The following is a 288,358-nucleotide window of genomic DNA, read 5'->3' as shown; positions in this document are numbered from 1 at the left end:
TCTTTTTGAAGGTAGAACTCACAGATTTTACTGACGGATTAAATTGGAGATGTGTGAGAAAAGGAGCAAATGTCAAGATTATTTGAATTTTGGCCAACACCTAGAAGCATAGATCTAGATTTGTTTGTTTAGAGAGAGGTAGGGATTCACTAAGAACTGATTTTGGTGTGAATAGAAATCAGAATTTTGTTTTAGAGATGTTTCATTTGTAGAACTATTGGACAAGCAACTGTCGTGGGTAAGCAATATGAAGATCAAGGAATGCTGGAAATATAAACACGGGAGGTTTTAACAGGAAGATGGTATTTACAACCGTGGAAACGAAGTAGTCCCTGAGGATATAGGGTTGTTAAAAACCGAAGGGCTCCAAGTTTGAGGTCTGATGCTCTGTAGCATATGCAATCAAAAGATGATGGGGATCCAGTCCACGGGGTAAAAAGCATTCAGAGAGGAAGAAGGAAAATGTAGAGTGGAGTTTGTTCCGAAGCAAATGGGAAGACTATGCAGAGGGGGCAAGTAAGGACTGACCAATGAACTCGGAAATGCGGAGGATTTTGCTGGTTTTGACAAAGAAAATGTCAGGGTACCACGAAGCTGTACCTTACCGTGATAACCAGGCGCACAGAAATGGGACAGGTGAGGGCAACTGGGCGGAGGTTGGGAGGGCAACAAGCCCTGAGAAGATGGCTTGAAGGTGGGCACTACAGGCACCAGTATCCCAAACCACAACAGAGTCCCTCTGTATCAAGCCCTTTCACATATATTGAAAGAAGAACATTCACATGATCAAGACTTGACCTGGAAAAATGCCCTGGAGTCAAGGACCATATACCGAGAATGTCATAGGGAATTTTTTTAAAACAATAAAAGTGGTTAGATTTTGGACTCTTAAAAATTAGAAAAGTCTACAAAATAAAAGTAAACAAAAGTCGATAAAAATTAAGTCTCCAGTCAGTGCTCAGAGCTTCAAGTCCCTTCCATACATTTTTGTTCCATCAGGAGATAGGCCAGAGTCTGATCCTTCTGAAAAGATTTCGCTGGGCTGATCAAGGCTTTGGGGTACCTGCAGTTGGGAACTCATTAGCTTCTTCAGTTTAGAAAAGTGTTTTATAGTATTGATGTACCTGGCTGACCTGAAGAAAACTTAGGGAAATCAACAAAGAGGCTCTCTCCAATCTTCCTCCCCAGCCCCAACCTGCAACACACCCCTACACTAGCCAGCCACCGTATTTGCCTCCTGTAAAACTGATGTTTGAAAGTATTGATGTGGAGGTCAAAGATTTAAAATCTGTGCTTCCACCTGGAAGACTTCTTCTGGACTGTCAAAATTGTATTTCCAAAGCTAAGTTTTCTACAAGCTAAAAAAATATCCCAGCACATTCACGTAATTCAGAAACCTTCAGAAAATAGTAAATAACTGAAAAACCTTTCTCTCTTTGTTCTGGCAGCTTACCAGAATAAACCAACAGCAGACTCAATGTTTTTTAAAAGCACCAATCAGGTGGATTAAGAAAATATTTCTTTCATTCAGGTGTTAAATTGACTTTTAAAAAGAAAAATTTTCTTTAAAATATAATATCCCTGTTGACCAATGATGGTCAGAATGCTCAGCTAGTTTGTATACTAGTTCCCAAACCTTTACAATTATTATTTTTTTTAAATCCTTCAGCAAGAAATTCAGTTTTAAGATATGTATCAGTCATGGAAGTAAAACTAAATGGGTTTCCCATCTCCTCTCTGGGCCAGTTGCCAGAATTAGTCATTTTATTAAAGAGCTCTTTTCCTAGTGTTTCCGGTTGACTTTTTCCTCTTCAAGAATAGGAATGTGATGTTATGAAGGGATTAAGACAAGGGTCCTGGATCCAGACTACCAAAATTCAAAATATTAGCTTTGTCTCTGACTAGCTGTGTGGCTTTAAGCAAGTTGCTTAAATTTTACATTCCTTAGTATTTCTTCTCCTCAAAGGGGTTCATTATGGCGAGGACCTCACAGAAGTGCTGGAAGAATTACAGAAGATAATACCATATACAAAATGTTTTTTTCTCTCTCCTCCTGATTTTCAGTATGTATATAACTGATTTCTGCCATTTCATGCATAAGTTACTTGGAAATAACCCTAGAACCCAAGAAGACATGAAAAACTAGGAACCAGAAAATACAGGTTCTGGTAATAATTTTTCCCTTCAGCAATGATGACCTTGTGCCAGTTCTTTCAGTGCCGCCGTTTGCATATTTGGAAAATGAAGAATGATTGATCAGGAAAGATCTTCCTTATCACACCTTCTCCTTCAGAAATATCATAAAAAGTACTGTTCATGCCTGTAATCCCAACTAATCTGGGAGGCTGAGGCAAGAGGATTTCAGGAGGGTTACAAGTTCAAGTACAATCTTAGCAACTTAGTCTATTCAAAATAAAAAGGGCAGGGGGAAGGTAGCTCAGTGGTAGAGCTCCCCTGGGTTTAATTCCCAGTACTGCAAAAGAAAAGAAAAGAAAAGAGAGAAAAGAAAAGAAATATCATAACAAGTTTGTATCTGCAAATAGGCTTAAAAATGTAATTTTAATAGGGTGGCTAAGCCTGAATATTAAACACAACTACAGAAATAATCCTATCACCCGGAAAAGAAAAAACTAATTCCATGTTTGACTTTTTTGAAACCCAAATTTGTATTAATTTAGTAATAGATCCATTTTCCCAATGTATATATTTACCAAAAGCCATTCTAATTACAATTCATCATAACATATCAATTGAGAATTGCAAATTCCATTAAAAAGTAAAAAAAGGAATTGAAATAAGGCCTTGTCAGGCTATAGAGCATCATAAGGGTAAATGCATAATTTCCTGACACTTTATAATAACCTAGGTCAGAGAGCTTATCACCATTTTGTACCTCTTGAGGTTAGGGAACCCCAAGTTGAGAGCCATTTGCCTATAAAACCCTGAATCAGTGCTGAGAAAGCAATAATAGACCGGCCCACTATTGTATAAGTAATAATGATATTACTAATCATTTACAAGAGCCCACTAGGGATTTCGGAAATAACCTCAAAGCAATTAACTAATGACCTACCTTTGATTATATCTCCAGCTTTGAAAGCAAAAGGTTAGAGTTCATACACCAAACTGATGTTGAGAAAGTGACATAGCATGGTGGCCAGCTCTCTTCCTGAACCGGGCACATAACTCCTACCTGCTTAATCTCCCTTCCGAGTGCACTTCCAGAAGATGGTAATCTTTATAGCCTTTTAACATTTTTATAACGTCTTTTTTCATCCTAATTAAATCTATTACTCAATGCAGAAAACTGGAAAACTATAGAAAGGGACCAAGATAAAAAGAAAGAAAAAGGTTACCCATAATCCCATCATGATCTTTAAACATTTTTGGTTTAGTCTCTCCCATGTATCCTCTTATAAATATGCCCTATTTTACTCAAAAAGCAACAAAATCTTAATAGTATTGTTTCATCTGCATTTTTTTCAATCACAATACATCATGAGCATGTTTCCACGAGAGTACATATTTTATATGATGGTACAATCTTTTCTTTAGTTCTCTTCTGTTGGACATTTAGGCAGTTTCAAATGTTTCACTAATATCAATAATAATGGGATTTTTTAATTGCATTCATTTATTGACACCAATTCGTAGGCATCTTTCATATGCAAAAAAATCCCTTCCCAATTATGCATTTCCATTTATTATTAAAATTTCAAAAGGAAAATCAACATCAACAACATGAAAGTATTTTCAGCATATTGCAGATATTTCCCCCCTCCCAGAAATATTGTTTCAATTTTTTTTCTTTGGAAGTATATTTGAGAGTTTTTTCCACAAACCGAGAGTTACTCATTCTAATATTTCAAGAATGGATATGTAACAAATCACCTCATAATATATCCGCCTGCATTTCTTTGATTATCAATCAAGTCAAACATTTTTCACATGGCAATTGGTGACTTGTACTTATCTTTTATTGAATTCCAATATATGTCCTTTGAACATTTTTCTACCAAGATGTTAACCTTTTCCTTATCGATTTCCTGATTGACTTATTTTAGTATCATTTTATCATGACCATCTCTACAAGTTGTTAGGTGGGAAGGTAATATCTTTCATAAAGATTGTGTTAAAAGTACACACAGACACAAATGGGCCCTTGCACATAAATTGAATGCTATCATGCCTGATGGGACTTATAATGCAGTCTTTCTTTTTTTTTTTTTTTTTGCCTGCCTCCACTACTATCCAAACCCATTCACATCTTCAACAGCACACCCACAATAAACTATGTTAATAACCTCTTATATATCTTTTTCATTTTTCTCCATTTTTTCATAATTATATTTCAAATTATATAAAGCTATAAAATACATACAAATACAGGGTTTTGTCATTTATTGTTTCATAAAAGTGAGATTGTATTAAACATTTTCTGCATTTTATTTGACTCTCTCAATGATACCTCATAAAAATCCTGCCAAGGTAATTGGTATAATTCTAATTCGTTTTTTTAATAGCTACATAAGATTCCCTGGGGTGAACGGACTGCTATTTTGTCAGCCATTCTCTATTACTGACATTCACTTTGTACCTACCCTTTTACAACTATGAATGGGGTGGCAATAAACATCTCCAAGGAGATATGCTTACTTAGAGATGTTCCTATTTTGATGGGATAGATTCTCAGGAAGAAATTGCTGAGTCAAAGAGTATGATCAATTTATTTTTATTCTAATGGGTGCTGCCAGATTGCTTCCTAAAATGGCTGTAACAATTCACAGTCCCACTAGCCATGTGTAAGAATTCTCCTGTATCTGCATTAGCAATAGATATTAGAGCTCCTTTCAATCTTGAAAAAGCTGAAGAGTAGAAACCTATCCCTGACCATTCATGAGCTACAGTGACATATTAATATATTGAACATTTGGATTCCGTGTCTCTGAATTATAGCTTGTCCTGGGGCCATTTTTCAAATTTTTTCAGGTCAATTTGTGTAATTTTTATTACTATAGATTTTATTACTTTGTCAGCTGCTTTCAAGTATTTTTTTTTCCAGAGTTCAAATTGCATATGTACTTTGTGTATGGCAGTGTTTCTCAAATTCTCTCTTGCAATGACCCAATGTTTCAAAATTTCCAACCCAAACCTACCTGATCAATGTTTTGTAATAGACAACATCACACACTTGAGGATATAGAAATGTTAAATTTCTGTAAAAGTTTATAAATGCTTATTCTCCATTTTTGTACTCACTTAGACAAGGGTTAGTAGCAAAATGGAGTCTATTAACAGTCTGCCAGCCACACTGTGTGTAACATTGATTCATATCATCATTTCCAATTAAAACTTTTCACTTTTGTGTCACCAAATATATTTCTTTCTATAGTTTCTGGACGTCTTGCTATAAAAGATTGTTTAAGGGACTGGGGTTGTGGCTCAGTGGTACAGTGCTTGCTAGCATGTGTGAGGCACTGGGTTCGATTCTTAGCACCACATATAAATAAGTAAAATAAAGGTCCATTGACAACTAAAAAATATTTTTTAAAAGAAGGTTTTTTCATATTTATTTCTAAAAATTATATGGCTAATATTATTCCATGTAAGTCTCTAGCCCATGAGATTTTTTTTTCTAATTTTATCACATCTTCCTCCCTTTTTTGTCTGGATTTCTTAAAATAGGATGGGATGAATTCCAACCCTTTTCTTTCAGATGTGCTGCTACATAACCTTTGTCATTGTGGAAAATTTTGTGGTTTGGCTCACTCAACAGCCACTCCCTCTCCTGTCTAGAATGCGTACTTATAAAGTCTGAAAGCTAAAACCCTGTATTCAAGATCCACTTGTCCTGTGGTTCCATAGATGATGTGCATGCCACAAAACAAACATACCCAAGCAGATCTTAGGCCAGAGAGAGAACAGTAGGTGACTACATACAGGAATATTCACTCCCTTGGTAAGCACAGCAAGGCAGACATTTTATTCTCTTGCAGGTAGTTGTGAGGAGATTCCTCAAACTCCTGTTTCATAAATGCCAGATAATACTAGTAGCTGCACTGCACTTTCACCTGAAAAGTCTTACAGATGATAGGACCTTCTTCCTGCCTGCATAAATATCTACCCATTGTTCTTTCATCTTCCCAGATAGTATCTAGGAGCAACTAATCCATCTGAATACATCCTGATCATTTGAACTAGTTAGTGAACTCTGTTGTCTGCAACAACAACAACAAAAAAAAAATCTTGGCAAAAAATCATATATTTAATGATCTCATAGACCGAGATACTACACTGTATTACCTCTTTTGTTTCTTTGATCTATTTTGAATGGATCCGTATCAACATGTTCATGCCAGTAACACTTTGATCTGATCACAGTGGATTTATAATATGTTCTGAGATGTTTACCTTAATTTTCTTTTGCTTTTCTTGGAAAAGTTGTAGTTCCATTTGAACTTGAAATAACCGTATTGCTGTAAGTCAACAAATAAAATAAGAAACAGAAACACAAACACCAGCTAAGAAAAACTAAGATGCTTTCCGAAATCACCCCAGCCACAATATATAAAGAAAAAGAATGTAGGAAAAAATGGATAATGACTCAGAAAAGCTGAGGGTCGTCAATTCAAGGTACTCACAGAGTACCATACTAATCACCTGCCTGAAAACCTTTGATAAACTCATGAATTGATGAAATCGGATCTGGCTAAAGATCACGCGTGACTGCTAAAACCAAGAGGCTTGTATAGAAGCTTGTACAAAAAGTAAGTAAACTCCTAAATACCCACCCTGTCTTCACAAAGTCATGCAAATATCCTTCTTCCTCCACTTTGAGAAATGGATGACAGACTCGGAGAAAATGTACTGTAGAAGTTTTGGATTTCGTCCCAACAGACACACAAGAACATAGAGATGAGGGTCTAGCATAGAAGTCTGCAAACTTCTTCTGTAAAGATGCATTTAATAAATTTAGCTTTTATCAGCCAGATGGACTCTCTTGCAACTGCTCAGTTCTGAAATTGTAGCTCTGAAGCCACCACAGACTACTCACAAATGTGTATGGTTTTATACCAGAAAACTTTATTTATAAAAGCAGATGATGGACTAGATTTGGCCATAGTTTGTAGGCCCCTAGTCTAGAATGCTATCAGGGAGATTGAGTAAAAAGTCTACATTCTGAGCAGGAAGATTCTCTACCATCTTCCTCTGATCAGTAATTAGATCTATTTACCACATCACACTTTCTCCTAGCCCTCACCCGCCCTTCTCCTGCCAAGAAAAGAAATTAGCAAATTAGAATATTACTTTCTCAACGCCTTTTCCAAAGGTAACTGTATGCAGTTTTCCAGATAATCATTTAATTTATTTATTATTAGAAATTAACCTATTCAAATTTCTTGACTCAAATTTGGTGAATTATATTTTCTTAGGAGGTCTGGGAAATGATCCCTTTTTGCTATTATTTTAAATGCAATGCCACAGGAGTTGCATGTAGAATTTTTAGGAATCTTTTCATTTCTTCTATGGACTATGATTCCACAGATGATGTACATGCCCCAAAACAAACATATCCACGCAGGTCTTGGACCAGAGAGAGCAACAGAATAAGTGGTTATACCCAGAAGTATTCACTCTTTTGGAAAGCACAGTGGAATAGATATTTTGTTCTCTAGGGATAGTAGTGAGTAGGTTTCTCAAGTTCCTGTATCATAAATGCAAGCAAGAACAGTAGCAGCAACATACTTCTACTTGAAAAATGTCATGCATGATAAGACCTTCTTGGCTGCTTTCTTTCTTTTTTTTTTTTAATCATATCTGTCTTTGTTCTCCTGTGTTTTGTTGTTGTTGTTGTTTGTTTATTTGTTTTGTTTTGTTTGTTGTGTTTTTTTTAAAGTCAGGCTCATAAGGAGTTGACTTATTTTGCTGGTTTTCCCAATGATTCAGAATTAGAATTTATTTATCCTTTCCACTATTTGTTCCCATTTCAATAAATATTTGTTGAATAAGTGAATGGTAGTCATCAGCAAATACAGTAGTTCCTCCTTATCCACAGGTAATATGTCCTAAGAATTCCAATGGATTCCTGAAACCACAAATAGTACCAAACCCCATATTTAGTATGTTTTATGCTACATATACATCACTATGATAAAGTTCAATTTCTAAATAAGGCAGATAAGGGATTGAAAATAATTAATAATAAAATGAAACAAGTACAATAATATGAAGTAATAAAAGTTATATGAATGTAGTTTTTGTCTCTCTATATAGATCTTATTGTACCTTTCTTATGGTCCATGGGTAATTGAAATCACAAAAAGACAAAAAGTGAATCTCTAGATAAGGGGGATTCTTATAGCTAACTGTTGGAGATTTTTCTCCAAAAACATTCTCCTCACTTTCTGAGAGAAAAAGTGTTGATTGAAAAAGTTGGAGTTCTCTTAAGAACACTAATACCTAAGAGTTAGACATAAAAAAAAAAGCAGAAACAAAAGAGATCTAATGGGGGAGAAAATCTGATAAGTAAGAGAAAAACCAGGAATACACAGTGTCAAGATAAGTATTTCAAGATGAGAACCTTGTCAACAGTGCCAAATGTTGCCCAGAGGGGTTCCTAGCCTAAGGACTTAGGAGTGTCCATTAGCATTAGCTACAAGTAGATTGAGAATCACCCTGGGAAGAGCCATTTCATGGAGCGATAGGCAAAAAGCCAGATTTCAGTGAGTAGAACAAGGGGAAAGTGACAAAGTAAAGATAATTACAGAGAATTCTCAAAAGACCTTTGAAGACAGTAACTTGAAGCTGGCATACAACCAAAAGGAATTTTTATAAAGATACCAAAACCTCAAGCATATTTAAACATAGACAGGAAGTGGCCAGTAAAGAGTTGGGTGGGAGATGCAGAGGAAGAAACACAAGCCAGAGTGTAGACGCAGGTATTAGGCTCCTAGGTGGGAGTGCCACCTCTTCCCCTTGTTACTGCAAGGCGGGTGGACAGGACGGCTGTGGGTCCATGTAGGCAGACACACATTTAAAGACTTAATGAAAAGGGGTTGTGGGAATCTAATGGCTTCTATATCCTCTATGAAGTATGTGGCAGAATCTTTTGCTGAGAATTAGGTTCAGAAGTGCCCAGATGGAGGTAGAGAAGCTTTGAAACAGCCACAGTAAATTTGGGGAGAAAGCACTAACTTGGGAACTCTAGGATTTCCTGCAGCCTTGAGAGCCTGCTTCAGGTTGGAGACCACACAGTGGGAGGCACCAAGTGGCAGCCCCAATTCCAAAACCTCCTCTTCTACCTATGCTATGGAAGGAAAGAAATAAGTCTTTGTTATAATGACCCAGACAAAATCTATTTTCATCTCTCAGAGCTGATTTCCACACTGGAAGGTGGAAGACTGAAGAAACCTAGGCTCTGTCCCTTCCTAATTAGAAGTGAGTCCTCCCAACAGCACTGAGATAGCAGCCTCTGTCAGAACTGCCCGAGACCCCAGGAAAACTAGAGACCAGAAGGACAGGGACTGAGATGGGTCTTTTTCCACGTGACCAGGTTTTCTTTTTCTCTAATGATTTAAAAATCATCCATCTTAGGTTTATTTTATTCTAGCTAAAATTCAATTTTATAAAGGACAGAAACACAAATACCTATGTATATGTATGTATTTGTAGATACCTACACATGGGCATGTATATATGTCTGCAGATTATCATATATATAATGTCTTATGCTACTCTAATACCATATATATAATAGTCGACAGTCAGTCCAACGAGTTACAACATAGAAAAAAAAAAAGATTAAACAAAACCGTTAGTTAGAAGTGAATTTTTTTCTTTTTTGTATTTTAGCAGTGATCATGTACTCGTTTGCAATAGGAAAAATCAATAAAATGTATTCTTAGTCATCACATTTAAACAAATATTTTTCAAACAACCAATTTTGAAACTAAAACCATATTCTCATCTTGTTTCTTTGCATTCAGGGAGAGCTTTTCATATGTGTCTTCCACATTCCTAATTTAATTTGCACAGGATAAATTGTGCTTTGAATGAATTTTTAAATTCCATTAGAGTATGTTTACTTACCCGAAATTCTTTTCTTATCTAATTTCTATTTAATTTTTGCTTCATCTCAATCTGTTCACTCTTAGCTCAAATTTCTTATTATTCATCTTTCATCTCGTTGCCTCATTTCTTGAGTCTTGGGAGAAAGCATGTGCTGGTGAATAGCATCTTCTGTTTATTGCTGTAACATTTTAAAATCAATATTTTCTTCTCTCTGTTTTCCCTGTATGTGATAAAATCTCTTCAGGCCCCACATTGATTTACAAGTATTTTCCTTATCCTTAAATGATGGGAGATACATCAAGAACTATGTATTCCAAAAGTGGGCATTTTCTACACTGGACTTAGGTGCTCTTAAGATCTAAGATCTGAGCTTCTGATGGAGGTAGAGAAGCTTTGAAACAGCCATAGTAAATTTGGGGAGAAAGCACTAACTTGGAAATGAAGGATTTCCTGCAGCCCTGAGTGCCTGCTTAAGGTTGGAGACTATTTAATTTTTAATTAAGTGTTTAATGTTGGGAGGACTCACTTCTAATTAGGAATGGACAGAGCCCAGGTTTCTTCAGTCTTCCACCTTCCAGTGTGGAAATAGCTCTGAGAGATGAAAAGAGATTTTTGTCTGGGTCATTATAACATTGGGCCGCTTCAATGATCCAGTGCAGGATTGGACCTGGGACCAAGTGAAGTTCCCCCTTAGCAGAGTGGTTTCTTGGCTTTGAGTAAAATCTCTGGGAAAGAGACCTGTCTTAATAGGTAACTTAGTTTCCTAAAAACATCTTGCCCCAATGATAAGAAGACCATCATGTCACCATGTTCAAGAACTTGCCATAGCAACTCTTAAATGCCATATAAATTTGCCTCTGATCTCCTTTGAATACTGACTTTTCACAAAGGCTGATCCCTTGCTAGGCCTGAGCACTTCATGGAGTGCCGATGCCTATGCCCCTGACCTCCCAAAGAGCTGCCCTCACCTCTGCCCTACTTCTTGCTCTAGGTGTCATCCGTTCTGCTCAGTGGCTGCAACAGTTCTCAGCACAGTCCCGTAGAAATTCAAAAGAGATTACAAGACAGGTGATTCCCTGCTTTGCATCCTGTCTCTGCCACCATACTTTACCCCTCCAGAAGAGGGGTGTTCAAGCCCCCTGGACCTCTTTCCTTCTAAATCCATCACAACTGTACCTAGAAGAAACCACTTGGTATTTCTGATACGTGAATCATGCTCTTCTACCTTTTAGTAAGGATGCAGATGTCTTGCCTAATTTTACTATCTTCAAAATGGCCGTTGCTTCTCAGATATTGTCATTAATTGGATTGTCATACATCATTGGATACAGTTAAATTTTTCCTTGGGTAAATAAGGAATTTACTCCCCTTACAACTTCTGATGGTTGTAGTCTTATTTATCATCCCTTGAACTCTGGACAAGGATGAGTCCAGAGTCTCAAACTCTCAAACTAATGTTTTCACACCTTTCATCAGGGAGTTGCCAATAATTTTTAGCACCAGGTAAATCCAGTGGTTGAAATAGGGCATATTTGAGCATATGGTAGATACATTCTCTCATCTACTGTTTTGGGGGAAGATGAGGTTTCGTAAGTCCCTCCGGAAGCATGAATCTATACCTAGCACTCTATCAACTTATCTTTCACTTATGGGAAATTAGAAAAAAAAAGTGAAATATTTATATATATATATATATATATATATATATATATATATATATATATATATGTCTTTGAAATCTGCAAAGACTGAGTTAGGGTGCAGCTGGGTCCCCTTTGAAGATCTGCAGGTTTCACCCTGTAACTGTACCTCTGCTACCTGCCCTCAAGAAACTGTGTCTGGTCTTTGCTGAAGCCACATCTGAGCTGAAAAGAAGAGAATAAAGGGACATATAAGCCAATGTCTCCCTTGCTTTTCTTAACTTCGTCTGTAAAAGCAAAAGGAGTTGGGCCTTGTGTCTCCCCATGTCCCTGATAGGGGCAGCATTCTGAATTGTGGAAAAGTTCTAGCCACTGCTAGAACCAAACATCCATCAAACCAATCAATGTGGGTTTAGGTGCGAAGATACTTCTGATTTCATGTAAATCAGAATAATAAATGTAACTGGCCAGCCTCCCTTGTAGAAATGGAATATCAAAGATGAAGCAGTATTCATAGTTCTGCCCCATATCTGCTTCTCCTAAGAAACAAATGACTGACAGACTTCAAGGAAATGAGGGGATTCCTTGCATCTCACGAAAAGACTTCCTGTGTAGGTGTGGAGAAAATGGCAGGAATCCTTGCCAATTCCAAGTCATCCTTGGGAGGAAGGGACCCCACTGTGCAGGATTTGGCTCCCTTACAGACAAAAACCAGATCAAGGACAAGCCAAAGCTCTGTTTAGTAGCCCCAGCTCACTTGGAGAAACCATTTTCACTGAAATTTTTCAGAGGCCAGATCTGGATTCCAGGGAGACTTTATGAGGTGTTACTATAAGGTAATGAATGGATTTTTTTTTTTTTACCAAATGTTCCAGAACTTACAGAAGCAAGTAGGGAAAAGAGACTTTTGTCAATTTCCCCCCAGAGCCTGTGGCAGCAGACCTTAATCCCCAAGTAGGATCTGAGGTTTACAAATAGCCTACAAGCAGTAGGGACCAAGGAAAGTGAATCAGGTCAATGCCCAAGCCCAGCATGCGGGTTTATAAAAACGTGCAGGGTCTCTATAATGAGGTTAAATCACGTTTATGAAAAATCAAACCGATTTCCCTGCATAACCCAAACTAGCTTAGAAAGTGAACTACCAAAGAAAAGAAAGATGGCGGTAGCAATGGCTGTCCCAATAACATTCATCTACAGCTGCCCTTGGATATGATACTTGTGGGGGGAAAAAAAGGAAATGCAACCATTTTATCTTAAAAATGTCCTAGGAGAGGGCTGGGGTAGTGGCTCAGTGGTAGTGTACTTGCCTACCATCTGAGCACCTCAAAATAATAATAATAATAATAACAACAACCCTCAATCAAGTCCTGAAATAAACATCCTTTTCAGAGATATTCCAAAACTAGTCTCACCACCATGAAGCATTACCCTCCCATGGAGGTCACTGTCATGATACTGAAGAGGGCTATAGGGGCTGAAGGGAAACTGAGGATCCCATTGGCTTCCTACAGTCTAAGGACAATTCTCAGTACATGCTTGAAGCAGGAAAATGGACAAATCAATCTCATCCAGAAGTACGCACACAGGCCCAGTGCTATGGTTTGAATGTGGCTGGTTCCCTTCGAAGCTTGTGTTGAAATTTGATCCCTAGCAGCATGATGTTGAAGGGGTCTTTAAGAAGTGATTAGGTTGTTAAGGGAGATTAATGCCTTTCCCCTGGACCTAGATTCATTACTGAGAGTGGGTTGCTATAAACTAAGGTTAACTTCTGTGTTTTGTCTCTTCCTAGGCAATCACTTCCCCTTCCACTGTCCACCATGAGTCAAAGCAAAGTGAGGGTCTCATCATTTGTAGCTGACAAATTCTCAACAATTATGAGCCGAAAGAAACTTCTTTCCCTTATAAATTACCCAGTCCCAGGTATTTTACTATAGCAATAGAAAATGCACTATGACACCCAGAAATAAGGTTTAACCAAACATCTGGGATTCCTGTAGTCCAGTCAAGTTGACATAAAATGAACCATCACATTTATCTACCTACAACTGCATCTTGGAGATTAAAGTTCCTGTTTCAGACCACCACAATTATGCAAATATTACAGTAAAGTAAGTCACACATTTTTTTTTTGGTTTTCCAGTGCATATTAGTTAATGTTTACACTCTACTGTAGTCTATTAAGTATGCAATGTCTAAAAAATGCATCCTTAATTTAAATATACCTGATTGCTAAAAATTGATACTGATTACCTGAGCTGTTGAAAAAAAAAATGATGCTGATAGACTTGCTTATTGTATGTAGGATTACCACAAACCTTCAATTAAAAAAAATGCAATACCACTAAAGCACAGTAAGGCAAAGCACAATAAAGCAAGGTATACCTGCTGTATACAACACTTTTATACTCACAGTGCATCTCAATACAGTTTTATCACATTTCATGTGTTAAACAGCCACACAGTAAGTGGTTACCATATTGGGTAGTGCAGTCTTAGAATATTAAAAGCTCTCAGATGACTTAGAGAAAAGAAACTTTCTTAATATATTTAATCCAGTGGGGACAAAATTTATTTGACCACAGTACCCCTTTTTTTTTCTTTGCCTGCTTCATCTATCAGCTTCTGTTCTCTAGAAACACATTTTTGGAATACCAACCTAGTCAAAATTCATAAAGTGAGGGTTCAAACATTCTATGCCACTTATAAACAGATTTTGGTGGTTGTTTTGAGTATTTTTTGCTGTTATTGCTTCTGAGTCAATTCAGCCAGCTTTTTAAAATTAGGAAATATGTAAAATTTGGGTTTCTAATTGCTCTTTAAGAATGGAAATGTGAGTCATCACCAAGTCTCAGAGCAACAATAATCTAAAGCAAAGTGTTCAATGCTCTCTTTATAATGGAGGCAGGCATGGCATGGGCTCACAGGCCATACACAGCAGCATTCTTCTTAAGAACCACCTGTACCCCCACAGCCCAGTGCATTCACATGCACCCTCACCTGGGCAGTGCATCTTTGTGAGCCACCTACTTGCCCTGTCGACAGTTGAGTCCAATCATCTATCAGTATCTACGGAGGATTGATTCCAGGACACCATAACCTTAGATGCTCAAGTCTTTTATAGAAAATGGTATAGTATTTGCATATATCCATACACACGTGATCCTGTATATCACCTCTAGATTACTTATCATTCCTCATACAATGCAAAGTCTATGTAAGTGGTTTTCCTCCTGGATTGTTTAAGGAATAAGAAGAAAAAGTCTATGTTTAGTACAGATGCAATTTTTTTAAAAAAAATTGTTCCATTATTGATTGAATTCATGGGTTCAGAACCTAAGGACATGGAGGACCAACTTGTATGCACCCCCTGATCAAGCTCAGTGATCACAATTTTCAGATAAATCAACTTAGGCCCAGAAAGTGTAAAATCATGCACCTAAAGTTGTTTCAATACCTAATGGCAAAGCAAGAACTTTCTCCCATTCCTCTTGACCACTCCTATACACTGACCTGGTGTTCCACCAACATTCTGCCTACATTTCCCTTTCTTCTCTGTACCTTCCAAGAATCTGTGAGCCCCAGACTTGCTAGCTCTTCACTATTACCTGGTGCACTTTGAGCGAAAGTGATTCTCTGCCTGTGACTGCTTGGTTCTGCACTCATCGCCTGACGGGATGTTGACTTGAAACAAATCAAGGGATGAGAGAACCTTTGTGGAGGTCAAAATTCCCCCACTGTGGTACCGGAGACGGTCCCAAATTCCTTAGATAATCACTCAGCTTTCTTGTTTGGACTTAATCAAAACATCATGTCCACGGTTGAGAGTGAGCATCCAGACTCTCTGAACAGCATCTTTACACAAGGCATCCGAAGATAGTGCCTCTGGGCAGGAGGCCAGAGCTGCCAGGGTTTAACTACTCCCAGAGGAAAACGCGTTCCTCCCAGCACCATTCAAATCTCCTATGGCTGATTCTTATCGTGAGGCCAAGGCCAATAGCTTTTTTTTTTTTTCCCCCTCTTTATAACAACAGTTAATTTCCCCAAGGAGTTTTAGCTCCTTTTAATAAGAGAAAATTTATTCAAGAATGGGCGTCTGTGTGTTTGTGTGTGTGTGTGGTTTGAGAATGTGTGGGTCCTCCAATAGCTGGGTTAACGTGAAATTGAGAAACCTTGAACGTGGAAGACTTCTTATATCTTTGTGACTTTTGCTTAGTGGAAATTTAAGAAGCCATCTGAAGAAGGCAGTAAAGAGGCAGATGTTTAAGTCTTTATGTGTACTCGTAAAGACAAAGAACAGAGAAGAGAGCGGCTGATCCCAATGGCCCCTTCTCGAGTCACCACCTGGATCCATCAGCCCATTGATGCTAAGTAGAGAGATAAAGGGGAAAGATAAAAGGAGACACCATCTCTGGGATCACAATATTTTCAAAAAAAGACACTGGGCTCTTTCCAAGAAGGAGAGTCCTCTTTCCTTAAACTTCTTGTTATAACCCAAATTCTCAGTAAATAGTGTCTTAATCACCCAGCTGAGAAAATCCCATAGAGAGAAGTACAATAGATGTCATAAGACCAGCCTAGACTTCCCCCCACCCCGCCTTCCCTCTGCTGTAGTTAGCCTTATAAGTACGTCCAGAGGCAGAACGAGTTTGAGAAGAAACATGTTTCCTCTTCCCACAGCATCTAGCAATGTGGTGCACTCACTAGTTATAATTCCCTGGCTTCTCCAGGAACCAGAGCCCAGCAAAGGCTTATGTCCAGTAAATTAGGATGCAGCACACCAGGGAGCAGGAATGAGGGAGGAAAGAGGAGGGGAAATGGGAGAAGTGGAACTCATATGAAGATGTCTAATCAAGCTGTCCGCCACTTCGAATCAAAAGTTCTTCCTTGTGGGACAGGCTTATAAGAGACTATATAAACAACGGCTTCTTAGATAGAACAGACTAACAGGCAGGAAAGATGTTTCCTGTTATCTCAGTCTGGGGCGTATAACCCCCAGGGCAAGAGGAAAAGGCACCAAGTAGCACCCACATTTAATATTGGGATGCCAGACTGTCCACATAATCAATGGCCCCCAGTGATTATGCCTGCCTTACCTTATTTCCCACCTCAGTGTTAAGATGAGGCACAGAGACTGATCGAAGAGGAATATGAGAGGACCAAAATTTCTTTTGATGGGACACTATAGATTAAAGTCTTCCTTCCTCCCTTTAGTCCTTATTCTTATTTATTTATTTATTTATTTATTATATACATGACAATAGTGGAATGCATTACACTCATTGTTACCCATTTACAGCACAATTTTTTGAAACACATGACTCTTTCCCTTGGTATTCGGGGACACAGGGACTGGAACCTGTCTCACACTTGAAAATGAATGAACGGGAGGTGTCCTGGTGAGGGCAGGAGAGCCAGGAGAAGAGCTTTGGGAATGGTGTGTAATGTCAGAGTTCGAGCAGCATATATCCGTGGTCCCTCAGGTCACGTGAGTGACTTTCTGGGAGGGACCAGCCATGAGTTGTTTTGAAAGAGACTCCACCTGGGAAACCTGGAGGAGCAAGGCGATCCCCGTGGAGAGATGGCTCAACAAACACCAAGAGGTAAGGGGGCCATCAGGGGCCAAGGAGGTGCCAACTAGTCAACAGAAGTGTGGGTGGCAGAGCCCAGCATGAGTGCATGGATGGGGGAGCGAGTGGAAGGACATCTCTAAGGAACGCAAAATATACATGCCAAAGGAAAGATGTCAAAATGCTCGTGGTGACAGCCAGAGTATACCAATGCCAGACCCAAAGCCACCATGGCCACCATGCACGGGAGACTGCTCTGCTATAGGTGCCCCACTACCTCCCCAGCTGTGTCTGCCTCTTCCACTGAAGAGTTCCAAGCCCAAGGCAGGCTCAGGCAAAGCCAGGGAAGATCAGAACCCAGAGTTTTAATGCTAGGCTGATCTCAGCTGTCTTATCCTTATTACTCAAAAGTAACTAATAAAACTGGTAATTTTCTGGGATTTCATCCGGAGGCAGAGAAAAAACATATGAACGAAACAGGTTGGAAGGGATTGTGGTGAGTTACACAGAAATTGATGGCCACGTGCAGCCCACAGAGCGATTGAACAGTGACAATGGTTGTTATGGTGTGGATATGAAGTGGCCTCCATAGGCTCATGTGTTGCAGGCCTGGTCCCCAGTGTAGCAGTGCCCAAAGGTAGGGCTTTGGAGAAGTGATTGGATCATGAGGATTAATCCATCAGTGGATTAATCCACTAAGAACTGAATGGACTACTGGGTGTTGGGACCTGGTTGAAGGAAGTAGCTCACCGAGGGACTGCCCCCAAAAGGTATTCCTTGATTTGATTCTTTGTCTTTGCTTTCTCTCTCTCTCTCTCTCTCTCTCTCTCTCTCTCTCTCTCTCTCTCTCTCTCTCTCTCTCTCTCCTTTCCGGCTGCCATGAGCTGAGCACCTTTCCTTCACCACACCCTTCTACCATGATGTTCTGCCTCAGGTCAGGTCCAAAGCAATGGTCCCAGACGACCATGGACTGACATCTTTGAAACCATCAGCCAAAACAAACTTTCCTTCCTCTGGTTTGTTTTTCGCAGGTACTTGTCACAACCATGAAAAGTTGACTTATAACAGTAGTCAACAGAAAGAAGGACCGCACTCATGGAGCCCCTGAGCCATATTGTGCACATCATCTTGTTAAGTAGATATAGAGATGGAAACTAGATATCCTGTAATCCCATCCATTATTTTTTAAATACAAAAATCCATTTATTAAAACATCACAGGAAAGTCCCCAGACATGCGAAAAACTAATTGAATGATCCTCACGCCATTCCCCTCAACCTCTCCCATGACCTTCTCCCCAAGCCACTTGACTGATAGACTGTCCCAAGAGCAAAGATGTCTAAAGTAAATTTTGGGTTAAAAAAAAAAAATGCCAGCTGCGCGCCTGTAATGCCAGCCGCTCTGGAGGCTGAGACAGGAGGATCGTGAGTTCAAAGCCGGCCTCAGCAATGGCGAGGCACTAAGCAACTCAGTGAGACTCTGTCTCTAAATAAAATTACAAAATAGGGCTGGGGATGTGGCTCAGGGGTCGAGTGCCCCTGAGTTCAATTCCCAGTACCCAAAACAGAGAAGGCAGGTAAGGCTAGCACGTTGGCTCCCAGTTTTTTTTTTTTTTTTTTTTTTTTTGTTGTTTGTTTTTTGTTTAAAAAAAAAAAAAACAGCCCTAAAGAAAGGAAGAAAGAGAGAGGAAGGAGGGAAGGAGGGAAGGGAGAAAGGGAGGAAGGAAGGGAGGGAGGAAGGAAGGGAGGGAGGGAGGGAGGGAGGGAGGGAGAGAGAAAAAAAGAAAGAAATGAAGGCTGGCCCAGGAAGGGAGGAAGAAAATTTAAATATGAGATATGCTAAAGGGACCCAACAGTTTTCTAGGGCCAGGTATGGGAATTCTATGGGACCATGCACATCTCTATGGTATGAGAGAGAGCTCTAAACTTCCTCTGATCCCCAAGTAAGGGGCAGAAGGTAGCTGAAAGGTGGCCTGACCAGCCCCAAGAAGCTTCCTGATAAAATGAAAGGAAACACATCAAAGCAAAATACTGGGCTATTTGCCAGGTGTGAGGCTGGGGCGGCTGCATCTGCATATAAGAGCGTTCATGCCAAATCTCTACACTGCCATCAGGTATGCTACCCTCAAGCCACGGATTAGATCCTCCTGTGCCAAGTGGGGAAAAAAAAGAACCCACAAAGACAACAATTGTTGATGACAGAGAAAGACTTTCAAAAGCCCTTTACATAGGCACCTCTTCTCCCAGACTCCAGCACCTGACCAAGGTGGTTGCTTTTAATAATCAGCAACAACAGGAAGGTGGGAAGGTAACTCAGAGGAAGAGATTTGGAGTGACTGAGTCAGGAATCAGCAGATTGGAAGCTCAAAAGTGCTGAATTATTTGTCCATAGTGTGTGTTGAATGAGAACAGAACTCAGGCATCTTACAACCTCACTGTGAAAAGACACATCCCCTGGAGAATACTGTTTTAAATCTCTTTCTCTAGTGGCAGAGGGAGGAAGCAGGGTGTGATGAAATGAGCAGGTCCTTTTCCCTGTGATTTGCTTCTTTCTTTGCCTTCCTTTATTACAGTAGCAAAGAGGCAAAGACAGACTGAGTCCTCCAATTATATTTTTGTAATTTCTTGGGTTTTTTTTTTCCTCTTGAAATAAAAAAAAAAAAATGTCTCCACCCCTCTCCCTCCTACATAACTTTCTAAATAGTGAAAGCACTCTCATCAGTTTGTTCAAAGGTTAAACACGGATCACCCTTAGATTCCTAGCAGTTGAAGAAGTCTCCTGGCAGAATCCAGATTCTACAAGGAGATGTGCTTTCCTTTTTCTGAATACTTAAGTAGAATAAATCCATTGACAAACAAAAAAAAAAAAATATGCAGTAGCAGTCTTCCTTTTTTTTTTAAAGAGAGAGTGAGAGAGAGAGAGATAATTTTTTTAATATTTATTTATTTTTTTAGTTATCGGCGGACACAACATCTTTGTTTTGTATGTGGTGCTGAGGATCGAACCCGGGCCGCACGCATGCCAGGCAAGCGCGCTACCGCTTGAGCCACATCCCCAGCCCCAGTCTTCCTTTTTTTATGAAATTGAGAGGCTGTCAGTTCCAGCACCCTCTGATTTAAAGGAATATTCAGACCTACCCCAGTATGAAAATGAAGCATCTTCACAGTTCCTTGGGGTTAATGGTGCAGAACCACCTGTATTTAGCATTCCAGCTCCTATTCCCATTAACACGCCTAACTCGGTTTTCTTTACCTGCCAGGGAAAAATGGAACAAGAATCAATATCCTACCCCAAAAGCATTGAGGAGAATTCATCCTTCCTCAAAAAAAAAAAAAAAAAAAAAAAAGAATGTCAGGTCACTTTATAAGACATTCCCTTAACAAATTGCAGGTTGCCGCCATATAAAGTGATGTTGTATGAAATCAGGAGCTGAAATGGTCACCACCTCATTATTTTTTTTTCCCACCCTGCAACGTATATTTCATCTGAATGCGTAAGTGCATTCAGATGCCAAGGAGGTAAGTACTTTACCAATCCTAAGACAGAAGTCTGTGGAGGTACTTGTTAATTACTTCAATATATTTCCTTGTGTTGTAGATTTCAGCTTTCATATCTTTCCAAGAAGTTCCTCCCGTTATCTTGGCGGTGGATGAACTTAACAGGAGACTGTTAAGACTCCCCAGGCTCCCCACTCTGACACAGCCTTACTGATTCACAGACTACACATAGGAATTCCCTCCCTAGCTGCAAGCTCACTCTGAGCTTTACCCACTCGCTCCCCCAAAAAATGGGCCAAACTATGAGTGCTTCCACTATAGGAATGGGTGCTTCCTCCTTGGCTGGGTTGGGTTAGGCTGATCCTCTGCCTCTCAAAGTGGGAAACTTATTTGCCTAGACCTTTATAGGCATCCATGGCTATTCTTACCTTGGTCACTTTCTTGATCCTTGCCTTTCACTTAACTGCTGTTGCATTAGCTACCTAAATGTCCTACTCCAGCCCCATCACTTATGTGACTCTTTTGATATTTGCAAAACATCTCTCCTTGTGCCTGGAGATGCTCCTGGTCCTAACCAGTCCTTCCCTGCCATGCCAGAACAACGGTGAGAGTCTGTGCCCCACGTTTTATACATGCACTTCATGTGTGAGAGCAATGGAAAGAAATTGTTTACTATAAAGACCCAGAGAGTACATAGCCTGAGCTTCAGAAGCCTTGCCATCTCTGTCCAAACAACTCACCTCTGCCATCATCAGCCCTAGATAATATGCAAACCATTGAACCTGGCTGTGTTCCAGTAAAACTTTCTGAACAACTGAAATTTGAATACTTGACATTTAGCAACCTAAATATCGCATGTGATAAAATGTGATTCTTCTTTCAATTTTTTTTTTTTTTTTGGAAACCACTTAAAAATGAAGAAGCAATTCTGAGCTCATGGGTTGTATTTAAAATAGACAGTGGGCTGAATTGAGCCCACGGAACATTTTTTGCAGACCCTTATTAGAAATTTTAAATAGCTTCTCCCATAGTTGGTATAGAGGAGGTATTCAGAAAGTAGACGCTTTGTGAATGAACTTTTAAAAAAAAGGAGAAGGAAATAAATGATGGGATGAAGAATTGATTAAATGAAGGAATAAATGAAGAAATGAAGGAATGAAACATTGTACTAGTCAGCTTTATGCTACTACAGCAAAATACATGAGGTAAGTAACTTTTTAAAGAGAAAGGTTTATTTAGGTCACAATTTGGAGCTAAATTCAAGCTCAAAATCCAAGATCAGGCAGTTCCCATTTGTTTGGCCTCTAGTGAGGTCTACTTATGCCAGTGGTGGGAGCATGTTTTGAAGCCAATGGTCACATCTCAACCAGGACCAGAGAGAAGACAGGAAAGGTCCCTCAGTTCCCCTCCAGGGCATGACCCCACTGACTGCAGAACCTCCTACTAGGCCCCTCCTCTTAAAGAACCACTCAATACCACCACTCTGGTGACCAAGCCTTTAACACATTGGCCTGTGCAGAACTCTCACCCAATCCACAGCAAATGTCTGTGAATAAAATTTAATCCCAAGGAACTCAAAAAATGTCTCCAAACATTTTTCTTTGTAATTCCAGTCTCAGATTCCATCTCTAGATTCTCCTGCATCCAATCTTCATCCCCACACCCCATTCACTAATTCAACAATTAGTTGAACGTTCACTGCTCATTGAACACCTACTATAATACCTCCAGATCTGGTGCCAGGTACTGGGGATAGAACAGGACAGTCCCCACCCTCAGGAACTTGAGCTTCAGAAGGAGATTTGTGAGTAACCAAGGAATTCTAATACCAGGAAAAAATGCCTGTAAAATAATTTGAGGTACTCTAAGATCACACAGGACATTACCAGTATATTGATAGTATCTGGCTTCCAAGAGTTTTGGGAGGCCAGAGGAGGTATATCAGGTGGCCACCGTGACTTGCTTACTGATCAGGCAAAGCCTATATAAGTCAGAAGGTCTTGGATCCCTGGCAGGATGGAACCCAAATGATACATTATGTAATGAATATTTATGTCCCTCAAATTCGTATCTTAAAATCTAAACCCTCCATGTGAGGATATTAGAAGGTAGGGCCTCGGGGAGGTGATCAGATCATGTAGGTGAATCCCTCATGAATGAGATTACTCTTCTTCTACAAAGACACCAGCTTAGTGATTTTCCTGTCTTCCATGTGAGGATACAAGGGGGGAAAAGGTGGCTGTGTGAACACCAGGATGAAGACATTGGGTCTGCCTTGATCTTGAAATTCCCATCCCTTGGATCTGTGAGAAATAAATTCTAGTTGTTTATTCCACCCCCATTCTATGGTGTTCTGTTACATCAACCCAAACTGACTAGCATGGAGTCCAACCCTCCCTCTGAAGTTCTCTTAGAAACCCTTTACTCATTAATTTGCATGTTCACCAGTTATAAATCCCAAGAAAGAATATGAGATAAATTTTGATCTTAAAACACATGCGAAATATTTTCTTCAAACAAAGAAAACCCAAGCCTCCTCGGCTGCCATGTGTTTTAATGAAAGATACAGAAAGTTTCTCAAAAATGGATGTTTCATGCACGGCCCTTAGATAAAAGCTAGGGAAATAGCATTAAATCATAACGGAGCGGGGAAGCATTTCTGGAGGGGACTAAGATAATACGGACCAGACACATGGCTTTCTGAGGAGCTAACTCAATACTGGGCCTCGGCTCAAAGAATGCAGATGAATGGGTGTTGAACATGAACCCTCCACGGGCTCTTACACCCATCAAATGTCTCCAGCCGGCTCCTGGCAAGTGCTGAATTGTAGCAAACTCATGATGGGTTTCCCTGATGAGTTCCTGAAGTGTCAGTGGATTGTGTTTTAATCATTGAAAGGCAAAGGAAGCCTTCCGGGAGGGGGGAGAAATGCTGGACGCGGTGCAACAGGAGAGGCAGGAAAGATCCTCAAGCACCCAGGTGCCACAGGGCAGCAAGCCCTCCATAGGGTGAACCTCATGATGTCACCGCCCTGCTTGATTTTCTTCAGGGACTCCCTATCAACTTCCAAATAAAATCCACACCCCTTGGAGTGATATAAAGGGATCTTCATAGGAAAAAAAATATTAAGTTAGATCTCTACCTCATGCTTTAAACCAAAATAATTTCCAGATGGGTTGAAGAGTTAAATGTAAGAAATAAAACCTAAAAGAATCTGAGAAAAGAAATATATATATATATATATATATATATATATATATATATATATATACACACACACACACACACACACATATCACAAAAATAAAACCAACAAAATAATCAAAAGGCAAGTGGCAAATAGGAAAAAAAATATTTTACTACATGATGAAGGGTTAATGTCTAAAATGAAAGCAGCTCTTTATGAAGGAATGAGAGAGGAAAAATATGGCAACAGAACAAAAAATGAGTCTAAACCACGAACAGAAGAAGTAGGAACTCGTGGATTCATTCAACAAATATGTAAACTGACTCTGTCTCATGAAAAGGTGTAGAAGAGGAAGATGCTCTGGCCTGTCGGCATAGTGCCCAGCTGCTGGGAGTGTCCACTGGCTGGTTCTGATTGAGTGCCTCTCTAGAAATTCCCTCCGGCAAGCATAGTTTTCTCTCCCAGGATGCGTCCTGCGCTCCATGAGTGGTCCAAGGAGGGGTTACAAAGCCTTGGGTCAAGACAACTCTAAAGATGCCCCAGGTCCCATCAGCCTGTCTCTTGCCCTGTCCTGTTTGCTCATCTTTCCAGTTGGTATCCACAAGATTGCTGTCCAGCAGACACTTGCAGCCAATCTGTTTCAGGTCTGATGTGAGACAGGTGCTCCACTTAACCATAACCAAAGAAATGGAAGCAATGAAATGCCCCTTTACATAGAAAGTTTAAAAAGATATTTTTAATTTCTTTTGGTGGGGGAGGAATGGGGGGAGAAGGTGCTGGAAATCAAACCCAGGGCTTCACATGTGCTAGGCAAATGCTCTTCCACTGAGCTATATCCCCAGCACAGAAAGATATTTTGAAAAGATAATTGCGAATTATTTTTTTTTTACTTTTTAAAAAATTATTATTGTAATGATACAAATTGATGGGGTAAAATATGATGATTTGATACATGTGTAAGTGTATGGTGATTAAATTGAGGTACTTAATATTTCCATCTCAAACATTTTAAAAAAATTCAATGAATACATAATAATCATATGCATTTGTAGGGTATAATGTGCTATCTCAATATGTGTATGCAATTTGTACTGATCAAACCAGGATAGTCAATGTTTCTATCTCCTTGTCATTACTATGTGCTCAAAGACTTTGAACTCCTATTTTCTAGTTATTCATAAAATATATATTAGGACTATAGTTCACAATATTCAATGTTTCTTAAGGAAATGGGCTGTCTCTTATCAGCCTAATGGATGCAAATTAATGTAGTTTTTCTAAAGGACGATTTAACAACCTGCATCAAACTCATATAAATACACATAACTTCTGGTCCTTCAAGTTATAAAGACTTCCTCTCATGCAAATATTTACAAGTAATGAGACTTTGACTCTAAACACCCTGCGTTTGAGGGTAACATATCTGGTAAGAATCTAAGTGCCCATATAGACAGAAATTATTTAATTAAGATGTAGGCGTAAAGAGCAGCCCTTCTAAATCATTTTATAGGATATTGAAGACAAGGAAAAAATACAAGGCTTTAAGCTTAAGAGATTATTAACAAAATAGAAGGTACAGTCTGAGATCTATTTTTATAATTCACATGGAAGGAGACTGCTACTGTTTGAATCTGGAATGTCTCCCAAAGGCCCACGTGTTAAAAATCTTTGTCCCAAGGGTGCCACTACTGACAAATGATGGAACCTTTAAGATGGGAGCCTACAAGAGGTTTTAGGTCACTGAAGGCATGCTACCAAAGGGGATTTTAGAAACCAGGGTGGTCTTCTTTTCACTTCCTGGATACCGTATGGTGAATAGTTTCCTACGTCATGTGTTCCCTTCCCATCATGGGCTATTTGCCACAGGCTCAAAAGCAAAGGGGTCAAGTTCAATGGACAATGGAGGGAAACCTTTTTTCTTATTAAGTTTATTTATCTCAGGTATTTATTACAGTACCAGAAAGCTGACCAACATGGGGAACTAAAAGTTCAGTTTTAAATACTGTCACAACCCAGTACCTAAGAGATAAATTTGGCTTGCAGGTGCTACAATGAAGCACAATTAAAAACTTAAATAGTATGTGTATGTTTTTATGGATGAGGAGGAAGATAATTGCAGGCTCTGTATTTACCACACTCCCCATAATTCATTATTACCTGTTTCCTTTCCTGATTATTGAATACATTGATTTTTGGATTCTAATTTTAATGTTGCAAGGAAACAAAGGAAAGCAACTCAGAGGAAAGTTATTTTGTTCAGTAAAATAGGACATTTGTGGGGTACGATGTGATAGCTCAATTTATATACAATTTGTGGAAGGAGTAGAGAGGCAGGTTAATTTTTTAACTTAGGCAAGTAAATACATAGATGTGTCACTCCCTGCAATAGGCACAGTGAAAAGAGAAAATGATAACTGGAAGGGAGATGGGTAGCTTCAAAGGGCACGTGTTGAGTCAGAGACACTTATGGAATAGTCAACTAAAGTTGCCTAGGGCAAAGTAGGATCTCTGGGCCTGAATTTCTGAAGGGAGATGGTCACTGAAACCTTCAGCATGAGTGAAATCATCACCCAGTTCATAATGTTAGTGGAAGACAGAGGATCAAACACTGAGAAAATTGTACCTTTCAATTCTCAAGTTACTTGGCCAAGAACAATTAGAAAACCATTGACCACTCCCTCCTCAAGAGAGTCTCTTAAAATTTCATGGACCTAAAACTCTTATGATTCCTTTCCCTGCAGAGTGAAGTTTAGTAAAGTTCAGAGGGACTATTAAAAGAGCATGATTGAAAATAGAGGCAATGATCAGCTGTAATGAATGATGCAGCAAAAGAAAGTCAATGATTTTCTCCTTTTTAATAATTTATTTTTTAGTTATAGGTGGACACAATATCTTTATTTTATTTTTATGTGGTGCTGAGGATCAAACCCAGTGCCTCATGCATGCTAGGCGAGTACTCTACCTCTGAGCCACAACCCCAGCCCCAAGTCAATAATTTTCAATAGCATCCCTTGACCCAGGGACAGTGGTGCACACCTATAACTCTAGCAACTCAGGAGGCTGAAGCAGGAGTATCACAAATTCAAGGCCAGCCTCAGCAACTTAGCAAAATCCTGTCTTGAAATAAAAAATAAAAGGGCTAGTGATGTAGCTCAGTGGTAGAGTGTCCCTGGGTTCCATCCCCAGTACTGGGGGATAGGGGAGAATCCCCTGAATGTAATAATCATCATATTTTATAATATTGGAGAGAGCTTTGGAGGAGTGAAAAATGTGTGAGAGACTTGAGAAGAAAATGGGAGGTGAGGAAGAAATGCTAGCTGATAAATATATCTCCTTTAAAATGTAATAAAATAGTATGATACAAAACTTGCAAAACATGTGTATCCATGTGTATTCATTAATGTTTGTATGTGTATGCTCCCTGTGATAGCCATGAGCAGAGATCAGCAAACTTCTTTCATAAAGGGATGCTTGTTATTAATTTAGCCTAATTTGTGGACCACGTGATATATGTCATGACTATTTAGCCCTGTTATTGTAGAGTTTTTGTAACACATCATTTCAGGCTCTCTTGTTCATCTCTTTTGAACAATGGTTCCTGAAACCTTAGCTTGCATCAGAATTGTTCAGATGTTTTTTCAAAATAAGTTGCTGAGCCCAACTTCAAGAATTTCTGCTTCAGTAGATCTAGGAAAAGGTCCTGAGAATGTACATTTCTAACAAGAACCCCCCCAGATGCTAATGCTGCCTTCCATGAACCACACATGGACAACCACTGTTCTAGCTTCTATGTCTTTTAAAGTGAATCCCACCCATTTCAGGCTTAATATAGATCAACATATACAACACGAAACACTGTTGCCTTCCCAGTATAACCTACCAACAGAGGTAAAGCTGCTATTTAAATATTTACATTGGGCTCTTTCCTCCCCAGTAATATATGAGAAATTCCCAGATGCCAAAACAAGGGAGAATTATTTAAATATTTCAAATCAGTGGTGAGTTGATAAGTAGCTGGCCTTGGAGGTAGGGGACAATGACAACTTACAGCTTTTGCCAATTACTGTTGTGTAAATACTCACCACCCATGAAACATGGCTTAAAGCAGTGTTGGGAAGGGATAAGCACCACTGAGTCTTGCAAACCAAGGTAAGCAAACTTCAGCCCCCAACCATATCACTACCCTCCACATTCTCAGGAAGATGGCTAGCAGGAGAATCACCATTGCTAAGTGCCCTGTGGCTCCACCCAGCTCAGCACCATGCTGTCTGGTTTTCACTGTGGGTCGAGACCCTCTCAGAGGTGGAATGTTGAGATGGTTCTAGCGAAAACCATTTTAAGTTGTACAGCCACACAAAACTGATCCTAGGAGCCTTTCTTTCCCACCCACTCATTCCATTTTCTTATTTTGTGAAGTATTCCAAGTGCAAAGAAGTCTGAGAACAGGTAGCTAGGGTTAAGACCCCCCTGAGCTGGGGCAGTGCCATTAACCTTTTATCCAAGAGGACTTAGACCCCACACAGTTGAAATCTCATTTGGAAGATGAGAAAACTGGAACCTAGCAAAACAATGATGGATCCATAATCACGGGGCCAGTTAATAGCACAATGGGCTTAAAGTCTGTGCCCTGTAACGTGGAGTCCAGTGCTCCTGCTGATTCACCATCCCAGTTCCTGCAATCTGAAAGGAAATGACCAGACAGTGATTTTTTGCCTTCTTGAACTTTCCTATGACAAGGGCTTGGAGAAGTAGGGACTCCATCCAGAGTCCTTTATTTCCATATGGGAACTCCTGCTGTTTGCATGAGAGGAACAGCTCTCCCCATACCCATCCATACTAAGGTGTCTTTGAAACATCTTTCTCCACCAATCTAAGAGAAAATGTCTCCTTGACTTGGCGGGCTCACAAATACAAAAAAAAAAAAGATTTAAAAAAGATTAAATTTGCTTTTAAGTTACCAAATGTGCCATGCAGGTCTGTAATTGACCATGAGAGTGTCGGGAAAATATGATCTATCCTCTATAAATCAGGAAAACTTAAACAGGCTCTCTCATCGTAAATGCCGACCCTGGCAGTGTCCGAAAAAGGCTCATGTTTATAAATTGTTCCCTGATGTTTTAAGTAAGTGCACAAACACAAATCATACTAAGGACTTCAGAAAAGACTTAGTTGTGTGGCAATTTATTATAAGCAGTGTAATTTTCATCAGTCAGGCAGCCATAGACTGTAATTACCTCTCTACCGAGAGAGCTACAATTGCTTTCATTACATTTTCCTAGTCATGTGCTCCTCTGGATTGCCACGGAGACACTGGATGGAAAAATGTGTTTATTTATTGTTGGTCCTCCTAATGGCTCGTTACTTGGTTTCTAAAGATGCTATCAAGTCACTTGCTTTCCTTGCCTCTCCCCCTCCCCCACTACTGGCATTTATAGAAGACCAAAGAGATTCAACTTCAAAACCTCAGCTCACGTGGAGCATCCCCAAACTTCCCAGCATCCTCAGATAACCAGCTCTAGTCCAGGAGTCCCTGATAGGCTGGCTCAAGTTCAAATGCTGAAGACTAATTAAAGGCACACACCATTGGAGCTCAACTCCCAGCCTCCTGGTCACAACTGAAAAGAAACCACATTCTGTTCCCCATAGTTAGAGCTTTACAAGAACATTTAAAGAACTCCCAAAGTGGTCCCCAAGCCTGTCTCCCGTATGGGTGGTGCATTAATTGGAGGGTATTGCTGCACCTTGGACCTTGAAACACACAAGACGCAGGAGACATTTCAACACTCTCCCAGCCCTGTTACCTCCTGATATGTGAAAGATAGAACTAGAAATAAAAATAGCAAATTTGGAGGGTGGGAACTACAGATTGAGGGGTAGACAAAGTCTAGACAGTGACAGATGATTATCAAGCCAAAGCATTCTTCCAATCATGATGAAGGGTATGATTCTTGCTTAGAGTAAGGGACAACTCTGGGTCAAGTGCCAAGGACATCTTCCCAGGGATCCACCCATACCTGCAGTCCACTCTTTGGCTTCAACTTGGAACAAGACCCTTATCCTGAGTGAACCCCTGCTCCCTGAAGATGTGCTAAAGATCTGACAATGGAAGTTCAAGTTTCTCTGTCTTTCAGTTGTTGGCTCAAACTTGGTGCATACGAGAAAGGGAAGGGTCCATTGCTAACACCAAAATTTGTTTTTTAGGTCCTTTTACAATTCTTGTCTTTACTTTCCTTATTTAAATCCACATCACTACATATAGAAGTTGTGATCCCACCAAGGAACTTCTCATTGGTAGTGTTGAGAAGGGAGAGGGCCAACTAAATAACACAGAACCACAGAATGCTAAAATTTCCAATCTCAGAAGGGGGCAAAACCAGCCCCCTTCATGTTCTTCCTTCATAAATAGGAAAACAAAGTCCCAGAGAAGCTCAATCATGTCATCAGTCACAGAGACGCTTAATGACCCATCCTTCAGTGACCAATGCAGACCCTACCCTACCAAGTCACCCTTCCCTGATAACACTGACATGAGTGATGGGGCTGTTGGCATTGCCCCTACGCATCCCAAGGTACACGTCTTCTCAAGCATGTATTGGAAGTCGTTTAGAATAGAAGGCCTAGTAAATGTTGGCTAAATATGAATGCTCTGTCTTGCTTCCAGAGTGTAACCTTAGAATTACTCTTAGGTCTGGCCTTAGCAATAAACTCACATTCTTCCCAGTTGGGTTAAACACTAAGGATGCCAGCCATGGAGCGTGAACAATGACTGATCATGCATGTCCACCTCGTGGCCAGCTGCTGAGAAGCCTTACTCAACCTGACCTGTTTTGCAGAAGAGTGGGAGACAGACACAATTTCATCCCACCCCAAGACAGCCCACACTGGCTGTGTCACCACTGGTTATAAGGAATCCAAAATGCTCCCAAGTGACAGCTGGACACAGACTCATACTTTTGAAGGCTGGTTCATTCAGAGTAAAAAATTCTGCTTTGTGTGATTTGTCGAATGGAAGAGCTCTTGCTGTTGGATGAGTCTGTCACTTCTGCAGAAATCCTACACCCTTCATTTCCTCCCATTTGCTTGCATTTCACAAATGGCCACATCATTTTGTCAAATTGTGGAGCCACTTGGAAATTGGGCGTAGAGTTTTGCATAATCATTCATGTCATGCCTGTGACACTCTGTGATTATACATAATGGTCTCTGAGGAATCCTGATGCAGGGGAATGCTACCTGGGTCACCTCGGAGCCAAGTCTCATTACAACCATTTCATACAGAGTGATACACTGAGGAAAAAAATAGCTCCCATCTACACAATGCTCCTGTGTGGACAAGCAGGAAGCACAACTTAGTAGTCTTGTCTAAAATTAACCTTAAAAATCATTTCAATTAAATTGATTACTGTGCCTAGACACAAAGGTCGAATTTCACTAGAAGAAAAAAAGAATTTGCTTTTGCTTCAAGGCAGTTTAGCTCTGAAGGTAAAGACTCAACCATTTTTTTAGAATTGAAAGTTGTCATTAACGGTAGACACTGGGGGATAGGTACAAGGGGAATCGTTAATATTCTCTCTCCTTCTCTGTACAACTGACCTTTTTTTATGTATTGAAACTTTTTAAAAGACAACAAAAATGTTTCAGTTTTATTTCTAAAATGTTTGACCATATGTTGAATTCCAGGCTGTGTTGGAAAATAAATGCACCCCCAGAAATCCCAGAGAAGCAAAATCTCCAGAAAAGAAATAAGATAAAAGGGTAGAAGCATTGGGTACCTTGTTTTCCAGGAAGAGCTCACAGTGATAGCTAAGGTCCAGGGGAGAGGTGGCATGGTATGTCAGGGTATTCAAGAAAATGGGTCACATAACTCTCCAAGTGGCACAAAAGTTGTTTAAAAAAAATGTTGGACAGAAGGGACCTTTGCAAAGGAAATAAAGAACAATTTCAACAAGTGTTGTTTAGCCAGATGACCTCAAAGGGCATGACATGCCTTAAACATTATCATAACCCCAAGAAATGTAAAGAAGTTCTCTTGAATTTGCAGGCATTTGTATTTCCAATAGCCAGGGAGTGAAAACTGAAATCTGAAATAAATCAAGTTATAGACAAATAAAATTGTGTTTACTGCACATTTGAGTGTGTAAAAAGATTTGTCACTACCACCACCCCCTACCTGTCCAAACAGCCCTCACCTCTCCACATCTTAGAGCTATTTGATTTTCAAGCCTCTGTCTAAAAATCACCTCTATTAGGGATCCTACCCTGAAGATTCTAATACCCATTTAATCCCTCATTCTTTCCTCTCCTAATTTCTATAACATTCCATCTATGCGCTCTGTGCCTAGGACTTTTATAAGAGTTGCCTTGCTCACTTCTGTCTCCTGTGTTAGAATTACCACTCCATAGACTGTAAATCCTTTGAGAGCTGAGATTACATTGTATACTTTTAAAGCTGCCTGTGCTCAGCTTAAAACCCATCTCTACTGGGCAATCTTCTCTAATGAATGCAGTCTGTACCATTCTCCTGTCTGGTTTGTAAAGGTCTGCATTACAATTAACGTACTGCAATATTCTTGGCACTGTATCTATTTGATATTTTATTATGGCATTATATAATCTCTCTCTGTTAATTCAATGACCGCAATAAAAACCCTGAGAGGTGCCATGAAGGGAAAGTGGCAAACACTATCATTTTGTGGCAGGTAGAAATCTATTGCTATTCCTGCTCTTGGTCCTACTCTTCAATGTTCACCTTCATTCTAGGGGGTGAAAGAAGCTCTGTACAGATGTTCAGCTTAGGATGGTTGCACTTGTAATGGTTGGATTGAGGATTTTTTGACTTTTAGATGGTACGGAAGTGAAACACACTTTGAATTTCGATCTGTTCCTGAGCTAGTGACAGGCATGACCCTTTTCTTTCGTGTGATCCTGGGCAGGGGTAGAGAGCCACAACCCCCAGTCTGACCCATGATCATAAGGGAAAGTAACACAAGCTCTATGGTATATTCTGTTGCTGTGCTACGGTGGTTGGTAGATTCAGTGTTTTAAATACATTTTTGATTTACGATATGTTTGATTTATGGCAAGTTTATCATTCCCGTTGTAAGTTATAGAGAATTGGTACCTTTTGTCCATCTAAGAGTGGACAGGAGATACTATCTTAGTCTATGAGATGGAAGAAGAGTTTCCTGAGGAAATCGGAGACGGCTTTTACTTTTCCCAATAATGGAATGTGATAGGCAAACACCCCTTCTTACTTCCTGCCCAGTTTGTAAATTCTGGATGTGATACCTAAAGTTGGAATATCTATCATGTGATCACGCAGGGGAGGCAAAAGGAATGGCAGAATTTCTGGCCTGATTTCACTGAGGGACTGAACCAAAGCCAACAGACACATATCTTCAGACTCCTTGCTGTGTGAGAAAACACAATTCTGTTTGCCGAAATCACTGTTTAGGGGAATCTCTCTTACTTGCAGTCAAAAGCATCTGGCATGGAAGATTTCAACAGGCTCTGAAGCATCTTTAAGGCAAATAGGAGACTTTTAGGAAAGGTGTCATGATAAAGAGAATACAACCTAACCTCTAGGAAAATTGATTGAAATGACAGAAGAATTATCAAAATGGGAGGAAAGCGCTATCCATGCTGGACTTCAGGAAACTTATGGTTATGTCTTCACACTCCATATAGTAGAGGGTAGAATGAATGCAGTTACTGTAGGCAGTGCACATGGGTTCTTTCTGAGAAAAAGTATAATGGTCTAACGACTAAGCAAAGATCCTGACAAAACCCACTCTATAGAAATTCCCTAGTGTAGAGGGGCAATAGTGAGCCATAAGGGAAATAGTTGAGACAGAAGTAAACCAAAAGAACTAGGGAGAAAGTAAATCAATCAAAAAGCATGTAAGGCCGGGTACGGTGGCCCATGCCTGTAATCCCAGCGGCTCTGGAGGCTGAGGCAGGAGGATTACAAAGTTCAAAGCCAGCCTCAGCAGCAGGTGAGGCACTAAGCAACTCAGTGAAACCCTGTCTCTAAATAAAATACAAAAAAATAAAACTAGATCTGGGTATGTGGATCAATGGTCCAGTGCCCCTGAGTTCAATCCCTAGTACCAAAAAAAAAAAAAGCATACAAGATGACAGAGAGACCACACAATAAAGTTGTGAACCTAAATCAAAATGAAAATTCCCTTGTTTGAAGAAAAACACACTTTATTGTGCAGTAGTCTATGTCTATAATTAGAAAATATTACTGTTTTATAAAAAGTATATTCTATAGAGGCTGGGGTCATGGAGTTGTGGCTCAAGGGGCAGAGTGCTTGCCTAGCATGTGTGAGGCACCACATAAAAGTAAAATAAAGATATTTTAGGTGGATAAATTGTATCCACCTAAAGCTAAAAAAAAATTTTTTTTAAATTTTTTAAATTCCACATTGTGATTATGATAGAGTGATACAAACTAAATTTGTCCAAATTTATAGGATTAAGTACCTAAAAAGATGGTTATACTTCAGTAAGGGGGAAAAATTCTCTTAAAATTTAAGCCTTGAAGAGAAAAAAAAACCAGAAAGATTAATATTTAAAAGATAAAAGAGAAAGACTTATGAAGAATATGCAAACAAAAAGAAAACAGGGATTGTATAATCTCAGGAAAAGTACAATCCAATGAAAATATTAAATTCAGCAAATAGAGTCATATTTTGTGGATACAGAAAGCAACCCACAATGAAGACATAAATTTAAATCTTTATGTGACAAATAGCATGCATCAAAACCTTAGGTATCTATACAGAAAGTAAGAATGACAATCATTTTGACATGAATTTAACATATCTGTATAAATTAATGAAATACTGAGTAGGCTGAAAAGAAGATCATTTACAGGTTTAGTAATAAACTGTAAATTCACAGTTTATCAAACTCGAAAAATGAGTGACTGAACTTTCACTAAGGATGCACAAATATTGATCATGTATTGGAGTCATCATTCAAAACATAGTCTCAAATTTTTCAAACATAAAAATGAGGTAGCCTCTGTTTTCTGTTTATTGTACCACAAAACCCAACATTTTTAAGAAAAATATTTTCTAAGCTCACCATGAAATATGAGGGAGGAGAAACACTTCCCTAAAGTTCTTTAGTTGTTACACAGCAAGATCAAAGCCATAATTAAAAAAAATACTTGGAAATCCCTCGAAGATGAAGATTGCATGTCACATTTTTCTGTGTTTGCTGATACTGCTCAGAGAAAAATTCCTAACTTCTATGTGGTTTCCTTATCCAACTATACTAAAGAAAATACACGGATGACTGTGCTGTCATCTAAGGAAACTAGGACAAAGACATGGCCTCAGAAATGGGGGTTGGGGGAGAAAGAAAGAAAACAATAACCCAATAAATAATAATAATAGAACGTGTCAAATTACAAAACAGAAGGAAAACCAACATGATTGTTAAATCTAGATTCTGGCTCTTAGAAATAGCAATACAATACAGGGTGGGTGATCTTCTCCTGGAAATGGCCAGATAACAAGTATTATAAGCTTTGCTAACCACATAGGGTCTCTGTTATATATTCTTGTATGTTTGTTGGCTTGCTTGTTTATAAATGTTAAAAATATAAAACCCTTCTTAACTCCCAGGCTAGAGGGACACACATCTATCCAACACCATTTCCTAGTGTCTCTCCACCCTAGCTGAACATGAAATGCTGGAGCAGATTTTTTTTTAATATCTAATTGATCAAAATATATTACATTATTGTGTGCATAATCAACTATTCTTATGGTTTGGATGTGAGGTGTCCCCCAAAAGCTCACATGTGAGACAATGCAAGAAGATTTGGAGGAGAAATGATTGAGTGATAGCCTTAACTTAATCAGTGAATTAATCCCCTTATAGGGATTAACTGAGTGGTAGCTGAAGTGGTAGGGTGTGGCTGGAGAAAGTGGGAATTGGGGGTGTGGCCTTGGGGTATATATTTGTATCTGGCAAGTGCAGACCCCTCTCTCTCTGCCTTCTAATCACCATGTGAGCTGCCTTCCAGTGCCACACTCTTCCATCATGATGTCCTGCCTCACCTGGAGCCCTGAGGAATACAGTCAGTCTTGGATGGACTAAGACCTCTGAAACTGTGAGCTCTGAATAAACCTTTCCTCCTCTATAATTGTTCTGGTTGGGTATTTTTGTCACAGCAGCGAATAGGTGACTAAAACAAATATATAACAAAAAATTCCATTAATATGCATAATAATATACCCTATAAGAAAAGAGGAAATTATTCTAGGAGAAGTCCTCAAAAAATTCTACTATTGGGCCTCCAATGTAGATCAATTAAATTTATTTTTATAAGTACTTTTATTGGAGCTGTATAGTTATACAGTTCATGATCCTCTCTTTTCTCTCCCCTTTTCTGTCCCGTTCTCTCTCCCCTCTCCCATTCTCCTTCCTCTACTAGACTTCCCTTTCTCATCTATTAATTTATATTTGATTGGTGTTTTATGTTATCCTATCCTTCCCTCCCCTTTTCTTAATTTTACTCTAGCTTCTGCACATGAAAGAAAACATTTGACCTTTGAGTTTCTGAGTTTGGCTAATTTCACTTAACATGCTGTTTTCCATTTCCAACCAGTGACCAGCAAATGCCATAATTTCATTCTTTTTAATGGCTGAGTAGAACTCCATTGTGTGTGTGTGTGTGTGTGTGTGTGTATCACCACTTTTTAATCCATTCATCTACTGATGGGCATCTAGGTTGACTCCATAATTTAGCTATCATGAATTGTGCTGCTATGAACATTGATGTGGCTGTGTCACTGTACTGTGTCACTTTACTGATTTTAGATCTTTGGGGAAAATATCCAGGAATGGGAGATCTGGGTCATATGGTGGTTGTTCCATCCCTCGTTTTTTGAGGAATCTCCATACTGCTTTCCAGAGTGGTTGTACTAGTCTGTAACCCTGCCAACAATGTACAAGTATATCTTTTTCCCCATAAACTCATCAGCATTTTTTTAATATTTATTTTTTAGTTGTAGTTGGAAATATCTTTATTTTATTTATTTATTTGTATGTGGTGCTGAGGATCGAACCCAGGACCTCGCACATCCTAGGCAAGAGCTCTACCACCGAGCCACAATCCCAACCTCACTTCATCAGCATTTATTGTTGTACATATTCTTGATCATTGCTATTCTGACTGGAGCAAGATGAAATCTTAGTGTAATTTTGATTTGCCTTTCCCTGATTGCTAGAGATGTTAAACATTTTTTTTCATGTATTTGTTGGCCATTTGTGTTTCTTCTCTTAAGAAGTTTCTGTTTCGTCCTTTTTCCCATTTATTGATTGGTGTTTTTGTTTTTTGGTTTTTGGTGTTAAGTTTTTTGTGTTATTTGTGTATTCTGGATATTAATCCCCTATTGGAGGAGTACCTGGTCAAGATTTTCTCCCATTTTGCAGGCTCTCTTTTCATGCTCAGTTGTTTCCTTTGTTGTGCAGAAGCTTTTTATTTTTAAGTGACATCCAACTTATAAATTCTTGGTTTTATTTCTTCTGCTTTGGGGGGTCTTGTTAAGGAAGTTGGTGCCAGTATCTGTATGGTGGATTATTGATCTTATGTTTTCGTCTAGCAGTTGTAACGTTTCTGGTCTAATTCCTAAGTCTTTGATCCATTTAAATTTGAGTTTTGAGCAGGGTGAGAGAAAGGGATCTAGTTTCATTTTTCTACATATAGCTATCCGGTTCTCCCAGCACCCTTTTTTCAAAGATATATTTTTGGCAACTTTGTCAAATACCAGATGACTCTAGGTAGGTGAATTTGTCTCTGTATCTTCTGTTCTATTGGTCTTCATGTCTATTTTGATGCCAGTACCGTGCTGTTTTTGTTACTACAACTCTATGGTATAATTTCAGATCAGGTATTATGATGCCTCCTACTTTCCTTTTCTTGCTTAGTATTGCTTTGGTTATTCTGGGTCTCTTGTTCTTCCAAACGAATTTAAGAATTGTTTATTTTTTTCTACCTCTGTGAAGAATGTTATTGGTATTTTGTTGGGGAACGTATTGCATCTGTATATTGCTTTCGGTACTATGTCCATTTTGACAATATTAATTCTGCCTATCCAAAATATTATACCAATTATATTTAACTCTCTGTTGGAACTGGGAAATAGTGAGGTTTTGGTTTGTTTGTGTTTGTACTGGAGCTTGAACCCAGGGGCAATCTCCCACTAAGCGATGTCCCCAGCCCCTTTTATTTATTTATTTTTTACTTTGCGACAAGATCTCTCTAAATTGTGGAGGCTGGTTTTAAACTTGAAACCCTCCTGCCTCAGCCTCCTGAATTGCTGGGATGAGAGGCATACTTCACAATGAGAAGCAAGCAGCAGTGGTTTTCAGTAGCACCCCATCATTCCCGATGTTCAGTTGTAGTTGAGAGCCATCACAATAGACCAGAGGTTCTCAACATGTGGTCCTGAGACTAGCACTTCAGTATCACTTGGAAACAATAGAAAGGCAGATTCTTAGGTGCCACCCTAGACCTAATGAATTAAAGACTCTAGGGGTGAGGCTCAGCCATCTGTTTATTTGTTTTTCAAGTTGTTAGACATTTCATTAAATAACCATCCTGAAATATTCCAAAATGACAATAACATGATATTCCAGGAAAAGCTGGGGAACTGTTCTCATGACAACTGAAGAAATATAAGGAGAAATGATAATAAAATGTGATTTTTTAAAATTTGTCCCAGTTAGTAATACATGACTATAGAATGCATTTTGACACATCTTATATAAGTGGAGTATAAAACTTCTCATTCTTCTGCTTGTACATGATGTAGAATCACACAGGTCATATAATCATATATAGTACATAGGGTAATAATGTATGATTCATTCTACTATTCTTCCTACCCTGATAACCCCTCCCCTCCCTTCACCCCCCTATGTCTAATCCAAAGTACCTCTATTTTTCCTTACCGACCCCACTTATTGTGAACTGCATCCTCATATCAGAGAAAATATTCAGCCTTTGGTTTTTTGGGATTGGCTTATTTCACTTAGCATGATATTCTCCAGCTCCATCCATTTACCTGTGAATGTCATAATTTCATTCTTCTTAAAGGCTTAGTAATACTCCATCATATGAAAAGGTAGGTCCAAATCTTCACCATCTCAGCTTAGAAACTGATTTCTTTAACAAATCTCCTAAAGTGCAAGCAATAAAACCAAGAATCAATAAATGGGATGGATTCAAACTAAAAAGCTTCTTCGCAGCAAAGGAAACAATCAATAACATGAAGAGACAGCCTACAGAATGGGAGAAAATCTTTACCACATGCATCTCAGGGCATTAATCTCCAATATATATATATATATATATATATATATATACACATACACACACACACACACACACATATATCTCAACACCAAAAAAAATAATAATAATCAATCAATAAATGGGCTAAGGAAGACACTTCACAGAAGAAGAAATACAATTGATCAAAAAATATATGAAAAAGTGTTCAACATCTCTAGCAATTAGAGAAATGCAAATCAAAACTACTCTAAGATTTCATCTCACTCCAGTCAGAATGGCAATAATCAAAAATACAAGCAACAATAAGTGTTGGCGTGTGGGGAAACAGGTACACTCATACACTGCTGGAGGGACTGCAAATTGGTGCAACCACTATGGAAAGCAGTATGGAGATTCCTTAGAAAACTTCCTTAGATAAAGAAAATGTGGTGAATATACAATGGATTATTACTCAGCAATTTGTTTAATAAGTCCTTTGGGTGATTTGTAGCAGCACAATAAAGACAGAAACATCATAATGACCAAATTAATCAAGAGAATATTTACCAAGAGCACTTGATCATTACCTGTGGGAGGCCATCCTCACACGTGATTTGATTACCTCCCTGGCTGGGCGAGAGGCACTTAGACACATCCTTGAGTCCAGAGCTTTCTCCACCCTTCTCAGGTCTGAGGACTTGTCATTGTGGAGGCGTGCCTGGCCACTACCCCGAAGACCCAATCATCACACCTGACCTTGGGACACTGCCCCCTTTAATCTTCATTGGATGGGATTTTCCCCAGAATTTTTTGTTCCTCAACAAAAGTCCACTCCCTGGCATGTTCTCTCTCTCTCGCTAGCCTCTTCAGTAAACCTCGCTACCATAATAGGTAGCTGGAGTCTGGAGCTAGGAGAAGCTGTCCTGGACCTGGTTTAAAGGTAATTAGAGCCTGTCTCTTTAATTCAAAACTCCCTAGAGATTTCTCACATGCTGAACCTTCATTTATGAAGCCTGTGCTGGCCGTGGGCTAAAATCACCTTTGATGGTTTGTAAAATTACTACAGAAATATAGAATCAGAATCTCCAAAGTTAGGGGCTTTAAAAACACATTTTTAATAAATGTTTCTGACTAATTGTTGCAATCAAAAATTTTATGAAATTCTAATAAATGAAAATGGACACATGCACAAATAAAATAGATAAGAAAACCAGAGTTGATTTCTAAATTATCAGAGAAACCTATGTGTAAGTTATTCTAGTAAATTTGCAATTCCAAAGACCTACCTGTTACCAGTCTCCAAGCAGCCCATAATGTGTTATAAACAATTTTTTATACTTTCAAGGAATAAATAATTTCCATGCAGAGCATTGGAGTCTAAATCTGAGGTTGAATACCTGGCTGTTGGCACCCCTTTGTCAAAATTACAATCTACTAATGTCAAGGTTAAGCAGGACAGAAATAATACAAAAGAGGTTGTAGAACCAACTAGGTCTCAGAGAAAGATGGAATTTTAGGAGAACACTAGTCATTAACGTTGAAATGAACTAAGCATTTACAAGACTGCTTCAAGGAGTTGGTCCAAAGCCAAAAGATCTGTTTTGTCTACCAAGCAGGGATTTCTGTTCATCTCAGATTTTAGAAAGAAAAAAAACAAATAATCAGGTATGTGATGAAGCTTAGTAAGAACTCCTTATTTTGAGCCCTATGAAGTATGAAACTTTGTCATTAGGTTAAGGCGGGGGGGCTTTCAGGAAAGAACTACTATAGGGAAATTAGTTTAAAAATGAGCAAAATTGCTGCCCAGGAGGTACCACACCCAAATTAGAGAATAAGATGAAGCTGTGCTGGACGCACCTGCATTCTTCATCTACACGCGACCCTCTTCATTCCTATCGTGCTACTTGGAAAAGTGGGACAAGAAAATCAGAGGGGAGATGGCGCAGGGCTGGTGGTAGACCTGGAGAGGAGACCCATAGAGGAGAAAATGGGAGATTTTGTCCCAGAAAACAGGGGACCTGAAGTAGCTGACTGTGAAGTTCTGCATGAAAACACTCAATAGGTTCTCCAGACACCTGATGGTTCAGAGGGAAGTGAGAGATTCATCAACTAAAAGCCTTACCAAGATAAAGAGTTCATTAAAGATGAATGAAGTATCGCATGAGATAAGCAGGTTAAATCGTAAAATGAACTAAAATCAACAGTGTCTGGAGAGAGACCGAAGGTCAAATAAAAGAGAAGTAAATAAAGGTAAGTGAATGGAAGACAAGGGCACCCTGTTTCCTGAGTGTGGTGCACCTGCATTTTGGCAGATACGGATGAAGCTTGCTTCATGGCCTTGGCCTTGGCCTTGGCCTTGGGAGGTATATCATCTCCTCTGGGCATGTCTAGAGGACAAAGATGCAAATGAGTAACTTCTCTGCCACAAAAAATAAAATAAAAGCTAAGAAGAGGGATTAGAACAAGATACCTGCTGTTGTGTTGTATAGTAGGAGAGGAAATGGGAAATAAATGTCAGAGAGAGTTTGGAAGAAAAAACCTTTTGATCTAAGGACAGCCTGAGCAACATGTCTAAGCATGCAGAACTTGTTCCTGGAACATCAAGGTGTCTGGGGGCGGTTCACTGGTTGCTGGTGCCTTGGGAGAAGGAGGCAGACAAGAATACTTGAAAGACTTGTTTGTTTCACCCAATGCTGTCTTGTTTTAAGTTGAATTTGAATGCCGTTAAGGTAGGAACTCATTTCCTGAATTTTCCATTGGACCCTCTGATTGCTACTTGTTAAAGTAGCAATCACCCTCAGTCACTTGTTGGGCCACAGACGTCATCTGAAGGTATGATTTCCAAAGTCATCCATTGGATCTAAATTTAGGTCCATTGGGGGCTTGAAGGAGCAGTGACCTGAATCCCATGCAGAAAAAAAAAAAAAAGCCATGACTTTTGTTTAGCATGGAGAACAGCCACCAGGGAAATTAGGTCACTTGAGTTGCATTTTATGAAAATCAGAGGTCATCCACATGGCATAAGGTAGTGCAATAGATAGGGAGACAAGAAGCTTTTGATTTCATTGGGGCAAGCTGAAACAAGGTCAGAAATGGGGTAATAGAAGAGGGTGAAGATATAGGAAGGATCATGTGACAACTTGGAATGACAAATGTGGGTAATGGATTGGACAGGAAAGGAGAGGAAGAAGAAGTGCAGTAGAGATCATTTGGAAATTCCATCCATTGCCTGGGTGAAGAGTGTTATCATGGGCTGCAAAGGAGCACAGCACCTTTAGGTAGCATTGTCTAAAGAAGGAATCCTGCACGTGTGTCCCAGAGGCTACAGGCATTTCCATCAACTACTCTATAGAGAACTGGTTTCATCTTCACATTCCCTATTTTTCTTGCTTTTATGGCTAAGGATGGTGTTCTTCCCCTTCTCCGGACATTAAGACTTCAGAATCCTCTTAACACTTTTCCTTTTCTTCTCTTTTTATATGGCATGTCACTTTGCAAAAGTTCTCCAAGTATTTTCCTCTGTACATTGTATTACACCTTCCTCTTTCACACTCATTCTTTCTACTACGCCCTTAAAATGCCATTCTCAACTTACCCCAACCCCCTCCCCATTAGTTTTGCTGCATCTGGCCTCTTACTCCTTTCCATTAATTCCTACCCGACTGGACTCCCTGAAGTCTATTTATATTCCACTATCACTGCCCTCCATCATATTTTCCATTACTACACATCAACACCACATCTTCCAAGGAAATTTTCTAAACTAACTCTAGATTATCTCCAGTCCAGCTCTAAATAACCGTTCCAATTTTATCTCTCACTACTACCCACTCCACTTAAATCAAATTAATTTCCTAAATTTGTTTTTCACAGTTTATAACTTTGCTTACGCGATGGAAATCCCTTCTCACTATTTTAATCCAAACTTTCAGTCCCAGCAAAATCTCTGCCTCACTGAAAGGCTGCCTTTAAATAAAATCATCTCTCCATCCTGAATGTTAGCTTTTTGACCCTAATACTTAAATATGCACTATAGATTCCCTATAACATTCCTTGTATAGTTTTCATATATTGCTTTAACATTAATTCATATTAGTCTTATATCTCCAACTCCACTATTGGTGCATTCAGATTATACAGTCTATTCCTTTTTACTTTATACACCCAATGCAATAATAAAATTGAGGTTGGGCACTTGATACATATTTATGGCATGAATGAATGATGTTGCATTTAGAATATTCTTTTTTTTCAATGTTGAAAATACTTATTTAATGCATGAAAAAGTGCTTTAATTACACTGATGGACCTACAAAAAAATCATGCTTGTTTTCCAAATTAAACTTTAAATAGCTTAATTACATATATACTTCCCAAAATGACATCGTACGTTAATTTTATAAACAAAGGAAAAATGTGGGGTTTTTTTTTGGTTTTGGGTTTTTGTTTGTTTGTTTGTTTTAAATAGTTATACATGAGAGTAAAATACATTTGTGCACTTTGATATATCATACATAGATGGGAATTAATTTCTCATTTTTCTGAGTGTACATGTTGCAGAATCATATTGGTCATGCAGTCACATATATACATACAGTAATAATGGATGTTTCATTCTACTATCTTTCCTATTCCCACATACCCTCCTCTCCCCTCCTATCACTTTGCTCTGCCTAATCTAAGGTAATGCTATTCTTCCCTAGTGCCTACCCCTTATTATGAATTTGCATTTGCATATTAGAGGAAAACATTCAGCCTTTGGTTTTATGGGACTGGCTTATTTCACTTATTATGATATTCTCCAACTCCATTCATTTACTGATAAATGCCATAATTTCACTCTTCTTTAAAGCTGAGTAATATTCCATATACCACATTTTCTTTATCCATTCATCTATTAACAGAAAAATAGGTTGGTTTCATAGTCTAGCTATTGTGAATTGAGATGCTATAAACATTGATGTGGCTGCTTAATAGAGGTGGTTGCCTTGCCTTATAATAAGAAGTTCAAATGAATATGCCTTTCTCTCCTTGACTAATGGAGAGTGGAAATGAGGCAAAACAGGGAATACAAAAGTAGGTTGCATAAAGAGGCATTAATAGGGATGTTGCCTTGTTCAATGAATAAAGATATGATATATTATACTGTTATTATCATCTTTATTTAATTAATTAAATAATTAATTAATTATAATCATAATTCCAAGATCCCAGAGGATCATCATAACAAAAGTTACTTTTCTCACCCATTCCATATGCCCCATATGGGTAAAAAGAAAAAGACTGCAGGGTTTCATTCATCAGAATTCCTTAGAGTCTAAGCCTAATGGAGGCTCCGCTTTGTCACATAGATTCATAATCACCAGGGCAGGAGGAAGAGAAGGTGGCATATCTTGCACTGTCTCTTAAAACTTACACTTGAAAAATGATACTTCCCCTCAATTTTTATAACTAGAGAAAATCATATGACTCTACCAATCTTGAAAGAAGGTAGGAAAATGCCATTTAAACATATGTCCAGGCAGAGAGCAAAACCAACTTACTTATGACTATCACAGGTGCTAGAGTTGGTTAAGAAAAGTGTATCAATAAGTGTACTTTGACTGCATCCAACAAAAACTGACTCTAGGTAACAAGCAAAAAAAAAAAATGTTTCACAGAATCAAAGGAAATCTATCTTGAACAGCACAGGTACAAGATCATCTCTGAGCAAACAAATGAAGAACCAGATGAACAAGCTCTTCAGAGTGCTTTTGACAGTATGATTCAGCTGCAACTATATTTTGTCTTTGCCTTATTTATTGAACTTTCAAATTCTTAGATGAGAGTGTCTAATTGGATGAACTTGGACCATGTGTTAACCTTGACCAAGGAGGGGTTGTCACTGAATGAATAGCCTCACTAAGACTTTCTCCAATGGAAGCAAGGATGATGTGTTAGTCAACTTTTATCATAGCAACCAAAACACCTAACAAGAATAACTTAGAGGAAAAAGCCTTATTTTGAGGTCAGTTTTAGAGGGTCAGTCCATGGTCAGCTGATTCTATTTCTCTGGGCTTAAGGCAAGGCAGGAAGAACATCATGGTGGAAGGGTGGGGTGGAGGAAAGCTTTTCAACACATAGAAGCCATAAAGCAGAGAGAGAGAGAGAGGGAGAGAGGTGGGGAGTGGAGGGGGATAGGGCCATGGACACATAAATTCCAGACCATGCCTTGAATGTTCTTCTTCCTCCAGCTACGTCTCAACTGCCTTACCAACCAGTATCCATTCAATGTATTAATCAATCAAATGGATTAATCCACTGATGAGATTAAAGCTCTCATAATCTAATGATTTCACTTCTGAATGTCCTTGCATTGCCCAATACATGAGTTCTGCGGGAGACGTTAAAGGACCCTAAACAAAAAATATAATATCCCTAAGGAAAAAGCAGACAGCTATTAGAAGAAGTATGAATAATGGAGGATAGAAAAAGGTACTCTCGTCCAGTGTGCATAATAATTTAAAAGGTGGTGGAAGGACGGCATGTCTATGCAGCAAGAAATTGTACAAAGACTGAATTTTTGTACACCTTGTCTAGAGATCCCAAAGTCTGTACCTTTCCTTTGTTTCACTTCTTCCAAAAAGAAGTCGAACTCCCACTGTTTTCCAGAAGTGCAAATCCTGTCTTATGTCATTAACAGCTGTATAATACAATTATGGTGATAATTAATGGCTTTAATATAAAGGCAAAAGTTTCCCTTTCAGTGAACAAAGCCAGATGTCTGCTCTTTCAAATAGCCTACAGCAAATCCATAGCTGATTTGCTCCTGTTTTCCCTGATAGGAAATGAACCTAAAATGAGATGGCTAAATGTGTAATGCTTTGAATAACAAAGGGGTGAAATAACTGAGGGGCTGATCCATCATCCCTAGAAACTCTTTCCATGCTTCCAAACTACAGAACCAGAAGCAGCTTTAGGACTGATGACTCAACACTCGTTCACCACAACAGGAATATTCTGGGATGCTGAGGATTAAGCCAAAAAGAAAAAAAAAAGTCTCTCCCCTCTTACCACCAATTCCCAAATATTCTATTCAAAAAGGAGCTCAAAGGAAAAACTAAACAAGTCAGAAATGCTCTGGGTGAAATCCTATTTGGAGGCCCATGTATTGCCCCTTCTGTCTCTTTTTCTGTCTGAAAGTGTATCAGTTTTTCCTGTGCAATACAACACCCCAAACTAATGAGTTAAGATGATAGTTATTCATTTAGTTTATAATTCTGAGAGTCAACAATTTGGAGTGGGCTTAGGTCGTCAGTTCCGCAGATCTTAGTTGGGATCATTCTGCATCCGCAACCATTCTATCATCCACTTACAAGGTTTAGCTGGCTAGACCAACAGGCTCAACTTTGCTTGTGTCTCACATCATGCATTAGGCGAGCCAGGGCCCCTTCTCATGGTGATGGAGGTCCAGGTTTCCGAGAGGACAAGCCCCAATGTGCAAATGATTTTTTAAGTCTTTCCTTGTCTCATCACAGCTGATTTCCCATTGTCCAAGGCAAGTTCACACTCAAAAATTGAATATTAGAGCAAATCTCCAAAGCCTGATGGGAGGAGCTGAAATTGGACATTTCAGAGGCATGAATGCAGGAATGGGTAGAATTTGTAGCCACTTTTCAATATTTTTCACAGAATGTAAACTCTGTGTATCAGAATTTAGAAGCCAGTGGGCTCAGCTATCCTGATTTATAGGCCATCCTCTGCCTGGATTGATGACTTCTAGCCCTCCTAAGCAATATGTAGGAAACCAGCTATGTCTAAATCTCTGATTTCCTGCAGGCTTCTAGGTGAATAGGTTAGCAAAAGTGACTCTGTCGCCCAACTAGATAGACATTTATCTGGCCTCCCCAGCCTTGACCATCTGACCTAATACTGCCAATTCCTTTAAAATGCAGCATTAGCAGATAGAAAACACTGTGCTATCCACAGAACCTGAAAAGACAGGCTGCTTTTCAGCGTGGTGCATTCTGCTGAGGGTTGGAGCAGTTCAAAGTCGGATCATTTAAAGCTCTTATTTGACTCAAAGAATTCATTTGTCTTTTGATCCACCTTCCACTCTGACAAATGCTCCCTTTCCTATCACATTCAAACACACACCCCCTTCAGAAGCTAGTAAACTCATCCCCTGCCAAGGAATGGATTTTCCCCCACATTGCTCTATCTGAGTGATAAAAGGGTTTAATGTCCCAAGTTCGATTTTCAGCAGCTAACTCAGATATAACCGACACAGAAAAGCGCCTAAGCTCTTTCTACAGTTATTAAACTGTGATCCCTAATTCCTTTGGAGCCTCGACCTAGCAACCATGATTCCGAGGGCACTTCCTATTAAATCTGCATTTTTGCACAGAGAGATAAAGCAGACCAGCCTGACCCCATTTGCAAGGATGACAGAGGAGCTCCTGCAGGCTACTGTTGCTGTCAGCAGTTTTATGCTCTCCAGAAGGCCGTGCGAAATGGTTCCTCACCATTCAGGGCCCAGGCACCATTTGCCAATTTTGCAAACTTGTCCACAGCACAACCACTCTCAGGACAGGAGTTTCAGAGCTTCTGGGCAGTTTGGCGAGGAAGTTTCGCTGCAAGCACAACCAACCTGCAGGAGACAGGTGTTTGCAGACATGTCTCTGTGAAGCCACAATCAATCCAGAAGAAAGCAAACTCCGTGGGGTGGGATATATTAAGGGGGGCCTCCAAATTGTGCACACACACATATAAGATGAAGCACTGATATACAAGAACAATATATGTAGTCATTGTTGTTGGATGATGGGGATATGTTCTGAGCAATGCATCGTTGGTTGATTTTGTTGCTGTGCCAGCATCACAGAGTGAATTCACACAAACCTCAGTGCCAATTACACACCCAGGCTCCATGGTATAGCCTACTGTCCTAGGCTACAAAACTGTATGACATGTTGCTACACTGAATATTTTAGGCAATCGGAACACAATAGTAAGGTCTTCGTGCACCTAAACATTACTAAACATGGAAAAAGGTTTTAAAATGCTAAGCAACAGAAAATTTTCATCTGCATTATAAAAAAAAATTTTACGAGACCCCTGTTTTATATGCAGTCTGTCATTGACCAAAGCATCATTATACAGCTCATAACACTAAAATGTCGCTTATTTATTATTTATCCCAACATTTTGTCATCTTTATTTTGTGCGTATGTATAATGTAAGTAAATATTAGGATGAAACCTTGATCATTAGGATCAAAACTTTTGTGCATGTTTTATAATATGAATAAAGACATGTATTGGAGGCAAATGAGGCTACGTTTTTAGCCAATGAGGTACATGTTGAAGATTTGGTCCTGAATGCAGCATTATTCAGAGGTAGGGTTTTTAGGAATCGATTGGGGTTCCGATCCCACCAATGGATGGATCTATTGATGGGATTATAATTGAGTGGATTATTAGGGGTGGTAGGAACTGTAGAAGGTATAAGAAAAAGGAGGAAATAGGTCAGTGGGGGTATCCCAAACTCCTTTCTTCCCTACCCTCCTCTTTGGCCACCGTGAGGGGATGTGGCTCAGTGGTCAAGTGCCCTGAGTTCAATCCCCCGATACCCACCCCTAAAAAAAAAAAGTAGTTTAGAAATTTTTTTCTATGCTATCAAATAAGAAGATAAAGATGAGAGCCAATATATGAATACCTCAAAGTAACTTGCCTGTAAACTCAGCCCTTCAGCCTCAAAAGCCTCACTTTCAACTAAGACAGTAAAATTGAATAAGAAAGGTTACCGGAATTATTCCATTTATTGGCTATTGTGACTATTAGTTTAAATTGAATCTTATCATCCCAGGTCCCCTGAAGACTACTAGAAACTTTTCAAGAGCAAGTACAAGTTAGTGTCATGTCCTGCTACTGTTGATAATCACACAACCTCAACTGCAACTAGCAGTCACTATGCTTCCTTGGATGAGGATCCTCTTTTAAAAGCTCATCGATTCCTCACATTAATCCCACGAAGCATGTAGTGAACAAATGGTAAAGGTGTCCTCCGTGACCCTCTATTCATGGAGTCTGCACTTTTGGGTAATTGCTCGCAATCCCTTAATGTGGGGAAGGATCTGTGATTTTTCTTCTAACAAGTAGAACACAGCCCGGGTGATGTGAATATGTGAGAGTAGCTATGTGATCACGTTATGTAAGATCACGATGCTCAACCTGCTGGAGTGTCTTTCTCACCCTGGCTGCAAGTAGCCCTGTCGTAGGCCTGTGTGGCAGAAATCAAGGATGGCCTTCAGCCAACAACTAACAAGAAATAGAGGCCTCTAATCCTACAACCCCAAGGGCATACATTCTGCTAACAGCATGCATACACTGGGAAATGGATCTTTCCACCTTCAAGGCTGAGATGAGACCTCAACTCTGACAGATACCTGAACTTCAGACTTGCAAAGGACCCAGTTGAGCCAGCCAGACTTTTGGCCCATGGAAAGTGAGCTGATAAATGTGTGTTGTTTATAGCCTCTAAATTTGTGGTACTATATAAATAATAGATAGCTTGACATAGGCATGTATACTTTTATACCTATGTTACAGATGGAAGGTTAAATCTATAGTTCAGTTCTCACAGTTAGTAAAAGGCAGAGCTGAGATTGTAATCCAGGTATCTGGTTCTGGAATAATGCTTTAACCATTCCACTCCCCTGTCTGGGCAAACACTGTGTCTACTAGCTGACTAGTCATTGCTATTGTGTCAATCATTTCCTCTATCCTGAGATTCATGCCCTGGAAGTTATCTTCATTATGACATTTGGGAGGTAGTAGAACCTCTAAGAAGTGGGACCTGGTGAAAACTAATTAGGTCAGTAAGGCATCTCCTTAGGAAGGGATTAATATTGGTCTCTCAGAGTGTAGTTCGTTCCCATGAGAATGAGTTGCTACAAAAAGAGTGAGCCTGATCTCTAAATCTCCCTGGCTTCCTATTTCCCCATGTGATCTTGATTTCTCACACATGTTCCCACCATGATGCCAACTGGCATGAAGCCCTCATCAGAGCGGAGCAGGCGCTAGTGTCATGCTCTTGAATCTTCGAATGTGTGGGCCAAATAAAACTCTTTTCTTTCTAAAGTATCTAGCCTTGGGTATTTTGTTATAGCAACAGAAATTGAACAAATACAGGCACAAAACCCAATCCTTTGCAATCCTACAGCCGAGACTGTGGCATGGCAGTTTTTGCTAACACAAAGGAGAATGCAGGGAACTAATGAGTCACAGGCGTCCCTTCCACAGCCCTGGCATCTGGGGTAGGAGCAAAGCCTAGTAGCAGACCAAAGGCTCCAGCTATCTGTGGCTCTGAATCAACTCTGCCAATAACTCAAGTTTCCCCACAAATAAAGGAGGAAAATAAGTCTGTGGGTGTCGCTGAGACAGTCTTGGCATGAAAGTCAGGAGACTTAGGCACTATCCTTGGCTCTGCCAACCAGGAGGCCGTGGGAACGTGAGAACGCCACCTCGATCTTCAAGGACCCCTTCTTTCTCATCTGCAAAGGGAGGGCTTCGGTTTGGATCATTTTAAAGTCTCCAAAAAAAATTTACATAATTCTAAGGTCCTGTTGTGGCTTGAATTTATTTCATGCCTTCCTCTCCCCACCCCACCGTCCCGTCCCCCCCCCCCGCCCCCGGCTCATTTCAGCTGCCTCATTTTGAAATGTAGGTGACATATTTCTAATGGAGAATCAGCTAGGGAAGAAAAAAGAAAGAAAGAAACCTCATGGGGTCAGAGACACAAGGAAGGATGGATTTAATAGCTGAAAAGAAGAAATTCTCACCCAAAGCTATTGAGACTCTGAGCCCAGGGGAATTTTCTGCCGGTCGCCAGTGCTTCCCGGGCTCCTGTGTGCCTACTTTCCCTTGTAGATTGAGTCCCAGCCTGCATGACAGTCTCATTTTTCACTGAATGCTTATGGTGAATGCTAAACTGTAATCTCTTTTTGCATGCTTCGGTTCCAAATTCATAACTGGAGGAGCAGACCCCGGTGTCTGCAAGCCATGGCTGTTAACTGCTCTGCCCGAGCCGAGCCAAGCCAAGCCGTCCTGAATCCCCACGCCTGTCTCCCCCACTGCTTCACACTTTGTCAAAATGCATCACGAGTGACACAAAGAAAAGGGCCACTGGAAACTCCCCCGTTTCCCAATCCTTTTTACTATCTGATTGTTCTTCTTCTTCAAGGCTTGGCCATCCTCAAAATAGGCCAGGGTCCCTGCCTGGATTGTTTCCACTTTAAAGCAGAAGGCAATACAAAAGGGAAGCCCTTCCCACAGCTCTGAGCTCCTGGGTGCAGGCCCGTCATTGTGCTAGTCTCTGCTTTCTATGCTCTGGAATGCTCCATCCTCACCCCCCATCCCAACTCCAAGTGGCCAGTCCTTTCCTGCGACTCTTAAAACTTGATCCAATGGAGAGATCCTGTGAAAAGTGAAGCAGGTGTAGGTTTGAGAATCCTCTCTTGGCATCCCATTGCACTTAGGATGACTTCGTCTCTTTGCCGTGGACTACAAGCCTGCCTGCCCTAGCACTTCACCTCCAGCAATTCTTGAAGGGTCATTGCCTTCTATCTACGACACCCTTCGTGCGCTTTCTCAAGACCCCTAAGGGCCCTTTGCACAAACTCCTCCCTTTGCTGTGAATTTTCTTTCCCTAGATCTCTTCGTGACTGCCTCCTGCTCCTGCTATCATTAGTCTCAGGTCTAGGGAACCCATGCACTGTGATGTGGACCCTGATAGAGAGAGCACTGGTCCCTGATGGAGAGAGTACCACTGGTCCCTCACTCACATGCACTCTTTGGTCATGTGCAAGTCCTGACTCTCTGGATGTCAGCAGCTGTGTCTAAACCTGAGACTTTTTCTCCCCATTGGAGTCTCCTCTGTCCAAATGCAGGTGGGGCTGGAGTGCCCATGAGTGGATAGCTCCAGGGGCAGCCCACCATCCATACCCAGCACCCTCGCCCATCAGCCAGGGTAACTTGGAGCACCTCTTTCTACACTGATCCCTAGAGGATTAAGTCCTGTTGCCCTCAGAGCGACTTGTTTGGAAACCCATCATTCATGGCTCCCTTTCCTGTCCCACCTAACTCTCTTCTAGTATCTTCCGGCTTGATCTCCCCACTGAACTACTTGGATGCCAATGCCTGTTTTGGAGTTTGGCACTGACATCCAACTAAGTGGGTTTCCACCCCCAATCATTCTCTTCCTGTTTCCTTTTTCTATTTTCTTCATGGTTTATAACAATCTCTGAATATTTTTTCCTGTTTTTTTTTTTTTTAATTTTCTTAATTTTTTTTTAATAGCCTGTTTTCTCTCCTTGGAAAGTTTAGCTCCATGAGAAGAGAACTGTTTTCTCTACTTGGAAAGTTTAGCTCCATGAGAAGAGAGAGTCCTTTCTCTATATCTAAACTGTGCCTGGCACATGGTAGATGTCAAGAAATGTTTTCTGAGAAATGAAAGCCCTCCTCGTTTACAACTTACTGTGATGTTAAGCTGCTCTTTTGTCTTTCAATGGAATTTCCAATTTAAGGCTCAAGATATTCCACAGAGTTTTCCCACACCTCCTGCATTCCCCCCCCCCCCGCCCCCCACACACACTAAAGGAATCTCAATCTCTGGAGAGGAAGAAAAGGAACGTTCTCTCCAATGCCTCAGATATGGAACATAATTACAGAGTTACTCAGAGGGCACCAGCCCTAGCCGCCCTGTCTTGAAAGTGAGACCTGAACAAAAGAGACTGTTAAGCAACAGAAGAATGGGGGAATAGATCTTTGAATCTTGGGTTGATGTAATTATGGGAGCTCTGGACTCTTGCCCCAAACTTATCTTCTTTATTTTTGCCAGATGAAAAACATATTGTCCCAAGTGGCTCTTCTCATTCCTGCAGGATTTCCTATGTGGTTGACTGCACGTAGGATCTTATTCTTCAATCAAACAATGAGGTTGTTGATTAGATGACCCCTTAGAAGGCATTTGAAGGAAATATGTTCTTTCCAGGCAAATTTCTACTCTGAATGTGAACATCACACCGTATATGCCCCTGAATCCATGCATACCCATGGGGGTAGAACACATCTGTGATATTGTATACCACACATGCCCACTCCTTAACCATACCCCTTCATGCCTGGTCTATCAATCTAATTTCCCTGGATCCAGAGCACCAGATGTTGTGTCCATTTGTTCATCATGGTGTCCCTAGTGTTTGCCATAGTTACCCCCACACCATGGACAATCAGTAAATACATAGTGGAAAGATACATGTATGAGTTTCACTTCTCCCAGAAGAAGAGCCATTAAAGTTCTTTAGAAGAGTGTATTAAGACTGAGCAGAATTTTCAGGAGCCTTCTATGAAGAAAGACATAATGACAATGACTAACTCAGAAAAAGCCCTCGTTCCAAAGGGAGAGAGATAAATGGCACTTCAAGAGAAACATGGGATTGCTACTGGGTGATTTTTACATAGGCAGCCATGGCTTAGCTATAAACAGATAGGCTAATTTCAGGAAGATTCCAGAAACAGTTATTGTCCAGAGCTGTGTCCTCTGCCAAAGATGTCTAAGTCACTTTGTGATCATGAGGGGCACACCCAGGCTCCTCTCTTAACATGCCAAGTGACTAACTGGTAGTGAGACTTGAAGATGGTTTGGACAAGGCACTGGGCCAAGTAGACGGGAGGCTGCAAAAACCAACCCAAGAATTGAGTGCGATGATGTATTGGAGACATTTTGTAAACCGTAAATCTCTTTACCCACACTGTGTATTTTTATGATGATGATAAATATTGCTGCTAAGTGTGTTCAGTGGATAATTAGTCCCAGATGATGCCCCACTGGGGGAAAAAAAGTTTATATGGTCAGAAAGCCTGAGTGAATTTTTTAAAAAATGTAAGTCAGCTCTTGCTAAGCTCTGTTCAAAACCCTGCAAGAGATGCCATCACACTCAGAACCAAACTCAAACCTCTTATCAAGGCCAGTCCTTCTAATGTGACCAGTCGGGTCACCTCTGTGGGTCCTTGCTCTGCCCCTCTCACTGCTTTCTATTGCTGCCATGGTGGCCTTTCTGCTGAGCCTGCTTGACATTGATCTTGCAATTCCCTTTTAGAGCATCCTTCCTGAAAAAATCTACATGAGTCCCATGCTAAAGAAGAAAAGAAGCCACAGTTCGACATTACTCTCCATTAGAGAAGCAGATCAAAGTCACAATGAGATACCACTTTACACCCATTAAGATGGCTATTATCAAAGAAAACAGAAAATAAGCATCGGCCGGACATAAAAGGCCTCTGCACTGTTACCGCTGTAAAATTGGGCTCAAAGCTGTCTCCATTCATTTTAAGTTTGGCTTAAAGTTCTCTCCAAATATAGTGAACTGTAACCTAATTTGATGTGTTAACAGAGTATCACTTATTCTTACAACATTTCTTCCAAGTTCCAGCCAATCACAAGCAACCAGCTGTTCAAACTATGCTCAAAGAAGATAGAGGTGAGCTATAACCAATCAGCCTATCTCTTCTCTTTCTGTTTCTGTAGGTCACTTCCTTTTCTCTGGCTACAGATATCATCTTCCTATGTGCAGGGGTGGGGCATTCTGAATCAGAGTGCTGCTGATTCTAGAATCACAAAAAGAGTATAGAGTGCTTGCCTGGCATGTACAAGGCCCTGGGTTCAATTAAGATCTGCAAAACTAGATTTGTTGTAGTTTTGCCTTCTGGCAATGGGAAGATAATATGGTGTGGTTTGTATGGAAAACAGTGTGGTAGTACCTCAAAAAATTAAAATCAGAATTAACATATGATCCATAAATGCCACTTTGGCCCCAAGAGAATTGAAAGCAAACACTTGAACAGAAATATATATACATCCCTGTTCCTAGAAGTATTATATGCACAATACAGTACAACAACCAAAGGCAGAAGCAACCTGAGTGTCCATTGGTGTAAAAGTGGATAAGCAAAATGTAGTCTATTCATACAATGAAATATTACTCAGGATTAAAAAAGGAAAGAAATTCAGTTAGAGAAGATAATGCTAAGTGAAGTTAACCAATCCCCCAAAAAAACAAATGGCGAATGTTTTCTCTGATATAAGGTGACTGACTCAGAGTGGGGTAGGGAGGGGGAGCATGGGAGGAATAGACGAACTCTAGATAGGGCAGAGGGGTGGGAGGGAAAGTGAGGGAGCAGGGGGTTAGCAAGGATGGTGGAATGTGATAGACATCATTATCCAAAGTACATGTATGAAGACTTGAATTGGTGTCAACATACTTTATATACAAACAGATATGAAAAATTGTGTTCTATATGTGTAATAAGAATGGTGATGCATTCCGCTGTCATGTATTTAAAAAATAAAAGCGATTTTTTTTTAAAAGGAAAGAAATTCTGACACATGCTACAATGTGGTTGAAACCTGAGGACTTTATGCTAAGTGAAATACATCAGTCACTAAAAGACTAATACTTACATGAGGTCTCTAGATTAGTAAATTCAGACAGGAAGTAGAATGATGTTTTCCAGAGATTGCAGGGGAAGAAAGGATTGGGAGTTTAGTTTTTAATAGATAGAGCTTTGTTTTATTCAAGAGTTCTGAAAAGAGTTCCGGAGATAGAGGGTGGTGATGGTTGAACAACATTATGAATATATTTAATACCAATGAACTGTAAACTTGAAAATAAAGTGGCCAATTTTATGTTTCACGAATTTTACTACAACTTAAAAAAGAGAGAGATTCTTTTAAAATATTTTTAAGGGCTCTGTTTATTCTGCTGAGCCTATCTTTATAAAACCTACCTTTATGAGATTTTATACCTTATAACGATTTTAAAAATGAAAATGCCATGATCTTTATTTTCAAAAAAGGCTGGGGGAGAACAGAGCAGGAGCTCAGCATGGTGGCACCCCCCTGTGATCCTAGAGACTTAGGAGACTGAGGCAGGAGAATCACAAGTTCGAGACCAGCCTTGGCAACTTGGTGAAACCCTGCCTCACCGGAGGAAACCTTACGTGAAACACATGAGGACCTTCTCTCCGCATGGAAGCCAGAGAGGGACAGGCCTGTCGTTGAGAATCTTCCATGGCTCTCCTGCAACCATAGATCACCCAATGCACGTGACCTTTTCCTCTGCTCTGCTAGGAAGGTTCCTCACAGTAGTACCCGAGGTGGGTGTATCCCATTAGCAACTGGACAGCCCACCTTTATCCTATTTTGATGAAGAACATTCTATGGAAGGCCTTGGATGTTCTCTGATATAAGTAAAGCAAGCACCAGCTCCATCTTTTGTCCAAAAGCTGGATGGGTCTGATCAGCTTGCCCATCCTGCCTGTGCTTATGAAACTACTTTCTGTGGGTTTTTTCCCCCTGTTTCAGAGCAGCCTGTCCTATCCAGTGGGACACCGATTACAATGATTCTCTCACCAAACTGTCAGGTTGTGTGAACACATGAACTCCACTCTCAGATTCTTTGCTGGTGTTTAGACAGAGCCAATAACTGCTAGAAATAACGAGAGTGGTCTGGCAGGAAGTGTCAGATCGTGAATCACCAAAGAAGTCAAAGTTCACTCAGGTCCTTGGCCAAAAACACCACCCAGTGAATTAAAAGGTAGTAACTACTGATAAAAAGCATTGACCTGGAGGAGTCTTAGAAGAATCACACTGTGTGAAATGAGTCAGACATCAGAGTGCTTACTCAAGATCCCCTTTCTAGGAAGTTCTGGAACAGGTGAAATGAATCTGTGTTGCTGGGATAGGGCTGGAGCATCTGAGTGGGTGGAAAGGGCCCTGAGGGGAATCTCAGAGGTAATGGAGAGATTTCCCATCTTGATAAGGACAGGAGCAACATGATTATATTTTTAAAATAAACTGTACACTATGTCTATTTACTTCACTGTATGTAAATTTGACCTTTAAAAATGGAACTATAAACAAATACTGAATTCCACTTCATGCTTGACATGTATACGGAACTATTAGGGGTGAAATGTACTGAGATCCGTAACTTACTTTGAAGTGAATCTAAAAATAAGCTGAATGGATGCATATGGAGGGATGGGCGGTGAGACAAGGGAGAGCAGAACATTAGCAATCTTAGAAATCTAAGTGGCAGGAATACAGGTTTTCATGATATAATTCTTTAAACTTTTCTGTAGGTTTAAAAACTTTCCTACTGAGCCAGTCATGGTGACGCACACCTCGCAGCAGCTCTGGAAGCTGTGGCAGGAGGATCGAGAGTTCAAACCCAGCCTCAGCAACTTAGCAAGGCCCTAAGCAACTCAGCGAGACCCTGTCTCTAATAAAATACAAGAAAAAAAAAAAAAAGTCTCCGGGATGTGGCTTGGTGGTTAAGCAAACCTGGGTTCAATCCCTGGTTCAAAAAAAAAAAATGTTTCTACTAAGTATTGAAAAGAATAAAGTTACAGTTTCAATAACATTTTTAAACTACTCTGTCCTTATAACTTTATAAGATCCAACAGAATACTAAACATGTAGGGCCATTTGGTAGCACCTAGAATAGTGGTTCTCAACTGTGCTCCCCAGAAGTGTTGTAAGGACCACCTCTCCATAAGGCAAAATCTCTCTTCTTTGATGCATTTTATACATTGGGGTCCTATTTAAGATTTTTGTTTAAAATCTACTATTTAAAAGTCAGTGCTTCTCCGTGCTGTGTTTTGAGCAATGGAGATCGGCAGATCTTTTCTTTGCAAGACCACCCTGGGCATTGCTGTAGTTTAGCATCATTGGTCTCCAGCACCACAAGTCAGTAGGGCCTCCTCCATCACTGTAACAGCTGGAAATGCCCCATATGGTTCCAGCTTGTTCCCCAACCCCATTGATTGCCTACCATCATTTGAAAGTCATCACCAAATCTAACAAATACATGTCAACAGGTCTGCCTTTACGCAGGGAAAGTTTTCCCACCACAGAACATTGCCCGAATTTTTTCTTTTCTTCTTTTTCTTTCTTCCTTTCTTTTCTTTGCTTTTTTTTTTTTCCTTTGCAGTACACAATGCTAGCGATGGAACACCCAGGGCCTTGTATTGAGTGTAGCTGGGGGTAGCCCTACCACTGAGCTCCACTCTCCACCCTGTTGCTGAAATCCTTATCAAGTGTTAAAAATGTTTTAAAACAAAAAACAAAAAAACTCAAGAGGACAATTTTCTCCATCCAGGTATAATTCTTCTTCCAAAGAAACAATCCTGATAGGGACCTTCCACCTTTTCAGGTCCGAGACATTCTCTCTCTCTCTCTCTCTCTCTCTCTCTCTCTCTCTCTCTCTCTCTCTCTCTCTCCTGACAAGTGAATGGCTTCTGGATATTTCTCAAATGTCAGCACGTATGTCTTAACTTGAGGAAGACAATGGCTGCCAGGATCACACCTATGGTCTGCATGGCTGTTGTAGTCACCACATTGCAAATTGAATAAGTTGACAATCTGGTATCTAAAAAGTTAAAGATGTAAAAAAGATCCCGGTGCTTCCCATCCATAACGAAACTCAAGCAGAGTTTACCAAATGTCAAGAGAGAGAGAGTTGGTTCACAGTTTTGTCTCACACTCTCCCCGTTGGGGCCATCGCCTGAGAAGTGGACAGGGGTCAGGTGGCACCCCCACACACACACTACTTTCTGCAGACAAACTGCTGTCACATTGTTTTCATATAAGAATGTGCAAATGGAAAATGAGCGGAAAGCAAGCCGGAACAGATGTCTAATATCATTAAATCTGGCTCCAAAAGAATCCAGATCTCAGTTTGGTATATTAATGCTCTATTTATCTTTAAGCACAGATGGATATTTTTATTGGTATTACTTTGTTTATCTGGTTTCAAGAAAGGTTAGTCCAGGGGGCAGATGCCTCTGTTATGAGAACGCATTCCTGCGAGGGAGTCAGAAGAGAGGGGGCAGTCTTTTTCAGCAGAACCTTAATTAGGAAAGCCAAAGTTATAGATGTTGGCAGCTCCCTCCTCATCTAATGAGGCCAGTTGCAACAACAAACAGAAAGACAAATAGGACATTGGCAAGCTTCAGCTTCCCCACCTCTCCTCCTCACCAAATGAAGAGAAAAAAAGAAAAAGAAAAAAGAAACCAGTACCACACCATTCCCCAAAGTAAAAACAGACCATGACAGAATCCAAATTCTCACAAAAGAGATGCTTCATAAACAGTTGGTATCACCTGAGTTAACCAAGAGCTATCAGTCTATTACTCATGTCCTAGTTAAAGACTTGTGAACCTTCCAGAAGCTTCTGGGTAAAAGCAATTTCCATGTGGCTTATGGCTTTTATGGCTTTTATTATGTGATAGCCTGATATCCTGGGGGGAATGCCCAGTCTCTGTCCACAGTTGTTACCTCTAAGTTTGCTTTTTATTGGAAGTGATCTCTAATTAAGTCTCTCTTTTTGGAGGAGTTAAATGGGATTATGGGTCCACATGCCCAGGAAATTCCTTCCTGGATTGGATTAGGAGAGTTCTTTTGCCTGATGGTTCTCTCAAGAATAATTTGCTCACATGGATTCAATGTGTGTGTGTTTTCTTCATCAATAGCTTCAATCTCTGTTAGTCATCTTTTTTCTTGATTCTTTTTGCTACCCTCCTCTCTAGACTGTATAAGTGTAACAGATACAAGGAAAAGAGCAAAGACTTTGAAATCCAAAAATCTGGGCTCGAGAGTCAGTTATGTCATGGGTCCTATGACCACAGACACACACTGACCTGCTCTCTGTCACAGTTTTCCTACCTGCAAAGTGAGAACCCTTGTTTCAATCCCACCTACTTTACAAAGTTGTTCCGAGTGTGTGAATTCATCTTGCTGCCTCCAAAACACTCTGTCTCCTGACATCTTGCTCCAGCTCCCTGCCTGCTAGGAGAGGCTCTTCTAATCTTCTTCTTTCCCTTTGCACCTGATATCTGGGCACTCCCTCTCCCAAGCTCATAATCTCTCTATTCTGAATTTCTTAGCTTCAGCCTTACTACCCACACCTTTTGCTATTGCCCACCGATCTGCTTGCTGGGGTCTCTTCTCCTCCTCATTTGCTACACCTGGATCCACCTGATTCAAAAACACACCCCTCTGCTTTTGCTCCACTGAGTATATAACCTCAGTTTGGCACATTTTGATACATGCAAAATAAGATGCACATATGTCATCCACGTGGCCAAGGATCCCCTGAAGGTAGATTCATTCCCTTTACCCACTAAAATTGTCCCAGATATTTCCCCTCAAACAATGCATGCTTCAGCCACTCCAGTCCCTCCATTCCCCTTTGCTCCTTCTTCCTAGAACACCTTCTTGGTTCACCTTCTCTGCATGTTTATTTCCAAGGCTCAACTCAAGTGCATCTTCCCCAAAGCCAGGCTTATTTCAACTTGCAGGATATGGCTGTCCTCTCTACCCCATTATCTGAACCCCATCAGCTCTATCTCTCTCTTCACACTTAGGTTTAATTCCTTTACCGTATGCTTATGTCCTCATACTTGTTAATATAATAAAGTTCCTGAGGGAAAATCTTGTGTCTGGTTTGATTTTCAGCCCTGGAGCACCTAGCACAGAGTAGACCCTCAATAAATACACCTTTGTCTTCAAGATGTGCCATTTCAAGCCTGAGCAAGTACTCACAGCTGTGAAGCCAGCGTGTCTGGACAGGTCTGGCCTTTCCAATGCCAAAGAAGTGCAGAGCCCTCTGGAAAATCACCCATCCTAAGTGAGAGAAGGTGAGGCAGGAAAGCTTGGCCCCATAACAAAGCCTCAGTCATGGTGTCAGGGTCTTGGATTTGGGGGTAGAGTATAATGTTTGCCTTTCAGCTTTGTCTGCCCGCCCAAGAGCTATTTACTAAAAAAAAAAAAAAAAAAAAAATCTAGAAGTCATTGGAACACAAACAGCACAATTTTAAAATCCCTATGCAAACACTGGGGGTGGAAAGGAAGTTTTCTCCTGACTGTACATAATGTGAGGTGCTTTTGACCCTCAAAGGGCTCCAGAGGACACAGGACTGTCTACACAAGACTGTCACTTTGGTGCCCTGAGGATGCAGCCCTCAAAACCCTGATGGGAGCAGCAAAAATTAAGAAAATTAATGCAGATGTGATAGGAGAACTAACGATTTATTAGCAAACATACATAAGATCCCTCTGGAGAACCACCCCCCGCCCCCGACAGAAGTACTATGTGGAGAGTCAAGAATCCCCAAGCCTAGGGATCCCACAACTGCAGGAGACAAGTGAAAACAAAACACAGATAACAGATTGCAGGAGTGAGGAGATAAGAGAATGAAGTGATGTATACATGGAGTTTTTCAAAGCACATCCAGCTCCCAGGTTTGGGTTGTTATGATTAATTGGTTCTGTGGGTTTCTTTTGATTATATAAACACAGCCTCACAATCTTGGAGCCTTGTCACACTGGGATTAAACCATCTGCCAGGACTTTTATTCCCCTCTTACAATAAATTTTCTTTCTTCTTTTTTTCTCATCATTTTTCTCTTTATGTGATACATCTATTTGCATCATCCCCTCTAAAATCTATCTATTGAACCATAGGAGCCTACGTCACTAGTCACAAGGACCTTTTGTTTGTCATTGCAAATATTGACTATCAGATATGAGCAAAGTGGTGGGGGAGCATGATAGATGTCACTGGAATTTGGCAACTGGTTGAAATGGTGCTAGGGGAGAGGGAGGGCACTTGGGAAGATGGACTATCCTGCCTAACGGCTCCTCATTGCTCATGCCTGATGATTATTAATTACCTTCATGCATTGATACAATTTGCTAGTTTTCTGAGTAGGTGAATTGCGCTTAGTCATCTTGGCATTTTTTAAATGTAAATGAAAAATCACCCAATGCTCCAAGCCAGAAGCGAGAAAGATAAATAACACCAGGAAGCCGGTTGTTGCCCGTCTGTCATAAAATTTCATTAAGTTTGACAGGCTGTACAACATAAGCAATGAATGAATGCTAACTCGACTTCCTCGTCTGTCCATTCCCATAAGTCACCGGGACTGCACAGGCCAAAGGAAGTGCCACCAGACGGGCTGTCAGGCTGAAGAGACGCTCCAGCATTAGCACACCACAATGTGCTATGCACCGGAGAGTCCCATCTCGGCTGGGGATCTGAGCAGGTGGGGATGAGTTGAGTGTGGATTCTCCCTGTCACCCACACTCACAAGTGAGCCCAGATCCTTTCCACATATATGGGACAGCTCTACTCACTTGCACCATCTTCTAGGAGTCGCTCATTAAGCAAATCATTTTTGGTATTTCCATGTGCCAGGCACAGCACTGAGTGTTGGAGATGTAAAAATCCATGCAATAAGCACAATTGCTAGGAAAAGAGGAGGGGGGTCCCCGGCTGAGGCTGGGGAAAGAGCAGTGGCAAACAGTCTCATGGACCACACAGCTGTGGGGGCTTTTGAGTCCCAGAAATAGGAGACAGACCCGGAGTCCAGGTGTCTTGTGGTGACTGACACAAATGAAGATAAAGCGTGCTTCTGCTTCCCTCTCTTTGTTTAAATCTAGGGAGTGAGTCAGGACAAACTTACATCTATGCAGGAAGGGGAGGGAAAACATGGTGGCCCAAGGGTGTCATTGTCCACGCAGGGTGACAAGTATTGCTCAGCAAAGTAGTGGCCTAGCCTGGGGATCTTAGTCCAAGATCATGTGTTGCGGACCCAGCAGGATGAGAAGAAGGCATCAATGCCCAAGCAAGGTAGGAAGGGTAGTTGCACTTGGGCCTATCTGGTGCACAGTGTTGAGGCCTGAGCAGGAGTGTGGTGGGTGCCCATATAGAAGAGCAGCCTGGGAGCTGTTGGACCCCAAGCAGAGTGAATAGGACACTCACATGGGGAAGAGCCTGCTTTGGAGACAAGAAGGGCAAGCACATTTGATACGCACAGAAGAATGGGTCAAATAAGCAAATAGGGAAATGGAAACCTGGTGTCTTACTATCAGACAAGGGAGACCCATAGAGGCAAAAAAGAAAGAAAGAAAGAAAGGAAGGAAGGAAGGAAGGAAGGAAGGAAGGAAGGAAGGAAGGAAGGAAGGAAGGAAGGAAGAAAGAAAGAAAGAAAGAAAGAAAAGAAATCTCAAATAAAACTTGTGCTCTTGGATTACAATTAGAGGAATCAGAATGAACACAAAGTTTCCATTATAGAGGTAAAGGTAGAAATACAGATGTGCATACACATTCCCTTACGGTGTTCACTGAGAGTCAGGGAGCAAGGACACCCAATAGAGATAAAGGCAACTTTCTTTTGCATGGAGTGGCTGATAAAATAAAAGCCTAGAAATTCTTAGGGCATGATAGGCTGCCTGGGACTGAGATTGACAGGAAGAAAGCAAACAGACAATATTTCAGTGACATCATTTGAAACCCTGGATCCAACCATGCTTGAAACTGATATATACATGAAAAAATTCTTCCCCCCCTCTTCTTTCCATTCCTCTTCTCCTCCCTCCATCTTTTCCTTGTATCCTCCCTTCTTTCTTTTTCCTTTCTTTTTTTTTAATTCTTGTTTTGTTTTGTTTAAGCCAAAGTTAATGGAGATCTTGTCACTTGCAGTGGAAAGATTTTTGTTTATTAATACCTTCAACAAATTCCCCATGACTGATTTTAATTGGTAACTAAACATTGAATAGTCATGATGATCCCAAGACATCCTTGTGTTTCTTAAGGCATTTTACTAAAGTATTCATTTAACGAATATTGATTGTGTGTCTACAATGTTGCCAGGCATTGTTCTACATTCTTGGGATACATCAGGGGAAAAAAGTTGACAAGGAACTCCAAGCCCTGGGATTCACATTCTAGTGGGGCAGGACAGACAATAAATACAAATTATAACTAAATGAAATAGTATGAAGGCTTGGGGGAAGGTTTTTGAACAAAAACTAGAGCATGGTTAATGGGTGACAGCACCATGCAGGTGAGACCACAATTAAGGAAATCAGGGCAGAACACAGTGGGAAGGTTATATTTGAACAAAGCCTTGGAAATGAGGGAGTTAGATTACACCAGAAGGAAGAGTATTCCAGATTCAGGAAAGAGATTGGGCAAAGACCCTAAGGCAGAATTTGGAGTGGCAAAGAATAGCAAGAAGTCTCTGTGGCTATAGTAGCACATGAGGAGCAAGGAATGATGATGGGCTTCCAGAAGGATAGGTCAAGAGAGACAGTTTTTAAAATGTCAGTTTTGAGTATGAGTGACAAGAAGAGTCATCACATCCTTTTGAGGAGAAAAATGGATGGTCTTGGGTGTTCTGGTATAAATGGACTAGGGGGTTGGGCTGGGAAGGTAAGAGTACAGAGAGAACAGGTAAGAGTAACCCAGGTGAGAAGTGCTGGTGGCTCAGAGCAGAATGATTCCAGAGAGGAGTCAAATATGAATCTAGGACTTTCTGCTTGAGCAACTGTAAAGTTGAAATCACTATCAGTTAAATGGGAAGAGCCACATAGGGAGAAATCTGGAATATAAGGCTCTATCAATTCTGGAAAAGTTAGTTTGAGATGTCTTTTAGACTTTCAAGTGGAATTGTTTGAGTGTATATTATAAATAAGAATTTGGAGTTCTGAAAATAAGTTGAAAAGATTATTTTATTTAATTTTTACATGATTTCTACAAAATTATCTGATATGCAAAAATTCATTGGAGGAACAGTTTCTAAGTTCAATATCATTGAGGTCAAGCGATTGTTAGTAATTCTGAGAACCTTGGTTTGTCTTCCATTCGAACTTTGTCTATGCCAGGTGCTTCTCAGACCATGTTCTGATCACCTTTGGGGGACCCTGAGAACTTTTCAGGGGATCTGCAAGATCAAAATTATTTTCCTAACAATATGAAGGTATTATTTACCTGTTTTCATATACATCCTCTCTTGAATAGGTGGTAGAATTTTCCAGAGGCCACATGACTTGTGATTTCAGGATAGATTGGATATTGGAGCAAATAGGAGAACACTACTGCCTTCTTCTACTACACTGATATTAAAGAAATTCATGAAACGGCAAAACAAAGACATTCTTCTCACTAAAAATGTTTCTTTGGGTAAATATGCTTATTTTGAAGGTCATTCATATTATCATGTAGTGGGTTTATTACTGTTATTTTGAAATAAAATAATAAATCTTTCTGTTTTGGTATCAAATACCACCAGAGTCAACAGATTTAACCTAAATAAAGAAATATTCTTAAGGTGCAGGGAAGAGATTGGGCAAAGACCTTGAGGCAGAATTTGGAGGGTGTCTACAATGTTGCCAGGCATTGTTCTACATTCAAGGGAGACAGTTTTTAAAATGTCAGTTTTGAGTATGAGTGACAGGAAGAGTCATCACATCCTTTTGAGGATGGTCTTGGGTGTTCTGGTATAAATGGACTAGGGGGTTGGGTTGGGAAGGGTTGGACCACAGAGAACAGGTAAGAGTAACCCAGGTGATTGGCTCAAAGCAGAATGATTCTGGAGAGGAGTCAAATATGAATCTAGGACTTTGTGCTTGAGCAACTGTAAAGTTGATACTTTTTTTTAAATGTTAAGTGGGTCCTGAGACCCACAGGTGTGAGAACCACACCCCCCCTGTGTCCTGGCTTCAGAATCCTCTTTGGGACTATGGGCTCGAGCACTGGGGGTGCACTCACCCCTCCAAGCCCTCAGAAGCTTACACGTAGAACCAATCCCTTCCTTTATGATAAGTCCTTGGATTTTTTTTTAACATTTATTTTTTAGTTGTAGGGGAACACAATACCTTTATTTTATTTTTATGTGGTGCTGAGGATCGAACCCAGTGCCTCACGCATGCTGGGCAAGCACTTTTCCTCTGAGCCACAGCCCCAAGCCCTTGGATTTGGATGAAATGAAAAGTTGGTCTTCACAAGAAACTTTCCCTCAACAAAGAGTAGTGAAGAAAATGAATCCAGTATCTTTCATGACTGGCTTCTGATGTGTTGGAGCAAATGACCTCACTTCTCAAGCTTCTTTCTATAAAAATAAATTAGGGGGTGAAAATTATCTATTTGTATACATATACCAGTACCCAAAATATAATGATTCATTATAAATTCTGTACGAAAAGATTCCAAAATTAATAAAACTTGTTAACTTTTTAAGCTTTGTGTACTTTATTGACTTGAAACAAAATACAAATTCATATCATGAGCATTTTTTCTGTCCCATGCAGAATCATTAGTATTTGCCTACTGATTTGGAAAATTGTAATGTGGCTTTTTAAAAAATGTATCTCGTACCGTTATCCATAAATGTCTAACACATTATGACTTTAGTAATCCTAGAATGATGTATGGAATTGAACTTGCAGCCTAAGTAAATCATTCTTTACAAAATGTGGCTATCAACTTTCTTTCTAACAAAGTGATAATGTGATGAAGTGGTTAAAAGAAAACTCACTTCCAAAAAAATAATAAGTCAATACCACACACACACACACACACACACACACACACACACACACACATTTCAACTCATTTCTCAAGCAGTATGTCTTAAATATAAAGTTTACTTTAAATACAGGGGAGCAAGGAATTTCTCATTCAAAACTGACATTAACAGCACACCTCGTAGATTCTTGCTATTTTTAGCTAAAATACAAAGAAAAAAACAGATTTTTATAGGAAAATCCACATATTCCTGAATAAGAAACAGAAATACATCTTCATATCAAAATCTGGCGGAAGTTGTCATATGCTACAAAACAAAGATAAGAATCCATAAGAATAAGGATTGTGCCTCAGACTTTGCCTCATGAAGCAGATATCAACTAAAAAATCAGATAAACATTATGACTATTAATGTGAATTGGCTGAAAAACATAAAATCTAATCATGTGCTGCTTAGCAGAGACAAAAATACCTCAAAGTGGCACACAAAAGAAGCTAAAATGTAAAGGATGGGTATTGAGAAAGTGATGACCCCTATACAAATATCAAAGAATTCTAGACACCACATATAGCAGTGTAATTGATACAATTCTTCAGGTGCACATTTTAGAAATAGGCATCAGTGTTTAGCCATAGAATTTTGATGTGTATGTTGACCCAACAGTTTTATCTCAAGAAATTTTTCAATTTTCCACAATCAGTTGTTCATATTTAAGCTGGCTACAGTAGCACACACCCATAATCCCAGCGGCTTGGGAAGCCGAGGCAAGAGGATCACAAGTTCAAAGCCAGCCTCAGCAATTTAGCAAGACCCTGTCTCAGAACAAAAAATGAAAAAAATGTCTGGGGATGTGGCTCAGTGGCTAAGCACCCCTGGGTTCAATCCCTGGTACAAAAAAAAAAATACATTTATATGAAAAAAGTAGGAAAATATTTTCTTACAGGGAGGTTTATCACAGTATTCTTTAAAAAGATGTCTATCTTCAGAGGTCAGAAACATGGCCCACTGAGTTAGTTAATGGGGTTCTCCTAAGGAGCTTCATGGGAAGAAGGCCTTTTCAGCCCAGCCCAGCCCAGCTACTACCAGCCTTCTCTACTCTGCTTATTCATGTTGAGATGGTCTGAACCTTCTACATGCATCCCAAACAGTCTCCCACACCAGTGTGGGCTTCTCACCAGGAAAGGAGTGTCTTGCTTTCTATCCAGAACTTTGTACTTGTACAGTGATTATTTTATATTGTATCCACCTAAAAAATAAATATTAAAAAAAAGAAAAGGAAACACACACACACACACACACACACAGCCTGGATATAAGAGGAAAGAGATACAATTAAAAAGTCAAGGAATTTAGAAAATAGCAATGATAATTTGAATTCAAATTGTTAATATGAGCACATACAACATAAGTATAAAGATTTCCTAGTTCTGTCCTCAGAGGAAAACTAGAAACACTGACACCTCAAAAGCAAAGTTTCCAACCTTGATTTCTAAAAATCATTGCTCCTTGACAGAAACCAAGAGAGCCTATAATAGGAGCCTAAAAAATCTTGCTTATACACAGCAAAAGCTTGTTTGAGTTAATGGGGTTGTGTTAAAAGGTCACAGGAATTTCTTGACAAAGTCCCACTGGCCATATTTTGGACAATTTGAGCATGAAGAACAATAATACCTGCACTTGAATTAATAAAAATTCATGATTACAGAGTAAAAAATAACAGAGAGGAAAAGGAAAATGATTTGTCATTTAGATGATCAAACTATGAAGATAAACAAGAAGAGTCTTGCAAAAATCAAGGTAATGGTATCTCTAAGGAAAGAGGGGAGACCAAACTCATGGTTCAGGTACTTCATCTTATCTACATGTTTTATGAAAGTTTCTGTATCTATCCTATTTTTAATGAAGATACAAAAATATGAATGATTTAAATCTCCCACAAAATTGACTATTTAACCAAAGAGGCTAGAAAGAGCAAAGGTCTTTCATAGTTGATGGAATTGCAGTTGATTTTAAATCCTCTTCCATTTGCTCTTCTTTTTGCTGATTTTATACAATAAATGTGTACTACTTTAGTAGCACGCAGAAAATGAACCTATAGTTTTACCCACTACACATACAATGTACTCAAAGCTGGCAAAGCCTACACATAGTAGCACAAACTTTGCGTCTATCCTTCTTTAAAAATCCAGTTATATGCACCTCCATTGTTTTCTCACACTCTCCTTTCTGCTTAAATCTTTCCAAATAGATATCACAGAGGCAGAGATTTAGCTACAGATGAAGCACAACTCTTTGAACAATACACTTGAAATACTTGGTACAGTTCTGAGTTTCAGCTCCTAAAAATATAAGAAAAGAAGATATAAAATGGATGAGAAGGGACTGCAAAATAATGAGGCTTAAAATTTTTCCAGTACCATCATATATCGAGGACTCATCTTAAATTCTTCAGGGTTGATGGCACATTTCTTAAGGAGCTTTAATAATATAAATATCTTATCGCTGAGAGTGAAGTTCATTTTTGGAAACAACCAAAAACCATCCAGAGCCAAGTCTGATGAATAAAGTGGTTGATTAAGCAGGGAAGCTACTTGTTGGTTAAAAATGAGGTGCCATTGTAGAGTGATGAGACAAAACAATTGAAACTAACTCAGAAATCATTCCAAAGTAGAAATCTTCATGCATTTTTTAAGCACTCTTTGTGAGGAAAATAAATGAAGACTCTTCCCAAGTGAGTACTTGGAAAGAAGACTATTTCATGAAAGACTATTTTATGATTATCATTCCCTATCAATTACTCTCACTGAATGAGGATATAATGACCTCAGAACCCTCACATCCTCAGAACCCTCACATACTGAGGTCATCACTTATCTCCTCCCAAGAGAAACCCTCTCATGTGGCACCACTGTACTGTGAGCTTGTGAGACCCCTCCCATCCTATGAAATGTTGTTTGTTTATTTATTTACTTATTTATTTTGGTGGGAGGTGCTGGGGATTGAACCCATGGCCTTGTGCATCTGAGGCAAACACTCTACCAACAGAGCTATATCCTCAGCCCCTATGAAATGTTTTGAAAGTCTGTCTTCTCCCCCAAGAACTTGAGTCTAATCACCCTTGATGATCAACTCCCCCACAATGTATTTTAATTGGGGGATGGTGTCCCAATGTTTAATCCAACGTCTTCCATTCTCTTATTAATGCAAACCAGTTAAAAGACTTGTAGAAAATCTCTGGATTGGGTGATTCTCTTTATAATATCATTTTCACTCCTGAAGTCATTGCCTACCTAGAATCTTCTCCCAGTGGACTGGGACCTGGTGACCAGAGGAGGCAACATCATTCATACCAGAAAATATCTCTCTCTAGCTTTTGACTCTGAGCCTATTTGTCTATTACCAGTGATCCAGGTCACCCGTAACTCAAGGTCACCCATAACTCAAGGTAGCCTTTCCAACAGGATGCTCAGAGGCAGAGATGGGAGAACACCAGCAAAAGACGGATCCATCAGAGTCTCAGAGTCTTTGGGATTCTAACAAGAAAACAGAGCTCTGAACTGTGGCTGAGTTGAACAGAGTAAGATCAGACTAGGTTTCTGTGGCTCCATTTCCTCTAGTCTATAAACCCATCAAAGCAGACTCTCCTGACAACACAAATGAACAAAATAGGTAAATCCCAGCCTAACGATTTAGTTTCGAGCTTTTAAAAAGTGAAGTAAATCCCAAAAAAACAAAATAGAAAGGAAGGGGGTGAGGAGGGTAAAGGTTGTAAAAACCATACTAACTGCACATTTCTTTAACCAGGCTCAGTGAGCACTATTGATGAAACCTGGTTCTAGTTTCAGCGGGCAGTGTGAATTTCAAAGACTCCCTTTTTTGTCAAACTAAGTTTATAAACACAGCTATTTGCTAATAAATGTGACCTTTAAATCATATTACTCTAAACACAGACTTACTCTGTATACAGGCTGGGAGGAGATGGGGGAAGGGGAGGTTTGAAAGGGAGAGAGAACGCCCAGAGAAATACCTTGAAGGAAACAAACACCCCTCTTCTCAGCCACTCAGATCTCAAACAAACCTTAAATGGCCATTTCTGATCAGGAATTTCACCCATTCTTTTATTCAACAAATTTCTTTTTAATCTCTTGAGTACTAATGATGGAGGAGGTTCTAGGTGAATACAGTAAAGGTACAAAAAAAATAAGAAAACACAGACATGGTCTTCAGCAACTTTGAACATGCAGCCATAAGCTTTCCATACTGATAGTGTTGATTATGGTGGCATTTAGGAAGTATAGTGTCCAAGGAGTCTGTATTGAAGGGGATGAGATCTCTCTTACCCGTGATGGGAAGGACGGGGAAGGCTTTGAAAAGGTTGATTTTTTAGTTAGTCCTGTCAGGATATTTATTCTTTTTTTTTTCCAGCCAAACAGTAGCTTTATTAGGGCGCTGGATTCTTCACATACCTTAATATGCTCGGAAGCAATCCCTAGGGTGCCTGTGGATGCCTCCAGCATTTGGGACAATACTGTGTAGCGTTTATACTGGAAGGATATAAATAAAGCTTCGGTGCACAGGCTCTCAGGACAGGGCGCAGGTTAACACTGCCACGTGAATACGTCACACAGCACCAGCTCTCAACGGGAGTGGGGGGGTTTGGCTAAGGGGATAACTTCTAAGTGACTGAAACCCGGGCTGTCACCGCAGATGCTCAGACCCCGATGGCGGAGAAGGGTCTAGGGCTGTGGCTCTGTATGGCCCTGTCGCTTTGCCTTCATCTGCAGGTACCCGTCCTTTGCCTTCTTCAAAGCGCTTTTTCTCATCCTCGGTCTCGGGAACGAGCTGCGGTACAGGCAGCGACTTGCCCTCCTGGCTCAGGGACACGTAGGTGAAGAAGGCACTGGCTGCCCGGTAGCGTTTCTGGGAGTTGTCCACCACGGGGTCGGCATCCACCAGCACCTCAATTTCCATGGACTTATTGCTCGTAAAGGTCATGCGCCCAGAGATGGTGATGACGCAGCCTTTCCGGATCTTGTCGTGAAAATTGATGGCGTCCACGGAGGCAGTGACTATGTTGGTCTTGCAGTGGCGTGCAGCAACAATCCCAGCCACCTCGTCCATGAGCTTCATGGTGACTCCTCCATGCACGAAGCCGTGCAGAGTGCAATCCGAAGGCCCCACCAAGTGGATCAGGCTGGACTGGCTGTAGCTCACGGTGTTGGGCTCTGGGTTCTGGACGGGCTGGACAATGTCCCCATTCCTCCACTTGGTCTCCATGCGCTCCAGCTTCTGGGCTTCATACCGCTTCCGGCCTTCCTCCTCCTGCTCCTGCCGGGAATACACGACAGGAGGCACCTCCAGGACCTTGTCCACATTCTTCAGCGACAGGGGCACGTACCACAGCGTAGCCTTATTGGTCAGCTTTTTGGTACCTGTGAGGATGTTCTCAGACATCACGTTGACCTGGACCTCCACTGAGTGCTTGGAGGTGTAGGTGATCTCCGCGCTGACGTGCGCCACCTCCCCAATGCACATGGGAGACAGAAAGTCAGTGCGCTCCACACGGGCCAGGGCAGCCACACAGCGCTCCCCGTTCTGGCTATTGCAGTGCCGGGTGCTGATGATGGCGCCCGCCTCCTCGATCATCTTCAGGATGGTTCCGCCGTGGACATTGCCAGCCACATTGGCATCATCTGGCCGCATGATCCGGCAGATCTGGATGGCAGACGGCGTCTCGGCGGCGGGGCCCGACATGCTGGCCGCGGCGGCGGCGGCGAAAGCGACGGAGGCGGCGGCCGGGGGCGGAGGGAGCAGAGCGCAGGTGTCCGGCGGGCCCGGCGCGGAATCAGGATATTTATTCTTTTGGCAGACTGAAAAAAAACTTAGAGATCATTCCAAAAACAAGCAACGTGAATACAGTTAAGGAGCAAGAGGAAGTGGGTTAGTACAGTTATGCACCACACACCAACATTTTGGTCAACAAGGGGTCATATATGATCATAGTCCTCCTATACAATTATATCCTGTTATTGTAGCCATCTTAGTTTGTGTAAATATATTCTGTGGAGTTCATAGCTGACAAAAATATCTAACAATTTATTTACCCAATGGTATCCCTGTAATTAAGTGACAGATGACTAGATTTATTAATCACCTAATGGCCCCATGTGTTCAAGTGACTCTGCTACCTCTCAGGTCAGGGGAAAGTCAAATTATATCAAAGCAGGTTGTTATATTGTTTGGAAAGGGAAGGTTCATAAACTCAAATCGCTGAGGACCCAAAGCTGCGTACAGAAGGAAGTAGTAAGTTAGAAGGTAATAAATTATTCTACAACCAAATACCATTTAAAACACCATTGGCTCCTTCAAAAATATTCTGTGGTCTCTAACCCAAAATATATACACGTAGAGGGGGGAAAAGGTAGTTGGAAATAATTTTGTAAGTATTTTGAATGTCAAAATTAGAAATATATAGTTTGGGTTGAAGACCTCGAAAGTCATTAAGCATCTTAGAGTAGTCATAACTTTGAGTGATGTTTGGGAAATTAATACATCAGCAAGGGAGACAAGTAGATCAAATAGTGGAAGATCCAAGGAAAGGGGGAAAAGTACTTCTTGGACACAGGCTTTAGCATTAATGTACGAGGTAATGTTATCTTTACTGTTTTTCAATTCCCTAGCAAAGTCTCTTACAGGTTGAGCACTGGTCTCTAATCCAAAAATCTGAAATGCTCAAAAACCTGAAAATGTTTAGTGGTGACATGACACCACAGGTAGAGAATTGTACACCAAGAAACTTTGTTTCATGCACAAAGTTATTTAAAACATCGTATATAATTACCTTCAGGTTGTTTGTGTAAGGTGTATAAGAAACATAAATACATTTTTTGAGTGCAGTGGCTCAGACTTCTAATCCCAGCAGCTTGGGAGTCTGAGGCAGGAAGATCGTGAATTCAAACCCAGCATCAGCAACTAAGAGAGAATTTTAACAACTTAGACCCTGTCTAAAAATTTTTAAAAACTTTAAAAGGGCTGGGGATGTAGCTCGGTGGTTTAGTGCTCTCTGGGTTCAATCCCCAGTACAAAATAAAGAAAGAAAAGAGAGGAAGGAGGGAAGGAAGGGAGGAAGGAAAAGAAACAAAGATATTTAAAGTTTAGATTTGGGAAGTTTAGATATCGTATTATATACATATGCAAGTATTCCTAAATGCTATCATTTGTATCTTTAACATCCCTCAAAGGCACATGTGTTAAAGGATTTGGTCCCAGCCTGTGTTGTTATTAGGAGGTGATAGTAACTTGAGGAAGTGAGACCTAGAAGAAGGAAGCTATTCATTGGGCTGTGCTCTTGAAGATTTTGTGACCCTAGTCTTCTTCTTTCACTCTCTTTTCGTTCTAGATGCCATGAGATAAGCTACTTCATCTACCATGTGTCCCCATCATGATGTAATACCTCACCCCAGGCCCCAAAGCAATAGGGCCTACTGACCATGGACTGAAACTTCCAAAAGTGTGAACCAAAATAAACCTTTCCTCCTTTTAGATGATTAACTCAGGTATTTTGTTACAGTAACAGAAAGCTGATTAGCACCAAATCGGACCAAAAAGAATCAGAAATCTAAAACACTTCTGCTCCTCAATATTTCAAATAAAGGATACTCAAGCTGGATTGCGTTTCTTGTTTCCTTTCATCATTTCTTTAACTCTGTCAGTAGTCTGTTTAACTCATTCTGTCTTATTTTTTCATCTCCTTTCTATCTAAAATTTGTGTCTGCCTCTCAGAATAATGGTCTTTTATACAATAATCTCAATCTTTTACATATATGAACTAACTTAATAACAGCTCTCTGAGAAAGAAAACTGCCATCTAGTGCCTAGAGCAATGACCCAGCACCTAAATAGCAGGTGACCAGTAAATGTCTGTTAGGTGAATGCCCATCTTATAGAACAGAAAACAAGAGAATGTAGAACTTAAGTGAATTGCTCAAGATCCCAGTGCCATTAATTTCTGAAGCTCAATTTGGTTCCCAGACAGAAGAATCTTGATCACAATTCTGTTTCAGTTGTTCATTTATTTCAAATATGTTCTTATTTTCCCTTATCTATGCTATTTCTTTCTCTCTTTCATTTATTAAACCCTTTCAGGACTTAACATAACTCAGGACTTAACAATCCTTCTTAATTTTTAGTCAAAAAATTAAAATATGCCTTAAATGTGCCCAAAATTCAGTGATGTTAACTACCTACATTTTTTGGCTGGGAGCCTTTGGTGTGTTTCTGTACCTTGTAAACTGAAAACATCTTGGATTTGATTTCACCTTTTTTCTGGATCTTCATCTCATAAATGATGGGGGGAAAGGTGTCTGCATTTCTGGGTTATAACACCTGGAATCATAAAAACAGTTCAATGAGACACAAACAACAGATGGATTGCTTCTCCGAAAGGTGAATGAGAGAAAATTGGCTAGAATTCCAGCTCCAGTGTGTCTAACATACATCAGAACGTGAGCGTGCACACACACACACACACACACACAACCAATCTCTGTCTGCAATTAGTCATCTACCATTATCTGTATGGTAAAAATATCTGTTTTCCTACCCTTGGCACTCTTGGGCCCTTAAATATAAAATTGATTACATTCTTGGTTAAGTTTTAAGTTTCTAGAGGTTCCTAGCAATTCTATGAGTTGTAGGTATTTGGTATTTCTTCTTCCCCAATAGATTATATAATACCTGATGAGAAGCATTTTCCATGTAGCTATTTCCCTCCCACTGCACCTGCCAGCATATGCTAAAGCATTTAGGGGATGCTGAATAAGTAAATGCTCTATGCACAACACACACACACACACAGGATTGTATGCACACAGGTGTGGCCTACTTCCTGTCACACTCCAGTTATTAAAATTTTATTTTGACCCTAGATGTTTCTCCTCTGTTGACTGATTCTCTTATAAAGGTTTCGTTAAGTAGAAAGTGAACATGTTAGCTTTTCACTTAATAAGCTCGTTACATTCTCTAATAAGCAGTTTCCCTTCTTTTTAACTCGGTTGAACCAAAGTTCACATAGGCCATGGCTCTTTCACAGGCTTCTGAAGACAGAACCGATGGCAAGCAAGTAAGATAATAACGGTATATACAACTCATAACTATAGAGCATCAAGGATTTGTCAGACAATGTAGTCACTTCAGGTAAACACAGATGTAGTTTCTTATTCCTAAGAAACTCTTAGACTTATCTAAGAAAAAAAAAAGAAAATAAACTTAAGATAAATCAATTGTCTGAGACTGTAAGTGACAAGTAGCTCAGACAATGAGGACTACACAAAATCCACAGAAAGTTTTCTATGGGTCAAAATGATCTACAAAGAGCTTCACAGAACTGGAAATTTACCTTTAAATACTTATATTTAAGATCATCAGGAGGTAAAGCTTTTGCCCCATTTCCTCTTTGTAGGATGTTGTTTTATAGATGGCTGCTTCCTCATGTCACTTAGATGACGAGTGTCACCTATTCAGGGTCACCTTCCTTAACTGCTAAATCTAAGGAGTCATCCAGTTATCTCCTATAGACCACCTAGATTTGAACCCCTCTTTAACACTTATTCTCTAATATTTCTTTCTAAAACGGAAGTTCCAGAAGTGACATTATTTTATTCTGTGGTGTTCACAGTTCCTTGGAGATTGCAAAAGGTGCTCAATAAGTTCTAGATAAATACATAACAGGCAGATGGCTAAATGGATTGTGAAAATGGCAAGAAAAGACCTGTAACAGTTAGAATGCAAAGAATAAATCTGACAAGGTGTCAACTCCAAACTCAAGTGGAGAGGTTAGATAAAGGAGCAGTGGGGAAATCAAATTAACAAGGGATATAAATACGCAATGCACAGATTTAGAACTAAAATATCAAATAAGCATATGAAACAGATACCGCCTCATGAGTTATTAAAAATGCTAACTAAAATAATTAGCATAAAAATCGACAACATGTGAAACTGACATTTAAAGCCCCAAATGGACAGTAATTCTCAAATTCAGAATTATTTCTGGAGGAAAATATGCTTCTAAAATCCTGAATAATCTATATATCCCTTGACCTAGCAATTCTACACTTAGAATTTATCTTAGCAAATAATTGAGCAAAATTGAGCTTCAGGCATGTGAATCTCAGGACTGTTTATAAAAATGAAAAATTGAAAACTGCATAAATGTGTCACAATGGGTAATTAGTTTAATGGATTATGGTATGCTTCTGCAATAGAATACTATACGTCCATTAAATAGGTTGTTTTAGGCATGAAAGATATTCAGAATGCATTGCTTACTGGAAAAATCATTTACAAAACTATACACACACACACATTCTCAAATATATAGAACTGGACTGCCATTTCATATATATATATATATATATATATATGACAAATTTATGCTTTGAAAATAAGCTGAATATCCAGAACTAAAATAGTGAAGTAAGAGGTGCCTGCTGTATCTGCCAAACTTCATCTGTTTTTCTGTTCAATTATAAAATGTGGGACTAAATAGTAAGTGTAAAGAAAATTAAGCAAATAATATGTAATAATTACTAACCTTAAGAAAAACAAAAGTCATATGATAAAGAAACAAAGGCTTCCATGCACAACAGGCTAAGCTTTGAATAACATTTGCACACCCTTAATAATGCAAACCATAACCAACAAAAACAACAACAACAAAAGTGTGACACAACTATTCTGTGAAAAAATCGGAGGGAAGGAGTACATATTGGGATGTACTCCTTCTCCCAGAGAGAAAAAAACTAATAAATAACATCTAATGAAAAAGTCAATAAATAACAGCAAAAGAATACTATTTTGTGGATTTAGAGATTGAATAGGGCTGTTTTCATTGTAAGTATCTTTAAAATTCTCAATAATCATGCCCATAGTGATGTGATTTTTAAAAATTGAAATAAAAGTTGAAATTTTTACAGAGATTATTCTGATTTTTGTATTTAACCCGGACTCAGTAACAAACCAAGTGGGTATTTTCTGTGATTAGGAAAAAAATAAAATAAAAAGTTTCCACATAAATAGCACTAAGTTAAACAAAGACCAGGGAAGTTCTTTCTTATTTTTATTTCTAAGACAGTGTTTAAAAAGATTTTTAAAAGATACGTTATAAAGTAAAGTTCTTCCCCACTCGATAATCCAAATGGGTCCTACTGAATAAGACCAAAATCAATATGGCCCATACGTCAACAGAGGTTAAAGATCTGAACTGTCTCCATCTGCTACAGTTCCTCATCAAAGTATGGTGCTTCACAGGTTTCCAGATGTGAGACTCAGGAAAGGTAACCATGGTGCAGACAGAGTGAATAAACAGCAATAGAAGAAATACTATATCAGTTCAACAAACATGTTTACTCTATAGGAGGCCTTGTGCTGGGTCTTGGAGGTACTGAGATACAATTAAAAGATACTTAAAGAATTTTAGTACATTGTAGTAAGTGCATTGTAGTAAAATAAAAATATGTACCCATAGTGGAAGCTACCCCCAAAGACTTGGGAATGTCTTCTTAGAGAAGATAAGATGAAGAATTAAGAGATGAAGAATAAAATTAAGCAATTAAGGTAGGTTTAGAATATGGGCTCTGGAGCCAAACAGAACAAGACTCTGATTTCATTTCCATCACTTATGGAACCAATAGTAAGTTACTTCATCTCTCCAATCTTTATGTTTCCTAATTGACAAAATGGTAACTACAGTTTCAAAGGTTAAGAGAAAATACATACAAAATGCCTTGTGAATAGCGGACGTTCAAAAATTCTTTTTACTTCACATTTTTTTTTAATATTTGAAGATTGAAATCATGTAGAAAGGATGGAGGCTTCCTGGGGTTTCAGAGGACATGGACAGAGAAAACTTCCATTAAAATAAAGCACCCATTAATAGAGCTAAATTTTTTCTCTTTGATAATTAAGAAATGAATAAAAGAGTATTGTTCTAGAAGTTTCTTCTTTAGCCTAAAATGACTTTCTCCACCACTTGCACACCCTTTTATGAAAAATAGGAAAAAAAAAAACTTTAAAAGCAAGGTGGCATTAAGTTTAGGGGGAAAAAATCTGAGAGAAAGAGTATTATAAAATAATTTAATATGCTCAGAGAAATACTGAAATTAAAAAGCTTCCGGAAAAAGAACTGGACTGCCATTTCATCTAAGTCATCACCTATCACCCTACATTAAACCTCGCTTATTTTTTAGTTAAAAAAAAAAAAAGCTTAATAAACTCATGGTTATGAAATACACTTGGAAGGGACACCTAATTAAAGTGCAAAAGACAACCCAGAGTTTTGTGATCAAATATTTTCTTACATGGTAAGAACCCAATGGCCTTTAAGTAAAAGCAAACCCATTCACAGAAGTGCCTCTCTCCAACAGATAACAGTACTTTCTGACCTCATGAAAGAGGAGTATTCCCCTGGCTCTCCAGCCCCACCCACAGCACCCATTCTTTGGAACTCACAAAAGAGAAAGGTAGAAGAGCAAAGGTATATACATGCTGGAGCAGATATGTGGGAGCTTAGCTATTCTACAGTGGTCACTCAAGGCCTGGAATAGTGACAGAATGACCTTGAGCAGAAAAAGGAAAGGACAATTTAAATATATATATATACATCAGCTATAATATCTTACCCTGCATTTCTACATGCTATTACTGGGAGGCTGTGATTGGGTAAGATATTACAGCTTTGTAAAAATCCAGGGTAATAATCATGAAAAGAAAATCTATGGTTATGCTTATATCAGAAGCTAGGGGAGAGCTGAAGGCCACAGAGGTAGATCCATGAGCACATGCCTGGCCACTGGGATCAGTTATCCAGTTACCTAGGAATTTGACTCTTGATGAGTTGCTAACTCAGAGAAAACTAGCACTAGTAAACTTCCCACTAGACCAGACACACAATACAGAAGTTGTCTCAGACATGACTCTAGCTGAAAAAAGTAGGAGACCACATCAATAAATAATTCTCTCATGAGAACCCAACACCTAGGCCTGCGTGTTTGCGAGTTCGTTTTACACCACGTTCATGGTGTGAGAAATCGTTGAGCTGAAAAGGAATGTGAAATTGGTCTTGGACTGATGGCAGCTCTGGGCTGTTCAGACAAGATAAACAAAAACACCCTGGAGGGATTCTTTAACAGCTCCGTCTGCCCAGATTTCCAAAGAAAAATAAAGTCCCTCTTACAATCCCAAATTATAAAATGCACAAGGAAATTATTCATTGTGAATGCAAACAGAAATAGCAAACATAAAAACTAGAGCACCAAAATATAACTGAAAAATAATCTGAAAGGGAATACAACATGGCATGGTTAAGATGGTTGAAGGTATTTAAAGGTCCAGAAATAGTAAGGTGGAAAGAGAATTCATAAACTTGAAGCCAAATCTGAGTACATTACCCAGCACACAAAATGAAAACTAGTAGTGATGGGATATTTTAAAAAGAAGTTAAAAGACATGGAATATAGACTGAGAAAATCCAACATGTATCTAATAGGAATTACAGAAAGAGATTAAAAATAATGGTAAGAAAAGTATTCAAAATTATAGTTGAGAATTGCTCAGATTTTTTTAAAAAGTGAATCTTGACCAAGTCTTTTGATTTTAATATTATTAAGTTTTGCTCTAATTCTATTTCTTTTCTTCTAATTCCTTCGGGCTTATCCTGCTACACTTTCCCTACCTTTGGATTTAGATTCTAAGTTTAGTCATTTTCAACCTTTTTTTCTTTAACATAGAAATTTAAAGATGTATTTCAACTGTTTCCAATAATGTGCCGGAACCAACCAGCTCACACTGGCTGGTGCGAATTGATTGTGTATTTCTTCCCAACTCCACACTTGTGTTCCCAGCTTGAAGTAAACCATGGTGGATTATTAGCTTCAGTGAGCTGATCCTGCTCTCTTTCCATTTAAACATACATACCAACTTGGGGAGTTTGTCGGAAAATATTTACCAAAATATCCCTGGCTATTTCCTAGATTTGGTATTTACATGGCATTGTGATTTGATTCTAAAATTTATTATTTCTTCTTGGTGGTTGCTTAGAAGTAGATACTTTTAAATTTTTCAAAAAAATCTATAATTTCGTTTGAGGGTATTGAACCCAGGGCCTCAGGCATCCTAGGTAAGTGCACTGCCACTGAACTACACCCTCATCACAATTTTTAATGTTTTTTTTTTGTGTGTGTGATATCTGTAGAATTTCCATTATTTGGCACTTGTTGGGACTTAGTCGGTAATTATGCTTCATAGCAATTTTTTTTTTAATTTCACTTATATTTTTTCAAGCTTGTTAAGCGTGCGATTTAAATTGTCTATTATTATTGTTGAAGGATTGTTGGTTGCCTGGCCCATTATTTTTTTATCCATCTTATCTGCTAATTACTGATTTATCAATTCTGAGAAAGGAATATCAAATTTTATCCAAGGAAGTAGAAATGTCTTGGAATATCTATATCTATCTATCTGTACAAATGTATCACATATATGTATCATTACCTAACAGATTAAAGGACAAAATTTTGGTTTTTGCCTATGGAGGCTGAAAAACTATTTAATGCAATTCAGCAACCATTCTTGATTAAACAAATATAACTATCTCCTCCAAATAAACAAGTTGTTTTAAACAAACTAAGAATAGACAGGAATCTCCTTAATTTAATAAAGTGTATCTTTCAAAAACTTCTTGCAACCAGAATCAGTAATGTCAAAAATATAAGAATATTCTGCATTCTACTTTTAGTGTTACACTATGGCATGTGGTCAACATATTAGGCAAATAAAAGAAAAAGTTTAAGTATTAAAATGTACATAGCATCTTATGCATAATGTTAAAATCCTCAGAAGACTCAAATGTCTCTCAACAGGAGAATGAGCAAACACGCTGAGCTGTAAGCATATCACGGACCAGCATTCAGTCTCAGCAGAAAGGACAGATTGCTAACACAAGTGGCAACATGAATGAATCCTAAAGGGACGTTATGCCATGCAAAAGCAGCCAGTTCCAAAATAATATATACTTTATGGTTTCATTTTTATAAAATTCATGAACAGGAAAAACTGATGGTAACTGAAGGATTGTTGGTTGCCTGGCCCCAAGAGACAGGAACTGACTACAGGGACACAGAAGGTGAAAGAAGCTCTGTATCCTGACTGGGTGTTTAATTATACACAAGGATATAGTTATCAAGGCTAAAAAAGCTGAATAATTAAGATCTGTGCATTTTATTAAATGGTAGTTATATTTTGAGTTTTAAAAAGCACAATAGATAGGAAAAGCTAAAGATTGAGAAAAAAGAAGGAAACATAATTAAGAGATGATATAATTGTTTACATAAAAGATCCAAGACAATCTACAAATAAATATTAGTACTAATAAGAAAGTTCAGCCAGGCTGCTAGAAATCAATATACAAAAATCAATAGCTATTTTTAAAATGTAATTTTTAAAGGACATTATTAACCATAGCAATAAAAACTTTTAGATGCCCATAAATAAATCTAACAAATGATGTGCAAGATTTTCATGGGGAAAGCAACAGAACTTTATTGAAAGGGGAAAAAAAAAGGAAGGATTTTTACTATTTGCTGATGGGAGGGTTCAATATTTTAAAGATTACAATTTTCATAAAATTTACCAACAAATTCAATGTCATTTAAATAAAAATACCAGTAGGGGTTTTCAAAGAACTTGATAAGATGACGCTAAAATGCACATAAAAAGAACAAAAATTCAAGAATAAGCTAGATAATTGCAAAGAATAAGGAGGGAGAAGAGAAGAAAAAGTGAATGTTTTTGAATATTAATATTGTATTACATAAAACTATACTGATTTAAATGGTATGGTATTGCCACAGGGAATAGAGTGCTTAGGAAGAGAACCACTTATATGTAAATTTGAATATGAGAGAGATGACATCACAAATCAGTGATATTTAATAAATGTTGTAAAGAACTCACCATACAGAAAAACACAGACCCAGTGATTTATATGGAAGAGGATAAAATTGAGTAGCTATCTCATACACACATGAAAAATAAAACATATAAACACAAAAAATAGATATACAAAAATTTCTAGAGGTTGGGGCTGTAGCTCAGTGGCAGAGCCCTTGCCTAGCATGTGTGAGGCACTGGGTTCAATTCTTAGTACTGCGTAAAGATAAATAAAGGCATGCTGTCCATCCACAACTATAAAATTTTTAAAATAAAAATAAATTTCTAAATGTAGGAAGTAAAATTTTAAGGTGTATTATATATAGCTTGATGGTATTTGGATTCTGCCATATACTTACAATATTAAAAGTAAACAATATTCAGAAAAGAAAATATCAAGACTGTATCTAAATTAAACTAAGGACTATCTATCAAGATGACAAAAAAAAAAAAAAAAAAAACCCCACAGGTTAAATTGGGTACAGTGGCACACACCTATAATCCCAGGGACTCAAACTCAAGGCTAGCCTCAGCAACTTAGCAAGACCCTGTCTGAAAAACAGAAATAAAAAGGACTTTGGATGTAGCTTTGTAGTTAAGCATCCCTGGGATCAATCCCTAGCACCAGTGGGTGGGGTAAGGAGGGGGGGCGCAGCAGGTTAATAACTAAGGGAAATTTTTACAACCCATATAACTGTTTTTATGTAATTGGAACATAATAGAATTCCTTTAAAATCAGCCAAGACAAAATCCAAGAATAAAAGGAAGCCTAAATAGGTTGGAACATGTGGAGAAAAAAAAAAACAAACAAAAAAAAAAACGCTGTTTCCTTTCTAGCAATCAAAGTAAAAAAATCCATTAGAACAACAAAATACCACCCCATACCTATCAGATGGGCCAAAATCAGTCCATTAATACCAAGAATGGATCGGGCTACTAGAAAATGGAAAAATCTCATACACTCATACAGTGCTGGCAAGACTGCAAATTAGTACAATCACTTTGAAGGACAATTTTGGAATTTTTTTTTTTTTATAAAAACAGTTGATGATACACATAACCTACCAGAGATTTGGCCTCTAGATGTTTGATATAGAGCACAAGGAGATATGTTCAAGACTATATGTCACTGTGTTGTTCATAATAGCAAAAAACTGGGGACACAAATGCTATGAAATCATATACTTTTTAAAAATGTCCAAATAAATTCTATATATTTACTATGTGTATGTCCATATTGAAAGAAAGCATATAAAGGTACACAGCAATATCCATATGGTGTTATATGGGAAAAAGCCCCAGCACCTGATCACCTGGGCTTGACTCCTGACACCTCTGGTTACCAAACATAAAGCCTTGGACATGGAATTAGTTACTAAACTAATTCTTTTTCAGTCCCTTGCCTGTAAAAACAAGTGGCAATGAATTGGGTGCAATGATACATGTCTGTAATCCCAGCTACTCAGGTTGCTGAGACAGGAGGAACATGTGTTCAAGGCCAGCCTGGGTAACAGAGCAAGGCCTAACCTAAAAAAAAAAAAAAAGGCGGGGGCAAAGGGACAATAATAGCATCTGTGTCATATATCTGCTGTGTGTATTAAAAGAGTTAATGTATGTAAAGTACTTAGAATAATCCTGCAAATTATATAGTAAATTTTTACTGCCATCACTCTCATGACTATTTTCAAGACCGTGGTTACCTCTGGGAAATAGGAGGGAAGAGACAGAGGTCTATAGCTTTATCTATAAGTAACTACAGCTCCATGTTATTATATGTTAAATCTGAGTTCCATAGGAGCACATGGCTAAGCTTATTGAGTATATGACTGTCATGTAATTTTCTGGACTTTGTGATGTTTGCAAATAGTTCTTACGTTGAGTGTTTTTCTCTTGAAGTAAAAAGATGGTCTGTGTAATATTATGGGAAGATATTCGAATTGTCTTGAATGGCTATGAGAGGAAGATATTTTTTGGAACACGTTTTGAACAAATGCTTGATAGACAGTGAGCTACTAGCAACAGCAAGCTACAGGTTAACAGCTGAAGAAGGAAAGCAGGAACATTAAACTGATTCTTTGGAGGAAGATCTGAGATCCCAAAGCAGTAGAAAAACGTACCCCCCAAAAATGCAATTTCTAGGGAGGACTTACACACAAAGTTCCTGGAAAAGCCAAAGAAACACTGTTGGTTGTACAAGTATCCAAAAAAAAAAAAAAAAAGAAAGAAAAAAAAAATATATGCACACACACACACACACACACACACTAAGAAAACTACATAGTAACCTAGTAACCTGTAGGGAAGCCGCATTTATTTTAAAATAAATATTTATTGAAATTCAATTATTTATACATATGTTTTCCATTTGTCTTTTTCAAGTGAGGCAGACCAGCTATTATTTAAAAGAGAAAATTTTTTTTAAAAAATGACTTTCACATTTTTTTGTAGGCATATATCAGAATAAAGGGCTTTTTGTAGTTGAATTGGTTGAATTCTTAAAAAAAAAAAAAAAAAGATTATGATGCTTTCAGTAGCAACCAACAGCCATCTAAACTTGGCTTACGCAATAGAGATTTATTGCTATCAAACCTAAGAAGTCAGGAGGTAAGCAATCCTAGGATTGATTCAATTGTCCGGCAACAACCACAAGACTCAGGCCCTTTCTACCTTTCTGATCTGTCACCATGTGTGTTGGGATGTTTGCTCCATGTCTACAGGGCAGCTGCAGCAACTCTAGGCAACACGTTTTCACACAACCAAACTCCAAAGCAGAAAACGAACACAGTGGGAAGACCCCTTCCTTATCTCATGTCCTATTAGGAAAATCTTTTCCAGAAGCCCCTCAGGAGAATTGATGTCTGATTTCTGTGAATAGAACTGGTTCACATGGACCTCCCCAAACCATTTCCTGGCAAATGGAATTGGGATATCCTGACTATGTGAGACTCCTCATCAACTTAGTCCTTTTTTTTTTTTTTTTTTTTTTTTTTAATGCTCCTTTCACAGAACACTACAGACAGGGAAAATGATAAAAAGAAATTTGACTCATGGTTTGGGCTGCATTTGGTGAGGGTTTTCTTGCCATGTCATAACAATGGCAGAAGCCAGGCGCAGTGGCACACACCAGCAATCACAGGGACTTAGGAAGATGAGGCAGGAGGATCGCAAGTTTGAGGTCAGCCTCAGCCACTTAGCAAGGGCCTAAGCAACTTAGAGAGATCCTCTCTCAAAGTTAATAAATAAATAAATAAGGGCTAGGATGTGGCTCAATGGTTAAGCACCCCTCAATCAAACAAAAGGCCAAAGGCATTGTGGGAAAAAGCAAGAGGTTAAAGTTACAGTCTCAAGTGCTTTTATAATTGATGTTAATTCATTCCTGAGGACGGAGTCTTCATGAACTAAACACCTCCCATCAAGCCCTGCCTCCCACTTGGATTAAGTTTCCAACATATGCTTTTCGGGGGAGAACACCTTCAAATCATAGCACTAATTCATCCCTTTGATCCTATCAACACCTGTATCTGAATAAAATCTGGCTGTGTAATCAAGGAGGAAGTTTTGTGTCACAAGGAAGAACATGGTCTAGTCTTCACCCAAAGGAATACACCAAGACCAGAAAACAGAGTAAACACAAAACCACATAGTATCTACTCAGTTTTCTCGGGCTACAACATTTTACTTGTGACAGACACTGTTGGCTACACCTAGAGTCATTACACACCCTCCTGTGGTTTCAGTGTGTCCTCCTAAATTCATGTGCCAAAAAATGAATCTGCATTGCCAAAGTGTTGAGAGATGGGATTTATAAGTGATGATGAGGTCATAAGGAGCAGGCCCTCCTAAATATATTAATGTTCTGTTGCAGGTGTGGGTTCTTTGTTGCAAGAGTGGGTTTGCTATATAATGATTGCAGACCTCTCTCATTGACTCTTACCACGTGATACCTCTCACCACGTTACCTCACCAAACGTGGCTACTTGATCTTGAACATGGAAAATATTTTTTTTTAAATAAATTACCCAGTCTCTGGTATTCTATGATGGCAGAACACAACAGATTAGAACACTACCTCTCTCTTGCCAGGAATACCAGATTTGTGTACGTTTGGGGCAGCCAAGTGGTCTATGAAAGCTGGGCCATTCTGTGGTTATAGAGGTGAACCTTAATGGGTTTATTCCCACCAGTAAATGCATTCCCTTTTCCACTGACTGGTTCAGGAATGGGAAAATGACACAAAGAGAAATTTGCTGTGGATCCTTGGAGAAAGGGCAGAAAGAAGGAGGCCCCCTCTCTGGTCTTGGAGCACTATGGTGTAAGGACATCTTTGCTGCATAAGGCTGCAGCCAGTCTTGCAAGCCTGAGGGAGAGAGGACTGAAGCTACCCCATTGAAAAGGGGTGCTTGACTATAGTTACTATTAATCAACCTTTTACCACCTTAACCCCAACTTCTCGGAACATGAAATAATAAATTTTCTTCTTTGCTTAGGCTATTTCTGTTTCACTTTTGTTTGATTTTTGTTATTTTTTTTTCTTTTTTATTGATTTTATTTTTTAAAATACATGACAGGGGAATGCATTACAATTCTTATTATACATAAAGAGCACAAATTTTCATATCTCTTTGTATATAAAGTATGTTCACATCAATTCATGTCTTCATACATATACTTTGGATAATGATGTCTATCACATTCCACCATCATTATTAATCCCCTGCCCCCTCCCTTCCCCTCCCACCCCTTTGCCCTATCTAGAGTTTCTCTATTCCTCCCATGCTCCCCCTCCCTACTCCATTATGGGTCAGTCACCTTGTATCAGAGAAAATATTTGGCATTTGGTTTCGGGGGATTGGCTAACTTCACTTAGCATTATCTTCTCTAACTCCATCCATTTTTGCAAATGCCATGATTTTATTCTCTTTTAATGCTCACTAATATTCCATTGTGTATATTTGCAACATTTTCTTTATCCAGTCATCTACTGAAGGGCATCTAGGTTGGTTCCACAGTTCAGTTATTGTGAATTGTGTTGCTATAAACATTGATGTGACTGTGTCTCTATAGTATGCTGTTTTTAAGTCCTTTGGGTATAGACCGAGGAGAGGGATAGCTGGGTCAAATGGTCATATTCCATTCCCAGTTTTCCAGGGAATCTCCATACTGCTTTCCATATTGGCTGCACCAATTTGCAGTCCCACCAGCAATGTATGAGTGTGCCTTTTCCACCACATCCTAGCCAACACTTATTGTTGTTTTCATAATAGCTGCCATTCTGACTGGAGTGAGATGATATCTTAAGAGTAGTTTTGATTTGCATTTCCCTAATTTTGAGAGATGATGTATTGTGTGGTTGTTGTTTGCAGTCAGATCGTCTTGATGCCAAACCCACACTGAAAGATACAAAGCAAATAGATTTAAAAAAAAAAAAAAAAAAAGCTAGATAGATAAGGAGCTTAAAGGGCTTATCTAGCTGCCTCGAACAGGTTCTAATGTTGTAGGGACAAACGAGGCAAGGCACTGAAGACAGCAGGAAACAGTTTTATTTGGCTGCAGCCAGGTTCAGAGGGCACACCTTTTGCTGTAATCAATTAATCCCCTGAACCCCGAGTTCAGGGAGTTTCAGAATTTTATACCCAGCATGTAAGGGGAGGGGCTCAGAAGTTCACAGTCTGCAGAAGTTCACATAAAAGCAGCTTTTTCTTTCACTGTTCTGGGCAAGTTAACCCTTCAAGGACAACACCTGAGAAGGGGAGAGGGTCATCTCCCCTTTCTTTCCTCCCCCTGCCAGCTGTTACCATGGGCCCATTTGTAACTTATCTTAAAAATGTAGACATCTCTGTGAAGCCCAGCTCAAGGCCAGAGGCCTTGTTTGCACATTTCTTCAAAGTACTATACTGGATTCGTTTGTGAAAAACTAGTAAGGGGGTGTTCAGCACCTGGAGTGCTGGTATCTTCCCCACCAGTGGCCAAGTAAACAGGGTGACATGAAAATAGGAAGTTTATCTGCAATGGACTCTTTTGCTGACAGTCCTAAAATCAGCCATGGTGAAGAGGGCTTTTCTGTGGAGAAAGGGTGTGCCACTTCACTAACACACATGTTATAATAACCCAGTCCTACAATGCTTGAGAAAAAAAAAACATTTTATTAAGCATTTCTTACATGTAAGGCACTTTTCTGAGCCCTATGATGAAACAGGTATTGAAAGAGTATAGGAACCCAAAAGTATTAAAGTGCACCATCCTTAAATTCAAAGAGTTTAAAATTCATTTAGCAGTAAAAATTTTAATTTGTAACATCAGTTTTAAAGAAGTGATTTCATTATTTTCAAGGACAGCACCTATTATCAACGAAGTTATAAATTGTCCTATTATACCATAATATATCAAATATCAGAATCCCTTACCACACAAAAATCACTAACTAGATCCTAAAGTATATTAGACAAATCTTTAATTTCATAAGGTCAGTCCTTCTCTTGAAGTAGCTACTGACATGTGAATAGATTTACTTTTCCCCTGAGCAAACTGAAAATTTATAGAGAAAGATATAATGTCCAAATTCTTACTTAAAACATTTCACCACTGATGAGTAATCGTCATGGACTCAGCATTAGTAGGATCTCTAGTAATGCATCTTCACTGTATTTGCATTTGAGCATGGTAATCTCCAATTCAATGATTTATCTTTGAATTTACTGATGAAAATAAAGCTAACACAGAGAGAGTCGAGCAACTCACACTCCATTTCGGTACTTGCAGAAAAAGTGCCCAGGGCAAAGAGGATTCTAAGCAGTGATTGAATGCATTTGCCTTCATGGAGACCCTGAGGGAGATGAAGAGTGCCGAGTTGTGGTAGGAAGACAGCAATCCAGATAGGAATTACTTTGGTTCTGAATGTGTCTACTAGAGCATAAATTTATTACAAACCCATTTTAGAACATACAGTAAATGCATCAATAAAAGCGGTAGCTCCCACTAAGTCAGGTTTGCTTTGTCTTTTTGTAGCGTTCTTTTGTATAAATGTGTGAATGGGACCTAGCACAGAGCACAGGCAGGCCTAGGTCAGCCCCATCAACACCCAAGGAGCCCGCACTGGGTCCCAGCTACATCTTTGAACACACTGCCTAAGGCCATCGCCCAATACCCCTCCCAACCTGATCCTCCATCACTGAAAGCAACTGACTCCATCTTGGGACACCTGTGTGGCCATCTTTAGTTGTTCCCAGGTTGGAACACTGACTGGGCAGGTATCCGTAGTCCCCAACTTCTCCCTTTCCCTGGCAGCCACTAACCCTGAACAGTGACTGCCCAATACAAAACAGCTCTCTAAGACAGGTTTGCAACCCCTAGCGTGCAACCTAAAAGACCTCCTCCCCAATCAGGAAGTAGAAAAGGAGAGGGTGAGTGAGATACAGTTAAGAGACTAAATTAAAGATCAGGAACTGTGAGGTCTACAGGTGATATAAGGAGATAATACCAGGTGCCCCCATCACACAAGTGACCCCAAAGTAGATCCTTGGGGTGCATTCTTTTATCAGGGATCGTCTGGTGCCATACCCCACTTCCAGGTGCCCTGCACCCAAGACCAACCCTCCCCACCTTGGTAACCTTCAACTTCCTGAGGGTGGAGATACCAGCAAATAACAGAAAACACCACCTATTGGATGCGAAGGGAAGCAGGAAAAATAGTGAACTCCAACCAAAACAATCCTTGCTTCTTCCTTCAAGACTTTTTTCCCCCTCCCTCTCTATTCTCCCACCCTCATATCCCCAACATTTGTGAAACCAAGTATTTTGCATGAATTTGGGTACTTAAGGACTGGACTGTCTGAATAGTATTTTACAGTTGTGTTGTATATTCTTTTATCTCCTGTTTTTATATTTTTTTATTTTTCTTAATATTTACCTGTGTTTGTTTTATGTACTCTATTGTCTTCCCACTTACTTGTCTCCCTAAAATCACTTCCTCTCTCTTTCCCTGCTACTAACCATCTTCTTTAGATTCCTTTTTCACCCTTCCTAAGATCTAGTAACTCTATATCCTCACCTCCTACCCGCTCAGAATCTCTTCTTACACCTCTACCCTGGTTCTTTGTCCACCATCAGAAACTGTAAACCCTTTTGCAAACCTACTGTTTATATTGTAGAAATTAATTGAACTCACCATTTCTGTATATTGTGACAAAACTGTAAATGCCTTAATAGCAACCATTTGGTTTAAGGTTGCACATTGGTTGTATTGGGATCTGTTAACATTGTTCTTCTTCTCAAAGGAGAGGGATTGGAACCCTGAGGGGGCACTATTAACCTGAAGCATAAAAAAAAACAGTAAGGGCTGTGGATCTACAGTGCTAGAAGGAAAGACACACAAACAACATGAAAAAAAGAAAAAAACAACAAGGGGAAAAAGTGCCCCAAACTAATCAAGATACTACATTATTAGAATCCATGGTAGCACAACAGAAGAAATTACAGAGAAGCAGTTTACGATGTACATGATTAAAATGTTCTGTGAATTAAAGGATGGTATAAGAGAACAAATATAGGCAGCAAAAGATCATTTCAATAAAGAGCTACATAAGCAAATACAAGAAGCAAAAGATTACTGCAATAAGGAGATGGAGGTTCTGAAAACAAACAGAAATCCTTAAAATGAAAGAAACAACAAATAAAATTAAAAGCTCAATAGAAAGTATCATCAAAAGATCAGACCACTTGGAAGACAGAACCTCAGACAATGAAGACAAAATATATAATCTCAAAAAGAATGTAGATCACACAGTGAAGATGGTAAGAAATCATGAGCAGAACATTCAAGAAATATGGGATAACATAAAAAAGACCAAATTGAAGGGTTGTTAGGATAGAGGAAGGCTTAGAGTTCCAAACCAAAGGAATGAGCAATCTATTCAATGAAATAATATCAGAAACTTTTCCAAACATGAAGAATGAAGTAAAAAAACAAATACAAGAGGCTTACAGGACACCACATGTACAAAATCACAATAGAATATATATATATAATGAAATGTCTATCATATAATGAAAATGTCTAGCATACAGAATAAGTAGAGAATCCTAAAAGTCATGAAATAAAGGAATCAGATTTCATATATGGGTAAACCGAGTAGGATATCTGCAGATTTTGTAACCCAGACCCTAAAAGCTAGAAGATCCTGGAACAATATATACCAAACTCTGAAAGAAAATGGGTGACATCCAAGAATCCTATACCCAGCAAAATTAAGCTTTAGATTTGACAATGAAATAAAAACCTTCCATGAAAATCAAAAATTAAAAGAATTTATAGATAGAAAGCCAGCACTACAGAACGTCCTCAGCGAAACATTCCATAAGGAGGAAATGAAAAAACAACAATGAAAATCAACAGAGGAAGCTATTACACTAAAGGAGAATCTAATCAAAGAAGAAACAAAGTCAGTTAAATACCAAAAATAAACAATAATCGCTGGAAATACAAATTAGGTCTCAATAATAACCCTGAATGTTAATGGACTAAACTCAACAATCAAAAGACATAGGCAGATTGGATTTTTAAAAATGACCCAGCAATATGATGCCTCCATAAGACTCATAGGAAAAGACATCCATAGACTGAAGGTGAAAAGTTGGAGAAAACATACCACTCAAAGGACTATGGAAACAAGCAGGGGTTTCCTGCTCATATCGAATAAAGTAGACTTCAAGCCAAAGTTAATCAAAAGGGATAAAGAAGGACATTTCATACTGCTCAACAGACATAACAATAAATATATATGCCCCAAACAATGGACTTCATCAAACAAACTCTTCCAAGTTCAAGAGTCAAATAGACCACAACACACTAATTCTAGGTGACTTCAACACATCTCTTTCACCACTGGATAGATCTTCCAAACAAAAGCTGAACAAAAAGCTATAGAACTCAATAAGATAACCAATAATTTAGACTTAAATTACATATATAGAATATTCCATCCATCAATGAGTGAATACACTTTCTACTCAGCAGCACATGGATCCTTCTCTAAAATAAACCACATATTATGTCACAAAGCAACTCTTAGCAAATACAAAAAAGTAGAGATACTACCATGCATTTGATCAGATCATAATGGAATAAAGTTAGAAATCAATGACAAAGTAAAAAATAGAAGCTATTCCAACACTTGGAGACTAACTAATATGCTATTGAATGGACAATGGATTACAGAAGACATTAAGTAGGAGTTTGAAAAATTCCTAGAAGTAAATGAGAAGACTGATACAACATATCAAAATCTCTGGGACATTATGAAGGTGGTAGTAAGAGGAAAGTTCACTGCATGGAATTCATTCCTTAAAAGAAGAAAAAGTCAACAAATAAATGACCAAACATCACATCTCAAGGCCCTAGGAAAAGAAGAAAAAATTAACACCTAAAGCAGTAGAAATTATGAAATAATTAAAAGTAGAGATGAAATCAATGAAATTGAAACAAAAGAAACAATTGAAAAAATTGACAAGACAAAAGTTGGTTCTTTGAAAATATGAATAAAATTGATTAACCCTTAGCCATGCTAACGAAGAGAAGGAGAGAGAAAACTCAAATTACTAACATCCATGATAAAAAAAGTAAATATCAAGATGGATATTACAGAAATACAGGAGATAATTAGAAATTATTTTGAAAATTTATATTCCAATTAAATAGAAAATATCAAAGTAATCAATAAATTTCTAGAGTCATATGATTTGCCCAGATAGAATCAGGATGATATACACAAGTTAATCAGATCAATTTCAAGCAATGGAATAGACGACACCATCAGAAGCCTACCAACCAAGAAAAGCCCAGGACCAGACAGATACACAGCTGAGTTCTACAAGACCTTCAAAGAAGAACTAATACCAATACTCCTCAAATTATTCCATGAAATAGAAAAAGAAGTAACACTTCCAAACTCATTCTGAAGCCAAAATCACCTTGATTCCAAAACCAAACAAGGCCACATCAAAGAAAAAAAAAACTTCAGACCAATATCTCTAAAGAACATAGATGCAAAAATTCTCAATAAAATTCAGGCAAATCGAATATAAAAACATATCAAAACTATAGTGCACCATGATTAAATGGGGTTCATCCCAGGGATGCAAGCATATGGAAATCAATACATGTAATTCATCACATCAATAGACTTACAAATAATAATCATATGATCATCTCAATAGATGCAGAAAAAGCATTTGACAAAATACAGCACCTCATCCTGTTGAAAACTCTAGAAAAACGTGGGATAATAGGAACATATCTCAATGTTGTAAAAGCTATCTATGCTAAGCCCCAGGCCAAAAGCATTCTAAATGGAAAAAATTGAAAGCATTCCCTCTAAAAACTGGAACAAGACAGGGATGCCCCCTTTTACCACTTCTATTTAACATAGTTCTTGAAACTCTAGCCAGAGCAATTAGACAGACAAAAGAAATTAAAGGGATACAGATAGGAAAAGAAGAACTCAAACCATCACTAGTTACCAACAACATGATTCTATACGTAGAAGATCCAAAAAATTCCTCCAGAAAACTTCTAGAACTAATAAATTAATTCTGCAAAGTAACAGGTATAAAATCAACACCCATAAACCAAAGGCATTTCTGTATATCACTGACAAAACTGAAAGAGAAACTAGAAAAACTACCCTACTTACAATAGCCTCAAAAAATAAAATACTTGGGAATCAACTTAACAAAAGAGGTGAAAGACCTCTACAATAAAAACTACAGAACCAAAGAAAGAAATTAAAGAAGACCTTAGAAAATGGAAAGATCTACCTTGTTCTTGGATAGGCAGAATTAATATTGTCAAAATGACCATACTACCAAAAGCACCATACAGATTTGAAGCAACTCCAATCAAAATATCAATGACATTCCTCATAGAAATAGAAAAAGCAATCATAAATTTCATCTGGAAAAATAAGAGACCTAGAATAGCCAAAGTAATCTTTAGCAAGAAGACTGAAGCAGGTGGCATCACAATACCAGACCTTAAACTATACTACAGAGCAACAGTAACAAAAACGGCATGGTATTGGCACCAAAAGAGATTGGTAGACCAATGGTACAAAATAGAGGACACAGAGACTAACCCACATAATTACAGTTATCTCATACTAGACAAAGGTGCCAAAAACATATATTGGAGAAAAGATAGCCTCTTCAACAAATGGTGCTGGAAAAACTGGAAATCCACGTGCAACAAAACGAAATTAAACCCCTATCTCTCACAATGCACAAAACTCAACTCAAAGTGGAGCAAGGATCTAGGAATTAGACCAGAGACCCTGCGCCTAATAAAAGAAAAAGTAGGCCCAAATCTTTATCACATCAGATTAGTCCCCACCCAACTTAACAAGACTCCTATAGCATAAGAAATAAAATCAAGAAACAATAAATGATTGATTAAAATTGAAAAGCTTCTTCTCAGCAAAAGAAACAATCAGGTGAACAGAGCACCTACAGAATGGGAGCAAATTTTTACCACACGCACATCAGATACAGCACTAATCTCTAAAATATATAAAGAACTCAAAAATCTTAACACCAGGAAAACAAATAACCCAATCAACAAATGGGCCAAGGACCTGAACAGACACTTCTCAGAAGATAATATACAATCAATCAACAAATACATGAAAAAATGTTCATCATCACTAGCAATAAAATGCAAATCAAAACTACTCTGATTTCATCTCACTCCAGTTAGAATGGCAGCTATTAAGAATATAAACAACAATAAGTGTTAGCAAAGATGTGGGGGAAAAGGTACACTCATACATTCATTGCTGGTGGGACTGCAAATTCATGTAACCAATATGGAAAGCAGTATGGAGATTCCCTGGAAAACTGGAAATGGAACCACCATTTGACCCAGCTATCCCTCTCCCCGGACTATACCCAAAGGACTTAAAAACAGCATACTACAGTGACGCAGCCACATCAATGTTTATAGCAGCACAATTCACAACAGTTAAATTGTGGAACCAACCTAGATGCCCTTCAGTAGATGAATGGATAAGGAAAATGTGGTATATACACACAATGGAATATTATTCAGCATTAAGAGAGAATAAAATCATGGCATTTGAAGATAAATGGAGTTGGAAAATATTATGCTAAATGAAGTAAGTTAATCCCAAAAATCCAAAGGCTGAGCATTTTCCCTGATATGTGGATGCTGATCCATAATGGGGGTTGGGGGGGGGTAGCATAGGAGGAATGGAGGAACTTTAGATAGGGCAAAGGGAAGGGAGGGGAAGGGAGGGGGCAAGGGGTGTAGAAAAGATGGTGGAATGACATGGACATCATTACCCTAAATACAGGTATGAAGACACAAATAACATGATTCTATTTTGTATTCAACCAGAGACATGAAAAATTGTGCTTTATATGTGTACTATGAATTGAAATGCATTCTACTGTCATTTATAACAAATGGAATAAATAAATCTTTTTTTAAAAAGGTAATTGATACCAATACCTATTATTACTTAATTGGAATATTTTATCAATAATACCATGTATAGGTCTGAGGCTCTAGGTTGAGGGCTTGCCTGGCATGTGTGAGGCACTGGGTTTGATCCTGAGCACCACATAAAAATAAAAAATAAATAAAAATTAAAAAAAATATTATAGCCAGGACAGGGGCACATGCCTATAATCCCAGCAGCTCCAGAAACTTTGGAAGGAGGATCACAAGTTCAAAGCCAGCCACAACAAAAGCGAGTTACTAAGCAATTCAGTGAGACCTAGTCTCTAAATGAAAAATAGGGCTGGGGAACTGGTTTAGTGGTCGAGTGCCCCTGAGTTCAATCCTTAGTACTCCCTATGCACAAAAAAAGAGTATATTACAGATAAAACTTGGGCCCTTGATCTCCTCCTTTGCTGTTCTATTTGTTTCCCACTTTCTCCATGAGCACCATTCTTATTTTGATGTTTCCATTATACGTGTTTTAATGCTATTTCATATTAATATATTGCTTTACTCTGAGGATAAAACATATGGAGGTAGGAATATACTCAAGACTTACAAATTGTATGCATAACAGTGCTTAAACTGGTAAACTTTATATGTATTTTAATAAAAAAACGGAAAAACATGAATTTTAATGGACTTCATGTGATACTTTTTATGAAAATGTTCCCATTCAACCCCCTCAGGCATAATTATTCTTTCTTTAGCGCCCTTTGTATACCTGTACAGACTACTCTCACCCACAGCCCTATATGTGCATTTGTCTTTAACTCTTGAATGAGGAAATGCGGGACCCCAAAAATCCAAACATCTGTTTTTGGTATATTAAACTATGTGCTCACTGTCTATGGAAGAGAGGAGGGAGATAAGGAGGTTGAAATTGAGGAAAGGAAGATTCTAAAACTTAACACTCATAGACTTCTCAAAATGTAAACAATGAAGACCACACAGGGTGGTATTAAAAGCTAGAGGAGAAGGACCTTTGAGGGAATCTGTGGATGAGTGAGGAGGAGGAGGGGGACCCTGGAGGTGATTTGGCAACATAGGAACACACACTAGCAGGAGGATGAGTCCAGTCAGCCTCAAAGAAGTTGACCTGTAGGGACAATTTTAATGGCACTTGCAAAGGAAATTTAGAGAGCACGGTGCATGGGTTGAGAAGACTTGGTTAAATCAACATCTACTGAAAACTGTAAGTCTGGGTAAAATGTCTTAAGTGCAGGAATAGCTCCATGAGAGTTGACTCCAAGTGGCTCCCCCCTTAGATATCACTTAAATGACTTGTGATGGGAAGATCCTCAGGAACATGGCCACCCCACCAGCCACAGTACTTATCAAGGGCTTGCTTTATGTCATTCATTCTAGAACAACCCTGTGAGTTCTGTAATGGAGCATTTCCCTCAAATTATGAATAAAGACAGCCAGGCTTAGTGTGGTTAAGTGACATGCCCAGCCTTCACCTCCCCACCCTCCATGTTGCCCCTTACGCCAGCCGACTTCCTAGAACCAGCCACCATGCCAGACATTTTATACTAATATGCAAGAACCACCTGGTCCCCAGGGTCATCAGAACAGCTTTCTGACTGTCTAACACTACTGACTGACATGGCCTTCCCAGTGACTCAGTACCCTCTGCCACTCACTCCAGACCCACAAGTTCCCCCCAAAACCATCCTGCTAAGTGGGAGTCACAGGGGTCCTGCAGCCTCTGACACTGCAGATAGGAGTTAATGATAACAGAGGTTAAAATGTGTGAAATAATAGAGAAAATAGGGGGAAATACCGTAAGAAGGGGCCTAGGGAGAGAGAAATGAAGGCCTTCTGTTTAGGAGGCAGGATACTCCCTGTGATGTCCTCAGAGTCAACCTCAGTCTTCTGGTCAACAAACCTACTTTCAAAATGGGCACAGATGTTATGATGGAAGAGGAGGAAGACATGGAAAATGAGGACTTTATAAGGAAAACACAAAACCATGCTAACTCTACAGCACGGGCTGGGGAATCAATTAAAATTCTGGGTGCATAGGGTTCTTCACTAGAGGGATTCTTGAGGTTGGAGCCTGTGGTCTCCAACCAAATGCTTTCTCTTTAGTGGCAGCAGAATGGCACCTTGCTGGCCCTCTCACCACGCTTTCTCCCTGGCAGGGAGGACACCACTCTCTTCCTGAGCCAGTGAAAGAAGCCATGGAAATTCATACAGGAAGTGCCTTCCTTGTCTGAAGGCAGGTCCCCCTCCTCTGACTGCAATGCTGAGACTGGAGAGCTCTTTGCAGTGCCAGGCTCCTGGCTTTCCAACTGCCAAGACAAAGAGGAGGAGTTAGAGACATTCAGGGTCAGCAGCAATGGGGCCAATATTACTCATTTATGGATTTCCAATTTACTTTTTTACCAAAATGAGCCAACTGTCAATGCAAAGTTTCAGGACTCACTCACATTAAAGCCACACACAGGCACACACACTGGTCTGTACAGTGCTTCTCTGCTTCTCTCTCTCTCTCTCTCTCTCTCTCTCTCTCTCTCTCTCTCTCTCTCTCTCTCAGTGCTCCCTGGCATTTCCCCAACACCTCTTCCCTGACCCCTTTCCTGGCTGTGGACCTTCTCCCATTGCTCATCTGCTCAGACACTGGGGTCCTCCTCTGCTTCACAGCAGGTACAAGGACTCCATGCTGTCCCACCTGGCACCCCCACTGGGCCTGTCCCTTCCTCTGCAGGGGGGCAGCTCTGTGCTCACCTCAACAATTCCATCCTCCTCAAGCCCAGGACACTGCTTGGTGTCTCCATTTTCTGCTCGTTGACACTTGGGCAAGTCCTTACAAGTCTCATGTTCTTCAAGACTGACCTGATCCATATGGGAAGAGACACTGCTCGATGGCTGGACATCCTCCTCCTCCCGAGGAGGATCAGTGAACAGAGAGTCGTCACCTTCGACCTTCTTCGACTTGTCTAGACCTAAGGCAACAATTTTCAACAAAAAAATCAGTTCCCAGACGCCCAAGCATCCTGTCTCCTCTTCCCAATTGTACATACTCTCGTCATCATCTTCGTCCCATTCAGCCCATTTCATTTGTGAGTAGTCGAAGAGGCTGCACACATCGCCATTCATGGGGTCATCCATGTCTTCTTCGCCAAGCTCCTCTGGCTTCTCCTGAATTTCATTTCTTCTCCCCATGGGTCCCGTTACACTGTTGGTTCCCCATGCCCCTTGGACAGGAGGGAGGGAGGAAGGACCCTCAGAGGTCAAGTCTTCACAGGCTACGACAGCCTCACAGTCAGGCCTGTCCTCTGAGGGGAAAGGGACTACAGAGAGGCTCTGGTTAGATTTGGATTGCAAAATACAGTGCTCCATGGTGGAGCAGCTGATGCCAGAGGATGAGTCGCCCATAGGGGCCAAGGGCTCAAAAACCCAGGCTCCTTGGACACTGGAAATTTCAAAAGAAAAACATTAATTCATGATAGGGGGAAGGGACTCATGTACTTTTCCAAATGATGCCCATTCCTTTATCCATTCCCAGCTATCCCACTCAGGCAGAAGTGCATCCTGTATTTGCACTCTCCAGTCAAGGGCCCAAGAGCAGTTCTTTCTCTTGGAAAACTCATTTTATTGAATAATGACCCTCTGCCCTGAGCATCTCCACCTGATACCTCTCATGCTTTGTCTTATCACTACAGTTGGAAGAACTGCCTGCCATAAAAGATAGTTGTATAAATTTGAAAGCTACAGGAAAGTCAAAGATGTAAAGAAATACCCATATCCCACCATCCAAGGGGAATGACAATCCTCAGGGAAAGAGTTTGGTGCATTCCTTTATAGTCTTATTTCCCTCTTATCTACATACATGTATGGATTGTACTCGTGTGCACATATGTGGATGTCACATCAAAGAAACTGAGATTATTAAATTTTGTGGTACACCCTACAGGAAACAAATATATGGCTATTCTGTGATCCTTCAGCACTTTCTCATTAACTCTCTTTGGTGATCACCTGTTAACAATCATCAACATAGGTGATCAATGAACCTTAGATAATTAAGACCATTAACAATGGTCTTATTAATGATATTAAACCCCCTTATCCACACATTTTTGTCTTCTTTACATAGTCCTATAGGTAGGATCATTGACTCAAATATTACAAATATTATAAAATTGTGATAATTGATATTAAATTAATTTCTAGAAAGAATACATCTAATTAAATGCCCATCCTGACATCATCTGATGGTATCTTTAGTCCAGCATTTCCCGTGATGCTTCAGCAAGTCATTGGGGAAGAGAAAACAAACATTGGCTTTCCCTTGAGATATCTCTCTCTCTCTCTCTCTCTCTATCTCTATCTCTATCTCTATCTCTATCTCTATCTCTATCTATCTCTCTGTCTATCTCTATTTCTATCTTCTGTTCTCGCACACACACATTCATGTACCTGTAGACTCTGTCAAAACTGGCTCTAGTGACTTCCTGCAGAAAAACGATGCTACCAACTCCTGAAGCAGACCCAGGCTACCTGAAGTCCTTCAGGTACTGAATCCAGTAACTGAGAAGTTCAAATGTCAGAATCCTTTGTTCTGACAACCTTGGCTGCCATGGTAACAGAGGAACACAGGAGAGTCACAAGTGTGGAAAGACAAATGGGGATAGAATACCAGAGGACACATCCCCTTGCTTTAGTCATTTGTTTCTTTCATTGTGACCAAAGTATATGACAAGAACAATTGACAGCCAGGAAAGTATTTTGTAACCTCACATTAGATCACTGGCTCCCTTGCTCTGGGTCCTTAGTGCACCAGCCCATCATGGGGGGAGGGCCCAGTGGAGGAAATGTATCAACAGATGGGGGTCAGAAAACTGAGACAGGAAAGGGCCACAGGAAGAACACCTCCAGGACCAACTCACTATGGCTCACCTCCTCCAAGCATGTCCTACCACCTACCATTTCTAACCACAAAGTTCATTCAAACTAGGATAAATTCATTAGGTTTCAGTTGTCAATAACTGCTCATCTGGGGTCTCCATCACAGCTTCACTTTACCTACAACTTCAAGCATTGGTCTCTCAGGGGCACCTACAGGGACTTTGATCCAGCAACATTTTGCCTGGCTTCCAGGTCTTTCTTTGAAATCTTGGTGGAAATTTCATGGCCCCTTATGTATTTGTCAAAAAAAGAGAGACATGGGTTTAAGAACACCTGAGGAAAACACACATGTGTGGCACACACACAGACACACACACACACACACATACACACACTTTACAGAATAGTAATCAAAGCTAAGAAATAGCTATTGGACCTAAAAGAACGTCAACTCATTGGGCTCTGTCAATTTCATAAGAGCTTTCCCAAATATTTGTCTCTATTTCCATTCAATAAGATAGTATTTACAGTATGCATAACTGTTCCATTTTTTACTATTGACTGGACTTAAATATCTAGTTTCTCTTCTTGAAATTTGTAGTAGTTCTCTCTTCCAGAGTTTTGATGGCATGATGCAGTGAATAGGCAGAGCTGGGGTTGGCGAGAAACACCTACTATTCAATAGATGCAGCCTGGAAAATGTCCCAGGCTGCCCCAGCTGCCATGAGTGACCATGGCCTCCCTGAGTATATGCAGGGTCTTGTGCTCATGTACACATGCCCCCTTTCTGTTAGCTCCTTTTAGGCTCAAAGAAGCCTATGAGCTAAGTCTCATTGGTTGCCTGCTTCACAGAAGAACATGTAACATGCGCAGTCAGGTAACTGGCTCACATTCCCAAGTCATAACCACAAGCACCAGGATTCAGAGGCAATCTGCCTTCAGAGCCCCCACCCCTTAATCTCCACACGCCCTCATCTCTAGGGACCTGAGCACCCACTTCCTCCTGGAAGACTGCGGGGAGAGCTGACCCAGTCCACAGGCAAACCCATAGGCTGTTCCTCTGCAGAAACTCCCCTGTGCAGAACGTGATGCTCCATGGGACAAGCAATAGGAATAGGCGTTCCATAGAGCTGGCCCTGAACAATGGGGTCCACATGTGGAGCAGGGGGGAAGGGAAGTCGTGAAATAAGTATTAAACTTCCTCTTTGACATAAGGAGATCTGAAATGCTCTGCTTTGGCTTTTGATGAAAACTTTAAGCCTGCCTTCCAGAGCACTGTGTCCTTGAAGAGAATTCACCTCGACCTCTCCTTCTGTGCAGGGGAAGTGGAGCTGTACATTGAGGTTCCAAAATACTTTCCTGAAATGGAGCTTTTTGACCAGAATATAAACCCTTGAGAAGGAAAGAAGGATTTCCACCCTAGACCACTGAAGTACAGAGTGATCCTGAAGCCAAGGGACCTTCAAAAGGAGACAACCAAGGGAAGGGAGAGGAGAGGGGAACAGGAAAGGAGGTAGAATGAGTCAGACATAAGGTTTTACATTCATATAGGAATACACCCCAGTGAAGCTCACATCATGTACAACCACTCGAATGAGACCCTAAGTTATCCTCCAGGTATGAATAATATGTCAAAATACACTCTCCTAACATGTGTATCTAAAAAGAGCAAATTAAAAAATAACAACAACAACAACAATAGTCCTTTTAACAACTGTTGCCTGGGCAGCCGGACAGCCTCATGCCAAACGATGAAGGTGAAGTGCTTCACACACGTGAGCAAGATTGAACTCTGTGACCCACAGACCAAATAAGGACAGCCCCAGGACACTCGGAAGGAAACATCAGAGTAAATCTTTGCAATCTCAGGTTACGGAAAGCCTTCTGAGATATAGCATCAGAATCACAAGCAAAACAACTAGGTAAATGAGATTTCATCAAAATTAAAACTTTTGCTGCAAAAACCAGCATCAGTAATATTTAAACTCAATAATAAAAAGACAACCCCATTGAAAATGGGCTAAGATTTAGAAGAGAAAATTCTGCAAAGAAGACACCCAAAGGGCCATCAAATCTATGAAACGATGGTCCACATCATTAGCCATCAAAGGCAAATCAAGGATGGAATGAGGGGGCTGGGGCTCTAGGTCAGTTGTGGAAGGTGTGGTTCGCCCATGTGAGGCACTGACTGGATTTGATCCGCAGCACCACATAAAAATAAATAAAAAAAGATATTGTGTCCATCTATAACTAAAAATAATTTTAAGAAAAGGATGTAATGAGATCCCACCTTATAACCACTAGGATTGCCTCATCAAATGGATAAATAATAGCAAGTATTAACCACCAGCCCTAACACTAGTTGCTAAATGAACTCTTATATTTTTATTTGTGCATTTTAGATATACATGACAGTACAGTGTATGCTGACATATTATATACCCATGGAATATACCTCAGGTTCTCATTCTTGTGGTTGTACATGATGTGACTTCACTGGGGGTGGAGTCTTATATATATATATATATATATATATATATATATATATATATATATATATATATAATTTTATTATTTTTTATTATTAGTTGTTCAAAACATTACAAATCTCTTGACATATCATATTTCATACATTTGATTCAAATGGATTATGAACTCCCATTTTTACCCCATATACATATTGCAGATTCACATCGGTTACACATCCACTTTTTTACATACTGCTCTACTAGTGTCTGTTGTATTCTGCTTCCTTTCCTATCTTCTACTATCCCCCCTCCCGTCCCTTCCCCTCCACTCCCATCTTCTCTCTCTATGGGGGTTGATTCTGATATGAACGTAGGAAACTTATGTCCGATTTGTTCCACCCACATTCCTGATCCCATCTCCGCTCCCTTCGCATGGTTGTCTCCTTTTAAAACTCCCTTCTCTTCAGGATCACTCTGCATTTTAGTGGTCTAGGATGGAAAACTTCTTTCCTTCTCAAGTGTTCATATTCTGATCAAAGTGCTCCACTTTATGGGTGATAATACAACACACAGCTCTACTTCAGCTGCACAGAAGGAGAGATACTGACGAATTCTCTTCAAACCCCAAGGATGTGTAGAACCCAAATCCTTGTTGCATGCCAGTGGGGACAGAGAATGGTGCACCCACATGCAAAGACATTGGCAGTCCCTCAGACAGCATGACCCAACTACGTCCCTCCTAAGCCTGCACTCTAGAGAATTGCAGAGTTATGTCTCCACAGAAACCTGGACATGAATGTTAAATGAGATGTTACTCATAATTTTCCCAAAGTGGAGTCAACCCAAATGTCCATCAGTAGAGGAGATCTACACAGTGAAACATTACTCAGTTATGAAAAGGAATGGAGTACTGATTCATGCCACAACATCTGTGAACCTGGAAAACAGGATCTCAGTGAAAGAAGCCAGTCACAAGACTCACATATCATCTGCTTCCTCTAATAACAAACATTCAGAATATGCAAATATAGAGAGAAAAAAGTGGATGAGGAGCTGTTGGGGAAATGCAGATCCCTTCCTAATCTGTCCAAAGGTTCTTTCTATGTTGATGAAAATATTCTAGAGTTACACAGGGGTGATGGTTTCAAAACCATGTGAATATATAAGAAACCACTTAACTGTAATGTATAGACCTTGGTATGTGAAGTGCATGTCAGTAATGCTGCTTAAGAGGGGAAAATAAAACCCAGCTCTTGGAAATAAAAAAACGACACAGAGAGAACCTAAAAAAATTGCACTTTTATTTATTTTTACAATTTCTCTCAAATGCATTTTTGTGTTACTCTCTGCTGACAAAGAAAACACACACACACACACACACACACACACACTTTTGTCCCCATTGGAAATGTGCAACTCAGCTAATGAATGTCCCAGACACTCATACCCTTTCCTGCCCCAGGAAGAAAACAATACTTACTATTTGTAGTTTAATATGTTTTTTTTTTAAATTTATTTATTTAGAAACTTTTCCTAAAGCATCATAGAAATAGCAATGACACACATCCCCCTTGGTGGCCATGCTGAGGAGTGCAGTAACTTCCAAGTGAAAACTGATCTTTACATCTCCTAACAGATTAGGGGACTTGGGGTCCTTCTTCACAATACCTCCAATGTTCCTCTCCTTCTAGGGCCTTAATCAGACTTGCTGGCCTTGCTCTTTTGGCATTAACTGCCTTCTCATGAAGCAAGATCATAACAAATCTTCAGGTATCAAAAATAAATACTAAGTTGTGGATCTATGCTTTAGATGTAAAGTCAGTACCCAGAGTGACATTAAGAGATGGGACACTTCCTGAAATCCATTTGACTCAATGAGACTTGGAACCTAAATACCTACAGGAAGTTTCTTGTTTATCAGTTAAGCTAATATAATGGTTAATTTTATGTGTCAACTCGATGGACTATAGGGTTTCCAGATACTTTTTGGTTAAGCATCATTCTGGGTGTGTCTGTGAGGATGTATCTGGATGAGATTAATATTTGCTCCACTAAGCCAGGTAGGGTGGTGCAAGCCTGGAATCCTAGTAGCTTGGGAGACTGAGGCAGGAGGATTGTGATTTCAAAGCCAGCCTTGGCATCTTAGCAAGGCCCTAAGCAACTCAGTGAGACGGTCTCTAAATAAAACAGGAAAAAGGCTGGAGGTGTTGCTCACTGGAGAAGTGCCTCTGGGTTCATCATCCAGTACCTAAACAAACAAACAAAGAAACAAAGAACATTGACCCAGTAAAGCAGACTAGCTGCCCCAGTGTGTGTGGGCCGCTTTCAAATTCATTCCAGGTCTGCATAAAACAAAAGACTGCTCTGCCCAACTGTCTTGGAGCTTAGACATCAGTCCTCCCTGCCTCTGGACTTGGACTGGACTTGTCCCATCAGCCCTCCTGCTTCTCCAGCCTTCAGACTCAGACTAGACCATTACCACTGGCACTCCTGGGTCTCCAGCTGGCAGATGGCAGGTCCTGGACTTCTCACCCACCATAAGTCCATGGGTCCACACCTTGGAAAATATTCTGTCTTTATGGGTACAACCTTCTATGTGTTTCATTTTTGTTATTATTTTTCTTTGTACAAGGAATTGAACCCAGCAGTGATTAACCTCTCAACCAAATCCTCAGACCTTTTTTAAAAAATATATATTTTATTTAGAGACAGTCGTCTTGCTGAGTTACTTAGGAGGGCCTTGCTAAGTAGCTGAGCTGGCCCTGCCTCAGCCTCCTGAGCCACTGTGATTACAGGCAGGCACCAAAACACACAGGCTACAATCTCCTACTCATTCTCTTTTTCTAGAGATTCCAGATCACATACTAGATTCCTCCTTCCCTCCCTCCCTCCCTCCCTCCCTTCCTTCCTTATTTCCTTCCTTCTTTCCATCCTTCTTTCCTTCCTTCTTACCTTTCTGTCTTTCTTCCTTCCTTTCCAGTGCCAGGGATCAAACCCTGAGCCTTGTACACACTTAACAGCTCTACCACTGAATGACGCTCACAACCCTTTTTATTATTTTATTTTGTGACAGGGTCTTTACACATTGCCCAGGATGACCTTGAATGTATGATCCTTCTTCTTCAGTCACCAGAGTAGCTGGGGTGACAGGATGCACCACTTCACCTGGCTTCCATTTTTTAAATTATGATGTAATTTAAAAGTATAAAAAGAGGCATTCTGAACCTGTGATAGGACACACGGAACCCTCAACAAAGCCTCTGTGGATTCTTGCCCACATGCATCACCTTACTACAGTTATGATAAAGTGATAGACAACTCCAGCTGTGGGACATGTGAGAAAATATCTGATCATTGTCAGGTCATGAAAGGTAAAGGAAGAATGAGGACCTGTCACACACTGCAGCCGAGTCATGGGTATGTACATTTAAATACAACTTGTGTTTCTAAAGATCTCATAGAGTAGGAAAAGGACCTTAGTGGAAGAACTGGGGCAGCTCCAGGGCTGTCTCTGTGCTAGTCAATGGTATTGCACCAAAGTTCCCACCATGGTCTGCTCACTGTGGTACCCGTGTAAGATGTCACCCTTGGAGCAGTGGGCTGAGGGACATAGGGATGCCCTTCAGTATGCTTGCACCTTCTCTGGAAGTGCACACTGAGGCCAAGATGAAAAGGTCAAAGACAAATACATTAAAGTAGGAAAACTTATTAAGAAAACAACCAACTATTTGTTACAACGAAGTTTGTCAGGCCTTGACAGTTTGCCATATTCGATTAATTACTTACTAGTAAAAATATATGATAGCTGGGCTGAGGGTGCACGCCTGTATTCCTAGGAGCTCCAGAGGTTGAGGCAGGAGGATCACAAGTTCAAAGACAGCCTCAGCAAAAGCAAGGCGCTAATCAACTCAATGAGAATCTGCGTCTAAATAAAACACAAAATAGGGCAGGGGATGTGGCTTAGTGGTCAAAGGTCCCTGAGTTCTATTCCTGAATCCCCTCCCCCAAAAAGAATATATTATAGATAAGACTTAGGTCCCTCATCTCCCCCTCGGCTGTTCTGTTTGCTCCCACTTCCCTCATGAACAATATTCTCATCTTGATGTTTACTTTGTGCATGTTTTAATGCTATTTCATATTAATATATTGCTTTATTTGGGGGATAAAACATATGGAGGTAGAATATACTCAAAACATCTGAGTTGTATGCATAAGAGCAGTTAAACTAGTATACTTTATATGTATTTTACCAATTAAAAAACAGGGGGAAATACCATGTAAATGGACATTCTGTGATACTTTATGAAAACTTCCACATTCAACTGTCTCTTTGTATCACTGCTACAGACTACTCTCACCCACAGACCTTTATGTTCGCATGTTTCCTGGCTTTAACTCCTCAACAAATAGCCCCTTGACCCCAAAGATCCAGACACCTTTTTTGGTATGTTAAGCTAGTGAGTTTTCCATGTGCCCAATGTCTGTGGAAGGGAGGAGGGAGATAAGGAGGTTGAAACAGAAGAAAGGAAGACTCTAAGACTAAATCTCATAGGCTTCTCAAAATATGAACTGCTGCAGTCTGGCTGGGCACAATTCAGGAGCCACTTGTCAAAAGAAACGAACTTCATTTTTAGAACCACACAAACCAAACCACACAGCTCCTCAGGAAAAACCTTCAGAGCCCAACTGCCACCACCGCCTTCCCACAAGCCTCTCCACCTCCCCCTCTCCTCCTGCTCTTGAGGCCGATTGGCTGGGCCCTCTGGGCGGAGCCAAAAAAAGTCGCCCAATGAGCAGCTCCATGGTCTGAAAGGGCGGGAAAACAGCCCAATGAGCATCACAGAAGAGGAGCCAATCAGTTGGCAGCTAGAAATTTGCTGGGGCCGCTGTGAGCCAATCATCAGCTGGCAGCTGGAAGTTTGCTGGCAACTAGAAGTTTGCTGGGGCCCCTTCGGCTGTGGCTCTCAACAGTGAACAATGAAAGTCACACAGGGTGGTAGTTAAAGGAGGAGAAACGCCTTTGAGAGAAACTATGGATGAGTGAGGAGGATGATAATAGTCCTGGGAGGTGAATTGGCAACATAGGAACTATCAACAAGAAGTATGGATAAGCCCAGCCATCCCCAAAGAAGTTGAGCTGGAGGAATAATTTTAATGACACTTGCAAAGGAATTTCAGAGAGTACAGTATACTGGCTTGAGAGGACTTCTTAAATCAAGAGCTGGAGAGCACTTTAAGATTTGGTAAAATAGCTTCAGTGCTGGAAATAGCTCCATGAGAGTTGACTCCAAGTGGCTCTCTTAGATATACCTTTAATGAAGTGTGTTGGGAAGATCCTCAGGAACATGGCCACCACCAGAAGCCACAGTACTTATCAGGACTTGCTTTATCTCATTTATTCTGGAACAACCCTGTGAGGTCTGTAAGAACATCTGCCTCAACTTATGAATGAAGACACCAGGCTTAGTGTGGTTAAGTGGCATGCCCAGCCCCCACCTTCCCCCCCTCCATGTTGCCCCTTATGCCAATAGATTTGCTAGAACCAGCCACCATGCCAGGACGTTTTAGAATAACATGCTAGAAACACCTGGTCCCCAGGGTCATCAGAACAGCTTTCTGACTGTCTAACACTACTGACTGACATGGCCTTCCCAGTGACTCACTGCCCTCTGCCACTCACTCCAGACCCAGAAGTTCCCCCCAAACCATCCTGCCACGTGGGAGTCACAGGGGTCCTTCTGCCTCTGACACTGCAGATAGGAGTTAATGATAAAAGATGTTGAAATACATTAAATAAGAAATAAATAGGGGAAATACAGTAAGAAGGGGCCTAGGGAGAGAGAAATGAAGGACTTCTGTTTAGAAGGCAGAATACTCCCTGTGGTGTCCTCAGGGTCAACCTCAATCTTCTGGTCATCATACCTACTTTCAACCTGGCCCAGAAGTTATGATGGAAGAGGAGGAAGACATGGAAAAAAAGAACATTTATTAGGAAAACACAAAACCATGCTAACTCTACAGCACGGGCTGGGGAATCAATTAAAATTCTGGGTGCATAGGGTTCTTCACTAGAGGGATTCTTGAGGTTGGAGCCTGTGGCCTCCAACCAAATGTCTTCTCTTTAGCGCCAGCAGGATGAGACCCTCTTGGCCTTCTCACGGCGCTTTCTCCCTGGCAGGGAGGACACCACTCTCTTCCTGAGCCAGTGAAAGAAGCGCCGGAAATTCATACAGGAAGTGCCTTCCTTGTCTGAAGGCAGGTCCCCCTCCTCTGACTGCAATGCTGAGACTGGAGAGCTCTTTGCAGTGCCAGGCTCCTGGCTTTCCATCTGCCAAGACAAAGAGGAGGAGTTAGAGACATTCAGGGTCAGCAGCAATGGGGCCAATATTACTCATTTATGGATTTCCAATTTATGTTTTTACTAAAATGTGCCAACTGTCAATGCAAAGTTTCAGGACTCACTCACATTAAAGCCACACAGAGGCACACACACTGGTCTGTACAGTGCTTCTCTCTGTCCTCCTCTCTCTCTCTCTCTCTCTCTCTCTCTCTCTCAGTGCTCCCTGGCATTTCCCCAACACCTCTTCCCTGACCCCTTTCCTGGCTGAGGACCTTCTCCCATTGCTCATCTGCTCAGACACTGGGGTCCTCCTCTGCTTCACAGCAGGTACAAGGACTCCATGCTGTCCCACCTGGCACCCCCACTGGGCCTGTCCCTTCCTCTGCAGGGGGGCAGCTCTGTGCTCACCTCAACAATTTCATCCTCCTCAAGCCCAGGACACTGCTTGGTGTCTCCATTTTCTGCTCGTTGACACTTGGGCAAGTCCTTACAAGCCTCGAGTTCTTCAGGACTGACCTGATCCATATGGGAATAGACACTGCTGGATGGCTGGACATCCTCCTCCTTTTGAGGAGGATCAGTGAACAGAGAGTCGTCACCTTTGATCTTCTTGGACTTGCCTACACCTCCCGAAACAATTTTCACTAAAAAAAGAAGTTCCCAGACGCCCCGGCATCTTGACTCCTCATCCGAATCGTACATACTCTCGTCATCATCTTCCTCCCATTCAGCCCATTTCATTTTTGAGTAGTCGAAGGGGCTACACACCTCGCCATTTATGGGCTCATCCATGTTTTCTTCGCCAAGCTTCTCTGGCTTCTCCTGAATTTCATTTCTTCTCCCCATGGGTCCCCTTACATCATTGGTTCCCCATGCCCCTTGGACAGGAGGGAGGGAGGAAGGACCCTCAGAGGTCAAGTCTTCACAGGCTACGACAGCCTCACAGTCAGGCCTGTCCTCTGAGGGGAAAGGGACTACAGAGAGGCTCTGGTTGGATTTGGATTGGGAAATACAGTGCTCCATGTCAGGGCCGCTGCTGCCAGACGATGAGTCGCCCATAGGGGCCAAGGGCACAAAAGCCCAGGCTCCTTGGACACTGGAAATTTCAACAGAAAAGCATTAATTCATGATAGGTGGAAGGGACTGATGTACTTTTCCAAATGATGCCCATTCCTTTATCCATTCCCAGCTATCCCGCTCAGGCAGAAGTGCATCCTGTATTTGCACTCTCCAGTCAAGGGCCCAAGAGCAGTTCTTTCTCTTGGAAAACTCATTTTGTTGAATAATGACCCTCTGCCCTGAGCATCTCCACCTGATACCTCTCATGCTTTGTCTTATCACTACAGTTGGAAGAACTGCCTGCCATAAAAGATAGTTGTATAAATTTGAAAGCTACAGGAAAGTCAAAGATGTAAAGAAATACCCATATCCCACCATCCAAGGGGAATGACAATCCTCAGGGAAAGAGTTTGGTGCATTCCTTTATAGTCTTATTTCCCTCTTATCTACATACATGTATGGATTGTACTCGTGTGCACATATGTGGATGTCACATCAAAGAAACTGAGATTATTAAATTTTGTGGTACACCCTACAGGAAACAAATATATGGCTATTCTGTGATCCTTCAGCACTTTCTCATTAACTCTCTTTGGTGATCACCTGTTAACAATCATCAACATAGGTGATCAATGAACCTTAGATAATTAAGACCATTAACAATGGTCTTATTAATGATATTAAACCCCCTTATCCACACATTTTTGTCTTCTTTACATAGTCCTATAGGTAGGATCATTGACTCAAATATTACAAATATTATAAAATTGTGATAATTGATATTAAATTAATTTCTAGAAAGAATACATCTAATTAAATGCCCATCCTGACATCATCTGATGGTATCTTTAGTCCAGCATTTCCCGTGATGCTTCAGCAAGTCATTGGGGAAGAGAAAACAAACATTGGCTTTCCCTTGAGATCTCTCTCTCTCTCTCTCTCTCTCTCTCTCTCTCTCTCTCTCTCTCTGTCTATCTCTATTTCTATCTTCTGTTCTCGCACACACACATTCATGTACCTGTAGACTCTGTCAAAACTGGCTCTAGTGACTTCCTGCAGAAAAACGATGCTACCAACTCCTGAAGCAGACCCAGGCTACCTGAAGTCCTTCAGGTACTGAATCCAGTAACTGAGAAGTTCAAATGTCAGAATCCTTTGTTCTGACAACCTTGGCTGCCATGGTAACAGAGGAACACAGGAGAGTCACAAGTGTGGAAAGACAAATGGGGATAGAATACCACAGGACACATCCCCTTGCTTTAGTCATTTGTTTCTTTCATTGTGACCAAAGTATATGACAAGAACAATTGACAGCCAGGAAAGTATTTTGTAACCTCACATTAGATCACTGGCTCCCTTGCTCTGGGTCCTTAGTGCACCAGCCCATCATGGGGGGAGGGCCCAGTGGAGGAAATGTATCAACAGATGGGGGTCAGAAAACTGAGACAGGAAAGGGCCACAGGAAGAACACCTCCAGGACCAACTCACTATGGCTCACCTCCTCCAAGCATGTCCTACCACCTACCATTTCTAACCACAAAGTTCATTCAAACTAGGATAAATTCATTAGGTTTCAGTTGTCAATAACTGCTCATCTGGGGTCTCCATCACAGCTTCACTTTACCTACAACTTCAAGCATTGGTCTCTCAGGGGCACCTACAGGGACTTTGATCCAGCAACATTTTGCCTGGCTTCCAAGTCTTTCTTTGAAATCTTGGTGGAAATTTCATGGCCCCTTATGTATTTGTCAAAAAAAGAGAGACATGGGTTTAAGAACACCTGAGGAAAACACACATGTGTGGCACACACACAGACACACACACACACACATACACACACTTTACAGAATAGTAATCAAAGCTAAGAAGTAGCTATTGGACCTAAAAGAACGTCAACTCATTGGGCTCTGTCAATTTCATAAGAGCTTTCCCAAATATTTGTCTCTATTTCCATTCAATAAGATAGTATTTACAGTATGCATAACTGTTCCATTTTTTACTATTGACTGGACTTAAATATCTAGTTTCTCTTCTTGAAGTTTGTAGTAGTTCTCTCTTCCAGAGTTTTGATGGCATGATGCAGTGAATAGGCAGAGCTGGGGTTGGCGAGAAACACCTACTATTCAATAGATGCAGCCTGGAAAATGTCCCAGGCTGCCCCAGCTGCCATGAGTGACCATGGCCTCCCTGAGTATATGCAGGGTCTTGTGCTCATGTACACATGCCCCCTTTCTGTTAGCTCCTTTTAGGCTCAAAGAAGCCTATGAGCTAAGTCTCATTGGTTGCCTGCTTCACAGAAGAACATGTAACATGCGCAGTCAGGTAACTGGCTCACATTCCCAAGTCATAACCACAAGCACCAGGATTCAGAGGCAATCTGCCTTCAGAGCCCCCACCCCTTAATCTCCACACGCCCTCATCTCTAGGGACCTGAGCACCCACTTCCTCCTGGAAGACTGCGGGGAGAGCTGACCCAGTCCACAGGCAAACCCATAGGCTGTTCCTCTGCAGAAACTCCGCTGTGCAGAACGTGATGCTCCATGGGACAAGCAATAGGAATAGGCGTTCCATAGAGCTGGCCCTGAACAATGTGGAGCAGGGGGGAAGGGAAGTCGTGAAATAAGTATTAAACTTCCTCTTTGACATAAGGAGATCTGAAATGCTCTGCTTTGGCTTTTGATGAAAACTTTAAGCCTGCCTTCCAGAGCACTGTGTCCTTGAAGAGAATTCACCTCGACCTCTCCTTCTGTGCAGGGGAAGTGGAGCTGTACATTGAGGTTCCAAAATACTTTCCTGAAATGGAGCTTTTTCACCAGAATATAAACCCTTGAGAAGGAAAGAAGGATTTCCACCCTAGACCACTGAAGTACAGAGTGATCCTGAAGCCAAGGGACCTTCAAAAGGAGACAACCAAGGGAAGGGAGAGGAGAGGGGAACAGGAAAGGAGGTAGAATGAGTCAGACATAAGGTTTTACATTCATATAGGAATACACCCCAGTGAAGCTCACATCATGTACAACCACTCGAATGAGACCCTAAGTTATCCTCCAGGTATGAATAATATGTCAAAATACACTCTCCTAACATGTGTATCTAAAAAGAGCAAATTAAAAAATAACAACAACAACAACAATAGTCCTTTTAACAACTGTTGCCTGGGCAGCCGGACAGCCTCATGCCAAACGATGAAGGTGAAGTGCTTCACACACGTGAGCAAGATTGAACTCTGTGACCCACAGACCAAATAAGGACAGCCCCAGGACACTCGGAAGGAAACATCAGAGTAAATCTTTGCAATCTCAGGTTACGGAAAGCCTTCTGAGATATAGCATCAGAATCACAAGCAAAACAACTAGGTAAATGAGATTTCATCAAAATTAAAACTTTTGCTGCAAAAACCAGCATCAGTAATATTTAAACTCAATAATAAAAAGACAACCCCATTGAAAATGGGCTAAGATTTAGAAGAGAAAATTCTGCAAAGAAGACACCCAAAGGGCCATCAAATCTATGAAACGATGGTCCACATCATTAGCCATCAAAGGCAAATCAAGGATGGAATGAGGGGGCTGGGGCTCTAGGTCAGTTGTGGAAGGTGTGGTTCGCCCATGTGAGGCACTGACTGGATTTGATCCGCAGCACCACATAAAAATAAATAAAAAAAGATATTGTGTCCATCTATAACTAAAAATAATTTTAAGAAAAGGATGTAATGAGATCCCACCTTATAACCACTAGGATTGCCTCATCAAATGGATAAATAATAGCAAGTATTAACCACCAGCCCTAACACTAGTTGCTAAATGAACTCTTATATTTTTATTTGTGCATTTTAGATATACATGACAGTACAGTGTATGCTGACATATTATATACCCATGGAATATACCTCAGGTTCTCATTCTTGTGGTTGTACATGATGTGACTTCACTGGGGGTGGATTCTTTATATATATATATATATATATATATATATATATATATATATATATATAATTTTATTATTTTTTATTATTAGTTGTTCAAAACATTACAAATCTCTTGACATATCATATTTCATACATTTGATTCAAATGGATTATGAACTCCCATTTTTACCCCGTATACATATTGCAGATTCACATCGGTTACACATCCACTTTTTTACATACTGCTCTACTAGTGTCTGTTGTATTCTGCTTCCTTTCCTATCTTCTACTATCCCCCCTCCCGTCCCTTCCCCTCCACTCCCATCTTCTCTCTCTATGGGGGTTGATTCTGATATGAACATAGGAAACTTATGTCCGATTTGTTCCACCCACATTCCTGATCAAAAGCCCCGGCTCCCTGGGCTCTGGAAATTTCAAAAGAAAAACATTACTTCATGATGGGGGAAGGGACTCATGTACTTTTCCAAATGATGCCCATTCCTTTATCCATTCCCATCTATCCCACTCAGGCAGAAGTGCATCCTGTATTTGCACTCTCCAGTCTAGGGCACAAGAGGCAGTTCTTTCTCTTGGAAAACTCATTTTTATTGAATAATGACCCTCTGTCCTGAGCATCTCCACCTGATACCTCTCATGCTTTGTCTTATCACTACAGTTGGAAGAACTGCCAGCCATAAAAGATAGTTGTATAAATTTGAAAGCTACAGGAAAGTCAAAGATGTAAAGAAATACCCATATCCCACCATCCAAGGGGAATGACAATCCTCAGGGAAAGAGTTTGGTGCATTCCTTTACAGTCTTATTTCCCTCTTATCTACATACATTTATGGATTGTAAATATGTGCACATATGTGGATGTCACATCAAAGAAATTGAGATTATTAAATTTTGTGGCACAACCTACAGGAAACACATTATATTATAAAATTATGATAATTGATATTAAATTAATTTCTAGAAAGAATACATCTAATTAAATGCCCATCCTGACATCATCTGATGGTATCTTTAGTCCAGCATTTCCCGTGATGCTTCAGCAAGTCATTGGGGAAGAGAAAACAAACATTGGCTTTCCCTTGAGATCTCTCTCTCTCTCTCTCTCTCTCTCTCTCTCTCTCTCTCTCTCTCTCTCTGTCTATCTCTATTTCTATCTTCTGTTCTCGCACACACACATTCATGTACCTGTAGACTCTGTCAAAACTGGCTCTAGTGACTTCCTGCAGAAAAACGATGCTACCAACTCCTGAAGCAGACCCAGGCTACCTGAAGTCCTTCAGGTACTGAATCCAGTAACTGAGAAGTTCAAATGTCAGAATCCTTTGTTCTGACAACCTTGGCTGCCATGGTAACAGAGGAACACAGGAGAGTCACAAGTGTGGAAAGACAAATGGGGATAGAATACCACAGGACACATCCCCTTGCTTTAGTCATTTGTTTCTTTCATTGTGACCAAAGTATATGACAAGAACAATTGACAGCCAGGAAAGTATTTTGTAACCTCACATTAGATCACTGGCTCCCTTGCTCTGGGTCCTTAGTGCACCAGCCCATCATGGGGGGAGGGCCCAGTGGAGGAAATGTATCAACAGATGGGGGTCAGAAAACTGAGACAGGAAAGGGCCACAGGAAGAACACCTCCAGGACCAACTCACTATGGCTCACCTCCTCCAAGCATGTCCTACCACCTACCATTTCTAACCACAAAGTTCATTCAAACTAGGATAAATTCATTAGGTTTCAGTTGTCAATAACTGCTCATCTGGGGTCTCCATCACAGCTTCACTTTACCGACAACTTCATGCATTGGTCTCTCAGGGGCGCCTACAGGGACTTTGATCCAGCAACATTTTGCCTGGCTTCCAGGTCTTTCTTTGAAATCTTGGTGGAAATTTCATGGCCCCTTATGTATTTGTTGAAAAAAAAAAGAGAGAGAGAGACCTGGGTTTAAGAACACCTGAGGAAAATACACATGTGTGGCACACACACACACACACACACACACTTTACGGAATAGTAATCAAAGCTAAGAAATAGCTATTGGACCTAAAAGAACGTCAACTCATTGGGCTCTGTCAATTTCATAAGAGCTTTCCCAAATATTTGTCTCTATTTCCATTCAATAAGATAGTATTTACAGTGTGCCATATCTGTCTTCCATTTTTTACTATTGACTGGACTTAAATATCTAGTTTCTCTTCTTGAAGTTTGTAGTAGTTCTCTCTTCCAGAGTTTTGATGGCATGATGCAGTGAATAGGCAGAGCTGGGGTTGGCGAGAAACACCTACTATTCAATAGATGCAGCCTGGAAAATGTCCCAGGCTGCCCCAGCTGCCATGAGTGACCATGGCCTCCCTGAGTATATGCAGGGTCTTGTGCTCATGTACACATGCCCCCTTTCTGGGTGTTAGCTCCTTTTAGGCTCAAAGAAGCCTATGAGCTAAGTCTCATTGGTTGCCTGCTTCACAGAAGAACATGTAACATGCACAGTCAGGTAACTGGCTCACATTCCCAAGTCATAACCCCAGGAGCCTGGATTCCGAGGCAATCTGCCTTCAGAGCCCCAACCCCTTAATCTCCACATGCCCTCATCTCTAGGGACCTGAGCACCCACTTCCTCCTGGAAGACTGTGGGAGAGCTGACCCAGTCCACAGGCGAACCCATACGCTGTTCCTTGGAAAAATTTCCCCCTTGGGGGAACTTCATGCTCCATGGGACAAGCAAGAGAAGTAGGTGGTCCATGGGGCTGGCCTTGAAAAATGGGTTCCACATTAGGAGCTGGGGGAAAGGAAGTTTTAAAGTAAGTATTTTGCTTCCTCTTGATCATCATGATATATGAAAACCTCTTCTTTGGCTTCTCATGAAACTTTTGAACCTGCCTTTCAGAACCCTGTGGCCTTGAAGAGACTTCATCAGTGTCTCTCCTTCTATGTAGTTGGAGTGGACCTCTTACCTGCTTAAACCCTACTTGTGTTTGAATTTCCCCCCTACATTCCTCCAGTGCCCTTCACTGTACCCCTGAAGAACTGTGTCACTTAATTCTTCTGTATGGTCTCTTTGCACCTGGATTTAGCCCTGTCATCATGCTGCTTGCATCTCACAACATGGTGTTCTCCTTAAGAGCAGGAAGGATATTATATGCCTTTCACACACTGGGTATCTCACAAAGATCCAAGACGTAAGAAACATTTTATTAATCAATTGGCTAAATTGATAATGGAGTGTGATGGTTAATTTTATATGTCAGCTAGGTCATAGGACACCCAAGTAACTGGTAAATCATTATTTCTGGGTCTATTAGAGTGTCTCTGAAAGAAATTAATATTTGAGTCAGTAGACTGAATGAAGAAGATCTGCCAATTCAATTCAAACCACTGTGGGCCTGGATACAACAAATTGGCTGGGGAAGAGCAAATCCATTCAGATTTACATCTTTCTTGCTATTGGACATCAGAGCTCTAGATTCTTGGGCCTTCAGACTCTGGAACTTAAACTAGCAACTCCCCAATCACAGCTCAGTTCTTTGGCCTTGGACTAAGAGTTTTAGTATTGGTTTCCCTTGTTCTCAGGCCTTCAAACTCAGATTAAATTACTCCACTGGCTTTCATGGTCCTTCAGCTTGTAAATGACGTGTGTGTGTGTGTGTGTGTGTGTGTGTGTGTGTGTGTGTGTGTTTGTTGTTATTTGTCTTAAAAATTTGGAATAATACTAAGAGTAAGAAAATGAATATATGAAATACTGACTTAATCAGTGAGTGCAAATGTTCATAGAAAGTCAACCTAGGTCTTCACAGACCAAAGGTAAGGTAGATCATTTTGATTGTAAAACCATCTATCCGCAGAGGTTTTCTATCTTTTAATAGAAATTACTTAGTATCCTCAAATAGTCAATCTATTATTTACTTATTCTTGCTTGACAAGGCTCCCTTAAATGTTTCCAAGGAAAATGATGTTCAAAACATTTCCCAGACAACTGATGAAGTTGTAACATAGTACATAAAATTTTATGATAAAGTTATTGGTTAACATGTTTCTAATATTTGATAACTCTTTTGCAAATAAAGGAGATTAAAGATTATTTTAGACTTTCTAGAAATAGTTTCTGTTTAAAAAAAAGACAGATACAATGTATTTTTTCTTTCAAAAACACTGAAAGTGTGTAATGGTCTTCATTCTTTGTAGGATATCCTTATTAATACAAAGTTTCCATGGCTATTTATAATGTATTTCTTTGATAAAAGGAAAATCTGATATGACTCTTTTTTGAAAGCAGTAGTTAGTACAATTTTTTAAATATTTCCATTACAAAAAAAAAAAGAGTCCATATTGCTAATGCCTATAGATGGGCTTTGATCTATGTTTGACTCAGTAGTAAGGTAACTAACGTTCTGGCTGCTTTTGTTGATTTTCTGGAAATGATAATTCTCCTACCACCCTCAGTGTGATCTCTCTGGGCTTGCTATAATATAGACACCAGCCTGATCTGCAGAACTAAAAAATTAATACTGACAACATTGTCATTATAGATGATGGTGAGATAATGGTGTGAATTTTTGAACCCAGCTCTAAGGAATGAACATCAAAGGTTTATGTGGGTTAGTTAGTCTCAACAAAAAGAAACAGGCCCTACTGACCCCATCCAACTTGTTCCCCTTTCCTTAACTGAATCATATGTTCATAAGAACACTACCAAGGGAACTAAGAGAAGCAAGCCTGCTATGGGTTAAGCATGGCGTGCTCCCACCAAGATTCATGTGGAGGCTTAATTCCTCAATGTGCCAATGTCAGAGACTTTAAAAGATAATTAGGTCATGAAGGATCCATGTTCCTGAATGGATTAATGCTGTCTTTAAGGAGTTGTGGCTCTCCTGGGATGTGATCAGTATCCCCAAGAGTTGGTTGATAAATGCTAGCCTACTATCTCCCCTGAATATCTCTTCTTCACTAGCCTGTTCATGGTATTCCACCATGTGATACTATCCTAAATGTTGTGACACAGCTTGGTACCATGCTGTTTGGACTTTCTAGCCACAGAATCATTAGCTGAATAAAACTCTTTTCTTTGTTTATAACCCAACATCCGGTATTCTATTATAGCAACAACAACAAAAAAAATGGACTAAAGCAACACGAACCAGGCAAATTTCTTCCAGTAATTTCTTCTTAGTAATAATGAAAATAGTCATAAACATTCTAGTAAAGTTTAATATCAGTGAGGAAAAACTATTCAGCAATGACTCGTTCTCATTAGACATTGTTAAATAGACAATAAGTTATCCTAAAATGAGTTGAATCAAAAATTTAGTTATTATTCTCATTGTACTTAAGGTACTTAATTTATCTTTAAGAGCAGTTTAATCTATATCCTATTAATTGTAATATATAATTTTTCGAGTTTTATTGAATTTTGTGCCTGTTCTAATAATTCATATCTAATAATTCATAACAAGTTTGGAGACTTATTGAAATATTTGTAGCCACTAATGATGACTATGTGTAAATGTTTCATGACATGAAGTCTCTTTCAAGAATTAGTTTTCTTGCCAGATACAGTGATGCACATCTGTAATTCCAGTGCCTTGGGAGGCTGAGGCAGGAGGATCATAAGTTCAAAGCCAGCCTCAGCAAGTTAGTGAGGCCCTAAGCAACTTAGCAAGATCTTGTCTCAAACTAAAAAATGAAAATAAATAAATAAATAAAAATTAAAAAAAAGAAAGGCTGGGGAATGTAACTCATTGGCTAAGCCCCTGGGTTTAATCCCTGTTTAAAAAACAAAAATCACTTTTCTTTTTTACATCGCTTCTTGACCACAGTAACAATGATTACGTTTTACCTTTACTTACTTTTTCTTTTTTAGCTTTCCTAAGACATCACCATTTATTTTATGGAATATTTTTTCTATTTTTGAATTCTTTTTGTTATAATTTATTTTTAGTGAGCAGGAAATTTTCAGATAAATATTCGGGATTGGCATGTGTGTAACAATTCATCACCAAACTCAAGGTCTTCTGAATCTTTTCCTGTGTTATCTTCTAGGAGTTTTGAAGTTTTGCATTTTATGCTTAGGCCTGATGTGTTTTGAGCTAATTTTCATGAAAGGTGTAAAGTCTGTGTCTAGAGCCATTTTTTCCTCTTTTCTCCTTCCTTTTTTAACATGTGGATGACCAGTTATTGTGTTTTCTAGTAATTTCCATCAAGTTCCAGTCTCTCAGTTCTAGAAGAACTTACTCAATTTTTCCCTGTAAGTTGCTGATTTGCTTTCCTGTACTATCCAGACTTCTGTTCTACTAAACTTTTTATTGTTTTTAATTCACTAATTGCTGTATACCCGATTCCCTCTGCCCCCCAGGTTGCTTTTGATGAATAAACAATGACCTCTTCAATTTTCTTTGAAAATATGAACCAAAGATTTTTAGCTGAAATAAGTAAAAATAAATTATGGGAATATACATTCTATTCAGAGCATCTATTTATACTTGTTATCCCATCAGATTTATTGATAGCTAAATACAGAATATTTAATGCTCAAAAGCGTTCTGATCTGGACAATAAATTAAATGGTCATTCTTCGTAAGCTTATTTTTATAAGATTCACTTAGGCCTGGTTTTCCTGTTTTCCTTTGAGATTTGTCTTTCTTTTTCCCTCCCTCCATCCCTCCCTCCCTCCCTCCCTTCCTTCCTTCCTTCCTTCCATCCATCCTTTCTGTCTTTCTTTTCTATTCAGCATTAGGGATTGAACTCAGGGTATTCTAACACTGCACTATAGCCCCAGCCTTTTTATGTTTTTTGTTTTGTTTTGTTTTGTTTTGTTTTGTTTTGTTTTAGTTTGGGGCAGGGTCCTGCTATATTTCCCAGGCTGGCCTCAAACTTGTGATTCTCCTGCCTCAGTCTCCCAAGTAGCTGGGATTACTGTCATGTATCATTGCGCTCAGCCTCTTCAGAGTCTAAAATAGCTAAAAATACACTGTTACCTTTTTTTCTTCTTCATTCCGTGTCCTGCACACCAGCTCATCTCATTTCGCACATGATGTCACTCAACACTCCTGACATTACAACTCCACAAGTTAGAATTATCATTATCTCTACTTTGCTAATGAGAAAATTGATTCCCAGAGTTCGGGCATAGGCACAGGGAAGCATTCTGTGCTTTTCTTACCTTTCATTCCTTGGAGGTAGGAGAAGACAGATGTTTTGTTTCTTTGCTGATTTGTTTTATTGCGGGTGGAGAGGGGAACCCTTTGACCCAGCTGGTACTTTCTTGAAGCTCCCTGCTTCCTGTATCTCTATATAGATTATCCAGCATGGAGCTTCCCAACTGTGGATACAGAGGGTGAGAGTGGGGGTAATGAATGTGAGCAGAGGCAGAATCTGCATTTGAAGCTGAGGATGACTCCTTTTATAGACTGATTAGTAATCAGGCTACAACTACCAGCCTCACCAAACTCTTCCAAAGCATGCTCCTAGGTTATAGTTCTGACTTTCGGTGTTGCCTGAAGGGCCTTTTTCAGACCTATGACATGGTGCAGGAAAAATACAAAGGCCAAAATCTTGACCACTGTGGATAGACTGACCACTCTGTGCATGCTGTTGGTCCAGACTTGTTGAACTTGCAATAGAGTGAGAGGCTGGACACGATGACCAACCCACACACATGGACTTAACCACAGGGTGGTCCAGCCCAGGCATATTTTAGATATGATAACCCAAACTGAGGACTTTAGGAAATAATTGCCCTGAACACACCAAGTTCCCCAATTTACATCATGCCTGACACAAAAGCTACTTTGTAATTCACCAGATGGTGTTGATATACCATCCCAGGCCCATTACTCAACCATTCCATAATGACAACCTGAGACCCACAGGTTCCCTCCTGGCAGCAGGGGAGGCCCACTCCCTGGGTCTAAGGGGTTGGGGGAAGATGGAGAAGAAGGCCCACCCCAAGTGACCTGCAGTCCCTAGCACAGCACCTTTGATTCTCAACTAGACCCATAGAACCCTGCCATTCAGTGTGGCCCATGGATAAGGGCCTTGGCATTTCCTAGAAGTCTTTTAGAGATGCAAACACTTGGCCTCGCCCCAGACCTACTAAATCAGAATTTTTGCATTTAATGGGTTCTCCAGGCAATTTATGTGTACTTTAAAGAATGAGAAACACCAATCCAGACACTTAAATATTCTTGTGGAAGTTTAAAATGGGAATAGTTTTTATAGGACCACCCTAGCCAAAGAAGACATAAGCATCCATCCCTCATGGGAAAACTTGCCTGTTAACTTCTAAATGTTGTTATGGACAGATAACATAACAAGTGGGTAGTATTGATTTATAGGTACAGTAATATATATTTATTTTCTTAATCTTTTTAAAAAAATTTTAGGATACCTACACACTCGTTTGAACCTAATCCAGTGCCAAAATGTATTTATAAAATCCATGTGTGCTTTTGAGTCTATTATAAGGACCCACACTTGGCAGAAACTGCCTACTCTCCTTGAATTCTGGTATATCACAGTCAGGTACTCCCTCTCACTGGACTCATTAATTGTAATTTCTGAGAAGGGCAACATCGTTTATCTTGTTTATAACAAAAGATATGAAAACATAATGAAATGTGCTATAATTTTGTGAACCACTCCCATAAGCTGTTAGAATGGCTTAGGTTTCCAGGTCTATCTCATTTCTCACAGTTACCCCTTTCCAAGAGGAAATGTCTGTGCTGACAGTTTAATTTGGTTCCCTAAATTTGAACTATTGAGTGTATATGTGCAGCCTTTTCTCTGTTTGCACTTCTGGTCACAGGGAGAATCTGTGTTTGTCTTGTATTGAAAGTTGAGCTGGGTTCTGCTTGGATTGTTTGCATTGCCTCTCAAACTTTTCAATCCCAGATGAAAGGAGAAGGGTAAAGTTTATATTTGTGTCGTTTTCCTTTGTCTGATTAGAATTCCAACCCCCTCTCAGGACTAGGACATAAGCAGTAATCCCCTTCTACCCTCCCCTTCCTCCTGTAATAACATGTACATTAAGGCAGTAACCGACTGGCAACATCAGGGTGTTTGCTTCAGAGAGGTGAAGAATTAGCAAGAAAGGAAAGAAAAAGGAATCCCTTTCTAGGTATTGAGTCTCTAATGCCTGTATTCCCAAAAATATGTGTTTGGGAGAAATGTTTCCTCCCTGGGATTAAAGAAAAAATGTGATTTGAGGTGAGGGATGCCAATTCTAACCCCCAACCTCAGCACCACTGTCGTAACCAAGAAAAGGGGGCCTTTTCCTTGGCACTGAGGTATTTCTGCTCATCAGCCTGCCAGCCTGGATGACTATATCCTTTCACAGGGACAGAGGATTCCAGATGGATCATCCTGATCTAGAGCACAAAAGCACCATGAGTGCTTACAGAGACCTGTGCAAGAATTCCAAAGAAAAGGACCAATTAGGCCCCAGGGAAGTAAGGGGATATGGCAGATTTGTGTGATAGGGACCTCATTTCCCACATAGATTCCCGAGAAGACCTGAAGACCCCAGAGAAGCAGTTACAGGACATGGTTAGGCAGAGGGGACCTCAACCTCAAGCAGGTTTTTATGCTCAAACAAAGAATAGACAACAGAGAAACGGCAGCAACAGAGTCTTACCAAAGGGACAAAGGACAAATGAGCTATGATCTTCAAGGACAATAAAATGGAGGGAGGAGGAGTGAATAAAGGAGAATAGCTGAGGAAAATAAATGATAACCCAAATCAAGCACCAATACAAATTACTCCCTGACCGGCCCCGCCCACTGACAAATGAACATGTTACTACAGAAGCCCACCAGAATTGAGGGAATGGACTAGACCATGCAAAGAGGCTTCAGATTGACCAAGTTAAATTTCCTCCAACACTATAGAAAAGAAGCTTGAAATACATATGTGTTGTCATAAGGTGGGAGGGAAAAATACATTTCTTGCTTCTTGACCTTGCTGGCCTGAGAATCATGCCTATAACACTGTCTTCTTCTGTCCAAGTTATACCACTGTTTATTTTTGAGACATGGATCTCTGATCTCATTTAGCATGATTTTTTTTTTCTTTTTCTCTTTTGTGTGCTGGGGATTGAACTCAGCACCTCACATATGCTAAGCAGGCCCTTTGTTTCTGAGTTACATCCCCAACTTTAACATCATGTTTTTCACCAGGTAGCAGCTCTTATGTTGTATTTAACTTTGCTAACAATGTAGTTCATTAGGAAAAAAAAAAAAAAAAGAAAAAGAAAAAAAGAGTGTTTTTATCCTTTTATTTTATTTTATTTTATTTACTCTTTGTAGTGCTGGGAATTGAACCAGGGCCTCACACATGCCAGGCAAATGTTCTACCACGGACCCAGATCCCCAGCCCTTAATTTTTTTTTTTAATGCTATAGTTTTTTTTTTTTTTTTTCGTTTTTTTTTTTTTTAATTTTTTATTGTGGGTTGTTCAAAACATTACAAATTTCTTGACATATCATATTCCACACTTTGATTCAAGTGGGTTATGAACTCCCACCTTCACCCCATACCCAGATTGCAGAATCACATCAGTTACACATCCATTGATTTACAAATTGCCATACTAGTGTCTGTTGTGCTCCGCTGCCTTTCCCGTCCTCCACCCTCCCCCCTCCCCACCTCTCCCCTCCCCTCCCCTCCTCTCTCTCTACCTCGTCCACTGTATAACCCTGAGGGTCTCCTTCCATTACCATGCAATTTCCCTTCTCTCTCCCTTTCCCTCCCACCTCTCATCCCTGTTAAATGTTAATCTTCTTCTCATGCTCTTCATCCCTACTCTGTTCTTAGTTACTCTCCTTATATCAAAGAAGACATTTGGCATTTGTTTTTTAGGGATTGGCTAGCTTCACTTAGCATAATCTGCTCTAATGCCATCCATTTCCCTGTAAATTCTATGATTTTGTCATTTTTTAATGCAGAGTAATACTCCATTGTGTATAAATGCCACATTTTTTTTATCCATTCGTCTATTGAAGGGCATCTAGGTTGGTTCCACAGTCTTGCTATTGTGAACTGTGCTGCTATGAACATCGATGTAGCAGTGTCCCTGTAGCATGCCCTTTTTAGGTCTTTAGGGAATAGACCAAGAAGGGGAATAGCTGGGTCAAATGGTGGCTCCATTCCCAACTTTCCAAGAAATCTCCATACTGCTTTCCAAATTGGCTGCACCGATCTGCAGTCCCACCAGCAATGTACAAGTGTACCCTTTTCCCCACATCCTCGCCAGCACTTGTTGTTGTCTGACTTCTTAATGGCTGCCAATCTTACTGGAGTGAGATGGTATCTTAGGGTGGTTTTGATTTGCATTTCTCTGACAGCTAGAGATGTTGAGCATTTTTTCATGTACTTGTTGATTGACTGTATGTCCTCCTCTGAGAAGTGTCTGTTCAGGTCCTTGGCCCATTTGTTGATTGGGTTGTTTGTTCTCTTATTGTCTAATTTTTTGAGTTCTTTGTATACTCTGGATATTAGGGCTCTATCTGAAGTGTGAGGAGTAAAGATTTGTTCCCAGGGTGTAGGCTCCCTATTTACCTCTCTTATTGTTTCTTTTGCTGAGAAAAAACTTTTTAGTTTGATTAAGTCCCATTTGTTGATTCTAGTTATTAACTTTTGTGCTATGGGTGTCCTATTGAGGAATTTGGAGCCCGACCCCACCGACTGTAGATCGTAGCCAACTTTTTCTTCTATCAGACGGCGCGTCTCTGATTTGATATCAAGCTCCTTGATCCATTTTGAATTCAATGCTATAGTTCTCAAAACTCAACCTTTAAGGAATTCTTTAAAAAATTCTAGCTTTTCTGATACTAAAAAATGGAAACATTCTGTATTTTCACATGCTGAACAGATAAAACTTTCTAATGGGAAATCCTTTCATAAATTTATTGGTAAAATAATGGTGAGTATTAAATTACTAAATTTTGTTGTTGTTGTTAGTGTTTTAAATTCATTATCTAAAGCTCAGTGGGTTTGTTTTCCCATCTTTAATGACAAATTTGTTTGTGATCCAAATAAAAAGGTATGTTAAAGTTGTATGAAAAAAAAAAAGGTTAAAACAAAACAGGACATTTTGAGCCATTTCAAAAACAGCTTTCTGGTAAATAAACACAGTCTTGGTAAATAAAGGACTCTGACTATCTTCTCTATGAAGCAATGGTTGGAAGAGATGAATGAAAATAAATTTTGGGGGGACAGTTATTTTCCTATTTGGCTCTTTCTAAGCTTTTTTTTCTCCCTCTGTAGTATTTTTATCATATTTTTCCTAGTTATTATTTGAAAAAGATGGACTTGAAGCATAAAGACAGGTTATAAAGGTGTTTCCAAATTAGAATATACTTTTTCTAATAAAGATTAGTTCTCTGTGCTTAGAAGACTCTGACTATATTTATGACATTTATACCAAAAGAAAGAAAGAAGACATCTTTCTTGTTTATAAGTAAAAACCAAAGAAAATGCACATTAATTTTTTTCACAAAAATACACATCTTGAACACACATGGATTCAGACATCTCCCCTGAAATACAAAGCACTCAAGTGAAACAAGTCACTGATCATTGTCATTAGCTGTAGTAATTAGCACCAATTTATAACTTCAAGTCTGAATCATTTTATTTTTTTTCTTAGTCTACCTGCCACCCACCATTCCCCATATTCTTACAATTCTCTACATCTTTTTTACTCTACTGCACCCTTCCCTTGAAATCAGAGTTGTAAAGTGAATGCTTTTCTCGGTGCATAGAAAACTTTCCTCCGTATGAAGTGTAGTCGTCCACCCTTCTCCATAGTTTTGCTTTCTGCTGCCTCATTTATCCTCAGTCAACCAGGGTGTAGAAATATTAAATGGAAAATTCCAGAAATAAACAATTCTTAAGTTTTAAATTACAGACTCTTTTGGCAGATGTGATCTCAGGCCACCCTGCCCTATCCCTCCTGGGATGTGAATCATTCCTTTGACACAGTATCTACACTGTATACGCCACCCGACTGTTAGTTACTTAGTAATTGTCTTGGCTATCAGATCAACTGTCACAGTATCTCAGTGCTTTTGTTCAAGTAACTCTTATATTTTACTTAATAATGCCCAAAGCACAGAAGTAGTGATAAAAAGGAGGCACCAGGGCATTCAACATGAAAGGACAGAATAACTCTTGATACTTTGTGGCATATAGGAAAACACATAGTATATATAGGGTTTGGTATTATCTGTGGTTTGAAGGCATCCACTGGAGAATCATAGCATGATCATATTTCTAGTCATCCATACCATCACAAGACATTTAATTTCAATTGCCCCCTTATATGGAATCCAGGGGGGGACCTGCTATTCCACCACATTCGAGTGCAGGCTCCTTAAGGGTACAGACACAGTTTGGACCTCAGGACTTCTTTTTGTTTCCTGAGTCTAGGGCTACACACCCTTCTCTGCTCTAGTAGAGTTGAATATTTATCTTCCCAACATTAATTTCTCCTTTTCTTTATAAGAGAACCCTGAGAACGAACCGACTAAAATAATTCACTTCTCAGCTTCTTTTGAGAATAAGGGAGGAAAAGAGGGTTGTAAACAAGTGCTGTGAGGGGCTTTGGGGAAAGTTCCTTTTTGACCTTTCCCCTCCCGTCTTCTTTTCTCCCTGAACTTGAAGTGATGAGGCAAGTGTGAAGGCTTTACCTCATGACCTTGTGGAAGCAAACCCATGCAGTAAAGAAGGCTGAACAGAGATGGGGTGGGGGGAGGGAATAAGTCCTTTATGCTATCGAGGACCCTCATTCTAATGTTGGACTGTCTGCATGGACGTATTCATTAAGGATCCATCAGAGAAGCAGAATCCAGCCCCCAATCCCCCAACCCCGTGTGGTGTGTGTGTGTGTGTGTGTATTTTCTCTGTTACAGGAACTGGACCTGAAGCAATTGTGGGAACTGATTAAGCAGTACCTGTAGAGCTGCCACCTTTGTGTCTGATGCCAGAGGCTGCAAACGTCTGGATGGATACAAGGTACCGGAGAAGAACAAGCCGGCACCACAAGCACAATCCAGAGTCCATGAGTTCAGACTGAAATCTGTGTCGGGTCCTGTTGACTCTGACCTTGCAGCTGTGAAAATCCTGTAGAAGCCTTCATCACAGAGCAGATCACACACACCTGGCTCAGGAGTCAGAGAGGCTGATGAAGGATCCTAGAAAAGGAGCTAAAGTGGATAATGAATATGTTATGTTCTGTGGATCCAGATAAATGTAATACAGAGACAGTTCTTGTTGATAGATAGAACTTTTTAAGAACATTTTTTTTAAACTTTCAAGAAAAGCATACTTTGATAAAAGTTAAAAGATCAAGGAATTAGTAGGAAATTATAGAATGAAAGAACGCTACTTTTTATTCCAGAAAGAAGAGAAGGAAAGGGTACAATATTAGGGATTGCCTCGCACCAAAGAGGTGAGGCAGCACCTAAGTGGTAACATATGTGAGCCATACAATGGCGGCTGTACTTATGCCTTCCCAACCTCCCCATGAATCTCTTTGTGACCTACTAACTAGAAACACATAAGAAAGGGCATTCTGGGGTATGTAGTTTAACAGTACATTAAATGAATGTTGATTAATACCTGAACTGGATAATGAATATGCTCTCCATATCCAGATAATTTAAACAGAGACTTTTCTTGTCTTGTTGGTAGGGAAAATATGACTTTTTAAAAATCTTTTTTTGTTGAGAGCTTTCAAGAAAAGCACACTTTAAGAAAGAAAAGTTAAAAGATAAGAAATCAATAGTGAATTATAAAATAAAGGGACTGTATTCATTATTCCAGAATGAAGACTGGGAAAGGATATATATTAATTGTCTGTTAGATCACGAAAGGCCTGGCTAAGGGAAATACGACTTTGTAGATACAATTCTGAAATGTTAGTTTCAGGATAAAAGAATAGTATTTGCAATACTAAGTCAATTTTAAAATGTGGTTGATTTGTGAATTGGATAAACTTTTGCACTTTAAGCAGCCATGCTTTAAGTACTGATCCTTGCAATTTTTGAAATGCTATCATAAGCAGGTGTTGCTACCACAAGTGTCAACTGGGCCCTCTGGGACAGAGTTAGGATAGCAAACAGGTTATTGGAAGTGGGTGGGATGCTTGTGAACAATGAAACAGTGAGAGAGCTTTCAGACTATAATGGTGATGTTAATCTGACACTCATGAAGGAAAGGGAAGGAAGGAAGAAAACAGGGTTTGGCAAGGAGAGCTTCATATTGTGATGGGGGTCTGACAAGGTTTAAGCTAATCCACAGGGAACCCAAGAGCAAAAATGACCCATTAGAGGAACTACAGAATGGGAAGATATGGCCAGGTCTCTAGGATCCGAGTTATGCTCAATTATTGTGTGACCTTAGCTCAGAAACTGAATTGAATTCAGAGGCTGGAGCTGGGGGCTGTCTGCTAACTACACTCCTTACAGTGAAACAATCGGTTCTCTCCTGGCAGAAAGCTGAACAGCACTTCTGTGACTGCTGCGAGCACAGTTAATAAGAGATGTGCTTTTTTCCACATGATAGGTAAACCCACTTCCCAAAGCCAAGTTCATAAGAAGAATCATTATTAGGGAAAAGTGATTTGTCCCAGGTCAGAAATTAACTAGGAAGCTTGATTAAAAAATTGAGGGAGGGATGAGACAGATGTTGGTTAAAGAGCACAGAATTCCAGTTGGGAGGAATAAATTCAAGAGATCTATTGCACAACATGGTGGGTGTAATTAACATATATTGTATACTTAAAAATTGCTAACAGTAGATTTAAGTGTCCTTGCCATAAATAAATGATAAGTTGGGGCAGTTCAAATGTTAATTTGCTTGATCTAGCCATTCTACATTGTATGCAACATGATGTTGTAGACCATAAGTATATACCATTTTTATCTATCAATTTAAAAAAAAATAACAAAAGGGAAATCAATTGACTCCTTCAAAACTATATTACTCTTCTGTTTTTGAGCTGGAAAGCATCACTGAGTCTACACAGACCCCAATCCAGATGAGAACACATGTTGACATTTATTCAGTGTTCCTTGATCTCAGGCTCAGCAACTGCTTCCTATTCAGTACACACTATCCCAAAGAATCATGCTCTCAGATGGTCCCAGGGCTACTCGACAATCCACCATCCTACACCCCGACCCACCTCATTTCCATTTGTAGGTCAAACCACCCCAAGAAGCAGCTCTTCAAGCTTTCTCTCTTCCTGAATATCTTTGCTTCCCATCTGTTTTCTATTTCCTTCTTTGTAAATGGATGACAAGTTGGGCTGAACAGCTAATTGGCATGGATTGAGGAGAGCTAAAGGATCACCTGATTTGCATCTACAGAATTTAACCGAAATAAGGGACTGGCCAATGGGGGAGTTTGTAAACAATCAGTATTGACCAAAGCTGACAGAATTTTGGGCAGAAGGATATGTATTTATCCTTTACGCTGGTAAGGCAACAACCTCACCCTGTAGATAATGTAAATACAGTTGCTGAATTCACTCAAAATAGGCACTTACTCCTGAGCAATGACCTCAGCAAATGGGCAACACATACTTATCAGTTTATATGGAGATGTTCTGGAGAACTTGGTCTTTCTATACTTTAGATTTTCTGCTCTGGACAAAGGAGCAGTAATAGTAGAAAAATAACAATAATTAAGTTCCTGCTGGATAGAAAGAATGACACTTGGTACTTTAAGAGTACCAGGGTTTAATTGAGTTGTTCTATGAGTTACCTCCTGTAATTCCATTTTACAGATGAGGCTCAGAAATGTTACATAGCCTAAAATTAATCAACTTGCAAACAGTGATAGTCAAGCATGATTTAAGGCAGAACTATCTCTCTAATCTTTTGCTCTGTTCTTTCCATCTCACAAGTCACCATTAAATGTCAAGGTTTAAGACTTTCAACTTGAACTCCACATCTGCTGGCATTCGTAGTATCTAATAGTGGCATGGGAAAGTGGTTGGAATTATAAAGAAAATAAAATTGGCCATGAGTTGATAATTGTGCAGTAATTATACCTCCACATACGGGAAAGGAGTCATACTAATTTCTCTACTTTTTATATGTTTGAAATTTTCCATAATAAACAGAGGTTTATAGAAATTTTCGTATTCCATAAAAGTATTGAATGGTTACAAATGCACCTAGCCGGGACATTAGGGAAGTCCTGCCTCAACCCAGCTGACCACACACACACAAACACACATACATGCACACACACACACACACACACTACACACAGAATCATACAGTTTAAAACATCTTTTAGCATAACCAATGCAGACACAGTATCAATTAACCACGAAGATGCAAAACAGAAATCTAGAAATCTTAGGGTTTCTGACACATATTAGCATAAGCAAATGTTCGCCTTCCGTGTATGAATCACAGCATTCAGTTCCATTCACTGTCTTACGTTCCTTTTCATTTGCTCAAGTCCAGCCAAATGAAACCAGGGATCAACAGTGGAGAAAACTGGAAATGTTTGCAAATGGTGAGCAAATTAGGAGAGAGTCCTAGACTCAGGGAGACATGAATTATTGTGTGCAGATATAAATAAACATTGTTCTTAGCTCAGGTTCTGTCAACACCTTAGCACTCCACACAAATTCATCCAAAGATGAATGAGTTAGTGTTACTCAGACCTGATGAGCTCCCAAAACCACCTGAGGGGGCACACGCTGTACTTTGCTAACCTTGTTTGCAAGACTCAGCCCTTGGAATACAAAGATACCACAAAGTTCGCAGCCAGCTCTGAAATATGTGTGTGTGTGTGTTTAGGCAGCCATCAGGGCAGAACCTGCATTCCCTTCTATTGATCCATGCCTCAACTCCTAGGCAGTGGATATCCCAGGATTCCCATACTTTCCTTCATTTCTCTCTCTTCATTTTTTTTTTAAATCAGGTGAGATGTGATTATTTTATGATGTTTCTAAAAATACAACCAAGATTTACAACAGTCTTAATTCTACAAAACGCTGTTAATTTTGAAGATGTGCCTCTAGAATTTTTGATGTACATATAGACTCTTCAAAATTTAAATAGGACCATACAACCGGGGGTGGTGGCGCATGCCTCTCATCCCAGCAGCTCTGGAGGCTGAGGCAGGAGGATGGTGAGTTCAAAGCCATCCTCAGCAAATTAGCTAGGCCCTAAGCAACTCAGTGAGGCCCTGTCTCTATAAATAAAATACAAAAAAAAAAAAAAAAGGTGGAGGTGCTGGGGATGCAGCTCAGCCCCTGAGTTCAATCCCTGATACCAAAAAAAAAAAGAAAGAAAAATAGGGCCATACTATAGGTAAATTGTTTTGTTCATTCAAATATAACCTATGCACTTTTTAATGCGTATGAACAATCTTCGCAACAATATTTACAATGTTTGCATGTCCTTATGTATAAAGGATATAAAGGCTATCAAACAATTTATTCAGTCAGGACATGTTATTTTGGCATTTGCCAAAAATTATTATTGGACTTTTAGATTATTTTCCAAATTTTTGCTCCTAAATCTGAGGTTGTGTGAACATTTTTATATAACCATCTCTGTAAATACATTATTATTTTCTTAGGATAAAGTTTTAGAAATAGAATGCTCAAATATGAGTCTTTGGATACTTTTAGTAAAAATTGCCTCCTAGAGTATATAGTTTTACACTCATAATCATTCCTCACCAGAAGAGCACTGAGTGATTATCATTTCTTTTTATGTTTGCCAATCCAATAAAAAGACTACATCATTTTATTAGAATTTGTGTTTCTTTTATTATAAATATTGACAATATTTATGTTAATTTTCTGTGTTAGATTTCTTTCACTATAACAAATACCAGAGATGATAAACTTATAAAGAAAAAGATTTATATTTTGGTTTATGGCTTCAGAGGTTTCCAGTTCATGATTAGTCGGCCACATGGCCTTGGGCAGTTTATCATAGCTGGAACTTGTGGTGGAGAAAAATTGTTCACATCATGACAACCTACAGAGAGGAAGGTCTGGAATTTCACTATCTCCTTCAAGGATATGCCTCCAGTGACCTAAAAGTTCTCAGTGGGCCCCACCTCTTGAAGGTTCCACCATTTCTCACCCAATAGCACTTACCTGAGGATTAATTCTTTAACCCACAGGCATTGAGGAGTCATTCCAGATCCAAATGATGGCAATATTGAAGTTTTTATTGTGCTTATTGAAACAACACATACCTTTCTGTTTATGTAACATTATATATTTATTATTTATCTGTAAGACTGCTGACATTATTAACAGTGGTAGCCCTCTGTTATATAAAATGCAATTTCCTTTCAAGTTTTGATTGCCTTTTAACTTGATTTGCTGTTTGGGACTCATAAAAGTTTTAAACTTTTAGTTTAAAAAACGTATGCAGTTTTATCTTCATGGATTCCCATGTCATATTTAGCCTGTCCTTCCTCAACTGGTATTTTCTTCTGTTAACTAATGAGAAAATTTTAATCCATCTGAAATAAGTGTTGGAATATGACACAAAACTCAGACATGACATTTTCCCTCCTAAATAATCATGCTGTGTTTACTATGTTGTTTTTAATATAAGCACTTTTTCGTCATAGATTTAACAGGCCACCAATATCATATGCTAAATATTTATATATCTCTTCTTGGGTGTTTGTGGGGATCTGGCTCCCGGACACCCTACAGATACCCTAATGTGAAGGTGCTCAAGTTCCTTATATGAAATGGCATAGTCTTTGTGTATATATGCATATCCTCTTGTATACTTTAAATAATTACTAGATGACTTATCGTATCTAATACAATGTAAATGTTATGTAAAGGTGTTATACTATGTTGTTTATGGAATGAGGATAAAAAAAAAAAAAGATCTGTTCAGTATAATTTTTTTTTCCAAAAGTTTTTCAGTCTGTGACTGGTTGAATTTGCAGATACTGATAGGTGACTGTATATTCTTTGGCCTGTTCTTAAGACTTTTCATTCTGTTTTAAGGATCTACTCTTTGATAGATACCACCAAGTTATTTTAATGTTTATACCACACTTTAATACATTAGTGGATTCTTGTCTTATCCCACTTTATCTTTTAACTTTTCTTGGCTATTCTTGCTCATTTGTTCTTCTCCCAAAACTTTGGAATCAGGCTGGGGATTTTACTTAGTGATAGAGTACTTACAGAGCACAGATAAAGTCCTGGGTTCAGTCCCCAGCACTGCAAAATTCAGGGTCATTTTATTGGTACTATGTATATCTGGGATAATGCTACAGCCACAGATTATATTGGAGAGAATTAACATAATAAAAGCTTTACTCCCACTAATAAAGGCATACACAGTATGCCTTGTCTTTCACTCAGATTTTTTTTTTGTCCCTGTAGCAGAGTAGTACTCAATGCTTAGTATTCTACTGCTCACCTACATTTTCCCAGATGCCCTTGTTTTGCAGTTATATTGGGGTCATGTGGTTGGTTATGACCAATGGGCTGTGAATATAAAGGCTGTCTCATCAGAGAGAATCAATAAGACGTGAATTCTTCACACTCTCTATTCCCTGAAGGTGGTGACCATAAAGGCCACATTTGGAGGATGGTGGAATCACAAGATGGAAGTAGACTAGATCTTTCTTACTGCTTGTAAGGTGAAAGTCTTGAGGGCTCAGTCTACATAGTGCTTTAGAATTTTAATTGTGTTAAGACATTGAAATTTGTGGACTTATTTGTTATCATAGTATAGTTTTTTGATATAGGATGCAAATTGCTTATTTTTGGATTATTTCTAAATATTGATATTTTGGTTGTTATTGTGACCGTGAAGCTTCTCACTAGTTTCAAATTAATTATTACTGGTAAAAGAAAAGGATATTTGAATTTAGAAATTTTACATAAACACACATGTATCTACAAGTGTATACACAGATGTTTGTTTTTTTCCTATTTATGATTGAAATTCTGTGACAAAGATATTTATTGTGATTCCTCAGATTGGTCCTCTTTTTCAAAAGTACTTAATCATTTTAGTTTGACTTTTCATACCAGCATTAAAGAATAAGAGAGGATGTATGTTTATCAAGCTGAGATTAAGTCTGTGTGACTTGACTTTCTGTTACTGTAACAAAATACCTGAGATAGTCAACTGAAAATGAGAAAAGTTTTATTTTGGCTCATGGATTTGGAAGTTTCAGCCCAGGGTAAGTTGCCTCTAGTTTGGGGGCCTGGGGTAAGGCAGCACATCATGGTGGGAGCATATGGCAGAGGAAAGTGTGCATCTCATGGTAGCAGGAAAGCAAAGATTGAGACTGAGGGTATCTGGGATTCCAATATTGCCTGCAAGGGCATGTTTCTAGTGACTGGAAAACCTCCCACTTGGCCCATTTCTTAAAGATAGCATCACCTCTTGATAGCACTATAGGTTGGGAACTAAACTTTTAAGATGTGGGCCTTTGGAGGATTCTTGTCCAAACCATAGCAAATGCTTTCTCAGATTTAAGTCTGTACTGGAATCTTTCTCAGATTTAGGGATAAAGGGCTTTAAACAATATAGTGATGTATATGTAGGCTCTGTGACAGACAAGTTAATGGTCCCTGAAAGAGGTTCATGTCCTATTTCCAGGAACAAGTGAATGTGATTGGTTAAATAACAAAGGGGAATTAAGGTTGCTGATCGTCTGACTTTAAAATAGGGAGATTAACCTAGATCATCCAAGTGGGACCAGTATAAACCTTAAAAGTAAGAAAGGAAGGCAGAGCAGTCAGTTTCAGAGGGATGTATCTGTAAGAGCAACTTGCTCAAGCCATTGCTGGGTTTGAAGATGGACAAAGGGGGCCACAAGCCAAGGAATGTGTGTGGCAGCCTCTAAAAACTGGAAAAGACAGAGACACAAATTCTCCCTTAGAGCTTCCAGAAGGAACACAGCCAACATCCTGAGTTTAGTCCAATGAGATCTATTTATTACTTCTGACCCCCAGGAACTATAAATAAATAAATAAATAAATAAATAAATAAATAAATAAATAAATAAATTCTGTTGTTTTAAGCACCAACTTCCAGGAAAAATGACTAATTTTAAATCGGATTTGGCTTCAAAACTCTAATCTACCACTTAATTTTTGAAATTAAACATCCTTTTAAAAACATTCTGAACTTTGGTTTCATTGTCTATAAAATGGGCATAATAAAATCTACTTCAGAGTAGATGTTGGCAATAATATTGGTAATAACAATATTACCAATTATTGTGTTGCATGGACAGTACCTTCTGATTACGGTATTAAGTACATGATTTGCTTGATTTACTTAACTCATCAATTTTTCATTAACTCACCAATCCTCAGAACTTGAAACAAACAAGCCAACCCTTTGTTATGGTTTAGATGAAGTGTATATGAGAAAATTCAAGGCTTTTCAGAGTTGAAAATATTAGATTAAGAGTGGTATAACTTAACCTGTGGATTAATCCACTGATATGTTTTAACTGGTAACTATAGACAGGTAGGGGGAGGTAGGGGAGACAGCACGTCACTGGGGTCATGCCTTTGGGTTTATATTTTGTCCACAGTGCGCAGACTTCTCTCTCTCTCTCTCTCTCTCTCTCTCTCTCTCTCCCCCCTCCCTGGTTGCTATATCCTGAGCTGCTGTACTCCACCATGCCCTTCCACCTTAATTTTCTGTTTTACCTAAGGCTCAGAGCAAGGAGTCTGCCATTTATAGACTGAGACCTCTGAAACTGTGAGCCCCAGATAAATTTTCCCTCCTCTATATCCCTTGATGTAATACTGTTGTGGTCTCTGCTAAAAGATGAGTTAGTTGAAGTAGTTAGTTGAAGCACCAAAGGGATTGCCAATATTAGTTACAGAGCTAGTCAATAGAGGAGCTTGGGTTTAAATCTAGACGAAGTTCAGAGACCTTGCTCTTAAATGGAGACTATCACGTTTTGATTTATCATATTATTACATCATAACAGATAGGAAGTCCATTAACTTAGGAGGTGAGAGTGAGAAGGTTTGGGGTAAGAAATTTATTGCTGTCCCTGACTGCGGCTATTCCTGTTTATAATTATAGCTCTTGATTGGTTAGGTTCCAGGGCAATGCTTCAGGGAAGATCTCTCCAATTGCCACTGGGTTCCTTAGTTTTAAGCCAGTTTTGCAAAGTACCCTGTTTTTCTCAGCTAGAGAATTCATTCACCCCATAGTCTCTGTGCATTCATCTCCAGATTCTGGTTGTCTTAACTCCCAGTCCCTTTTGCACTAAGATCCTGGAGGAAGGTATTGATTGAATTTTGCTTAATGATCTTTCATCTTTTTTTATAGATAGATCTCACCCATTATACATGTCATGAATCACAGACGGATGGAACTTTTCTTGATTTAATCTCACCCATACTCTAATTTATAGAAATTCCTAGAAATTATAGACAAATAGAGAGTGCCCAGTTTCAAATGCAGATGTGCTCTTTTCATAAAGAACTTGGGAAAATTAATTAAATATGTGAGTCCACATCATCACTTTAAACATGGGTTCCTTTCATAGAAAATTTCATAAGCATTTGGAAAACACTAACTAGAAACCCAGATGTGGGTTGAGGGAACAAGTTATCTTCTCTTGACTCTCCACCATCCTCTGTATGTGGGAGTAGTACTGCAAAGATTTATTTCCCCACTGAAACTTTTCTTAGAAAATGGAAATGATTACAGTCAGTTTCAAATAATATTTTTCCTTCAGTTGCATAAATCATGGAGTGCTAGCCAAAGCTCATTTTCAATTCGTGTCCTTCTTTGTGCTCCTGTCAGTTCTGGGATTTCAAAACACCCATTCATGGATAAGATCTTATCTATGGAAGAAGTTCTTTAATACTCTGGGGCAAACTGATATTAAATAATGGTATCTTTTTATAAAGCTAAATTATTCAATTAAATAGCTATCAGATTATATTCTTTTAATAATTTTTGGCATTAAAGTGATATTTTACAAAATGATTACAACATTAGATGGTACTTTCATTTGCTTTAAACACTCTTATAATGCTCAAAGTTGGCAACCCTATGCTGGTTACCAAATTATTTTTGAGATTTTTTCTGGTCTATATAATCCCAAACCCCATAAACCACCGGAATGTATCTTCAAATAGTTTTTCAATTAGTGGAATATTTTCTGAGCCCTTGCATTTCTGGGAATGCCTGCCCATCCCACTGAAAGACAAATTGCTGGTTGTAATGGTCTTAGCTCATAACCCCCTACCCAAGCAGGGAGAAATGGGGAAGAAAAACAACCTGGGGGATCGTTTAGCACCTAATGGTTGCAGAGCAAATGTCTGAGACCAACCCAAAGGTTTTTTTTTTTTCTCTCCTAAATTTTTGCTAAATAATTGAGTTTTTTCCCCACTTACTACACTTTCACTTTTCTCAAGACATTATGTCTCCTCCAAGCACATGCCACTGACAGAACATGTGGTGGCTTATGCCCAATAGGCCCAACTCTAACATCTAGTTTCTAGTTTTCTCAGCCACTGTGTCTTTAGGCAGATGCAAGTTGAACCATTTCCCCAAAAGATATGTTAAGTTCTAACACTAAGTAACCCTTGAATGTGATCTTGCTTGGAAGTAGGGTGTTCGTGGATGTAATCAAATAAAGGTAAGGTTGTAAGGAGTGAATAACACAATGTGACTGGCATTTGTTTTTATTTTTATTTTTTCAGTGTTGGGGCTAGAACCAAGGGCCTTGTGCATGCTAGGCAAGCACACCACCACTGAGCTACATCCCAAATTCCAAACTTCTTGAAGAATAAATGAGCAAGGAATGCCTGGGGACTTTCAGAAGATGGGAGGGGAAAGTAAGGATCCTTCTGTAGAGGCTGCTAAGACAGCAGACCATTTCTAGCTTCCTTAATAGTAAGATAATATACATGCTGTTTTAAGTCACTGTTTGCCATACTTCATTATAGCAGACCTAGGGAATCAAAATAAAAAAGTTCTCAAGCACTTGGAACTTTGATTACTTTACCTATAAAATTACTTTAAAAAACTATTTGTAATTTTTTAAAAAAAATGTTGTCTAAGATTCTTGTGAAGATTAAATATGAGTAAACAGAAGAAGATATGTAGATTTGCACATTCTAATAAAGAAGGGGTTATCATCCTTACCATCACTGCTACTACTTCTATCACCTTCCTTGGATAGCTCTCTCCTGGAAATACTTCCTTTTTTGGAATTTTTGAATAAAGTTTGATGTGAATAAAGCAATGAAGTTATTTCTCTTAACTTTGGATTATCAGGCCCACCACTAAAGATTTTCAATTTAGTAGGTCTTGGGTAGGCCTCTGAAGTGGTATTGTTTGAAGGTGTCCAGTTATGGACTCTCATGATTAAGTACTGAAAGTACAATGTAATTTAGGTGGTAGACCTGGTATTAGTATCCCTGTTTTATACCTATGGAAACTGGATCAAAGGGAAGTGAACAAAGTGAGGGGAAAAAAAAAAAGTTGTTTTTTTTTTTTTGAGGCTGAACTTCAACAACTTCACTGATTTGATGAAATGGGAAATTCTATACTAGCATGAAAAAATTTGATAATGAGGAATTTGTAATACATAAAACAAGAGAAATTTTAGATGTGGCACTTTTTATCTATGTGAACTTGGGGAAATTATTCAATCTTTTAAGGCCTCCGGCTAATCTGAAAATAGTAGATATTGGGGTTCTTCCACAGTGAATGAGTTGTCATGATAAAGTACTATTGTTAGTACAGTACCAGAGAAATGGTGCATTTTTGCAATTATACATTAACAATTAAAAAAAATCATCTTCTGTTGCTAATTTGTGTTAAAGGTACAGATGTAGACAGAATGTCCATAGATAAGAACCGATTTCAGAAGTGATGTTCATGCTTTCCTAGTAGCTTAATGATCGTTGCTGAAAATATAATGTACCTGAGATTATTAATTTGCCTTTAGCAAAACTTGTAGTTTGAAATTCTCTTTTTTCATAATATTCAAAGGTCACTTACCAGAATACATAAGAACCATTTTTTAAGAGGTCCTCACAAACAACAACAAAAAAACCATAACAAATATGCACCTGAACTTTAAAAAAAAAGAGTTCCTTACAGCTAATAGAAAATTTATCTCTAAGTGTGGTTTATAACTTTTTTCAATCAGTAGTATTTAAAAATTTTCCATATTCTACTCTAGGCCTCAAGATGCTGAGAGAGAACAAAAGATACCTTCCTGATGTGGGAAATTGGGCATTCTGACATCACCAAGGAAATTGTGCACACAGTAAATAGGAAGAAACAAGACAGGAACAAATATGCACAGAATGGCTTTTATTTTTGAGTTAAGCAATTATGGATTCATGCCATATTAGTATTCCAAAATACAGCCTAAATCCATGACAACAACTAGCCACCATATTCAAATTCACTTTATTTTTGTTAAACATGATATCCTTTTTTGGATAGATGACTGAATTATAGTTGTTTTTCCGTGTTATCTGCTGAATAAGATTTGATGCCTTGTTGCTCAACTCCTTGTGCCATTCATGGAACTATCATATCATCCAGGATGCAACGATCGGAACATCAAATAGTAGCTTATCCATCACAATATGCTATAGCAATACACCTAAAGATATATGTTCTTGACTTGGTGAAATGGCTCAGCAATTTCCTCAAGAAACTAGGCTGTTTTTCCCACTCTGCCTTCCTCAGCATATTTTCTGTCTTCATGATCGTTACCGAATAGTTGGAAGAAGGCTGTCTCAGCTCCAGGAATTGCATTCTCAGCTTTTCTTCCTGAGAAAAGAAGAGGAAAGTCAGAGAAAGTACCTCCCTTCATAGTCCAGTTCTTTCAGTGATAAACAAAACCATTGCCTAAAACTTCTCCAGCAGGCTTTTCTCTCTCAAGACAGAATGGAGTAATATAACCAGCCCTACTATAAGAACTCTGGGAAAGTGTGTAGGCAGGTAAATTAGAATGAGATTGTGCTGATTGACCTAAAGCAGCATGATTCATCTCCCAGGATCGGGTATTTTGTTTCCCTTAACAAGGTCTGTTTATTGAAAAGGCAGAAAACTATGGTAGTGAATAGAACTTGCTAGAGTGCATTTTCTTTTTTTATATTTTATCTTTTATTTCTTATTACATTTATTTTGTTTAAGCACTAGTATGTAATTACAAACTTTCAAGCCTTCATAATATATTATATACATTTCAAATTTTATGTTTGATTTATTTCCAATAAATAGTTGTAGTTTCATGGATAATTTAAGGTATAAAACTGTAGAAATTTATTCAAATTTGCTTTAGAAGTTAGAGATTTTAAGTCTCATAAGATAAAAATACATTTTTTTATTACCTCTATGGTGATTTTTAAAAATAATCTTGGTCAAGATTTCTGCAAAACACCAAATCAAGCACATAGCAATTTTTTTAGTAGGCAAAGAAAGTTGAAATATTAGCATTTGCCAGTCTTACTTTCAATGATGTTTCTTATGATCATGAATTATAAATAAATAACAATGAAAGTATATTTAGTCATTGTGTGTGTGTAGCTAGAGTGCATTTTCTTGTTGCCATTTCTTTTTCTGTATTCTGAACTGTACTTCTCACTTTTGGCATCTCAAGACTCATGTATGGAATTGAGCTCTGGAGAGTAACAATGGAAAATGGCAGCTGGAGGAGACAGCAGAGGTATAATAATGCCTGAAGTGACCTTGGACTAGGATTCTATCCTGATGTTATCAGTCACTTCCAAGGAACTATTAGGAGATCTGAGGAACTGACTTACATTACTCAAATTCACAGAACACTGACTGCAAAATCTAATCTGTACACTTAAGGTGGAACATCTATTCAAGAAGAATTCACATTAGTTATCTCCCCGGCCTTCAAGTCTGCCCTCTGATGCTGTACTTGGACTTGGGAGTGTACAAGCCATTGTGCTGCAGCCTTACTGGCTGGCAATGCCAATCAGGGTTGTGATACTGCAATATGAGGACAGGGGCAAGGGACTTTTCCACCTGTTTCCCATCTGCCTGTAAATTCTGTGAGAACTATTCCAATACTTCTTTGCTCTCTACCAGCAGAAAGCCCTGCTTATAGCAGTCATAGAATCAACATGATTAGTTCTCATTAATATCTTTGTTCCTAACTTTTTACTATTATATTTCTCTTTGGGAAAGAGGGACATCCTTATCCTAGAGAAACTTAAGTAGAGTATGATGAACAACTGTAGTGAATAATGAGGATAAGGGGAGTTAGGTGATCTTTAAAAATTATTTCTATGAAATACAATGATTGCTGTTTTCCACATAAGATTTTGTGTGATCCCCTCATCCCTAAATAGCATAGGAGGGACCTACAAAGCCATTTAAAAAAATATTTTTTTTGTTGCACATGGACACAATGCCTTTATTTTGTTTAATTATTTTTATGTGGTGCTGAGGTTTGAACCCAGTGCCTCACACATGCCAGGCAAGTGCTCTACCACTGAGCCAAAACCCCAGCCCACAAAGCCATTTTTAAAAGCTATGAGTTAACCACATTAACTCATTTAACTTTGCTGTTCATCTATATTTACATTAATAGTATACTGGTGTAGATTAAATAGTACTGCAAGTGACAAAAAACCCCAATTACTCTGTATTAGTTAGAAATTATTTCTCCTTCACCTAACCAACCCAAGGCTCATATGGCAGCTTCATAAGTTGTTGTTCTCCAGGCTCTGCACATCTTCTTGCTTTGCTGAACCTCCTCATGGTACAAGATGTTGTTCAAAATCGAGCCACTTCATCTGCATGCCAGCCAGCATGGAAGGACTTGCACTTTCCTATCAAGAACAAACAGAAGTCAAAACACATCTCTTCTAATTGTATCCCATTGTTCAGAATTAGTCACAACGTCAAATCAGGCTGCAAGGTAGGCTGAGGAGTCTTTATTCAGGACAATCCAGTCATGTCTTCTAATCTGCATAAGGGATGAATAGTTATTGGTAGAGGATAAACAGGTTGTTCAACAGAATTGTCACCTCGTTTTTCCTTACTTCTTTCTTAGATTTGTTTTTGTTTTTAAAATAATAGCATTAATGAGAAAGTTCACACTCTACACAATTTACCTATTAAAAGTGCATAACTCAACGTTTTTAGTACATTCAGTTATATAACCATCATACCATCAATTTAGGAACATTTTCATCCTCTTCCTTAGCAATTATTCCTCTTTTCCCTCTACTATTTCTTTTGGCCCTAGACAATCATTAATCTGTCTTTATGAATTTGAGTATTATGGACATTTCGTATAAATGGACCCCTCCAATATATGGTCTTTTGTGACTGTCTTTTTTCACTTAGTATAGTTTTCACAGTTCACTAATTTTGTAGCAAGTATTAGTATTTTATCTTCACTTTAATAGCAGGCCATCATATGGATATACCACATTTTATAAATGAAGGAGGAATTAGCTGATGGACACTTGCATTGTGTGCACTTTGAGGATATTATGAATAACACTGCTATGAAATCTATACCCAAATTTTTGCGTGGATACATGTATTCATTCTTCTTGGGCACATTCCTGGGACAGGAATTGCTGGGTCACATGGTTACCCTATGACTAACCTATTGAGGATCAGCACAATTGTTTTCTAAAATGGCTACATCATTTTATATTCCCATCAGCAATATGTGAGGATTCCAATTTCTTCACATCCTTACCAACAATTGTTATTTTTTCACTTTTTTGGTTCTAGTCATCCTAGTGGTGTAAAGTGGTATCACTAGGTTCTTATGTTTTATAACACAAAATCTAAGAAAATATGAGATGGGGAAAACATTGACCTATATGTTTAGAGTCCCAATTCCCTTGCTTAGAGTGAATCACTTACCCTTTCTCAACCTCAGTTTCTTCTATGAAAATGTCAAGCTGCATGGATATCTGAGATCTATCTGCAAAAATTTTATTCATCTAGGATGACTGAAGGACAGACTTAACTACAGCATTTTCTAAGAAAACTTTCCAGGAAATGTAGGTTTAATTAAGCAAAAAAAAAAAAAAAAAAAACTGGTTCATTTTAGAATAAGAAAAAATTATCAATATGAACATATTTCAATCCTCAAGATTATTTGTACACAGTTGGGCATGGTGGCACATGCCTGTAATCCTGACTGCCTGGGAGGCTGAGGCAGAAGGACTGGAAGTTCAAGGACAATCTCAGCAACTCAGTGGAGACCCTGTGTCAAGATAAAAAAGAAAAAGGGTTGGGGATGTAGCTCAGTGGTAGAAAACTTCCAGGTTCAATTCCAAGTCAAAAGAAAAAGTACATTTTGTTTCATGTGTATATGTGAGTCTATACAGGTATATAGATGTATATATACCATCTACACACATATATATGGTATCTCATAACAGGCTGTGTTCAAAATGTTTGAAAAACAATGGGTTGAACAAAATTGTTGGACTCTTACTTATTCAAAATTCATTATCTACAACTCACTTAGTTTAATATTAACTTGGTTTGGATAGTCACAGGCCTAAGTTCACAGTGATGAACTGTGACCAGCCTCAGTGAATCATTGCAATCCCATTCTCTGTTTTGTCTACTTTCCTTGTATGTGAGAACAATCTTACAGTATCTTCCACTGAGTAGCAAGTTTAAATCTGACACCTTCCCCAAGCCAACAGAAATGTTACCTCAATTTGGATTTCTACAGCACTTTGTGCATTACCCTTATTACACGGACTCCCATAACAACCACCTCTCCTCCCACCATAGGAACAGTGTATGCTTCTATAGAATCAAGCGGGTCTTTTTTTTTTTTTTTTTTTGTCAGTGTCCCTAGTGCCTAGCAATGTTAGCTGAAGTGACCCCAAATAGTTCTCATCTCATCAATGAAAATAAATAGAAACTTCCCTTATAAAGCTCAGTTATCTATTTCTCTCTTGCTTTACAAGAACTGACTTAGGTACTTTTACTTATGAAACCCCAACATGATAAACCTATGGGGGGGCTGCTGCAAAATTTGATTGAGCAAATCACAATACTTAAGATAATAACAATTTATGAGTGTCTGTGAGCAATAGGAGCCTGGGTACCCGTATGAAAGACACTGTGTAATTCTCTGGAACACCTGACAAGTATATATATATATAGTGATGATTCAGTTCCCTTAATGTGAACCTCGAGTGCATCCGGCCTCACATCTGACAGCGAACGTGGTACAGCTGTCTGAAACCCAGCAGACAGGAAGGCGGAGGCGTCGCCGCACGAACTTGTACTCGCGGCGCCCGGGTCCCCAGGAAGTGTCCTAACCATACATTTAAACTGCCTTCGAGGAGGCCGCGGACAAGCCCTGCCCATCGCACCTGGTCACCGAGGGTAACCTCGGGTCGCGGGATGCCTGCTAGATTCCGGCATGGAGCCGCTGTCCGCGGCTTTTTCTGGATAAGCGATGCAGGCTGCTTCTCGCATTTCCCGAATGCATCTCGGGCACTCGACCCTTCATCCCTGCGGGGGTCCAGATCACCAGCCCAGATCACCCCCCCCCCCCCCAGCTACCAAGCTTTCCCCGCAGAGCCCGCCCGCCGGAAGTGACGAGCCGGAAGTCCCTGCTCCCACAGGGGGCGGGCAAACAAGATGGCGGCGCCCAGCAGCCGGTGAGGAGAGAGGACACGGGGATCCCGGGGAGCGGCCAGAATCGTGCGTTATGGCCGCATCCCCGCACGCTTTCTCCTCATGCCTCCTGACAGGTAGTATACCCCACCTTGGGAAAATTCTCTCTTTTCTTTTTAATTTTGCCACGTGCGAGGCTGTAGCTCTGGCCGGCTGCAACCTTGGGAGCCCTTGACTAAGTCAGCTGGTTCACTGTGAGGAGGAAGTGACCTTGGGAATAGCCTAGCATGAAGAGGTCACAGACTTGTGAACCAGCCTGGCGCTGTGGCCCCAGTGGTCCACACCGTGTGCTCCATCCTCCTCTCCTGGATGTGAGGGCAGAGTTAAATCTTAGGGTTCCACAAACCTCTTAGCATGCCAGAGCCTCAGGTCCCAGCTATAGGCTTGAAATGAGAAGGAAAGCACTTTGCTCCCACTCAGAAGCCCTGTTGTAACTTAAAGGGTCATGGTGATATCTGCAGACAGCAGGCCATAATCCCCTGGGACTTTTGGCTTTCTGCCCTCAGCGTGTCCCTCGTATGATCAACCACTTTGAAAGACGTGTGACGAATGATGAAGTTTCAGTGCACTTTCCTCACTCTTTGTTAAGTTCTCTTCTCAAATGTCACCTTTTCAGAGAAGCCCGCCCTGACCATCCTATCTAAAATAGGGAATTCTGCCCTTCCTTTCTCATAACATCCTATTTATTTCATTATGGTTAACACAGTCCATAATTGCTTATATATAAGCTTATTTGCTGTTTCTCTCAACTAGATTATGAACTTCATTAAGATAGGAGGATGGGGACAGTGTATATCTGGTTCACTATGTGCTCAGAATAGTAGCTTGTGCTTTCAGAATCATTTGTGAATGAATGACATTTGCCCAGATGGAGAGTATAAAGAAAAGATTGGGGATTGTTTTGCCCACAGTGTTTTAGGATGATAACTATTGACTGTGTGGAGTGTGTGACCTGTGGTTCATATTAGAGACCAGATACTAGAAGCCAGGAATGGCCTGTTTGGGTTTTTTTGTTTTGTTTTGGTTTGGTTTGGTTTTTTTGTAGTTATAGAGACTGGATGCCTTTATTTTATTTGTTTATTTTTATGTGGTGCTAAGGATCGAACCCAGTGCCTCACATGTGCTAGAGAAGCACTTTGCCACTGAGCTACAGCCCCAGCCCCAGGAATGGCCTTTTGGTCACTCTTCAGAAACTTTTCAGGTCTCACCTAGCACACACAAACTGTCTGAGTTGTTTTGTGACTCAGTGAAATTCCTTTCTTCTTTTTTATAATGTAATTTTATGGGTCTCTTCTAATTTGTGTGATCTCTGAGCAAGTCATTGGACTTTTCTGGAATTGAGTTTGCTCAGTTTATAAAATGAAATAATTGAACTAGATGATCTCAAAAGTTGCTTCTGGCTCATAAAGTGAGGACAGAGTAGAAAGGTGTGTAGATGAAAGAAAGTTGTCCAGAGTTTAATTGTTGAAAGCTGGGGTATAAGTAATGGATGGAGGTGTGGGGGTGTGGTCATTGAACTCTTCTACTTATGACTACCGTTTTCCATAATGAAAAGTTTTGTGTTTTTAAAGCACTATATTTCTTTTTTAAATCATGTATTTATTACTTCTACCACCTCTGATTGTGAGTGTTCTTTAATTCTAACCTGGGTAGTCATTCTTGGAAATCTCATCCCTAGTTAGTACTTGAGTTATCCCCTGTGTGGAGGATTCTCCAATGTCATACCTCAGACTAGCTGTTTTTCTGCCTTTCCTGTAGAGCAGTTCCACTTAATTGCCTACAACTTCCCACCCCTGTCCCAGTCCAGTGAATGGACTGCATGTGGCCCACATAGTTTGTTGCCAGATCAGTCTTTCGATGGTGTTGGTGTAGAAGGAATTAATAGCTTACTTTCTGAAACTGAATGTGTGACCAGTAAATCTAATAGTAAGTGGTCTCCATGACTTACTGTGATCCACTTGGAAGAGACCTTGATGGGAAGAGGTGGCAGAGAAAGTAAACTAGGACTGTTTTAGATACCTAGTAATCCAATAGTTGTGTCTGATTTTGCTTATAAATTTCAAAGTATTTTATAACCATTAAAATATTTTAGGGTCTTTTAGCTGTTGTCTTATCTAGTTTTAAAAGCTCTACAAATATGATTCAATATTGATGGTAAATAGTGGTTATGGTCACATATTTCCAGTCCTGTGTATTTTAAAACCTACTTTAGCTTACCCAAAGGCTGAAATATTTATTTTCTAGGTACTGATTCAGAGAAATTAACATATTTTGCCTAAAGAAATTGTTTTCATTATTTATAAGTATAGTTTCCTAGCTGTTTTTTCTTCTTATTCTGTAAAATCTCAGCTTGGCCCACTTACTCTTGAAAGATATTTTTCAAAGGTGGTTCCAAACATATATTTCTGTGTGTAGAAAATATGCATGTCATAATTAACTACAGTTTGAGAATATGATTTTAGTGAATAAGTGACTAACCTCTAGTCTAAGATAATTGCCATGTATTTCAAGGGTAGTGTTAGTTCTCCTTCCCACAATATAGGAAGGTCATGTGGGCTATCAAGTCATCTGCAGAGAGCAATTGCAAGCAAGGAAACAATATAAAGTTGAACAAATGCTAAAGTGTGTGTGTTTAGTGAAAGGTCATGAGACAACAACATTACTTTGGTGAGTTGTCTATACGGATTTGGGTGAGTAATATGTATTATCGGCTTCAGGAAGAAAACTTCAGTTTTATGGAACATGGAGGCAGGATGACTGGCTTGACTCCTATTACCATTACTATGGTTCATATGTGAGATTATAGTGATCTATATCAGTAGGAGTGAAAAGGAGTGGATAGATTTTACCTATATTTCAGAGCTGAATGTACTTGATGATTATTAGATGATAAAGGAAGAGTTAAGGAGATCCTAAAATCTTAAATAGCTAATGGTTTTCTCTGTAGTACAGAATAGAGTTAAAAAGGGTGAGAATAAAGTATTCTCAAAGATATATTGTTATCCATCCATATGGAGATACCAAGAGCAGTTGAATATAGACCTAATGACTCTAGAAATGGGTTGAAAGTGAACAATTACCCATTTGCTCAGGGATCATATTTATTGTTCAGAACAAGGGGAACACAACTCCTTTAAAGCGTTAGACCCAAAAAGAGGAGACACCTAAGAAACTATGAAGCAGAAAGCAGAAGACCAAGAACCTTTGGTGTCATGGAAGTCATTGAAGGAGAGACTGAAAAAGAAAGAGAAAAACTGTGGTGTTGTACAGATTGTTAAGATTGTACAGATTGAATGGAATGAGGCCTAAGCCAGAAGTATCACATTTGTTGATTTGAGAGGAGATGGAGTAGAATGATTAAAAGCCAAGTTCAGATATAACCAGAATAGTTTATTCCTAACTCCATAGATAGAGTCCTATTTTATTGAGAACTATTTCTTCTCCCTAGAGGAAGAAATAGAAGAAGAAATAGTTCACTTACCTTAAGTGAACAAAATATTAACCTGAAATATGTATGTTCCAACTTATTGTCATTTATTGAGAAAAATAGTGTTATTCATTTTCTACTTTTTTTTTTAAATGGTTGTATTGGTTGTTTTATTTTTTATTTTTGGGGGTACTGGGGGTTGAACTCAGGGCCACTCAACCACTGAGCCACATCTCCAACCCTTTTTTGCATTAATTAGAGACAGGGTCTTGTTGAGTTGCTAAGTGCCTCACTAAGTTGCTGAGACTGGCTTTGAACTTGAGATCCTCCTGTCTCAGCCTCCTGAGCCATTGGGATTACATGCATGCATCACCATGCCTGGATGGTTGTTCTATATTCTTCAAAAGATCTATAGTGGCCATTTTAGCATTTACTATAATAAAAGCATAATGATTCGAATATGAAAAATTTCCCAGGTTCTCCTGATGAATTATGTTGACTTAAACCACTAGAAGGCTAATAAATTACATTTATTCACAACTCTGGATTAGAAAATTTCAGAGCTCTGACCTGTCATATAGTAAGCACTTACTTTGACTTGCTTTGCTATTGGGCAGGTGTAGTTATCATTTGGTGAGAAATATTAATCATGCTACCATTTCTTCTTCCTCTTTCTCTATTTTAGGTTGGGTAGGAGGATGTGTCTGGTATCTAGAAAGAAAAGCTGTGCAAGAATCCCCTCACAAGTTTATGCGCCTTTTCAGGAATGTCAATAAGCAGTGGATTACATTTCAGCACTTTAACTTCCTCAGACGCATGGTATGTTTCTCAGTCTATTGCTTTCTGCCTATATACTTTTTTCTGTATGAGGGAATTTCAGAAATTCCTATTATAAGAAAAGTTTTAGAAGTACTGTTTGAAAAAGACTTTTATTTAGTGTCCTCTTAAGTTTATCCAAAACTTTAATCTCTTGTTTTGATTATTCTTAACTGAAACCAGAATAACTCTGGCATTTGAGGTTAAAAGTATGATCTTGAACTTATTGATTAAGTTTGGAGAAAGATTGAAAACTTCTGGCATATTTCGACTGGGCTAAAATTAGGAAAAGCTGAACTTTTATGATCTATCTTTTTAAATTCTTTGAAGTTCTGTAAGTACATAAGTAATACAGAAATGATTATTTTAACAACATGATCTTCTTATTTTCTTAAATCAGCAGTGCATTTGAAAGTCTTTTTAACACATAGATTTCTGAATAGACTCAAATAAATTTTGTAATTTGTGGGGCATTTTATAATGGGCAATGATAACTTATCTCAATCCTCTTGTATTCAAATATATATAATGCCTAAAAAAACAACTCTGAATTCACTCATCAGTTGTAGGTCATATCTAAGGCTGACATTTGTAATTTCAAGTCATTCTGACATAATGAAAAAGACATTTAACTAGTTACCCTCTGAGGTAGTTCCTCATCCCAGAGCTACTTATATCTGGTTATTAGCTCTTGGTTTTGTCAATTTCAGAACCTTAGTGTCCTCATATGTAAATTAAAAAGAGAGATTAATATAATTAATCTTCTTTAGCAACTTTTAAGAAGATTAAATGAGATATGTGAACTATGGAGCACCTCACAAATTTAGTTTTAAACTACTGATGGAAGATGCTAGTAAACAACCATTTAAAAGTATTATAAGGCTTAGTTTTAGAGTAACATATGAGTTTGTTTGTTTCTTTTGGTTTAGTATGTGACGCAGCTGAATAGAAGCCTCAACCAGCAAGTAAAACCTAAGCCAGAACCAGTAGCATCTCCTTTCCTTGAAAAAATATCGTCAGGTCAAGCCAAAGCAGAAATATATGAGATGAGATCTCTTTCAGCCCCCAGCCTGCCTTTGTCTAGAAACCCAAGTGAAAAGCAACTAATAGAACTAGAGTCTGCCTCCATCGTTGAAAGCCCAACAGATGTGGGAAAAGAGGAAAAGCAGTGGAAAGAGATGAAACTGCATGTGGATGATTTGCCAGGGATTTTGGCTCGCCTCTCCAAGATCAAACTCACAGGTACTTGGTTTTTCTGATGTGAACACCTACTTGCAGCTTTATTTTAATTAAAGAGCTAATTTATTTATTGTTCCCAAGTAGCTTGAAACTGTAAATCCTTTATTAGTATTTTTCTTCTCTTCAATTTTATTAGGATTCAGAATCATTTTTTTTTGCATTCTGTTTACACAGAATTGTAAATAGTATCACACTAGAATTGTTGTATTAAAACTAATCTTTCATTTATAATTAGAATGTTTACCTGCTTTTTCTTTGCCTTTAATGTTTGTATACCTACCACATTTTTAAAATGCAGTATTTGAGTTCTAGAATAAAAAAAAAAAAAATTGAGTTGCTGGGCTTGGTGTGAATCCACAATGGCTACCTGGACTCCCAAATCACTTCTATGTTTTGCTCCTTGGAGTGCCCCTGAGACTGTCCCATGGGCACAGGGGTAGGGACTGCTTTGCTGAAAGGAGGTTGGGAACCACTGGTTTGTTTATTTGTTTGGCTCGTCCTAACACATTGAACCATTTTTTTTTTTTTTTTTTTTGTCTATAGTTGGATATTAACCCATAATTATGTCCTTTGGATGTGACAACAACCTTGTGAATCAGGACAAGCATTATTATTCTCATTTTATAGCTCACCTTTTACATTACCTATTTGTGCTAACCCTGTTTGGGTAGTATGTCCTGAATCACTCTCAGATGATGAGGTTAAACCAAGTACTATTGAAGGACAGAAAGTGCTAAGTGATGTTATGGAGTCAGATGAACCGATGAGACAGGGAAGCTTTTGAAAGTAGAGAAGTATCAGGGAAAGATTGATGTTGTTCACTTGTCTTTGAAAATTCAGAGTGAAAAGAGGTAAGCCAGACAATTTCCTCCAAGAGTACCCAACTTCGCTTAATGAAAATATTTTTGGAGCGATGATAAATAGACATAGGGGGAGTTTGATGAAGGAGCTAAAGAATTTAGTAACTCTAAAGAGACTTGCATAGTGTAACTCTAGAGAGACTGATTCTACAGGTATCCTTGAAAACATATCTTTGTGCTTTATGCTAACTAGGCAAGAAATCACATTTCTAAAGAAGTTAATTTTTTGTTATTACACAAGTGGTCGGAGTGTCATGTTGTTAACATATTAAGAATGACCAGAGATATGGTCATATGGATGTCACTCAAGAAATGAGGCCTCTCAGTCTAATCCTTTGCTCTAGTCAAACATCTGTTACCAAGAGAATTTTTTGTAATATGTATAAGATTTGCTTTCTTATCTTCATTTCCTAAGCCATCATTCCTAGTTCAAGTCCCAAAGAAATGGAGACATTGTTTTTTTGCAGTAGCTCCTAACTGTCCTCTCTACTTTTATTCCCTGCTTCCCTCTCCCCAGTGTGGCAGTTCATGCTACTCAGAGCTGCCAGACTAGCTTTGCCAAAATATTGCTTTCAGTTTTCCTGACTTCCACTCATCTACTCTTTTTCCATATTGCCTCCTGCCTCAGCTGCCTGGTTTTAAAGGAACATTGTAATCTGGAATGGTTAAACTCTTCCCCACAATCATACCTCTTTCCCTTTCTCCATCTTCTACCCTGTGACTAGGGTCAATCCTTTCACCTATACTTGTTCTCCCTGTCTGTGGAAGACTGGCTTGCCTGTCTTATATCCAGTCAGATCCTCTCAACCTCTTCAGTAAACTGGTTTTGGGCCTCAGTCTTGAGTTCTGATCCTGGCTGTGATATTTACTAGTCAGTGAGACTTTGGGCAGTTCCTTAACTTTATTGATACTATTTCCACATCTGTATATTAGGAATGATAATAGTGGTTTAGGAATGAAATCACATAATGCATCTAAACTCCCAACAGCATGCCTGAAGCGAGGGAGCCACTGAAAGGTTAATTGGCAGATGATTACAGATGTCTGTTTGATTGTTTAAGATACATCGTTTCTACCTGTACAGGGGCTTGAGGGAAATGAGCATTACCTAGGAAGGGAAATTAAGGAGGGGAATTTTAAGCAGTGACTGAAGCCTTTATAAAGGCAAAGAAGCCAGTTCATCCTGGCATGTTTAGGGAATAGCAGTATGACTTTGAGTAACATAGTATGGCTTAAGTGTCACACAGGAGAGGTACTTACTGAGATTGAAGAGTTAGGCAGAGGTCATGTTGAGAGTTGGGCTATTATACCACAGCAGTGGAAAGTTCTGGAAGGTTTTTTTTTTTTTTTTTTTTTTTTGGAGGAATATGATCACTTTATGGTTTTCCTTATTTATATTTTAAGTGTCTTAATTACTGTTAAATTAATATAGGTATGTTATTTTAAAAAAAGTTTAAATATACATCTTAAACTGAAAAAGTGCCTTTTCTGAAAAACTACTTGAAATATAGCCTTTTCTTTATATATACAGATATAAATATAATTGTTTTCTTTAACAGAAATAGTAGGATCATTTGCTTTCTCTCCCTTTTTCCATATATTTACATATAGTTGTGTAACTTGCAATTATCTTGTAAACATAGCTTTCACTGACAGTATTCACCTCACAGCATACTGTTCCTTTAATGGATCTGCCACTCTTTAAGTATTCCTTTACAGGTAAGTATTTAGGTTATTGCTAACTTTTTGCAATTAAAAACAATTATTTGATTAACTGTGTTCCCATAAGTCTCTGCATGAGTACATGACATTATCTGTAAGATAAGTGTGTAAGAATACAGTGGCTAACTTTAAACATTTTAATTTTTGATGTCAACCAATTTGTTTCTGTCTCACTCTACTCCTACATGTAGTCTTTACCATTTTTGCCAGTTTGTTCATTGAAAGATTTTTGTAAATTTTCATTGTAGGTTTTTGTGGGATTTATCATCTTTTTCTCTTATTTTGATCAGGTATATTTTTTTCTTCTGTTGTTTGCCTCTTGTATCTTTGATATCCCTTATATTCTTAATTATTTCTAATAATTAAATCAATAATAAATTTAAAACACCCAACACCATGCCTAACAGCATGGGAGGCACTGATAGGTTCATTTCCAACTAATTGCAAGTAAATAAAGAAAATTAACATTTTATCCATCACATTCATTAAAAATATTCCTTTTATACCATTTTCTTTTTCTTTAGTTGTGGTATTTTGTTGTTTTATTTTACTTCCCCACTGATTTTTTAACTTTTATCTATTCAAATTCATTGAGTCTTTTCATGCTGAGAAAATTTTACTATTGTGTAGTTACAAAAGCCTTCATTCATGTCTTCTTGTGCAATATTTGTATTTGTATATTCTCTAAGGTTTTGGGGCCATCTGGAATTTATTTCAGTAGAAGAAAGATGAAAACTTTTATATTAGTGCTATTGACCAAAGATCACCTATTTTATAAGTGAAGTTTTATTGGAACACAGGTATACCCACTCATACTATGCTGATACATGCTACTTTGACAGAATTGAGTGCTTGGGATAGAAACCTTATTACTTAGGAAGCCTGATGGATGGAGCAGTAAATTGTCCTAGGAGCCAGAGTTCCTGTGCTAGCTGAGTGACATTGAACAAGTTCTATGATCTCTTTGTGTCTTAGTTTACCTCTGTATAAAATAGGCATAATAGTAGTACTTACTTTGAAGTGTTGCTCTGAATATTAATTGAGTTCACATTTGCAAATTACATGCTTGGTGTATTAAGAGCTATACATACATTTCTTAAAAAATAAATGTGGTATTTGGTTGCCCCCATAAACATGTGAGTTTGCTTCCCCTCCTCTAGGAAAAAAAGTCTAGGCTTCTGGTATGGAAAACTTGGTGAATGGTGGTGTTGAGACTTAAGAATGTGACTATAGAAAGAAGAAACAGGTTTGAGGAAAAGATGATGGTTTCAATTGTGTGCAAGTGGAATTTGAGTTGCCACTGGCATATCTAGTGGGCAGGTTACTATGATGAACAGGAACTTGGGTAGAGCACTGGCCTGGGGGAACCAGGGATCATCAAATGGGGTTGGCAGTGAAGCCATGGGAGTGAATAAGGTTACTGAAGTGTGTACAGTATAGGTCAACATGTAGAGTTGAGGAGAGCAATGTATCAAGGGGCTTGTGTGTATTCCTCTCTTAAGGTTTGGGTAAGGCTTATAAGGGAATCTGCAAAGAAATGAGTGGTCAGAGGAAAGAAAACAGGAAAGAGTCCTCCCACAGAAGCCATAAGAGTAGAACCTGAACTTAATAAAGGAAGTTATCTGCACTGTCAAATGCTAGAGGTCTGTTGAGAAGCCCAACTAGAAAATTACCACAGCTGACAATTAGGAAGTCAGTGTTGACTGATTGCCAAGTTAGGAAATAATTGTCACTCTTCTTTGAGTCATATGTGAGCTGCTTTAAATAGTTCACTTAATAATTAAAGTCTATTCCCATTTTGTTTATTTCATTAAGAACAGAGGAAAGTGTGAACTGATTTAAGATTAATGTTTCTTTTGGCCACATCTTGCTTTATACTTTTTGTTTTAGTCAGTTTTTTTGTTGCTGTGACCAAAACACTGGACAAGAGCAATGTAGAGGAGGAAAAGTTTAGTTTAGTTTACAGTTTCAGAGGTTCAGTGCAACTTCATAGCTCTGGGTCCAAGATGAGGCAGAAAATGATGGTGGAAGGGTATTGGAGAGGAAGGCAGCTCAGGACATGGCAACCAGAGAGCTCCTGCTCACCAAGGACAAAATATATACTCTAGATACACGCCCTGTGAACTACGTACTCTAGCCACCGTACCGGACCATATCCTTGGATTAATCCACTATTAAAGTTGTCATAATCTAATCATTTACCTCTGAACTTTCTTGCATTGTCTCACATGTAAGCTTTAGGAGGAATACCTCATATCTAAACTGTAACACTGGCTTTGGTTGTATGGTTGTTGTTTTTTTTTTTTTTTTTAAGTTTTCTTTTTTTTTAAAATATTTTTTAGTTGTAGATGGACAATACCTTTATTTATTTATCTTTATGTGGTGCTGAGGATCAAACCAAGTGCCTCACCCGTGCTATGCGAGTGCTTTTTCCACTGAGCCACAACTCCAGCCCCTATTGTTTTTCCTTTTATGTGGTTTATATGGTTGAATATCTGAATTGGCATTTCAGTTTTTGATTTGTAAAATATGGTTTCAGAGGTTGGTGGAATGAGATATACCCTATATATGTATGATTATACTACCTGTATGATTCTGTACCACGTACAGCCAGAGAAAGGAAAAGTTTCCATTTGTGTACAGATTGTTAAAATGCATTCTACTGTCAGTATAACTAGAACAAATTTTAAAAACATGGTGTCAGAAATCTCAAGCAGTTATGAAGTTAATCATTTAATAATCTTACTGTTGCTGGGCGCAGTGGCTCATGCCTGTAATCCCAGTGGCTCAGGAGGCTGAGGCAGGAGGATCATGAGCTCAGAGCCAGCCTCAGTAACGACAAGGTGCTAAGCAAATCAGGGAGACCCTGTCTCTAAATAAAAACAAAATAGGGGTGGTGTTGTGGCTCAGTGGTTGAGTTCAATCCCTTGTAACCTCCTCCCCACCCAAATAGTAATCATACTGTTTTGTATAGTGTGTATTAACTCATTGGTTCCCAAATGTTAGTGCAGAAAGGAGCACTTGTGGTGTGCTTGTTAAAATGGTGATTCTGGCCACTATCCCCAAAATTCACCTAGGGCAGGCTAGGACCCAGAGATCTGCATGTTTGACAGAATACAAAATGATTCTGATGTTTGTGGTCCCAGACACTTCCAAAAACTGAAGGAGGCATGATAGGCAGTCAATAGCAGTCCCAGACCCAGTCATCTGTCTGGATTGGAGAAAACTCACCTAGTGAGAGCAGCAGTAGTTGGTTAGTCCAGCTGGAAGTAGGAAAAGGCAGCTGGGCAGAATATGAACCACATAACAGGCATACAAAAGCAAGATACAGCCAGAGAAAAAGGGAACCACAGCTTTACCTGCATCTACAGATGGAACAGTCCCAAGGCAGTAAATTTACCCTTGTATGATTTTATATATTCCATGCCCCAGGTTTCTAAATGTACTAATTGAATTAAAGTCATTTCCTTCTGCTTATTCCATTTGAAGAAGCAGCACCCTTTGGGTGACCCCTACCCACTTCTCTGACCTTTTTCCTCCCTATTAATTTATTACTTGAATTCACATGTCTTGGTGTCAGCAGGATTTTTTCTTTAAGAAAATCCCTGATATCCATGAATTGATTTCTTTTAGACTCTTAACATCTTGGGCAATTCATTTAGAGCTAATGATAGCCAGGACAGAAATATCTGAGAGTCAGCGATCACTTTTATAGAACTAGTCTCTCCTTGCTTCTTTTGTTTATAGCAGTAATATACCAAGGATAATTAAATGTAGAATAAGGAAGGGCCATATAGTGATCATCCTTACATTTCCTTTGTAAGATAGCTGGGGAGCAGCTGCCTGAAGCCTTGGCACTTAGGCCAGGATACCAGCCAAACATTTGCTGGTGTGAATGTCATTTAAAGATTTTTTTTTCCTATGAAAGGAAGTAAGACTGAGTTTATAAAGAAGGAATAATATGTCTCCCTTGAGTTTCTCTTGCCAATTGAGTTATTTACAATCTGCTTTTGGAGTTTGTTGCATGGACCACACTAGGGTAAGGAAATTTTATTTGGATTAGGATCATAAGAGGCTTTGGTGACTCAACAGAGTTCATACTTAATATAGGTCAATAAAAAGCAGAACATTTTTCCTGACTAACATCTGTGCTGAAAAGTTACAACACATTTCCTGAGACCAGAACACTAAAATAGATGTTTATTGGAACCAATAGATTATACTGTTGATGGAACTGGTATAAACTGTAGTGTATGCATGTATAGATCTTTTTTTTCTCCTAGAATCTAGAATACTGTCCTTTATTAAAAGAAAAAGATCAAGAAGAAAGGGTGCAAGATTTATTTTAGGTTGCTGGCTTAATTTTTAAAAGCCATATCACTGTAATATTAATTTATTATGTAGTTGTATCAAGGGCTTTTGCACATTTTATAAAAGTATTAATTGAATAGAATTATGATGATTTCTTGAAGTTTATATTTGGAAATAATTACCTTAATGATATCTTACAAAATATTATAGTATAATTATATATCTATTAGTCTTTTTATTTTATTTTATTTTTAGTTATTTTTAATTGGTGCTTAATAGATACGCATAATGGTGCAATTCACTGTGGTATATTTATACATGCACTCAGTGTAATTTTGTCAGATTCATTCTGCATTTCCTCCCCTTCCCTGTCTGTCCTCTCAATCTCCTTCTGCTCCATTGATCTTGCCTCTCTTTATATTTGACCCCCTTTTTTTCTTTATTTTGCTCTAGCTTCTGCATATGAGAGAAAATACTTGACATTTTCTATTGTCTGAAACTTTAAAATCATGTCTATTATTTATTTTTGTGAATAAAATGAAAAATAGAAACAAAGAGAAGATTAAGAGCCCCGCTTAATTTCACCATGTCAAAATAATAACCATTTTTGAAAATTTGAATACATTTATTTAGTTTGTGGATTTTCTTCTATGCATATCATATTTTGTTTTTTAAATATGTGTAAGATAGTATAAATATTTTCTGTAATTTTTAAAAAGTAATGCTCTTTAATATGTTTTTGTAACTGTTAATTTTTTTAGTCAATGAGTCTATCCTATCTTGGGTGATTTTTTTTTTTTTTTTTTTAATTTAAAGCAATATTTTTCTGAGGACAAAACCATAAAATAATGTACAAGAAGTCCCCAGTAGTTCATATAGTAACTAGACATTTTGCGTACAGTATTTCAGCTGTGCAGTCTGTGTTTTAATGTTAGTAGCACAGCCTTTGGGGTTAGACTGGCCGGGTTGGAATCTCTAGTATACAGTTTATTGACTTTATGATCACAGGCACATTTTTTCCCATGTCTCAAAGCCTCAGTGTCTTCATCAGTAAAGTGGGGATAATCCCACCTGAAAGAATTATTTTGAGAATTATAAGGAATAATTCAAGTAAATAATTTAGTACCATATCTAGTAAATTTTCAAGAAAGGTTAATCGTAATTATTATTAGATTATATTGTGCTATATAACTGCAAATATAGCATCTTTTGTTTGATTTATAAAAAGGGGGTCATATTACAATCTGTTCACTTATTTGCCTTATTCCCTAAATAGTATACCAGAGACATATTTTATCAGTACAATTAAATATACTTTCTTTTTTTAAGGCAATAGTATTCCTTGTGTTAATTGTATTGAATTTATTGAACTGTTTCCCTTTGAATGGATATTCAAATAGTCTCTAATTTCTTGTTATTAAAAATAATATTTGTTAATATCATTATGCATGTATCTTTGTAAGTATTTCAAAGGCATAGAAGTGTGCCTTTGTTTATAATGATATATGGCATACATCTGCATAGTTATACCATAATTTATTTACTTCTATTGAGGTAGTTTTCATTTTATTATTACTTTTATAAATGGTGTTGTAATGAATATCTTTGAAGCAAATTTATGATGATTTTCCTAGGATAAGGACATACAAGTGCCTTGCTGAGTCAGAGGATATCCCATGCTTTTTAAAGCTTTTCACTTTCATTGAGAGATTTCCCTCAATAAAGGTTTACCAGTTGTTGCTGCTACCAAAGCTTACCCACCATACCTATATCAGTGGATGCTAGATAATAGTGTATTTTTCTAAGTAACTACCAATTTGATATGTAAAAGTGATATTTTTCACATATCAACTTATTATTATTAATTTTATGTTTAAAAATATCTGTGAGGTTTTATATTATTTATCTGTTAATTATTTGTATTTCTTTTATGAATAGACTCTTTGCCTTCCAGACTTCTTCTCTGTTTGTCTTTCTGTCTTTATTGTTTATAAGGGTTTTTTGTTTTGTTTTGTTTTTCAGTCCTAGGGATTGAACTCAGGGCCCTATACATGCTTGACAAGTGCTCTACCACTGAGCTACATCCCAGCCCTTTTTATTTTTTATTTTGAAAGGGTCTTCCTAAATGGCCTGGAACTCCTACCCCAGCCTCCTGAGTAACTGGGATAATAGGCATGTGATACCACATGTAGCTGAGGGTTCTTTATATATTAAAGACTTGATTTTATTTATTTAATTTGTTGCATATGTCCTGTGTCTGATTTTTTGTTTGCTTCTTTTCATTTATCAGTGTTTTGAGGTGCAAAAGTTAATTTTACGTAACCAAATTTTGTTAATGTTTTTCCTTGGGTTTCTGATTTTTGTTGCATGCTTAGACTTTTCTACATGTGTATTTTATAATTAAATATCTATCTGTTTGTTAATCTGACATTTCTATGATTTCAAATTTGATGTTAAAATTATTTATAGAACATATATTTTGGTTAGTAGTATAAAGTAGACATTGAACCACTTTTTACTAAGTTCTTAACTAGTGTTTGAGTATCCTGTTCACAAGTTTAAGAATTTATGAAGCTTTATCCCTGTAATTACCTCCTTTCCTAGCCAACCCCAAAGTATTCTGCTAGTATATTAATAGGAATTTCAGTGTTTACATACTGATGTGGGGATGATCTGAGCCTTTACCATATTATATCATGTTCATTTATTCAGATCATCTTTTATGCCCCTGAAGTTTTATAGTTTTCTTTAAATAGAAAAGTACATTTGCAAATAAATTGATTTGGGGAAAATTAAAAAAAAAAATTTTTAGTTGATTATTTGTTGAATTTTTCCTTTTTTTCCCCCCCTGAAATAGTGATAAGGTTATCACCCCTGCCTTTTTTTTTTTTTTTTTTTTGTATTATCACTAATTATTTCATTTTCTGGTAATTGCCTCTTTGTTACACTCTCTCTGCTTGCTTTCCTCTCTATAATTTTCCACTTCATTTGGAAAGGTCCTCTGAGATGTGTTATGTACAGCACTGATTTGATTTTTTGCTGTCTCCTTTTTATTACATCTCATGACTTTTAACATTCTACTAAGGCAGTTTTTCTTTCTTTACATTTTTCTTAAACAGATAAAGATCTGTTTTATATGGTTTGTTTTTTCTAGAGTGTAAAAATTTACTTTTTCTTATTCACCTGATACTCCCCAAGTGCCTGCTGTGTTTCAGTTATATTTCTAAGGTTGTGAACAGAATGAAGGGTGTATGGCTGATGTAAGCCACCTGCATGGATCTTTCTCTTCTGAGGAGATCTAGCAGTTTTATGGTGTATCATTTTCAAAAATACATTGAAACTTTTGCTTCCATGCTCCTTTTTTTATTAATATTGTAAAATCTTGTATGTGAGTTTGCATTGATCCATTTTGCCTCTCATCTTTATCCATTCTTGAATGAAGGCAAGACTATTCCAGAAGGTAGTTAGACCCCCAGATGAATATAAGCCCCATGAAAATGGGGTATTTGGTGTGCTTGCATTGTTATGTTCTTCCTGCCTGTACCAACTCCTGCACATAGTAGGAGTTCATTATACATAAATTGTGTGAATGCCTAGCAGTTTCACTTGGTGTCATTGGACTTTTCTCACATTTTAAGCTAAAAGAACAACCAGCAATGGAACTTTTTCTCAAAAAGATTTTTTCATCACATTTCTGAAACCACAGTGCCAGTATTCTTCTTCATTTGTTTTGTTGCCACTGTTTTTTGGTGGTTTGTTGCCACTGCTTTTTGGTGGGGCAGTGGTGGGATAGAACCCAAGCCCTCACACATTCTAGGTAGGTACTCTAGGCAAGTGCTGGGCTACACCCCAGACCCCAAGCCTCTGCCTCTACTCTGGGCATATGGAGTATCTGTGTCAACCTTTTCTCTGATGCCACTGCTTGCTGAGTTGGAAGAGTACCCCCACATGCCAAAGCCTGGTGCTAGTGTGTGTCCTGCTACATTGGATGAAGTACTCAGAAAAATGTTCTTCATTGTCTCAGTAAGAATTACGTCAAGGGGGGCCCTGTTTTCTTTTTAGTGTGACCACAGTAGCCCTTTCTAGTTGTGATGCAGATGTCTTTGAGTATTCCTGTACTGTGATGGCGGAAGGTCTTCTAATGGAGTCTCCCCCGCCCAACCCATGGTCCATCCTCCCTCTGGCCTTGCTCCTCATCAGGAAGGAGAAAGGGGTATCATCAGGATAGCCTTTATTTACCATATTTATTCATTTCTTTATCAGTGGGTATTTAGTTAGTCTAATTTTTTGCTTTTCAAATAATGAAAGTAATGAGTCAGCTGTCTTATTTAAATCTCAATTGTACTAAATTTAACAACTGTTTCTTGAGGTTTTGAGTATACTCTCTTTATTCAGTTTATTGCTGATGCAGGTTTTTTCTCTTTACTTAATTTATTACTAATATAGGTTTTTCTCTGATTTTTGTTTTTATTCCACTATTTCAGTTAGTTTCTGGAAGGACTGAGGTTGTGGAGATGAATTAGCCAATGTTCCAACTTGATGAAAGATATATTTAGTTAGGCTGGTCTGTTTTCTGATCATTTAATTATTAATCATTTTCTTAAATTAATTGAACTAATGGTAAGTAGGGTAGTGTGATAGATGCTAGGGAAAGGTAACTGTAAACTTCTCCTGAGAATGAGAAGTGTTTCGAACAAATTTTTGCATCATTAAAAAAGAGAGAGAGAAAAACTGGCTCAGTTTCATATGTAAGTGAAAACTTGAAAAACAGTAAACAGTAAATAGAGTTAATTTTTCTCACTGATTAAGTATTCTGAAGTTAAGAGTCTAGAGCTAGTACTTAAGGATGTTACCAGTGTACCTGGTACTTTCTTTCTCTCTGTCATCATGAGCTTGTGGTTTTTGTCCTTTAGACCACAAGATGGATTACCTACCTGCCCCCTGCCCCGCCCCACCATCCTAATGTTCTGTTACAGGCAGAAAGAAGAAAAGAGAGAAGAATGTGGAAAGGCAGGGACTTCCTTACACAAAAGAGAAGGAAAGCTTTTAATAGAAACTTCTCCAGAACTCTGCAGCTTGGCAACGTCCAGCTGCAAGCAAAGTTGTAAAGTATAGCATAATTCCTACATCCATCATTTGAAAAGCCAAAACATCTAAAACCCAGCCTAGTCAACTCTGACAGTAGCCAACTTCTGTTTCCTCATAACCATCCCTGGGCTGCCTCATTATGCAACAACATATCTTCTTCCTGGAAAGGGGCCTGAAGCTGCCTGTTTCTCCCCTTCATGGTTTTTTCCAGAGGAAAATGAAACACCACCCTTTAGTCTGTAACTACCACTAACATGTGCATTTCATATGTGATATATTTAAATGAAGACTGATTTGCCAACTCAACTTCTCTAGTAGCGTGTATAAATGTGTCCTGATCTGTCAGCATTTTTCCCCCATCATCTTAATAATCAGATACACATTTTGAGACTTATCATTTGTGTTGAGGTTCAGTCTGTATGACACTGTGCAAGAGAGGAAGGCCAACTAGCCCAAGTGTGCATTGTCTTTGAAAAGGTCCAGGTCAGTGTTGGAACTTCAGCTATAGATGGAAATGAGCCACGTGAGAGAGCTGTTGGCGAACATTTATCTGAACCATGAAAGCCTCTCACTTTTTTGTTGCATTGAGGGCATTGGCTTCTTGCTCAGTTTTCTTTTCACCCAAAAGTCTACTGTCAACCTAAAGGACTTCACTGTCCAGTGGTTCTCTAGCTTCATTTGCCTCCTGAGACACTTGGGATGCTTATTTTGATACATTTAGTGCTCTAAATTTTTCCCCTAAATTCCTTTTCTCTGGGTCTGGGTTGAGAATTAGGAATCTGTATTTTATCTGATGACCCTAATACTTATGGTTTCCATAACACTGAGGAAACACTTTTCGGATCTGGAAAGCCCATCCAGCAACCTCTCCTCTAGTCTCTCTTCACTCTCCACAAACTACTTTGCTTCCAAATTTCACATGAGAAAATACAGGTCTAGTTTCCATCTAGTGGGAATTCTCCAATAGCCTACTAACCCAGTTTAATAGAATTCTCACCTGTTGTGGCCTTTCCTCCTCTCTGCCTGTTCTTCCCTCTTGTGAGTAGCATCATCAACTTGAATCTTCACCAGGGTAGAAGCCCCAGGAGAATAGGGACCTTCTCTATCTTGTTTATTGTCACATTCCCTTTGTTGAGCCCAGTGCTTTGCACATAATAAGTGCTAAAAAAAAAAAACCCAGTAGCTTACTGGGAGAAGAAAAAAATGTATAGTAAACTCTGTGGACATCATTTGCAGAATTTTGAACAGCTTAGCCTTTTAATTACAGGTAATCTATTGTAGTCACACATCACTTAATGGCAAAACCATGTTCAGAGAAATGCACTGTCAGGAGCTTTCATTGTGTGAACATCATAGACGGTTAATTACACAAACTAAAATGTGCTAGTGTCACTAGGCAATATAAATCTTCCAGGACTGCTGTTGTTTATGTGATGCCTTGTTGGCTAGAATGTCATGTGCAGCACATGACTATATTTTACTGTACTGTAGTAGTTCATCACTTAGCTATAGCTGAAAAGCATTCTATCTAAACCAGTGACTTTGGGCTACTGTGTTTTTGTAGATCTCAGTCTGTTTTTTATTACATCTCTTTCACCAGCTGTCATTATGTCCTGAAGTTTATAATTTGCTGCCATATTTTGTGTAGAGCATAACGAGGGGATTGAAGATAGCCCCGCACCATGTTGCTCTTAAAGTTCATCAAACTGTGAAAACTGTACTCCTTTGGAGTTTAGAGGGATCCTCAAATACTTCACTTTGCTTATTTCTAAATGATGCAGACTACAGCTTAGAGTTTTATTTCTTTTCTTTTCCCTCTAGATAAGTAGTAAACATGAATGTAGTCTATGAATTACTTTTAGACTTGGGAAATGACTATTGATTTTCACATTCACTTAAAGGAATAATAGAACCAATAGCAGAATTCTTTTATTTGTTTGAAATATAAAACTTATTTCTAAAAGATTCTTCTTGCTAGAAAGTTCTCTTGAATACTTTACCTATGTACTCAACACTGTTACATAATGATTTCCTTACTGGAAGTAAATAAAAATTCTCAGTGAAAAAGAAAATAATGAAACTTTGTGTATGCGTTTGTGTACAGATGAACAAGTGAGTAGGTCCATTTTATTGACCTGTTACACGTTTTGTGAAAAATAATCAAATGTAGTTGATTCTTAATTATTTTAAATGTTTTTCTTATATAATATCTACTCTCTGGACAATCAAGCTTATAATTTTGATAAGAGACTGAGATAAAGCTTTACCATTTGAGTGAAAAGCTGCTCCAGTATCAATTCCTTCTTATCAACTTCATTTACAAAGACACGTTTCCACTTTTTAAACCTTTCAATTTTAGGCATCAGTTTTATGGAAAAGTATTTCAAAAAAAGTAGAAGAGCTCTTTGTTTCAAGGAAAAACTGTAATTGAAAGAACAGTCTTAGAATCTCAGTGTTGTATAATTTGCTTAATATTGAACAACTCTTATTTAAGTATTTATCAGACTTGAGGGATACTTCATTTTCCTTTTTCTGACTGCTAAATGCAAACCAAATGCATCCTGGTGAATTGCCCTGGTGACCATACTTAAATGTTTCATTTTGGTAATAGTGTTTTTCAGTAAGTTTGAAGTTGAGAGATTCAGTTTTATTCTGAGACTTTCCACTAGCCTTGATCATTAAGTATATGGGGGTGGCGGGGGACAGGAAGCCCTACCTAATAAGTTCTTAGTTTTGCAGCTGTGTTACTTTAAATCTCTATAAAAAGTCTTGTCTTTCATCCAGAAGTGGTTATGGTTTGTAATCAGTTACCTCTGATTGATATCCTTTAATGTGTCTGAGAATAAAATACTCTGCCTCTCATCATCATCTGAACTTAACAATAAGAATTACTACCTCCTTTGATATGTGTGTTGGTAAGATGACTGTATTAGGAAGTTCACAGAATGCTGCCAACCTGTGATGCTTACAGCATTCACTTAAATTAGAAATTCAACCATTTGAAGCTTAAGGTGTTAATAGAAATGGAAATCATAGGAACAGCTCTTCAATCAAAAATATGTTCTCATTCGAAAATCAGAAGAGACTTTAACTCCTGCCTTTGAATTAAGTTATATTATTTTGTACTTTGAGATCTGCTAATAAAAACTTATTCCATGCTTGGACCCATGCATGAACAAAACCACATGGAAATTCATTAACTTCCTTCTCTTGGTCAACTTTCTAATTAAAGACAATACATCTTAGGTTTGTGGAATTTGGATTACAATATTACGAGGTATCTGCTATGGAGGATAATGAGATATAATAGATCATAAGGATAATTTGAAATCTATAGAGAACCTCAAAATCTCATTTAGCCAGTGGTTTTAATCTTTCTACCAATCTTTTATCAGAATTGATAATTATCAAGATTGATTTATTGGAATGTTGTTTTTTTACTTAATTCTTTTGGGGTGAGTGCTTTAAAAATGGGGCAATAAGAGACAGAGATAATAAAGCAGGATGTAGATCACCAGTTTTTAAATATAATCCTTATGATTACTTTTAATTGATGATCTTAGAAAGGAAATGAAGTGCATCCATTATGCTTATGTTCAGAGACCAATAATTCTCAAACTAGTGAACTTTAAAAAAAAATCTTGATAAAATTGCTTCTTTAAGAAAACCTTTTGCAAAACCTTCCAAGTGCTTAATTGATGCTCTGAGAAGTATTCTGTGAGGCTAGGACTAGGGAGGCTGGCTAAATTTGCACTGCAGGCCCTATAAAGCTGCCGCAGTCTGGCTGGGCACAAATCAGGAACCACTCAAGGAGGAACAAACTTTATTTCCGAACTCCCCCCCCCCCCCCAAGTCCACCCACGCGGCCCTCTCAGGGACACCACCACACACACACACACACACACACACACACACACCGGAACTCTCTCCACGGGAACTTCACCAACCAACCTAACCCTAACCCTAACTCTCCAGGAATTCCCGGGAGAACTCCTAAGTAGAGGGTGCCAAGGCAGCAGGAGCGGCCTATTGTCGGACAGCAGGGGTCTATATACAATTGAATACACAGCCTGTTTCAATCCAGCATCATCCAGTCACAGCAGCTTAACTTAATTATCATCATCTTAATGGCTCACCTCTCAACCATTACTTCTGGCAAAATGCCAGGGGTCATTGGCTGTGGCTCTCAAGGTAATGCCTTGGTTTACAGGTGATAAATAAAGCCCCCTCTTTTTGCGGAAGTAACTATGTACAGTAGGGCTCCTCTTATCCACCCCCAATAGGAGATCCCTCCTCTCTGACTCTTTGAAGTTCCCCTTAAAACTTGAATGTAAGAGTTTATCATGGATCCTCTCCCAGGGATACAGTGTTAAAGCTTGACTTGCTGGTTTGAGGTTTTGTACTCCACTAGGCAGTTGCGTGAGTGTGCATTTTCACCTAATTTAGTGGGATTTTCTTGTGTAGATTAATCTTTGGAGTATTTATTAAAGAAGATCCCATAAAGCAGAGAGCCAAATATTATACATAAACTGATTTACAGTTCTCCATGTGTAAAAAAATCAGACATTAGTAACTAGCATTGCTTGCGTTGTTGTTTGTTTTAGAATAGGGTTCTCCAAAGTTTGTTAGTGATGTGTTTCGGTGGTTAAAAAAAATAAAGTAAAAAACAAGTGTACTTAAATATTTATGAAATTTATGCTATTATATATAAATATATAAATGTATAGTTACTTAAAAGTAAAATACATGAACCCATACACAGTATATTCATTTTAATACACACCAAATACAGGTTTTAAAAGAATTAGAACTGAGTATCTAGTTTGGTAGTAGAGCACTTGCTATCCCTAACACACTACACACACACACACACACACAATTAAAAGATTAAATAAAAGTGAGGCTTCTCTTATTTTCTTACCATGTCCCTAAGGTATTCACTCCCTACTTTTGAAATGCATTGCTTTTGAGAATTAAGAAACAGGGCTAGGGTTGTGGCTCAGTGGTAGAGTGCTTGCCTAGCATGTGTGGAGCACTGGGTTTGATCCTCAGCACCACATTAAAAAAAAAAAAAAAAAGTGAACTAATAAAGTTTTTAAAAAAAGGTAAAAACACTTTGCATTATAAAGTTCTTCAGAAACAAAAGTTTTGTTTTTATCGTTGTCATTTATAGACTACATTTCTTAAAGGATTGCTATCTGGTCACTCACCTAGAAGAAGAGAGATGAGGTTTAATGTCCGAGCATGTGGAGCTTGATGTATGTAAATTCCTTTAAGCACAACTTTTACATGTAAAGTCCAAGTTTAGTGGCCAGAAAAGTATTTAATCTAGAATTCTAGGAATTACATTTTAATAATTACTAAGAATGTACTTTTTAAACCCTAGTTATTACCAGGTTCTGTGCTAAGTACTTTTGAAATAGTGAAAAACAACAGTGTTTCTAGAAAGTATGAACAGAAAGTCAGGTGAGATTGGTTTCCGGGATATTTCACTTGCAGAAGCAGAGACTGTGGGGTTAGTTGCGTTTGGGTAATTTAAGCGTTGTGTCAAAAAAGTAAAAATTAATTCATTATTGCTCAAAAAGATATAAATTGCATCCATTGGTAGGTATTTCAAGGAAGTTGGTTTTGACTTGATTGGCAAGATAATGTTGGAGTAGCTAGATCTCTTCTGAGCAGGAAACATTGCTCAGGGAGCAATAACTTCCTGGCACCAAATTTGGAGATAGCATACACTGGAATATTGTAGAAGGGATGATTATACTAGGAGAAAGGTTAGGCTAGTTGACTCTCTTTTATCTTTTAACATTTCATTTATTCTTTGAGTTACTGAATTATTTAGCTCTTATTATAACTGTTCATATTTATTCAGTAATGAAGCCCTGGTTACCACCTTAAATACTTATTGAACCCTGTTTACACTGAGGCCATCCAGTTCATGCCTTATTGCTTTTCACCTAACACTGCAATGGCCTGTAAGTCGTTTTGTGGGTAAATTTTCTTCCCTTCATCCAGTCTTTTGTGTTGCTGTTAGAGTCATCTTTTAATGCCACCCTCCTTACAGTACACTAGTTTTCTATGACTGCAAAACAAATTACCACAAACTTAACAGCTTAAAACAAAAGAGTCATTGTTTTACCATTTCTATAAGTCAGAAATCTTGTGGGCCTGGTCCAGTCTCTATTCAGGGTCTCACTGGACTAAAAGCAAGGTGTCAGTTGAGCTTATTGTTTTCAGCTGTAGTTCAAGGTCCCCTTCCAACTTCACTGTTGGTTGGCAGAATTAATTTCTTTGCAATCCCAGGACTGAGGGCCCTATTTTCCTTTTAGCACTTAGCTCCAAGAGACCACATATAATTCTTTGACTTGTTCTCATAGTCAGTTCTCAACAGGATGTTTACTTTCTTGTAGGCCAGTCAGGTCGGTTTGTAATTGTTTCAAAATGTGGTGTTTGTGTTTGTGTATGTTTGTGTGTGTGTGTGTGTGTGTTGTGTGTGTGTTGTGTGTGTGTGTATTTCTATTTCTTTAGTTACAGGGAATATATTTAGTAATTCTTACTGGAGGAGGCAGACAGGTAAGACCATGGAGAAGGAGGCCATATCAGTTTTAGGTCAGGCCATTGGTTCAGAATTGATTAATAGCTGTAGTTACGCTAAGATGGAGCCTAGTAGTAAGGCTTGCCTTTAATGAAGATTCCTACTGAATCTTTTTTATGAGAAAGCTTGGAGTTCTTTGGCTGACCAACCACCCAGAAGAGGAGATGGGTCAAGGTCTGTGCAGTGTGAGAATATTATTCATCCTAGATTCTCAGAGTTACCCTGAGCCATAGTGCCATGTCTCAGAGTCTGTATTGGATGAGTCATGCTTCGTTGATAGTATTGATTTTATGTTTATTTGTGAAGGGCCAAAATATGAGATTACCAAATAAAATATAATTTTAAGAGTTATTAATGAAAGAATATATTACATTCATTTTTAATGAGATCCTGGTGTTGCAAAATGATTTTATGTAATGAATCCCAGGAAATCAATGAAAAGTTTAATTACAGTTGTGGCAGTGTTGTATGAGAATATTGCTTTGGTCAATTTTACTTGTACAGTTTATCAATCCTCTCTGCCTTTCTCTTTTAAATTAATTGCATGGTGATGTAAGTAAATAACATTCTTTGTTAGCCTTGATCCTCTTTAGAAATGTTACAAAATTTAAATTTTCTCCCTTATAATAAATAGTCGCTATCACTTTTGTATGTGTTACCATTTACTATTTGTACATTTTAAAATTAGACAGTAATTTCATTTTGTAATTTTAGTCATTGTTACTTCTTCCTAAAACTTTGATCATTTTCCTTTGTTGTTTTTTTGTAAACTACTTTCCATCTCTTTTCAACGTATCACAGACCCATTGATCAAAAATCTAATGTTTTCCATATTGTTTATCACCCAAACTGTAGGATGAATTAAAAGTAAAATAATAAGATACTTCTTAAGTTTTCCTTTCATGTAACCATTATCTTCTTAAACTTTAACTAAAGTGAATTTTCTTTTGAAAGCATTATTATTTTTGACAGTTCATTGGTTATGGCATTTTCTTGTTTATTTTGAGGGCAACTGACTTTAAAAAATATTTAAAAGGATACTACTAAATGTTGATCTGCATATTTAGAGATATTTAAAGTGGTTCTTTATTTTACTGATTCTACATTATACTGAGTATATATCGAGAGGTTCTATTGGATTTTCTTATACCTACTGCAGTTTATGAGTAGTCTTTCTGGTTTTAGATACAAGCCTTAAAATGTAGCTAATAATTATTTCGACTGATTTATTCTGTAGATAGAAGCAGTTTATTTAGTCTGATTTTACGATGGAAAACTCTACAGTCTCTTTTGCCTCAAATTCTCCTGCTGATATTATCAGCCTCCTTCCTAGTAGAATTCTTTTGGTACAACTGAGAAGTAGGCTGGGTGTTATGGATCGTTCTTGCATCCTGCTTGTCACTGAGACACTGCAGTATGTGAGGAGCTGTGTAACTCATCTGGAAAGCCATTGACTTGTGCAAAACGAGATATCTCTCATTCTTTAATAATGACCTATTCATGTGGCTTTGCTATTTATGGTGTGACAGCTGTAAAGAACCAGAACATCCTCAAAGAGGGGTGCTGTGATTGAGTATCCCCAAAGAAATGTTGTTTTTATTCTAAAAGTGGTGCCTTTCTTGATGGTCATTAAATATGTTCAGGCTGAGGTTGTGGCTCAGTGGTAGAGCACTTGCCTAATATGTTTGAGGCACTGGGTTTAATCCTCAGCACCACATTTAAAAAAAAAAAATGTAAAGAAAATGCAGGTATTGTGTCCATCTGGAACTAAAAAATATTTAAAAAAAAAAAAGGAGGAAGAAGCTTTTCTATCTCTTTGAAAACAGTAACCACTGTTTTTCAAAGCCTGGAATCATCATGGCAGTTTCTTTGGGGCATATGTCATTTCAGAATTAAGAGTCAAAATTTTCTTCTGGAATGTTTCTTTTGAAATAAATACTGTATCTTTGATTGCTGTCCCTGCCCCATGTGGTTGTTAGCTGGTCTTAGGTACCTTTTGTACACTGTGTTATGACTTACAGTACTGTATCTGGGCCAGACTGTCCCCCAAACAGGGAAGGGGCAGTGCCATGTTTTCTGGCCCAGAAGACTCACTTCCTCAGCCATCTTGCTTTTCTTCTGGATGTGTTTGTCTTGGTGATTTCTGGTCAGCCTTTTCTTTGTCTTCCACTCCTAATCTTCTCTTTCTTTTCTTGTCTTCATCCAAACCTGCATCCTCACTCCTGAGATTTGTTCTGCTTAAATCTGTGACTGTCTCCTCTTTTCTGGAGGGAAATCTTCCCCAGAGAGATTCTGATGGATACCACATTTGAAACTATCAAGTTAAAGGAATAACCTCTTCCCCAAAATACGTTCTCTTAGAGACTTTTGGTTCAGATGGTGCTATAGTTTGGATCTTCAGTGCTCCCCTCAAAAGTGAGCATATTAAAGGCTTGTTCTCCAGGGTGACACTATTGAGAGGTAGTGAAATTTTTAAAGAGATGGAGCTAAGTGGGAGGTCTTTTGGCCATTGAGGGTGTACCCTTGAAGAGAATGTGGGACTTTGGTCCCTTCTGTTTCTTTGTCTCATTCATGTCCTAGCCATGGTGTGAGTGGTTTTGCTACACCACACAATTTTGTTATGATGTGCTGCCTGGGCACAGACTAGAAAGCAGTCGGAGTAAAACTTTCCAAACTCTGAGCCAAAATAAACCTTTTCTGTTTATAAATTGATTATTTCAGGTATATATTATAGTGATAGAAAGCTAGGTCTATATATAGATGGTAATCTCAGCACATAAACTTAAGTCACCTTGCAAACTACCATTGAGCACAACCAAAGAAATAATGGAAAATCAAGAAAGAGATGTGATCCAGAAATTAGGAAGAGCCTTGTGCCTATGGTAGAGCCATAAAGGACTTCTGCATGTTGCAGAGAAGACTGAATTAAAGGACATGCTAACCAACTTGTGATCATGAGGAATTATCAGCTTCTTTAACATGTACCTGTTCATAGCTACAGTGGCACCTTCCTGTCCTGCTTCCTTTGTCACCTCACATGGTTATTGGATATTCCTGCCACCTCGTCATCATGGTCCTTCAAGTATTCTCTGTTTTGTATATTCTTTCCTTTGTCCTATCTGTAAAGTACTGACATTTTCACATACTCTTGACACGGTACATGCTGCCCATTTATCTCTTCTTTCCTTTCAGGTTCAGCTGTGGCCTCTAGGCAGGTGCCTACAGAGCTTTTTGACTCTCCTGTTTCCTAATCTCTCTCCTGAGCTCTCCTTTTTGTGCATTCTGCCTTGATGTCCCATGTTCCTCAGAAGCAGCACATTTTCTAAAGACTAGCCAACTCCACCACCTTTTTCCTTAATTTCCTTCTTTCCATTAATGTTGTAATTCCTCTCAATGTCATCTAAGTGCAACACTTTACCTTTCATTCCTTTTCATTGTTGCTGTCTCTCACAGGTACCAGGTCCTAGTGGTTCCTCATTCAAAATATTCCTTATAACTCTTCAGTTCCCCTCTAACTATCTTTTTTCATTGTGAATTAATGGTACAGGCTTATAGATTGGTTCTCTATGAAACTTTCTGCTTCTGTAAGTCACTGTGCACATTGCTGCCAGGTACTTACTGTTCACTGTCTTGCAGTAGACTGTCAGGGACTTCTCTACTGGCTACCAATGGGGTACAAACTCCTCCACTGGGTATTCTGCAGTCTGGCAGCCACCAATCTCCTCATCTCTCCACCAGTAAATACTACACTATGGCTTGCACACTGGTAGCCCTAAAAATGTAGCAGAGAACTACACAGACAGGGCACCTGCCTTCATGGAGTTTGTATTCCCATGAAGAGCCAGAGTGTGATTAGTACTGTAAAAGAAATAACAGAGTGGTACGAGTAAGGGTATAACAGGTCATGTCTGTTTTAGATGAGATGATCCAGGAAGTTCTCCCTAAAAAAGAAATGCAGTTGATCAACAAATACATGAAAAAGTGTTCAACATCTCTAGCAATTAGAGAAATGCAAATCAAAACTACTCTAAGATTTCATTTCATTCCTCTCAGAATGACAATCATTAAGAATACAGGCAATAATAAATGTTGGTGAGGAGTGGTGAAAAAAGATACACTCTTACATTGCTGGTGGGACTGCAAATAGGTACAACCACTGTGGAAAGCAGTATGGAGATTCTTCAGAAAACTGGGAATGGAACCACCATTTGACCCAGCTATCCCACTCCTTAGTTTATACCCAAGGTACTTAAAATCAGCATACTATAGTGATGCAGCCACATCAATGTTTGTAGTAGCTCAATTCACCATGGCTATGGAACCAACCTAGGTGTCCCTCAATAGATGAATGGATAAAGAAAATGTGGTATATATATTCAGTGGAATATTACTCAGCTTTAAAGAAGAGTGTAATTGTGGCATTTTCCAGTAAATGGTTGGAGTTGGAGAATATCATGCTAAGTGAAATAAGCCAGTCCCACAAAACCAAAGGCTGAATATTTTCTCTAGTATGCAGATGCTAATTCACAATAAGGCAGGGGGCACTAGGGAAGAATAGGGTTACCTTAGATTAGGTAGAGGGAAGTGATGGAAGGGGTGGGGAGGGGATGTGGGGATAGGAAAGGTAGTAGAATGAAATATACATTATTACTGTATGTATGTATGTGACTGCATGACCAATATGATTCTGCAACATGTACACTCAGAAAAATGAGAAATTATATCCTATCTATGTATATCAAAGTACATGAATGCATTCTACTGTCATGTATAACTAAAATTTTTAAAAATATTTTTTTAAAAAGAAGTAATGTCTTAGATGAGATCTGAAGGTTAGGAAGGAGCCAGCCATAGAAAGAGAGGGAAAAAATTATAAGGATCCTGAGGCCAAAAAGGGATTTACATGCCAAGAACAGAAGGTGGCCCTCAAGATTGGAGAAGAGTGAGTGAGCTAAAGAGAGAGATGTGAAAGAGTTTGACAGGGGAAAGAGTTTGCATTTTATTCCAGGTACTGTATTGAGAGATTTTCGAAGCAGTGAAATGATATGAAAACAGTACTCTGGAACCCAGGGGCACTTAACCACTAAGCCACATCTCCAGCCCGTTTGTTTTATTTTGAAACAGGGACTCAGTAACTTGCTCAGAGCCTCATTAAGTTGTTGAGGCTGGCTTTGAACTCATGATCTTCCTGCCTCAGCCTCCTGAGCTGCTGGGATTACAGGTGTGCACCACCATGCCCTGTGGGAAGAGGCTCTTATAGTAATAGTTTGGACTTCATCAGAGTTCCTCAGTCTCAGCTTTACTAACAGGAAATTCTGTTTGGATACTTGCCCTGTGCTCTGCAGGATGTTTTCTTGCATCTCCAGCTTCTACCCATAAGAAGACAGTAGCACCTGCCCCTCCCATTTGTGACAATCAAAAATGTTTCCAGATATTGTCACATGTCCCCTGGGGAGCACAGCCACCCTGGTTGAGAACTACTGGACTCTAGATGGTGGCAGCAGTGATGGATTTGAAATGTTTTATAGACGCAGAACTGACAGTATCTTTAAATGAATGGAATATGGAGAGTGAGAAAGGAAAAAATAAAAAATTCTGACTAGATTTTTGATTTGCACATCTAGGCAGATAGTGTCACACATACTTTAGGCTCTTGACATTAGTCTTCCTTGCTTTTGTGCTTGTTCTTAATATTATTCATCCACTTGTTAAATAGCTCACCCTACCACTCTCTCCTTTCTCTGAAGGAAGGTCCAACTTCAGTGCCATCTTGACGTGTTTCCAGGTTAGCTCACCAGTGGTGAGCCAAGTTCCAGTGAATTCCTACTGCCCCATTTTAGTACCCCTCTTAGATACTTCCTGGCCCAAGAAAGAAACACCAGGGTCTACCAAAAGGAGTAGCCGTGATGGATGATTGAATTATGTAGCTTTGCTTTTATACCCTGCTCTTCTTTAGATTCCTGTTAGTGGCTTATAGGATTAACTTTTCTTTTTCTTCATCGTATGATCACAGGACCATCATCTGTTATAGGCAAGTCCTTACTAGGTTTATCTGAAGTTGGTCACAGAATTAGGATTCTTACTATTTGTTACCATGTGTCATAGTTATTATGTATGTCATGGTTGTTAATGTCTGTCTGTCATCTCCCAAGAACAAGAGGGAAAGGGAAACTATATCCTGGATGGTACTTCTGTCTAGTAGCATAGTTATACTGATCATGAATTTGGTATTGAGTGAACGTTTTTTGAATAAATAAGTGAATGATTAAATCTGGTTTATTTTTTACTCTGGAGTATAATGGGATTAAAAAGAAGTAATATTTTTCTATAATGTGTTTTTTTTTTTTTAGTTATATGGACACAATGCCTTTATTTATTTTTATGTGGTGCTGAGGATCAAACCCAGTACCTCACACGTGCTAGACAAGCGCTCTACCACTGAGCTATAGCCCCAGCCCCTCTATTATGTGTTTGTAATCAGAAAAATGTGGATTTTTTTTTTAAATGAAAGATTAGCCTGCAGGTAGCATTATTAGTGTAATCGGTTGGTTGATATGGAAGATGGCTTGTTGTCTGACTTTTACTTCTAATGCTACATCTTCTCTGTTTCTGCCTTGCAGCTCTAGTTGTAAGCACCACTTCAGCTGGTTTTGCATTGGCTCCAGGACCTTTTGACTGGCCCTGCTTCCTTCTCACTTCTCTTGGAACAGGTCTTTCATCCTGTGCTGCCAACTCCATTAATCAGGTCAGTTTCTTACCTTTCATCTAGATTATGTATGGTATTCTCCCTTTTTCCTGGATAGTAGTAGTATCACATTTTTAAAAATCTTCCCAAATCCTATACATCAGTGGAAATGCCCTGTGAACTTGTAATACTGGATATGTATTATGAAATCTCTGTGTTACATAACTATTTAGTGTTTTCTTTTGAGGTAAAGATTTTCAAATAGGTTCAGGTTAGAGAGCGGTAGAGTACATGCTTGAAATTACCAGAATTTAGAACTTATAACTTTCTATTCTTGGTGGTGTCTTTATCTAGTTCAGCTACATTTCTCCTGAGCTCATCATTATGTGCTGTTCTTTCTTAGTTTGATTTTATTGCATTTTAAACTGCCACCATACAAAATAGAATGTCTTCCCTATCTTGTGTGTGTGTGTATGCACACACACACGCACGTGTTTGTAGGTAGGTAGGTACTGGGGATTTAACTCAGAGGCTTTCTGCATTGTGCTGCATTCCCAGCCCTTTTTATTTTTTATTTTGAGACAGGGTCTTGCTAAATTACCCAGGCTGTCCTCAAACTTGCAGTCCTGCCTCAGCCTCCCAAGTTGTTGGGATTACAGGTGTGCATCACCATTGCGGGGCTCAGAATTTATTTTAAAGGAAAATATCCAGCTTAAAAAAAATAGTAATTCAGTACTATTAACTTGGTATAAGGAATCAAATTATATAAAAAGCTAATTAGTATATTATTTTTAATGGATTCTCCTCTCCCATTATTTTAAACATTTAGATACTTCCAAAATAGTTTTCCCCCACTTGTCACTGTGATGTGCCCTAACACTGTGGGTTTTTCAAAGATACTGGAGTGAAAAAGCTTTGGCTAAAACATAAGGAAAATTGTCTTCATCACCAGAACACCCAAGTGAAGTTGGCATAGTTTTTAAAATAGGAATTAAAGTTACCAGAAGGGAAATAGCTTAGTTGAATGGATATGTGAGTAGCTAGTTTGCAAAATAAGGGAATTTAATTTGATAGTGCCCAAAATGATTGTGTTTCTATAGTGTATTATCAGTTACTTGGAGAAGAATCAATTTATTTTAAATGAGAGTTTCTTGTTATTTTTATTGTCAAACAGTCTTCTATTCTTCTAGTGAGGTTCAAATGGACCTACCACTTATGATTCTTTCAATAAACTGGATTTATTTTGGATCTAGTCTTCAATTTTTATTTTTATTATTGCCTGTATTTGGGTATAGATCTAAGTTAGGAGAATAAGCTAGGGGCACATTTCTAGTTTCCAGCCTCCTTTTTATAAATTTAGGAGCTGCATTCATCCTTGAGATACTAATTCCTATCTCTTGTTTATATTGTACAGATTCAAACAAGATTTTTAAAATAAAAGTATGGGGACTCAGGGATAATCAAAAATATTCAAACGCTTCAACTGGTTGATAAAACCAAAATATTATAAAAAATAAGAATAAGTTTGTGCTACTCTTCCCTACCATACCCCTTACTGTCTCCAAAAAAAGGCAGCTCAATAATTTTTCATGAAAAAAACAAACAAACTGTCAGTTATAAACAGAAATTTCCAATCTGTAAAGGAAAAATGAAATGATTTACATTTAGGCAGAAATTCACAAGAACTGAGTATAAGCCAAGGTTTTATACATTTTAAAAGGATTATGTGCTTCAATGGCTGCTTGATTTCATAGTTTATAGAAGCATATTTGTGATGGGGGTGAGTTGGGTTCTGTAAATTTTAAAACTGCTAAGGAAAGCCGCAGACTACATGATGGGATTCTTTCTGGTACCAACAAATTGCAGTGTCTGCCTCTGCTATTAATATTTCCTTAGTTAGGTTTTCCAAGCTCTGCATCCCACTTACACAGCTCTCCTGGTCTCCCTTTGGAACACTTTATCCCATTCTTCCACGTGTCACTCATCCCTCACAGGCCTTGTCAATGTCATGAGCAATGCTGGATCTTAATCAGTATTCATTTCACAAATGAATTTCTTCATCTTATGGCCTCCATATTGCTTCTTCCCACTTGTCTTAGGCTCTAATTTTGGAAGCACAATACTTAAAAATTTTTAATTATCCGTAGCATAGTAGAATTCATTGTTATTATTAAGGTATTAATCAGCTTTCCAAATTATTATATACTCTTCAGTAATGCGTTGGAAATATTTTAATTCCAGTGTTATTAGGCAGTCTCATAAATATGAAATAAAGGAACATAAGGCCATTTTCATTAGCACTTTTAAATAGCATTCGTAGAACAAAGAGCACAGGCAACATGGAATTAACAGTGCTTTTGAATAGCAGTTAGGTAAAGACATAGTTTTTAGCATAAAAGAAGAGTTAGTGTTTTTTCTTAGCTGTGTTTACATTAAAGAACGCATATATATGGTTGATCTTTTGTAAAAGTCCTTCAGCTTCTAAAAGAATTCTATGGGTAAAAAAAATTTCTTTCTGTCCATGTTTATAAAATGTTTCAAAGAACATTTTTTTATATATATTCATTTTTTATGTGCTTCATTTGAGCTGTTATTCATTTAATACTGTTTCTTCTTTGTATCCAACTTCTGTGATCTCTCTGTGAAAGTAGAAAAAAAATAAAGCTTTGAAAAGCAATTCTTACATTTGTTTTTAAGGAGAGAAAAATGAGATTCAGCTTCTGATTTATGAAGTAGTGACTAGTGCATAAAGAGATATGTATAAGAAACCACTAACACTGAAATGTAAAAATAAATTACATACATGTTTTGTAATATATATACATGCTTCGTTCAAAGCCAAAGTGTGGCTTTAAAGGGGGTATGCCTTCAAAGGATGAAAGCAATCCATAAAATGTTTTTAATTTAGCAACTGAAAGATAAAATGTTATGGGTAGCTTTGACTGTTCAAATCTTGAGAAACAAGTACAAAGTAAATAGAATACATTCAAGTAGAATTAAGACTTCTAAAAATTATCAAACTATTAAAGAATTATGTTGAGTATTTGGCATAGTAGTGTAATAAGCTGTGTAATTGAGATTATCTTACCTATGTTACTTGTACTAGTGAAACACAAGTAAAATGATGTATTTATCTGAAGTTTTGCCTTTCACACATAACAGCCGATTTACTACAGTTCGAAAATAGTAAATGGAAAATTCCAGAAATATATAATTAAATTAAGAAACTTTGATTGTAGCATATTGTTACGACTGTTTTATTATTGCTTATTGTTGTTAATCTTCTGTTGTGCCTAATTTATAAATTAGGCTTTATCACAGATGTATATTTATAGGAAAAACTATAGTATATGGATAGTATACGTAAGATTGGGTACTGAGTTTTTAGGTATCCATTGGGGGTCTTGGAACATATCCCCTGTAGATACGGGCAGACAACTGTACATGTTTTTTAAGCAGGGATTATGTCAACAAATGTATACGTCAGTAAATATGTTTCTGCAGTATGAATTTTAATGGGCATGTGAAATTCTGTTTTATGGTTATGCTTCAGATTTCTCAACTAATTTTCTATTGTTGTTATCTCTTTTATTCTGTAAATAACACTGCACATTTCTAATTAGTTTTAAAGGACAAATTACTGGAAGTGAAATTCCTGGGAGGAAGGCTACCAGCCAAAGAACATATGAAACTGGTTTAACTTTGGAATGTATGATCTTAACAAGATAATTAATTTCTTACATTCACACAGTGCTGTAGAGTTTATAGACTATGTTTATATAAATCATTCTTTAAACATGACAACCCTGTGAAGTAGGTGACATTATTTCCATTTCTCTTTTTAAAACAATGTCTTTTTGGCCATTGAATTATTTTTTTAACAGGCAACATTTTAAACATTTATTATACAAATGATGTTTTCATTGCAAATCAGTAAGAATATATAGATAAGCAAAAAATAACAGTTACATTTTTATTTTACTTTTCCCCTATGCCAGGTAGTGTTTTGTTGTAGGGTAACAGAGAACAAGCAAAATAGATGCTATCCAAATAGATGTGTTTTCCAACCTTAACACTCTGAGTAGTTTAGATTGGATGGCTCTTTGTGGTGGGAGACTGTCCTGTGCATTGTGGGGTGTTTCCCAGCATCCCCAGCTTCTGTCTATTGGTAGTAGTAACATCCCTTCCCCAGTTGTGACACTGCAAATGTCTTTAGAAATTGTCAGATATCCCATGGGGACACAAGTCACCCCCAGTTAAGAACCACTGCTTTAATAATTTCTACTTTTTATTTCATTCTGAGATCTTTACCCAGGATCCTGGCTATAGTTTCTCCTTGTGTAACTACTCATTGATAGCTGGGGTGGTCATGTGTCATACTTTATACCTTTGTTCTTGGTATAATTATTAAGAATGCCCCTTTTACTCAGGTGCCTTAGTGTGGGCGAGGAATTATGGTCTTACTGTTCATAGCTTATTTATGACTTCATTCTATCAGTATAAATGAGATGTGGTAGAAATATCTTCATATCAAAAGGTGTTTCCTTGAGTTCTGCCTTTTCGGTTCAGTGTGCCCATTGGAGGAGCAGAGATTTCCTGACTATAGCCAAGGTCACTTGGCTTGCCTAATCTTTACCTTGTTTGTAGTTACACCTATACTCTGTTGTCATGCCTAATTGTAGTGTGTTTTACACACGCACACACACACAAATGACCTTAAAGAATATTTTACATCAATAATTACTCTACTTTAGCACATTGTTGTAGAATTTTGATGGCTTTTGATTTTTTTTTTTTCTCTATCTTGTATAATATTCCTGGCAGTTTGTCTTCTCACAAGGATGGTTGTCACTAATTCCTAAGGCAGCTGATTGGTGGGCAGCCTGATGATTAGAACTTTATTCATCATATTAAGCCACAATACCTTTGTTTTGTTTATTTATTTTTATGTGGTGCTGAGGATCAAACCCAGGGCCTCACACATGTGAGGCAAGCACTCTACCACTGAGCCACAACCCCAGCCCCTTCCAATGCATTATTTTCTAGCTATGATTAATAGATGCTTGTGGTTTCACAATATAATTATTCATTTGTATCTTTTCTCTAGAGAACTCGTAATTTCCTTGAAACCAGTGATTATGACTGTAACATATGTATGTATCCATCATCTCTGCTCACAGTATAGCACTTGTAGATTGACATTCTAAAGGAATATGTATAAAGGAGAGGGAAGGGGAAGTAAAAAGAAATGTTAATAACAACAATAATCTCAGCTAATACTTATTTAGCACTTGCTATACACCAAATAATGTTTTAAGAATTTTATATACATTAGATCATTTGTTTGAGCCTAGGCTCATGGGATTTCAAAAAATGGCTCTTTTGAAAGATCAAATAAATGATGAACGAATTCATAATTTAGTCTTAGCTCTAAGAAGAGCCATTGATGTTCTCTGAGACTTTTAGAGAAAATTACAAGAAAGGCATACAATGTAGTAGAGTTTCAGATCTGAGAGGCAGGTTATAATTAGAAAGCTAAACTTTTGATAAGAGTATGTTATCTTTGGGATCTAGTGTATCCATAAATGTTGAAGAATTTTTATGAAAGGAAATGAAAGAGATCAAGAGGTGCGAATAAAATGGGGTCAAGAAGAGACATGTTTTTTTGTTTGATACTGACAATACTTGAGAAACTTTCATGGTTGAAATAAGGTAAAAAGGAAGGGCTTTGGATAAAGAGCTCTGAATTATAGGGTAGTTAGGGCAAAAGAAAATCCACAGCCTTTTAAACCCTGACAGGAGAAACAGGTAAAGATTTTTCTGTTTTCCTGGTGAATATGAGATTAATATCTAATGCCTCTTTCCTCATTTTCCCTTTCTCTGATGTTTCTTTTGTTTTGACTATTCAATCTGCCTAGAGCAATAGGAATTGACTTTCATCTTCCATGTTGAACAAATGTAGTTATTAAATTTGGTGTTGTATTCTAGAAGAATAAGACTTACATTAGAGAATACCAGTGATGTGATTTATTGAACACCAGACATGTAAGAAAAATCAATATGTGAAATATATTTTTCTTTTGAATGTTGCGATTTGTTTGACTTTGATGTTTTAACTGATAGGCAACTTGCATTCATTCACCGGCTTCTGAAGTTCTTAACTCGTGGCTCATTCAGATGATTCAAATTAGCTACTACACTATACCAGGTTTGCCTAGAGTCTTTTAGTATCATTTGGGAAAGAGTCTCCAACTAAATGTGGTTTTTATATAAAAGAAAAATGATGACATTACTGAACAATGTAAAAAAATGTATTTTAAATGTAGATTCTTTTTTCCTGAATTTATATAACTCCAAATAGTTTCCAAATTACATTTGATTCCACTCTCCTAAATGATCTATCTAAATGGAGTGAGTTAGGCATTTACTGATAAGCAAAATAACTCCAGGTAAAGTTTTGCCAACAAAGGCAGAGATGATGATAATTTGAACATAATGTTTGTAAACAGTTTTTCTTAATAATTTTTATGTCATGGTTAAGGGGCCACTGTTTGCTTTATAATGATTCTTTTTTAATATTTATTTTTTAGTTATAGGTAGACACAATATCTTTATTTTAATTTTTATGTGGTACTGAGGATCAAACAGTACCTGAGCCACAACCCCAGCCTATATGATTCTTTATAATGATTGGCATTATTCCAGTGTTTAGAAGAGTAAAATGAAGCTCAGTGATGTCATTGATCACATATATGAAAATCTTCAAACTGAGACTAGAATCTGTGAACCCAGTTTTTTTGCCCTCTTAATTGAAATGTCCTAGTTCAATCATCACCTTGGAATCAAACTGTTCCCCATAATGAGTCCCTTCCACTAAATGAACTGCTTCTATATCCTTGCTACTGTGCAGACATGGTCATATCTCTGTCTCTAATGAGTTCAGGAAGATTTAAATGTCCTAATCGAACTAAATGTTCTGTTAATGTCATTTCATATTTTGGAATATGGATTTCCAATTTGGGCTTGATACTACAAAATGTGCATGTATGTAATAATGTCTATTGTATTTTTAATAGAAAAGTTTGCTCTGTTTTTGGCCCATGTCTTCCACACTTACAGAATTTGATTATCTCCCATTTAACCCAAGTTAGGGTCTTAATAGAAGAGAAAAATGTGTTTATTTTTTTCAGTGTATTTTCCTCAGTTTTAGGTTATACAGGTTTGAATATTTCTTATCTGAAGTACTTGGAACTGGAATTTTTTTGAGATTTTAGAATATTTGCATGTACATAATAACATCTTGGGGATGGGACCCAAATCTAAACAAGAAATTTCATTTATATTTTATATGCATCTTATACACATAGCTTGAAAGTAACTTTATACAATTTTTTAGTGCATCTGTGCTCTGACTGTGACCTATCCCATGCGGTCAGGTGTGGAATTTTCCACTTGTGGCAACATGTTGCAACTTAAAAAATTCTGGATTTTGGAGCATTTTAAATTTTGGATTACAGATTTCCAATTTGGGCTTACAAACAACAATATGTGCATGTATAAATATATGTATGTGTTTATTCAAAGTAGATAACATATTTATGTGAATTCTTCATATTTCAGTATGTGGTGATAACTTGTGACCAGCAGCCATTATTGATTTTTGCAGTGTTTATAAGCATTATGGAATTGTATGTCTAACTGGGGTAAATCAGAAGACATTGCTGGTTCAAGTTGATAAATCAAAAAGGTAGATATTTAGTTGATACACAATGGAAATAATACCAATATGGATTTGGGAAGCTAGGATTCCTGGCTTGTGTCTCTGGGGTAATGTGTTGTGATAAAATCTGATTTGGGTGGCTTGGAAATTTGCTTCCTTTCTAGATTTCTCTCCTTTGCCTCCATCTAGTAGAGGTCAAGCTGAGTTTCTTTCCAAATTATCTTCCCCCCCACCCCCAGTCTTCAGTTGTGATTTGCCTTTCCTGATTTCTGAATCCCATTAGCTTGTTGTTTCTCTGCTCTGAACCACATACTCCCTTTTCTTTTTTCTGGGTTAGATTGACTCTTGGTTGACTGATTATACTGATGGAGAAAAGGACTGCATGGCTAATCCCTGGGAGGCTGCATAGTTCCTTTCCTTATCCCATACTCACTATCCTTGCCTTAGTGACAGTCTGTTTTTAAGATTTCATCATGAACATTCTTGAGGCTTCCATCTATATTTATACTTTATAAAATTGGAGCTATTGGATGATTCTGAATTCCGTGCAGGATCCCAGATATTGAAAGGAATTGGGGTGTGAGAGATTGGAGGGGACAGACAGTGTGGCAGATGTCATTTGTGCATCTTTAACCCTCATTAACTTTTGAGAATTCTTTGTCTGTTCCTCTAACTAGTTATGAAGCTCAGACTGGCTTTAGGCAAGCTTTTAGACATTTAAAATTTGTGTGTGATTAAGTAAATCCTAAAATTCACATTTTCATGACTACTCAGTCCTGTCTTATTGATTTGCTAAGAAGTTTTAGAAAATATTGTTTGTCAAGAAGGGGAAATTACTTACCTGTGTGATTAATCTTAAGGAAAATTTCACTCTGGCATTTCCTTCAGATCCTATGCCAGATTTCTCCCGGAAGCAGTGATCACAGGGGGAACAAAGAAATTCTAAAGGATTTGAATGATGGAATGTAGAGATAGGATGGAACAAAAAAGAAATTTTGGTAGTTAATAAGATTTATGTATCCTTATACCTTAAAATATACTGTGTATATTTTATACACAGTATAAATATGTATCCTTATACCTTAAAATAAGTATATGTATCCTTATACCTTAAAATATACCTTAAAATACTAATAGACAGATTTAGCTTTTATTCAACTGGAGTTTCTTAAATGCTAAAAGAATATGTATCTACTAGCTTATAAGAAAGAAAGCTACCACTGAAATAAAAATCTAATGGAATATCCTAACATTTTTATTATTGTAAATCTGAATAAAATTATGGTTCTTCTGTTATTGCTTTGGACAAAAATATAGATGATAATTTAGAAAATGCCATTGTGTACATTATTGTCCACTAGGTGAAATAAATAAGGATTAAACAGTGCTGTACATAATTTCCTTAAATAGCTAGCTGAAGATAGTTCGGATAAAGATCCTTCCCCTAGTGTTATTGATGTCTTCTATTAATTTAAATAATAAAGATTGAACATAACTTCTGACTTTAAGAATATAAATGTATCTCAAGATTAGAGTCTCAGTATAAAAGTTTTCAGGAATTTGTAAATAAGAACATCAGTAAAGGACTTCACTGGATTCCCTCCATGATTTTTACTTATTTTTAAGTGAATGACTGACCAAATGGCTAAATAGATCAAATACACAGAAAGATGATATCTGTGTTAGTCTTAAACACAGAGTTGTGGACAGTCCCCTAATCCCAAGCCTAATATGTTTTCCCAAAGGAGGAAAAATAGAAATTTCTTTTTATAACAGATAGATGGTCAACTATCTCAAGTACCTCTGGCATAAGTCAAGTCAGATTACATTAGAAATGACCCCTTTTATAAGTATTTAGTGAACATTCAGCCATTAGGACTGTATTTTAATGCCTTTGAAAGGCAGGTGAATGTTACTGAACTAGTTTCTACTTGCACAGAATTTTGTTTATTCTGCTTAGCTCAAGTTAAAACCATTGAGGTGGGGAAAGGCTGTTAACCCTCCTGGCATTCACCTGCCTATTGGAAAGCAATTCTGATTTGCCGAGGACCAGAACGCAGAATGTCCTTAAATAGTAGAAAGTATAAATGTGCTTTGTGGCTGTTTTCTTGAAAACTATTTTCTAAGAGAATTCTTGTACATTTATTTGTTCCTTTGCTACGGATAAAGATAATTGCTCCTTTCTAATCAGTTCATATGCCAATAGAGGAAGACCAAGCAAAGTGTAGGGAGTTGTCATTTCCACCTGTCGGAGGTCAAGAGAAGTGACCAGACTATCAAAAGGTTGGATGGGGGGTTACTAGGAAGGTGAATTTGGCCTGAAACTTTCCAGGCAGAGGGAATATTGTAAGTGAAGACCCAGAAATGTGAACTTGTATTTGTACACAGGAAGACCTGTTGGAGTTGCAGACATTTCAATGCAGCAGAAGCAGAGGTACAAGGTGGGCAGGGTACCAGGAGAGACTTGGATAAGGAAGTAGCAAGGGCAGGTCACGAAGGGCTTCCTCGGCTTCATTAAGCAGCTAGACTCACACTGTAGATGTGAAACAACCATTGGTAGATTTTTTGTAAGGTTGTAAGGCAGATACTGACTTTCTCTTACTCTTAAGATTAAGAGCCTTACTTAAAACCTACCAGTGGTTGCTTAATATGTACAAGAGAAGTCTGGTTGCTTTAAAAAAAAAAAAAAAAATATATATATATATATATATATATAGAGAGAGAGAGAGAGAGAGAGAGAGAGAGAGAGAGAGAGAGAGAGAGCCCTTTACGATCTACCCCTCCTTCTTCCTTAACCAAATCACTTGTGGTATCCTCCTTATTATAGTAAAATATTCTGACTTTGACCTACAAATTCAGCATGGCCTGTTTCTTCTCAAGCCTCATCTCTTTCCAATGCCTGTGTCTGAACTAAAGGGACTATCTTAATTGCAGCTAAAGTTTGTCCATTTAAAAGACATTTCCTAAGCTCCCACTATGTTCCAGGCATGGTGTTGGGTGTGGAGATACAGACAGGTCACTGCAGTCTTTGTAGCTCGTAGCAGAAGAGTGATACGTGGACCGAGAATATATTAACAAAGAAATATCAAGCAGGGACTGGCATGGTGATGAAAATTAAGTCGGATAATGTAATAGCATCAGGTCCTTGGAGAAGGCATCCCTGACACCCTGCCCCCAAACCATTCAGCTCGTCCTCTTATGTCATGATAATACAGCATTTCTTCATAATGCTTTTCTAAATCTATAGATGTAACTTTCATTGTTTCACTTTGTAAGTGTTTGGAGGTTGTCTTCTCTATGTGATTATAAGCTCAGCAAGGGTAGGGACCAAATGTGTTTACCTATGTGCCAAGAGAGGTGTGCACATATGAGGGCTTGGAGAACAGGAGATGCTTACCCACCCTCACCGATTTCATCCGAGCCAGACTAGCTGCAAATCTCTACTTGCCATTTATCTATGGCTTTGGACAGTTGACTTAACCTCAATGAACCTGAGATTTCTCATCTATAAACAGATGAGGTGGTTGAAGGAATGAAATTATATACATTTAGTGTTGAAGAGGATCGGGATATGCTACTTTGGCACAAGAATTATTTTGATCTGAGGGCATTTTGTGTTCCTCCAATTCCTTATCAGCCTAAAAGCAGAGCCTCCCAAAAGAACTTAGTTGTCTGAAATTCCTTTCCTTGGAGCAAGTGTAATCTTCTTAGAGAAAGGTGGGTACCACATCCAGATAGACATTAGTAACAAAGGATCATATATCCCATCTATTTTTCTAAGGACTCATTTATCTTTCCTAAACTTTATTTGCTCTTTCTTAAGTGGTTCCCTGTCTTTTCCTATTAAGATGCATATGAGCTTTTAAAGTTCACCACTCTTCTGGGTATTCATTTCTTTCTGCGGTGTACAAAAAAAAAAAAAAAAACTTAAATAAGTGTATATGTTTTTTTCTCCTGTTAATGTATTGATTATCATTTTAATTCACAATCATTTTAATTCATAAGACCCCCAGTCACTGAACCTGATAGTTTAAAGATTCCTACAGCTAAGAAAAGCATGCAGTTATGTTGTCATTACTATTTATTAATAAAAAGTTATTGAATCAGGACAGGAAGTGGGGAACTTTCAACAACAAAGTAGTAAGGTCTTAAGAGCTTGGAGAAGAATTATTAGCAGAAAATTTGAGTAGAAAGGACTTGGCTATTAGTTAATTCTCCTAGTGGGAAAAAAGAAAGAAATATGAAATCATTTTATATCTCCGATGTGTTAAATAGATGGATAGAGTTGAAGGAGGAAATAATAAAAAAGAGCAAGTCTTGGTGAAGAAATAATAACTTGGTTTGGGGTTTTCCTTTTTTGAGGGTTTTATAAGTTTGCTGATTTTGATACATACAGGTGGTGAAGATGAATACAGGCAATTATTGGGTTTTATAGGAGATTTGTTACCAGAGTCATAAAAACTGATACCACACAGGAGGTGGTTGCCATGCCAAGCACATGGGTATGCTTGGGGGATGGAAGAAGGGACAGGGAGTAGAATAGACTTGAAGACCAAAGACAGAACTAAGAGACTCAAATCTGAGGACTGGGTGTGTTCTTGACACTTTTGGTAATTTCTTTGATGAGCAAAACTAAAAAAAAAAAAATAATTGCACAAATAAAATGCAAGTCAGGGTGGAGAAGCTTGAATGAGTCAACTCAGAATAAAATCCAAAGACCCTGCCTCCAGCGCTCTCCATGGTCTTTCAGCCATAGCTACTGCAGTTCTTCTGACACCTTTACCTTCTTTACTCCAGCCATACTGGCTACCCCAACCCAATAAAAACTCTCCTGCTCGAGGACCTGCCTTCTCACACAGACATTCATGCGGTCGTCATTCAAATCTCTGCTGAGATGTCATCTCTGAGATGCAGGGCACATTGACATTCTTTGGACTGCTATCCCTCTCTTCTGATATTTGTTGTTGTTCATTGTCTGTTTCCTCCACTAGAATTGCAGCTCTGTGAGATCAGAGACTTGGTTTTATGCATTATTCTTTCCTTATTGCCTCAAACCCTGTCTGGTTCACAGTAGGAGCTCAACAGATGAATGAGTAGGTAAATAATCAGTGCTGTTTAATGGGAGAAACAAGCTTCAATCACGAAATTGCACAGATAAGTGTAAAACTGCAACTGAGATAAGTAATAAGACATTTCGGGCACGCAGAAGGGGAACCTAACTTCCCCATGAGGAAGAAGTCTGAGATCATTGATGCAGGGTGGAAGCCCAGGAAACCTCTGCTTGGCCTTCGTTTCTCATTGTGCTCTTCCTGTCTATGGCTTCCTGGGGTGAGGAAGAAATTCTTTGGGTTCTGCGGACCTCCCATTTATATTATTTGGTTTGTAGAAGTGCTCTTGCTTTTGTAGGGAATGGTTATAGACAAGTTTTAGAAATTAGATTTTTTTTTTTTTTTTTTTTTTTAAATAAGGGCCCTCTGATCAATGGGAGCAGCTGCTCTGACTGGCCTTGGTAAATACAGGCCCAGTGTTGCTGGAACCTCTGGTTTTTCAATACAAATGACATTTGGATTTTCATATGGAATGTCATGATTTAAAATTTGGAGCAGTTTTTCCAAACACTGCGTACTAAATAAAATCTGTCAGTGAGTTGAATTTGCCATGAGATCCCTGTCCCCCAATTCTAGCCTTTGAAATAAGACATACAATTTTTACATTATCATTTACAAGAAAAAAAAAAAAAAAAAGGAAAACAAGGGGCTGGGGATGTAGCATGTAGCTAGCTCTGGGGTAGAGTACTTGTCTAGCAAGTGGGAAGCCATTGTTTCGATTCACAACAACACAAGAGAAAGGAAGGAAGGAAAAGAAAGGTCTTTCTTCTGAGAAGAGAATTCTTCACAACAAAATTGTGGATTATAGTTTTTTAAATTTATGTTTATGTTGAAAAAAGTGATGCCCCAAAATCTCAGCTTAGATAGAATCAAGCTATGTACACTGAACGTTAGCTCATTAAGCTGTTAGCTTTCTTGAACGTGTAGGTCTTCTTAAGCTATATACCATAGAAGAGCTCATTATTTTTAAATTTAAAAAGAGGGTGAAGGGGGGATATTACTGCTTTAACATTCAAAAGGTGAAGTCAAGGAGGGTCAACTCAAAATTGCTTCAAGGAACACCTGGAAATTGCAAATGTGTTCACAATTATTTCTGTACTTGATGGCGTTATGTTTCAGAAAGTGCCATTAATTGTGATAGAGTAACACAGAGCTCTTTGTGAAATTTAAGTCCATTGAATATCAGCACCTTCAAAGACAATAAAAATTCTAGCCTGCATTTATCTATTCCCATGTGAGAAGTTACTACAATGTATTTTGTATCATTCCTCATGAAATTCTTTGGCTTAATCGTCTCTCATTTATAGTGCGTTGTCTGAGGTCTGTATTCCATTTTGCAGTTGTCAAACAGCTATCAAATTAAAACACCAGATCCTAAAGTTAATTTACATTTTGTGTCATTCCATATCAGTATATTTCTTGACTTGAGTATCTAAAAAGTTATTTCTTAATTATTCTTTCTCTTAGTTATTATATTTTTTCCACAATGACCGCAAGTACATTAAATATGATGTTCTGAATATCTTCATTATTTTCTAACTAGAGTTTTAAAAAATTCACATGAACTTTTAAAAACACCTGAATTAGACGTTTAGCCTGTTATTTCCACTGTACCTTTTTCAAGAAGCAAAAATCAAATAACTTAATGTCATCCTTATTTTCATTATCATTCTTATTTTCCTCTTTAGTTTAACATTGTTTATACAAGCTGAAGTCTCCATAGCAATTGAATATAGAATTCTTAATTGCTTCTAAATGTCAGTATTTGTTAGTATAATAGTAAAAAATTCGGCATTCATTTTTAATAATTCATTGATCAAAGAACTATTCTGGTTATGCTATTGATGTTTTACTATAAAGCATCTCAAGTTGCCAGTGGGTGACATTAACGTTGTAATCCTGTGTAAAAGAAGTCCGTCCCTGAGGTATTTGATGAATACTTTAGATTTAAGTAATTTGGTGAAAGAATGACAGTTGTATGCTTATATAATTCTTAGTTATTAGATAGAAAGTACCTAAAATTGATATCCTTAAATTATGATAATTAGGAATTTCTGTGTAATAGTACAAAAACATTTCCATATTAGTCTATTTACCCTTTTACACTAAGATCGTTTTAATCAATATTTGTTTAGTACTTGCTTTTCATAAACTTATAAGTTAGACTTTGATTTAACCTTTTCTTGTTTTTGACACATTGTCCTTTGTGATTTCTTAGCTCCTTGTATATTTTTTCTGTGACATCATTTATTAAATTGCACTTTCATTAGGTTTTTACATATCTGAATATTCCATTAGCCTATGAGCCCCTCTTTGATTAGAAAGGCATATTTTATTTTAATCCCTAGTACCTGACAAATAGGTTCTTAGTGAATGGTTCTTGAATAAGTGAATGAGAAAGTAGCCAGGAATAAGAACATAAACAGTTAAAAGAGCCTGAACTTTGTGTAACTTTGTCCCTTTGTTGTTCTAACTTCATCAAAGCTGTCATTTCAAAACATAATTACATTTTATGGTGTACAGAGAACAATCCTATTGTTTGTACACATTTTCCTGGAAATTTTAATAGCCAACTTTGAAAGGATTAGCACTGAGATTATAATAAAACAAGTTGAATTAAATTTGGGCAATATCAAGGGATCAGATAAAATCAAGCAAAAGTTAATGGCAATGTGAAAGTTATTATTGTATGAAAGGTTTTTCATACAATAATAAAATTGTGCATTAATCTTTGTCATTCAAAGGTTTTTAAAAATTATTCTTCATTAATTGGAATTCAAGCGATTTGATGGTAGAGTTTTAAGTTATGTGTTCTGTGTGCTTACAGCAAATAGCTTTTAGTGCAAATGTGTTCCAGTGATATGTTTCCTCTTCAGAAACTTCACTACCAGAAGAAAAAAAATACAAGATCCAGAAACCCAGACTTTCTGTATATCCCACTGCCTATCAGCAGCTGCACCTGGATTTCACCAAGATACCAGAAGGGTTACATGTTTAAAACTGAACTTCTAATCTTTCCCTGAAATCTGCTCAGACTTCCATTACAATCGCTGCTCATTTGCTCAGGCCAGAAACTAAGCTGATTGTGTCCACGCACATATTCTAGTTGTGGAAGATGGGAGAAATTGCTAGAGGATGGTTAGATTCTCCAGCCAATTCTTGCAGCCCACCACCTTTGTCTCTGGCTGGGTTGTTGTAATAACCTCCTTAGTGGTGTTGCTATTTCTGCCTTGCATTCTACAGTGTTCCCAGCACAACATCTAAAACAGCAACAACTACAAATGTGAGATCACCTCTTCTAGTTAAAATCACGCAGGGACTTCCCAGGCCCTGTGTGAACATTCTGCCACCCACTCTCAACTCCAGCTTCTGCACAGCCTGGCAGAAAATTGGTTTACATTAAGTTTTGAGAAAAGGAATATGGTCCTGTGCTTTTATATGTATAAATTACAAATACGTATTAAAATTTAATTTTTAATTGCTATGATTGTTCTGTCATGCCTTTTATCTACTTAAATAAAATATTTTATTTTAATGCAAATTAAAACTACACTGAGATTTCACCTCACTCCAATCAGAATGGCAGTTATCAAGAATATCAGTAACAGTAAATGTTTGAGGATGTGAGGAAAAGTGTTCATTCATTCATTGCTGGTGGAACTGCAGATTTGTACAACCACTATGGAGATTCCTCAAAAAACTAGGAATAGTTTGACCCAGTTATACCACTCTTCAGTATAAATCCAAAGGATTTTAAATCAGCATACTGCAATGACACATCCACATCAATGTTTATAGCAGCTCAATTTATAATATCTAAGCTATGAGAACCAATCTAGGTGTCCTTCAACAGATGAATGGATAAGAAAATGTATATATATAAACACACACACACACACACAATGGGATATTATTCAGCCATAAAGAGGAATGAAATGACGGCATTTTCCAGTAAACGGATGGAACTGAAGACTATCGTGCTAAGTGAAATAAGCCAGTCCCAAAAAAACGAAAGCCAGATGTTCTCTCTTATATGTGCATGCTAACAACAAACAAGGGGTCGGGATGGCAAGGAGAAGAAGGTGGCTGTTTTAGATGTTGTGCTGGGAACACAAAAGGAAAGGAAGGGAAGGGAAGGGGGATAGGAATAGGAAAGACAGTGAAATGAACCTGACGTAACTTTCCTATGTTCATGTATGAATATACTACAGTGAATCTTGACATCATGTACATCCACAGGGGGATCCTAATTAGAATAATACATACTCCATGTTTGTATAAATTCTTCAAAATAGACTCTACTGTCATGTATAACTACAAAGAACAAGATATTTTCTTTTAAAATTATATGCAAGAGTTTGTTTTTTTTTTCCTGTATTAAAGACATTACTGCTTTGTTACAAATACTTTTCTGAGCCTGTCCTTTACTGTAATCTGTCTTTATGTTTGTGTTGTTTTAGGATGTATGGGAGCCCTACATTTGTAAATATAAAAGCTGTTTTTTGTAATTGTTTTTCTTGGTAAAGATCACTAGAAAAATCATCTTAAGGGCTGGGGATATAGCTCAGTTGGTAAAGTGTTTGCCTCACATGCACAAGGCCCTGGGTTCAATACCTGGCACCACACACACACCACACACACACACACACACACACACACACAATCATCTTAATTTGTGGACTTAAAATATGAGGTGGTGATATAATTTAATTCAATACTAAATTGTAATTTTTTTATCCGATGATCATTTCTAAAGGCCACACTTATAATAGGCTATATTCTATTTTGGTTTTATTGCTGCTTCACTAGCTTATTCTGTTTGAAGAACTACATCTTTGTAATAGTATATATCTATTGTGTATTTTAATATCTGAGGACTTCAGTCTTTGCGCATTTCTTTTCAAGACTTTTTGTTCTGTTTACTGTTTCAAATAAACTTAAGAATCATTTCTTTTGAAGGTCTTTTAAAGAATAGGATTTTAATGAAAACCCCATTGTATTTTTAAGTTTATTTGGGTGACATATACATCTTTATTCTCTTTGGTCTTCCTAACAAAAAGTATATCTTAGGTTATAAAGCCTTTTACTAACACTTGAGACCTGGAAGATAGCCATATAACACTGGACACTACTAAATAATCAAGTCAGTCTGAGAATGAATTTCTAGTTAAGAAATATTAAAATGCAGGGGAAAAAGCATTGTGTAAGAATCAAAGAAATATGCCTTTTTCCTGTTTGTTCATATTTTATGTTTCTGCATGTAATGTTTTCAAAATTTAGATTTGTACTTTTTTTCAAATGTTTATTGCTAGGTTTTCTTTGTCAACCCTTAGATTGTTAGTTTCTTTAACATAGTTTCAAAGACTGGAGATACAGCTCAATGATAGAGCACTTAACCTGGCTGGTGCAAAGTTCCGAGTTTGATCCCCAGCACTGGGAGAAAAAAATTCCATTTCTTACCCTTTTTAAATTTCTGCCTTTATTCAGCTATTTTTTTTGTTTTGTTTTGTTTTTGTTCTCCAAGAAAGGTTGTTGTCATATCTTCTTTGATGGTATTGAGAGTAAAAAGCAATTGATTTCCAAATTTTGTTTTTCCCAAGTAGGGATTTTTTTTCAGACACTCTACTGCCTCTTTAGCATTGTTTTCCTTTTTTTAATGTTGAGTTTTGACAGTGCCACTGTTGTAATTTCCCTGTTTATTCATCACTGAATTGAAAGAGGTATGGTCAGTCATAATATTTCCTTATATGATGTATCATGTATGTAAGGTCTACTTGGATCTGTAGTGTCTGCAGTTTGGAAGCTACCGCCCTTTTCTCTGTCTCTGATTTCCAACAATTGATATGTATATTTTTCCTGCTGAAGGCTGATGTAGGGTTCCAGTGTTCATTTATTTTGAGGTGACATTTTCTGGATCTACTTCCAATAATTTGTGAAAATTGGTATTTTATGCCTTTGTTGAAGCAGTTCATCCACATATTCAATTCATGTTCAGCTATTGTGTCTTCAACTTAGCTTCTATTATATGTACCAGTCCCTAGTCACTGGGGGCCTAGGGGCAGACAAATAATCCTCGTTGTCAGTGGACCTAGTGGGGACTTAGGAGGCAGATAATAATTAATCACACATTTTATTTAAACATTATAAAACTGCTTTACATGCTGCAATTAAGAGGTACTTGGTACCATTTGAAGTGTACCAAGGTATAGAACCGATGCTGGAGCTGAAATCCTAAAGATGAGTGAGGGTTTTCTAGGCAAATAGGACAGGAAGAGTGTTCTGGGGAAAGTAATATGTGCACAGCTCTGTGGTGGGAGGAAGCATGGTATAGAAAAACTGAGAACATTGTAACTGGACAGAGACAGAGAGGATGGTATTGAAATGTTGAGACTGGAGAGGAGGATAGAGGTTAGAACTTTTATAGTTCTATAAGCTACTTTAATATTTATTTTACTTTCAGGGCAATAGACTTGTGCTTTAGTAGAGAGAGAGATTTTATCAGATTTGTTAGCGAGCCAGAATGATACAGAAAAAGACAAGAAATTTTTGCCATACTTTAGGCAAAAAGTAACTATGGCTTATTCTATTGAGAAGAGTGGTTGAGAACAATTTTGAGACACATTTCAGAGATAAAATGAACAGTACTTAAAAATTGATTCGTAGTAGAGGGAAGAGAGAAAGAAGTTATCAGGAATGATTCATAGGGGTATAAGTCAAATGAAGTAGATGATGATACCATTGACTACTCAAAGATGATCTAGGTTTGGTGGGATGATCATGAATTCAGTTTTGGATTTGTTAATTTTGAGATCACTTCAGTTGAACTGAGAGGAAATGTCAAGTAGATCAAAGGATACATGGGTCTAGAAATTAGAATAGGGAAATGTTTTATAGATAGAAATTTAAGAGTCATCTATATAGAGATAGTAATTGTAGCTGGGGACACTAACGAGATTAAATGGCCTAGGACTTGCCTTGAGGAGCTGAACTGTTAAACAAAAGGTGGAGGAAGATGACCTTGCAAAGGAGGGGAAGAAGAAAATCATGGTATCATGGAAGTAGGACACATTTTAAGGAGTGCTTAACTAGTGTAGAATGCTGCCAAAGATTATATGAGTTGAAGACTGTGTAGTCCATTCCATTGGATATAGAGGTGAAGACTTTGAAAAAGCTATTTTGTTATTCTGTTGGGTGAGGAAATCACAGACTAGCAGTGAGGCACCATACCAGAAGGTGACATTAACATGGGACAAAAATGAGTGGTTCTTGCAGTGTCCTGATAGGCTCTATACCATGATGACTGAGGACACAGATTTGAGTCCTGACTATCATTAATTGTGTGATATGGGGTAAATTACTTGACTTTCCTTCACCTGTAAAATGGAAACAGTAATAGTGTCTACCTATCATGTACTATCAGTGGAGACAGGTAAATAAGACATTATTCTACTCTCACAACCCAATGAGAAATGTATGTATTTTCTACATATACAGATAACTGCAGTTCAGCAAAGAAGAAAAAGTGATATGTCACAGAAGAAAGATCATCTCTGGCTTCCATGGTAAAGAGTGAATGCTTCTCGATGAGGCAGCATATTTTAGCTGGAGTATATAGGATGAGTATGATTTAAAAATGAGGAGAGAAAGATTACTGTCAGAAGAAATAACCTAAGCCAAAGCAGAAAATCTGGAAGCCATACATACACAAGTACATTTGTGTGGTGGGAAGAGGCCTAGAATGTCAGAGTGCAGGCTGAGGCCATATTATTGAGTATCATAATTGCCAAGCCAAGAATTCAAATTTGATTGAGAAGGAAATAGGGAGCCATTGAAGTGGGGAAAGCCTGAAGGCATGTTGACCAGTTAGCGTGTTATTACCATAGTCATAGGAACTATAGGAAACATGAACTCAGAAATGAGAGATAATATGTAAAAGGAAATGGATTTGAGTTTAAAGGGCCTTCATTCTGAGAAAGTTGATCTGAGCTATAGTTTTATCAGTATGCAAATGTACACATCAGCCTAGGTGGTGTATACATCACTTTGTGACCAGGATCCCCTTCCCTGTAAAACTCATGGGGCTGCAAAATCTTCCATGTGTCTTGGCAGTCACTGCCAACCAAGTAAATGAATTGATATCCATCATCTGTGACCTTGTCAAATCCTTGCTTGCCTATTTCTTGTGGTTATCGTCTTTTGGTTAAATTTCTTTAAAAACAGTGAAAAATCTAGAGACATTTAGCCCAATTACAAGATTCTGATGAGGAAAAATATGTTTCTGTATTTTTAATTGCAAGTAAATGATTGGCAGTGGTGTTTCATGAAATTGACAAACTTTTTTTTTTAAAGAAATGCTGAACTCTCAATTTTAATCTTTAGTTCTTTCTTTATATAGATAATTTCCTTATTTTTTAAACTTGGAATTTTCAAGAATGTTAAAATTTGGTTAATTTAAAAGCAAAACAGATTTGACTAAAGATCTTTTCTAAATTCTTAGTCTTGTTCAGACTTACGGTGTGGTTGTTCTAGGGCCATGAATTTTCTAGTTACTAATCCAAGAATAGTGAGCCATACCAAGAGAATAAAATATAGCCAGCTGCTCTTCTGATTTGGGGTGTATTTCTTTCTGTGCACACTTCTTATTGTCACTTTTCAATTTGGTAAGGGTGGGATGAGGTGAGATGGTAAGCTATGTGCTTTTTTACCAAGAGGAACTTTGTGTCTTATGGGTATCTTTGAACCATCACGAAAACTGATCTCTGAGTAGAAATCTTGCTATTTTCAGACTTGTGGATGTCTAGCTAAAATTTGCCTGCCAGAGACTGCTGCCTTTTCTCAGTCCATACATGATTCTCTTCAATAAAATGTGTTCCCAATAATCTGTCTCCATCTTCTAGTTAATCTGTCACTTGATTGATTCTGTTGCCATTGATTCCTAACTCTGCTGGAACTGTGTCAATACTGCCGGCCTTAGGCAAGGAGTCACCCTAATTCTACCTCTGCTACTGGCCCTATACTCTTCTGCCCCTAATTTCTGTATCTCCTGATTCTTTATCAAGTGGGTTATACTTTGAACTTATTTTGTTCTTCTTGCATCATGCAAATGCTTCTGACCCATGCCTTGGTAATAACAATTCCTCTGACTCTAGCTTGGCTAATTTACAAATAATTGTAATAATGATAATGAAAATAGTAATAATGATATCACTATCATCTGATTTTATTTCTATAGCAACCCTGTGAACTAGGTATTGTTACCTCTGTCTGACAGATAAGAAAATGGATGCTCAGAGAAGGATCAAGAATTGTCTAAGGCCATTTATCCAAGTGGTAAAGCTAGAAGTCATCCTAGTTTATCTAGTTCTGAGACCCTCCTCTCTGTGTTTTGACTCTGACTTCCCAACCTTATTCCTAATCTTGCTTTGACCAAATATCAACACAGTGTACCTATGCCTAGACTCTTTTACCTTCATTTCTGTTTCTGTGATGTTCTTTGTTGATGATTTAAGCCTGCCATACCTTTGGCGCCTCACCCTGTGGTCTAAGATTTCAAGTGTAAATCTGACTGAAGTCTTGGTTATTTGCAGTGACTGTTGGAAATCTCTGAGCAAGAAAAATGCTCTTGGTCCTGCCAGTTGGAGAATGGTGCTGTGATCTCTGAGACTTGGCCTGCCCACTGCCACAAAATACACCACAGGGTCTCAGTCATCACAGATGCCAAATTACCAGCCAATCCAGGGGCTGGCATTCCATGACTTCAGTAAACCACATTAAATTAATATGTTTCATAATTGCACATATGCCAGAAACCAACTAAATCCCACCTGTACTAAAAGAAACCAAGATAATATTTCACTAATGCTTTCCTTCAGGGGAGTTGCTTTTACATGGAGTTTGCCTGCTTTAAAAAGTGCTTGAGAGCAGAAGCCAAGCTCTGTTGGCACCAAAGAAATGGATAAAACAGCGCCTAAGTTGATGTGGCAGTTGGATACAGAGAGAGGGCCAAGAGTGAAAATGACAATATATTATCTTAAGTTGTTCGACACTTTACAGAGCTGTTTCATGTACTGGGTCTTTGCTCTTCCCACAGTTCTATAAAGTACCTAGGATAGGTGTTGTCATATGAGTACAGATGAGCAAACTGAGGCTCAGAGACATAATACCTTACATCAGTGTGAGAGTTCAAACTCAGAATTCCAGTTTCTTTTGTCATTAAAACTAGCTTGTTTTTCTGTCAGCCCATATGTCAACTATTGATTTTGAGAAGGAATTGCTTCAGAATCTTTTAAGCTATACATTCACAATTCATAGTGAATGTGGATGCCCTCAATCATACTTCTCTTCCTTGAACCGTTAACTTGCTTAAGACCATTTGAATAGAATCTACTCACGTAGGCAATATTATTAATGCATGAGCTGTGAAAATTTAAGCTTTTTTAAAGAATTCAGGATGTTTTCCCTGTGTGGATAAAGTAGCCTAAAGCATGATGAAAACACATGAAACTAATTTGTCTGATTAAAAAGAAAAATTTATACAAATCATAAAATTAGGAAGGTAGTTTGTAATGAAATGCACTAAGTAGAGAATATAAATATTATTTTTGTGGTCTATTTGGTATTACATTTTAATGTAAATAACATATCCCAAAGAAACTGTGAAATTGATTAATAAATCCAGTCTCCTCCAGTGTTAGGCAATGTGAGCTCGAGTCAGCCAGGGCTCTCTGTCCATGTCAAAGTATTCTCATGCTCACAGGGGCGTGGAAGGGCTACTAATAAGAGAACAACAGGTGCATGCAATTTATGTTCAAGAGTAGTTTAAGTATCTTTAATCAGTCCATTTTTAAGTCAAACCATATGATGTTCTTACCTAGACATTTTTCCTTTCAGTATCAAGTACTTTCCGCTCTTTTCGTGCTCCATATTAACAGTACCCAGCTGTGAAACTAGACTTGCCTTTTGTTACTTAAAAGCAGATAAAATGTTTACAGCAGTTACAGTTGATTGCATGGTGGTTAGTTTCACATTTCTCCCTCCTGTCAAGGTGACAGTGGGTCTCTAAAGAATAAATCAGGCTACCTGACTTGTTTTCTGCTCAGTTCAGCTATAAATAGGTTAGTTGTTGCATCAAATATTGCAGGGCGACCACTCAGCTAGGCTTGACAGCTCTCTCTTATTGATAGGAAGAACTGCTTTATCCTCTTCCATTTGACACAAAATTTGTGAATTGTAAATAAGTACTCAAGATTTGTATTTACACTTGATTACCATTTCATTAAAAGTAGAGCAGTGGAATAATTTTAGTGAAAGAGCTATATCCTGAGAATATTTTTGCAGTGTTTTGTTTTTTTCTAATTTCCACTAACATAAAATTCAGAGGCTAAAGGCAGATTCCTAGGACAACACTAGGTAGATTATTTTTTCTTTTTTCTGTTCATGAGAGTGCTGTTGCCAGTCCTGCTGTCCTTTGTTGACATGTGTTTGTCTTCACAGTTCATGTTGCACATGTAATTTGTTAATGGGCCTCTTGATAATTAAGATGGTGTATTCATTTCATAACACCCGGTTGTTAGGCGATTACCTGTGGGAATTATACAAGGAGGGGGAAGAATGACCTGCCATGTTTTTGCCCTTAGTGGTCCAGTGCAGATTACTGTGATAGAGAACCCCACCCCCATCCCCCATGCTTCTGGGCACAGCTCAGCTGCCCCTGCTTCCTCTCATCAGTTTCTTCATCTGTCAAAATGTAAAATCTTCTTTCCTGCTATAAGAAGGGCTTGTGAAGGTTGGGGGTTTAATGCCATATGAATATGGCAAATGTTGAGTCTTATTTGTTTAATGTTGAGTCATAACCATATTTGAAACAAATGTTCTCCAATGTTAAAAATGTTCCCTGTTGTATAGTATGACTTCAGTCTATTCTTTTTCTATCACTTTCCCAGTTTTCACTTTGGTTTGCAATCCTGTAGAAAATGGCCAGTAAAAGCAGGTGACAAATTGATTTATGAGATGCTGGTCGCCACCCCTGCCCCCAGAAAGGCAAACAGTGAAATGTGAACTTCATCTTTAAATGTATTTACACAGGTTGTCACTGATGAATGCACATTGGTAAAATAACTTTAGAAAAGTTTTTATCCTGCCACGTGGAGTCCGAACGTTTCATGAAGGCTGTAGTTTTCAACATTCCCTGAAAACAGAAGGCTCTAGTCCTACAGCTGATAGGAAGTGACAGATGCCTATCTTACACAACATTGCCAGCTTATTAATAAAAATGTAATAAAGCCCCATAACTGTCTAGAATGGAGTTTTAGGTGTTATTTGTAATGTTTACAGCATTAAATCCATTCTTCGCTTCTGAGTTAACCTTTTACTAAGAGGGTTCATTTGCAATAGAGAGGAAAAAATTTTGGCAACTGAAAAATAATTTTTTTGCTTTAATACTGAAAACCACATTGTAAAATTTAAAACGTATTCAGAGGCCAGTATTCAGAGCCAGGCGATGAAATGCAGCTCTTTGGGGAGGAAAGAAAATTTGAGAGAGGATTACAGAGGGAAATGCCTATGAGTTTAAAGAACTTAGCCAGAACTCCTACTAGTATTAGTAGTTGAGGCATGTGTGTATCCATCTAAATTGTGTGTTCTCTGAGAAGACTTCACAGCTCTTGTTCTGGATAGAAGAAGGCATCCAATTTACTTTCGGTTTTTAAAATACATGTCAGTACTTAAGTAGGGTAGACAGCAGCACTAATCATATTAAGCACAGTGTCTGAACTCACAGTGAATGCATAATTAATGTATTGTTTTAGAGGGCCTAATATATTAGTCAAGGGCAAGAGCTTCATGCATAACTTGTTCTGTGGGTGAGGAGAGCTACTCCACAGCACCGTTCTTACAACCACAGCTAACTGTGCTTACTAAATCTATTTTGTTACACCTCTAATACAAAGCCAGAGCCATCAGACAACCTCCATTAAAGTGTTTGCCACGGAGAACTCTCTCTGGGATAGTAAATGCTAATTCAGTGTCAATTAGAAAAATGCTTCTAACAAAACACTACGATTAATAAGGGGTACTTGTGTTGATTCATTGGTAGAAGTCTTTTTTTCTGAATCCCATATAAGGATGCATCTTTCATTACTTTCTATTTATTATTTTAAATATGTTTAGCTTGAAGGCACTTTACCATTTCATCTTTAATTTAAAATGGACCCAAATGTTTACTTCTCCATCAATATCCATTTAAACTTAAGCCATTTGGGTCTCACTAATTTAAATTCCTTTAGTCAAACCATTGAATAAAAGGTTTAGTATAAACTCTTGAGTAACTGCATTCAAACATACTTTTAAAAGTTTCTGATTTCTGTAATCCTCTTCTAGTTTTGAAGAGGTATAGTATATATTTGTAAAACAAATCCAGGTTTAATAAACATCCTGTTACACAACTAATTAACAACTGAAAATGAAACTTTTCTCTTTGCAACTTTCAGACTTTATGGAGTGGATGTGTTCAGATTTTAATGCCGTATTCTGTATTAATTCTCCTCAGCCCTTGAAGTATTGCTGTCTGTATTTTCTTGGTTTATGTAATGTTTTAGTAGTATTTAAAAATTATGGGGAAATATTTACTTTAAATATTAATCAGCATGCACATTATGAAAATATGCTAAATCATTGATTTGATCTTTGACGTATTTTTAGCTTTAGAAAAAATGGTTTGTTAATAATTCTAATTTGTGCTTCCTAGAATAATAGAATCATGAATTTGGAGCAAAGGACTTAATATCCTGGGCTTCATATTTAATCTTTGAACTAAAATCTTCAAAGAAATTAGTCTGATTTAACAAAACTGTGGTTTAATTTTTAAATTGGCTTTGGTTCTTTTAAAGAGAGTTAATTTTAAAGTAGATTATAAAGCAACTTGTAAATTTAAGCTAGTTGCTCTCTTTACTAAGCCAGCCTCTCTCCTGTAGGTGTATATTTTCTTAAATGGAATGTTCTAAATAGATTATTTTTGAAGACTACTTTTCCTGATGCTACCACCAAGTAAAGTTACAGTATTGGGACATACTAATGGCCTCAGTGACAGCTCCGCCCTAAGCATATTTCAGCTGCTTATTTTTCTTAACTCAAGTTTTCTCATATATTTATGTACTGGGGGCAGGAAAGGAGTTAAGGTATATTCTGATGTAAGGTCTCCTTAATGTTTATAAGTAAAAGTAAGCTGTAGTTTACATATTCTGTACTCTTCAGATTTTTTTAAGATCATTTAGAAAAATTCAAGTGCAGTAAATGCTTTCCTCTTGTATTTGTGTAAATCAAAGCTAAGAAGCAATATTACACTAATAATATCTATTAAATAATTACATAATGTGTATGTAAATGCACTGCTTTAAGAATTTATGCATTTGCCTAGTATTTGAATTTATATTAATATCTAATAGTTACTCTGTATTTCTGTATTTTGCACACTTAGATGTGTTTCTGTTAACTATATGTTTCTGAAAAGCTGTTATTTTGCCCTCAAGTATCAAACAGACTGGTAACATGGCCACATCAAAGTTAGCACCACCTTTAGAAGTATTTTTAATTTTTTTTTCAAAAGTTGCATTTTTAATAGTAATTTGAATCTTTCTAAGAGTATGTATGTGTGTGTGTGGTTTTTAAATTATAGCATGGAACCTTGAAGGCCTAGCCAGTACCTCAAATTTGTTGCAGATGCCGTATATAAATTTGATTTATCTTTTTTTTTTCAACAGTGCAAAAATTTTGTTTAATTTACTTATTTTTTTGGTACTTTTAAATTAAACAAACTACCTTATGCTCATAGATGTTTTTGAAACATGAAAAGATTATAGAATTATGTCATTTTATCTATACTTAATGATGTAATTTTGAACATTGGCATTTTCATCTGTAATCTATTGTTTAGATTTGTCTGGTACTTATGAAATTAAAACGTTAGCTTTGCTATTAGAAACAATGCTTATATGACAATAAGTTATCCCTGTAGTCATTAATAAAAAATATTAAATATTAGATATGTATTTTATTCTATTATCACTTGATTAAATTACCTGTGTTCATTTTATTGTGTGTTTCTTAACAGAAACTGTTATGTTCTTATGTATTCATTTGGTCATACATAGTAAGCCATCAAAATTTTATAGCTTAGAATGCAAATCATCCATAATTCTCCTAATTGATTGTGCAGATTGTAAGAATGCTTTTGGAGGGGGGGCACACATGAATACTTGTAAAAATGTTTTCACTTCAAATATTTAGATAATTGATTAAAAAGAATATTGGAGGAAGGGAATAGAGTGCTCTGAGAGGGAGAAGTTAAATACATCATGGATGGATTTATGGTTGTACAGCTGTACTGATTTATAGCAGGACCATAGAACCTAAACAAAAGCAGTTAACTTTAAAATGAGCATATCTCAAGGTACATGTCTAAAAATTTGTGTTTCTACATTTATTTTTTTTTTAAACACCCATTTTGCATTAGTTAAAAAGAAATCTTCCTCTTTGGGTTTCAGATGCCATTAGGTACATTGCCTTTAAATGTTAATTCACAGAAATGAAATTTTTCTCTTTCAGTAAACAGCATTTAAGTGTATAAATATATCAGTACATAAGTAATATAGCTTTTCCTCCACAGATGAGCCCCTTGCCACTAAGAACTGTTTACTCAAGTCCTTACTTTTTTCCTACCTGAATTCAGTTGTGTTTGAGTTCCAGTTAAGCACTAACTGTCTGAATCAGCTTACCACTTACTATGTGATATTAGCATCATTTATAATTTTCACTATATTCTTAATGCTCATAGAATAGAGTTATTTTATTTAAACTTTTGTGGATAAACCAGCTCTTTGAACCTTTTCCATTTTTGTTTGCTTTTGCTCTGTTTCTCTAAGACCCGGGAGAACTCCCCACAGTCATTGTCATTATTGCACTGTAAGCATTGTAAGCCTTGTGTTCCTTGAGATAAAAATACGAAGATCAGGCTATCTGTACTCACCTACCTTGAAAAGCCTAGCAGGCCTGTACGAAAGTCAACTCCAGCAGAGCTGCGAAGGCAAAGGATGGAGAATTCTTTGGGTGACACAGGGTCATATTGATTGCTGGGTTTGTTTCTATTTATTGAGGACTCAGATTGCAAGCCTATTTTTGCCTCTTTAGCCTGTGCATCCACCCGCCTAGGATAGACTGCACTCACATATTGAGAAACCTACATAAATTAACTTGTGATGCTCTTTAATCCCAGGTGTATATCCTTGTGAGCCCTCAGCATCTTCTTTCCTCTTTTCTTCTCCTGGGAGAATATAATGAAGGTGCTAAAGCCAGCCAGTGCCAGCCATGGTTCCAACAAAAGTCAAGGAAGTAAAATTCTTTGGACATAAATAGGGAGTTTTCAGTCTCCAATTAAATTACACTGGAGAAATAAGTATACTATAAGGGATTGTTTTCTGTCTTCTTCAAAATAATTTCTCCCCTCCTAGGAAGTCATTGCTCTCATATTTATTAAATATTTTTATAACTAAAGGCACTAGATACATTATTGTTTAGGGTAATTTTGTTCTGTAAGAGAAAATCTAAGCAATCTCAACTACTTAGGAGGCTGAAGCAGACGGATTGCCAGTTCAGGCCAGCTCTGTTTGCCAGGGGTATTGCTTATGAGATTACTTAATCTCATTTAACCTCAGCTTTTGCATTTACAAACTGGAATCTGAGGCATCCATTGCTGTAGGATTGTTTTGCAAGAATTACACTAGATCCATTAATTTTCACACTTTTCTCCTTGGTTGTCATCTTTGTCATTGTCTTTGTTTTCTGGGGTCTTGTGTTTGTCATCATCATTGTTTTAGCCATACAGGCACCTTCATAGTCGTCTTCCTTGTTGCCCTCTGCCTCTTTATTGTCCCCCTTTGTTGTCTTATTTCTTCATCATTTTTCTGTCTGCCCCCTTTCCCTTTTCCTTTACTCCTCTCCAACTAACAGTCCCATCATCTCCTATGAAGACCTTTCAGAAACCATCCAATACCTTATGAACCTTTAAACACTAATTGAAACCCCCTGACATAATCTCTATGTGGAAAAACCTCACACAATAACTGGACTGTGGTGTGCCTTCATTAAATATTAGCTCTCCAGGTTCAGGAACCTAGTTTTCTACTGGACTCTTAGTAGCACATAATAAAGCTTAATAAAATTCTTCTCAAAAAAAATTAATGATTAGATTTTCATTGTGGGGTATAATTTGTGTATATTCAAGTCATTTAAATGAATGGCCAACTGGTCATTGATTTGTAGACATCCTGAAGGACAGTTCATTGAAAAGGAAGTCAAAGGGCATTCTAATTGGGTACTACAACTTAGAAGAATAACCACAAAGTAAGTTTAAGAGAAACCAGAAGGAGATTATTTAAATATATTTTGATGAATCTTTTGAAGGAAAAACTCTGCAGCCTTTATAGATGCTTAGGTAGATCAATCATCTGTCTGTCTACCTCTCTACAAATCTGTTATTTTACACAAATGATGTTCACTATAAAGTGAAAGAATGTGTTCAAAGGCAATATATATGAAGGTAGATTAAAATACTTTCTGTATGAATTTCAATACTAGGGCATTATTTTCAACATTTCCTTATTTTGTTACCAGAAAACAGAATGAAACTTTTTAAAAACTTAATAAAACTGTTTTATGTATTAAATAACATGTAAGTAAATCAGCTTACCTATAGTAAAGGAGCTGAGTAAACCCACCAAACTTAAAATTATCATCAAAATCTTAATTACAGTTTCAGATTAAACACAGTCTTCAGTGATATATTTCTGGAGTTTTCCGTTTAGAGTTTTGAATATTTCCTTCACAATCAAATATACCATCTCTCCCTTTACAATCCTGTAAAATAAAAGCTAAAGAGTTCATGCTTTTGTTACAGGTTTCCTTTTTAGTTTTTCTGGAAACTAGCACCTGTGCTTTCATTTTTATACTTTTCTTCTAAATTTGAGAGAGGACTCAATAAAATCCTATTTTATTAATACCATTGTTGAGGGGAAAGAGCAGTGCTACTAAACTCAAATATAAGGACAGAGAGAAACCACTTTGTGTTTGCTCAGATTTTTTGTCCGCCAATGGACAGCGGTTAGAACTTTTATCACAGAAGACCATTTAGGGGTATTTAAAACATAATGTATAAGAAGGAACCTAGAAAAGTTGAAGATTATGACATTAGAAGAATGAGTTCTCAGGACCCATTCTGATGTCCCTTCACTGAGTGCGATAGTTCACTTTAAACACAAGGAAAAAAAAAACTTTGTACAAGGTGGAGAATCAGCAGTCAAGGTTGTGAAAGTAGGTATTGGGAAATATTGGGAAATAGCTGCTACCCCTAGTCATCCCACTTGCTGAGGCTTCCAGAGAAGTGCAGAGAAAAGAAAAAATTCCTTCTGATTGGTCTCATGCCTGTACTATTTAGGTTTTTAAAATTTTGTTTTGTTTCTAGTTTGTTGTGTTTTTTGGGTGGGGGTGGTGCTAAGTATTTTGAATCGTCCCTGGTTTTATGTTATAGTTAAAAAGTTTGCACTAGCAATTTTTTATGCACTTAAATCTTAGTTCAGGAGAAAATCTAAAAGCAGCCACGCAAGATGAAATATACAAAGTGACGCAAAGTGTCTCATTTTACTGAAGGTAGTACAAAAATATACCTATGGAAAAGAGTCACTATCAAGTGAATTAATATATGTGGAAACATTGTAAAATTCTATTTAAGGGCAACTCATTAATATGTCTGTGAGGCTAAAAGATTTTAAATGTTCTATAAAAATAGTTTAATTGCAACTAAAAAAAAAACTTGCTGACTAATGATTACAAGATGGTAGTTTGAGACTAGTACTCCTTCATTAAGCACTTAGGTTATACCAGTTTACCTATGTGACTTTTTAATTCTTTTTTTTTTTCCCTTTTTCTACCGGATTATACCCAGGGGCACTTAACCACTGATCCATATATATCCCGAGCTCTTTTTTTTTTTTTTTTGAGACAGCGTTTTGCCAAAGTTACTTAGGGCCTCACTAAATTACTGAGGCTGGCTTTGAATTTGCTGTTCTCCTGCCTCAGCTTCCTGAGCTGCTGCGTATGTGACTCCTTAATCTTTGCAACAAATTTAGGAGGCAAATATTTTATTTATATAGATACAGGTTTATCGTTTTATAGATCTGATGAAACAAATTAGTGAAATGCAGAAAGTCCTCACATTAGGTTGTGTTTCCTGTTTCCAGGCTGAATTCATATACACATAGGATCCTTAGTCTTTTTTTACTTTTTCTCCTTTCTTAGGAAACTAGGGATATGTTGAAAGCACCCCCATGTCTGCCAGAACCCCTTAGCAAAAATCAAGGGAATAGGGAATAGCAGGTTCAAGTTCCCAACTTACTTACACCAGAGAAGGTAAGTCCCTGATGAGATGATTTGTTCTGGCCCTGTCTCTGCATGATGAAATAGTTTTAGATAACTGAATGTGATTGAATGATCACACTGTACCATAAAATGTCCTCAGAGCAAATAAACCAGGTCAAAAAAACAAACAAAACATGCCATTTGGCATGTTCTAATAATTTAGAAAGTAGTATTAGAAAATGTTATAAAACAGATATTTCCCGTTGAAAGTGTTACACTTCATTCTTGTTACATGTGATAATAGCACACATGTACTGTGACATGAAACTGACGATCAACTGCAATAAAGAACATTGAAGCATCTGTTGTAATGCTGACCTGTGTCGTGCTTGTAAAATCATTATGTGGGAGATTGTGAGACCTGTATCAGTAGCTTTTTGACAAGAGTCGTTTCATTTAGAGGATCTTTTGACAACAACAACAACATGAAAAAACAGGAAGTTCAGTTATAAAGTGATGAAAAAAAATATGGTGGTTTATACATCATTTCTTACTAACAAAATGTTTTCTTAAATAATATGTGAATTTTCATCATTTATGTCTGGGTTAAAAATACTTAAATTTGCTTTTATTTGGGTTTGACTTTCCCTAGTATTCTTTATCTTATATTAGAACTTAATCACAAACCAAATGCCACATCATTCTTCATCCAAACATCATGAAATCATTGCCGATGAGGTGAGGAGATAAAGTAATTGGATTAGAAATGGGTGGTTTAAGTTTACACCATTTTATTATATCAGGAATTTTTGATATTTGAGATGTAGCCTTCCACAGCTGTGCGATCACTTGTGCCTAGGATACATATAAAATCAGGTTCTGTAATTTTGTTATTTTAAGTTCTAGAAGAGGATAAGTGTAGATGGTCACATCTATTGCCTAAAAAATTTTATCTGAAATAAAACAACTGATATCTCAATTTATACAACATGAAGGTATGATCCTTATATTACTAAATATTCCCTTTTCTAGAGTCTCTGCTTTCTATCACTTTAAGTTTATAAGCAATTTAAAGAATGGTGGTGGCAGTACAGGCATATGAGTTTTTCTAGTCTTAAATTTTATATTATTAATATTTCTCTAATCATAAAAGTATAATATTTTGTGATTTTTAGTCTTACAAATGTATTGCCTTATCCTAAAATATTTTTACAAAATATTTTACAAAGTGTTAAATCTTCCATCATATTTATTTATAGTTTAAACCATTAAATTACTTGTAAAGGAGAAAAAGAGAAATCTTTTTGTAGCATTAAGAAACCTCTATATCAAAGAATATTCCTAGTTATTTTTTACTCTTATGTTTGTTTTGTAGCTATACTATAGTTTTAAAAATATTTTTAATTAAAGAAAAGTACTAAAGAAAAAGTATGTATTGTTCCTGTAGAAATTAAAAGTCTAATAATTTTGAAAAGTTTGTTTCATTAGAACTTTAACCATTTTTATTTTAAGTTTGATTCATTTTACACTTACATGATTTCTAAAACAAATGGTTTAAATCGGTCAGTTTTAAAATTTTTAACTTGAAAACTTATAATTTGGTAACACATGAAACTCATGTTTAGAGGTGATGTGTGATATTTTTGAAATTCTTACAAAGGATCCATGTAACCCTTGGGTTAATGCTGATTGGACAAAATTCCTTAGAACTCTCAAATTTATTAAAATTTTAATTTTTTATTAGAAATTATAGAGTAAAATTTAAACACCTTGCACTTTAGAAATTAGATTTCATATTTGTTTAGTCAGATTGGGCTCATTTTTATACTTTCTATGAAAGCACAAATTGTAATAACTGATTGTTGTTTAATATCTGAAAGTATTTTAAAAGTGCATGATTAAATTTAAACAAGGGAACTGTTAATACAATATTTTCTTGAGTCATTCGTTAAAGGAAGCTTTGAGAAGACCTCTGGCTATCTATTAATCTGTATTATTGTGGCTATAATTAAGTTACTTTAATTGGAACTAATTGGATTTGTGAAAAGTTCAAATTATGGAATATTTCTGAAGAAATTCAATATTGTTATTTTAAAAATGAAATTAGAATAATAAGTCCTTGAAGAATTTCTTATTCTGAAAAGCACTTTTTGAGTGTAGGTATTCTATCTATATTTCTGTTTCATAGTAACGAATAGTATAGTTGATAGAATTAATAAACATGGTTTGTAATTGCATTCAATGTAAGCTATAAGGCACATGGTAAAATATACTTGAAGATACTTAAACAATTTGTTATCAAACATTTGAAATGCCTGCCATCACTACTAATACCAAATATTATTAAAACTATAAAATGGCATATATCAAATATGAAAAAAATTGTTAAATGGAGGTCGCTTACATTGCAATTTCAGTATGGATGATGAAAAAAATCACTATTCCTTAAACTAAATTCATTAGACTCTTATCATGATTAAAATTAAGGAAGCATCCTTTGTTTAAAAAGTCTTTAAATACAGTTTTTCAAGTTTTATCTAGTTTCATCCTCGTGACCTTTAGGAATATTATTAATGATGTACTTACATGCATGTTAAAGTGTTCTTAAAGAAAGTGAAGAGATAAAAATACAAGGTTATCTTCTGTATTGACTTTTATTTAAACTTACCACCAAAAAATCCAGTAAACAATGTATATGTTAGGGTTAGAGTTAGGGAAAGTTTGTTTTCTGGAAAAAATTAACTGGGTCTTGAAGTATTTTAATGGTTGTTCACATCGGAAGATGAAAAGCATCTACCTTTGTCAGATAGTATTTCAGAGCACAGAATAACTCTGTAAGATGACTAATTTTGCTTTGTATGTGTGACACAGATGTTTTCACCTCAAAATAGGGATAGCAAGCACATAAAAGGAGATTAAGCCTGTTCCCAAAGAATATGTGTAGTGTAATATACTGCTGGAGAGGATTTTGAAATCAACTAGCGTTAATAAGCTAAAATACAGCAGTGCCATTTAACTGCACTGCGGAACATATGTTGGTAGATGAAATGTCCTTACTTCTTTTTAATAATTAAACTATTTATAGTATCATAGGCTTCCATATAATTGTAATAAAAAATAGATGTCCCATATACCCTTTACCCAGTTTTCCCCAGCAGTAATACCTTAGGGAGCTGACTACAGTATCACAGGCAGGAACTTGGCTCTTATACTTTAAAAATGCTCTTTGAGTCTATCCAATGGCATTATTTTTTTCATTAATTGTGTTTATTTTATTCTGAATTTAGGACAACAGTATATAACTTATACATATAAAATTCTCTTTAAAACTAACCTAGTGTGTTCTTTGCTTTCTTTTGTAGTTTATCATTTCTGTTGATGGATCTTATTTGAATTTTTTCTTGGTCAGAGTAGTATGCAGATTTAAGTTGAAATCTTTGAATAATTTTGGTCACAATATTTTAATGATAAATTTCTTTGGAACTGATGCAGCTATTTTGTTGGGAAAGAAAATGTGTTTACTATTTAGCAGCACATCAGTTATTTTATATATTAGATTTGTTGTTCTCAAATTTTATTATATATAAGGAATCACGAAGGGAACTGATTGAAAATGCAGGCTCTTGTCCACTTCTAGTTGTTTACTTTCAGAAGGTCAGGAATGGGACCCATTGATCTGCATTTTTAACTAAGTACTGCAAAGAATCCTGACGCAGCTAGACCTTTAACTACACTTTGAGAAACACATTTATTAAATATTGAGGCTTTCTAATATTATCTTGTTAAAGCAATAGAATGTTGATATTATTCTCCAATTATATTTTTGTTTTTCAGATTTTTTGTTCAAATATGAAATTACTGCTTTTCATAATCTTATTACTTAGGCTATTAGAATTTTTAGACTTGAACATTGCAGCTGAGTAACACCTGTGCTCTGCAGTTGAGATCTTTTTTAAACTCATGGTTAGGAACTCAGGAGGCATAAAGACATCTGAACAGTAAAGAAAAGAGACATTTAGAGCCACCCCAAAAGCAGCCCTGTTGATAATTCCATTTAATCAAATAGAATTTGGGTTGTTTGGATTTGTCTTTTTAGCAAGCTTTTTTTTTTTTTTTTAAGTAATAAAAAGAAAATAAAAGTAGTGAGTTAGGATTAGAGATGAAGATAGGAAGAAAACATCGGTATAGAACAACAACAACAAAAAAATGTAAAATGATTTGCTTTACGAGCAAACCTGAAAGAAGGCCAGCATCCTAAGTCATGGAAAATGAGGTGAGATGATATTCAATAAGCTGTTTTTGAAAGTTCAGAAATAGAAATTAAAAATATTTTCATCAAAACTTTTAATTTTATAAATACTTGGGTATTTAAAGCAGAAAATTAGGCTAGATGATTTATTTCTATGCAACACCTTATTTCTCAGAGATGACCAAAAAAAAAGAGTCGAGATAATTCATTTGAGTAAAAGCCATCTAAGGAAAAGTTTGATACTTACAAGTATTTTTATTTAGACTGTCTTCTTGCTGCCGTGAAAAAAGTCTAGATTTGCTTTCATTCATTTTTACTTTGTTTAATACTTTACATTTGGCAAATCTTGGCTTCAACATATTGATGTTTCAGGAAATTTCTTGCTATAAAACACAGTTGTTCATTCTGCACTTGTTTTCTTTATGTATCTATGTCAAAAGTTATAGTGAATGTATTATCTCAAAAAACATTCTTATGCTGGAGTGTTGTTTTTTTTAATTATCCATGTAATGAGGTTATTAGAACAACAATTCCAGTTTATCTCCCAATTTTAGAAATTCATTCATAATGAACCAGAGACATTGAAAGATGGAGATGATTTTTACTTTAAAGATATCTGCATATGCTGATTACTTAATTTTTAAAAATCAATACTTTATCGACCTAAAGATTATTTGTTAAGTTGTAAGGTTTAATTTATATCTTATTGTGAAATCTTTTCAGTTATTTTTTTTGCCTGAATTTTTTATTTAAAATTGTGTGAACTTCAAGTTTACTTAGATGTCCTGAGAATTTGTTTTTGTTTTTATTTTTTAAAATCAATGGGATAGCTGGCTGGGGCTGTGTAAAATAGTGGACAACTGAATGTATAATTACATTTTGGGGTATTTTTGTTTACTTGTTTGTTTAACTGCTGAATCCAGAGTTGGTAAGGATTCTGGAAGCAGGCTTTCTCACTGCTACTGAGATTACAAATTGAAGCTTTCTGGAGAAAAATTTTGGAAGTATAATTTAAAATTCTTCAAAAGATACATTTTCTTCAACTCAGCAATTCCATTTCCAGGAATTGTTTTATAAATAAATTGTCAAAATATATGCAGTTACTTTGGTTTAAAAATGATCTCAGTTAAATTATTTTAATCCATATTGTAAAATATTATAAAACATTATAAAATTCACATTTTCAAGTAATGTTTAATGACATGGGAAGGTCATGATTGCTGAATGGAAAAATGTTAGGATAAGTCCACATTGTCAGACATTAAAATTATTCCTACTACTTTATTAAGTATTTTCACTGAAGGTAAGCATAGCAGTTGTCCTGTTTGAAAGAAATAAATATGTATACATATATGTCTGAGTGAGAGGATCTAAAACTATTTATACCTTTTAACTCAGTAATTCTTTTGAAGAGTGAAAGTAAATAAATATTTCTCTTTTTAAAACTCTGTAGGGAGAACAGAGTAATTCTGTAAGAGTTATATATTTAATGTTTTAATATAGAAAATTTTAAGGATAGTGTTAAGTGAGTGATTAAGATTTCTGATTGATGTTTACATACAGGCTTTCAGAACTTGTTCCAAATCATAAGCAAGTAAAGGGAGGAAAAGTAAATTGAATTAAGGTAGACTAAAAAAGCTACTCAAAATAATAGATGATAAGGGGATTTAAGTCCTGATATTCTAGGGAAGGGGAAGTCTCTTCAGTTCCCTATTGCTATTTTTCATTTATCAAATGCAATTTACATGTCTGCACTCATCTTGCATGTCCTTCAAGAAACTGCCAATATTCAAGATTATTCTATGCAGATTTAGATCAGATTCTATCAGAGCTCTTAATTCCAGATGTTCTTGAATGGCAGAGGCAATTCAGTTTGTTTCTTCCTTCCTTCCTTCCTTTCTTTCTTTCTTTCTTTCATGAATTTCTAAAACCATGTAATCTTCTTATGCTAATGTAAACTAAATTGTAATACTCTGATTCTGATTCTTTCAAATATTTCATAAAGTAGTGATCATTACAGAGATAAAATTCATTTATGAAGGGAATAGTATCGCTCAGCCGTAATGTACTGGCTTGTAGCTCTTGATCTTTTTCAGTATACCCACAAGTAGATATTATACAGTATATAACATAGTAAATCTGTCTTTTTTTTTTTTTTCTCTTAATATCAAATGAAGAACTTCCAGGTCATTAAACACTTACTTTCTAAAGGTTTTTTAAATGTTACATGTTGTGCCATTTTATACATAAAACCAGATTTACATCAAACAATCTGTATTGTCAGACATTGAAATTATGTCTTAGTTATCTTGTGAGTGATTCCACTGAAGTCAAGCACAACAGTTCTTTTTGAAAAGAATAAAATTGTTTGGAACTTTTTCTCCACAGTGTCTTCCCAGTGGTGACCACTGTATTGATGCTTGTTAAATTCACATTTCTCTCTTGTGAAGGGCTTGCCCTACCAGTTTTGAGAGCTTCTCAGGTGTTCTATGCCTAAGTGCCCTGTAGGCCAAATTTTGGATGTACCAGCATCAAGAATCATGATCTGCCCTTCCCCTAAACATGTTATTGGCAATTGTTATTTTCATTTTTGTGGATTTTATTGCACTTTCTTTTATTTTTCATAAATAAATGTCTTATCTCCTGAGTTAGCCTATGTAAGCTGAAGCCAGGGTTCTTTGTCTTATGGCAGTTGTCTCTTGCTCAAGTATACGATGCTATGTGGGGTGCAGAGTAGTGATTGGTACAGAGACTTAATCAGACTGCCTGTGGTCAAATCTAACCTGTTTGACTTCAGTCAGTTTCTTTATTTGTCTACGCCTTATTTCATCTTTAAAATTATGATAATGACAACACCAAATGGGACTGTAGGAAGAATTACATGAGATAATGCACCAAAGAACTTATTAGCCCATACCTGGTAGTAGTAAATGCTTGCTTAGTAATAACTAATAGTAGTAAATTATTCCTGATTTAAAATAAGTGAATCAGCGCATTGCTGTAGCCTTATTAGTTTAAAAAAAGGCACTGCCTCATTGGCACTTTTTATGTCGCTTACTGTTACATTCACTCACTTACTAAACTAACTAAATTTTCACCAGCCTTGGTAAAGTTGTGAATGATTACCATAGGAAACCTACATTTTAATTAACCCTCAGTGTTTGTATCTAATAAATTGTTTACTCATAACAAATTTGCTCCTCTATTCAAAGAATTAACATTTTCTTAATCACCAAATCCACAGCTGAGAATATACATGATGTTTCAAGTGGACAGTTGATAAAAATAAGAGAGTTTTAAATTTTTATTATTGAAATTTGCTTAAGAAAGTTTCAAGTGAAATATCCTAAGCTGTACTTTTTTTAAATGCCTAAATTAGCAAATGGGATGTCCTGGCAATAAAATTAAGTAAATGAAGGTATAAAAATTGCATGGTGATTATAAACCTGGACATTTCATTCATAAGCATTACAGCGTTAGATAGGGAAGAATCTGTATTTACAGATTGCACATTTTGAAGCCTTGTTCTTTGGAGAATCTCCACATAGCCTCTAATACTGAAAATCACAAACTGTTTCAGTGTGCACTATTTATTGGATTGCCTCCTATCTTCCTATATTAAATGACTATAATTTCTTGAACAAATTAGAGTGTAGTATAATAATGTTCTGAGCAGCATAGACATGGATAGCTACAGTTATGCATAAACAAAGCCTTAGAAAATGACATTTGAGAAGAGCTCTGAAAAGTTAAGGCACCTTTTCTGACAGGATCTTCTGTAAGTATATTTAAGTCACCATCTTTATAAGGAACTTCCTTCCTTAAATAAACCTTCAAAAGAGTTTGTGAGAAAAATGTTACACTTCTAATGTGTTTTGGAAAACTTAAAATATTTAATGTGGTTTGGAAAATGTAACATAACATTGAATGTTTTAAAAAATTTCCAAACCAAACCATGTACAAATCTTTTTTAAAAACACGTAGCCACATCTATCTGTATTATTTCCTCTTTTCATGGTTTATCTCCCTTTTATTATAATAGAAGAAAAATTTAGAAAGGAGCAACAACCAAAAAAAGTCCATAGACCCACCACTTTGATCCAAATATTAAAAAAATTGCAATAGTAGTTTGAAGCAATTTTCCAGATTACTAGTCTCTTATCATTTTTAATATCTGCCTAAGATGCCATCATGTCACTTTACCACATTTTAACCATTCTTCTGGTGTTCCTTCCTATTTCATCTGTTAAAAGCAGCATTATAGGGCTGAGATATACAGCACTTGCCTAGCATGCATGAGGCCCTAGGTTCAATTCCAAATATCACAAAAACAAACAAAAGCAATATTATACTAGACACTTTTCAAATTTAGCATATTATTTTCTATTCTACTTCTCTATTATGTCCTTAATGTATACATTCTGAGGTGGAAGTGCTTAGAAATGAACTTAAAATCATTAACTTTAGAGTTCTTTTTTGTCCTTTATATGCTGCATTTTCCCTTTTCATTCATAAATGATATTGACACAGTATACACTTACTTTCCTATTCCTATTAATTTTTCACTTGTAAACATTTTATATTTTTAATAGTAATCTCATTGGCCTGTTAGGAAGCAATATAAATTTGAGATTATAAAATATCATGTAATATGTTCATCAGTAACCTTAAGCAATAACCTTCAGTGAGCCTGTTCTTCATTTAATTGCTATGTTGCATCTGATTTCTTGGTTGCATAGCTTTCAGAATGTTGACTTGTGGTATTAATTTTCTCCTTTTTTTAAAGTTTTATTTTATTTTTAACTGATAAATAATATTTGTCGATGGGATATAATTGGTGTTTTAATAGATGTGTACATTGTGGAATGATTGGATCAGAGTAGTTAACACACTCATGTCAAATACGTATCATTTCTTTGTGGTTAGACCACTTAAAATCCACTCTTAGCTTTTTTGCAGTATATCATCCATTATTAATTATAGTCATCATACTGTATAATATATGATGTGGTGGAAATTTTCTTTAAAAAAAAACTCTTAACAGAATTAATGTTATCACATTATGATAAATGATAAAGGAATGATGCCTCAAACCTATTAATTATTAGAGGTATGGTTTTGAAATATCACATTAATGTAAACTAGATTTTATCGCTATTACTCATATAGTCTTTCCAAAACTTATACATGAATCTGTACGATTTTTTTAGCCTAATTATAAGATTTAGAATTAATGTTGCTGCACTAGATCACACTTTGTATCTGAAACAGTTTCAAAATAATTACTATTAACCATCAGTTGATATTTTTATTTACCTATAAAGATTGCCTTTTATAAGAATGGGGACTATTTTAGTTTATTCTCATTATGAAATACAAGTCAGTGTAATTTGGATAAATGTGGTAATTGTTAGATAATTCAGCATCACCAACTATTCACTTAGAAAGACATTATCTAGCATTGTTTTATAGCATTACAGATCTAATTTATTTAAAGGACCTTTTTACCTTTTCATTTTCTGTGGATTTTGTGGTTGTTACAATGTTTACTGTTATTTAATGTTTTATCCTGGCACATTATAAATTAGTATGTCACTGCCTCACAGAAGAGAAGCAACACATGACTTTTTAAATACAGGATTTTGTTAAAATGATAATTGTAGTTCATGTGACATAATCTAAAGTAAAATATCTGATTATAGATATATCTGCCTAAGGTTTAAAATGACTAATCCGCAAAATTTGACATTCAGTATTTTTCAGAAGTTAGCCTGGGATCAGTTCTTTATCTTCTATTGTTTCAACATACTCATTAATATGAAGCCTTTCTTCTTGTGCTTTCAGTGTCTCCCCTCACACAAATGAAGAAAGGGAGTAAGGCATCTCTCTAAGAAAACCTGTCTACCCATCTGCCTGAACCTAGGATTCTACACTCAAAACAAATCTAGATAGTGAAGTTAAAACCTTTTATTTTTTTGGAAGGGTTTCATTAAAACATTAATGCTCTTCCTTTAACTTATATTTGTCAGAAAATTAGATTATTACTTTGTACAGATAGTTGTGCGGATAGAGAAAATCATATATATTTCCTACATTCATTCTAAGAATTATATCTGAGACAGAAGACTATGACACAGGCAATATGTATATACACAATCTATTGTAACTCTTTTAATATTGGAATTTGATGACCAAATGCCATTTATTTAAGCTGCATAATCATACTGATAAAAGTTGTAGTCACACATCAATTACTGTAATTTATGTGCTTTTAAAAATGTTTGCTTAGTATTTGGCAGAAGAGTTAGAAATAAATTTCTTTTATGTCATTTTTATTTAGTTAAATTAAAACTTTCCTTATTTAAAAATAAACAGCCATTGAAAAACTCAGAATGAACCTTTGGAGTCCTTTTCTTTTCTAAAAATATCTAATCTTTTAAAATTTTTATCTCCATATCTGAGAATAGCAAGTATTTCTTCCCAGTTTACTGTTAACAAAAGGGCTAAAAATATTTTGTGTGTGTTGAAATGTTTCTTCCACGGATTGACCCCTTTGTTATTTGGGGGTTATTCTCAAAGTGGTAAGTGCAAATGTTGCCCTCTTGGAACATAGTAAATGTTTGGCTTCTCAGGAACAAAGCTATATACCTAAAGATTTGAGGGCTCTGGGAAATAATGTAGATCCTATCAAACATGCATGACAAGTGTCTTTCCCTACTATAAGAATTTTCAGCCTTTTCACATATTTCAGTAAAAAAACTGTAGGCCCCCTCTCTATCATATGCATGGTCCAACTCTACACTTAGATATGTACTCGGAGCACATCAAATACAGTAAGGCATTTCTAGTCATCAGCTTGAAAGAAAGGCAGTGAGATTTTAAGAACAGAAACAGTTGTGAAAAGCTGTCAGGAGTATTCCAATTAATGACTTCTGTTTATTGCCTGTGTTGCCTTTTCAAAACTGTTGAAAATGCCCTACTATATTTCATGCATTGTTTTTATCCTTTGGTGAAAAAATCATTTTTACTATAATTTATTATTATTTCATTGGAATTAGTCCTTGCTTTTATTCACCATTCACATTTTCTCCATTTAGATTTGCAATCAAGGACATTTTGTAGTAAACTCTTGAAAATATATATTCTTTAAACATGAGAGTTTTTTAAGATTATTTTTAAACATTTTTTAGGAAATTGGTAAGAAAATAATTATATTAGTATTGTGGAAAAGTCGGAAGCAGAGAAATTTGTAATTGTAACATCTCCGAAATGGAAGGAACAGGTTCATAAAGAGAAGTTTCAAGTCTCTTTGCTTAAGGAATATAGTAGAAAGTTGGTGTCTCCTAATAATCACGTCACTTCCCTTTTCAGCTATGTAAGCTCTGTAGTTCAAAAGTACACTGTGATATTATGAGAAATGTGTTAACCTGTCAATGTGTTATTGAAAATTTACAGAAAGCATATGTACCTGTTTTAAAAGATGTTTGTTATATTCTCTGATAAGGAAAATGAATGAGACATATATTTTTCTCTACTCCCTTTGGCCTCCTGGTCTCTGGTTCCCCTCTCCCTTTCTCTCTGTTGTATAGAGTAATCCTTTTGCTGATGATTAGACCAACAGGTGCCAGGAGTGCTGAAGCAAGCTGGCTTTGTGCCCACATGTGTACAGTGGAGATATTGTGTCACTCCAGGTTTTGGTGTATTGCCATGTCCTTCCGAGGGAAGGGATAACCCAGTTGAAATACATACTGCAACTCCTGAGGGATTAAGTGTGTTTCCTCTGCTTTATAGTTCAGAATTTTATAGTTTCTTTGTTTGGGAGTTCTCAGATTGCTTAATGATTTCTCTAGCCTCCACCCCACCCCCCACCATTGTGACCAGATGTATATTATAGCAGCATTTGAAGCTCTGTAGATTTGCCAGTTTTATTGCTCAACATATGGTATAACCTTTTTGTTTTTTAATGATGGCATTTAAACTCTTTTTAGTATTTTAGGGAACTGGTTCAGAGGTCAAACTATTGTTAGCATTGTTAGTATTTTAAGAAAGATCACCTATTTTGTATTAGGGTGGTGGAGAGATCCCTGCAGATTTATTAATTATGATAGTCTTGTGTCCATATTAAATTATGATGCAGTAGCACTAGTGGCAGATATTTTAAATCCTTTAAGCCCTAGTTTCAAAGGTGTTTTTAAAATTTTTACAATCTAGTCTGTTCTTATTAGTAACCTTTAGTAGACTTTAATGCATTTGTCTGTCCTTCTTCAAAACTGGCCTTCAGAATTAACTATTTTTAAAATACTTTTTGCAAAGAGAGAATTACAGCCCTTGACAGCTGTTAGGGTAGAAATTCCTTTGAGCTTATTTGGAGATTTTAGAAGGCTCTTTACCCCACCCTGGATACCCCCTGTTAATAGACACGCTGACTGAGATGTGAGCCCCAGTCTTCATGCGTATTGGGAAAGGAGACCACTTTTCCCCCTTTCTCAAATGCTAGCATTGGCCAAAGTCAGATAGTGCTGTTGGGTCATGTGTGGGGTTTGGGGAGGGATTGGAGTGGGGGAAACCAAGCGCATTTAGGTGAGGATAAGAGCAGACTAGCTAAAAGATACAGGAATAACTGATAGAATTCTTTGCCTTAAAAGTGGAGGGGACAGCATTGCCAGCTCAGGCGAAGGGACTTATCCTAGGTTAGTAGCATTAGGAGAGAAGAGGTTGCACAACCCTATGTAGGGGTGATAGTAGGAAAAGGAGGGAGTGTCCTATTAAGGAGGCTTTAGTGTTCAACAAAATAGAAGAGTGTATTGTGTATTGAAGGTGGAAGTGGTAGAAAAAATCAGGGCTTGAGAGTGGGCTGGATTTGAAATCCCCCATGTTGAGAGAAGCAGATGGAGTTTACTGGAGAGGTGTATGGTAAGATTGCCAGAGTGGTAAGAACCCACGAGAAGTTGGTGATTATGTTCTTAGTGTAGTGAATCCCCTGCTCCTGTAAGGTGGTTTATCCAGTAGCTCTGGATATGTTTATCTAGCATGCTCAGCCACAGGCTTAGAGAAAAAGAGCCTAGAACAACCCAGTATACCTGAGACAATTGCAGAAGTGGCTAAATCCTGTGCTGGGTCTCTGTTCAGGGGATAACTACTAAGACCTGAAGGCATGCTGTTCTTGAGGAACTGAAAGGTTGCTCAGGAAGCCTAGAATATAGCATGAAAGAGATAACATGCGAGAGGAGAGCCCACAGAGATTAAAAAAAAAAAAAAAAAAAACGGGGTATGGGAGGGGCAAGAGCTTTATGTTAGAGCATTTAACTTTATTCCTTGGACAGCAAGTAGCCATGGAAGAATTTTGTGCCTGAAACTAACATGACCAGGTTTGCATCGGAAAGTATCACTTGGACCTATGACTTAAAAAATTGAAAAGAGAAGATCAATGCTTGAAATAGGGGAAGTAGTTAGAAAGCTGTGTTACCTGCAAAATAAAGTAGCCTGAATTTAGCAAGTAGCACTGAGGGTGGGGGAAATGTATTAGAGAAATACTTGAGAACAGTATTTTGTCTTCCTGTCACTGTTTCTAGGATAAAAAGTTATAATTGACTAAGACCTCACTATTGCTGATATTTGTACTAGATCATTTAACAAGTCATTTATTGGTTATCAGAAAAGGGGCTGTCCAGATTTTGTATCAGAATTTATTACCTTTTTTTCCCCTAAGCAAAGAACACGTGGTCTTTATAGACAATTGAAAAATTCAAAAAAGGAAAAAGAATAATAAATTACTCTACCTCTTACAGCCCTGAAACAAGTATTATAAATATTTTGAATTTTTTAATCTTTTTTCAGAAAGCAGTGTTTACATATTGAGATCTGTGGCAGGAGAAAAGTGTCAATTCCATAGTAGTGATTTTTGAAGTTAGGCAAAATCAGTTGTTTTCTGACTTTTTTTTAAGTGATAAGAAGTGGTGTTTTGCCACTAACAAGTGCTAGGTGACCTTTAAGACTTTTGTAAGTATGAAGCCCTAAAATACAGCTTAATGAGAGATAGCTTGAGTAACCTATTTAGAGAAGAACATTGTATAAGTCATCAAGTTGGGTGAAAAGCCACTTCTGATGAATGCCAGAGTGCATACACAGACTGCCTCATGGGAGCAAAAATCAATGAGAAGGAGTTTTAATTTGTTTATTCTAGGTAAGGCAATAGGACATTGGTAACAATGAAAGAGTGATGGCTGACTGGGGAGCTTAGCTGATTTGAAAGCAGAAAGTAATGGTATGTGCAATCCTGCCGGATAAAGTACCTCACCCTGCTTTATTTTATTTTTTTAACGTCCCTTTTAACTTGGTGAGATTGATTGAGATATTATCTTAGACCTTGGAAGCTGTGAGTCAAATTGGAATGACAAATACTTGTTGATATCTTAGAGAAGATGGATGGAGAAGCAATCTCTGACAAGGTTCATATATTTGTTTTTCTATTGAGTCTTTAGAAGGATGTTGCTTTCATTATTTAGTATAGGGGAAAACTACATTGCACCTCGTTATCAAATTCTGTATTTTCTGATCCTAACTTCCAAACATCTCTAGAATAAATACATCTCCTTTTTGCCTAAGGTATAGTTTGCTCCCTGTAGAGATACGAAACTTATCACTTGAGCTCACTTATATTTCTGTCTTCATTTTGTATCTATGTCATTTCAGCATACAGAGTTTAGTAGCATCATAAACATATATTGTATTTTTGAAACATTAAGAAGTACATTTTATCTTTGAGTATCAAACTATTTGAATTAATAATATTTACTAGTACAAAATCATGGCATAAAAGAAAAGTACAAACCTCATAATAGTCATTTACATACTTAAGCATTCATAGAATAATAATACTTTATATCTCCATCATGTAACTGAGGGAAAAAACTAATCCATTTGCTACTCTATTAAGTTGAACTGCTAAATTGATTCCTAAAGTGATTATGAGACAAGGATTAACATAAATATTCTGTTTATATTGACTAGTATTCCTTAGTTATTTAAACTAGGAATGCCCTACGGTATGCAGGAACAGTGAACCTACTGTATGCAGGGTTTTTTTGTAGGTATAAGGTATGTGAAATGAAATAATTTGAGGTTGTTAGCTTTATAGTGTGTTGTGAATAATTTCACAGCATCTGTCTGCCTAACAGCTTACCACTTTCCTCTGGTAATAGAATTTTTCTTTAGAGAAAAATGATGCATGTGGCTGGAGTGGACACTTGTCTTCATTTCTCTTCCCCAGCATCCAACCAGTGCTCAGGGAATAGTCGCTTCATTCCCTGGTCGTGAGGATTCATGATCATGATGATTCAGGATTTTTTTGTCTTAAAACTATCAAGAAATAATTCTATTTGAGTGGAGAGTTGGGTGGAAGGCAGGCACTAGTAGTGCCATTTGTCTACTTCATAAAAGAATATGCCTATAGAAATAAACCAATCAGATCCTAGAGATGGAAAGAGCCAGATTTTTTTGTTATCATTTGAAACTTGAATCTAATCATTTCTAAAAGCAGGTGCAACCTGGGAGTGAGAGAGAGCAAAGTCCCATTTTCCTTTGGGCTACGGAAGTTTTGTTTCTACCATTTGTAACCCCAAGAGCCTGAGTAATGTTACAGGTCACAGGATTGCTGGAGGGCAAGAATTGCAAAGAAGGATATGACTGATTCAAAAGCAAAATGATGAGGCAGTGAACCTGAATAAGAAAGCAAAAAATTTAAAATGAAAAGAGTTTAAAGGATTGGTGGATTCTTGGGAAGAAAAGAGACTGAGAAAAATTTTCTTGAAAACTTAAACTAGAAAATAAGTTGTTTGCTGAGAGAAAAAGCAAATTATTATTCATTTCCTTATAATAAATTTATTGCTGTAATGTTTGAAATTTTTAGTTTTCATGTATTAGGACATTAGAGGTAAAAGTTATAGACTCATGAGTTTGACTTACTCTGGAAAGTGCAGAGGTGAGGGCCTTGGAGATAAACTGATCCATGGAATGTTGGGAATGTTGGGTCTTACCTCTGTTTCCTTTGTATCCCATTCCATGGAACAGGCAACCAGGAGAAAGGAGGGCATATTTTCTTGGTCATTAGTTTGTAATAGTCCAGGAAAAGACACTTAGTTGACCCAGTTTGGATCAGATACCCACTCACTGAACCAATCTCTGTCCAGGAGCAGGGTAAATTACTGGGTTATATGGCCATTTGAAACCATAAACAAAGCCCTCTACTAGAAGAAGGGCAAGCTTCAGCACAAGACTGGCCTCCAAGAGAATCCATTTGACCTGGGCAACTGTCCAGAGTGTGTTCACTGCAGCTTATTACTTTCAGCATTCTTTGAAGTAATGAAGGTACAGTTGGCCCTCTTTATCCTTTGGCTCTTCTCACATAAATTGAACCATACAAATTGAAAATATTTGATAACAAGAACTGTTTCTATACTGAAATGTACATTTTTTTCCTTGTTATTGTTCCTAAACCCCTCACAACAACCATTTACATAGCGTTTGCATTGCACTAGATATTACCTAAAGTAACCTAAAGATGATTTAAAGTATTTGGGAGGATGTGTATTCATTATATGCAGATACTTCACCATTTTATATAAGGGGCTTGAGCATCTGCAGATCTTGGTAGCCACAGGGAACCTGGAACCAATCCCCCTCAGATACCAAGCAAAGACTTGGTATATATGAAGAAGGGGCAAAACATTCTAAGAGTTGGTATTACAACATTTGTCTTTTATTTTCAACACAAGTTGCAAGAATTTTACTTGACTGCTTTAGAAGTTGTTAGAGCCAACTGAAATGATAACATTATGGAAAAAATTATTATAAAGAACAGGGAAAAATATGAGTAGACTAAAAGCCAGTTATATATAAATTCTAAAATAACTGTTAAAGTGTTTAAATTTCTCATCTAAATAGACTGTGTTTTATGCTTTGGAAATGTGGTTTAAATGTTTAAACCAAAGCAGTAAACCTAACTGAAAGACATTATATAAAATACATAAAACTCAGAATCGAATAGTATAATGAGCTCAGATCCCTTAGTGCTAGAATGAATTGTCTGGCCCTCACTGAAATGAACCATAAGTCTTGGTTTGCATGGTATTTCTGCCCAGATGTTGCTTGTCCTGATAAATTTAAGCATTCATAGGAGTCCAAAGCTGCTGCCAATTTATGGCACCCTGGAGTTCAACTGCTACATTCTGGACCTCAGTTGCCATTTTTGGATATCTGTTTTGCCAGAAACATAGAAAAGATAATATCTCTTTTTATCCAGATGAAATGAGTCATTAAAATGCCTGAATTATGAACGTGTGTGCATGTGCGTGCTATTTCTCATCGACTTTATAACCACATCTTCTCATCCTGCATACATTGAACATGTATTTATATTTGTGTGTGTTTGTTTTATCTAAACACAGGCCTTGTCATTTATTTCTTATAAATTTCGTCTTATTCTTTTCAACCTAATGTTTCCTTGATCATGGAATTTATGAAATTTCATGTTATTTTCCAATACATTTCTTGAATCTAACAGGTTGAATAAGCATGCATTTTCTTTTTTCATCCAAAATACTTAAAGAAGCAGACCAGGCCTTATATAGTTACTTTGTCAAGCTACAACCTGTGTCATTTAGGTAAGCACTGATGGATTTATGAATCACCTGTGTATAATTCAGCCATGTTTCCTTCTTGATCTGTCTTTCATACCACCTCTATGGTCATCTTTTTTTAGACATACTTTAGTTCACCAATATACTTCCACAAAATCAGAGCCTAAAATTCAAAACAATACCCAAGTAGTAATTCAGCAGCACAATACATCATTCTCACAATCCAGAAAGCAAATTTCTTAATGAAGCTTATTAACTGTACCAATCAAAGTGTAGCAATACATATGTATCAACGTTCAAAGCAGCATAATTCACAATAGCCAAGTTAGGAAACCAGCCTAAATGTCCATCAGCAGACAAATGGGTAAAGAAAATGTGGTATATACACACAGTGGAGTTTTACTCATCCATGAAGAAGAATAAAATTATGTTATCTGCTGATAAATGGAAAACGTCAGACTAAGTGACAGAAAGTCATGGGTCAGATGTTTTCTTTCACATGTGAAAGCTAGCCGGGTGAGGAAAGATTTTAAAAAAAAAAGGAATGTCCATGAAAATAGAAATGAAGGAGATTTAGAAAAAGGAAGGAAAGGAAGACATGGGAAAGTACTAAGAAAATTTACTAAATTATCTTATGTCATGAAAGAATATACTACAATGAATCCTGCTTTTATATTATTATGATGTACTAATTAAGTAATAATTATAGTAACAATAATAATAAATGAGAAATGAGTAGAATCAAGCAGGTAGATTGGGGGAAGGAGGAGGGGAGTGAAAGAAAAAGTACTGGGGGAAGAGATTGTTCAAATTATGTGTATATATGAGTGTGGCATAATAAATCTTACTATTATGTATAATTATAATGCACCAATAAACCATAAATTAATTAAGTGCAATTTTAAAAAGAGCAAGTCAAGTTTACACACATAGTGGTTTTATTTAAAGGTAGATTGGATACCAGGGCTTGGGATGTACACATTAGGCAGTGTTTGTTGTTTTAGGGACAAAGGAAAATCCTGGTTCCTGTTCCTCCCCACTGTCACACCATTGTTCAGGTCCTCATCCTGATAGTCTTTCCTGTCTAAACCATCCTCCAAGTGGCAGTCACAAGGGTCCTCCTACTCAGTAGTCTTGATACGTTAGCATGGTGTAAGGCTCTCCCTGATCTGGTTCCTTGCCCATCTCCAGAGCTTCATCACTAGCCATCCAGCAACACTGATAGGAGTGGCAGTTAACTTACTCATTATCAAGCACCTCCTATTTGCCAGGCATTATGCTCTATATACATTATCTTAATCATTACATCAACCTTGCAAGTTATGCATTATTGTTTTACAGATAAGGAAACTGAATTAATACACAGATGATAGTAAGTGGCAAAGCTGAAAATTAACCCTGATCTCTGTGATTACAGAAGCCTAGGGTCTTAACCTCTCCACTGTCCTAACCTCTCAGCTCATCAGCAGATTTCTGCCTCCTGCACCTTTGTTGGTGCTTCCCCTTGTGTCTAGAATGCACTTACTTCTTACCTTATTATCGTGAAGCCTCAGTTTAAGAGCATTTGAAGGAAATTTCCCCTTTCCATTCCTGCCTCCCCAGCTAGCCTCAAAGCTCATCCTCTAGGCTCCCATAATCCTTTGCACATATCTCTCATTGTTTCATATTCATTATTATAATTAACCAGGTTCTAGTATCTCATTATTTCTATTAGGCTAAGGCTTTGCAAACTTTTTTTGTAAAGAGACAGTAAATGTTTTAGGCTTTGTGGGCCATACAGTCTCCTGCAACTACCCAACTCTGCTGTTACGATGTAAAAGCAACAGCTGTACTGATTCAAAGACAAATCAGTGTAGCTGAATTACAATAAAACCCTCTTTGGGGACCCTGAAATTTGACTTTTCATGTAATTTTCTATGGCAGAAATTCTTTTGTTTTTCCAAAAATCGTTTGGAAAAAATGTAAAAACTGTTATTGGCTGTGGGACTTACAAAAACAGGTGTGGTATGGATCTGGCCCATGAGCTGTAGTTTGCAGACCCCCATAATAGTCTATGAATTTTTTGAAAGAAGCACTGGCTCTAGTTGGTCTTTATATTCCTGTTATATGGCATGTAGTTGGTGCTGAGGAAAGTACATTGACTGAATGATAAGCCTAAAGAAGAGCACTGAGGGAATGTAGTCTCAGGAGAATCCCTACTAAGTAGTGTAACCAGTCAAGGGAGGACTATGATTTGAAAAGGAGGGGAACATTTTAGGTATATATCCTGTTGGAATAATTGTTTAAAAACCCTAAATTTTCATCCGTATGACATTGGTTTATGATACATCCATCACATGTAATACTCAGTGCTTGATTAAAAACAGCAACTACCACAGTTGCTCGCAGCAGAAGCCAGTTCAAGGAAACTACCAAAATAATGAGCGCTGTCATCTCTTTCTGTGGTCTTCTGCATCTGTGGCTGTGGTAGAACAGGTAAGACCATGCAGAAACCCCAGCATTTGGTTTCTTTTTTCAATTTAATTTTTATTAATGTATATTAATGGTACCTACTAATAGGGTTCAGTGTAGCCTATGGCATGCACTGATCAAATTAGGGTAATTAGTATTTCTTTCTCTGTATCATTTCTTTATGTTAGGAGCCTTCTATCTCCTCTCTTCCAGATCTTCATTTAAAAAAAAAAAAAAAATCAATCAGTTTTTGTGAATTGCACTCATCCCACTGTGCTGTAGAAAAACAGAATTTAGTATTTCTATCTGTTTTTGTACCCATTGTCCAACCACCCTTTAACCACCCTCACCCCCTGCCTATTTCAGCCTCTTGTAATACCTATTCCAAATTCAGGTTAACTCTCTTAGCTTCCACACATGAGAGAGAACACATTGTATTAGTCTTTCTGTGTCTCGCTTATTCACTTAACATTTAATTTCTTGTTCTGGCTACAGCTACACTGTTGTGTTGCAGTGATACCCAGAAAGCTCTGAAAACAGGCCCAGCTTGCACTTTTTTTTACAGTGCATGTACAATGCTTAACATGCATGACCCATCCATCATAAAGGTTAGACACCAGGAAAAGAGTATTTGTTAGTCTTGGGCTGGGGTTGTAGCTCAGTAGTGGAGCGCTTGCCTTATATGCGTGAAGCACTGGGTTCGATCCTCAGCACCACATAAAAATAAATAAATAAAAATAAAGGTATTGTGTCCATCTACAGCTAAAAAAAAAATATTTTAAAAAAAGAGTATCCATTATTCTTATAATTATATATAATAACTGCTATCTTAAGGTTGTTGGTGGAATAGTGGTAGTTATTATTGGTATGCGGTGGTTTTATGATAAAGGTCTCAGAATCCCAGATACCTGACCATTGGCTAAGTGAGCTGTGACTAGGTAGTCATAAAGTGTCAAGGACTAGGGCTACTAGAAATTAAGTAACAGGGAATCTTCACCATGGATAACTATACAGAGTTTCGTGAGTAAAATAAGTATAGTAACCTGAAAGAAATGAAAGAAGTCAAAAGTAATTATGTTGGAAGATGTCGTTGTAAAAGAAATTGAAAATAAAGATATATGTATACCATAGCATAAGGGGGAAAGAAATGTCAATTTTTTAAGAAAATTAGAGGGAACACAAATGACAAGTTATCTTAATCTATGAAGATAAATCCTAAATTTCGTAAGTAATTCAGAATAAAATTTTATTTCATTTTTACATTTACCTGTTAGTAGTTAATAATAAATGAAATAAAATTTTACTTATTTCTAGACTGACTTTTTAGCAGTAGTATTTTTTTCTGATACTTACAGAATTCATACTGAGTACAGTGCACTATAAAAAGAGCTATGATTTGATAGACGTTGAGTAAGTATGATTCCTATCACTTGAATATACTCAGAACAAACATTTCTGATATCTGTTAAACATGTTTTTCTTGAAAAAAGATTTCATAGTCAAATAAGTTTGGAAAACACTGGCTAATCAATGTTAATTAGATTTCTTCACTCTGGGATTTCTCAGAGCCCTTAACATACTATGATTTGACCAACAAGTCATTTTTTTCTGGGAACAACTCCAGGGACTGTTAGGGAACATAGTTGGGGAAATATTGACTTAAACCTTCCATTGAATTTTTATTTCTTCTATTGATTTGCCTCAAGACCCTTTTTTTGAAGATATTCTCAAATAACCTGGTTAGATTTTTGAGCATTCTGTTATACCAAAAGAAGTAAAAAGTAGAAGACATAGATAACAAACTTAAGGTTATATTGTGTAGTTTTTTTAGGGCTTTGGAAAATAAGTTTTGATAATTCCCTGGAATTTTTGTTTCAATAGATACACAACAAAAACTGTTACCTGTAATTGTTAGACTGCTCAGGCCAATCTGTTGTCCAAGCTGGGAAAGATAGTTCTAATAATGATGCTGGCATTATAACATAAACTAGAATTATCCCAGGCAGAGAGGATGATTACCTTAATCACAATCTCACCTTGTGTGTAGTTTCATTGGGAACCTTAATTGCTTTAAGGATGGTTACCTTATCACAGTCTCACCTCAACAGTTGTATATAGTTTCATTGGGAACCTTAATTTCTTAATTGGCTCTTGACTAAAATAACCTAGTGGATCCTGGTTTATTCACAGCCTTTGAAATGTTTGAAGTATTCTGAAATCATTTAAAAACTAATGCTTTAAACCTGAAAGCTTTGAAGAATCTAGCAATTTTTAAATAATACTCCTCGTCATTGATGCACATTGGTTTCTTAAATGTGTCTCTTCCTGGGAATTTTTCTTCAAGGAGTGCCAAGATATTAATTCATGCTATCAAAATGAAGATTACTGTAAAACTTTTTTCAGTTCTAAAGTAGAACTGAAGGATTGTTTTATATTATATTTAATCTTTTCTTTTTTCATTCTTTTTACAGTTTTTTGAGGTGCCCTTTGACTCAAACATGAATAGAACAAAAAACAGACCTCTGGTTCGTGGACAGATCAGGTAAAATCATGAACATAATTCTCTTTCCCATTGTAGAATATTCCTTTGCTTTTTTCATTGTGAAGCATTTCCCAGACTTTTGCCTTTGAGCTTGAAGTGAAGATAACACACTTGCAAAGGGACAAATTGGTATGGATATGTAGTACTTTTCACTTCTACCCATAAGGTACAGAAAGCACTGAAGATAAATCTGATATGAAGGGGTTTTTGTGAGAATAACTTACACTGTAGGTTTTTGTTTTTCAGTTTTGAGACATGGTCTTTGTCTTACTTGTATAGCTGAAGATAAAAAACACTGCATTACACAAGTGATTTTCAGACAGATCCATATACCATATAGGATCTCCAAAGAAGAATGTGTCTAAAACCTTTTTCTTCTAGATAAACTGATAATGTTATTATATGCCAAGTAAAGTACTGCCTCCATTACTCTCCTTTCCACCAAATTCAATTAAGTAGAACTAAAAGGTATATAAATATTTTAATATCACTAATGGTTAATAATTAAACGTTTTACTTCCTGGAGACCTCTAAACCAACATTTTAAAATATTTTTTGAATCTAATTATGTGTGTGTGTGTGTGTGTGTGTGTGTGTGAGAGAGAGAGAGAGAGAGAGAGAGAGAGAGAGAGGAGAGAGAGGTGTGTATGTGAGTCCTAGAAGAATAAAAAGGGCCAAGTAGTTTATACTGACTTATAAATAAGTGAATCCTCTCTTCATATGTCTAGGCAATACCCTCTTGGAACTTAAAAATTTATTAGGATAATACTTGTGGATCAAATAACCACATGTTAAATAAAACAATGAAGGAAACACATATAGATAAAGTCTGTGTAAAATGATTTTAAATATTAGCTGGTTCTTAGTCAATTCTTAATGAATTTACAATATCATTTTATTAAAAAGGACAAAAATGCCCAGTGAAAAATATATAAGCACAAAACCCTTAGGTCTACTGATATTTTACTTCCTTTTGTTGAGTTATAAACAAAGCTGTGTGTTATTTATAGATTTAGAAATCATCAGAAGTGCTTTTATTTCGGGAAAGTTGTTTTAGAGGGGAGAGTGCAATCTTTATAACCCATACCAAGAGCTAAAAGCTGCTCTTGCCTGTGGGCAAATCACAGTTCTTAATGATTTGGAATTTCTGTCTACTCATTTTTCCTCAGTGAAATTGTGCCCTCCTTTAGAACCAGGAGAAGTATAGGAAGAGGCCTAGCAAATAGTCTGTAGGCATAGAATGGTCATCAGAAAAAGGCCCATCCTATGAACTAGTAGCCCATCTTACTTTCTCCTGTGTGGTGGACACAGAGTCTATCAGTAGATCAAAGACCTTAGGGGCTATAATTAATGGTGCCCTTCTTTTAAAGGAGTGAGGCCAGAGTATAATTAATTAATCTACTAAGCAGATATATAAGTGGGTGGCCATGAGGATATAGTGATAATAGACTATCCATTAACTTTGGTGGGTCTCCTGCTCATCACTATTGACCATTTTAAGTTACAAAGCTTAGTTTATTTTTGAAATTTTCTTCTTAGTACTTATTACCTTATTTGATTTGAGATAATATGTCTTGATAAATCTATACAGATTCATAGACTTAATTTACAATTTGGCATGTAAGGTGTGGATCCCTGTCATTATTGAGGGCAGCAGCAAATCTGTGGGGGGAAATCCTTGAACTGCTTCTACTGCTGACAGCTGTTTCAGCCTTTGTGCATAGACAGTTTCCTATCTATTCCAGAGACATACCATAAGCATTTATGGAAAAAAATATGTATTAACCTTTCAACAGATTGGTTCATGTTTTGAAGAATTTTTATTTAGGTGAACAAAATTCACTGCTAAAGATCAAAAGTTATTTAGTCATACCCAAGACAGGACACATATGCTTAAACTAGTTCTGTGATTTTTTTTTTTTTTTTTTTTTTTTGAGAATCTGGGGAAATCCTCCAAGGGAACCCTTTGCTATGTGACTCTATAACTGCAGTTATGCATGTGCATGGCTGCCATCCTCATGCTTTAGTCTTGTCCAGAAAAACATGGCAGGGAGGGATTGGCATTGAACACTTTATGGAACCCATGTGAAAGAAAGTGGGTTATTTTTCTTTTGTAAATTGTTTTATTCCAGAAAGATCAGAGACATCATAAGAATATTTGGAATAATTAAAATCAGGGTTATAGAAAGTAGATATGAGATAAATGGCAAGGTAATAAGAAAAACTTAACCAAATTTATATAATCAATAAGATGGAACTATAAATTTCATTCTGTGTTTTCTGAAATCACAGTTACAAATAACATCTAGATTTCTCACAATAGCACCTTCAAGTATATACTGTTAAATCAGATGAGAATTGAGTACTGAGTTCTGAGCTCCAGGTGATAAGTGGCAGAACCAGAATTTCCCTGAATTCCTGCCGATTGCCTGTAACTGTCTCTAGGCAAACCAAACTTCTTAGTTCTTAGTAAGTATGAAAAATTGGGCTGTGAATGGATAATTATGAATGTAATGCATTCCACTGTTGTCATGTATGAAAGAAATAAATTAAAAATTTAAAAAAAGAAAGAGAGAGAGAGAGAGAGCAGACCCTTAGTGATAATGTTAGAAGAATGTCCTCAACAACTTCTGTAGAGGAAGGCAAATAACAGGTTTCCAAGGCATCCCTCAGTGCAAGCCAGAGACAGAATACCAAAGAACAGCTCCCAGTGAGAACCATTTAAACTATATGGCCTTGAAGTAAGTGAGGAGTGGGAAGCTCTTTGGCAGATATTATAGCCCAAGGACCCCTTTCTAACAGTTCAACTAAATTGAGGGATTAAACTGAAACAGTGAAAGGAGGAGAGCAGGTATCAGTGTTCTGTGTGTGTAAGGTGTTAACTGGGAGTACAGAGAGAACAGGCTCTGCCACATGATTTCATTGAACAGTGGCTGCAGGTGGAGTAGGCTTACCCAGGACAGTCCAAGCTTACACCTGTTGTTGCAGAAGAATCCTTGATAATGGTCTCTCTCACTTTCAACATACTACACTTTGTATGACTACATGCCACCCTGTATAAAGGGAATCATGGCGATGATTTTGATGTTCACAGAATCTTTTTATTTTTAAGGCTATTTTGTGCAAATTCCCAATGCTTATCTTACCTAGAACACACACACACACACAAAAAAAAAAAAAAAAACATAAATTCATAGTGTAATATTTCTAAATCACTTTTTGGGTATACATTGTAGTGTAGACTCCTTTAATTAGCTTTTCCTTAATGGCATTTTATATCTTATTTTTATTATAATTTGGAAAAGATAAGCTTGTTTGGTCATTTCTTGTAAAAATGGTAAGGCTAGAAATGATTGCTATGTGCTGGGAGTTGAACTTAGAGCTTCCTTTTGTTACATATCATAAATTTACATTGAAGGGTGAGCAAACCCATGTTACAAGTTGAATCTGCAAACTCGCTGTCTCATAATGAAGGTAAGTGTCGGAGAGCTTTGCCATATTAAAAGCCAGATTCAATATCATCCAGTTTTAACTTGGTAACTGGAAAAAAGTTAATTATCAAATTTTTTAAAGTTTAAAAATCATCTTAGCCTTTCGATAGTCTCCACATGGTAATCATGGACAAGTGAAAAATGTTCTCTGACTCTGAGCTTGACAAGTCATTTAATTAATCTTTCCATACTACTGCTTCCTCGTGTATAAAATGAGATCATATTTCCTAACCTGTTCATCTCATAACATTGCTATGGAGATAATAATTATAAGATCAGTATAATCATGCAAGTAAAGGTACATGATAGGGAAGGGGTTTGAAACTCTAGAGAAATGTAGAGTTTACTAAACTTTCATCTGTTTTCATATTAGCTTTAAAATATAAATATCTCAATACTTACCAGACAAAAAAAATAAATAAAATGAAATCTGTGTTACTTTCAAAGGATAGGGGGAAGAAAGCAATAATACTTGGTGACAAAAAGAACTCAGAAAGTGAAAATTGTGTTTCTTTTATCACCATGAAGTCAGTGGGCAGAAACTAATCAGTGGAAAGTAGACAGTGGCATGTTGTTGAAGTCTGTGCTGTCACCATCAGGGCGCTTTTAGAGAATGTCTATGTAGAGAAGTGCACTAGGGTTACTAAAAGGTTCCTAACAGATGGCAGCACACATGCATAAAAAGGACATTAAGTGATATCAGAGGTACAGTTAACTCAACAAATGTATCGTTTTAATGCCCCTACCAGCCAGACACTTTTGTAGACTCTGGAGATGCAGAGGTGACCAGGACATACTTCTGTCTCCCACATGCTACTGACCAGTTAAGCATTTTATGTACAATGTGGTAGAGACCATCGTGGGGACAGGCCATAGATGATACAGGGGAACAAAGAGGAGTACTTGATCTAAACTGAGGAAGTCAAGGCCGACTTATCCAAAGGAATGTATCTTGAAGCTAAGAACCAAAGAGATAAGCCATTCAGGCTGATTCTTACTAAGCCCTTCTCTCTGTTGCTTCCTTGTCTACCTTAGCTCCTTGGTTCGTAGTCATGAGCCTCCTTCCCATCTTCCTCTTCCCCTGCATATGCATATCACTTTCTCTCCCAAATCTATCCTTTTCCTTACATATTTTTATTAGTATTCCACAGCCAGACACTTGTAAGCCATTCTAGACTTTCTTCTTATCCTCTTCATGTGATGGACAAATCTTTTCAGCTTCCCAAAGTATCTTGGAATCTGTGCCAAAGAGCAGGCCAGGCAAGGTGAACATTGTAGCCAGAATCCAGTGAACAAGGAGGAAAGTGATGTGAGATGCAGGCAGAAGTAGACTGTGATAAGAAGTCTGGCATGAGTTCTGTGTGCAGTGGGACGCCAGAAATGAATTACAGAGATGGGACAGCTGTGACCAAATTTAGGCTAAAAGGATCCCTCCATTGCCCTGCGGAAAATACATTATAGGGTTATAGGAGGGAAATGAGAAGACCTGCTACAGGTCCTGGTGAAATCTCATGAAGCGTGGACCAGGAGATCCAGGGGAGTTGAGTTCTGCTGTTGCTCAACTCAGAACCAAAGGTGGTTCCATTTGCCAACAAAGCCAATTAGACTGTCTGCTCTTCAAGCCTCCCCCTGTTTTCCCGTGCACCACTGGTCTCCCACAAGATAACCGCACATCTGCCTCCACCTTCTGCCTTTCAACCTGCTTCCCCCTTTATTCCTCTATTCTACAACTTTGGTTGTTCTTTAAGGACTATCAGTCTTCTCACTGATAGTTCCACTGTCTCCATGTATATCCACCTTTATTAAATTCCACAGTGCCTTGTGTAGGTGTCAGGTGATTCGTTTTAAGGTAGGGCAGCAAAGGAAAGAGTATAACATAATCCCAGAGAGATTGCACCTTCATGGTTGGGTTGAATCCTGACACTCACCACCAGTAAAAAGACATTACTGTTCATGCATGCTGCCCATGCTGCCCATGCACATGCAATTAAGGTAGAAAAGAATAAACCTCTCAGGGAAACAGCCCTTAGAACGCGCACCTCTCCTCCACTGGAAATATCCTTATGGCACAGTGGTTTGAATGCCCAGCCATCTAAAAACAACCTTTTCTTTTGTTACCTCTTTTAATTTAATTCTGAAATTCTCAAACTTTAATGAACACAGTCATTATTTTCCATACTTGCATGTACATAACCTTGCACAGCGTACTTTATGGATGACTTCAGGGGATTTTGAAGGATAATTTTGAGTATAATACATTTTCACCTTAGGGCTGACCTACATAAACTGAATAAACTGCAGCTCCACTGTGTTTCAAGGAAATGAAAATGCATCTGGTCCTATTATGGTCTTGATTACTAGCCTTGGTGCTGCTCGCCTACCTGTTCTTCTGGGCCACATTTTGTCTGTGTCATTACAGATGATGAAGAAAGTGACTTTGAATGTATTGAATAAATAAGATGATTATTTTGGGAAGAGTCAATCACATTAAAAATATATAATACTTTTCATTTTAAACAATGTAGAAATCTTTATAACTTTTCTTTAGAATCAAAGGGGAAAGCCTTTACAGCTAAAAGATAATTTAATGAAAATAAGATCTATGTTGTTATAGTATTATTTGTTTCATTTTCCAAAGGAGAATTAAGAGGACTGTAGTTAGGTTTTAATTCCCTGTCAATTGCCTATGTAGAATGCCAGTTCCAAGGCTGGGGGAGTGTAACTCTGGTAGAGCATGCGCTTAGCATTTGGGAGGCCTGGGTTCAATCTCTAGCAGGAAGGAAGGAAGGGAAGGAGGGAGGCAGGATGGAAGGAAGAAAGGGAGGGAGGGAGGGAGGGAGCAGGAAGCAAAAAAGGACTGAGAGTATAGCTCAGTGATAGAGCATTTCCAAACACATGCAAGGCCCTGGGTTCAGCCCCTAGTAGTGAGCATGCATGTGCCCACACACATAAGCCCCTTGCATATGTCTGAAGTATCAGTTATCATTAAAAATTTTTTGAAATATTGTTTCTTTTATCATGTTTGGGAAAATACTGCTCTTCCTATTTTCCTCATTTATAGAAAGACAATCTTTAAAGTGACATGTCAAATTCATCCTGAAATTTTGGGGGACACAAGTTATTATCTGTTTCAGTTATCTTTTGCAGCTTGTTTACCAAATATAATTCTTGTGGAAACCCTTGACCCCATAGCTTTCTGCTTTTTTGCTTCAGCTCTGAGGCTGTTATGGTAGAATTATTTATCAGAGTCTTTAATGGCTCAGGGGCCACTTGATGAATTTGAGTACCCTGTTCATCACATCACTCAGGAAGTATCCCAGATGCACATGGATAAACCTGGAGCCATGGTGCATTTGGCTAAAGAGCCCTTCTTGCATTTGCATCAGAGGAAGTCTGGAGAGCATGCTCCAGAGGGGTCATAATGGAGCTATCTTAACCTTTGCTATCACATCCTCACCACAGAGTTTATTAACTTGGAGCCCAACCACCACATCTGTGCCCCTAGAGCATAGCCACACCCCAGACAGAGGGGTCTGCAGCTTCTCCTAGTCTGGCCACATATGTTAGTAAGTGGGACTTGTCATAGGCAAAATCAAGAAGTGGTTTAGTTCTGAGGTCCCTGAGCCTCCTATTTCTCTTCTGTTTTGTATCCTCACTAGTAACTCCTTTCCCTCTAGCCCTTATATATTATGAGTGTCCAGTGTTCTTGAGCTCCTTTTACCTAAAGAGACTCCATGTCTCCTTGTAATACTGATTCTAATTTCTATTAAATGGATATAGTGGTTTTAGCATGACCAAGAGGGAGAGTCAGAAGGAGAGCAGTAGTGAATTTCCTCTACTCTTTGTATGTATGATATGTAAAAATACATTCTATTGTCATGCATAACTAAAAAGAACAAATTTTTTAAAAAGAAACCCAAAAAAAAGTGAATATACCCAATGTTTCTCCCTAAGATGATATATCTGAGTTCTTAGGAGGCTAAAACCCAGCAGTTTAAAGTGATTCTTTTCTAAGATCTATTTGGCAGTTGTCAGGTCCCTGGAGACTCCTTTTCCATCTATGTTCTCCTGGCTCCCCTGAGACCAGCTTGCCTAGGAGGAGATCGTGCAGCTCAGACTCTCTCTCTGAACATTGGTTCTTCTCATCCTTCTTCACTTAAATTGACTCATCACCAAAATGGCAACTTCAGCCTTTGTCCTCAAGGTCTTCCAGTTGGGTTCTCTGTTCAGTTCCAAAGGTTTGGGAGAGAAAGTTTGATTGCCCAGACGTGGGCCTGATGTTTCATACCTGGTCCAAGACTCCAAGGCCAGGAAAAAGTGCAGGGAGCAATTAAGCACGAGAGGTAGAAATGGGGATACCTAAGGCTACTCCTTCTAGGGCAGCTTTCTCATAACTTTAGCTTATTTTAGGCCCGCTCTCCATCCCAAACCCTGACTCCACTTCGTAACTTTCTACCTGTAATTCATGCCTCCTTCCCTCAATACATACAGTTATGTTATCTTCTTTCTGCATTTTGCAGTCACAGTTAAAGAAGAGATTGTTAAGTGTAATATTGACCATATCTTCTCTTTTACCCCAGGTGTAGAGGTCTGCACCCTCTTTCACTCCCCTCTGTTTTCACTGCATTTGACAATTCTTCTGTAAGGTTGGTTCCTGGTCCTGTCACAGTGGAAGGTTTCTGTTTTCTGTTCTCCTTATTGCTTTCAGAGAGGACAGAGGGATGCAGACACCTTTAATTAGCCATCTTTATCAAACTTGAAATCCTTCTGAATTAAATTTCAAACATACCTTACACATGTATGTTTTAAGTAGTACCCTTTTTTCTGGTATTCTTAATTAAAATTCATCTTTCTTTAAAATGTGAAGGTTTAATGTTTCTTCTAAATCTTTTAGAATTCAGTAAATCTCTCTTTTATTCAACTCATTGAGAATTTATTTATCACCTGTAATGTTACCAGCACTGTCAATTTTTTTTATAATGGTCAAAGCTTTATAATCTGGGTGGAAAAAAAAAAAAGCCATATGCACAAAATGCTTAGCAGACAGAACAAGGCAATCCATAAAGATGTGTTGAATGAAATGAATAAATTGGTAGAAACAAGAAGGGCTCTGAGAGGTCAGACAAAGAAGATACAATGAGGACTGAGTGGAAAGTGAATACCTCCTGCAGGAGAGAGGGCTGGTCTGGACCTTTCTTTTTTTATTTTGAAAGACATCTATATTTTGATTATGTCTCCTTTGAATTATCCATTTTCCAGCTTAGCGATGTTGACAGGGAAATAATCCATGTCAGCATAGGTTTTTCCATCTTAATGGATCAGATGAGAGTGATCCATAACTTGCAAGCTGTAGGTGTGGGCTGTAAGCAGGACCGATTGCATGATAAGAGCAGAGCAAAAGGTTATTTAGAGAGGATAAATTAAAACACTTGGAATCGGGGTCAACCAATACCTTGTTTTAAAATGAATGATGAAGATTGAGTTTTCGAAATGAAATGAATGGATTGTTTAGTTGGCATTATTAACTTAAAGAACAGGGTTTAGCTTAAGTATTATAGGGATTTACAGGAGACATTTTTCAAATTTACTGAAGGTTTTACCAGTAAGCACTTAAGCAAATGTAAACATTTTGTGGGCTGCAGGGGAGCTGTGAATATTATTCATCACCCAGTCACACGAGTCTAGTAGATGTGTGCCTGGACCAGGCTAAAGCTCTGCACAGTTTCTAAAGATTGTTATGATTAGTCTCTTGGTGTGTGTATATTGCTAATGTAATAAGAACATAAACATTTTATAAGTATAGGAATTTTTCTCTCTCTCTTTTTTCCTTTGGTATTAAACAGTGATTTCAAGTGGCAGGAAGAACAAACTTGGTCTCAACTTAGTAATAGAGATATTAATATATAGAAGTTCTTAAAATAAAATCATTTAATATAATGAGCCATGGTATGAAAAGTCAAGAAAAAGTGTTTGTACATATCATCAAGTTTGGTCATTAGTCTGGACAAAGGAATGAAACACAGGGATTCTCTGAAAGTTGGACTCTTTTATTGTCATGAGAAAAAAGAAACCATTTATGAATTTGAATAAATTTGTTGACAGCAACCCTGCCAATGGGGGATTCTTCAGTCCTGTGTACCTTTTTTTTTTTTTTTGTAGCAGTTTTTGAACCCAGGGGTATTTAACCAGTGAGCCACTTGTATTTTATGTAGAGACAGGTTCTCATTGAGTTGCTTAGGGCTTATCTAAGTTGTTGAGGCTGGCTTTGAACTCATGATCCTCCTGCCTCAACCTCCCAAACCGCTGGGATTACAGGTGTGTGCCACCGCACCCGGCCCATGTACCTTCTTATATGCAGATATTCTGATAAATATGCATATGAAGAGTTAACTATCATAGTAACTTACATTTTTGTCTGTTACATTTTTATAACCACTTGGAAAATATGTCACAGAGTATTAGTAATCTAGGTTCATATAGTCTTAATGTCCCTTCGCTTTATTCTTCTCTCTTCAAACAAGATGATGTGAAAATAAAAGACATGATCAAATGTTCCCATTGGATGATAGTGTTATAAGTGGTAGTTTTAGGAGAATGTTTTTCACACAGTTTGTGAGGGCTCATTTGGGCATCATTTTCAGGTATAGAGAATATAAAGATGAGTAGCACAGAGTCATCACACACAAAAATAAATATATTAGAGAATGGGCAAGCAAGGCAGCTTGTTATAGAATAAGGAGTAAGAAGTGCTGTGGGACCCAGCACAGACACGGAGGCCAAGTGAGAAGGGTGCAGTAAAATGTTCTTGGTGTAGTTCTCTCATTTGGCAGGTGTTGGAGTCTAATCTAGGGCCTCATGTATGCTAGGTAAGCTCTCTTACACTGAGCTGCAGCCCCAGTCCCTGGTGGTTTCCAGTGTCCAGACTGAATCTTAGAGGATAAGTAAGAATTGGCCATATATGAGATAGAAGTATTAGGAAGAGGCAGGTGAGTGAATTTGAGAGCAAAGGAGCAGCATGCACAAATTCAGGTAGACACATCCTTCCTGGAGAATGTCTTTCACATAGACCCAAGAGAGCAGAGCAGCAGCCTGGAAAGGTAATTCTTTGTTTGGCCTGCTGTGCTCTCCTACAATTTTCAGTAGTTGCTAACACATAAACAGAAAATGTTAACATCAAGCCCCAGATTTCTGGGCTGCTTTTGTGCATTCCCACAAGGTTATCTGCCACCCAAACCTGTGTAGCACTTCCCACTGCCCTCACCACTTCGTTTTTAAGTAGTCCCACTTCACTGTTTTATTGCCAGCCTGGTCCCTGTAGATGTCAGCATTTGCAAATACTGTCCATTGACTAAAGGCTCAGTCCCAAAGGGAAGAGGAGGCAATGCAGTCAGAGGTAAGGGCCTAAGGGCCCACCTCCCCCAACAGCTGCACACACACAACTCCTAGGTAGACTCCAAAATTACAGGGATAATTTTATTCTCAACCTCGTTTTTTTATAAGTTAGGTTTTATTAAACATTTCAAAGACTCTTGAAAATTCATTGACTCTATTTTGTGTAGGTGAACAAAGTTGCTTTTTTTTTATAGGACCCTATAAATTAAAAAGTGGGAGGAGGGTCAGAAAACTAAACCATATGGTTCAACTGGGAAAAGGAAAAGTATGTGTCTCCCGTGTGGCAGGCACTGGGTGTTTTAGGAGGGAGGACGCATGGAGGGATTCAGTAGGTGGTCCCTGCTTTCAAGTGGTTTGAGAAATAGATTAAGAGATTGGACGACTCCTCTGGAAACTCTGATTTTCATGGATGGGATCAAAGGATGGGAATCACCTCTCTGAAAATTCCAGAGTCTTTGTTCAAATATCTTTCCCTTAATTTAAACTTAACTGATGTAACATAATTCAAGGGTCACCATTTGCTTCTCCCTGGATGAGAATGCTGTATTTCAGAGGTCAACAATAGAGTAACGTTCATTTTGGCATTTTGTTTTATATTCTATAAATGGTTTTTTGCAGCCAATCTTTCTTATCTTCTTCCTAAATTAGTAAGAGTCTTTCAGTTTTCAAAAATTCCTTTAGCTCTTATCTTTTATTTTCTTTCTTGAAAAAAAGGTTTTTAATATAATACCATAATCTTCATGCCCTGAATATGATCACTAACAAAAAATTTTTATTTTCACATTTCTTGCCTTTTAAAAAAATGTTTTTGGTTTTGTGTCTTTGTTTTCCTTAAGTTCTTAGCTTGCATCAGCCCTCTGCTGCCTGACAGCATCTATAACTTGAAACTTGTTTAGAAATAGAAAATTCCTAACAAGATTCTAGGGAGACATCTTCAGAACAGTTATCTGTAGAGACTTCCTCCAAAAACTCATTTCAAAGCTCAAATGTGGAATTTATGCAGGAAATAGAAGTTAAATTGGCTTGGTTTGATTAAGGTTTTGGGCTTTCTTTTGTTTTTGAAAAAAAGGAAATTTTATTTTGTAACATTAAGATCATTTATTCTGGAAGAATAATCAAGAGGATGAGATTAATTTTTGTATGAACCAATTTGTCTTCAGAACTGCTCAAAATATAGTTTTCTTGATGCAGTACAACATTTCATAGCTCTCCTGACACATTACTTAAGCTTTAGAAAAGCTGCATTTTCTCCAGGAAGTTATTTAAAAGTCATGTAATTTAAATTAAGTTTATTAAGTGCAATAACTAGACATAAAATTAAAGTTTGTTTCTCTTTTTTGTTCCTAATGTCTAAAGAGAATTCTTTGTCACAACTGCATAAGAACTGGTGCTTAGTAAACAAAGCAATGTTATGTTTTAAAAGAGGGAAAAATAATTTATAGAAATGTATTGACAGAATCCCCCACTGTTAAGTCTAATAGTTTCTATTTTACAATAGCCTTGGGCAGGAAGGGCCCAAGTAGAAAGATCCCATGTAATGACGCTCAGTGGAAAGATATCTCCATTTAAAATGTAATTTAGTTTTGCATACAAGTTTTGAAATAAATCATCATTCAGTTCTTACCATGAACCTGTTTACATGAGTAATGCATGAATATGAAAGAATTTTTTTACTTCAAGAAAATTACTGGGTCTTTTCTTGCCCAGCCCCAGTGAAATAGTGTTATTTTCCTTATTCATACGTTTATTTGTGTTATTGAAAATTTTAATTCCTCACAAAATCATCACAACACTTAAAGGGTGCATTTCTGATCTTTCACTCTAGTGAGAACTCCTCACAGAGATGTTAATTTCCTTTTATCTTTTTTTTTTTTAGTACCCACGATTGAACCCAGGGTCTCTTCATCACTGAGCCAGATCCCCAGAGCTTTTTATTTTTTATTTTGAGACAGGGTCTGCCTAAGTTACTTAGGGTTTTACTAGGTTGCTGAGACTGGCTTTGAACTTGCAGTCCTCCTGCCTCAGCCTCCTGAACTGCTGGGATTATAGGTGTGTGCCACCACACTCAGCTAGTTTCTCTGATCTTGATAAAAGCTATGACAGCTACTGTTGTAGGGGGCAGAAACATCAATATTTTAAAAAGAGATTTTACATGTGAACAATCTAGTTTGTCCAGTTGTTTGTTTGTTTGTTTGTAATTTGATAAAGTGTAATTCCTAATCAAGTTATAATTATATTAAAGACAGTTTTATATCCACAAGTCTTAATATATACCTATATTATTTTAAGTCTGAAAAAATAAATTAGGAAAAACGATTTGTGATGATTATCAGGCCTTACCTCCAGTCCTCCCTGTTTAGATTCTGTCTTATTCTGTCTCGTTTCATGTGTTCTTTTTCTTTTGGCTATTTTTACACTTGGAGAGTTCATGGTGCTTCTGTTAATGTGTTTAAAGTCTGTCACCCTTTCTAAACTGTACGTTTCCATTTTGTTCACTGTTATATTGCCACATTTGGCAAGGTGGTTGACATAGGCAATGAGAATTTGGATGGATAAGTAAGTGAATTAATGAACAAGTAAACACTGTGCTCATTTATGAACACTCTGCTAAGTGCATTATTTGCATCATCACTACATTTAATTCTTAAGACACTCTGTTAAGTATCTCCCATTTTACAAGTAAAGAAACAAATGCTACAGGTTACTTTGCTCATCAAGATCAAACAGCTAAATATCTATAATCTCTGCCTTTTCTATGGTCTTGTTATTGAGTCTTTTTTACCTAAAGCAAGTTTGACTTGAGTTCCAGTCTTGGTCACTGAAAACGCCTCTTACTTTTATAGTTGAAAACTAAGGACCAGAGAGGTTAAATATGTTGCCCCTTTTTACCTAGCTAGTCAACATCATAGTCAGAAATAGAACTCAGACCACCTGACTGATAATAATAATAAAGCATTTTTAAAACACTTTCCTATGAAAATATTCCAATAGATTCAATAGTAGAAGAAGTACAACGAGCTTCAGTCTATCTGTGGCCTAGAATCAAGTCATCAGCACTTGCACCACACTTGCTTCAGCTCACCATTAAAGTACTGCTTATGGTCTAAACCCTTGTGGCTGTATGACTAAGTTAAATCCAGATGGTACAGAGGAGTTGAGGGATATTGCCACAGTACCTCTGCAATTTGAAAACAAAATTGATTGGCAGCCCTGGGTTCTTTCCACTGGCACATGTCAAGATATATACCGAAAGACAACCGAAAGTGTGTGACTTACCTTACACAGTCAGTACTGGAGTAGAGTGGCTTCTGTAGGCTTAGCACATGTGGCTTGGCCAGATGGTGACAAGCATCACATTATAATGGTGTAGCTTCTCAGACTTCAACAAGCCTCTGGATCACCTGAATTCCTAACAAATTCCCAGGTAATGCTGATACTGCTGGTCCAGAAACCATACTTCGGGGCTGAGGATATAGCTTAGTTGGTAGAGTGCTTGCCTTCCATGCACAAGGCCCTGGGTTCAATCCCCAGCACCACACACACATACCAAAAAAAAAACAAAAAACAGAAACTATACTTAGGTAGAACCACTGTGTGGAGGTGTGGAGGAGTGAAGGAGTGGAGCATCTACCCAGAAGTTCCACTGAGGCCTCTCCCTTAGAGTGACTCTGAGCCCTTAGACTTTCTCCTCCCCTTTTTCCCTTTGAAAGCCAGATAAGAATGTAGCCCTCAAAATGAAAGCAAGCTGCTAAGGAATTCAAAGGATAGAAGGTTCAAAAAGACTAATGAAAAAAAAATTAAGAATAAATGATAAAAGGAGAAATAGCTGTATGTGTCTCTAGGTTTGGGATACTTCCAAAGAACATCTAAGAGTGGAAAAGGCAGATGGGATTTCTGATTAAGCATTGAACAATATGATTAGGAGAATGAGTATATGGAATAATTGGCCTGAAATAATAACAAACCAGTCATTCACAGATTTGCTCCTTAGGTCTTTGAGATTTAGTTCTGATCACATTTTAATAGTAAAACATCATAGTTAGTGTTTAAGGGATGAGGATTGGACTCTTTTCTAATCTTCTATCTCAAAATAGATCTCTTTACTAAAATTGGTGGACTTCAACAACTTCAGTATTACCATATTTAAAGATTTCATGATGAACCAAACTTCAAAATATAATCCAGATACTGCTAGGTCTGTTTTCTGTCTCTAGCCTTTACTTTTGTTTGTCCTCTTCCTACCTACGGTTTCCTAGAGCTCTCTTTTCTTTCACTAGTATATTTTCATGGTATACAAAGATTCTAATCAAAATCCTATAGATACATCTTCGTTTTCTTAACTTTTTACTCTGCCTTATTTTATACAAGACTTCAGGTAACTTGAAAAAATATACAAAACTTAACAAAATAGTTAAAAAGACCCCGAAAAGATAAAGTAGAGCCAAGAATAATAGAGCTGCAAATGCAAACTATGATCACCCTGGTGTCATTAGACCGAAGAGCCACTGAGTGAGAGGAGGATCTGCTGTCTGCGCCAACTTGCTCCATTGGTGTATTTTGGGAAATCTGCAAGATAGATTAAACATAAAAGCTATCTGAAGGCTGTTCATTCCAACTAAGCATTTGATAAAAATTATGTCAGTGTGTTCACGATTCTGCTTCCTCCAAAATGCCTAACGTGAGCCTCTTTCATAAAGAGAATAAACATCTGCTTGTCTATGTTTGTTGACCTCATGTGGCAGCAGAGTGATCCTAGTTCTAAAAAGCAGATCTTAATCATTCTTTTCTACCTCTTTAAAACACAGAAATCCTCCTTGACTCTTTATCTGCCAAGAAGCTATGTGTAGACACCTCACTGTGATCTTCAACCTCTCTGTCCTCTTGATAACTTCCCACCTGCTGTCCGCAATCCAGATACCTGGAACTTCCTTCTGTCACTCAAACTTGCCATGTTTCTTACTTTCGCCTTCAAACATGCCATCCCCTACCTGGAACACTCCTCTTAGCCCTTTTTGCCCATGTACCACCTGTTCATCCTTCATGTCTCAGTTTAAACGTCACTATCATGTCTCAGTTTAAATGTCACTTCTTCCTAGCAGCGTTCCCCTTCCATGCCCCCAGTACACACACTAGGTTGGGTATGCCCCCTTTTCCACACATTTGTTGTATTGAACCACACTTGATAGCTATTGCTTATCTAACATTTGCTCATCCATAAAATGAAGGTAATACTATCTCAAGAAACTTGTTTGACTCTGTTAAAGATCATTTTAGAGCCAGGCATGGTGGCACACACCTGTAATCTCAGCAGCTCAAAAGGCTGAGGCAGGAGGATCACAAGTTTGAGGTCAGCCTCAGGAACTTAGCAAGGCCCTAAGCAGCTTAGTGAGAACCTTCCTCAAAATAAAATTTAAAAGGGCTGGGGATGACCCAGTGATTAAGCACCTTTAGGTTCAATCTCTGGCCCCCCTTTAAAAAGATTATTTTAGAGACCCATAATACGTTTCTCCACTGTGTTATTGGCGAATTTTGGTTTTGTTTTGTTTTGCTTTTAATACCATACCCACTGTTGATACTGGTTCTAGAAGTATATTCATTACTTTCAACATAAAATTTTAGAAAAAGTAAAACATCACAAGAAAGTAAATTTCACAGTTTTCAAGTTGGAATATCTTTGCCCTTTAACTACAAGAAAGCTCTGACGCCCCCTGATTCAGGGCTTTTTTCCTCCCCCAGATGCTGAAAATGGCCATGCTGTCCTGGGTAAATATCTTCATTTTTGTTTATGTGGCTTATCAACTTACTCAATTTTCATTCATGCCCCTGAGCACATTGATTTAAATGCCAAAATTGAGTCTCAAGATTTTCTGTGATTTCAACACAGGTCAAAAATTAAACTTCCACATAAAATTGCCTATCTCAATAAATTAAATTCATGTGTGCTTTTCTAAAAGGGCTTTTCATAACACTAATACCTTTGAATCCAACTGGTTTCCACAGACCTTGGAGAAAGATTGTACAACCTTTTTTTTTTTTTTTTTTTAAACACAAGGGCTGATTCAGGAAAAATAAAAATGTTTATGAGCCACAGTTTTCCCCCACCTAGAATAAAGCTAGCTTTTTAGAGTCCCACGGGGCAAAGAAGGGATCTGTTCTTATAAGCTATAAACTACCTTATTGAACAAACAGCAGTTAAAATATTTGCCCTGCTTTTTAGCCATCTAAATTCTCCTTTCTGGGCATATGTGAGATAACAACACAGAGGCATCTTCTTAATCTTTCATCTGGAAAATTACATTGTGTACAAGTTAGGAAGCCAGGCGTTCCCATGTCACATGATACATATCATTACCTTAGATAAATCTATTTCCAGAATAGAGGTAAGGGACAAATAAGAGGTTGCAGGATAGAGGAAACAGATAATGTGTGTATCCCAATCCAGGACATTTGGCTTTGAAGATTGTGAGGTCTAGAGGCTCTTACCTTGGGGGAAATATGAACAAAGTAATTTATTTGAGGATGCATGAGGCCAGTAGTCCATAGATCAAAGATAAAAAACAGATTAGGGAAGAAATTAAATAAGAGCAAAGGTGGAGAGTGTATCTTTAAAAACAAAGAAGACAACCTCTGCTTAAATGGGAGAAAGTGGAAACTAGAGTGAAGCTAGAGCCCTGTAAATAGCAGGAACTGTCTCATGCATTTGCATGTGGAGTAAAGATTGCCTCCCTCTGGGAACTGGCCATTGTTAAAACCGGAGTACACTGTGGAATCTAATTGAGTGGGACACAGTGGAGCGCACTGTGGAATCTGTAATCCACTGGACCACTGAACACCATAAACTTCTCTTACTCAGAAGTGGAATAGTGGTTTCTGCAGGGAGAAAGTAATCTTGAGGCACCTCCTTAATTTCTTAAGAAAGAATAAATCCCTGTGCATGTAAACAGGAACTAGTAGATTCAGTTTATCTAGATTCAAGTCTTTCACAAGAGTCCATACAAAGTCTGCTATGAAAACTGTGCCTATTGAGAAGCAGGCCTTAATCATTGTCATTGTAGAATTTTAGCTGGTTTTCTTCTATGTACATAACATTGTGTGACCTCCTCCTGAAAAATCCCTTATCCATAAACCCAGTTATGGCATTGGCACTATGCAACAGTCACCTGGCATTCACTGTTGTTCTGGAACTGGCACTGTACTAAGGCCCCTGATTAATTATAAAAAGTATAATCATGGTCCTCATCGAGGTCAGCCATTGTTATTCCGTATCACTAATTGGGTGATGTGGTATAAAGGAGTAGAACTGTTTCCAGAATTGATAATATTTTTTGTCCAAATCATGCAGTATTGTGTTCTACCTGACCTGTTGCCAGCTGTCCCTTATTTATATCTAGCACTGACATTAGACCGGAACACCAGGCAAAGTAGGCATGTCTTGTAGTCCTTACTTTAACCATGTCAGGAGGACATGATGACTCCTATAGAGACAAATCGAGCGACTCCAGGAAGGTACAAAACTATCCTCAAACCCAGAGTGCTCTCCCCTGGACTTTTGACTATTTTGCTCCCAGCTGGCAAACCAAGAGAGGCAATCACGTCTCCCACAAAAACTGTCCTCCCTTACTTTAATGTTCCTTAAAGAGGATTCCCTAAACCAGTTCTACCTCCTGGAATACTTCATTGGATACATAGATTATTTGTTCTTAGCTTGGATTCTACAAAATGTGATAGAGTTAACTGAAAATGATCCCTTGGTATCCTCTCTCTTCCAGCCCGTTGCTAGCTGTGTCCTTTGCCACTTGTTGTGCTGTTCCAGGAGTTGCTCTTCTGACCTGGGGGGTGAATCCACTCACAGGAGCCCTGGCTGTCTTCAACATTTTCCTGTATACCTGCTGTTATACACCCCTGAAGAGGATCAGCATTGCCAACACATGGGTCGGAGCTGTTGTTGGGGCTATCCCACCTGTCATGGGCTGGACAGCAGCAACTGGCAGCCTCGATGCTGGTAAGTGCCTCTCAGTGCAAAGTCTCAGCTGCTTTCTACAGACCTGGGGTACGGGTACCAGAAGCAAGAGCTCATAGGTGTTCTGAGCAAGCATGAGCACTCACCCTCAGAGATTCTCCTTCTCTAGGCCACAGAACTTGGTTAGATTCCATTTTAATCGTAACTGATTCTGCTGGCGTATTAGCTGGTATGGGCATTCTAAAATATTAAGAATGTAAAGCTAAAGGGAGACTGTCATCCTGGCTTGTGCATAAATATGACATATGCTTTCCCTTGAAAGGAAGGTCTAAGAGAAACAGAGTAGGGGATGTTGCCTCTAACTACAGGTGAAGTGAAAAGAAAATCTCTGAAAATTATGATAAAAAATCTCAAACCAACTCAGAACTAGCTGATCTGTTCAGAATGGCCCAGTCTACAGAGAAGGTGTATATGGGACTGGCTTCTGGTTCCCTGTCAGGGGTGTCAAGCCTCCTTCATTTCTGTAGAACAGGGTTATTTATTATCCCCTCTTTTGAAAGAACAAATTATTTTTATATGATTTGCCTAAATTGTTCATGCTGTGTACAATAAAACCATTGAAACATTTTTACATTTTTTTTTTTGGTAGTATGTCACAGCGAAATTTGTGGGGTGAAAATAGCTCATTTTTACCATCTGTAAGGGAAGTTTCGCAGTCTAATTAGTCAAGTAATTAGTGTTTTTGACCAACACTTAGGAAGGAAGTGGTGAGGTTTCCTGCCGTATATGTAAGTACATATTTTTCACATGAGAGATCAAAAGGCGGCTGACCATAAACCGTTACCCTTGTAAGCCACATTTCTGAAACTTTTCATAAAAGTTCGTACACTCCGATTTGGCAAGCTTACAAATGCGATTACACCTTTACCGTGATTGTTTCTTAGAACAGTTTTAATATCCTGTAAATGGTGGGTTTTAATGAATCTAAAGATGTAATATTCTAAAACATAGGTGCTTGTTTGCCCTGTGATAAACCCTAACCCAGAGTCTCCTCCATGAGGGAAGCAATAACAACAGGGTGCTTAAGAGCAGGGGTGCTACCATTGGGCCACCTGAGGGTGGAACCTGACTCTCTCCTCATTAGCCGGGTGACCTTTGGAACTGAGCTTGGCTGCTTCTGCGACAGTCTCCTCTTCTCCCACATGGGGCTAATGATGATCTCTCCTCAGAGTTGTTGAGGATGAAATGAGGACATCCATGCAAGCCTTCTGTGGTGGAAGAGCAGGACAGAGATAGAAAGAGCACTCACTGACAGGAGATCAGACCCACAGGCCCAAGGCTTTCTATAATCGGCATTAATCCATTTGTAAGTGTGAGTGTGGAGCCCTCCAGGCCAAAACCCCTGATGGCCCATCTTTCAGTCAGGTGGCACTGGGGATTGAGTTCCCAGCACATGCTGTCCAGAGGACACAAGCAGTCCTTAGTGATTATTCAATGTAAAGGCCAGGAAGGGCATAATCATGGTAGCCACTGCTGCTGTTATTATTCAGTTGTCCTCCTTCATACAGCAGGTGAGTTAACACAGAGAAAAGGTCATGAGATCTTATTTGGTTTCAAACTGAGCAATTCAACATTGTTTCTTCACTGTGGTTTTAAATACTGTGAGATGCCTCCAGGCTGGTGGGGAAGAGCACTGGGTCCCTCAGGGCATCTTTCTTGGGTGAGGGGAAAGCATGGGTCTGGTTTTCCTGGACTAGACAGTATATGAATTTTCACCTTGGGTCAGCATTTACATTCAAAGAGCACTCCCACTTACTACCAGCCCTCCTACTCCTGCTCAGAGTCCTCTCCTCATTTCTACTTGGAGCACCAACCATGACTTGAACCAAATTCCCTATCCCTGCTAACTCCACCATCCTCACCCTCTGATCCCTCTCTAAGACTTTGTAGTGGAGACCATAGAAAGTTAATAACTCCCTGGAGTCTGCATCCTCTGGTTTCTCCCCTTCCCGTGGGAGGAGTAGCCACATATCAGTATTTGTGACCCTACTGGGAGGTACCCCTGTGCCCTGCCAGGAGCACCTGGAAACTGTTCAGTTTCTTCAAAACAGGCACCAAAAACTACCTTTCTGTATGGAAAGTCCCAGACAAGGCTAGAGCCAGAGCCAGCCTTGAAGGGTCACAGCCTAGGAAGGGGTATCGTGGGAGACTGAGGAAGGCAGTCAAATTCAGAACCATGGAAAACTTGATCACCACTGTTGTACAGGGTCCTCGTGAAGAGTCCTCACTGAAGGATAAGGGACCCTTTTCACACCTTCCACAATTTCCTCAAGAAGAGTTTGAGTCTCAGCAAATAAAGGCTTTTAGTTGCCTCCCCAAAGGCCAGAAAGGTAAAATCAAAATTCATAGCTTAGGAGTCCACATTGCAGGTAGGAACCTTTTTTATTGAGAGTCTGGTTTTGACTAAACTGCTAATAGTCATATTTAAAATGATTTCTCAAACAACAGCCCTTCTATAACCCAATCAATCGTTTTTATGCAAACTTGGTGATGATGGATAGCTAAGAGCCAGGCCATACCTTTTTAGGTATCAGATTGAAAAATGCATGATTGTCTTGAAAAATGAAATCTTTTATTATAGCTTGGACCTAAACTGTCCCCTCAAAACCTCATATGTTAGGCAACACAGTAGTGTTCAAAGGTAAAGTGATTAACTCATGAAGGCCCTGACTTCATTAGTGGATTAATCCATTTGATGGATTAATAATTTGAAAGGACTACTGGAGATAGGTCATGGCTGGAGAAAATAGATTACTAGGAGTGTGATCTTCTAGAACTACCCTATCTAGATAGTGGCCATGAGCTCTGGTGGCTTTTTAAATTTAATCCAAATTGACTTAAAAATTCAGTTCTTCAGTCCCATATTTCAAATGCTCATAGCCACATGTGGTGGTCAGTACCATATGGGCAACTCAGCAGAACACTTCTATCATTGCAGAAATTTCCCTCAGACAGTACTACCTAAAAAGGAAGATTGATATCCTTCTGAATCTGTGTTCCATCTGCCTTGCATGAGTATGCACTTTAAATAATGGGGTCTTATATAAGATTGTACCTGTGGTCTTGCTAAATCAGAAACAAATTTCCCAAACTTCAGTGCACTGGAGTGCTACTACAAACACAGATTCCTGGGCCCTGCGCCTGGGGTTTCTGATTCAGTATGTCTTGGGTGGGGTTCTGAGAATTTTTATTTCCAACAGGTTCCCAGGTGAAAATGATGTCTCTGGTCTAGGGATCACACTAAGAATCAACAGTCCACAAAAACAGAACCAGACAGTACATCAGCCATTAGAAGAGTTCCATGGGAATGTCTAGGATTGGGGACAGAGGGCATAGACAGATAATTATTCAAGATAAAATGGTATAATTTGTCTTTTCTACAGAAGTTATATCTCATGGATTTGTTTTGTTTTGTTTTTTCATATGGGGGATTGAACTCAGGGCCTCACACATGCTAGGCAGGTGCTGTACCACTGAGCTACACCCCCAGGCCTTTCTAAATTTTATTTTGAGACCAGACTTGATAAATTGCTCATGCTGATTTCAAACTTGTAATCCTCCTGCCTTAGCCTCCCAAGGAGCTGGAATTACAATCATCTGGGTTTTTATCTTTGGGGATAGTATGGTTAGAAAGAACCTTTCTGAAAAACAGATGGCAAAAGAAGCTTCCTTTCTTCTATGTTATCTCCAAACCATTTAATCTTTGAACTGCCACACATTGATTGCTTTGGAGAAGCCAGTGAAGAGAAAATTCTTTGCAACAGCCTATTGAACTATACTGACAATAAGGAAGAGAAGAGTTGGAAGCTGGGGTACAGATGAAAGGAAGCAAGAGCAGCTGGGAGATCTCCCTATTCCCTGGACTGGCAACTGCCGTGCTCACCACCGTAACAAGCTACTCCCCCTCTATAGCTTCATTGTATAGGTATTGGTTGAGGACCTCTTGTGTGCTAGACATTGACAAATATGAAAATGACTACTCATTACCTGTCCTCATGAAAATACTGTCTCTCCGTCTTCTGGGAGAGGCAGGCCGGCAGTGACATTGAGTGATCTAAGAGCTTTAGCCTTCTGAAGAAGGCTATAGACTCTCTTAACCTTCCCAGATTGATCCAGGAAGACTGAATCAGTCATGAACAGTTTACTTGAGGAGGGAGTGTACTTTCCAGAAACAGGGAAGAGCATGCACAATTCCTGCTTATTGGCCTGAGAGCGAGAGCCCTAGAGTGGGAGCAGGTACGTGACCTAAGATGAGCTGCCTACTGAGGAATTGGTACTGTATTCAAAACATAAATGCAGCAGGGTTGCACTTTGGGGATGATTTAACTAGGGATGTACAGCAGGATCTCCTGTAGAACTGGAATATCAGTAAGTTTTGAAGCCTGCCATTAAGTCTCTTCCCAGGCCTGTGTGCCTTCTCTTGCCTGCCAGCCTCCCTCCTCCACAATCTGCCCCTCTTACTAGGATTCTACCTCTCCCTAAACCTGCTGCCTGCCTCCCACACCCTCTTTGCCCTCCTTAGTCGAAATTTCATCTTTTAAGTATTTGATGAAAATGTCAGTCTGATCGTCCTGTTAACATAGCAAACTTCCAAGTGGGCAAATGGATGAAGGCTGTATGTTTGAAGGACAGCAGATTAGACTGTACACATTGCATTCCTTTGCCACCCAAGCAATCAGTACGTAAAATATCCACCAGCACCAACATTTTAGAGATCCTTACCTTTGCACAAGCCCTCACTGGGGCTAAGTGGATGATGGTTAGGATTGGAGAGGATGCATCTCTGGCCAGTATTGAAATGGAAATCCTGCAGCCTCATATATTAAAGGCCCTAACTTTATGGAACTGTCTAGTTGCAAGGGGAGATGTATAAAGAAGATAAATAGGTATAGAAAATGATGTGCCTTCAGGGTGCCTTATAGGTCAGAGTGATCCTCAGAAAAAGAAAATGTTATTGTGATCAGAAGTATCTTTTCTCCTTTCTTGGTATCTGGATCTTTTTGTGGTTTTTGTGGTGGCTACAGGGCAGATAAGACCTCCAAAGAACTTTGAGCACTAAGAGATTTTACTGCCCTCTTTTTTCCTGTAAAGACACAAAAGATATCACATAGGAGTTGATTTTTTTTCCAATAACTATTTTGATTTTTTTTTAATTAGATGGTGAAAAAGAACTTCAGTTATTTTAGATGCCCCAGTGGGGTGGGTCCAGTGAGGGCATCTGATCTTCCCCTTCAGTTATCCAGCACCAGGTGAATGAGGTAAGGTAGGGAGGTGGCGGGGGGTGGGTGGAGAGAATTCAGCAGGCACACTAAAATTATGAAAGCTAACAAACATAAATTGTTCTAGATATTTGCTAATTTATCACTGCACAGAGATCTGTAAACAGCTCAGCTTTTCTCCCAGCCTACAGTGCCAACAACTTCATCTGTAGCTGTCACATTAAGGCACCAGGGGCTCTGCAGCCAGCTGCTTTATGCATGGGAAGCAGTTGCTTCATTTTACAAAGCTTGTCTGTTTATAAAGGTAGCCATTATAATGGATTTTACCTGTGCATTTTCCTCTGAGCCTCAGAAGTAAGCCTTTTCCTCCTGCTTACCTGCTTACCTTGCCTTTTATTTTATTATTATTTAAGTGTAAGTGTTAGCAGGAAACATTATAAATGGTTTCCAGCTCAAACTCAGGAAGGCAGAGTGAGAGGGCTGCTTTCTGGCCCCCAATGTAACCAGCCTGTTGTCTTGGGAACCAAAGCACTTAGTTTGATTCCGTGCACAGGAAGGCAGTGACAGAAGTGACCTGCTGGAGCCCCAGTGAAGGAGTCCAATTTAAGGCCAGGGGCCAGGGGTGGGGGTTGGGGGGGGGGGGGCAACATCCCAGATAAGTGCCTGGCAGCTGACATTCCAGCCCCAACCAGGCCTGGAGCCACACGCATTAGGCCTCTCAACAGTGTTTATCTCCAGAGGCTGTTTTGTTTATGTCAGAGGCTTCAGGCTAAACCTCCTTCCTTTTCTTTGCCACAGCTACCTCTCTTTCCATCACTCCCACTTCTAAGAAAAGCTCATATACTTTTTTTGTCATTTTCCTAAATTTGAATAAATCCCATGTCTTAGGAATTTATGGAATAATCCTCTGTGATGACCATTATATAGAGCTGATTTGTCAGTTGTCTTTGGCTTATAATTCAGATGTTGTATGGTAAACATTAATTATGTCAGCCAACATTCAGTTACAAATGAGGGCTTAGAAATGGGCTCTTATCAGGAAGTGGCATTTGGCAGATGGATGGTTTTGGTAACAAAAAGAGAATGAGTTTTTTTAACCTCAGCTGTAAACTACAAAATGTTAAATACCTTTTGACTTTATTTACCTCCTTTAGACCCAAATGAGAGAATAGAGGGAATTTATTCACCTCATTCATTCAACAAATATTTATGGAGGGTGTAACTAAGTACCAGGTACTGTTTAACTCAAGCACTTTTTAAAGATTTCCTTTAAAATATTGTCTCCATTTGAAGTCAAACTCAAAAATGAATATGTTCATGTATGAATTTTACCACAACTACCTTAGAGCTCAAGCTTGAGATAAATGACATTTTTAAAGACAAAAAACAAGGAATACTTTTGTGAAAAATAATAGCAAACAACCAGTATTCAGATTCCTAATATTTTATTCCAAAGACAAAAAGAATAGCTGTGAAAGAACATGCTAGAAATATGTTAATAGACCCAAGAGGCAAACTTTGGTACTATGCTCACTCACATATGTCATTCATGCTGTGTTGACTGTGATTGCTCACAAGCTTTTCGGGTGCTGGCCCAGTGCCCCCTGAAGGAAGTGATAGATGGTGCCCTGGAAAGGTGGACCCAGGGCCTGGGGAGTTAAAAGAGTAGGGAACATTTGAATTTTTGAGAAAATGCACAGTTGCTAGAAATTTCTTTCCAGGAAAATGGTAAGATAAAAAAAAGAAAAGAAAAGAAAAAGAACTCCTCTACCAGAATCAGAGCTTTGTACTTCTCTTTTCCCATCTTTCCCTTCAAATAAAACAACCCCCGTGACACTGGTGGAGTGGACAAGGTGAGGGGAGCATCCAGCTCTGCCACTGGGCCTCTTCATTCTTCCCAAGTCATGTTTCCAAAGACTCCTTCAAGGGCAGGCAGCTGTTGCCCACTCTGCTTCCTATTTTCAGAGAACTTTTAATCTTATCTTTTGTCTCCTGTGGGATTGATAAACTGGCCCCACGTCCTCTTCCCTTTATCTGCGCCACCATAGAAGTCTATTGCACTGTTGAGGCTGATCTGTTTCACAAGCTCCTTTGTGTTTACCCTCAAAAGAAAGGCTTTGAAATCTGTGACCATGAAGCTCTGAGCTTGGCTTTGCTTCCCCAGCTAGCCTTCAGTTTATATAACCATATAACCCTGAAGGCACAAATATAAGCAGTCATGGAACAAATGAGCTTCACATGCCACATTTAGAGAGGAGCCTATTGTACTGGGAAGGGAAGACCTCCTCAACCCAACACTGAGGTTCATTGGAGCTGGCTTCCTTTATCCTCTGCAAGGCCATGCGTGGATGGTGAATGACAATGATGGGCTTGGGTGGGGGCGGACAGAGAAAGCACGCTGAGACCATTGAACTCTGTTCCAAAAGGATTTTCTTTTGGAAGAGCACGTAGAGTCAGAGCTACAACTGGAAGAAGATTTTTGTCTCCCTCCTATTAGGGTACCATTTAGCTAGAATTGCCTTGGTTTTGTTTGTAAGCAGAGAGATGAAAGTACTACAGACAAGAGCATTTTGCATTTGGACAGTGGTAGAAATGAGTGAGATTCTCCCTCAGTCTTTATGTTGAAGAAGTGATTCATAGATGATTTGAAAAGAGTTGAGAAATGACCAGGGATATAGTTCAGTGGTACATGCTTGCCTAGCATGCACAAGGCCATGAGTTCAATTCCCATGACTGGGGGTAGGGAGAAGAATTGAAAAATACGTGTATCTTTAAAGTGTTACCAGGAATAATCTTGGTCAGCTTTGCCCTACTTACTATGCTCCACCTCTGATCAGAGTAAAGTGCTCTGGGGTGAGGGTTCTTTCTAGCTGTTCATAGATGTGCTCTTCATTTTCTATATAAAAAGAGAAATCAGGGCTGGAGATGTGGCTCAAGCGGTAACGCGCTTGCCTGGCATGTGCGGGGTGCTGGGTTCAATCCTCAGCACCACATAAAATAAAATAAAGATATTGTGTCCACCGAAAACTGAAAAATAAATATTAAATTTTTTTTTTTTTAAAATGCAACTTTGAAAAAAAAGAAGAGAAATCAATAATACCTGGGGGGGCTGAGGTCGTGGCTTAGCGGTAGAGCACTCACCTAGCATGCGTGAGGCCCTGGGTTTGATCATCAGCACCACATAAAAATAAATAAAAATAATAATAATGATAATAACACCTGGGACACCTGGATATTCCCTGGAATTAGACTTGACCTGGGATTGGAGCATGATGATGTTAGCAGGTTGCTGTGCTCTGAAAGAACCACACTGACGACATGCCACCTGTTGAATGTCCATATTTATGTGTGTTCACTCACTAACAATGATTTGATAAAGAAAAGGAAGCAGACATTTCTTCCAGATAGGACTGAACTAAAGATATACAAAGATTCTACTGCATTACGAGGAAGATTAGAAGATACATTTAAAAGAAGCAGAAAAGGCATGATGTTTGTAAATGGATTGAAATTCAGAGATCAGTTTACAAAACGCTTCCAGGATGTCTTCCTTGATCCCTTCAAGGCTAATTGTGGTGTTTCTACTGCATACCACCAAGCCCTGTACCTGAGGAAACATTCACCACCCACCTGTAATTCCACTGGTGTTGTCTTCCTGCTGTCCAGACCCCAGCAGAAAGCAGGCGTGCCTGTCATGCAGTAGGCAGGCAGTCAGTATTGCTATCATTGAAGATGGGCCCAATAAAGATGGACCGCTCAGAGGGAGTGCCACAGAGGGGACGATTGGAGCACAGAATCTTGAGGGAAGGCAAGGCCTTTGAATTCACGGACTGAGTACTTTGTTTACCCCATAAGGAAGGTGGTTCCCACCACAGCCCCGGACTAAATCAAGCCTTCCTGTTCTAGTTCACCTTATCTGATGAAGAGAGTAATTTGTTTTACATCTTTTATATGAGCAGAGGCAGTTGAAGCATACCAAGTAGAACTGTGTGTGGGTGGTGGTTTTCTGATTACAATCCATTAAGGCTAAGCTGTGATTTCTAAAGCGCTTTCATTTGTGACACGAGCCAAACCCATACCCAATTTCCTCTCACAGAGACAGCAGCATGCCACTCTTCAAAAATGATTTTTTTTCCAAATTATGTTATTTTAAGCAGAAGCATAACTGAAAATGCATATTGAGCAACACAGAATACTTGAGTTGGCACACAAAAAGGAGAGCTTTTGAGAAAGACAAGAAAAGTTCCACAGGTGAGCCTGCTCTTTTAACCATTTCATGTTTTGGCTTCCCAACCGAGATTGCTCTTTCTCGGCTGTTTCTAGAGACAAACACGCAGAGCTCTGAGTCATCCTTGCCCCATGTCTAAGTCACCATGGATGCTTTGCTTGACAAGATACTCCTTGGCCCTGTCACCTTCCCTGTGTGCTTGTGGCTGTTATAACTCAAACTGTAATTAGTTCAAACCCTGTGAATATGAGGCAGCTCATGGGCCGCTCCATATGTCATGCTCAGGAGCCTCAGTGTCACCCTGTACCTTGAGAATATCTACCAACACGCCTCTTGACTCGCCACCTTACAACCAGAGATTGATTTATTTTTCCATCCAAATATGAAGAATTCTAATTCCATCACCCTGTTTGTCCCTCCAGTTGTACCTGGGTGGCCCAACCCTCCTCTGTCCTTTCCAGTTCCTCCAAGAGGACTTACTGTCAAGTTAAATGTCACTTGTCATTGAAACAGTATCAAACTCTTCTCTCAGTTAACTGGAAAAGCGCCTCTTCAGCTCCTTCAACAAGCACCCTCTGTGCAGCTCCACTGGCGTTTGCATCACCACCAGCCCACTGGTGTGGGGACCTATATGGCCTGTCTTTCCAAAAGAAGGTGCTAGTGTACTGTGCGAGTACTGCAAAATACCCATGGACAATACTCATCACAGTGGTCCTCCCTGATTCTCAGGAAATATGGTCCAAGATCCCCCCAGTAGATGCCTAAAGCCACTGCTGGTACCAGACCCCCTATATATGCAATATACAAGCACTCTAGTACCATGACAAGTGACCCCATAACAGGACTAAGTGACTACCAAGTGGTTAACTGGAGCCTAGCACAGACAGTGTGGATGCATGGAACAAAGAGTTGATTGACATCCTGGGTGAGGAACTGTAAGATTTCATCATACTGCCCCAAACAGTATGCAATTTAAAACTTAAGAATTATTTATTTCTGGAATTTTCCCTTTAATATTTGGGGTTGCAGATGACTGGAAGAACTGAACTGGGGGGGAGGGTGGGTCCTGGGGATTGAACCCAGAGGTGATTAACTACTGAACCACATCCTTGGCCCTATTTATTTATTTATTTATTTATTCATTCATTCATTTATATTTTGAGGCAGGGTCTCACTAAGTTGCTTAGGGCCTCACTAAGTTCCTGAAGCTGGCTTTGAACATTCAGTCCTCCTGCCACAGCTCCCAAGTTGCTGGGATTACTGGTATGCACCATCACACCCAGCAAAACTGAAGTCTTGGATAAGGAGGACTATTTAATCTTTTTCAATTGTAAGATAATAATAATTACAGTAGGTGAGTTGTTGTAAGAATTAGAAAGCACATGTCCAGTTCCTCCACACAGTGTCTGGGGTATGACAGCCAAAAGACATTTGAACTGGGATGTTTATTAGGCACCTCAAATTTAAAATGGCCAAGAATAAAACTCTTCATGCCTCCATTATGAACACCGTCCCTAGTGTCTGGCACCCTGCTCTCTCTCTGACACCCTGCCTCCTTCCCATCTCCCCAGTCTGTCATCCCCACTGTGCTCCAAATCCCGGTTTCCAGATTCCTCATCAACCCACTCTTGCAACTCTTCCTTCCTTGCTATGGACCTTATGCCGCCTCAGAAACATACTGGAACTGCTCCCAGGACTTGATGGGGTTATACTTCCAGTTAGTTGGGTCATGGCCTAAAAGGCACTTATGGAAAGGCCTTCCCTGAGCAGTCTCAGATCACCAGTGTTAATTGCTCTGTTTTGAATCTAAGTAGCACCCATCAGTGCTGTTTTGTGTGTCTGTCTCTCCTGCTAGACTTTACTGATTTTGTCTTATTTGCCACCACCTTTCTGTAACTCAGAATTGTACCTGGCATGTGAAACACAATGGTGTGTCTCAGATAATACCTGTTTACAAAGTGAATGAATTGAATGAAAAATTGTAGCTTTCGTTCTTACTCAAATTGGAGAGTGTTTGCTTGAATTAACATATCATTTATAATATACTTACATGTATGTATCTTATGGGTTGAATAAGGATTGAAAGTTAAAAATTAATTTAGGAAATTTGACAGTAACTCCTGATATATGGACCCTAAAATCTGGTGATTGTTATATTCCTTCCCCACTGGAAGACTGATAAGGAGGTACCTGACTTGTGGAAGCTGAAGGAAGCCACTGATGGATATCAAAGTAGGACCTCATCCCTCTCAAGTCTTGTGTACCTTCACAAGTTCTACTTGATGTATCACAACTGTCCTGTCTGATGAACTTAATTAAGAAATGAGTTGAGTTCCTGCCCAGAACAATATGAATGAAAAGTTCTGTTCCTTTTTGGATGACTTGTGAAGCCCACCCCTGGTCTCACTCCACAGTCTATACATTGAGGAATGCAGATGATAGTTCATGGGCTTGTGCATAAGCAGGCTCCCCTGGGGCCTTAGAGACCCCAGACTTATTTTCTAAATTATTGTAATTTCTTTCTCTCAGCCAGGCCTGGTGGCTCCTGCCTGTAATCCCAGCAGGAAGATAGCAAGTTCCAGGCCAGCCTCAGCAATTTAGTGAGACCCTGTTGCAAAGTAAAATAAAAAAGGGCTGGGGTTGTACCACAGTAGAGTGCTCATATGCACAAAGCTCTGGGTTCAGTCCCCAGTAACACACACACACACACACACACACACACACACACACATTAAAAAAAAAAACTGCTTTCTCCGGTGCTGGGCTCTGCCTTTGTGTATCACAGTCTCTTTTTTTTTTTTTTTTGAATAGTCCCACAGACCTAGAAGTCTAAAAGATCCTCCCTACCAAATTACAACTGTGGTCATAAATCCTCAACCTCCTCTCCCACTGTGCAGGAACAGAGCTTCTCAGGGTGTATTACACAGTAGGTTAGGAAATGCTCAGTTCCGTGCTCAGGACTCCAAGCAGGAAGCAGTGATATTTAAAAGACTCCACAACAGTACCAGAGGAGGCCGAAGGGACAGAGAACAAGTTCTAACTTTTTGCCTCCCTAGCTCATAAGCCTGTACTGAGAAACAGGGATCTTGGGGATTCTTTTGGGCAAATCAGTTCTTTTCTACATTGGCTCCCATTGATGAGTCCATGGACCCTTTACTGTGTGTTGTCATGCAGTTTGTCCTCTGGTCTCTCAAGAAACAAAGGAAAATGAACATACCCTTAGGGAATTCACATTTAAGTAGGAACCAGAAGCTTAAATAATGACTGACAGGACACTGTGGCACTCAGGAATAGTGTGTGTGTCTCCCAGTTGCATTTCCCAGCTCATTTCCATACTCTGGTTGCCAGACCCTGCTTTAGGACTTGGCACACCAAGGCCTCACTACCTTTGCTCCCCACCTGGCCCTCTACATCATCGTAGTAAGTGGCACCTCTGCAGAGCCATGAGCCCCGGAGTTGCTCTCGACACCGCCCTCTCCTGTCCCCACTGGAATTCTCAAGTCCATCTTGCTTCCATCTTCACTCTCACCACCCCATCCTAACCACTGTCTCTTTCATTTCTTTGTTGACCTCTCAGTCCTGCTTTGGCTCCTTCAGTGTGTTCTTCACAAATGGGATCGCTTGATACTGATGCCGCTTACACACACACACACACACACACACACACACACACAGTAAGCTCTTTCTTTGGCTTTCTGTTGCCTTCAGTTGGAACCCATCCTTGGTGCAGCCTACAGAGTCCGGTAGGTGTGGCCTCACCTCTTCCTGCCTCCAGCCCTGTCCAGAACAGCGCTCCCATTGTTGGCAGTCCAGCACACTAGGCTTTTTTATTTTTTAAATGATTATCCATAAAATTGACCCTTTTTTGGATACACTCTTCTGTGACTCCTACCACTTGTGCTAATCTTCTTTTAATACCCTGACTGCATCTTGCTCTCACCTCCAGAGTCTGTGTGAACACTTTCCCCTCCACTGGCCCTCACTTCTTAAGCTCCCTTCTCCCTGGAGCTCAGCTCAGTCACCCCTTCCTGAGAGGAAGGTCCTCACTGTACTGTATACTTTCCCTTTACAGCTCTTGGAGAAGTGGTTTAGATTCACTAGTGAGACTCTGATTCTTGTCCACCTTCTTGACTTGACTTAAGGGAAAACTCAATGCTAACAGAGTCACGTGGATTTTTGCTCACTGATTTGTGCCCAAGGCCTAGCTCAGTGCTTGCCATTTCATGGGTGCCCAGTATATGAGTAAGAAATCACCCACAGTTAAGACTATCCCCACCCCCACTCTGTTGCCTGGCTTCAGGGGAGAACTTAGTGTAGTGGGAGGGGCCTAGATTGAAAATCAGGCCTACTTGCTTTGAATTCTTCCTTTGCCTCTTTTGGAAGAACTTATCGTTGATCTACATTTTTTTACAGGATGATTATAAAATCTGCCTACAGTCTATAAAATTCTACAGTTCAGATTAAATGGTGCAGTCTCTGTGAAAGTATGCTCAGGAAATGATAGCCTGCATTCCACCATCCACCCATGTGGGGGGCGGGAAGACCCTGTGCTAAATAGTGCTATTAGGTTCTTCACAAATGGGATCGCTTAATAGGTATTAGGTCCTTGTTATTAGGTATTAGGTCCTTGTTAAAATCACAAAGTCATAGACAAGTTATAATTCTACTTTGGGACCATGTTCCTATAAACCAAAGCAGAGTCACTCCATTTCTCCAGCACCTCCTGCTTGCTCTCCCGCCTCAGGTTCTGGGGAATCATGTGAGGAGCGGACAGGCCCCGCCCTGGAAGCCCTCGCAGTCCATTGGTGAAACAGGTGAACCAAGAGGCTGAGTGTCTGACGCTAGCTCAGAGATGCGCTCAGTTCTGTTTCAGTGCCCAGCAGGAGCTGCTGACTGCCCTATGGGGAGCAGTGCTCCCAGAAGTCAGGTGGATCAGAGTGGCCTCCAGATTGCAGCACTGCTTCCAGATCCCTGAAGCCCCTCCCTCCCCAAGCCCCAGCTGTGGAAATGGAGCCAGGAGGTTTTAGCCCAAAGGCTCCCACCGGAGGCAGTAGAGCTCAGTGCCAAATTTCCTTAAAGTGATAGCAAGTTCATAGGGGCCTGTGTCGTCACAGTGTTGGGCAGCATGAGGAGTGTGGAACGGCCAGGACCCACAGATGCTAAGCATCCAGCAGCTGGGGGCAGCCCTCCCCTTGAGCAGGGTCTCACCAAGAAGACCTCTCTAGGTGAAGAGGCAGAACATCCAGCCCCCAACCCCGCCTGCCTCACCAGCAAGGCTGATCTGTAGAAGCAGAGGTGAGAGCAGAGACTAGCAGAGAATCTAAGATGCTGGTCCCATCTGCAAATAGAGCCCTGTTCCTCTGGAAGTCTCTGATGATGACCTGACCTTGTTTCCCTCTTTTCCCTTGAACCTTCCTACAGGAGCCTTTCTTCTGGGAGGAATCCTCTACTCCTGGCAGTTTCCTCATTTCAACGCCCTGAGCTGGGGCCTCCGTGAAGACTACTCCCGAGGAGGGTACTGCATGATGTCCGTCACTCACCCAGGCCTGTGCAGGCGCGTGGCGCTGCGCCACTGCCTGGCCTTGACTGGACTGTCGGTGGCCGCCCCGGTCCTGGACATCACTACGTGGACCTTCCCCTTCATCTCCCTCCCCATCAACCTGTACATTGCCTACCTCGGCTTCCGGTTCTACGTGGACGCAGACCGAAAGAGCTCCCGGAAGCTGTTCTTCTGCAGCCTGTGGCACCTGCCCCTCCTCCTGCTGCTCATGCTCACCTGTAAGCGGCGGCCAGGCAGGACAGGGGACAAGGGAGATGCTCAGAGTTGATAACGAGTGGGCATTTGTGGAAGAAACAAAAGTACACAGAGAGACGCACAATTCTCCTCTTGCTGTTAGGCAAGAGTAAGTCTGGAGCAAAGCAGGAGAAGAGAAGTCACTGGTTTTAGTACCAGCTTGTAAAGTGATCTGGTGCTCAGTGATCACTTAACAGTTTTTTAATTATAACATCCAAAAATGCCCCCCACATAAGAAATGGGTTGGCTCAATTAATATAGAGAAAGATTATTTTTCTTTTTGAGGGTCTTTGTACCTCTTTTCCCCCAGCCTCACCACGGTTTCTTCTTCTCCCTCAGAGATGGGGGCATTTTCCTTTTCTAGCTCCTCCCACACACGCACAAACACTCCCCACCTGCTGGCCAGAGTGGCAGTTGGTGGCCAGAGGAGGTGGGCATTCCTAACCTGACCTCTATAATAACGCATCCTCAGGGCCCTGCAGGGGCACCTCAAAGGAAATACCACTGTGGTCATGGCGCTCCCTTCCCCGCATATGAGCCAAGGCCCCATTCTATTTTCTTTACCTCACGCATACTTTCACCTGCATATGCCATCAAAAAACCCACGGGATAGGCTGCTGTACATCATCAAGAGGAAACTGCCCCTCCTCCCCACCACCACTACCATCCTTACTTATCAGAAACTTCAGGGAATCAAAGGCATCTTTATAGTTTGCCATCGGAAGCACTCCCTTTAGAAGGGTAGTGCTCCATTTAATTCCAGAAATCCCTCTGGCTCTCACCCCATGGCTGTACCTCCTTAGTCCCTGCTGGGGATCACCAGCTCCTCTTTGCTGCACTGCGTTCTGAACGCTGTGTGAGAAAGTAAGGTGGGAAAAAGGTAAGCTGGGCTAATGGCCCACATAGCTCACATTCTTTCCCTTTTTGTAGAACCACATTTCCGTCCTGTACCTGTACCCGTACTGCAGAAATTAGCCTTCACATGTACAATGGCTTTGAGAGCTGACGGGCTCCCAGAGGAGATGGTTCCAATCCTGGGAGTTTTGTGAGTTAACCTGTAGCCAGGTGTGGCCTCAGGTACTAACCACAGTCACCTGTAAATCTTTTGTCCTTCATTTGCTCCCCTGGTTCTCATAGATCCCCAGTTGCTCAAGGTCATGGCCATGGTGGGAAGTTTTAATTACTCAGTCTCCCAGCACACTGTTGCCCTGTAGAAATTCATTCAAGGGGCTAAAGCAGAATTTTAAAAGTCATTACAATATGACTGTTCTCTTGGAAATCACTAGGGCTGGGAATGTAGCTCAGTGGTAGAGCACTTGCTTAGCATCCACCAAGTTCAGGGTTCAAACCCTAACACTGCAAAAACAAAAAAGAAAATGTCTAAAGTGATTGCAAATAGCATCCAATCCCTGTTTCTACTTATCTGAAATATTACCTCTTGACTATATTCAGGTTATTTGAGTATGGGGAAGATGGCATAGGAATGTGTGGAAAGAGCATCTACAATAAAACAGTACGCAAGAGCAGGAGCGGTGTGCTGTGGTGGTATTTAACCGTCTCGTACCAGGTTTGCAGTTCCTAGTAGACTGCTGAATTCATGCCCTTGGAACTAGTGGAAGCTTACACAACATATAGATCTTTCTTTCTTTCTTTTTAATTGTAAATGGGCAAATTATAGTTGTATATATTTTAAGGAGTACAAAGAATGACATCATGGTTTACAAATACCATAAACATATCATCTGTATGTTAAACATCTCAAATACTTGTTTTTTGTGATGAGAACAATGAAATTCACTCAGTGATTTTGAATTCTACGTTATACTGTATTTACCACACTACCATATGTTACAAAGAAAAAAATATTCCCCTTGTCTAAATGAAGCTCTATATACTGGCCACTGTCTCCCTATGCCCCTCATCCCTTAACCTCATTCTACTCTCTGCTTCTGTGAGTTTGATTGTTAGAATTCCACAAATAAGTGAGAACATGTGGTATTTGCCTTTTCTTGTCTGGCATATTTTACTTAGCATTGTATTCTCTAATTCTAAAATCCATATTGTTGAAGATGACACAAGATTTCAATTTTCATGGTTGTATATATACATGTATTTTCTATATCTCTTCATCCTTTGATGGATACTACTATAGTCTGAATCTATAATGGCCCCCAAAGGCCCACATGTTAAAGGCTTGGTAACTAGGATGATGCTTTTGAGAAATGGTGGAAACCTTTAAGAGATGGAGTCACCTGGGCATCTTCTAGTCACTGGAGGTACATTCTCAAAGGGGAAAGTGAGACTCCAGCCCTTTCCTGTCTTCTCTGTATTGCTTTCCTGGCCATGAGGTGAGTAGGTGTGTTCTTGCCTCACTCTCTTTTCATGATGTGCTGTCTCACCACAGACCCAGATGCAGCTGAGTCAAGCACATGGGCTGACACCTCCAAAACTGAACCAAAATAAGCCCTTTTTCTGAAATAAGATTTATTATTCCTGAATAAGGTTGATTATTTCAGTATTTGTTACAGTAACAGAATGCTGACAAACCCCCCCACACACACACACACACCCACCCTACTGTTCTGCTTAAAAACCATTCATTTTCTCCTGCTCCTCTTTTTAAACCATCACCAAGAAATTCTCTCTGAAACTTTTTTGATTGCTCAAAAAGTCCCAGCAGCATGCCGTCAACATTGAGATCTGAACCTCACTTTCAGTTTTCTCCCTTGATATCTTCCATGTGAATCTATGCTACGGCCACTCTTCACACTCCCCACCAGCTCCGATGCCCTCCTGTATGTGTCCTCATGTGGAATTGGCACCCCAGAGACAGACACAGTCCCAGTGTGAGTCAGCAGCTCTTCATCACCATGACCAAAATACTTAAGAGGAGGAAAAGGTAACTTTGTCTCATGGTTTCAGAGATTTAGTCCGTGATCAGCCAACTTCATTGGCCAAAGGTGAGCCAAGACATCATGGCAGAAGGGCATGATGAAGAGAAGCTGCTCTGCTCATGGAGTTTAGGAGGCAGAAGGAGCCAGGGGAATAATTCCCAAGGGCATGCGCCCAGTGGCCTTCCTCCTCCAATCATGCCCCACCTGCCTACAGTTACCACTCAAATGAGAATGGACTGGTTAGGTTGCAGCTCTCCTAATCAAATTTCACTCTGACCATCACTGACTTCATCCAGGAATTTGGGGGGAAGCCTCATATTCCAAACCATAACAGTCCATTCAAAGGCAGTTGCCCACTCAACTTCTGTGGCTTTTTTCCATGCCCACCATAAGGCTCTTAACTCCACGACCTTCATCAACATGCCCCCATTGGGTGAAGCATCTGTCTTCCAAGTGTTCTTCAACCAAATATCCTTAAGATGTTTGAGCCACGGAGCTATTTTAAGAGTCCCAAAAGCACATGCACAGACTAATGAGGGCTCAAACATAAAAAATGTAACACCTCCTGCCCCTGAATAGCATTAGTGATCAGGTCACAGGCTGCCTAGATGAATAGGGTTTTCATTTGGGTCCCTCAGGCCAGCCCCTGGGGTCGTAAATGGAGGGCTAGGGCTAGGCCAGCTATGTAGGTGCTACATAGTGTGAGAGAAGTGACTTGAGATTTGAAACAGGATTGCACTTGTCATTCTGTTACTACAAACTAATGGAAAGAAAAAGGCCTTACAGCAAGCTTTCTAAAGACACGATTAAAACAAAAAAGGTATAAGTCAGGGGCAGTGGTGCATGCCTATAATCTCAGCAACTCAGGAGGCTGAGGCAGGAAGATCACAAGTCCAAGGCCAGTCTGGTCAACTTAGGAAGACCCTGTCTCAAAATCAATAATTAAAAAATACAGAAGTCTGAGGATGTAGCTCAGTGGAGGAGTGCCCCTGAGTTTCAATCCCCAGCACCGCAAAAATAAATAAAAACAGTGCAAAACTTTACTATGGTGTGAAAGTAATACACATCCAGTAGAAACCATGCTTTGAAGTTTGAATTTTGATCTTTTCCAGAACTAGCAGTATGTGGTCTGATCCTCTCATGATGCTGGACAGTGGTTTGGGCTACAGCTCCCAGTCAGCCATGCAGTTACGAGGGGAACCCCTGACACTCCACAGTGTGCCCTGCTGCTGAGATTGGATATTTGGTAGTTGATAATGCATCCTCGATGTGTAATATTTCTAAGTTATGATGAGTTTGATCAGGGCAGACTCCCATTTTAAATTGAGGAGCATCCGTATTCCTTTAGACTCTGGGAAAAATGTAATAACTTCCTTTTATTTTAATGAACCCAGTCTTTGTCAGTTAAGTATAAAATCAAATTCCACCTGAGTGTCCATTGCAAGTCTTCAGCTATGAGGAAAATGCCACTCTCTGTGCCTATGGTCAAAGATAGAACTGGAACCTATCGCACCCAGTACCTTCTTTATGACACTTTAAATATGTTTTGAGAACCCCATACCCTCATAGTGGAGGAGAAAAGCAAAATTGTCAGAAGTTATGCTGTGCTTTGCACTGGATCTCTATAGGGTTGAACATCCTTTCTTCAGCTCATCTGCCTGTTCATCCTCCCCTCTTATTATCTTTGTTGAAAAATAGCTGAGATTCTGCACTTCTTTGCCCATTGGAAATGCTCAGAGCAGAACAGAGTTTACTCTTGCTGGCTTTGTTGTGATGAAACATTGAGTTTAACTGAAATTAGGACCTCAGTCTTCTGCTCTGCTCCCCTTCTACTCCCCAATGTACTCCAAGTGACAGGACAGCCATGAGAATGAGACTCCCATGTAATTCTGACTATAGAAAGAACTCAGGGGAGAAAGATTTCTGGAAAATACCCACTTGTCCCTTCTAGTGACATGCACCCAAAGAGAACAAGCTCCTCATTTGGCTTGCATTGGGGATGTTGGCTCAGTTCTTTCTCAGGACTTGCAGGCAGCTAGTGGTCACCTATAAATGTTTCTCTGTCAGTGGGATATTACCTTGTCTATCTGCTAGAATCAGTGGTGTCAACCAGCCAGGTAACTAAATAAAAAGCGAGTATAAAGCAAACAGGGTCTAGCAATCCACTTGGACTTTGGCATGCGACTTTGAGTCTTTTCCCATCAGTCTACTCATTTAAATAAGTTTATATCTACTCTTCTCTCCTAGAAGAGATGGTAAGGGAGAGCATTATCCCTGCCACTACTTGGAAACCCAAATATAATTGACCTCATGTTGGATATATTACACTTTCCAGCCTCTTTGCCTACAGTATCCTAACCACCTGTAAGATGTGAAGATGCATTCTGGATCAGAACCTCCAGGGTTCATCTCCTCATTCTGCTTCCATCAACCAGTGCCTAGACCCTACCATGTACCTGACAGAATACCTGACAGGCAAGGCTTGTGACAACCTGAGCTTGTATTCCAGTTGGCCCAGCCTGGGTCAGAACTCACTCTGGAGCCCATCACTGAGGCCACCAAGTTGAGGTGGCCATTCATCATTGGGGCTTCTGAAAATGAACCCCCAATCTGACTACCACCCACCTCTACTATCTCCCCCATGGTTTAGCCATTCCTCTCCTGAGACACATGCCTGAAAGCCTCAAATTTTATCTTCCTTTCCTCTTGTGCCCCTACCCTGTCTCTTTCTCAATTAGCAGCCAGCATGGTCTTTCTGCACCAGAAGATCACACTACACTGTTGCCCCATGCTTCACCCTGCAAGGGTTTGCCTTCGTATCAGGAATGAAATTCAAAGAACTTGTAGAGGTCTACCAGGCCTGATCTGGCCTTACTCCCCTCTTTAATCTCAGAACTACTTTCCTGCCCCACTTACTGTCCTTCCTCCTGTTTCCTCTCCATCTTTTCTCATGGTCCCTCTCCTAATTTCACTGAAATGACATCTCCTAATCACATGGATTCAGGGCTCTCTCCAAAGTGCCTGTACCTGACATGAACTGGGACATGAACTCCTCCTCATCTTTCTCCCAGTCCACCTGAGTCTCTACAACCTGAATTACCCTATTCAATGAGAGGACCTGAATTCATTTTCCAAACAAACAAATTAAAAAAAAAAAAAAAAACAGACTGTTCACTTTAAACCTGATCCAACAAATGATCTGAATAGACACTTGTCAAAGGACAAAATACAGATGGCTAATAAATACATGAAAATATGTTCGATATCATTAGCCATCAAGGAAATGCAAATCAAAACCACAGTTATATATCATCTCACTTCAGTTAGAAAGGCTGTAATCAAACAAAATAAAAGTGCTGGCAAGGATGTGGAGGAAAAGGAACCCTGATATGCTATTGGTGGAACCGTAAATTAGAAAAGCCAGTATGGAAACCAGTATAGAGGTTCCTCAAAAAAACTAAAAAAGAGATCTGTCATATGGTCCAGCTATACCACTCCTGAAAACAAAGTCAGCATACAAAAGAGACCTGCAAAGCCATGTTTATTACAGCACTATTCACCACAGCTAAGAGGTAAAATCAGCCTAGGTGCTCATCAACAAATGAACAGATAAAGAAAATGTGGCATATAATAGAGTAAAAAGAAAGGTGAAATGCTGCCCTTTGCAGCAAAATGACCGGAAGTGAAGGACATGTTAAGTGAAATAAGCCAGACACCAAAAGACCATTTGTCACATGTCCTTTCTCATATGTAGAAACAAAAACAACAAAAAGTCGATCTAGAAATAAAAACTAATTAAAAGGGACTGGGAAAGACACAAAGGGGGTGAGCAAAAGGTAGAAGAGTAGGTGGATATGATTGATGCCTTCTGTATGCATGTATGGAAATATCACAGCAAATCCTATTGATTTGTACAATTAATATATATTAACAATAATAATAATAAAAACCCTGAGCCAAATCATTTCTGAGGTCCAGATGCCTCATGCTGCCATTTGGCATTTGTTTACCTTTAAAATATAGATGCTCTACCTAGAACCAGACTAGGAGAAAAATTCCTCTCTATTAAGCTCGCTATCCAATTGCATACAGATAATTCAATAGCAGAGTGTGTCCTCGTGAGCTAACCATTAACCAACCTCCCTGTTTCATTTGAACTCACAACTGCATGATAGGAGATTGAACTAAACTGACCTGATCAAGAAAAGGTATGCTTTAGTTCACATAGTGGAAAAGTAAGGAAGCACACTGACTTTAGGCATGGCTTGATCCAGGAAGAGGGTTTCTCCATCTCTTGTCAGCACCACTTTTGGCAAAGCCTCTTCCTTTAAGATGTCAAGACTCCTTAAACAATTATTTATTACTTGATTTTTGTACATTTACCTACTTTGAACCAGGTTCTGATCCAGATACTGGGGATGTAGTAGGGAACAAAACAGTCTGCATTTTGCCCCTGTGATAAAGTATCTCCAGAAGAAAACACAAAGAACCCAGTAACTATGGTTGCCCCTGGGGTGGAGGACGGATTGGCTGAAAGACAACTTATTCAAATCTAGTGAGAAAGAACTCTTGGCATTGAGACACAGGTGTGGATCAGCCTAATTTAGGGTTTATGCCCCTTTTGGCTCATTAAGCCTATCAGCCCATTTGCAGTCATCTTTTTTCATGATCAAAAGTTTGGAACATTGCTGTAGGAAGAGGGTAGAGACAGGGAAATACTTTTTAGTTTGGTCCTCAGAGAGACTTTGGGGTCTGGATCTCTGAAGAAGTGATCCAGTGCGGGAGCCCCAGAGAAAGCCCCCAAGGCCTTGGGAAAGAATGTCAACCAAGGTGGGCCCAGCTGCTCTGAAACCCCCCAGACTCTCCCACCCAAAGCCACAACAGGAAGATGAAGGTTTGGACCCTGTAGTCCAAGCTCATTGTAAAGAAAGACCATATATATATATGATCTCTCATATATATATATGATCTCTCATATATATATATATATATATATATATATATATATATATATATACACACATACATACACACACCCAGATTAAGGGCAGCCTATTGCAAGGCTACTAACATGATGACAACCCTGCGACCTCCTGGGAGTTCCCAAGCCAGCATCCTGTTCAGGAAAAACAGACACAGTCAAGGCTAAGCCAAATCCCATCAAGAGCCCTTGAATTGGCACATTTAAACTTCATGAGCTTTCTTCTCTAAATATAATGTTACTCCAAAGTCACGTCCACTTTCTTAGGAATTGTTTAAGGAAAACTCGTCTGAATAGAAGAACCAGAAATAAACTGTGCAATGTCCATTTGCACAATTGCCCCACACCCTGATTCCTGTGATGGGCAGCAGGCAAGGTGACTGTGCTCCCCCAGCCACTAGCCTGCAGGGACCCCTCTCATGCCCAGACACTCCAGCAAAGTGGAAAAACATCTGTAGCAAGCAAGGCTCCCCCACCCCAGGAAGTGGTCCTCTCCCTCAGAATTGTCCCTGCTCCCTCATCTAGAAAGGGACACTTGGCATTCTCCACGAGGTATTTTAATGCTAATATGTTTAGTCCAAAAGAGGAGTCCAAACAGATGTGGGCCATTTGGCAGGGATGTAGCTCATTTGTTAGCAAGTGCAAAAGGCTCGTTGGCAGGATATTAAATATTACCTTGGCTATTCACAAACACTTCATATTTCAAGAAAGGCAGGGAGGCAAGGGCTGCGTCCAATAAATCAGCCTTTGTCAAAGAGGCAGAAAGAGGCAAACATTTGATAAATTTATGTCATTGTGCTCAGAGATCAAAGGCCCTAACACATGTATTTGTGCAAATGGCATTCCAGCAGACAGTTAGAACAAACCGAGGTCTGGGACAGCTGGAGAAAGAAAGAATTAGCCAATTCTAATCTGTAATTAGCTGGGTCTCCAAACAGTAGTCAGTAGTCGGCAGTGACTGAGTCCTAGAGCTGGCTGTACCCGCAGGAGGGAGGGGTAGAGGGTGAAGAGCAGGGCGGGAAGGAGTTCTTTCCAGGCCCTCCGTTGAGTGGATGATACCATCTGGTCCCTGAACCTGCTCCAAGAGGAAGGCCACTTTCAAAAAAGCATGATTAGTGATAGGCACACAGCCCCCAACGTCAAAAGGCAAAATGCATCCACTGTTGAGCACAGCTGGAGGCCGAGGTGACCTGCTGATTTTGTAGAAGGTACCAGGCCAGCCCAGGACTCTGTGTCACATGCTACCCCCCACCACTACCTTCTCTTCCTGTTTTTTTTTTCCCCCTCCTCTCTCCAATAGCCCTATTCTTTTCCTTACTCTTGCATTTGCTTTGTATTCTTCCCCTTCTGTGTTGTAGATGATGCTAGAAAGGCCTGGACAACCCTATCCAATGGCTCCTGTCACTGTGTCTAAAGCGTCCACCATTGCAGAATCAGGATTTCAGCACAGATCTGCCCCCTTCAGGCAGCCTCAGGAAAAGATCTCGCAGAGGGGTCCCTGAAGGTTTCAAAGATGAGTTGAGGATGGAGAGTCAGGTGGCACCTAGAGCTGAGAAGTTGAGGAAGACTCACCTCAAATGCAATGGTGGGGCCCTGACCTGACAGCATTAGTATCTTTATAAGATGAGACACCAGGGGCTGGGGTTGTGGCTCAGTGGTAGAGCGCTTGCCTAGCACATATGAGGCACTGGGTTTGATCCTCAGCACCACATAAAAATAAATAAATAAAATAAAAGTATTGTGTCCATATACAACTAAAGTAAATAGAGAGAGAGAGAGAGAGAGAGAGAGGACAAGTGGGTATTGGGGGTGAGCTGGGAGTGCATTATGCTCCCTCTTTACCTGGCTTACACGCCAGCATAACCCACTCTACCATCATTCACACTTGTCAATCATCTCAACCCTGGGGAAAGCTGACTTTCTGTTTACTCACTTCTACCCTGACCAGCTGAAGGTGCTGGAGAAAGTACCCAGCCACACAAACCAGCTTTTCCGTAATTCATGGTCACAGACTTGAACCCAGACTTGGGCTCCTGGACCACATTCCAGGGCCCCTCCGTCCTTCCTCAGCTGTACATTCCACACATCCTCCTTTCTCCTTAGCCCTCACCTCCTCCCCCTCCCCCTCTCTCATTACCTCCACGAGCTGTCCCTGTGCCTTATCTAAAGCCAGCTCTGTCTTTGGAAAAGACCTTGCTCCAGAAATCCTCCTCCTCTCTCTCTTACAGCACTAATTCCCTGTTATCTATTTTATCTTTCCCACAAACATACAAAAATGTTATTTTTTTTTCCTATTTTAAGAGCAAACAAGACAAAACAGAAATCCTGTTAATTCCACTTGCTCTGCTGACTATTACCCTATTTCTGGGCTTTTTTTTTTTTTTTGCAGCAGAATTCACAAGAGATTGTCTATATTTGCTACTTTTAGTCACCCTCTGTGTTAGTCAGCTTGTGCTACCATAACAAAATACCATCAACCAGGTGGCTTAAGAAGAAATTTATTTTCTTGCTGGGTGTGGTGGTGCTCACCTGTCGTTCTGGCTATTTGGGAGGCTGAGGCAGGAGGACTGCAAGTCTGAGACCAGCCTGGGCAATTTAGCAAGACCCTGCCTCAAAATAAAAAGAACTGGCAGTGTAGCTTCTGGGTAGCATGCTCTTAGATTTAACCCCCAGTATTGCCGTAATTTGCATTTTTTCACAACTCTGAGGGTTGGAAGTCTAAGATCAAGTCTCCAGCCAGCATTGTTTGTGATGAGGGCTACTTCCTAGCTCAGAAAAAGACATCTCACTAAGTCCTCACATTGCCCTTCCTCAGTGAATACTCTGGAGAGAGAGAGAGAGAGAGTATTCTGCCTTTCTGGTGTCTTTTTTTTTTAGTTGTATATGGATACAATACCTTTATTTTATTTATTTATTTTTATGTGGTGCTGAGGATCAAACCCAATGCCTCACTTGTGCTAGGCAAGCGCTTTACCACTGAGCCACAACCCCAGCCCCTGATATTCTTCAATGTTCTGGTCATGCCCACTGTTGAGGAACTCTTTCAGACATCACCATCAAGAGAAATGCTTGGTTACCTTATTACATTATCCTTGTGAATTGCTCTGAGTTTTTTAATAACAACCCAATGTTGCTCCAATCCCATTGTGACTTAGACATAATTGTTGAATATACATTCGACAATAACAACAGACATGATTATGATATTAGATAGAACCTTCATTCTGCAATTGACATGCCAGGAAAGGCAACTTTGGTTAGCCAAAGATCAGCATCCACCTTCTACTAGGGTACAGTAATCCTTAGGTGACACCCTGTATCCATTCTGTTCCAAGTGATTAGGCTCCTAAACCAACCCCTGAGAGCCCATTTCATTTTTAAGGAATTTGTTTGGGGACAGGTATATATGTCTTGGCCATTACCACCTGAATAGAGGGTGCCAGATGGCTTCTGGGAATTCTATTTTGTAAGAAATGGTGCCCCTTCTCTTGGCCTGGGTCTGTGGCACCTAGACAGGATGCCTATATCTATTACAGGGGAGAAGACAGCAGGGAGACCTGCCACAAAACAAAACTAGAATCTCTGGGCTTAGATTCTTTGAGAGAATACATCAGTGCCCTTACTGTTTGAAACAGTTTGAGTAGAGAGCTTTCAGTCCTTGGCAGCCAAAGCATCCTAACTGACACCAGGAAGGAAAGGTTCAGGGTCCTTTACCAACCTTCCCACAATACACATTGTTTGTACAGGAGAACCATTGGAAGCCCCAAGGAATGTCATTAAGAAGCTCTGATCCAGGTGCCACTTTTATGGCCAATACAGACAGAAGGACAATGAGTACAGATGGGTAGGCAGCTTCTCCCAAGCATTGCGTAGTGGAATAGGCCGAGCCATTTGGCTCATCTTCACTGAGACGATCATAGACCCATGCTCACCATCTGTTGTATTAACTATTGCCCATAACCTTGATTTATACAAAGTCCACTAGGATTTTCCCACCTAATTACATTGGATCTGAAATGGTCACTTCGATGTTCATAATTCCTGATATCCAGATGGATAGGGCTGTAAGTTTCGCTCAAGAGTAAAAACAAGTAGGACTAGATCTAGGGTCTCTGCCTCAATTTGAAGTGCCAACAGGTCTTTGCAAACTAAGGACATGAATATGCTCAGTACAACTGGACAGAATTCTCTTTCTCCTTTCTGATGACATGAGTCACAGCTTCCTTGGAATAGAGTTTCTCTTCCTCAGCATTATTGACATTTTGGGCCAAATAATTCTTTGCTGGGGGCAGGGTAGGTGCTGTCCTGTGTCTTGGAGAATTTTAGAAGCATTCCTGTCCTCCACCCATGGCACCACTCAGTCTTGAGAACAACAACAACAACAAAAAATGTTTCCACACAATGCCAAGTGTACCCTGGGAACAAAATTATCTCCCAATGAGAACCATTGTCTTAGAACTGCTCATAAATATCTACAGATTATATATATATATATATATATATATATATATATATATATATATATATTGAGCACCCTGTTATTTGACCATCAGGAATCTATTTATTCTGTTAAGGGCAACAGGACTTCCTTGTGCAGAACTACTCCTCTCCTACCCTCAGTTCACAGGATTTAGAGCCGACACTAACTGGTACCCCAGCCAACAAGTTACCTAGGACTGATCAAGAGGCATATACAGCATCCTATGAGCCAGAGCAGTGTGTTCTGGACTGGTTACATGCTCCAGGTTATGATACCTCAAGAGTCACAGACTTTCACTTAAACTGTTAGACTTGCATCCGTGAGAACATAAGCCAAGAATTGCTGACTACATGTTGCCACCCCAAAAGAGAGATCCTCTCTGGGAAAGTAGCCATTGCAGAAGAAAGTACAGCCAAGAGAAGGGGAGAAGCCAGATCCTCATAACATTCTCTGAGCTTCTGAGTCTAACAATGTCTAATGCGAGGACTCATCCCGGACTTCTCATTCATATGAGCCCATCAACTTATTTAGAGCTTAGGTGATTTGAGGTGGAAAAACCACTTTTTCTCTAATTGGCAAATATCTCTGAATTTGAAATATTCACTTAGGTTTGATCTGCTTGCAAACTAGAATATCCACAGCCTTTTCTGCATGAGAGTTTTAGATGACCTGGAAGATGGCACGTTTTGTCTCTGCTGATTTCCCTATTGCCATGGTTTGTATCTTAAATGTTCCCTAAAATCCCGTGTATTGAAGGGTTTTTTTCACCATGGCTATTGGGAGGTGGTGGAGATTTTAAGTGGTGGACCTAGTGGGAAGTCTTCCAGTCACTGGGGGTGTGTACCCCCGAAGGGGAGGGTAGGACTGCAGCTTCTTCCTCTTCCTCCCTTTCTTTTACATCCTGGTTAAGAAGTAAGCAGCTTTGCTTTGCCACATTCTGCCAGCCATGACGTGCCATCTCACAACAGGCCCAAAGCAATGGGGCAGTGACCAATGGACTGAAACCTCCCAAACTGGGAGCCCAGAAAAATCTTTCCTCTTTATAACTCAGTGAGCTCAAAAACTAAATAAGTTGATTTTGTTACAGTGATGGACGAGTGATGAACATTCCTCCTACCTTTAAGCAGCTCTCTGTAATGCCTAGGGGTTGGAGGATGAGGCTGGGGACAGGTGGAGGAGCACGTGGAAACGTCTTCCTGTGGGCCTGCAGAGGGAACACATTTTATGTGTCAACCTGACTGAGTCCTGACTCAGTTGTGAGGACGCCCAGAGTTTTGGTTCGACATTATTCTAAGTCTGCATGTCAGAGTGTCTCTGGGTGAGATTAATATCTGAATCAGAAGCCAAGCAGAGGCTGGATGTGGTGGTGCCTGTCTGCTGGGACAGGAGGATCACAAGTTTGAGGCCAGCTTGGGGAACTTAATGAGACCCTGTCTCAAAATAAGAAATAAAAAGGGCTGGGGATGTAGCTCAGTGGTGGCATGCTTGCCTAGCATGTGTAAGGCCCTTAAGTGTGTGTGTGTGTGTGTGTGTGTGTGTGTGAGAGAGAGAGAGAGAGGGAGAGAGAGAGAGAGAGAGAGAGAGAGAGAGAGAGAGAGAGAAAGGAAGAAGAAGAGGAGGAGGAGGAGGAGGAGGAGGAGGAGGAGGAGGAGGAGGAGAGGAGGAATAGGAGGAGAAATAGGAGGGAGGGAGGGAGGGAAGGGAGGAGGAAGGAAAAAGGAAAGCATTTGCTCTCTCCAGTGTGCGTGTCCTTGTCCAATCCATTGAAGGCCTGAGTAGAACAAAAATATAAAGTGAAAGAGAACCTTGCCTGTCCCAGGGCTTGGGTTGGATATCAATCTTCTCCTGCTATGGAACTTAGATTCAGACTGGAATTTATACTATCAGCTCACCTGCTTCTGTCATCTTCAGACTCAGATGAGAATTACACCATCAGCTGCGTCTCCAGCTTTCAAACTGCAGATCTTAGGACTTTTCAGCCTCAATAACCACGAGGGCGAATTCCTTATAATGAGTCCCACGCGCGTGTGTGTGTGTGTGTGTTTGTGTGTGTGTGTGTGTTTCCTATTGGTAAGGTTACTCTGGAGAACTCAGGTGCATTTTGGCAGAACAAGTGCGTAAGGAGGAAAACCATCCATCCATTCCCTGATCCAGGCATTCTCCCCCCTATCTACACCTACTTCTCTGGTATAGATAAGGTGCCTGCTAATTAACTTTTGCCACTTCACTGAGAAGGGATCACATGGTTTGGAAAGTTTCAGTGAAATGAGTTAGGGTGTGTGGACAAAAAACTTTAAAGAATTTTTGATCAGTGGACACAATGGCAAACACCTGCTGTTTCAGCTACTTAGGAGGCTGAGGCAGGAGGATCACAAGTTCAAGGCTAATAAGAGTAACTTGGCAAGACTGTGTGTCAAAATGCAAAAAAGGGCTAGGGATGTAGCTCAGTCGTAGAGTGCCCTTGAGTTCAATCTCCAGTATCTCATGCACACACACAGAATTTTAATAAAGTCTTCATGTCATTGGGAATGACTTGGTAAGTACTGGAGGCACCTTTTATATGTTTATATTATATTTATTTGTGACCAGAACTGCCTGGACAGAAGTTGTGGAAACTCAATAATAAAACAAGCATAATATGTGTAAATATTGAGGGTTCCTCCCAAAGCACAATCTTTATCTGTGGGCTCTGGACAGCTGGCATTATATTTAGAAAGATTGATGGTTACACATAAACCCTGGCATGGTTTCCTGTGTCTAGAGAGGTAAGATGAACATATTTTGAGACTCTGATAAGAGGTAAAGCCCTTGCCATCCAGAAAATGAACATATTCCTTTGCAAACAACGTCAGAGAGTTAATGGCTCCCCTAAAGCCTGTCTACGGATTTCGTAAAGAAATCAGGCTTCAGGGAGAAGTCAGGAGTCTCTGATATGGTGCTGGATTTCCTAGCAGATTTCTGCTATCTTTTCAAATATCTTCGCTCCTTCATCTCAGCCAGCTGCTTGGGAAAATTTAAAGAACATCTAGATTTATTCTGTCTGCAGAGTGATGAAATTATGCCTTTGAGAGGCAAAAGTATTCAGATTCAAATTCTGGTCTGTCACTCGGTCACATGACTGTTGACAGGCATTGCCACTCCTTGGAATACCCATCTTTCTCCTTTTCTGCAATAGGGTGCAATTCCTAGCCATATCCAAAGTTAGGAAGAGCTCGTAATTCATATTTTTTCCTCTAACAGGAAAAAGCACAAAACAATCTTTTACTCTACTACTCAAAGACAGAACTTCTGGACCCTAAATACCTAGGTGTTTTTCTCCTGCTAAACAATTCTCAGTAGATACCACCTGGATATCCTTCAGTTCAATTCAATTCTGACCCTAACTACCTGGAGCTAGTTACAGACCCCACAGGTACAGAGCTCAGTCCTGCAAGACTGCCCCCAAGTTGTCACCTGTATTTCTCACTAAGAAGTTATAAAATCAGAAGTTCCCACAACCCCCTCCAGGAGTCTGATAATTTGCTAAAATAGCACACAAAGCTGAGGAAAACAGTTTATATACCAGATTACTGGTTTATTATAGAGAGATACAATCTGGGAACCACCAGATGCAACAGATCCTTAGGGCAAGGTATGGGAAAGGGGTACAGAGCTCCCATGCCCCTTCTGGGCGTGCCACCTCTGTCACCTCCTGTGTTTGACAATCTGGGTTGCTCTCTGAAACTTGTTCCACTGTCCCTTGGGGTTTTTATGGAGGTCCTACTACATAGACATGACTGATAACATCAGGGGCCACAGGTGTTTAAGTTGATCTCCAGCCCCTCCCTCATCCCTCGAGGGGTGTGTGTGAGGAGGTGGCTGAAAAGTTCCAACCTTCTGACCTTGAGGCTGGTTCCCCTGGTAACCAGGCCTCTATACTGAGGGACTTTCCAAAAGTCACTTTGAGGCTTGTCACAAAAGAGGAGAGATCCCTCTTTCCCCTTTAGGTCTCTATCACTTAGGAAATTCTGAGGGTCTGAGGAATTCTGTCCCAGGAACAGGGACAAAGGCCAAATATCCAAATATATATTTCTTCCTATAAATCTCAATACGACACCTCTGTAGTAAGTTGCCTCCATGAACTTTTAGTTTGACTAATGATTCTGCTGAATTGCCCAATTGTTTTGGCTTCACGTAGACACAGCCAGAGGCTATAATGTAGAACAAGATTTAAAAAAAAAAAATTATGCCCTAAGTGTAGGGTGTAGGCGTTATGTGTATGTTTGCGTGTCAAAGCGTCTGGCTGGGTTTTCTGGTTTGCATTACCTACGCACGCTAGGCATCTGGTCCTTTCTATTTCTGTTGAGGTGCTAAGTTCACGGTTACCCTATTGTTACCTTTATAGAACAATGCTTCCTTCCTAAAGGACCCAAATCTTCTACTCACACTATCTCCTCTTAAAACCTTTATTGTGGCATTTAGTACACCATATCTCTGTCCTTTTCCAAGGGAAAGTGTTTGCATTTCAGGGCATCAAACAGTGCCTGCTTTGGAACATGCTTATTGAATTGAATCCTTAGTCTGTGCAACCTTCATTCCTCCATGTGTACCCCTCAATTATCTTGGCTCTCTCTTCTTGCAAGGGCCATGGGTTGGATTACCTGAATAGCCCTTCCTTTCTTCTCAAATGGACAGATAGTCCCTGACTTAGGATGCGTTGACCTAAGATTTGCCTATTTTATGTTGATAGAAAAGCAACAGGCACTCAGTGGAAACTGTACTTAGAAATTGAATTTTGACCTTTTTGGGGGGATAGTAATATATGGTAGGATCCTCTCTGGACAGTAGCAATGAGCTGTGACTCCAAGATAGCTATGAGAGCACAAGAGGAAATAACCGACACTCTTCAGTGTACTGTGTTGCTACGCTATGATGTTTTGTAGGTTAAATGTATGTTATGGTTTGGGTCTGAAATATCCCCAAAAGCTCATGTGTGAAGGCTTACTTCCTAATGCAGCAGTGTTTGGAGGTAGGACTTTAGGAGGTGATTGGTTCATGAGGGCTGTGACCTCATCAGTGGATTAATCTCTCTGTGCTTCCCAGTCTCTATGAGGTGAGCAACCTTGCTGCATCACTTTCTCTCTGCCACGATTTTCTGCCTCACCACAGGCTCAGAAACAATGGATTCCAACCAAGTGACTGAAACTACTAAAACCATGAGCCGAAATAAATCTTTCCTCCTTTAAGTTGATTTTGTCAGGTATTTTGTTATAGTAATGAAAACCTGACTAACACTGTATACTAAATGCATTTTTGACCTATGATATTTTCAGCATATGACAGGTTTATTGGGATGTAACTCCCCATAAGCTGAGAAACATTTGTATTAGTTTCCTATAACTGCTGTAACAAATTGTCAAAACTGTGAGGCTTAAGACAACATACATTTGTTCTCTTAGTACTTAAACTCATAAGTCCAAAATCAGTATCACTGAGACAGAATCAAGATAAAGGTGAGCTCCCTCCAGAGGCTCTAGGGGAGAATTCTTCTATGCTTCTTCCAGCTTCTGGTGGCCCCAGCATTCCTTGGTTTGTGACCACATCACTACAATCTCTGCCTCCTTTGTCATATTGCCTTCTCTCTGTGTGAGTGTGTGTGTGTGTGTGTGTGTGTGTGTGTGTGTACATTCCCTCTACCTCCCCATGTAAAGAGACATCTCCTCAATTAGAACCCATTCAGATTACCCAAGGTAATCTAACCCATCTCAAGGTCCTTTACCCAATCACATTTGGGGCCATAAAATGTAGCATTCACAGTGCTTGGGGGTGCAAGCCTTAGATCTTTGGGGGACATTTTTCAGCCTGCTACACCATAGCACAACTGAAGGAGCATGTCCAGGGTTGTTTGTTCCAGGGGACATTACCTACTGGCCACAGTTGATAGGATCATCTATAGACAGTTGCAGGAGAAGTATCTTCAAACTGGATGGAGCCTGTCACATAGTGGATCAGGGGCCCAGTTTCAAGTTGCTAAAACAGGAAGTCCATTAGCTGTTAGGAGCTGGGTAGTAGCTCCTAACTGGTTGGAGGAAGCATGGCACCACGTGGGTACAACATAAGGGTAAGGGACAGCCCTGGAGCTGGCAGGGGCTGGTCTGTGAGAGAATGGAGGAAATGAGATAGGCTCCCATTGGGAGAGGAAAGGTTTCTCTTTGGTCCTGGGTTTTCAGTCTCTAGTTCCCTCTTTGAACTTTATCCTGGCTATTCATGATAATAGCTCTGGATCTTAAAAAAAAAAAAAAAATCTGCAATATTTTAAGTACTTTAAGCTAGCTGCTATTTTTTTTTTCTATGTGAAGACTAACCTAAACACTCCTCTCCGTCTTTCACATGGCACTGATAGAAGCCCCCATTCCATTGAAGGCCTTTTACCTTAAAGTTCTTTCTATCTCTTCAGTTTCTTACTCTAACTAAAACATCCCCAGGATGTACCGACACAGGCATGCCTGCAGTTTACAGCACCCTCACAGAAGACAGAAGAATGGAGAGAAAGATCCAGTCCTCCACACCCACGTCAGTCCCTCCCACAAGTATCCCATTATTGTCCACTGAAATTCAAGCCATTTGCCCATTTGGATCTTGCCAGTAACCACTGGTACCATTCCCTTCCTACCAGAACACACCTCTACCTCTTAGATAACTCCAACTGTGTATTTATCCTTCCTTTTCTCCTTACATCCCCTGCCATAATCCTCATTGACAACGGCATCCATTTTTAATGAACCAGTGACTCCCTTTGATCTCAGAGCGCTCAGCCTCCCGGCCTGATGTGATTTCCAGCTCCCCTTCCCGGCTGCCTCCCACAAGGAGGGTATCATCCTTAGATCTGGCTTTTGCCTTCACCCAGGGCTGGAGGAGGAGTTCTATTGAAAACAAGTATTGCCAACTTCAAATTTTCTCTACTGCTTTCTTCCTTCTTTACATTTTGGACATCTGTCCCTTGTCACCCCCTTTTATTGGTGTTCTTATGACCTCTGTAACAAATTACCACAAACTTGGTGGCTTAAACATTGACATATCATTCTCTCATCGCTCTGGAGGATGGAAGTTTGAAAGCAAAATGTGGACAGAGTCATGCTCCTTCCGGAGGCTCTAGGAGAGAATCCATTCCTAGTGTCCTGCCGTTTCCAGTGGCTCCAGATGTTGCTTGGTTTGTGGGAATATCACTTTAGTCTCTGCCTCTACTTTCCCATGACTTCTCCTGTTTCTCCTCCCTTGCTCTTATAAGGACATGTGACATTAAGTTTAGAGCTCATCTGAATCCGTGATGTCACCTCAAGATCCTTCACTTCTTATATCTGCAGAGACCTTTTTTTTTTTTTCCACAAAATATCACACAGTTTCTGGGTGGCCACATGTTTTGGGAACCACCATTCAAATCACTGTATATATTTCATATTTGAATGACCCTCCACATGTAGGGCAGGGGATGGCTTCCTGTCTTTGGCACTCCCGTTAGTGCCACCGTTTGCTGGTGATGGAGCCCACAGCCTTGCATGGTGCTCTGGGTACATGCTCTACCACTGAGCTGCATCCCCAGCCCACGCATTGACCCCCTGAATAGCCAACAAGAAGGAAGATGGCGCCGCCTAGAGATGTGAGGAAGTAACTCTAGTCGTCTGTTCAGTGGCCAATGAGAAACAAGAGAAGGAAACCACATAGATAAATCCCTCCCATCCTCTTCCATGAGCCCCCTTCAAAACTTCTGGAGAAGGCTAGCATGCTGTGTGAACTGGCCTGCTAGACAATCCGCCAGGTCCCTTCCAACCTCTTCATGAAGAGAATGCCTACAGAGTAACACCTCTCTCTCCTTCACCTCTGTGGGCTTGTGCTTCTCAAATAAATGCTTAGGCCTCCGTCCTTGCCTAAGCTTTGTTTATCAGAGGGGTCAGGATGACATAGAGCCCTTGTATCCCTTGACTTGCTGTACAGACCACAATTGATTGAATGGAATAAGCTACCTAGTACCATGTTGGTGTCTGGGATGAAAGATCTGACCAGCACAGGACTTGCTGAACCCAAGAATGAATAACTACAGCAGTTGGATTTACTGTCTGGAGCTGCAGGGCAAGACAACACCCCTGAGAGGTCACACAGCATGTAGAGAAGCTGAAAGGTAGAAAAGGGAAAGAGATACAGAAACAGGAAGCAGTGGACACAGAATAATGGGGTACGCCAGAGGAAAAAGCAGCAGATACTCACTACTGGAGGTGGGAGAGAAGTAGGGCAATGGTTGTTTATGAGGTTCTGATTGGGCAACTTGGTTAGGTCTTCAGAGGTACTAGGGTAGCTGAAGACTGCTTCCTGTGCCTCCTCTGCCCTCAACTCAAGAGTCTTCACAATAATCTCCTTTCACCTGAGGTAATGAGGTCAGTTCTGATTGTTTGCAACTCAGGGGAACTTCATTAACACAACCTCCTTAGTCCTCAGCCAACCATGGCATTACCAGACAACTAATCATTGGTCCATGGTATCCTTGCACAAAAGAGCCACTTTCATTTTACATGACGACTACTTCATGCCACCAACATTGCCGCCCTCAGCTTTTACACCCTCTCCAACTTTTACTGTGTCATTCCCCAGTATCAGACTCAGATATCTTCTTTGTTGTACTTTTTTTATAACAATAAAACATACATAAGATTCATCATTGTAACCATTTTTAAAAATTTTTTTATATTTATTTTTTTGTAGATGTACCTTTACTTTATTTAATTATTTTTATGTGGTGCAGAGGATCGAACCCAGGGCCTTGCACTTACTTGCACTTACTTTATTTTGAGATAGGGTCTTACTAGGTTACTTAAGTCCTCACTAAGTTGCTGAAGCTGACAGCTGGTTTTGAACTTGTGATCCTCCTGGGTCAGCTTCCTGAGCTGCAGGGATTATAGTTGTGTGTCACTGTGCCTGCCTAAGACTCGATAATTCTTAAATGTTTAAGTGACAGAGTCTAAGATAACTCTCACAACCCCAGCCCCCATTGTAATAATTTTTAAGTATATGATTCAGTGGCATTGAGTATATTTACAGTTTACATTCCTGATGTTGTAGAATTATCACTACTATTTCCAAAACCCTTCTCTCATGTCAAATAAGAGATCTGTATCCATTAAGCAATAACTCCCCATTCCTCCCTATCCCCAAACCCTATAACTTCCATTCTACTTTCTATAGATTTGATGTACTTCTAGAAGGAGATTCATAGATTATTTGTCTTTTTGTCTTGGCTTATTATCCTTAGCATGATGTTTGCAAGAGATAGATAGATAGATAGATAGAGATAGATAGATAAATAGATACATAATTTTATTTACTATTCATCTGTTAGCAGACACTTGGGTTCCTTTCACCCTCAGCTATTGTGAATAATGCTGCTGTGAAAATTGGAGTATGCATATACAAGTATCTCTTTGAGACCCTAATTTCAATGCTTTGGGATATATAACCAGCAGTGGACTTGCTGAATCATATGG

At 38.6% G+C, this 288,358-nt stretch overlaps 2 protein-coding genes, 1 long non-coding RNA gene and 1 pseudogene across 3 annotated transcripts; 1 reads left to right on the top strand and 3 right to left on the bottom strand.

Moving 5' to 3' along the window:
• Window positions 1–71,395: 71,395 nt before the first annotated feature.
• On the bottom strand, window positions 71,396–72,428 carry LOC114108402 (cytosolic acyl coenzyme A thioester hydrolase pseudogene; annotated as a pseudogene).
• A 26,386-nt stretch (window positions 72,429–98,814) lies between these two features.
• On the bottom strand, window positions 98,815–99,555 carry LOC139702481 (uncharacterized protein C12orf71 homolog). The gene has a single exon (XM_071603815.1). The coding sequence runs from the start codon at window positions 99,553–99,555 to the stop codon at window positions 98,815–98,817; it is 741 nt and encodes a 246-aa protein (XP_071459916.1).
• Window positions 99,556–141,143: 41,588 nt separating this feature from the next.
• Window positions 141,144–146,360, bottom strand: LOC114108387 (uncharacterized). Its single transcript, XR_003585467.2, has 3 exons — window positions 146,187–146,360; window positions 143,497–143,654; window positions 141,144–141,618 (listed from the first exon to the last, which is right to left on the bottom strand). It is a non-coding gene; the product is annotated as an uncharacterized lncRNA (long non-coding RNA).
• Window positions 146,361–146,442: 82 nt separating this feature from the next.
• On the top strand, window positions 146,443–268,017 carry Cox10 (cytochrome c oxidase assembly factor heme A:farnesyltransferase COX10). Its single transcript, XM_027956018.2, has 7 exons — window positions 146,443–146,570; window positions 150,606–150,739; window positions 151,666–151,978; window positions 177,172–177,296; window positions 232,277–232,347; window positions 251,000–251,232; window positions 266,119–268,017. The coding sequence occupies exons 1-7, from the start codon at window positions 146,528–146,530 to the stop codon at window positions 266,523–266,525; spliced, it is 1,326 nt and encodes a 441-aa protein (XP_027811819.2). The 5' UTR covers window positions 146,443–146,527; the 3' UTR covers window positions 266,526–268,017.
• The last annotated feature ends 20,341 nt before the right edge of the window (window positions 268,018–288,358 follow it).

This window comes from Marmota flaviventris, chromosome 17 (assembly GCF_047511675.1).
Source record: "Marmota flaviventris isolate mMarFla1 chromosome 17, mMarFla1.hap1, whole genome shotgun sequence".
Classification (NCBI taxonomy): Eukaryota; Metazoa; Chordata; class Mammalia; order Rodentia; family Sciuridae; genus Marmota; species Marmota flaviventris.
The sequence above is the reverse complement of the archived record's forward strand: the minus strand, read 5'-3'. Positions and strand labels throughout refer to the sequence as shown.

Excerpts from the sequence above, each read along its gene's own strand:
- Cox10 (XM_027956018.2), top strand. The coding sequence starts at position 146,528 with ATGGCCGCATCCCCGCACGCTTTCTCCTCATGCCTCCTGACAG. Across the intron at positions 177,297-232,276 it reads CTGCCAACTCCATTAATCAG|TTTTTTGAGGTGCCCTTTGA; the intron begins GTCAGTTTCTTA and ends TTCTTTTTACAG. Across the intron at positions 251,233-266,118 it reads AACTGGCAGCCTCGATGCTG|GAGCCTTTCTTCTGGGAGGA; the intron begins GTAAGTGCCTCT and ends ACCTTCCTACAG.
- LOC139702481 (XM_071603815.1), bottom strand. The coding sequence starts at position 99,555 with ATGGGCGACTCATCCTCTGGCATCAGCTGCTCCACCATGGAGCACTGT.